The following is a 288,358-nucleotide window of genomic DNA, read 5'->3' as shown; positions in this document are numbered from 1 at the left end:
TAATGGATATGGGCTGAAAGTGCACACTCTCAGGTTTAATTAGAGGGTATGTACAGTTGTGTTCAAAATAATAACAGTCAGACATCACTAACCTGATCAATCACTGTTTTTGGTAGAAATTATATTTCTACATGGCAAATAATTTACTAGCAGGTGTAGTAGAGTAATAGTAATCCAACAGACCCAACAGTCATGACATGCATGCTGCTGATTCTGTGTAATTGAATCATTAATTGAAAGGGGCATGTTCAAAATAATAGCAGTGTGGAGTTCAATTAGTGAGGTCATTCATTCTTTGAAAAACAGGTGGCAATTATTGCCCTTATTTAAGGAAGGAAGGCAGCAAATGTTGTACATGCTGGTTACAGTGCATTTCTCTCTGAAATTCTGAGGAAAATGGGTCGTTCCAGACATTGTTCAGAAGAACAGCGTACCTTGATTAAAAAGTTGATTGGTGAGGGGAAGACATATAAAGAAGTGCAGAAAATGATAGGCTGCTCAGCTAAAATGATCGCAAATGCTTTAAAATGGCAACCAAAACCTGAAAGACGTGGAAGCGAAAAACTACTATTCGAATGGATAGAATAATAGCCAAAATGGCACGGACTCAGCAGACAATCAGCTCCAGGAAGATCAAAGAAGGTCTAAAGTTACCTGTGAGTACTGTTACAATTAGAAGACGCCTATGTGAAGCCAAGCTATCTGCAAGAAGCCCCCGCAAAGTCCCACTGTTGAAAAAAAGACATGCTGAAGAGGTTACAATTTGCCAAAGAGCACATTGACTGGTCTAAAGAGAAATGGCGCAACATTTTGTGGACTGATAAAAGTAAGATTGTTCTTTTTGGGTCTAGTGGCCCGAGACAGTTTGTCAGACGACCCCCAAACACTGAATTCAAGCCACAGTACACTGTGAAGACAGTGAAGCATGGTTGCGCAAGCATCATGATATGGGGATGTTTCTCATACTACGGTGTTGGACCTATTTATCGCATACCAGGGATCATGGATCAGTTTGAATACATCAGAATACTTGAAGAGGTCATGTTGCCTTATGCTGAAGAGGAAATGCCCTTGAAATGGGTGTTCCAACAAGACAACGACCCCAAACACAGCAGTAAACGTGCAACATCTTGGTTCCAGACCAACAAGATTGACGTTATGGAGTGGCCAGCCCAATCCCCGGATCTTAATCCAATAGAAAACTTGTGGGGTGACATCAAAAATGCAGTTTCTGAGGCAAAACCAAGAAATAGAGAAGAACTGTGGAATGTAGTCCAATCATCCTGGGCTGGAATACCTGTTCACAGGTGCCAGAAGTTGGTTGACTCCATGCAACACAGATGTACAGCAGTTCTCAGAAACAGTGCTTATACAACTAAATATTAAGTGATGTTGCAAACGTGCACATCAGAGATGGATGCGGTTCAACCATTTTGGCTTCAACCACCATCTTGGCGGAGGAATTGACCCTCCTGATATATGTTATTCCCTCATTCTCGTTCCCCCCCTCCCTTCCTGAGAGGCACAGTGACAGATGTGTGTGTGAAAAGTGTCACAGGCCAGATCCCAGCAGGGAGCCCAGGTGGTGCAGCACTGCCTGGAGAACATGTGTAATTTCACACCTCGTGAAAAGATAACAGAGCCTTCCCAGGAGTTGAAAGGGTCTCTGGGCTAATAAACTTAACTCAGCATAGGTGACAGAATTAGATGAACACTTCTCCAATCAATTTTTCCCCTATGTTTCATATCTTGGAATATGAGAGACTTACATTAAAACCAGACATCCCGTCAGATGGGCTAGGAGCAGGCAAAACATTTGATGGGTCATTTGAATTATCTCAGACCATCAGGGGAGCCGAAACATAGAACTCGTTAACCATGCCACATATAATTTCATAATTCATATCTAAATAATCCTCAGGATTATCTGCATAATAAAATACCCGCGGGTGGACTGTAGCTTGTGCAGCTGGAAAGTTATGAACCAGAATATGAATTATGAAAGATGTGGGCTCCAGTTTAGGGTTCCGCCCGACAATCCCTCCCTGCACAAGGGATTGGTTTGTTACTTCAGAACCACCCCCTGCTGGGAAACTTTAAAACAGGCTGTCAAGCCTAAGGAAGGTAGAATTGAAGACATCTCCCATTTTTCCATCGAAACAGCGGGAGATCAAAGCATCATTCTGCTCTAAAAACTTGGATATGCTTACATCAAAGGCTTACTGGCAAGTAACTTAACCCTGTAACTTCTCTCTGTTATCGCTTTGCTGTTTCCTGTATATGTATATATATATATATATATATATATATCTTAGTTACATCTTCTCTGTAAATATTTTTATTGCACCTGTTTGACCCTTTTAGTAATAAATCGCTCTTTCTGAAAGTGTTGAACTGTTTCTATATTAATTGCAATTTACGAATCCCTGCCTTTAAAGAGACGCTACTGTTTGTTTAACTCTCTGTATAACCGGCCTGTGTCAATGACCGGGTTATGCGGACGATTATTTCAATTATTATAGTGTTATAGCGATGTTGCGAGTTTCCTCTTTCTCTGATCAAAAAGGAGGTGGTGACAGTGTGAAGGGGTAAATTGCGTAATTAACCTGACCCAGTAACAAGCGATCGTGACAAGTGATTCAAAGGAAAGCAAAATCTTCAAACATTTTTCAGTTTATATAGTGAATGTTTGAGTTTGTAAAGAAGAATACAAACACTGCTATTTTTTGAACAGTCTAATATTCACTTTTCTTCAATTTTTTTTAGAGGAACAACACAAATTTGATATATTTTTCTTCATGTTTTGATTTGGAATAGAATGTGTAGTGTTCCCCAATGCCTTTGTGTGTATGGAAATAAAAGCTATTAGAAGGATTTTGAGCTTTATTCACTTTTTTCAACACACTGCTATTATTTTGAACACAACTGTACATCCAAATTGGAGGAAGGCTTTAGGAGTTGTATCTCTTAAAGAGTAGCCATCCACCCATTTTCAAGGGAGCAAAAGTAATTGGACAAATGAATATAATCATAAATAAAATGTTCATTTTTAATATTTTGTTGAGAATCCTTTACTGGCAATGACTGCCTGAAGTCTGGAACCCATGGACATTACCAAAGACTGGGTTTCCCTCTTTTCTGATGCTTTGCCAGGTTCTAACTGCAGCTGTCTTCATTTGTTCTTTGTGGGTCTGTCTGCCTTTAGTTTTGCCTTCAGCAAGTGAAATGCATGCTCAATTGGGTTGAGATCAGGTGATTGACTCGGCCATTGCAGAATATTCCACTTCTTTTTCTTCAAAAGCTCCTGGGTTGCTTTTGTAATGTGTTTTGGATCAATGTCCATCTGTACTGTGAAGCGCCGTCCAATCAACTTTGCTGCATTTGGCTGAATCTGGGCTGACAGTCTCTCTAAACACTGCAGAATTCATCCGGCTGCTTATGTCTTCTAACACATCATCAATAAACATCAATGACCCAGTGCCACTGGAAGCCATGCATGTCCATGCCATCACACTGCCTCCACGTTTTACAGATGACATTGTGTGCTTTGGATCATGAGCTGTTCCAAGCCTTCTCCACACATTTTTCTTCCTGTCATTCTGGTACAGATTAATCTTAGTTTCATCAGTCCAAAGAATGCTTTTCTAGAACTGGTCTGGCTTTTTTTAGATATTTTTTTGGCAAAGTCTAATCTAGCTTTTCTATTCTTCAGGCTTATGAATGGTTTGCACCTTGTGGTGAACCCTCTGTATTTGCTCTCGTGAAGTCTTCTCTTTATTGTAGACTTTGACAATGATATGCCCACCTCCTGGAGAGTGTCCTTCACTTGTCTGGATGTTGTGAATGGGTTTTTCCTTACCACAGAGAGGATCCTGCGATCATCCACCACTGTTGTCTTCCATGGATATCCATGCCTTTTTATGTTGCTAGCACAACAGTGTGTTCTTCTTTCCTCAGAATGTACCAAACTGTTGATTTGACCACTCCTAATGTTGCTGCGATCTCTCTGATGGATTTGTTTAGTTTTTGAAGCCTTACATTGGCCTGTTCCACTTGCATTGACAGCTCCTTTGAACGCATGATGTAGGTTCACAGCAATAGATTCCAAATGCAAAAACACACTTAGAATCAACTCCAGACCTTTTACCTGCTTAATTGATGAAGAAATAATGAAGGAGTAGCCCACACCTGGCCATGAAACAGCTTTTGATTCAATTGTCCAGTTAGTTTTGGTCCCTTGAAAAAGGGGGGATGGCTACTCTTAAGAGCTGCAACTCCTAAACCCTTCATCTAATTTGGATGCACATACCCTCAAATTAAACCTGAGAGTGTGCACTTTAAGCCCATATCCATTATAGAACTATAGCTTGAATATGTTTTGGTAAACACCTGAAAAAAAATGAAAATTATGCCGATGTCCAAATATATATGGACCTAACTGTATGTTGGGGCTATGGGGTACAGTGGCAAGACGGAAGCCTTTTCTTACGAAGAAAAACATCCAAGCCCGGCTAAATTTTGCAAAAACACATCTGAAATCTCCCAAAAGCATGTGGGAAAATGTGTTATGGTCTGATGAAACCAAGGTTGAACCTTTTGGCCATAATTCCAAAAGATGTTTGGCGCAAAAACAAAACTGCACATCACCAAATGAACACCATAACCACAGTGAAGCATGGTGGTGGCAGCATCATGCTTTGGGGCTGTTTTGCTTCAGCTGGAACTGGGGCCTTAGTCAAGGTAGAGGGAATTATGAACAGTTCCAAATAACAGTCAATATTGACACAAAACCTTCAGGCTTCTGCTAGAAAGCTGAACATGACGAGGAACTTCATCCTTCAGCTTGACAACGACCCAAAGCATACATCCAAATCAACAAAGGAATGGCTTCACCAGAAGAAGATTAAAAAGTTTTGGAATGGCCCAGCCAGATCCCAGACCCGAATCCGATGGAAAATTTGTGGGGTGATCTGAAGAGTGCTGTGCACAGGAGATGCCCTCGCAATCTGACAGATTTGGAGTGATTTTACAAGGAAGAGTGGCAAAATATTGCCAAGTCAAGATGTGCCATGCTGATAGACTCATACCCAAAAAGACTGAGTGCTGTAATCACATCAAAAGGGGCTTCAGCGAAGTATTAGTTTAGGGTGTGTACACTTATGCAACCATAATATTTTAGATTTTTATTTCCTTCCCTCCACCTAAAAGATTTCAGTTTGTTTTTCAACTGAGTTGTACAGTTTATAGGTCATATTAAAAGGTGGAAAAAGTTCTGAAATGATTTACCTTTGTCTCATTTTTTTCAACATCACAGAAACCTGACATTTTAACAGGGGTGTGTAGACTTTTTATATCCACTGTATATTGTACATTCACATCAGTCAGATTATAACTTTCTTTTTTTTAGGATTATAACTTTTTTTTTTTTATGGTTGAACTGGATGGACTTATGTCTTTTTTTTCAGACAATGTAACCCTCAAGGGGCGTATAATCTAAGGTCCCTAACTGCCAAGTCAAGATGTGCCATGCTGATAAGACTGATCCCCAAAAGACTGAGTGCTGGAATCAATCTAAAGGGGCTTCAACAAAGTATTAGTTTAGGGCAGTGATGGCGAACCTTTTTGAGCCCGAGTGCCCAAACTGCAACCCAAAACCAACTTATTTCTTTCAAAGTGCCAACACTGCAATGAAACCTGAATATCGAGCTTTTGGTTTAGAAAAAACAACTCGTACAGTAGTGCAAACTAATTAACAGTACAGGGATGACCAGAGACTGCGGACACAGTACAGGGATGACCAGAGACTGCGGACACAGTACAGGGATGACCAGAACTGCGGACAGTACAGGGATGACCAGAGACTGCGGACACAGTACAGGGATGACCAGAGACTGCGGACACAGTACAGGGATGACCAGAGACTGCGGACACAGTACAGGGATGACCAGAGACTGCGGACACAGTACAGGGATGACCAGAGACTGCGGACACAGTACAGGGATGACCAGAGACTGCGGACACAGTACAGGGATGACCAGAGACTGGGGACACAGCACAGGGATGACCAGAGACTGGGGACACAGCACAGGGATGACCAGAGACTGGGGACACAGCACAGGGATGACCAGAGACTGGGGACACAGCACAGGGATGACCAGAGACTGGGGACACAGCACAGGGATGACCAGAGACTGGGGACACAGCACAGGGATGACCAGAGACTGGGGACACAGCACAGGGATGACCAGAGACTGGGGACACAGCACAGGGATGACCAGAGACTGGGGACACAGCACAGGGATGACCAGAGACTGGGGACACAGCACAGGGATGACCAGAGACTGGGGACACAGCACAGGGATGACCAGAGACTGGGGACACAGCACAGGGATGACCAGAGACTGGGGACACAGCACAGGGATGACTGCTGACCTTTGGGGAGGGAGGGGGAGCGGGTACCTGAATTTGACAGGTACCCGCTCTTACTTCCGCAGAGTTTTTTTTTTTTATCTTACCTGTTCCTTTATCCAGCCGCGCGCTGTCTTCTCGGCTTCTGTAGTGTGGGCGCTCGTCGGACAGCCGGATGCCCAGTGCGCATGCGCGAGAAGCGCTGCGCTTTGTGATTGGTCTGGCGGCTTCTGGGATCTGTCATGTGTCCCAGGTACCGCCTTACCATTCACAAGGAGCACCGCTTCTTGTGCATGCGCACTTGGGACCCGGCTGTCACGCACACTACAGCCGGGAAGACAGCGCGCCGCTGGATTCTCCTGGCGTGCCCACAGATAAGGCTCGGCGTGCCGGCTGTGGCACGCGTGCCACGGGTTCGCCACCACTGGTTTAGGGTGTGAACACTTATGCAACCATATTATTTTAGTTTTTTATTTTTTACTTCCCTCCACCTAAAAGATTTCAGTTGGTTGATCAACTGAGTTGTACAGTTTATAGGTCACATTGAGGCTAGGTTCACATATATGCTGTGCGGTATATCACGTGATTCGCACAGGAACTGCACTGCATTCCTGTGCAAATCACATGCGATTTGTGTGCGGTGCGATCGGAGCCATACATTTTGTAAGGCTCTATTCGCACCGCATCCAAAACATGCAGGACCCTTTTTCTGGTCCACACTAGAATCAGATCACATGGGTATTCACACCTATGTTATCCGATTCTGCACATCGCACCGCGTTTTACAGACCGCTTTCAGGGTGTTGCTAACATACACACCCACAGCGGTTCGCATGAACGGGGTGCAATTGTGATGCGGTGTGGAATTCACACAGAAAACGCTGAACATTCCGAACCGCATCAGTGTGAACCAGGGCTGAAGGTGGTAAAAGTTCTGAAATGATTTATCTTTGTGTACATTTTTTCCATCACAGAACCTGACATTTTACCAGGGGGGTGTGAAGACTTTTTCTATCCACTGTAACTATGATGCCCTATCCCTGTGATCTGTATATGGACTGCAGAGAACTGTCACTGCCATTTACAGCACCTGTCATAAATAAATACAAACCCCACCCTGCAGGCAATGACCAGGGTAAAATGCTGAGCACGCTGCCAGCCAGCCATCACTGCCACCCCATTGGCCCAGGCAGCCCTCCTGCCTGCACATGCCACCGTCATGCAACACTCACTATTACTACAATGACTACTGACAGCGCTGACGTCACCGGCTCGGCGGTCAGGGCACCACGTGACGACCTCTAGGTTTTCTCCCCGCACGAGTCCAGGCGGCACACCCTCTTAGGCAGATGTCACAGGTCGGGCGGAAGCGCCGCCCACTTTCGGCTTCCAGTCTTCGTCGCGTCTTGATGATGTCAGCGGGAAACTAGACTGGCGCTGGTCGCTTAGGAAGGTAAATAGAAGAGCGAGGTAATGTATAAAAATGGGTATGCTTTGCCTGAAGGTTGTTAGGATTTGTGTTTCTGGTTGAATTTACAGCTCTTTTTTTTTACTTGCTGTAAGGTAGGCTGGTGTTTTGTCTTAGGGTGCAAGGCATGCTGGGAACTTAAAGGAATGCTCCACCTGGGGAATGGGAGGTGACAATGGAGGGCAGGAATGAGCTTACCTGGTGCCAGCATGGCAGCATACATGTGATGGTGTGGTGCTATAGACTGCTCCAGGATAGGAAGAGCGTAAATATTTCATACCGTGTTCTCCTTTGCTGGTGCCAGCATGGCAGCATTCTACCGATCAACCATAACATAATGACCACCCACAGGCAAAGTGAATAACATTGATTATCTCGTCACAATGGCACCTGAGAGTGGATGGGATCAAGGCAGCAAGCGAACATGTTGTCCCTGAAGTTGATGTGAAAGCAGGAAAAAAGGGCAAGTGTAAGGATTTGAGTGACTCTGACAAGAGCCAAATTGTAATGTCTAGACGACTGGGTCAGAGCAGCTGCAGTTTTGGGATTGCTCTATCTTTAGTGGTGGACCAGGAGTCCGACCGACCAAGAAACCGTCCAAGAGTCCGTCCGACCAGGACCGTCCAAGAGTCCGTCCGACCAGGACCGTCCAAGAGTCCGTCCGACCAGGACCGTCCAAGAGTCCGTCCGACCAGGACCGTCCAAGAGTCCGTCCGACCAGGACCGTCCAAGAGTCCGTCCGACCAGGACCGTCCAAGAGTCCGTCCGACCAGGACCGTCCAAGAGTCCGTCCGAACAGGACCGTCCAAGAGTCCGTCCGAACAGGACCGTCCAAGAGTCCGACCGAACAGGACCGTCCAAGAGTCCGACCGACCAGGACCGTCCAAGAGTCCGACCGACCAGGACCGTCCAAGAGTCCGACCGAACAGGACCGTCCAAGAGTCCGACCGAACAGGACCGTCCAAGAGTCCGACCGAACAGGACCGTCCAAGAGTCCGTCCGAACAGGACCGTCCAAGAGTCCGTCCGAACAGGACCGTCCAAGAGTCCGTCCGAACAGGACCGTCCAAGAGTCCGACCGACCAGGACCGTCCAAGAGTCCGACCGACCAGGACCGTCCAAGAGTCCGACCGACCAGGACCGTCCAAGAGTCCAACTGACCAAGCGTCCAACCGACCAGGAGTCTGACCGACCAGGAGTGACCTACCGACCAAGAGTCCTACCGACCAAGAGTCCTACCGACCAAGAGTTCGACTGACCAAGAGTTCGACTGACCAAGAGTCTGTCCAACCAGGACCGACCAAGAGTCTGTCCAACCAGGACCGACCAAGAGTCTGTCCAACCAGGACCGACCAAGAGTCTGTCCAACCAGGACCGACCAAGAGTCTGTCCAACCAGGACCGACCAAGAGTCTGTCCAACCAGGACCGACCAAGAGTCTGTCCAACCAGGACCGACCAAGAGTCTGTCCAACCAGGACCGACCAAGAGTCTGTCCAACCAGGACCGACCAAGAGTCTGTCCAACCAGGACCGACCAAGAGTCTGTCCAACCAGGACCGACCAACCAAGAGTCTGTCCAACCAGGACCGACCAACCAAGAGTCTGTCCAACCAGGACCGACCAACCAAGAGTCTGTCCAACCGGGACCGACCAACCAAGAGTCTGTCCAACCAGAACCGACCGACCAACCAAGAGTCTGTCCAACCAGAACCGACCAAGAGGTACAAGGAGAACCTGGTTCTATAGAAAGGTGTCAGAACACATAGAGCAACGCAGTTTGTTCTGTATGGGGCTGTGTATTGCAGACTGGTAAGGGTGCCCATGCTGATCCGTGTCCAGAGCCAAAAGCTCCTACAGTGAGTACATGAACATCTGAACTGGACCACGGAGCAATGGAAGGAGGTGGCCTGGTCTGATGAATCAAAGAATGGTTTGAAGAACATAAAGCATTTTAGGTGTAGACTTGGCCTCCAAATTCCTGGATGACGATACAATTGAGCATCTGTGGGATGTGCGGGAATTTCGATCCATGGAGGCCCCATCTCCAGACTTACAGGACTTCAACCGGTACTAAACCCAATGAGGTATAACACTGGCACTGAAATTTTTATCCCTTCTCTAGGCTGCCTGGTACATGTCTCAAAGGCTAGGATCTTTCTAACATGATCACTGCGTTAAAGGATAAATTCACCTTTCACAACATGTTACATCCATATTTAGGACTCCCCCGCTTTGACAACTAGCGGGGGATCTTCTCCTTCCACTAGCTGTCAAAATGATCAAAAAATTGTGCCTGGCCCCATCACTCATTCACAGTCCGCTGTGAACAAGAAACTACAAGTCCCAGTGGCCTTAGCGGCTGTTGGCTTGTAATTCTCAATGAACTACCATAGCGGTGTGGAGTGCCGTGGTAGTTCATTGAAGCTTCCTGATAGAAAATCTGCTCCCTCGTACAGCCCATACAGCAAGCAGATATACTGATAGGTCTGCAGGAGACCTGCATGGCACCGGCAATCTGCTGATCACTGGGCAATGCTTTCCAGGCTCCTAAAGCAAAAAATAATAAATGTACATTTTTTTTTATCTGACAATGTGCAAATATTATATTTTTAGCCAAAGGTGAACTTATCCTTTAAAGTGATATTGGTTAGCTAGAATTCCTATCCTGATTAGGTATGTCGGCTTCTGACATGTGGCCAGCACAGGCGGATGAGTGGCGCAGCGAGTGGCGCAGCATTTTCTCCAGGAAAGGTATAAAGTATCCTAGGCATACAGTTAATAATTAAAGGACAGGTATCATTTTGTTGTGAGAGAAATACAGGGCCTGCCCTCGGCGAGCTCCTTCTGTAAATGATAGTTACCTGGCTGCATCTGCCTTCACTCCTAAACCCAGAAGAAGCATGCAACAAATGAAAAGTGCCGGGAAAAGTCAGGATTCCTTAAAGTTGTTATAAAGGTTCGTTTTTTTTTTCTCTTTAAAATAACAAACATGATACACTTACCTGCTCTGTGTAATGGTTTTGCACAGAGCAGCCCCGATTCTCTTCTTCTTGGGTCCCATGCTGGTGCTTCTATCTCCTCCCTGCTGAGTGCCCCCATAGCAGGCAGCTTGCTCTGGGGGCATTTGTGCATACTTGCTCCTGAGCCGTCTCTGTGCCCTCCCTCCTCTCTAGTTGTGATTGATAGCAGCTTAGGTAAGTATGGGGGGGTTGTTGAGAGGGGAACTGCACACTGAGCTCGAGTTCACACTATGCGGTGTGGGACACCGCATGTAATTTGCACAGGCATCGCACCGCATTCTTGTGTGAATTACATGCAAATATTTGTGTGTTGCGATTTGAGCTGCACACTTTGTATTTATTTCAGGTACTTATATAGCGCTGTCAATTTTCGCAGCGCTTTACACATATATTGTACATTCACATCAGTCCCTAACCCTCAAGGGGCGTACAATCTGAAGTCCCTAACTCACATTCATACATACACATACTAGGGCCAATTTAGACCGGAGCCAATTAACCTACCAGCATGTCTTTGGAGTGTGGGAGGAAACTGGAGTACCCAGAGGAAACCCACTCAGTCACAGGGAGAACATGCAAACTCCAGGCAGGTGGTGCCAGGGTTGGGATTCAAACCAGCGACCCTAGTACTGCCAGGCGGGAGTGCTAATCCTTTAGCCACTGTGCCGCTTTGTATGGCTCAAATTATGTCCACACCAAAAATGGTGCAGGATCCTTTTTTAACCCCTGGTTAACATATATGCGGCTGTACGAGCTGCGTTTTGCACGGGCACGAGAGCCCATTCATTTGAATGGACTCTCGTGCCCCGTGGCACGCAGGGAAGAAGTCTCTGCACTTCTTCTGAAAACACAGCCCACACCGGAACCTCGGTCCTAAGTACGGTTGTGTTTTCCAGTGCGGGCAGCGTGCCATTAGAATTAATGGCACCCGCCTGCGGGTCTGCATTCTTCGGTGCTGGAGGTGGAGCTGCAGGGATTTTCGTGCGGATCCGCAGCAGCACCACCCGCACAGATGTGAACCTAGCCTAAAGCCACATCTGAATCGCATCACATGAGTGTTCTCACCCATGCGATGCAATTTCTGGCAATTGCATCATGTTTTGCGATCTGTTTCTGGGTGTCATTAATTTATTGACACCCGCACCAAATCGCATGAATGCGATGCAATTGCAGCGATGTGCAGGAAACACACGCAATTCGCAGCGTTTCCTGCACCACATTGGTATGAACCGGGTCTGAAGGTTTTTCTACCTTCATGCATAGAAATGAAGATTCTCCCCCTCTTCCTGATCAGGCCATTTTTTGCAATACGGCGCTGCTAAAGTAACCTTTAACTGACAGTTGCGTGGTCATGCAATGCTGCACCCAAATTAAATTTTTTTTCCTTTTTTCACCACAAATAGAGCTTTCTTTTGGTGGTATTTGATCGTCTCTGTGGTTTTTATTTTTTGCGCTATAAAAAAAAAAAAGAACGACAATTTTGAGAAAAAAAAAACTATATTTTTGACTTTTTGGTATTAAACATGTTCAGTAAAAAACTGTAAAAAATCAAATTTCGTCATAAATTTTGGCCAAAATGTATTCTGTGACATGTCTTTGCTAAAAAATGTGTACATTTATTTGGTTTATGTGAAAGTTATAGCGTTTACAAATAGCGGTATATATCCTGAAAATTTTTTCTATATTAATTACTAATTTATAGTAATGGGGACAGTCAGCGACTTATAGCGGGACTGCGGTGGGCATTCTGACACTGGGGGGAACTGACTAGCTGTCACTGACATCCCCAGTGACACCAATACAGTGATCAGTGCTGACAAAAAGCACTAACACTGTACTAATAGCAAGGGTTAACTGTGTGCTGTTTCACTGTGTGCTGCATGTGTGCTTTCCACCGTAAGCACACTGCTTTGTATGGCTCTGCTATGCAGGGGAGAGATCTGTATTGTTGTACATACAGGTCTCTCCCCCGTCAGTGACACACGGTAAGCGCCGGGTGCCGGTGGGGAATCACCGTCAAGGACTCTGTGATCGAGAGGCACGGGTAGGGCGCGCACCCAACCCGGAAATGCAAAATCACACACATATATATATATATATATATATATATATATATATGTGATTTTGTGCACCCGTTTCCCTGCAGCAGTATTTCTGCTATAGGGCGGCAGGAAAGTGGTTAAAAAAAAACCCTTCAGCTTTGAGACCACTTTAAAGCTGAACTCCAGGATAAATGTTTGAATACCAGTGATGTGTATTCTTGGTATGCTTTGTGTCTTTCTTCCAGATCTATGCAGTAATCCAGTGTGAAATTTTGTCTCTGTGTAATAAAGACCTGTCACTGCTGCTGTGTCTCCTTGAGCAGAGTGACTGGTCTTGTCTCCGCCCCCTCCTGGAGTTTTCTACTGACAACCTGTAGTGGATGGAGCCTATTGGGTCTTTTCTGCAGCTTTGCTCTCTGCACAGGCTATGTACAGCACAGTGATAAAGTCACTTTGACTTTTCAAATTTAATTTCTGGGTTTGCAAAGACATTTGGTGCCCACAAAGAGAATGAATATCCTCTGTAGCTATTGAGAAATATGTAAATGAACGTTTTGTGCTAGGAGGTTAGCTTTATTAGTGATATTAAACTCAAAAGCAAACATTTAATTATATTGCAGCTTACCAATTCTTAGATGCGATACCTGCTTTTAAGTTTTCTTTTTTTAGGCTTTCTTCTATTTTCATTTAGTAAGACAGTAAGTCTTTTGTTTTTTTCAAAAGAACAAGCTCTCTCTCAGATATATCAGTTACAGGGATGAGACAAACAATTAATCACTGACAGAGGTGCTTACAGTGATCAGCTTCTATTTATTCATGTAAGAACTTTATCCTAAAAGGAAAAAATGTTTGCTGTAACTGATTGACGTATTCGGCTTGTTAATCTGCTAGTCCATCTAACACCCCCCCTTCCCCCAGACTGACAATGCTGCTGTCCAAAGGTGTCCCTATCCAGGATAGGAGGTGGGCAGGAGGGAAAGCTTTCCCGGGCACTGTGGTATCATGTGAGGTGGGGGGTACCACAAGGAGTTTGTGGGAGACAATGGGGGCAGCAGGTGGTAAGAATGATTCTAGGAGGGGAAGTCTGGGGTGGTGTGCTAGGAGTGGTGATTTGGGGGATTTGTGTTGGAAGGGGGAAATTAAATGTGTACTAGGAGGAGATTTTTTTTTGGGGGGGCGGGGTGCTAGTATGGATTATTGGGAGGTATTTGTGCTAGGAGAGGAACTGTGGGGCATTTGTGCTAGTAGGGGTGGTTGAGGGGGTATTTGTGCAAGGAGGGAAACTGGGTGGGGATTTGAGCTAGTAGGGATGATTGGAGGGGTTTTGTGCTAGGAGGGGAACTGGAGGGGGGTATTAGTGCTAGGATTAGGGGGGAGATTTGGGCTAGTATGGGTGATTTGGGGGTATTTGTACTAGTAGGGGAACTTGGGGGTAGTATTAGTGCTAGGAGGGGAACTGGGGGGGGATCTGTGCTGGGAGAGGGGAATTGAGCAAGGAGAAGAGGATTTGTGCGTGGAGAGGAAATTTGAAGGGCAAAGTGTTTGTGCTAGGAGGGGGAAATTTTCGGTTGGGAGGATTGTGCTGGGGGCATATGGGGAGAGAGATGATTTAAGGTGGGAGGGGGCAAAGATGTGTGCTGGGACTGGAGAATTTTAGTAAGGGTGGATTTGTACTGGGAGGAGGGGGGATTTATGCCTAGGGGGCAAGTATGCAGATTAGTGCCCGATTTTTGTTATATTTTTTTTTTCGTGGGAAGGGGGGGGGGTGCAATTTGGCATGCTCTAAATTACCTGGTCCGTACACTGCCTAAGCCCCTTCCTCCAGACTGTTGATACTCTAATACAGGAGGTGTGTTACTGGTCAGGTGAGAAAAAAGCCTAAACAAAGAGAAAGCTAAAGCAGGCACCACATCTAAGGATTGGTAATATGCAATATATTACATTTTTGGTTTGGGGTTTATTACTGCTTTAAATGTGCTGGATTATCATGATAACTAGGCCACTAGCATTTTTCGAGAGAAATCTGGCAATGGCTGCCCATTTTAACCAAATATGATCCCAACAGCAGGTTGTAGAAGGTGCCTGTATACACAGTTCACCATGCATGCTGCAATCTGATTGTATAATCTCCTTTTGAACTGCCCACAACTATATGGTTGAAGAGCCCACCAGGTAGGGTACAGGCTGAAAAGGTGGATGAGGTAGGCCTTTTCATTACATGGTTTTGGTAGGTATAATGGAAAAGACAGAGATTGTAATGTTTATGGCCAACTTTAGACTGGATCCTTCAGTCCTCCCTCCCTTCTCCATAAGAACCTCCCAAAGCAATGTAAAAGCTTCTTGGCTTGTAGGAAGACAGCTACATTGCATTGTGGGTTGCTGCTAAGGCATGCCATCATTCCCATATGGAGCTGAAGTCGTGTGCCTGAGCTTTGGATGGACACACAAAATTAGGTCTCCACATGTAAAGGTTAGTGCTGGATCCTCTTTTCTACCCTTCAGACATAAAACATCCTACACGTTTCTAATGGAACAATGAAGGATTCTTACGTACTAATTATTCCCACTTACTTGGCATCACCTCTGTATGACTTCTGAAGACGTAGAATATCTGGGAAGGCAAGATGCAGATCGAGGCTTGCAGACAGTCAGGGAAGAAGTAATTTGATTTCGGCAGAACCTCCAGCGGGGGCTGGACTCGGACAACACCCTTCCCCCCATACATCTGGTGTGTTATCGATAACCAACCATTATCTAGCCAGCCATTGCTTAACCCGTTCCGTGCCAGAGCCAAATCATTTAAGTCGGCCAAATGATAAGCCGATTTTGAGAGCAGGTGACCTTGTTGTGATAGTAGGGTGGTTTGTGTAAAGGATCTACAAAGGTAGTGTATGCTATGGAGTGATGGGATCTACAGAATTGGAGTTTAAATGGTTTTTAGGAGAGGTTCTGGGTGGATGATGGTAAGCTTTTCTAACACTTTTCACAAATTCCTAGATTCCGTCACCTGCTGCGGCCTTTACACAAGGATGTTGTTGGGATATAATTTAGGTTTTGGTGGGAAGAGTGAGATTCACATCTTTGGCTTCAAAATTGCTGCTACAGGCAATGTTGGCCACTGGATTACTACAGAGAGATGAGCCAGGCATAGGGTTGCCACTTCATCCCTTTAAAATTCGAACATATATTAATGATACCGGTTCTGTGGCTGATTAAGGTGCCAATTAAACTCACTAAGTCCTCATGCACACGGGACGTTTTTACAGCGGCTGTTTTTGGCTTTTGATGTTTTTTTCTACAGCCAGTAAACCCCCAGTATGTTATCCTATGTGTCCATGCACACATAGACTGAAATTGTTTTTTGGCCTGAAAAAAACCCAGGACTAGTGGGGCTCTAGAGGAGTTTTTTAGCTGTAAAAACGCTGGAAAACGCAGCTACACGCTAATGCAAAAATGCTAAAAAAACGCTGGAAAGCCCCGTGTGCATGAGGACTTATGCAGGCCATAGATGGGTCGGAAATCAGCCGATGTTTCGGCCGGAAAAAAAAACGGCTGATTTTCACACCGTTAATGGGTTAATTGGTCGGCTGTTTTTCTGGATTTTGGCACATTATTTTATTGGTAAAGTTGGAAAAAAATCGGCCGATTTTGCCGATCGGGCGATTTTCGCGGGAATGATGGGCAAATTGGCCGATCTTTTTACCAATAAAAAATTTGCGCATGAGCCGTGATCTGCAAGAAAAAGAAGAAGGGGAAGAAGAAAAAGAAGAATTCCAGTCCGCTATTATATTTGACATGAAAAAGTATTGCGGTTGCAACAATGTATCTATTTGTATCCGAATAAAAACATCTGTATCTGGAATGGATACAAATAGATACAATGTTGCAATCGCTATACTTTTTCATGTCAAATACAATAGTGGAGCTCTCTGCAGGGACAGAAGTAAATAAATGCCGGCCGTAGACGGGACAAAAATCGGGTGGTTTTTTTTTCCATCGTTGGTGGTAACGTCGGCCTATTGAACGACCGATTTTTTTTTTTTAAGTGGCCGGTTTTTGACCCGTCTATGGCCTGCATTAGTGCCTTATCTGTGTTAAATTAGCTTCGGAACCTGTGTAATTAACATCTTCCCGCCCGGCCTATTGCAGATTGACGGCCAGGTGGGACTTTCGCCGTTGTGACTGGGCATCATATGACGTCATGCCAAAACGAGCCACGCAGCGGTGTGATCGGTCACCGTCTGTGTCACGGGACACAATCGATGGCTTCCTGTCATGCCATCCATTGTATGCAATTGTGTTGTTAGCTGTGACTGGTCAAGGCAGTCACATGATACAGACAGGGCCAATCACAGCCCATCTGTATCGTGTGATCAGCTTTGCCCAATCACAGCTAATCACAACAAAAGACTGAATGAATCAGTTTCATTCAGTAACAATGATTGCAAATATCAATGAAATACATTGGTATTAGCAATCATAATGTGTTTTATAAAATAATAGAAACATTTGAAAAAAAAATACAAATTCAATTATTATTTTCACCAAAGAAATGTAGCAGAATACATTTTGACCTAAATTTATGAAGAAATGTTATTTATTTGCAAAATTTTATAACAGAAACAAAGAAAAGTGCAGGTTTTTTTTTTTTTTCAAAAGTTTCAGGTGTTTTTTGTTTTATTTAGCAAAAAATAAAAAAACTCAGTGGTAATTAAATACCACCAAAAGAAAGCTCTATTTGTGTGAAAAAAATTATAATAAAGGGCAGCACAGTGGCTAAATGGTTAGCACTCCTGCCTGGCAGTACTAGGGTCGTTGGTTCGAATCCCAGCCACGGCACCACCTGCCTGGAGTTTGCATGTTCTCCCTGTGACTGCGTGGGTTTCCTCCAGGTACTCCGGTTTCCTCCCACACTCCAAAGACATGCTGGTAGGTTAATTGGCTCCTGTCTACATTGTCCCTAGTATGTGTATGTATGAATGTGAGTTAGGGACCTTACATTGTACGCCCCTTGAGGGTTAGGGACTGATGTGAATGTACAATATATATGTAAAGCGCTGCATAAATTGACAGCGCTATATGAATACCTGAAATAAATAATTCTTTTATATGGGTACAGTGTTGCATGACCGCGCAATTGTCATTTAAAGTGCAGCAGCGCTGAAAGCTGAAAATTAGCCTGGGTAGGAATGGGGTATAAGTGCCCAGTATTGAAGTGGTTAATATGTGTTGGGGTATAAATGGATGAACTCGCAACCCTAGTCAGGAAGCAATTCATATGAATATAAAGGATGCGGCGCTGTATCGCAATTATAATTATACTGAATCACAGTTATGGTTATATTGAAATATCCAAGGTATGTGTGATGATTGGTGACTACTAAGAAACCATAAATATCCTGTCACAAACAGAGTGACATGCAGTGCAAAACAGTCTTTGGTGACAATCCTTCAAAAAGTGCTTCTTCCACACGGTGATAGTGAAAAGATATAGCTGTGCACTCACCAGATGCACAGTTTAACTGCGCATTTAAAGATGAACTCTTTTCCAAATCCACCGACTGTTTCTAAAGGTCAGGTCAGGCCAGATATTCATTCCCCTGTTGTATAGCTGACAATCCACGGTCTCTCCCTTAGGTGGCTCTATAGGTGATAAGTGACTCACCAAGGGCCACAAAAAAAGGGAGACCAATAGCGTGATACCGTTTCAAAAAGTTTGGACTTTATTCCACACAGTATACAGATAAAAGGGAAAAAAAACACACACTGACCATGAGGTGAATTTAAAAGATGGCCACCGGGACCTCCATTGTGCCGGTGACAGAGAGATAGTGACGCTGTAGCTCCTTCCTGACGCGTTTCGTGCTAGTCGCACATCATCAAAGGGGAAAGCTTGGAAGCAATTCACACCACCAGCAATAATGGTTTTTGGAATGCCCCTTTTGGCCTCGTGTACATGGGTGCATACATACACCCGTGGAGGACCATGTTTATCAGCACATGGATGCACAGGTGTTCGTATATTGCCACACAGGCTTTTACCCTAGGTTCACATATTGGCGGGTGGTGCCGCTGCAGATCCATACGAAAATCTGTGCAGCCACACCACCCCCACAGAGGAATGTGGACCCGCATGACACGCCATGCGCACTGGAAAACGCAACCGTACTGGGAACTGAGGTTCCTGTGCGGGCTGCGTTTTCCAAAGAAGTGCAGGGACTTCTTCCCTGCGTTTCACAGTCACAGGAGTCCATTCAAATGAATGGGCTCTCGTGCTCGTGCAAAACGTGGCCCGCACGGCCACATATATGTGAATCAGGGGTAAGTTGGGATGCAGCGGCTGCATGGACTTGTTACAGATTCAACACACATTAACCAATGCATACATCGCAAGTTCCGACACGGTGATTTCTAAATAGTATCTACAGTGCTTATTATGAATCTCAGGGATCGTTCTGTATTTCCCCTATTTATTATTTCCCCTGTATTTCCCTCTGTCATTCATCTACCTTCATACCACAGAACCACAAGTCCATATTCACTATGACCTTAGGACTGATGATAGGAGTCCTGTGTGCCTCTCAGAAGTAGAGGCCTACTCTGGGCTGCTTCGACATGGTTTGTGTTGTCCATAATGGCCAGTCTGAATTCACCTGTCATTGCATGGAGAGCTGTACTCTGCATTAAAAATAGGGGAAACAGGAAAGCTGAGGAGTCCACATGCAATCACTGAGAATGAGGTGCCACCAGAGTATCTGGATGGGTGCCACCAAGCAAACTGAGTGTATTCTGCATGGACAATACTGGTCCTTTAAATATGCAGTTGTACATAAGATATTTTTTAAATATATAATAGGAAGGAACCTTTGCATCTGATGACATCTCTGTTTAAACTGTAGTGTTCGCTTTGCTACGAGATTCAGCCAGCAACCAGTCCATGTAAGCCATGACCTCCGCTTCATCATCTCTGGGACTCCTGTCAGGATACAACTCCTCCAGCTCAGATGAAGAGGACGGAGCTAAAGATGGCTCAAGGTAAATAATCTTTGCATGTCTTAAAACTGAAGAAAGACACAAATGATTGCAGCTTTATATTCAATAATACATCATTAAACAATGGACATATCTAATGTGTCTCTTTTTGATTGTTAAAGCGATATTAAAGACAAATTCAAAAAACACAATAACAAACATGTCATACTTACCTGCTCTGTGGAGTGGTTTTGCACAGAGCAGCACCAATCCTCTTCTTCTGGGGCCCCCTGGGCTTCTGCTGAGTGCCACCAGAGTAATCAGCTTGCTATGGGGCACTCGGGCAGGCTTGCTCTGTGTGACCATTCACGAACAGAACGTGGCCCAGCCCCCCACTCTCTTCTCATTGGGTCACCGACTGTGATTTACACTCCCACTGCTGTCTCAGCCAATGAGGAGGGAGAGACCCAGGGGAGCCAGTGCTCTCATGTTCATTGCTGGATCGAGAGGGGGCTCAGGTAAGTATTGGGGGAAGGGAGCTGCTGCACACAGAGTTTTTTTTTTTACCTTAAAAGCCTTGAGCCTTTACAATCACTTTAAATATACCAAACATATATATCAAAAGAATGTATTTATATTTGTTCAGTAAGTGCAAAAGAAAAAAAAATAGCAGCTGATCTTCAGTGCTCCTGCACTGTTATCATTTAGCATCGTTCCCAGTTCTGTTTGTGAGCTACTAAAAACCTCCCACCTTTTATGAGGTTGAGGAGAGAGGGGGTGTTCTCTAGTCCTAATGCATTTCCTTTTGTAGAGTGACAATGCTGCTCCTTCATAGAAACGTTACAGTAAGTACAGGGAGGGTTTGTGTAAGGCTAGGTTCACACCTATGCAGTTTGCGTTTGACCGTTTCAGCAGTGCTTTTATGCACATGCGTTTTTTATGTGTTTTGCTGGGTTTTTTTTTTTTAAGCCAACTTGTTGCTGGGCAGAATAAACTGCAAAACGCATCAAAAATGCACTACATGCTTTTCTGCAGCGTCTCCATTGAAGTCTATAGAACCAAGGACGCAATGTTTTGCGTTTAAAAAAAGTCCCTGACCCTTTCCAAAAAACGCACCGGGTGAAAACGCAGAGATGTGAACCTGCCCCATAGGAAATCATGTTCAATGGAATGCTGTGCGTTTCTGCAAAACGCATAGGTGTGAACCTAGACTTAGGCTGGCTATACATTATACAATTTCTTTTTATATTTTTGGTTTAGATTTACCAAAAACCATACAATAGGAGATCAAACCTAACAACACTTTCAATTGTATCCAATTAGGCGGGCTCTTGCACTACATAGTTGAAGGGAAATCTAAAGGAAATTGGGCAGAAAATTGTATAGCGTATGGCCAGCCTAAGAGTTAATTTTAGGTTTGCAAAAAAAGTTGTCGTGTGAGTTAATTGCAAAGCTGTGAGTGTTGTCAGGGTTTTACAAAGTGTTAGTATGTGTGTGTTGGCCTTGCAATGAGGGCCAGCATAAGGATTAGTGTGATGGCTGCAGAAGAGGGGCAGTGACAGGACTGCATTGTATTCCTACGTTTTTGTGTTTCTCATCCCCTGGTCAACTCCTAGCAGGGGCGGACTGACCATTCGGGCACTCGGGCGCTGCCCGAGGGCCCAGGGTCAGTAAGGGGCCCCATGAGATGCTGGTTTGAGTGTGGGTGAGGACACATGGGCCCCATGAGTTGTCAGTCCGCCCCTGGCTCCTAGCTTGAGTCATACTCTTGTCCACACTCCAATCTTACATGATCTGCAGCTCCCTTCTCATTGTCAGAGGTGAAACAGAAGCTGCCAACAGAATGGGCAAATCAGAGGAACTGCGGATAGAAAGCAGAGCAGGATGTGGGTAACGTGTGCAGCTGACAGGACAGTATCAGGCTCCATGCACATGGGGTGTTTTGATAACACTGGTAACGTTAGCTGTGTAAAGCCACGTTAAAAACTTGAGTTTTTTAGCGTTTTTGCATCTACATTTAGCTGAGTTTTTGTTTTGCCTTTTTTTTAGGTACGCCTGTTCAGTTGCTTGGTAACACAAATTGCTAATCAGCCAATCACATGGCAGCAACTCAATGCATTTAGGCATCTAGATGTGGTGAAGACGACTTGCTGAAGTTCAAACTTAGCATCAGAATGGGGAATAAAGTGCCTTTGAACGTGGCATGGTTGTTGGTGCCAGACGGGCTGGTCTAAGTTTCAAAAACTGCTAATCTACTGGGATTTTCACGCACAACCATCTCTAGGGTTTACTGAGAATGGTCCGAAAAAGAGAAAATATCCAGTGAGCGGCAGTTGTGTAGACAAAAATGCTTTGTTGAGGTCAGAGGAGACTGGTTGCTGCGACATTCAGGTGGTAGGGTCAGAATTTGGCGTAAACAACATGAAAGAATGGACACATCCATCCTGCCTTGTATCAACGGTTTAGGGTGGTGGTGTAATGGTGTGGAGGACATGTTCTTGGCACTAGCAAGGTGTACCTAATAAAACGGCTGCTGAGTGTACAGGATATGTATACTGTAAGTATGTTAAAGGGCTAGCGTCTTTCTTTTATTCGTTTTTACATTTCTCTCTCTTTCACTGTTTTTGTTCTATGACTTCTATTTCCTTTTTAGTCTCCTGCTGTCACTTTTTTTTTTATATATATTTTAGGCCTTCTCCATCCAAATTGAACTTCTTTGCAGATGCAGCCTCCAGCAGTGAAGATGAAAGTGATAGTAAAAGAGAATCAGAGAAACCCTCAAAACCTCTTCCTTCTCCTCTACTCTCTTCTCGCCTCCCCACACCACGGCTTGGGAGTCGGAGCAAAGTGAGCCCCAGTGGGGTGTTTTCGAACCCCTTCCGGGATGAGGAACGGGCCCAGCTGAGTATCTTGGAACGTCATGTCAAACTGAGCGATAGCAACTGGGCAAAGGGTGGAAAAGGGGTCTGTTTGGCTTACCAGAGAGATGGCAGGTGCCGATATGGAACAAAATGCAAATACAGTCATGGAACTGATTTGCCACCAGGGGCTACAGTGTTGAGCCAGGGCGAACCTTCTGGCAGTGGAGGGGATGCTCCAGAGATGGTCAGAGACAGCTCAAAACTGGGGGATGAACAGAGGGTAGAAGAAGTGAGGGAAGAAACACAAGCTGAGAGGGGGAAGAGGAAAAAGCCAGGACTTAGTAACACTCTCATCCCTCCAAAGAAATCACTGAAGACTTACCAAAAACATCTGTCATCTGAAAGACCCTGGGCGTTGTAAATGGTTTATAACAGCATCTAGTCCCTTCTTAGGATTTGATGGGTGATGAGTGAAGAAGTACAACATCCATTTACGAATAGCAACAAGTCAAAAAACTATTTTCCTCAAAGACTGCAGGCAATCAGAAAGAAGCTTTGCCCACTTCCACCCTAGTAAACTAAAATCTTTAGTATAGTGTTTTTTGTTGTTTTTTTTTTTTGCTCTTTGGACTGTCATATTAGGTCATCCGTTCAAACAAAACTGGTATTGCAGTGATTAGTGAATACTGATGAGATGTGTCACCTGCTGGAGTTCTTCGCTCTCCATTCACCAAGATAAAGACAATAGGTTGAATGAGACTTCCATGTTAAAATGTAGAAGTTGGGTTGAGCTGCTAATTCAGCTGTAAAGATCTCCTCCACAGTCTGTGCAAACATGAAATAGATCATTGTGGTTGGACTGACACTAAAATTGGTTGTAAACCCTTACCTATACCCAGTAAAGTGACTGACCTCAAATAAATCTTCCTACATAAATTGTACTTGTTTATCTGCAGACTTCTCTTCTCTACATCCAATCAAAATGCTGAATTTATGAAGCTTGTCTGGGAGTCCAGAAAACAGGCCGGAGAGCTGAAATCACACACTACAGAGTTCAGTAAGGAGAGCTATGAATGCTGATAGGAGGGAAGAGACACACCTCCTCCACACAGCAAAACAGCTGAGGCTGTCAATCAGCTGAAGATCCCTCCCCTGTCACCATTTTTCTCTTGGTGTCAGGAAAACTTGTCAGAAGGGACTCATGCTGATAGCAGAGGAACAAACCGGCAGACAGAAATGATACTCAGTGCTCTTAATTGAGACAAGTACACACTATAGAGGGATATGCTTTGTTCATATTTCAAGTCTGAGGTTACAGCGTTATGGCGCTGCGTTACTTTAACTGACAATTGCGCGGTCAAGCAACACTGCACCCAAATGAAATTTACTTCCCTTTTTCCCACAAATAGAGCTTTATTGTGGTGGTATTTGATCACCTGTGCTTTTTTTATTTTTTGCGCTATAAAAAAAAGACAATTTTGAGAAAAAAAAACAATATTTTGGACTTTTTGCTATTAAACATGTCCAGTAAAAAAATAAAAAAAATCAAATTTGGTCATAAATTTAGGCCAAAATGTATTCTGCTCCATGTCTTTGCTAAAAAAAAAAATCCCAATACGTGTAAATTAATTGGTTTACGTGAAATTTACTGCATTTACAAATGGCGGTATATATACTGGAATTTTGTTTTTGTTTGTTTCGTTTTTTTCTTACTAGTAATGGCAGCAATCAGCGACCTATAGAAGGACTGTGGCGGGCATTCTGACACTGGGAGGAACTGACTTGGTGTAACTGACATCCCCAGTGACACCAATACAGTGATCAATGCTAATAAAAAGCACTGACACTGTACTAATGGCACTGGACAGGAAGGGGTTAAAATGTGGAGCGATCAAAGGGTTAACTGTGCGCTGTGTGTGTGCGTTTCACTGTACACATGCTGCTTTGTATGGCTTCGCTATGCAGAGCAGTGTGCAGGAACTGACGGGAGAGAACTGTTTTGTTTACAAACAGTTCTCCCCCACTTCGGAGATGCTCGGCCATCACCGGGTGCCGGCTAGTAATCACCAGCCAGGACCTGGTGATTGACAGCTGTGAATGGCAGCTCAGGTAGGGTGCACACCCCCTACCTGGAAATGCAAAATTGCGTATATATGCACGATTTTAAGCACCCGTGCCTCCCTGTAGCAGTACTTCTGCTATAGGGCAGACAGGAAGCGGTTATGGAATTATAGTGATTACCAGGCTCTCTGCTTTTCTTTCCCCAAAGATTTTAGAACAACCGGCTGTCCTCCACTACTACAATCATGCATGTATGCTGTTCCTGGTTATGGGTCCGAGGTGGCAATGTTGGGATACTGTAACTTGTTACCAATACGTCTGGAAAAAACTATAACCTGAAGATCCAGAAATAAGTCAAAGGGTAAGCTGTAAATAGAGCATTTTTCACTGCACAGGTGGTGGATAAAAGAACAGAGATGCCTAAAAAGGCTATTAAAACCCAACTCTAATCCAAGCACTTTTTTAATCTGGATATTTTTGCTCCAATTGGGGAGACTTTCTCTTGTGTCCAATCATGAATCTTGTGTCACAATGATCGGTAGTAATGAGTAATCTCTCCAATGGGAGACAAACAACAAAAACACTTTTCAGCAGAGTAGGGAAGTCATACCCAATGACTTAACTCCTTGTCCTGGTCTGACTGAGACCAGAAGTGAATGAAAACCCTCCATAGCAGGGTCACAGGCAGCATTTAATAGCCATACAGTTCTAACTAGTGGTGCACTGAAATGAAAATTCTGGTTCGGAAACCGAAAATTCACAATGGCCGAAAACCAAAATGCGCAGTTTTTAAAAATGAATATATATTTTTGGAAAAAAATTCAATTTGTTAAAAAAAAAAATATATACCCCATTTTTTTTGTGAAATATGAAACAGGATGTTACGGCGAGTAGATACCCAACATGTCATGCTTTAAAATTGCGCACGCTCGTGGAATGGCGTGATATGGCGGTACTTAATCTCCATGGCTGATGCTTTTAATAATTTCTACAGGTTAGCAGTGTAAAGTTACAGAGGAGGTCTAGTGCTAGAATTCTTGCTCTTGCTCCGACGTTCATGGGGATACCTCACATGTGTGGTTTGAACACCATTTGCATATGTGGGCATGGCCTAGGTATGCATTCACCACTATGTGCGAGCACGGGGGGGACAGGCACATTAAACTTTTTTTTTAATGCATTTTTTTTTTTTTTTTGTACTGTCCATTTAAAAAAAAATCACTTCTATTCTTATCACAAGAAATGCATGCATCCCTTGTGATAGAAATAAGTAGTGACAGGTCCTCTTTATGAAGCGATATGGAGTCAATAAGAGCCCACATCTCTCCTCTGCAATGTAAAGCATTGGTTAAAAAAAAAAAAAAAAAAGCATTAATCTAGTGCTTTTAAAAAAAAAAAAGAAAAAAAAAAAAGAAATTGGCCAGAACCAGAAGTGACATCGCTCTGGTCCTCCAAGGGCATAGAGATGATTAGAGGCTATCTTTCCTTCACTCATCTCTATCCCAGCGCTGGTGTCGTTCGATGGTTTCTCAGGTAAGGCTGAGAACTACTGAGCAGCGGGCGGGTTTTTTTCGGCACCTGTATCGGTGCTTTTTTTTTTATTTTGGCCAACAGCCGAAAGGGGTGTTTTCTGACAAAATTTCGGGGCATCCCTAGTTCTAACCCTTCCCAGCTCTAGTCAACAATACAGAAAAAAAAAAAGTTTTCTCTGGAGTTCGGCATTGTTTTTAAAGTGGAACTTCACCCAAAAGAGAAAAATCCACTAGCCCCCTTACCCCTTTTGGCGCATATTTTTTTGTAGGGGGAGCAAGGTATCTGGTTTTGACAGGATCCCCTCCCACTTCCGCTTGGATTCTAGGTAATCCAAGTAGATGTTCTCCCTTTCTCACTACCTTCAGCCTTCTGGGACATGTCACAGGTCCTAGAAGGCTGCAGGGCCATTCAGTAAAGGCAGCAGTGAGCAGGCGGATGTGAAGCTGCAAAGAGTCACAACTGGCTGCCCACAGTTCAGATGTCGGGGACCAAAGACCGGTGAAGAAACCAGCTCAGGTGAGCATGGCGCTGGATCCTTGGGCAGGTGAGTGGCTGTTTATTAAAAGTCAGCAGCCACTGTTTTTGGAGCTGCTGAATTATAATTTTGACAGAATAAACAGAAGAGCCGCTTTGGAGATCTATTAAATTTCCTTGTGGAACACAGTCATTCCTTCTTGCAGGCCTTGAACTTTGAGTAATGAGATTTTGCACCATTAATTCAAAGGGAATAAAAATATTCCCAACACTGGGCTCTATAAGATCTCCTAATACATTTCAATGCTCTTTATATTCAGTTACTGAAGAGACTGAGGAAGGTGGATAGATTTGCCCTGATGCCACTAGAATTTGGTTAGTGTCATGTAGTGGGGCATGGTCATTGTAGAGCATATGAACATCACAAAGAACAATACTGGTGTCAGCCTTCTCCTGCTCCAGTAAAATATATTTCTATTCTTTGCTGTTGTACAACCATGCAAAGCAATATTTGGAACCATTTTCTCTCACCAGATGGTGGCGTATACTGTTACAGACCCCCCTCCCTCCCCCCACGTTCTACAATTGGCAAAATCATTAACGTCAATATACAAAACTGGACAACACAAAATTGTTTTACAAATGTTTGTTATTTTATCTCATGATCATGTTTGAGTCAATAGGTTTGATTTGCAAAAATAAAGATCACATAGGCATGGATTTTTTTTTCTGTATGAATTGATCATTTAACTATTCTTTCTCATATATTGTTTTTTTTTTTTAAATCTCATAACCGATGCTTGAAGTGGCTTCCTTCCCTGCTTTCTTCAATAGGCAGCCTGTATGTAGAATTGTACTGTTAAATGTAAAGATATATATTTTTTTATTTTTTTTTTATAGCCTGTAGAAAGGTTAGAACTTCTGCCAGGTTTTTATTGCTTTGTGTCCAGGCTGCGGAGATTCATTTTTAGCCTGGTTCGCACTGCTTGGAATTTGCAGCGTTTTCCTCCGCACCGCATCAGAATCGCACCCCGTTCATGCAAACCACTGCGGGTGTGTATGTTAACACCCCGGAAGTGGTCCACAAAATGAGGTGCGGTGTGCAGAATCGAATCGCATAGGTAAAAATACCGATGCGATCCGATTCTAGTGTGGCTGCAATCACACCACACACAAATCACATGTGATTTGCACAGGAATGCAGTGCGGTTCCTGTGTGAATCACATGCGATATACCGCACCACACATATGTGAACCCAGGCTTACCCCTGGTTCACATATCCACGTTCCTGCAGTCCGTGTTTTGTGCAGGCACGAGAACCCATTCATTTGAGTGGACTCCCGTGCCCCGCAGGGAAGAAGTCCCTGCACTTCTTCTGAAAATGCAGCCTGCACGGAGACCTCGGTTCCCAGTATGGTTGCTAGTTCAGGCGGCGTGCCGTTAGAATTAATGGCACCCGCCCGCATGTCCGCATTCCTCTGTGTGGGTGGTGCGGCTGCACAGATTATTGTGTGGATTTGCAGCGGCACCACCCGCAGAGATGTGTACCAAGCCTTACTATATGTCCTAGTGACCATTGTTCAAGGTACAGAAAGTGATAGGCACTCCAGTTTTTTTTTTCGGGTTGTCACAGAAACTGGAGGTGAGGGAGAAATCTTCCAATAAGTACATTTGTTCTGGTGATGGCTATATTGTAAAGAGCTGAGCAAACTGTTGGTGCTATATAAATCCTGTATAATAATAGCTGTCAAAGAGGTCTCCTTTGGAGAGATCTACTCTCACGTCCTGGTGTCCATGAAGGTTCTCCTAGATTTGGGTTATAATATAATTAGTAGTAGTTAGTCACACTCAACCGGACTTGTTCTTCAATGTTAAAGAAGTTCTTTGTAACTCATCAAAGCCAGTTGTTTAGTTTGAATAAGTGTCAGGAAACATACCCCAGCATTCATAACCAGATTTACCATTTCTGCCCCAGTGACTTCACAGCATTCACACCTTCAGCCAGGTGAATTGAGGAATAACACCAATGTAGACACCCCAACACAGAGGATGGGATTATGGAAGAACACAGCAGTTCCACAACATTCACACCTCCCACCCTGTTCTTCCACAATCAACCTCACCTTTGCCATGTTCCATGATAATGGGATTAGGATGCTGGGGGATTTTCCTGACACTCATTAGAACTGCAGAAGTGGCTTGGAGAAGTTATTAAATGTCTTCAACATTGCAGAGCAAGTTCAATTGAATGTGACTACTGCTAGCCTCACTGCCTGGTGTCTCTCTGAGACAGGATTGAAAATCTCCCCAACAAGACAGACTGCAAAAAAAACAAAGAAAAAAAAAACTGACCGTGTCCCAGCCCTATCCAAGAAAAAAAAAACAAAAAGAAAAACTGACCGTGTCTCAGCCCTATCCAAAAAAAAACAAACAAAAAACTTTACATATCTGTTATCACAAGGAAGCAAGGAACATTGTTAGGAACAAATACTTTGGTGCTAATCCTTGTGATTTGATTTTACACTCATACAGTACATGGCTTATATTCAGGAGATATGAGTGACAAAGTGAATGAAATGAAAAAAAAAGTAAAATTGGGACTGTAAAAATGAACAAATATCATATGGTAAGGAAAGGGTTGCATGTATTATTATTTTGTGAACTGATGCTGTTGTGAGTTTGAGGCATGTTTCTTCATTCTCTCAAGTGAAAACCTGTTGGGATGTAGAAATTTGTGTTTCTGTAATTTTCTCCACCTCCTGTAAATCTGGGTAAATATGTTAATATTGAAATGTCATTGAAATATACTACCAGCATCAGTAACATCAGCTTGTTCTGCCATAGTTAATAACACCAGGCAATGTAAGAACTTTAATTTAGTTAATAAATATGTTCACTAAAAATTAGTTCTTTTTTTCTTGTTCCATGTTTAGTTAGTTTTAATTCTTCCATAATTCTGCCATTATTCTGCTACAAATGTAAAATCAGAACAGTGGGCAGGGCTGCTGTTAAAAACCATGGTGCCCCATACATACAACCGACCTAACAAAATGGCACCCCCACCCCCCGGAAAAGAAAAAACAGTTTGCTATGCTTCAGTTATGAATAAACACAGTACCAGTCACTCGTGTTCATTCAGAAAAGGAAAGGGCAAATGTAACATTTACCAGACCCTCCCCCCCTCTCCATTCTGAAGGATACTATAGTCCACTTGCAGCTGCCAGTGGAAAGCAGAGGAGGAAAGTTGACAGCGCTTTGGAGGTGGGGCACATCGAGGGTCCTGGGTAGCAGGGGGAGAAGGATGGGTGCGGCGGGGGGCAATTACTGGAACCGATCCCCTGTGTGGCTCTCTGCAGCAGCTGAAAGCCACTGGGAGGCAGAGGAGAAGCAGGCAGCTTTCCAGCTGCTGTTGAGAGTGCTATACAGGGGATAAATTCCAGTAATTGCCCCCCACCGTGCCAAACACCCTCCCTGCCCACATCCGATTCACCCAGCTGCCTGGACCCTGTACAGGAGGACTGGTGGTACCCCCTTATCCACGGCCCTGACAAAGGGTATACCTGCATGTATGCTAAAACCAGAAGTGAATAATGAGGTTAGCTGTGTGTCAGGAGGTGGGGAGGGGATAGTGTATGTACAGCATTCTATGGTCAGCTACTGCATGCGTCAGGAGGCAGGGGTGTGAAAATAGAATTTGACTTACTAGTAAAATAAGAAAATAAATAAATAAAAATAAGAACAAGGGACATTCAGTGAGATGTGTCCCTTGTGCTGCTAGGTCCTCATTTAGCAGAAATCTTCCTCCTCTCATGCCCCCCACCCCTGCCACTGTAATCTTCAGGTGTGTGTTTAAAGGGGGTGTGGTGGGGTATTAGAGCTATGGAAAATGTCACAGGCCCTGCTCCTGAGTGCCCAACAATGCCCACCCTTTCTGTCCCGTTCCTACATTCATAGAAGTTGGTACTAGAGTTTTAATGAATGAAACGGGATCTCTGAATGGAGGGGGCGGACTTTTCAATCATTCGCCAGTCCTCCATTCATAGATCCTATTTCATTCATAGGGTTGGGGTCTTGGAAAGTGCCCAACCAAGTCTTTCCTGATGTATCCTTATACTGAAGAAGACCTGTACAAGGACTGGGGCTATCTGGACCGGACGGAAGACCATTTCTGCAAAAAAGTGGACCCTGCAGTGTCTTGAAAAAGGTCCTTGCTGTACTGGTGGATGATGTGCCAGTGTTTAAAGTGGAACTTCACATAAAACAGGAAGTTCCTCTTTTCCTCCTCTCTGTTTTTTTCTGGGAGTGGGTACTTTTTCTGACGCCACGCCTACTTCAACTCTTCTCGCCTAGGCGGGACCAGTCTGGAAGCACAATGTGTCTTGCACATGCGAAGTGGAAGCTGATTGTGAAACAGCAGGAAGTCACAGCCAGCTTCCCACAAGCAAGATGGTGACGCCGGGGACCCGAAGAACCGGCCCAGGTGATGACAGCACTAAATTCCTGGACCAGTAAGTGTCGGTATATTAGCAGCTACAGTATTTGTCTCATGTCTGTAACTGCTACATTTGCAGGAAAGCTTCTTCTGTTGAAAAACAACAGACTTACTGGATGGATCACCAGGTGAAAATAAAGGCAAAAAAGCCTAAAAAAGAAAACTAATGCAGCCACCACATCTAAGAATTGGTAAACTGTAATATAATAAATGTTTTCTTTTGGGTTTAATACCACTTTAAGCATCCTGTGGACAAAAAATGTGAGTATTTTATTTTTTTTAAGGTGTCCTTTTCATCCAGGGGGTTTTGTCAAGCTTTTCTGGTATAGGCAAAGCATGTGGCAAAAGAAACTGGAGCTTCTTGGTCTGGTTCATTGGCCAGAAAACACTTTGAGCCCTTCCCCGCAGCATTGCGCTTTTGAGTAGATGACTTTGGAGAATTTCTCTAGCAACACTCTTCCCTGGGAATTATTTCAGTGCATGTGAAGCGAGTGCTGTGGCTTAGATACCAGTCAGCTGAGCTTCCCTGTAAGAAACAGTTGGAACGCATGCTTTTCAGGGGTGAATACCTCTTTGGCAACACTTGGAAAAAATACTCTAGTACTTCTGAAGAAGTGGCAGAAGCCAACGGCGCAGAAGCCATCTTTGACTGGAACCAAGAAGGGTTCTTGTTGTTCTTTCAGAATTTGGGGGTGATATAGAACACTTACATTTGGAAAAAGTCTTTATAGATCCAAGACTGCAAAGATGGGCAATAAACTATCCCAATGAAGGGCCACCTCCCCACACTTCTGCAAGTGAAGCTATTAATCTGAAATATCTATAATACATGGGCCCAAAAACATGTCCAGAGGATACAAGCTGGAGTTTCCTGTCCTGCTGCCTCTATGCTTCATGCTGTCAAATGTGCATGCCACTCCCGACAAAAAAGCAGCCTTGTTTGCTGCACTGGACAAGTTGCACTCTCAGGGAATCATTGGCCCTGTTCCAGAACCAAAAAAGTTTTGCAGTTACTATTCCAACCCGTTCATAGTGATGAAGCCAAATGGTGATGGTGATTCTTAACCACTTTAAGACCGGCTAAAGTACATGTATGTGGCCAACTTAAAGTGATTATACTAGGATGATGCAACCTGGCATCATCCCGGCACTGTTTTTTTTTCTGTAGGCAACCAGCTTTCATGTAAAAGCAATCCTAGCGGCTTATTAGCCACTGGATTGCTTTTATGGGTGGTAGAAGGGGGTCCTCCCCTCCAGCGACCATCTGGGCTCTCCCCTCTCAACAGGGACTGAAGCTGGTGGTTCAGCTGGCTTACCATAGAGGTGATAGGGAACCAGATCCTCCCTGATCATCTTCATAGTATAAGAAACTGGACGCGATAAGGCTTTCATCACTTCCGGTTTCCCCAGCATGGAAACAAGCAATTTATGGCTTGTAAAAATCTCAGGATAAAACCGATTTTAGTTTGATCTGATGCTTTAAAGGGCAGAGATCTGCGGTCTAATAGATCCCAGATCTCTCCACAAAGAGGACCTGTTATGGCCCATGCTATTAAAAGATGTTGTTCGTCCCTTGTGATAGCAGTAAAAGCTGTCCCAACTGTGTTCACATGCAAAAAGCGAGCACATGCACTGGTCCAACAAGCATGCATAAACGGCGATCACATCACACATGATATCGCCGCGTACATTAGAGCGAGAGCAATAATTTTAGCACCAGACCTCCTGAGTAACTCTAAACTGGTAACCTGTAAAGGCTTTTAAAGTGTTGCCAATGGAGTTTGCAAGGACCGTAGCTTGGCGCCATTCCACGAGCATGCGCACTTTTAAAGTGCGACTTGTTAGGTATCGATTTACCCAGGCATAACATAATCTTTTATAATTTACCACACAATTGGGTATTGTATTGTGTTTTTGTGCATTACAATTCATTGAAGTGTATTTGTTCCAAAAAAATGCATTTGAAAAACCACTGCGCAAATACCGTGTGATATAAAAAAAAGTACAAAACCCACCATTTATTCTCTAGGGCCTCTGCTGAAAAATAAATAAAAATTGAATGTAAATATATATATATATATATATATACATATACACACACCTCCAAAAAATGAAAGGAACACTTTTCAATCCTAGTATAGCATCACATCAGTTAACCATTTGACGACCGGCCAATAACTGTATGGCGTCCGGAAAAATGCATTAGCTTTCCGGGAGGCCGCCATATGGCGTACTCCCGCACATGCGCAGTTCGCACGCTTGCAGAGCCGCGCAGCGGCGCGATCTGTCACCGGCCTTGTAGCTCGGACACGGCCGATGACAGATCTGAGTATCGGCTCCGTTGCTGGTACCATGTGACCTGCTGTGACCAATCACATGAGAGTTGTATACAATGGATGGCTTCATTCATGCCATCCATTGTATACTAGTGTCAAGCTGTGAATGGTCACAGCTAATCACATGCACATGTCATGTAATTAGCTGTGGCCAAATCACAGCTAAGCACAAAAAAAAAAAAAACGTGAATGAATCGATGTCATTCAGGTAAATGCTTGCTTATAGCAAAGTAATTCTTTGCTATAAGCAAAAAAAAAAAAAAATACTGATCACTTCCCCAAAGTAGTACAATGTTACTATGGTAACATTGTACTACTTTGGACATAGTGAAATATGAAAAAAAAATCTTAAAAAAAAAATGTAATAAAAATTTTAAATTATAAAAAAATATATATTTTTTTTTTCACACTGTCACCAGTGTCCCTGGTCACCGCCATGCCAGTTATATGATGACGCTGTACTGCACTGGTGACAGTATGTAAAAAAAAAAAATAGTGAAGCTAATTTTTTTTTATTTTTTCATTTTCCGAAAAATTGTGACAAAAAAAATACAACTTAAAAAAACTCGCCATGCCTCTTATGAAGTATGTCAGACTGTCTATTTTGCAAAAAGGGGTAATTTGGGGGATATCTGTACTATTCTGACATTCTTGGACCTCAAGAAATTAGATTGGCTGTCAGTACTTCAGGATTGATCAATATTCAGATCTATACCATAGTTTGTGAACTCTATAACTTTCCTACAAACTAAAAAATACATCCTAATTTGGGTTATTTTCACCAAAGACATGTAGCAGAATACATCTTGGCCTAAATTTCTGAAGAACAATTATTTATTTGTAAACATTTGTAACAGAAACAAAGAAAAACGTGTTTTTTTTTTCAAAATGTTTGGTCTTTTTTTGTTAATTTAGCAAACAATAAAAACCCCAGCGGTGATTAAATGCCACCAAAAGAAAGCTCTAGTTGTGTGAAGAAAATGATAAAATTTTAGTTTGGGTACAATGTTGTATGACCGCGCAATTGTCATTCAAACTGTGAGCGCCGAAACCTGAAAAATGGCCTGGGCGGGAAGGTGTAAAATTGCCTGGTTTTGAATTGGTTAAACTCCTGGGATATCGGTCTGGTCAGTTAATTAGCCGAGGAGGTTGCTAATCAGACTCAGCTGCTTTAGTGTTAATGAAATTAATAACAGGTGCACTAGATGGGCAATAATGAGACGACCCCAAAACAGGAATGGTGTTACAGGTGGAGGCCACTGATATTTTTTCCCTATTCATCTTCTCTGACTGTTTTTCACTAGGTTTGCATTTGGCTAGGGTCAGTGTCACTACTGGTAGCATGAGGCGATACCTGGACCCCACAGGCAGTTCTACTCCTCCAGGATGGCACATCAATAGCCAGAAGGCTTGCTGTGTCTCCCAGCACAGTCTCAAGAGCATGGAGGAGATTCCAGAAGACAGGCAGTTACTCTAGGAGAGGTGGACAGGGCTGTAGAAGGTCCTTACGCCATCAGCAGGAATGGTATCTGCTCCTTTGTGCAAGGAGGAACAGGATGGGAACTGCCAGAGCCCTACAAAATGACCTCCAGCAGGCCACTGGTGTGAATGTCTCTGACCAATCAGAAACAGACTTCCTGAGGGCCTGACATCCTCTAGTGGGCCCTGTGCTCACTGCCTGGCACCATAGAGCTCGAATTGGCATTTGCCATTGAACACCAGAATTGACAGGTCCACCACTGGTGCCCTGTGCTTTTCACAGATGAGAGCAGGTTCAGCCTGAGCACATGTGACAAATGTGAAAGGGTCTGGAGAAGCCAAAGAGAACGTTCTGCTGCCTGTAACATCGTTCAGCATGACTGTTTTGGTGGTGGGTCAGTGATGGTCTGGGGAGGCAAGTCCATGGAGGGATGCACAGACTTCTACAAGCTAGACAATGGCATCCTGACTGCCATTAGCTATCGGGATTAAATCCTTGGACCTGATGGAAGACCCTACACTGGTGCAGTGAGTCCAGGGTTTCTCCTGGTGCATGACAATGCATTGAGTATGCAGGCAGTTCCTGGAGGATGAAGGAATTGATACCATTGAATGGCCCCCACGCTCTCCTGACCTAAATCCAATAGAACACCTCTGGGACATCATTTTTCGGTCCACCCGACGCTGCCAGATTGCACCACAAACTGCCCAGGAGCTCAGTGATGCTCTGGTCCAGATTATATATATAATGTTTGGGGGTTCTAAGTAATTTTCTAGAAAAAATACTGATTTTTTTTCATGTAAAAAACAGTGTCAGAATAAGCTTGGTCTTCAAGTGAAAATTTCCAAACCTTCCCTGGGGACTAGCAGCACATCTGCCACACCTCCCAATGCTCTTCATATTTCTTTCTATTGGTTTAGAGCAGAGGTAGGAAAACACTGAAAATGGAGATCTACCTTAACATGGAAAGTGCAGCACCCTTTTTTTTTTCTTCAAAAGACAGAAACTAGTAAGGCCCTAAAAAGGTAGTGATGGCATGAAAAAAAAAAAAACTTATAAAAACATTTCTCAAAGTAAAAATGTAAACTTACATTACAGTTAGCTTCAGTAAGGACAGATCTGAGTTCTGCACAGCTCTAGCTAGGAGCTTAGACATGCTCACACTGCTTAGTCCGCCACTCAGTCAATCTCTCCTGCTTGTCTGGCGTATCAGAGGTTACTGGACAACAAGCCTGACTCGGCACTATACTGCCAAACGTATTGGGCTGCCTGCCTTTACACACACCGGAACTTTAATGGCATCCCGGTCTTAGTCCGTAGGTTTCAATACTGAGCTGGCCCGCCCTTTGCAGCTATAACAGCTTCAACTCTTCTGGGAAGGCTGTCCACAAGGCTTAGGAGTGTGTCTATGGGAAGGTTTGACCATTCTTCCAGAAGTGCATTTGTGAGGTCAGGCACTGATGTCGGACGAGAAGGCCTGGCTCGCAGTTACATAGTTAGTCTGGCTGAAAAAAGACAAAAGTCCATCCACTTCAACCATTAAAAAAAAAAAAGTTATTATCCTATACCCACAGTTGATCCAAAGGAAGACAAGAGTCTCCACTCTAATTCATCCCAAAGGTGTTCTATCGGGTTGAGGTCAGGACTCTGCAGGCCAGTCAAGTTCCTCCAGCCCAAAACTCGCTCATCCATGTCTTTCTAGACCCTGCTTTGTGCACTGGTGCGCAGTCATGTTGGAACAGGAAGGGGCTATCCCCAAACTCTTCCCACAAAGTTGGGAGCATGAAATTGTCCCAAATGTCTTGGTATGCTGATGTCTTAAGAGTTCCCTTCACTAGAACTAAGGGGGCCAAGTCCAACCCCTGAAAAACAACCCCACACTATAATCCCCCTCCACCAAACTTTACACTTGGCAAAATGCAGTCAGGCAAGTTCCGTTCTCCTGGCAAACGCCAAACCCAGACACGTCCATCGGATTGCCAGACAGAGAAGTGTAATCCATCACTCCAGAGAACACGTCTCCACTGCTCTAGAGTCCAGTGGTGGCGTGCTTTACACCACTGAATCTGACGCTTTGCATTGCACTTGGTGATGTAAGGCTTGCATGCAGCTGCTCGGCCTTGAAAACCTATTCCATGAAGCTCTCTACGCACTGTTGCTGTGCTAATCTGAAGGCCACACGACGTTTGGAGGTCTTTAGCTCTTGACTCTGCAGACAATTGCCGATTTCTGTGCACTATATGCTGACCCTGCTCTGTCATGTTACATGGCCTACCACTTCAGGGCTGAATTGCTGTTCCCAGTTTCTTCCACTTTGTTATAACACCACTAACAGCTGAGTGTGGAATATTTAGTAGCAAGGAAATGTCACGGATGGATTTATTGCTCAGGTGGCAACCTATCAAGGTACCACGCTCTAATTCACTGAGCTCCTGAGAGCAACCCATTCTTTCACAAATGTTTGTAGAACCAGTCTGCATGCTTAGGTGCTTGATTTTATACACCTGTGGCCATGGAGGTGATTTGGAGGGCTGGCCCAATACTTTTGGTAATCTACTGTACCATAAATTTCAATGCATAATGGGCATAGATAATCCACAATTAAAATCCATGTGAATAAAATGCTCTGTACATAAAGAATCAATCCACATGACAACTGTATGTTGTGACCAGTCAAACGTGTGCTCTCTCCTCTGTGCCTTTTAAATATATACACCACACTTACCAGATGTTGTTGATGTCTTAAAAAAGTATTCCCCTTGAAATTTTCCACATTTTGTCATGTTGCAACCAAAAACGTAAATGTATTTTATTGGGATTTTATGTGATAGACCAACACAAAGTGGCACATAATTGGGAAGTGGAAGGAAAATGATAAATGGTCTTCCAAATTTTTTTACAAATAAATATCTGAAAAGTGTGGCGTGCATTTGTATTCAGCCCCTTTTACTCTGATACCTCTAACTAAAATCTAATGGAACCGATTGCCTTCAGAAGTCACCTAATTAGTAGAGTTCACCTGTGTTTAATTTAATCTCAGTATAAATACAGCTGCTCTTTGAAGCCCTCAAAGTTTTGTTAGAGAACATTAGTGAACAAACAGCATCATGAAGGCCAAGGAACACACCAGACAGGTCAGGGATAAAGTTGTGGAGAAAACTAAAGCAGGTTTGGTTATAAAAAAAATATCCCAAGCTTTGAACATCTCACGGAGCACTGTTCAATCCATCATCCGAAAATGGAAAAAGAGTATGGCACAACTGCAAACCTACCAAGACATGGCCGTCCACCTAAACTGACAGGCTGGGCAAGGACAGCTTTAATCAGAAAAGCACCCAAGAGGCCCATGGTAACTCTGGAGGAGCTGCAGAGATCCACAGCTCAGGTGGAAGAATCTGTCCACAGGACAACTATTAGTCGTGCACTCCACAAATCTGGCCTTTATGGAAGAGTGGCAAGAAGAAAGCAATTGTTGAAAGAAAGCCATAAGAAGTCCTGTTTGCAAGTTGTGAGAAGCCATGTGGGGGACATAGCAAACATGTGGAAGAAGGGGCTCTGGTCAGATGAGACCAAAATTGAACTTTTTGACCTAAAAGCAAAATGCTATGTGTGGCGCAAAACTAACACTGCACATCACCCTGAACACGCCATCCCCACCTTGAAACATGGTGGTGGCAGAATCATGTTGTGGGAATGCTTTTCTTCAGCAGGGACAGGGAAGCTGGTCAGAGTTGATGGGGAGATGGATGAAACCAAATACAGGGCAATCTTAGAAGAAAACCTGTTAAGAATCTGCAAAAGACTTGAGACCGGGGTTCACCTTCCAGCAGTACAACAAACCTAAACATAAACAACAGCCAGAGCTACACTGGAATGGTTTAGATCAAAGCATATTCATGTGTTAGAATGGCCCAGTCACAGTCCAGACCTATCCAATTGAGAATCTGTGGCAAGACTTGGAAATTGCTGTTCACAGACACTCTCCATCCTATCTGACAGCTTGAGCTCTTTTGCAAAGAAGAATGGGCAAACGTTTCACTCTCTAGCAGACTTGCAGCTATAATTGCAGCGAAAGGTTGTTCAGGTGGACCCTTGCAGAATCGTACCACCCATTTACCTCTTGAAGAGGAAACCAGAAGAAAAACACAGGCACTTCCTTATACTTCAGTGACTGAGGTCACTGCTAACTGTCCCAATAAGATCAGAAAAGGCAAAGTGTACAGAAGTCCATGTCTGTCTTTCTAGACAATCCTGCACCAGGCCCAACCGAAACAAACTACTGATTCCACCTTGGCCTTCTATGGAGCCTCAGCTATCAGCGTTCATAGACTCTGGTTCTACCATCAATATCACTAATAAAGATCTTGTACTTCATCTCCGGATCCCTCTTGCCACCTTGAAAAGTCCTTTTTCTATTGCATTAGACAACTCTTCTTCTGATCACTCGGTGTACCTCAAATATCACCTTGACCATCAGAGCTGTATATCAGGACTCTATACATTTACTTTATCACCTTCTCTAGCTTCCTGGGTTACCCTCAGCTCAGATTATATAATCCACAAATAGATTGGACCCCAGGCAAAATATTATTCTGGTCTCGGACATACTTACAGACATGCCTGAACTTCAATGCCAATTTTTTTTTTAATAAAAGCTGTCCCCCCTTGTGCTAAGTGCACCTTTTAATGTGTTGCAAATTCCCTTCTTGGGCTATATTATATCTGGCTCTGGAATGACAAGCCATCTCTCAAAAGGACCCAGTCCAAGGATTTGAAAGCAGTTCCATGCTTCTTGGGTTTTGCAAACTTCTACAAGAAATTCACTAAAAACTTTTCCACTATTATGACCCATATTACTGCCCTAACCAAAATGGGAACTTACGCCAGCCATTGTCCTTCTGAGCCCCCCTATTACTGCCCTAACCAAAATGGGAATTTACGCCAGCCATTTTCCTTCTGAGGCCATCTCAGCCTTTCAAAACCTCGAGTCTGCTTTTGTGTCTGAACCTATTCTGATCCACCCTGATCCTTACCTTCCATTTGCTGTGGAGAATGATGTTTCAGATATGAGTGTTGATGCAGTCCTCTACCAGTGCTCACTTGCTCTAATTTACTGCATCCTTGTGCCTTTTTTCTCAGAGTTTTTTTTGTTCACATAAGAATTTGTGAATTTTTAGCTCTCAAGTATCCTTTGGAGTACATACATAATTTTTTTGTCTATACCTATTACATGAATTTGGAGTACATCAATATAGCCATACTCCAGACAGGTCTGCTGGTTTCTTCATTCACTTTGACTTTGTTATTACTTACAGTTGTGGCCAAAATTATTCAACCCCCACTGAAATTGAGTGTTTTGGCCAGTTTGACATTGCTTTTGATCATTCAGTCATCTTGCTTACATTTACATTAAAGAGGCACTTGTAGGTCAGACAAATATAACATAACAGTTATAATGAAATAACCACAAATGTCTTTTCTGTGCTCACAGCATTATCAGTTTTATTCAACCCCCAAGTGACATTCAATCTTAGTACTTAGTACAGCATCCTTTTACAGTTATAACAGCTTTTAAACGTGAAGCATAGCTTGACACAAGTGTCTTGCAGCGATCTACGGGTATCTTCGCCCATTCTTCATGGGCAAAGGCCTCCAGTTCAGTCACATTCTTAGGCTTGCGCACTGCAACTGCTTTCTTTAAGTCCCACCAGAGGTTCTCAATCGGATTTAAGTCTGGTGACTGCGATGGCCACTCCAAAATGTTCCAGCCTTTCCTCTGCAACCATGCTCTAGTGGACTTGGAGGTATGCTTGGGATCATTGTCCTGTTGAAAGGTCCAACGTCTCCCAAGCCTCAGGTGTGTGACGGACTGCATCACGTTTCCATCCAATATCTCCTGGTACTGAAGAGAATTCATGGTACCTTGCACACGCTGAAGCTTCCCTGTACCTGCAGAAGCAAAACAGCCCCAAAGCATGATTGACCCTCCACCATGCTTCACAGTAGGCAAGGTGTTCTTTTCATCATAGGCCTTGTTCTTCCTCCTCCAAACATAGCGTTGATCCATGGGCCCAAACAGTTCTAATTTTGTTTCATCAGTCCACAGAACACTATCCCACAACTTTTGTGGTTTGTCCACATGGCTTTTGGCATACTGCAGTCGACTCTTCTTATTCTTTGGAGACAGCAAGGGGGTACGCCTGGGAGTTCTGGCACGGAGGCCTTCATTACGCAGTGTGCGTCTTATTGTCTGGGCTGAAACTTCTGTACCCACATCTGACAAATCTTTTCTCAGTTCCTCAGCAGTCACACGGGGACTTCTCTCCACTCTACGCTTCAGGTAGCGCACAGCAGTCGAAGTCAGCATCTTCTTTCTGCCACGACCAGGTAGCGTTTCAACAGTGCCCTTTGCCTTGAATTTGCGAATGATGCTTCCTAAGGTGTCTCTTGGTATGTTTAACATCTTTGCAATCTTCTTATAGCCATTGCCCTTCCTGTGAAGAGAAATCACCTCTTCTCTTGTCTTCCTGGACCATTCTCTTGCCTTCACCATGTTTGTAACCACACCAGTAAATGTCTAGAAGGAGCTGAGTATCACAGTCATTTTAAAGCTGCCTAATTGGTGCTTATTATGCTTGATTGCTGCTCGGTGACATCCACAGGTGTTTTCAATACCTGATGGAAAGCACCTGTATGAACCTCTGTTCTTCAGAGTGGTAGTCTTTAAGGGGTTGAATAATTGTGGCAATGAAGAAACCACATAAGAACCATTTACTACTGTATTACATAAACAATTGATGTCATTTTAGTTGCATTTGGGTAGTTACAACGTCCTTGTAGGATTTGATTCTGAATACAATTCCAAATGTACACTATAGTCCCTAAACCCCTTTACAGCATTGGGGGTTGAATAATTTTGGCCACAACTGTATCTGTTGGACACCAAAAATTCCAAAGCAGATTGCCTTATTCCACAGCTTTGAACCTTGTTACATGCTTTCCACAGAAATCCCCCACATCCTGCCTCCTACTCAGATCTTGGCTATTTTGTCTCCTGATCTCTCTGCTTCCATATCCAAGGCACAATCCGGTGACTCAGCCAATTTACCTTCAGAAAAATTAATGTTCCCACTTCATCTCAGGCTCAAGGTCCTACTCCAAAAGCCCATGACACAGAATTGGCCAGCACCCACGTACTGCCAAACACGGTTTCTGATTGCTCACAACCTTTGGTGGTGTACACTCTGCAAGGACATCCATGTTAAAGCCTATGAGATCTATTCCTGTTCTAAGCCTTCTAGAGACAGACCCTCTGGTCTGCGCTTTTCATTACTGGTCCCTAAATTCATCTAACTATAGATTTTACTGTGTATTTCAACTTGGGCCTCCTTAGTAAAACAATCCACTTTATTCCACTGGCTAAACTTACCTCATTTAAGCTGCTGGCATCCCTATTCATGAGGGAATGCTTAGACTTCAAGGTATACCCAAGAATATTGTTTTTGAGGTACACAGTTTGCATCTAAGTTTTGGAGAACTTTCAGTACTCTAATCTGCAACAGTGGGGTTTATTTACTAAAGCTGGTTCGCTCAGAATCTGGTGCAGCTGTGCATGGTAGCCAATCAGCTTCTAACCTTAGCTTATTCAATTAAGCTTTAGCAATAATACTTGTAAGCTGATTGGTTTCTATGCAGAAGTGCACTAGATTCTGAGTGAACCAGCTTTAGTAACTAAACCCCAGTATGTCCTTATTTCTGCTTACCACCGCCAAACTAATAGTAAATAAACCCCAGTATGTCCTTATTTCTGCTTACCACCCCCAAACTAATAGTAAATAAACCCCAGTATGTCCTTATTTCTGCTTACCACCCCCAAACTAATAGGCAGCCTGAGTTGACAAACCAATCTCTAAAGCAGCAATTACAAACTAGGGTTCCTCCAGAGGTTGCTAGGGGATCCTTACATCCTTACAGGTTCACTGACCTCTCATTTGATGGTGCCTGCATGGTTCCAGGACCTGCACCACTTGACAAAGCCACCAGTTACCTTATAAGCTGTGTGTAAGGGTGGTATTCTGGCAACCACTGTAAGCCTTGCATTCTTCCTACTGATCACTAATACAAAGGGATTTTTTTGCCGTTAACCACCTGAAGTTGGCTTAAGGGTTCCTCAATACTTGGAAATTATTATAGGGGTTCATTTGAGTTAAAATGGTTGAGAAACTCTGCTATAGAGACATATTTCTGCTGTTTTGTTTCTTTTCATCCATTTCTGTTTCCCAGAAATACTTTGCAAATCACCTTTTGCTACTGCGCCCCTTAGACTGGGGTTGATGACCAGGTCTGGCTCACCAAAAAAAAGGTCACCCTCAAGATTCCCAACTCAAAAACTGATCAACAGATTTCCTTTAGATCACAACTTCTTGCTTCCCTGACAATCACTAACATTTTTCACGTCTCTCTTCTGAAGCTGGTTCACCAGGACACCATTGCTTCTTCTCAATTTCAACGGATTGTCAACGGTCAAGAGGACTTCAAAATGGAGAGCATCTTGGGCTTCAGAAGATTTAGGAATTCAATTCAGTATCTCTTCCATTGGAAGGACTTTGGCCCAGAGAAAAATTCCTGGGTTCCTGCCTACCTGTCCATGCAAGCAATTTCCATTGTCTATGTCCTGAAAAGCCAGCCTCAAAGGGTCCTCCACGCTCATGCTCCTGAACCCTCTTCTCTCTCTGTCCTGGCTTGGACTTTGGCAGTTGTTGGGCAACCCAACTGGCTATGGCACTCTATATGAGCATCACAAGCCCTGGGCTTGTGACAGCATTTTTCCACCTATCTCCTGTACCCTTACCTTGGTTTGCGTGTTTCCATCACTTGCCTTGTCTTTGGATTCTCCTGTTTCTGATCTCTTGCCTGGATAACAAATTACTCTTCTTGGTGCTGCCCGCCCTTTCCACCACCAACTTCTGGACACTGTTGCAGGATACTTACCCGTTGTCTTACAGTCCATGCCTGATACCACTGAAGCCCACAGGAACTATTTTCCTTTACCTTTGCTCAGTCCCTTGTGACATCTTGCCAGAAACTACAGCATTGTGTTTTAAGCAACGGGACAACCAAGTCCTGGTAAGGTCTGCTTGCCTTAACAAAATGGGGCTGCTACAGGTGAGGATACATTGCCAGCTATAATTTCTGCCCTCTAGTACTGGTGTGATTTTTACAGCTCTTGCCAAAAGAGAAAACATATTTAGGCAGAATTAAGCTAGCCATACATCTTTTTCAGCAGATTCCCCCATTCGTGCTAAACAGCATGCATTAAGGAATTTCCACATCAGTTATTGTACTTAGCAGCCAGCGGTGCTCGTGGCTGCTGAATAACCAAACAGTTAATGCATCCGAGTCACTGTTTGGCAGACAACCTTCCGTCTGGCCTCCTCAACAAAATTTGATTTTTCAATCAATTTTTGTTGAGTTGGTTGCTGCGAACAGTTCACAATTTGTCCATTTTCTGCTGAATTTGAGCATTGTATGGCCAGTTTTACTGCTTAATAGGGCAGTGAGCTTGCTAAAAAGAGAGGAGAGAAGTGCCTCTAAGTGCAGTAGAGCACTTTATTCAGGTGTAAAGGTAGGAACACTCACATAAATAAGGTATTAGCATAAAAACCGTGGTTGGTGTAACCATCAGTAAGGTGGGTATCCAGGGTGAAGAGCTGTTATCTGTGTGGGGTATGGAGAAGTTAGCGTGGTGGCTGGAGGAGAACAGCTACTTGATAAAAGAGCGCACTTCCGCCTTTCCCGGCCAGAGTATGCTCCGAAACGCGTCGCAGTGCACCTTGGGTATCTGACGTCATCACGGCCACGCCACCGCTGCGTTCCAATTGGCTCTGAGGGAGGACATGCACGCCGGACTCACAGCTGTTCCCCTCCAGCCACCACACTGCTCCAGCGGCACGCTGACTTCTCCATACCCCACACAGATGACAGCTCTTCACCCTGGATACCCACCTTACTGATGGTTACACCAACCACGGTTTTTATGATAATACTTACCTTATTTATGTGAGTGTTCCTACCTTTACACCTGAATAAAGTGATATATTGCACTTAGAGGCGCTTCTCTCCTTCTCTCATCCTACAGAGTCTGCTACAGTCTATTTGGAAGCCTTGCCCTCAGTGCTACACGGACCCCCCTACCCCACGCTCATCTTCCTCATACAGCCATAACTACCACCATTACCCCATACCAGAATTACCCAGGACTTTTAGCAGTGCTTGCGTTGATCACCCACCCTCATTTCCTCTTACTAGCTTGCTCAAAAGAACCTGTCACAATAAAATGTTTCTACTCACTGACAAAAGTACTCATTTAGTACTGATAACAGCTGTATTCCAAGATGGTTACATTTTGATGCACCAAAGGATATGAAGAAGAAAAATGTTGGGGAACATTTATAACACCTATGCAGGTAACACAGCTATAGTTGCAGCTTTTGAAATATTTTTTTCTCAGCGTGTAATCTGTATAATGACATATGTTTTATTTTGAGGTTATTAACTTTCATTTTATTAAAGTAACCCTGTCATACGCCAGAGCAAGTTATGATGGGTACATGATGAAAACATAAGCGGATACATCTGGGCAGCTAAAGTTAAAATACACATTTTCTTTATACTGCAACACCTTAAAAGGATAAGTTCACTTTTAGAAAAATAATAATAAATGCACGTTTTTTTGCAGGTAAAAAAAATTTGCATTTACTATTTTTTTTTTTTAAGAGCCTGGAAAGCATTTCACCAGCGATCAGCAGATCATCGGTGCCATGCAGGACTCCTGCAGACTGTCAGGGTGAGCTGTCACACTGACAGGAAGAATTAATGAACAACCACAGAGCTCAACAGCTTTAGTCATAACTACAAGCAGACATCCGCAAAGGCTGTCGGTACTTGTAGTTTTCCATCCACAGCTAGCTGTCACAACAGGGGGGGAATCGGGAGGAGGGTACAGGGGCCAGTGCTACAGTAACATGTTACATGCTACACCCCAACTATGGTGTATACACTGACATGGCAAACAATTATAATACATGCTTTATGTCATAAATTGGGCTTTCATCACCAGATAGGTAACATTTTTCAGAAAGGGACAGGAGTTTTCATCACAATCTACCCGTTTCACTAAAGTATGGCCTCTACCCATCACATATTTTTGTACGGTTTTCTTTAAATAAAGAATTTATAAAAATGATATGCTCAATTTGAATTGTCCAGATTTATGTTATGGAGACCCTGTTACTACACCAGGCCTATTAAGATGCTATATAACATTCACTTGCATTACATTTGCTGTGGCAGGCTCTTTTTTACATTCTGTGATTATGATACACAAGATATACACAGATGTAATTTTTGGAGGTGCCCCAAGTAAGACAAAGGAGAGCAATCTTTACAGAAGACCACAATTCCCGTTCTAGAGAAATATTTCCGAGAGGATGCCATGGGTAAATTCTCAATGCAAGCATTCTGAATGTTAGGCTAAAGCTCTGGCTTTATCAACCGAAAACAGATCTGTAGAGGACAACTGGCTTTAATGTGACTTTTCTAATATGAATACTTGTTTCAGCTCAATGTGTCAGTTTTGAAGCCAGAGGATTCATATAAGTCAGGAAACTAGCATTTTCTGATGGTCAGCAATGGCAGCACTCTTATTTCTCTTTGGAAAGGTTAACTTTAAAGATAAGGACATAAAGGGCATTTGAAGATTGAAGGGAAGGTTTACCAAACCATATTTCACTGGATGCTGCTGAGTAGAAACACCTCTCAGGGTCTGTTAATGTGACCGCCTTTCTGGATCCACAACTCTACAACCAATATAATTTCTGCTTTGGTAAACTCCCAAGCTTTCATGGAGCATACCCAGGTGGATGACACCACTGTCCCCTAGATGACAATGTTCAGGCCTGGTGATTGGCTGATCAAGCCCAAGTACCGTTACATGGGTGAGGTCACATACTTCTTCATTTCCGGAAGCCCCTACTTCATTACAGCGATGGAATGGGGAGGAGGCCATTGTCCTCTACATGACAATGTTCAGGCCTGGTGATTGGCTGATCAAGCTCAAGCACTGTTACATGAGTGAGGTCACATACTTCTTCATTCCCGGAAGCCCTTACTTTGTTAAAACGATGGAGTGGGGAGGAGACCAGGAAGTGTGGATGCAAGAGTATACCTTTCTGAGAAGGACTATCGGGAGGCACTGTCAGTGTGTCCTCATGTATTACTCTTCCATTTACACTTTGAAATAGTCATGTAAAAGGTCTATAGGAAGAGGCCACCGTATAATGGGTGGAGCTGGGAACACAATTTTGGCTGTAAAGCTGGCCAGACACTGATCGAAATCCAGCAAGCTCAGTAGGAACCTGCTGAATTTTGATCAGTGTGTGGCCATCCCTACTCGACAGAAGTGGATCTAGTAATCGACTTCTGGCGAAGGTCCATGGAAATTTTTTCACAATCAGACAGCATTTAAAACATCACAGTGCTTCTAACCCTTCCCCATTGTCTCCAAAACTGAAATAAGTTTTTCCTGGATTTGGACTTTAAAGCATACCTGTGCCAGGCCCATGCAGATCAAAGCAGCAAGTTTTCTTTCAAGCATATCTAAACCGAAAACAAAATCTGTTGCAGCTTACCAATCCTTAGATGTAGTGATCTAATTTTAGACTTTTTCCCTCTCTATTTTCACTTGATGATCCAGCTAGTAACATACTCTGCCTTAGCGTGGCTACACTCAATGGAACCACCCATGGCCAGCAGGGTTCTCAACTGATGGAGAGGGTAATGTTAGTTTCACAAGCAAACAGTGGATAGGGTAGTATTAAATTCACTAGAACATGTTCAAAAGCTAACCACTGTAAACAATCCTGCCAGTGTTGAATAATTTGTCTCAACTCTCTAATTGCCACTTTTGCTAGGCAGCTTGGTCTGTTAAAGGAAGTTGAAAAAGAACAGACTTACTGGCTGGATCACCACGTGAAAATAAAGGAAAAAAAATTCTAAAAAAGAAAAGTAATGCACATTTATGGATTTTCAACCTGAAATATACTGTATATTTTTTTTTGCTTTTAAAGTGTTACTAAACCCAGGACTCTGCATTCACTATATCTGATCTCCCCAGACCCTGCATTCACTATATCTGGTCTCCCACAGTACACAGAACATGGAAATGCAATTATTTTAGTAAATATAAACTGCTAAATACCTTTTCTCATCAGCAGTTAGAGCAGTCTTGTGACTTCTATCAGTGTCCAGCAGAGCACTGGTTAAAGCTTGTAGGAGTTTTCATTCTCCCCTGATTGTCCTATGAGGCTGCATAACCCCTGACCTGCTGTCTGGACAGTGCTGATTGGCCCTGTGCTGATCACATGCACTCTCCTAAAAAGACAAAAAAAACCTCTCTAGCATTACACACCAAACTGAGCTAGCCCCAAGGCTCTGTTCTATTAGCAGATGGATTGGGGACAGTAGAAGGGAGGATCAGAAAAGACAGGATCAAACAGCCTTTTTACACAGTGCGGTGGATTAACCCCTTAGGTTCCACAGTGAGTATAACAAGCATGCTTTATTGCATATACAGACTGATTTTACGGTTGTGGGTTTAGTAACACTTTAAGTTTACATATGCTTTAGGGTCCCATCCCAAGCAGTACATACTAAGCTTTTATTCATTCTGTTTGCCGACCAGGAACTATTACCTTGTTCAACTGGATATGGAGGAGTCATGTGACAACACTGGTGCTTGAGGATTGGTCTAGTGGGGATGGAGAGATTACACAGCCCTTTGTCTGTTCTGATTGGGGTGACTTGAGGCTTACACATGGCTTCCTTTTTCTTGATTCCAGGAGCTGAATGGATTGGTGCGGGAAAGTATGTCCTGCTTGGGACAGGGGCGTTAAAGCGAACCGGTTTCTTTTGTCCTGCCAGATTCACTTTATAGCAAATTCCAAAACCCCATTTGATTCCATAATGAATTCTTACAGAGTTTACCTTGAAAAATGATCTACATCTCACAACAGAAAAACAAGTAAAGTCAGTCTCTCTCTACCAGCAAGTAAAACATTCAAAACAAGGAAATCAAATCTAATTTTTTTTCAAGTTTAAAAAGTGAACAGGAAGAATAAGTGCAAGAGGTCACGTGTAGAGTGATAACAGTGCATAGTGCAAAACAAAAAGGACCGCAAATCCTATGATCACTATTCGTGCAAAACAAGATGCAAAGAGCAGGTGTACAAAGAAAAGCACATGACTGACTGTTACAGTGCAATGGGAGTTGTAAGAGCAAGATGTCTGAAATGGTCTAAAAGAAAAAAGCGGTGCCCTTGCCAACTTCTTGGCTTCTAATTTTTTGTTAATCTGCTATAAAAACTGTGAAATAGAGATGTTGATTGGGTGCTGTGGGCAAAACAACTCTTTCAGGCGCTTCGGAGGCTTAGTCCTTCCAAAACTCATGAAAGAGCTTTTGGTTAAATTCAGGCACTGAAATCACTGCACTTGGGTTCCCAGCTCCTCCCACCCACAGGGATTGCTCCGCCCTGGATTACAAGGCAGTGGTGAATTTGTCATTTATTTATAAATAATTTATTTATTCCCATTTAATTTACAACATGGAAACACAGAGGAAGCGACAAGACTCTCGCCAGTGGCACAACTGTGTTGTGAATTTAATGGTAAGCGCTCCTCGCTAAAATACCTAGGATATAGAAGAGGCTGATGGGGGGGTTTAACCGGCTAGTACTTGCTTGAAATTAATATATCTATTTTAAAAAGGATGGACTGACCCCTTAATAGAATCAACTTTTGTTTTCTCTTTAATATACATCTGAATATGATCTGCTTAAAATTTTTAATATTTCAAAAACTTTGCCTCTAATGCAGTTCACACAGGGGTTGAATTCCGAACAAATTTTCTTTAGAAAAATCGCAAATTTCGTGCATTTTGTAATGCGATGGTGCCACCATTCATTTCGAAATTCAACCAACCAAGCCTCCAATTTCTCTTCATGTTGCTACAGAAAAGGATTTTCGTGGCCAAGAATTTTCTTTTCTTTCCAGGTCACAGGTTTGCACGATTCTCCCATCATTGATTCGAAATTCGCTCCTGTTTCAAAAAAAATTCCAACATGCCCGATCCCTCAAATTCAATGGTCACACGAAAATCGGCTGTTTTTGTGACCCACTAATGGTGCGAAATTCGAATGAAAATTCTTAGAAAAGATTTTTGAAAGAAAATTCGGAATTCGACCCGTGTATGGCCAGTTTTATGTATTTTTTTTTTATAAAGATGTTCAGATGTTTTGGCTTCGTAACACTAAGCAGTGATTGCACTCTACTGTTCCTCACTCCCAATGAAAGTCCATTGGTCTGCTCTGACTGATGAGAAACTACAGACTTTGTGCAGTTATTGGACCTTAGCAGTTCTGGACCATGGAAGCTAACTGGGCTCCTATACAGTTGGCTGCTAGAGGTAGAAACCTAAAACCTGTGCATGAAGGGCAAAATAGGACACTGCAAGCAAGTGAAAACAAGTCTAATAGAAATAATGTCAGGTAAATGTTACAAGGAGGAGGTGAAATGTGTACCCACTGAAAATACAAGGCTGTTTCCCTTTTAGAGCAGAAGGCCCATGATGTCCCGAGCGGTGAACACTGCACAATAACAGCTGTTGTCTGTAAAAGGACAGGAGAGTGCTTTGTGTGCAGGGGACTGGTGCAAACAGGTGAAGCTCAACCAATTACAGGTGGAAGCAAGCAAACAGAGCAACTAGTGACTGGACACAAGTTGAAAGAAAACTATTTTAGATATTAAACTGCCCTCTGAACATCACTTTAAAGTGCAAAGATTTACTCACCCCAAACTACCAACTTAGTTCTAAAAGAAGAAGGAATGAAGAATAAATGTGCTTTTAAAATAAACTTGCTATGTGGCCCCACTGTACCACAGACCATGGATGGAGATGACATATGCTCCCACTGCTTAGGTCCTAATGGATAGAGAACACTGGCTGCCTGGTCTCTGGTGTACCCAGGATGACCTTATCCATTTTGGACAGATTAGGGAAAAGTTATGACCCCTTGAGGGGTTTTTCCCTCAATCCCAGTCCTTTTGACACCCATACAAGAAACTAGAGGGGTTGGGTGGTTGTCACTGGCAATGACAGATATAAAAAACTTCAGACGTTCTAACATCTGTATCTCTCTATTAGACACAAAAAGAATTTTGACTTGCTTCTACATTCCATATCTTGGAGAACAGTATAGGACACAAGCTCCGTATTCATAGACCCTGGGTTATAGGCTGGTACCCCCATGTGAGTGGACATTGGCACAATCTTGAGAGCAAACCCCTGCGTAACTCTACACCATTCCATGGGTAGCTGAGTATTCACAGTACCCTGCGACATCCCCAAGCAATGAATAAGGGAAACAACTAGGCAAACAAAACTGTGCCAATAGGCCCAAAAACAAGGGTCAAATGACCAAATTTTAAAGTGCTGCTGCAAGAACCTTGTGGCCAAAAACTGTATTCACAGAAGATTGGACATCCACCTGGTAGAACTTTGAAATAAACAGAAGACCAGGTGGTAGCCTTACAAAGCAACAGAGGCCTGGTGCAGGAATGTGACTGAATGCACAAAAGTGTAGGAAGAGTTTTGTCCTTAAGGGTGTAAACTTTGGTGATGAGTTGTCTTATCCATCTAGTTATGGTTGACTAGGAAGCAGGATGTCCCTTTCGAGGTCATGAAGATAGAACAAATAGGAAGTCTATCTTCCTGACTGAAGATGTTGCTTTGAGGTTGCTCTGATGGATCTAAGTCCAGGTAGTGAAGACCAATTTCTTTTGGGTGCTCTGGAACAGGGCACAAAGATGCCAGGACTTTATTTTCACTGAAGAGGAAGTTTGATACCTCTTAAGGAAAAAAAGGTGTTTTTGGGCACAAGACTGCTTTGTCTTTGTATAGAATCAGGAATGGCTCCTTAGAAGAAACAGCCGATAACCCAGGGACACATCTGACATCCATGATAGTAACCAAGAAGGCCACTTTACAGGAATGATCATCTAAGGGGATATTCCAGATGGGTTCAAATGGTTGAAGTCCCAAAAAAGCATAGGGTGCTGTAAAGGGGGACTGATCCAAGATACATCTTTAATAAAAGTTTTGACAAGGGATAGCGAGACCAGAGGTTTTTGAGAAAAGAAAAACTGAACAAGTCCGAAATCTGTCCTTTTAGAGGGCCTAAAGTGGTTCTACAGGCAGGTTTTTTTTTTTACCTTTTACCTGCATTAAGGTAAAAAAACCTTCTGTGCACAGGATCCCCCCTAGCCCTCCCTTTTACCTACCTGAGCCAGATCTCGACCCAGCGATGTGCTTGAGAGCATCGACTCTCTGCCTCCTCACAGGACAAAGAGGCAGCAGCGGGAACCACTGGCGTCTGCCAATCAAATCCTATGACAAAGGGGCAGGGACGAGCCATGCTGTCTTAGTCTATGGACACAGGCAGCGTGGCTTGGGATTGAGCCTGCAGTTGTGCCACAATAGGAATTTCAGACTCAGAAGTCCCTGTGTCCTTTAAGACCTGGACTTCATGTGACTGAGAAGTAGGATAGACTAGAAGGTACTGAGACAACATGTCTGGCCTGTTGGGAAGAGGCCAAGGGTTTTTCCCCTTAGTATTCTGAGAATGTTTATGTACCAGGTTCTCCTGGACCAGTTTGGCGCAATGACAATCATTAATATCTTCTTTTGCTCTATTTTGTGGAGTAGGCAAGGCATAAATTAGCAAGAACTGAGACCAGAGGATTACCAAGGCATCCAATGCCAGTGCTAGAGGACCTTTGGTCCTGGCCACAGAGATAACTTGTTATTAAATCTGGAGGCCAGGATATCCATGCCTGGGGTCCTTTTATCTCTGACACGAGATTAAGGATGATGGAGTGAAGGACCCATTCCCCTTGGTCCAGGCGGTGACTGGGTGAGCTAAGCCCACTCCTGGGATGTGGACATCAGAGATCACTGAACAGTGATTCTCTGTCCATATAAGTGGACTGGGGAAAGTGGAAGTGATTTTATCCTACTGCAAACCATAGAAAATGCTCATGAAGAAAATAAATGAGAATATGCAAACAAGCATCTTGGTTGTCTACGAATGCCAAGTATCCCTCTGGTCAATAATTGAGACAATAACTGACCTTGTGGATTCCATGCAAAATTTGGAGTTTGAAGGTATTTGTTTAGTGATATTGGGTCCAGGATAGGATGAATATCCACGTTTGGCTTTGGTACCATGAACAGGTTTGAATTCCTTGAACCTGTCCTGTAGGAGTACTGGCACAACTACTCCTGTTGTGAAGTGCAAATGTTTGCCTGAGCTTTTGCCCTTTTTCGCCTGATTTTTGCCATTGCATTGGGTAGTGATAGTCCCTTGTGTTGTACTCATGGAGTAGGGTGCAAAAATACGATAAGCGAGTCCGAGAAGGAGTATGCTACAACCCGGGTGCAAACTGTCCTGTAGTGAAATCCTCTTGGCAACAGGATGAGGAGGAAGCACCTGAGTACCATATAATAATGGTTCTAGGAGGACGTGGTGGTAAAATGTTCCACCTGTGGTGTGATGTGACACCTGGTCATCCAGTTGAGACTAAGCTCTGAGAGCTTGAGTTTTACCACCAGGCTGTAAAGTGAAAACATTCCAAATACAGGATGTCAAAGCTTTACCAGTGTCCAATCACCTGAAGGTACTGGTAGCAGCCTATAACCCAGGGTCTATTAATACTCAGCCTTTGTCCTGTATCATAAGATTAAGATATGTTGTTTTATCTGCATACCCATTGGAGAATCTTCCAATTACTTCCTGTCCTGATAAAAAGTGAGGTGGAGTCTCCGCAGTAAGGACACAGGGTACAGCAAAATCCTGACAGAGGTTCTAACCCTTTCTAGCTTTACCCAAAACAAAATAAAAACGTTTGGCTGGAGTCGGATCTTAAAGCCTGCTTTAGCTAAACAGGAGGTAATCACTGCTCAGTCACACACACTTTGGAGGCACTGGGAGTATATATTGTCTCCTTGGGTGGTCTGTGCTATTCCATTCTAGTCAGAAAAGAGGCCAAAGATCAAATATAAATTAAACGTCCCTAGACTTTAAAAGGCACAGAATCATACTAGCCTTCACAGCATCAGAGGCAGATTATAGCAGAATGGCACAAGGCAGACACTTTGCAACTCCCATCCCTTCAACTGACATTGATAAAGGATTGCAATAGACCCAGAAAAGCCCCCCTAAAACTAAAACTTGACCTCTGTTGGAGACTCCACCATGGACAGTAGATTGTCTTCACTTTAACTCCTCTTTTCTAAGAGCCAACTAAATTCCATGGCTAACTACTGAGCTCAAGCAGCGTTATTATACCCTGTAGATATTAAGACCAAGTAAGGTGCTCTTATGTTGTTCTTAAGAGGTGCAGTAGGGGGAATATATCTCTCAAAAGCACTAAAGCCACAGGCATACCTAATCCCTGATCACTCAACCCCCCAGATCTATTGACATGTGCCAACTTTTCAACATGCTGTTGGTTGTCAAGAAGCTCCATCCATTTTATGGTAAAATGTTAAGATGGAACAGAAGTACAGGTTGGTCCCTTCATCTTACTACATGGAAGGGTCCAATTTTATAAAAAATTTGGAATATCCCTGTAAGAAGTGGGAAGGGCTGGTAATTCACAGATTGCAAAAGAGACCGCAAGCAGCGCTCCAAGTAACATCAGCAGCTTTGCTTGGGGGACAGGGCTCCATATGAGACAGAACAGCTCAGTTTTATTCTTTAAACATAATATATACAGTGAGTGTGCAGGGCACAGCACCCAAAGAGAGGAAACAGGGACAGGGTGGGGCATAGAGAAAAAGGAAATTAAACAAACAAAAAAAGGTAACGAAGGACAGAAGAGATAAAAAAAACCATGATTGAGGGAAAAGCATAATTGGTTAATGGTCAGAATTATGAAAGAAAGTCAGAGAAGTCAAAGAAAAATGTTGATGACCTCAGATGGGTCAGATCTTTGTGCCTGGTCATAGCCTATTCTGATATTACAAGGAAAGAGAGAAAGCATTGGTAGGGTGAGACAGCCAGCCAGCTGGGAGGGGAACAAGGAAACAGTCTAGGTGCTGTGCAGAGGGATCAGATTCTCCCTTCTAAGGTCCTGCAGAGTCCGCATCCTCAATAGGAACCTGTGTGTTAGAAGCCAGTCCTCCTGCTGGCTGCGTGGAGCAAGCCACTAAAATCTTAGAGCTGGAGGTGGTGTAGATGGTCTGGGATGGTGCTGGCTCTTCCTGGGCCTCTGTGGTGGCTGCATCAGAAGCAGCAGAAGCCACAAGAGCCATGGGGGCATCAAGAGCCATGGGAGCCCCAGGAACCAAGGGAGCTGGGGTCTCTGGCAGCAGCAGTTCGTTGTTGGCGGTGATGAGAGCGCCAGAGTTGGCCGCCAAGGCTTCGGCTAATAGGATCTCAGGATGGCTCTTGGCCTTGTGGGCAACAACACTGTCCTTCTTCTCAAACTTCTTCCCGCAGATGCCACAGGAGAACTGGTAGAAGGAATCAGCATCATGCTTCTTCATGTGCCAATTCAGGGAGGCCTTCTGTCTGCAAGTGAACCCACAGAACTCACATCTAGAATGAGGGGAAAAAGCAAAAAGAAAATTGGTAAGTGCAGGCGGAGGGAAGACTGCAACACATCAGGAGGGGATTTCAGCACTCACTGTAAGGGCTTTTCTCCTGTATGGATCATGCGGTGCACAGCCAGGTTGTGGGAGCTCTTAAATGCTCGGGCGCAGTATTCACAGATATAATCTCGCTGGTCTAATAACGAAGATAGAAACAGAAATTAAAGTGGTCTCTCAGACAAACAGACAAGAGACACCTTCTGCTTGGTATCCCTGAGTAGTTTAATATATCCTATGCATTTTTTAAAGGTACAGCTATTCTTTAATGACTACAGTATTTTGAAATATATATATTTTTTTCTTTAACCACTTGCCTACCAGGCACTTATACCCCCTTATTTACCAGGCCAATTTTCAGCTTTCAGCGCTGCCGCACTTTGATTGACAATTGCGCGGTCATGCAACATTGTACCCATATGAAATTTTGATCATTTTTTTCTCACAAATAGAGCTTTCTTTTGGTGGTATTTAATCGCCACTGGGCGCTTTAATTTTTGCGCTAAAAATAAAAAAAGTGTAAAAAATTTGAAAAAAAAAAAAAGTTTCTTTGTTTCTATTATAAAATTTTTCAAACAGGTATTTTTTCTCCTTCACTGATGTGCGTTGATGAGGCAGCACTGATAGGCGGCACTGATAGGCAGCACTAAAGGGCACTGATAGGCAGTACTAATGTGGTGGCACGGATAGGCGGCACTGATAGACAGCACTAATGAGGTGTCACGGATAGGCGGCACTAATATGCAGCACTGATAGGCGGCACTGATAGGTGACGCTGATGATGGGTACTGATAGACGGCACTGACTGACACAACCGCTGGGCACTGACTGGTGGCACTGACTGGCACAACCGCTGGGCACTGACTGGTGGCACTGACTGGCAGCACTGGTGGGCTGCACTGGTGGGTGGCACTGGTGGGCAGCACAGGTGGGTGGCACTGGTGGGCACAGGTGGGTGGGCACAGGTGGGTGGCACTGCTGGGCACAGGTCGGTGGCACTTCTGGGCACAGGTAGGTGGCACTGCAGAGTGGCACAGGTGGGTGCACTGCTGGGCACAGGTGGGTGCACTGCTGGGCACAGGTGGGCGGAGCTAGTGGGCGCACTGCTGGGCACAGGTGGGCGGAACTTGCGGGTGGCACTGCTGGACACCGATCATCAGGGCACTGATCATCAGTGCCCTTATGATCGGTGCCGATCCCCGCTCTGACAACTGCCAGTTCTCGGCAGTACTTTCCTCACGATCTGACAGCGTGAAGAAAGTGCAGCCGAGAACCGGCACTTGCATTTCCCTCTGATCAGCGTGTCATTGGACACCGCTGATCAGGTGGTAAAAGGCCGCTGTGATTGGCCTTTTACCACATCACGTGATCAGCTGTGTCCGTAGGACACAGCGATCACGGAGATCGCCGGGTGCGCGCCCAGGAGAGCTCGTTCTGGGAGGACGTCATATGACGTCCACCCAGAACTGGCCGGCCGCAGTGCAGCCGTCATTCGGCTATCTGCAGTCGGCAGCTAGTTAAAGAAAACCTTCACTTTACGGATATAACATATACAGTCACTGGCACTTTATTAGGTACAGCTGTTCAATTGCTTGGTAACACAAATTGCTAATCAGCCAATCACATGGCAACAACTCAATGCATTCAGGCATCTAGACATGATGAAGACGACTTGCTGAAGTTCAAACCGAGCATCAGAATGAGGAAGAAAGGGGATTTAAGTGACTTTGAACGTTGCATGGTTATTGGTGCTAGAAGGGTTGGTTCAAAAACAGATCTACTGGGATTTTCACACACAACCATATCTAAACTTTACAGAGAATGGTCCGAAAAATAGAAAATACCCAGTGAGTGGCAGTTGTGTGGAGAGGAGAATGGACAGACTGGTTGCTGCGACATTCGGATAGTAGGGTCAGGTCAGAATTTTGCGTAAACAACATGAAAGCATGAATCCATCCTGCCTTGTATCAATGGTTCAGGTTGGTGGTGGTGGTGTAATGGTGTGGGGGATATTTACTTGGCACTAGCAAGGTGTACCTAACAAAGTGGCTGGAGAGCGTATACAGTAATTGCTACACCAATTAGTTTCTTTCTTGCAATAATACTCAGTTTGCAGATGGGACTTACTGTAAGCCAAATCATCTTTCTCATGTATATAGCATACTGCGTTTCCCAGAACAGAATTTAGGTTCAAATTATAGGCATCCACTACAATGTATCAAACTTGAAGTTTTATCTTTGATGAAATGTTGGAATAAAGTGCTATACTATATGTAAGAAAACACCATGTTTACAACAGAGTGATTGACTTTTCTCCTTAGAGAAAAAAAAAAAGAAAAACCACAGGAATATGAGCTCAACTTTAAATTCCATATCTTGGAGTGCAGTACAGGACATGTAAACGTAGACTATGAGATGTACCCTAGCAATAAACTGACGGTTGGGCAACAACAAAGCAAACAGAACTGCCAACAGGCCCACAAAAAAATAAAGGGTCAAGGAACCCCAAAACATTTTGATGACAGCTTGAGGAACCTTGTGGCCGAAGCTTGCATCAGCCAAGGCCTGAAATTCCACATAGTAGAACCTAGAGAACGTGTGAACAGAGGGACCAAGTGGCAAATATGGGAAACAGATGTTTGATGCTGGAAATGCCAAGAGAGACCAACATAGCTGGTGGACTGAGCTCTTATAGAGAAAGGAGGAAGCTGTTCCATAAAGCAATTGTAAACACAATTTTTTTTTCCTTTAATAAAAAAAGGTTTATTTTTACCTGTTCTGTGCAATGGCAGTGCACAGAGCGCCCCAAACCTCCACTTCTGTGGTCCTCCGCCAATGCCTAATATGGGAGCACTCGTACAGGCGCACTCCTGAGCTGGGTTGTGTGTCCATAGACCCACATAGCATGGCTTGGCCCTGCCCCCCCCACTATCTCCCCACTGGGCCAATGGCCCCTGTTGCCGTCAGAGTCTGCCATGTGACCAGGAGAGGAGAGCTATAGCAGACAGGCACAGCACTGGATTGAGAATGGACTCATTGAGAATGGTAATCATTTAAGGGGGGGGGGGCTGCTATTAAAATTTTTTTTACTTTAATGTAAAGAATTAGAGAATGCATCAAGGTGAAAAAAACCTTTTTGCCTCTAGAACCACTTTAAATGCGTAGGCCCTGGAAATATGTTGTCTGATCCACGTGGAGTCCAATGGTGGAGTGTGAGGCACGATGTCCTCTAGAACGTCCGACAAGTAACACAAAAAGGGATGTCGTTTTTTGAACAGAAGTTGTGGCTGCCAGGTAGACCCTGCAATTCTGGCAATTGTAGGGAAATCTCATTGGTGTGTTTTGGTGCAGAAAAGAATCCTCATGAAGTGGGAGAGAGAGACAATGGGGTTGGTTTACTAAAACTGGAGAGTGCAAAAATCTGGTGCAGTTCTGCATAGAAACCAATCAGCTTCCAGTTTTTTTCTTTTGGTTGAAGTTTGATTGAACAAGCTGAAGTTAGAAGCTGATGCAAAATCTGATGCAGCTGTCCATGGTAGCCAATCAGCTTTTAACTTCAGCTTATTCAATTAAGCTTCGACCAAAAGAAAACAAAACCTGGAACCGAATTGGTTTCTATGCAGAGCTGCACCAGATTCTGCACACTACAGTTTTAGTAAATCAAACCCAATGTCCTCACTGAGGTCGAAGACAGAGACCACCTTGGGTAGAAAAGAAGGTTTTGATCTCAAAACCATCTTGCCCTGTGCAAAACGAGAAAAGGCTCTTTACATGCAAGAACTGCAAGCTCAGAAACACACCTAACAGTTGTAATGGACATCATAAGGACAACCTTATATGTGAGGTCTTCCAATGGGATAGCACCAATTGCCTCAAAGAGGGGGAGGGAGGGTTTCTGAAATGCAGAGAGCACTAGGTTATAATCCCAAAGCAAAACAGGCTGAATTGAAAGATGAGCAACTCCCTCAAGTCTTGGCTGTTTTTGGTATTTAATAGCGGTTTAAGGGTACTCGGGGCCAGTTGTCGGTCAAGACAACACAGAAGAAAGGCCAAAATGCAGACAACAAAATATTGAGACTCAGTTTCTTGTCCGCACACCCAGTAAAGTAAGCCTTCCATGGGAGATGATAGATCTTGCAGAGGTAGATTTTCTTGTGTTGAGTAAGCTGGAGATAAAAGAGTCAGAGATATCTCTATCCTTCAGGACTCACAGTGGATATAAAAAAGTCTTCACGCCCCTGTTAAAATGTCAGATTTCTGTGATGTAAAAAAATTAGACAAAGTTCAAAACTTTTTCACCTTTACTGGAACCTATAAACTGTACAACTCAATGGAAAAACAAACAGAAATCTTTTAGGGGGAGGAAGTAAACATTAAAAACTAAAAATAATATGGTTGCGTAGACTTTATATATCCACTGTAGGTTTCAATAGCCGTGCTGTTAAAGCAACTGACTAAGAGGCATGGTGGAACAGGGGGTCTTGTGGCAGCATGTCTGGTCTATTTGGAAGAGACCAAGGCTTGTCTACCAGGAGTCTAAGCATTTCTGTGTGCTACATCTTTCTGGGCCTATTCTATGCAATGAATAGGCCCAGAGTCCTGGCCACAAACCTGGGAAATTTCTGCTTGAGTCTAGATGCAAAGAGATCCACATCTGTCGTGCCCCAGCATTCCAGCAATCCAGTGAAAGACATCCAAGTGTAGAGACCACTTCCCCCTGATCCAGACACTGAGGACTGAAGTAGTCAGCAGACAAGGCTGGGACATGGAGTTTGGCCAACTGAGGATCTGAGCTACAGCCGCCAAAATCTTTGTACCGCCCTGGTGATTTATGTAGGCAACAGGCAGCCTTCGAGAAGAACTGCCAATGGGAAATAAAGAGTCAAATCGCTCTGAGTTCCAGGACATTGATGTAAAGTCTGTTCTTTTCCGGGAACCATTGGTCTAAAACCGACAGATTACCCATCAACCCCCCCACAGCTGAAAAGACACCTGTCGTGATGATCTTCCAACACAGGAGGGGAAAGAGCTTCCCAGACAGGTGAAGGGGGGTGTGAAGATAGCAAGTCAAAGATGCTCTTGCTAAATGAGAGAGATGAATCCAGAGACCCTGTAGTCTTGTTCCATTTGGTTAGAATTTCCTAGAAACGAGACCAGAAACCTCATGCACCACAGGAGGGAGACCATCCACAGAGAACATGATGCCAAAGCTTTTGAAGATTCTATGGTAGAAGAAATACTCTGGTGCCCATATTAAGGTTCAGGTGTGCAGATTCAGGATTCTTCCAAACTTTTCCCGCTAATGAACTGTGATCACAACATCGTGTTCCAGATCCATCAAAGATTCCGTCTGTGGGAGCAAACCGTCCAAATATCCCACGTTCGAGATCCCACTAAGTCACATAAGAGAGCCAGTCTTGGCCTTGCATCTTGGTGAGCACCTGAGGCACCAACACCAGACCAAATGGAAGAGATACAAATTTGTAATAGAGCTATCCTATTGCAAACTGGAGGAAGCCTTCATGGTTGCAGAAGATGGGCACATGGAAGTTGGTGTCCTTGATGTCAATAGAGGCTATCAGGTCACCCTGGTGAATAGAGGCAACCACCAACTGCACTGATTCAATGTGAAACTTACGTACCTTCACAACAGCGTTCAAGGCCTTCAGATCCAGGATGGGACAAACGCCTTCCTTTTTTGAGACTGTGAACAGATTGGAATAAAAGCCTCTGATCGCCACTTGCTGACCCGCGGGGAAAGGCAGTCTATCGTCCAAACCCTTGGACGCAAATGTAAGAGGGTATTTTCTAGGAGGTTTCTGCAATAAAGACCTCTCCATGCAAGCTATGAAACCTTCCACAGCCATACAAAAAGAGTCAAAGGTTAAAGGGGACCCTGAAAACCCCAACATCGCCTTGCTTACGCGGAGAAAGGAGCACAGGCTTTCAGGACAGGGGAATTTGGCAGGCAATGCAAAGTGGATCTGCCAAGAAGAAAAAACATTCCAGTTTCTTCACAAGTGGGAAAGGAGTAATTGTCATTAACTAAAGCTAAACTAAGCTGTAGGTTGCAGATTGGAGGTTTGGCCACCAGCAGGGAATGCCCCTGGGGTGTGTTTTGTCTTTGTTGTTTCACCTATTGTCCTTCAACTGCAGGGGCATACTAACCCTATAGTCACCATCTAAAGATCTATGTGTGTCCTTCAATGAATGGAAGAGAAAAGTATTTTTTTATTTTTACAGCATGCTAGTTCCCATAGGGGCTTTAGAGATTCAGGTACTACTAGCCCAACACTATTTTGCAAAACATCAATCAGTTAGTCGATAGTGGAGAGCATTTGTCAAGAAACCATGGCTTGTGTCCCATAAAAAGCAGAGGTTGCAAAATCCCATGCAGCTTCAGCTACAATACCTACACACTCCTTGCTTTCCTCCATTTCATCCTCAAATAGGTTTAAACTCTGATTCATGAACAGAGTTAGAGGGGAGAGAGGGAGTGTAATATTTTTGACCCCTGGATACTGAGGGTTGTGGGATTTTTGAATGTTTTCAGAATAATTCAAGCATTTTGGCAGAGAAATCTCATTATAGCTCCATATCAGGCGCACATAGGCTTAACATCAGGCTATGGGCCTGAGTTGGATCTATAAGTCGAGAGTGGTGTCATACCCTCAGCAGAACAAATGCTATTTGACCCTTTTGTCTTAGCTCCCGTGCCTCTGTGATCTGCCATTGCTTAAGTTAGGGGATCACTAGTGGGGTAGGATATGGAAGGAATGGGGTTTTGCATATTCAGAATGAAAGGGCTGTTATAACTGAGACACTGACCAAGTTCCTGTGACTGTGTTGGCAGGAAGAATTTGAGTGCGTTTTTCGGCAGATATGGCATGTGGAAGTGCATTAGCCACGAGGCATGTCGCTACTATATCATCATCCTGAAACGAAGTCTAGGTAGTGAAGAAAACCACAAAATTTTAAATTGCTTGAGGCACTATAAGAGACAGGTTTAACGGAGTAACACAACTCCCAATTCCCCTGCCTATGTTTCTGCATTGTGTGCTAAGCATACAATGTCTACTAACAGCTAGGAGCCGATCCCAAAACATAGGGAATCCTTGTCTCACCTTATCAACATCCCTGAGCCTAGTAGAGGTCAATGCTTTGTCTGCCACGGTACACATACCCTCGCAGAGGACTTCAGGGTCTGGGAACCACAGAGATGGACCATTGCCCAGGCCCTGTTGTATAGCACCCTGCGGCTAACTACACATTTCACTTCTTGCCACTGGAAGTGCCTAACGCGGGATCGAGTGCCCAAAGCAAACATTACAGGCCTGGCCCCACACAGTGGGGTTCGGGTACAGTCCTGAAACTGCTAGACAGCCCTGGGCAATATGAAGTCAGATTCAGATAGAAGTGACAAAATAAAAAAAAAATGGTTAAAAAGAAAAAACTTCTCCAAAGCAGAAAACATCCATCACTTAGGGACACCAAACCTGGGCTTGGATTCTGAAGCAATAACATCTGTAGCTGAGGTAAACCCTTCCTGGTTTCTTGCTTATGACTGTAACAGAGTTTGTCAGGGTAAGGGGATTCTTTAATGAGAGAGAGCACAGCAGCAGATTCCCCTTGCAGTCAGGCTGTCTTGTATTAGCCAACCGATAAGGAAGGACTCACTTGTGTGTTTAAACATCAGCTTGAGCTAATGAGCTCTATAGCTCACAGCCTTTTTACAATAGGGGGTAAAGAAAAACAGCAGAGTCACCTGCTGGCTGCCTGTAAAAATAAAGCATTTTGACTTAAATGTAAATTCCATATCTTGGAGTCCAGTACAGAACACAGGCAACCTATCCATACACCACAGCTGATGTATGAATAAGTTGCCTGTGTCCTGTACTGTACAACTAAAATAATATAAACGAAGGGTGCACCGATATTATCAGCCACCGAAAATGATTGGCTGAAAATAGGGTTATCTCCATTTTGTAAAGGGAACTCAAAGGGAGTTCAGGATTTGGCTGTACTGCCTGGAAGGAGTGTCTTAATCACAACAATGACTGCACACAACTGAAAATCCTGGGGCTGGTGAAACACAGTATTTAATTTTGTATTTAGCCATTAGCTTACGGTTTGGCTGTAAGAAAACTAGCATGACCTTAAAACTACTACAATATTGCTTCTTGTAGTTTCACTTTAATCTGCAGATCAATGTCTGTGTCTGCAAAGCCCTTGTATTCTAGGTACAGCCTGTACAAAGGGACTCAACTTCTGGCCAAGTGGTGACAAAGTACCTTCCCTGTCACAGTGCTGTCAAATGGCAGATCATCAGTGGCCAGGGGAGACTCTGCCAGCTGACAGTTCACTGACAAGGGACAGGCCTAAGCATAAGGGGGTGGGGCTTAGATTTAGTGATTAAGGCAAGTAGTACAGATTCCTGTATTTCTGCTGTGATGTAAATCTGGCCATACACTGTTGGTTTCCTTTTTCATGTAGTCAGTGGGTCCAACCATGAAAAAAAACTTAAAGATTCCTCCATCTACACAAACAAGGTGGATGGAGAAATTCCCCCCCCCCCCCCTTCCCCAGACATTGTATTCGGATAGCTGTCAAAAAACACTGATCTGCAGCTGATCAAATGATTGACTTCTGTTGAGCAGGGACAACCACGTACCGATCAAAATTCAGCCACTGCCTTCCCAAATGACCAAATTTCAAATCAGTGTATGGCCATTTTTAGATTGGGTACTTTTTCAGTCCGTGTAAGTTTATTTCAAGTGTCGTTCCAAGACAGAATGATTCTTGAACTCTAAGTTTGCCCAGCCTTCAGTCTTCTCTTCATATGCAAAATGTGTATTACTTACCTGTGTGGTGCTTTGCGTGACGCATCAGCTGCTTCTGCAGACGGAACAGCCTCCCACAGGAGGGATGCGGACACACATATTTCTTCTTTAAAAGGTGCTGATATTTAATGTGGTGCTAAAGACAAAAAGGCAACAGTGTCATCTAAAAAAAGGCCTCTTAAATTTCCAGTGATTCATCCCATCCCCCCCCCCCGCCCCCAACCACTTAGAGGGTTTCCACTTTCAAATATGTCATGTGACACTTTCACAAATGAAATGGTAAAGTACAGCCCTGCTATGCAAGAAAAACTAAATAATGCTGAACTCCAGCCTTACCTTTTCCCCATATTTGTAGCAAGTCCTCCTCCAAGTTATAACTCTTTGAAGCTGCAGCAGCTATCTTGAGCCTACCTTCATTTCCAGTATGAATGCCTTCAATCACCAAACAATTAGCCCTCCTGTTGATCCATACTGTCATTGTCTGCCACTCACAGCTATTAGCCTTCTCTGCCATTAATCATTTTGTTCCTGAGAATAAGGAACACATTCCAGATATCCCTTTAGATGTGCATGCTCAGCATTTTGTACAGTTGAAATTTGCAGAATCCAGTGACAAGCAGGGAGGAATATGCATGTCTAAAGGGATGCCAGGAATGTGTTTTTTTTTCAGATAATGCTCTAGAAGGAAGATGTGAGGCAGGGTGCTGAAAAATTTACAAAAGTCTGTCGGGGTGTACAGGGTCAAGGGAAGGTATAAAATTCATACTTTACAAGTGTCTCCATCCTTGTTCTGTCCATCATGGTTGACTGTGGAAGCAAATTTTGTTTACCATCTTCATCCCTGATTATGACACACTACACTCATGCTGCCACTTGTCCCTCAGGACACCTCAAATCACACATGCAATACTCCTGGTTGTCCTTGTGAAAGCGTTCCTGGACCCACTGCGATTCTGACTGAGATTACATCACAACAGCAGAAGCAGCACAATTACAGTTCTCAGTGTTCAAGCAAACGGGTTGCTCTGGGGCTGGAATATCGGACAGAAATAAGGTAGCCAATAATTGTATGGCATCAGTATCAGTAAGGTCTTGAGTGGGGTAAGAAACACTTTACATGTATGAAGGTGGAGAAGCTCTGTTGTGGCTGGAGCATAGAATGCCAAGTATACTTCTATTCAGAGACCTGTCTACCCCCTTCATGATCTGGGTAACTGAAAGGTTTGTCATCTGACAGAAAGTACTGAAGCCAGAGAAACAGCAACCCAGCCAGGAAAATTGCATGTTTGGAAAAAAATCATGTATTTCTGTCATTTGTTCAAATCTCTAAAGTGGAATTAAACCCACTGGATTTAACGGTTTCCCAAAAGAGGCACTTTCACACATTGATTTGCATGCTTCTGGTAATAACTTTCCTAGCTACTTACATATGTCACCTCTCAAATTAAATTTCAAGCCCTCAAATGGCTGATGTCACATGTGCTGCACCAAGGCAAATGCAGTCTAAATAAAGGTTCAGGTGGCACCATCCTCGAATGTATAGGATAAGAGGATTTAGTTCTGCTTTAAATAGATACATAGTTAGTCTGGCTGAAAAACGACAAAAGTCCATCCAGTTCAACCATAAAAAAAAAAAAAAAAAAAAAGTTATAATCCTACACTCATAGTTGATCGAGAGGAAGGCAAAAAAAATCCAGCAAAGCATGATCCAATGTGCTCCTGATCCCCCGAGAGGCAATCGGATATTCCCTGGATCAATGTTACCTATAAATGTTATATCCAGTTATATTCTGTGTATCCAAGAAAGAATCCAGGACTTTTTTAAAGAAATCCACTGAGCTGGCCAGAACCAACTCTTGAGGGAGTATATTCCACATTTTCACAGCTCTTATTGTGAAGAAACCTTTCCATATTTGTAAATTACATTTCTTTTCCTCCAGACGTAAAGAGTGCCCCCTTGTCCTCTGTGATGACCTCAGGGTGAATAACTCTACTCCGCGTTCACTATATAAACTACTGATGGAGATCATATCCCCCTTATGTATTATACATGGAGATCATATCCCCCCTTATGTATAATACATGGAGATCATATCCCCACCTTATGTATTATACATGTTGATCATATTCCTACTTAATCTCCTCTTCTCAAGAGAGAATAAATTCAGTTCCTCTAATCTTTCCTCATAGCGGTGCTCCTCCATGCTTCTTGTCAGTTTGGTTGCCCTTCTCTGTACTTTATCCAGTTCCCCAATGTTCTTTTTGTGAATTGGTGCCCAAAACTGAACTGCATATTCCAGATGAGGTCTTACTAATGATTTGTACCGGGGTAATATGATATCTCTCTGGAGTCTATACCTCTTTTAATACGAGAGAGAATTTTGCTCGCTTTAGAACCCACAGCTTGGCATTGCATGCCATTATTAAGCTTGTGATCTCCCAGAACCCCCAGATCCTTCTCCACCATTGATTTCCCCAGTTGTACCCGTCCTAGAATGTATGATGCATGGATATTCTTAGCCCTCAAGTGCAGAACCTTACATTTATCAACATTAAACCTCATTTGCCAAATTGTTGTCCATTTAAACAGTGCATTGAGGTCAGCTTGTAAATTGGAGACATCCTGTAAGGACGTTATTAGGATTAAGAGAATACTGTACTGAGAAAGTATGGAGGCTGCCATTGCCAACCTTTTCTTTTCAGAATAATACCTGAGCTAACTTTACCTTTATGACCATGTTCCGCCCATAACATGGTGCCAAGCAGACAACATCTACTCCCTCCCCCGACACACCAGCATGCAGGGGTTCTTCTCCCCTGCAGCACCTGTCAGATTTTAAATTGGCATGATATGTATAGATCTTAAAGATCTGTCAAGGAGCACATTTCCGGTGTCTGCTTTCACTCCTGACGAGGGAAAGTTGCTAATGGAGCACAAAATCAATCAAATCCTACAAGAATGTTCGGATTTGCAGGATCTTCAGACTGAGGTTTCTCTATGCCACTGTAGAGATCAGTTGCACAGACAGCAGAAGTGAGAATTCTTTGCCGGGGGCGCGTTATTACAGATTTATTTGTGTGACAGAATTGCTTAATTCATACTCTCTGCAAAGCAGCTACTTACCTGTAAGTATCTAGGGTGTGCCAGAACTGTGCCACATCCTTCCATCTCACAGCGCACATACTGAAGAGGGGGCTTCTTTCTGAACAGGGCAAAAAGAAAATATTAGAAGAAAAAAATCAGCAGTAAAGAAAAACTCTGAGTAAGCAGCTTAAAAGAAAAGTTCACCTTTAAAGAAAAAAATAATAAATGCATATTTTTGCATTTAATATTTTTTCCCTTGGAAACTATAAAGCACTGCACCTGCAATCAGTGGATGCTGGAACATGTTACATGTTATACCCGAAATACAAGTGTAACATGCATGTGAACCTAATACACAGCTGAAAAAACACACACGGTTTTTCATGAACATTCATCCCACCTTTTCTACATTTTGTAGTGCTGCAACCTTGAAGTAAAAAGGATTTCATTGGGATTTTATGCAAGCTTTGGGGACACGCATCATAATAAAGGACCAATAGGAATGCTAACAAGTCATTCACTGGGAATACACATGAAGCCACTTTTACAGGCAGTGTCAGCTGACCAATCTTTGAGCAGGATTCTATGCATGTGAATGGAGATTATAGTCATTCTGGAAATTTGTGCCATTACTTGCTCTAAACTGCAGAGATGGAGGTGATTGCTATAACTGCTCCGGTAAAATGTAACTATGGTGTATTTGATGCAGTCGGTCAATAGCATTAGCTATTAGAGTTTTTATTTTTATTGCAGTAACTGCCTAATAAATTGTTAGTCATTTATGCAAATTCCATCCAACTCTACTAGACCAACTATGTTGCTGCCCAAAGGTGAACACCCGAGTAAGGATCCAGGAATCTGTTCCCTTAAGAGACGGTTGTTCAGATGGCTACAGATGGTTACCTTGAGTGTGTATAAAGGCCAATATTGAGGCCTGCACTTCGGTGAAACCTTGAATGAATGGAAGGGCCAACAACTGGTAGGGCAGAGGCCCTAAAACACAGAAAGAAGAAAAAAATGAGTGCTTGCAAACAGGCCTCCTTTATGTCCACCGAGACTAGACAGTCCCTCTGATGTAGAGAGACAAGAAAGTATCTTGTTGATTTAATCCAGAATTTTTGAAGATGACTGTAAGCATTTAAGGATTTGATGTTCAAAAAAGGGTCGAATGACCTCCTTTGGGAACAGTGAACAGGTTATGGAACAAAAAAAACTAAAATATTTTGCAGCAATGACCATTTGGTCCAAAAGTCCAGAGAATACACAATGGAGACACCAGAAGATTGGTGGAGAGAAAGTGATGAGAGAGCAGAAAACAAAACCTGTAACCCTGGGACAACACCTCCAGCACCCAAGCATCAGATATGCAAGACATCCACGCCTTTAAAATAGCTTTCAGACATCCCCCACTATGGAAAGTAAGAGTGGACCTTCATGCCGAGGAGGGCTTTTCAGAGGATTTGGCAGACTTGGAATGCAAAGTCTTGCAGGTGGAATGAAAGCAAAGCTTTGAGTGAAGTTAAGGGTATAGTGTACTGAATGGGGTGCTTCTGAGAAGTAACAAAGAGAGAGAACTTGCAAGCCTGCTCCTTAGGCTTCTTTTCCTGGGGAACGAGAGTACTCCTACCCAAAGTAGCATCCTAGATGGTACAAACCTAGAGGATAGTATCCAATGTTAACTCCAAAAGACATTATCCCTTGAAAATCATGCAGAATAAATGCTTGTTGCAATCAAGTTCCATGGTGAAGTACTTCAGCTAGAGAGCCCTGAGTAAATGCAGACAGAAGACAGATGGGAGACAGCTAACAAGCCATCACAGCTACAATTTAAAGCCAAAGACATCTGCTCTTTGAGATCAATGATCTGTGGGTTGATGTCAGCATCTCTCATTATCATATTTAAGGTATTTAACCCATTCAATTGTTGTCTAACAGGAGAACTACAGCTAGAATCCGGGGCAAGGCAGAGCCTGCCAAAAAAGCACATGACCTTAGAAAGAGCTTTCAGTTTCTTTTTAGTGGAGTCCTTAAATGGACTAACTCCATTGCAAATGTAAGGGCAATGGACGGCCAGATCCAAAGCTGGAACAGACCACTTCATAACTAACTCCTCATTAGGAGGGTATCGATCGAGACAGAACAGAGATCTGAGCTCAGTGTGGCTCTAGTAAGAGGAACAGCAGTGGGAAGATGCTTCCTCAGTGCTGTCTGGTGGGACAGAGAGTGTGAAATTTGCAAGAGACATTCCACCCAGCAGAATTACTTCTTTGCTCGGCCCCCTATGCAAGCATTAACACCTTATGTGGCAAGCCAGCAGGAGAAAATAGGGATACAAATTAGGTGCCTAGCAAATAGTAAAAATGAGGGAGCTCCCAGTGCCCAGTCTTTATGGCCTACTCACATAAGTAAGTCTTCAGAGACAGAGCCAGTGCTAAAAGCTTTAAACCTGGAACGCACTCTTCAGCCAACTTAGCCAGAACTAGTCTGGAAAGAACTCAAATGGGGCCCAGTGCCAGAGGGTCACTTTTAGGCTCTTCCCATGATGCCTAATGCAGAAGTAAGACCAAAAGCTGAGACTGAGGACAACTGTGTTGGTAGCTGCGAGACAGTAAAATGACCTCCTGCAGCTATAATACATACTGTCAGGGAACAAGAAGATTGCTGCAGCACATGAATCTGCACAGGCGCAGGATCCCGACAAGGCATACAGGAAGGTGGGCACTAGGACCCAGGTGCGCCTGTCACCAATGATGGAACTGGCAGGCACTAGGACCCAGGCGCGCCTGTTGGCGCTGGGCGGGCTATATAAGGAGCACCTCAATGATGATTCACTGCTGACTGGTCTTCAGCTTTCCCCTGTGTCCTGCTGTTCCTGTGCGATTCCTTTGGTGCTGACCCGGCTTGTTCCTGACCCGACTGATTGCTCTCCTGCTCCTGACTTCGGCTCTGCTCCTGACTTTGGCTTCTCTTACTGATTCTGTACCTTGCTGCCCGACTATTGATGACCTTGGCTTCCTTTGACCCTGCTCCTGTCCTGTGTCCTGGCTACCTACCTGCTCTGCTGCACATCAGGCATTATCCAGAACCTGCTCTGTCTGCTATTACAATACTCAAATCAGAGGATACACTGCCTTCTCAGGCCATCATCTGCAAGAGCCACAAGCAACCACCTCAGGCGCTCTTTTCCCCCTGGTCCCTAAACTCCCACTGTTCCAACCTCAGCGGGGTCAGGGCTAGTGACACAAGTGAGGCCGACCTTGTCAATTCAGTCTCCTATTAGGTACGTGACCGTACCAGTCAGCCATGATGGAGTCTGAAAGGGAGGCCTCACAACTGGGGGACATTCGCCAAGCAGTAACTACCTTGTTCAACGTAATGCATGAGTTACGGAAAGACTTTGAGCACTTGGAGAGCAAACTGCGAACAGACTCTAATGTCCTCTTAGACACAGACCTCAATACTACCCTTGATGCGGTCACGCAAACACAGACCAGTATAACCTTTGAAACTTCTGCTCTGCTGGAACCCCGGGTGCCTACGCCCGAGTTCTTTACAGGGGATCGCGGAAAGTTCAGGACTTTTCGTAACTCCTGTGAGTTATATTTTTCCCTGCTCCCAAGGACCTTCTTGGCACCTAACACTAAGGTGGGATTCATTATCACACTCCTCAGAAATGAACTCCAGTCCTGGGCCTACCACCTACGTGAGTTGCATGACCCGGCCTTAGCTTCTGTGGACTCCTTCTTTACAGCGATGGCACAAATCTATGATGATCCTTTCCGGCGCCAAACTGCTGAAGTCATGCTCAGTAAGCTACAACAAGGCCAGAGACCTGTGGAAGACTATGTCACTAATTTCCGTATCTGGTGTCCTGATACCCAGTGGAACGAGTCTGCTCTCCGCCACCAGTTCCGTCTCGGTCTTTCCGAAAATCTGAAGGATGAGCTGGCTCGAGTGGGGGCTGCCAACCAGCTTGGAGAGCCTGATAAACCTGGCGATTCAGACTGACCGCCGAATTCAGGAAAGGCAGAACGAGAGGACCAATGGGAAGTTTTGATATGCTCTGAATTAGGACCTCCTACAAATGTGGCCTCATCAGCATTACCCACCAACTCCACTAGGAGAAGCTTCTGGAAGCCACAGTTATCTGCAGCAGAAATCCAACCTCTGCCTCTACTGCGGTGATGCAGGTCATTTTGTGGCCACCTGCCCGGCCAAATCCCACAGATCCTCTCCCAACGGTTTCTACATGATGCACCCTCAAGGGGCAAGTCGGGCACATCTCTCTTTTCATCTGCAGCTACAACTGGCCGAAAGGACAATCAGGGTCCCAGCCATTATAGACTTAGGTGCCTGTAGCTGCTTTATGGATGCACAATTCGCTATGCAAAACCAGATTCCGCTCCGTAACAAAGCACAGAGACTTGCTGTTCACCTGGCTGACGGATCTGGTATCAGGTCTGGCCCTGTGACACAGGAAACCATACCAATATTCTGCTACTCTACTGTGGGACACCAGGAATTCCTATGCTTAGACATCATTACCTCTCCAATTTTTCCAGTTATTCTCGGCATGCCCTGGCTAAAAGCCCACAACCCAACCATCAATTGGTTGTCCGGAGAAATCTCTTTCACCTCAGAATATTGTTTGAATCACTGTACTCCCAAAGGGACTACTGAGGCAACTCCTTTTCTCGGCATTCACTCTGACCCTGAGACCATGAAACTTGTTCCTGCAGCATACAATGAATATCTGGACGTCTTCAATAAGAAAAGTGCCAACTGCCTTCCTCCCCATCGCTCATACGATTGTCCTATTGAACTCCTGCCCGGTGCCGAAATTCCTTTCGGCAGAATCTATCCCCTATCCGAGGCTGAATTATAGGTCCTCCGGGAATACATCAATGAGAGATTGGAAAAAGGCTTTATTCGTCTTTCTACATCACCAGCATGAGCCGGTATCTTTTTCGTGGAGAAGAAAGACCATACTTTCAGACCCTGTATCGATTACCGATACTTAAACAAGATAACAATAAAGAATAGTTACCCCCTTCCGTTGATCCCCGAACTATTTCAAAGGTTGCGAGGAGCATGCTTCTTCACAAAACTGGACCTCAGGAGCGCTTACAATCTGGTGAGAATTCGGGAGGGGGACGAGTGGAAGACGGCTTTCCGAACTAGGTTCGGACACTTTGAATACCTTGTGATGCCCTTTGGCCTCTGTAATGCCCCGGCAACTTTCCAACACCTAGTGAATGATATCTTTCGAGACTACCTGGATCTCTTCCTCACTGTCTATCTGGATGACATTCTGGCTTTTTCCAGTACCATAGAAAGCCACCGGGAGCACGTAAAGAAGACTCTGGATAGATTACGCCAGCATCGTTTGTATGCAAAAGCCGAGAAATGCGATTTTGAGAGGCAATCCATCCAGTTCCTTGGGCTAGTGATCTCTTCTGAGGGCATCTCTATGGACCCCCAAAAAGTGTCTGCCATCTTAGAATGGCCCATCCCAGGAGACAGCAAAACCAATAAAGCGCTGCACTGCTTTCCTAACTTTTATAGAAAATTTATCAAGAATTTCTCTGGAATTATCGCACCAGTAACACAGCTTACCAGGCAGCATATTCCCTTTAAATGGACTCCCGAAGCTCAAACAGCCTTCGAGCAATTAAAGACTATGTTCACATCCGCACCTATTCTGAAGCATCCGGGCCCTGCTCTTGCTTTTGTCCTTGAAGTTGACGCTTCGGAGAACGCAGTTTGAGCCATATTATCCCAAAGACAAGGACTCAAATCCCTTCTGCACCCTGTTGCATTTTTCTCCCGATAATTGAGTGTTTCCGAAAGGAACTATGACGTGGGAGACAGAGAATTACTCGCCATTAAGGCAGCATTGGAAGAATGGCGCTATTTACTGGAAGGTGCAGTTCATCCCATTCTCATCTTCACAGACCATAAAAATCTTGAGTACCTGAAACCGGTGAAACACCTCAGGTCATGACAAGCTAGTTGGGCACTATTTTTCTCTCATTTCACCTTCCATCTGACATACCATCCTGGATCCAAGAATGGCAAGCCTGATGCGCTCTCCCGTATGTTCCCCGACCCAGTTGCGCAGTCTGAACCCAACACAATCCTGCCTGCCAAAACTTCTTACTCCTTCAGATGGACCTTGTTACGCAGATAAAGGAAGCCATGAGTAGTCACCCACCTCCCATGAATATGCACTTGCAATTAAAGGATGGCTTGTATTTCCACAAGGAGCAGATCTTTGTGCCCGAAGAATTCCTGACTCTTGTTCTCCAGAGATGTCATGACCATCCACTAGCAGGTCATTTTGGGATTCACAAAACCTCTGAGTTGGTTTCCCGTTCTTTATGGTGGCCAAACACAGTGAAGGATTGCCAGGACTACGTGAGATCTTGCACAGTCTGCCTGAGAAATAAATCCGATAAAGCCAAGACTTGGGGCCTGTTGGAGTACTTGCCCGTATCAGAAAAACCTTGGAGCATGATCTCAATGGACTTTATCGTTGAACTGCCACCATCTGAAGGATTTACCACTATCTTTGTAGTGATTGATTGCCTGTCTAAGATGGCTCATTTCATCCCCTTGAAAGGGGCCACAGAAACTGCCTCCGTTTTCATCAAAGAAATCGTAAGATTACATGGTGTTCCCCTGAATATTGAATCTGACCGGGGAGTGCAGTTCACATCTAAATTCTGGAAAGCTCTGTGTGAGGCATTAGAGATCAGGTTACGCTTCTCATCTGCTTACCATCCTCAAACAAATGGACAGACGGAGAGAACAAATCAAACTCTGGAGCAATACCTCCGATGCTTCTCGTATTCGCAAGACGACTGGACTTCGCTCCTTCCATTAGCGGAATTCTCCTATAACAATTCCATCTATTCCGCTACCAAGCAATCTCCGTTCTTCGCTAACTACGGATGCCACCCCACCTTTCTTCCAGAAATACCAGTAGAGGCCGCTGTGCTGGCAGTACAAGAAAGGATGGAGTTCCTCAGGAAGAACGGCGAAGTCCTACAAAAAACAATCTCCGAGGCTCAGGCCAGCAATAAAAATTTTTTGATAGGAAAATAAGGAGTAACCTGGAACTGAAACAGGGGGACAAAGTCTGGCTATCCACGGCCATCCTGAAACTAAGTTGTCCATCAAGGAAGCTTGGTCCAAGGATTCTGGGACCATTTCCCATCAAGAGAAAGGTGAACCCTGTAGCGTTTGAACTTGAATTACCAAAAAATGTGAGGATTCACCCAGTATTCCATTGCTCCTTGTTGAAACCACGCATCCCAAGTGGGTTTCCCAACCGGAATCCAGAGTCGCCTGCGCCAGTGTTGGTCGAAGGGAATGAAGAGTATGAGGTTGAGGCTATTCTGAGCTGTAGGAAAAGGGGCGGACAGACCCAGTTCCTCATCAAATGGAAGGGTTACGGACCAAAGGATAACTCCTGGGAACCGTCCGCTAATGTCCATACCCCACGGAGAGTTCAAGCCTACCTCCGTTGTCATCCTGAGAAACGAGCCCTAGTGGGCATCCGGAGGCTGCCCATAAGGGGGGGGCAATGTCAGGGAAAAAGAAGATCGCTGCAGCACATGAATCTGCACAGGCGCAGGATCCCGACAAGGCATACAGGCAGGTGGGCACTAGGACCCAGGCGCGCCTGTCGGCGCTGGGCTATTTAAGGAGCACCTCAATGATGATTCACTGCTGACTGGTCTTCAGCTTTCCCCTGTGTCCTGCTGTTCCTGTGTGATTCCTTTGGTGCTGACCCGGCTTGTTCCTGACCCGACTCTGATTGCTCTCCTGCTCCTGGTTCCTGACTTCGGCTCTGCTCCTGACTTTGGCTTCTCCTACTGATTCTGTACCTTGCTGCCCGACTGATGACCTTGGCTTCCTTTGACCCTGCTCCTGTCCTGTGTCCTGGCTACCTACCTGCTCTGCTGCACATCAGGCATTATCCAGAACCTGCTCTGTCTGCTATTACAATACTCAAATCAGAGGATACACTGTCTTCTCAGGCCATCACCTGCAAGAGCCACAAGCAACCACCTCAGGTGCTCTTGTCCCCCTGGTGCCTAGACTCCCTCTGTTCCAACCTCAGCGGGGTCAGGGCTAGTGACACAAGTGAGGCCGACCTCATCAATTCAGTCTCCTATCAGGTACGTGACACATAGGGGTTTATTTACTAAAGCTGGAGAGTCCAAAATCAGACTCCCTTCTGCATAGAAACCAATCAGCTTCTAACCTCAGCTTGTTCAATGAAGCTTTGGCAATGAAACCTGGAAGCTGATTGGTTTCTATGCAGAAGGGAGTCTGATTTTGGACTCTCCAGCTTTAGTAAATAAACCCCATACTGTCTGGTGGGACAGAGAGCGTGCAATGGGCGAGTGACATTCCACCCAGCAGAATTACATCTTTGCTCGACCCCCTATGCAAGCATTAAACCGTTATGTGGCAAGCCAGAATCCTGACTGAATAAAAAGAAATTGCTAGAAAAAAACAAAAGTAGTTTAATAATTAACCCTATTTTTTTTTTATTTTAGTTATAGAAATCCAGCCTTACATAATAATATGTATAGTCTACTTCCTTTAAAATTCTCCTTTTTTCCCCTCATCCAGTCCCCGTACTGCAGCCCAACCCTTCTTGTTTGCAGGTATCTCCTTTAGCTAGCTGGCTGCTAAGGAGAAACCATGTGTGCACACCCTGCAGGGGCTGTATGCATCCATTCAAACACAAAGAGCCCAGCAAGCCATGCTTAGCTCCCTTCTCCTAGACAGCCGCAGGAGCCAAATCGTTTCACCTACTCTCATTGTTTCCTCTTCAACCCAGAAGTTCAGAGAACAATGCAGCTTGTGCTGGAACCAACAACATTGACAAGTTAAGTAATTTTTGGGGGGACAGGGTTGTAAATGTACTGCAGTCTATTTAATGCTGTGAATGCATTAAGGTTAAAAAATGCTAAGGGATTATAACTACTTTAAAGAAGTATCACCACAAATTGAAAATCATTGTCAAACACCACAGAGAACCAAGTGCATGTAAAAAAAAAACAAAAAACAGCATTTTATTTCTGTTTGTGCTGGCTGTTCCTATGGGGAGCAAAAATACAGCCATGTAGCCATTTCCCCCAAATGCGTTTGTGTACAGTAAAGGTGGTATTAATGCATGCAGCTCCCCAGCAGGAGTGCTACTGAGGGACAGTAAGTATGTGCACTTTTGCATTCATTTTCAGCTCTGATGTAGCAAAGAAAGAGAAGCTTTGATGCCACTAGTGCAGATCCCACCAACATAAAATGAGCACAGTTAAAGCGACTTGTAAGCACTGCCCAGTAGCTGTGGTTGCAGCTGGCCTTATGAATAAGGGGGCTGGAGCAGGAGGCACCTGACACACTGAAAGACGCAGATTGAGCTATGTTCCAACTGTTCTGTCTCTCCACAGCATCACATGCAGAAAGGAAGCTATAGAAAATGAAGGCAACCAATTGTAGACTTACTTGTATGAATAGCCTGCCCATCACCAAGCAGGGTGAAAGCAGGCAGCGTGAAGATAAGGGGATGGGGCAGGAGGTGGTTCTAGGAGGGAAAACTCAGAGCAGATCTCCAGAAAGCACACGTGTGACCCAGCTGGCCAGTCAGTTGGTCAGGTCGCCCATTGAGGGATCCAAAGCTTTGGTAGACCACTGTTTGCCAAATGCCTTTCCGAATGGGAGCAAGTTCAGAATGCGTTTGCAAAGTATCAAAGGGTGTTTCCAATTCCCAGGTAGTTCCAGGTGATTGGCCCAAATGGCCTACTCACAGAGTAAGTCTTCAGAGACAGGGCAAGCGCTATGGCAATGCCAATGGCTCTGAACCTATAAAGTGCTCTGTGGCTAACTTGTTACCAGAATGAGGTCTGGAAAGCTCCTTCCATAGAACCCACTGCCCAAGGGTCATTACCAGGCTAGTCCCGAAACGTCCAGTTGTTTGGGATCCAAGAGTGACATTCCAAAAACTAGGCTAAGGATGGAGGAACCAGACAGCTGCAATGAGGAAAACAGTTCTAGCAGTAATATAAGGACTTGACTGAAAAAAAAATCTTGAACAGAAAAAAAATTATACTAGCAAAATTAGGTTAGACTTCTCCCATCAGAGCTGAAGAAAAGTCCATCCTCCTAGGACACTAACAAAAAAATGAGGCATGCAGGTAGTAGGAGGGGTTACCTTAGGCAGGTTTTTTTTTTGTTTGTTTGTTTTCAGTTCTTCTGTAGGCGGCATTGTATACCCACTTAAAGACCCAGCCTTTTCTGACACTTTCGGTTTACATTTAAACAGTATTTTTGCTAGAAAATTTTTTTATGTCACATGATATTTGCGCAGTGGTTTTTCAAACGTAATTTTTTGAGAAAAAAAATACACTTTCATGAATTTGAATGCATACAAACACAATATAATATGCAATTTTTGTAAAATATAAAAGAATGGTGTTATGCCGAGTAAACAGATACCAAACATATCACGCAGTGAAGTTGCGCACGCTTGTGAAATGGTGCCCAAATATGGTATTTAAAAATCTCCATAAGCATCACTTTATAAGCCTTTACAAGTTACCAGTTTGGAGTTATAGAGGAGGTCTGGTGCTGTCTGACGCTCACAGCAATACCTCACATGTGTGGTGCGGCTGCCGTTTACATATGCGCATGGGACCAACATGTGTTTGCTTTTGCACATGAGTGTGGTGGGGCAGGGGCACTTTCAATTTTTTATTATTATATTATTTATTTTTTACACTGTTTCTTTAGTTTTATTTTTTCATCACTTTTATTGCTCTCACAAGGAATTAAAACAGCAATAGGCAGCGACAGGTACTCTTTATGGACCTCTGCCATAAAAGTTTCTGATCACACCAAGATCGGTGTGATCAAATGCTCTTAAGATTTAAAAATGATGATTACTTCCGGGGAAACTGGAAGTGACAATAGTACTTGCCTTTTCTGGTTTCCTGTATCATACAGCTCATAGGAGACCTTTCAGTCCTCCATGGGCTCTATGGTAAGCAATACAACGGCTAATTATCCGCTCGGATGGCTGTTACAAGAAAGCTAGCTGCAGACAGAAAAAACAAAAAATATACTACTGGTGTGTTCAGTTAAGCTTTGGCAATGAAATTTGGAAGCGCATTGGTTTCTATGCAGAGCTGCAACAGATTTTGCAAATTTCATTGCCAAAGCTTAACTGAACACACTGAGGTTAGAAGCTGACTGACTACCATGCACAACTGCACCAGATTCTGAGTGCACCAGTTTTAGTAAATCCCCCCATTGTCCCTAAAATTCCCACAAGTTCCCTTCTATTCACACTACAGGTTGTGTAAATTATTAATTGTGATGGTGTGGTATTTTCTTGAAGAAGTGAGTGGGGGGAGGGAGCGCTAAGACGCATCTACCCTGTGTGCGTTTGGGGATGGACCATCAGCAATGGGGGTTAGTAGAAGGTCCATGTGGAGGTGGTGTCCAAGTCCATCTGTAGTGGTGGGCTTATAGTAGTATGGACTTGTCCAAGGAGGCAGTCGGCTGTAAGAGCTTGTAGATACTCCTAATGCAGGTAGAGAAGAGAGACCGCAGCGCCACTCTAAGTGTAGACTGTTAAAATCAGGCAGATTGAATGGTAAAATTGCACTCACATAGGTAGGTAACAGTTAGGCATGTCAAGTAATGGAGGTTCAGTAGGAGCATGCTCACTCTTTCGTTGGCCTGACAAAGGAGCGAGCATGCGCTGAACGCGCGCCATCTTGAAAACCCAGTCCATGCGGTGACATCTCTGTGAGCCTCCCTGCGCCCCTCTGATACCCCCCGAGCCCTGGACAACACCAGAGTGGTGGGAAAACACCAACAGCGTGGCCAAAGGACCTGATGCTCCCACTGGACCCCTATTACTTGCAATGCCTACCTGTTACCTACCTATGTGAGTGCAATTTTACCATTACATCTGCCCGATTTTAACCGTCTACACTAAGAGTGGCGCTGCTGTCTCTTTTCTCTACCTGGTATTTTCTTGCATGCTTTTTAGAAGTAAGGTCAGCTGAAACATTTTTCTGTGCCTTTGACTGTTTCAAACCAGTCACAAGTTTGTGGAGCCCTGGAGGAAGCACAAGTGTATCTACCAAAGCACAGCAGAACTGCAGTTCATTTTCTCATGCAAGCATTTACTCACCGCCTCTTTGGGAGTTTTGGAGTTTTGTCATCCTTGCGCTTGCGGCCTCTCCTGTAAGAAGGCATGCAGGAAAAAGAAAATAAGCAGAATTACAAATTTAAAGAGACTTCAGGAAGCAGATAAACATAATTAAAGTCTTAACATCAAGAAAAGCATTTTAACCTCCCTGGAGGCACCACTGATGGGCACTAATAGGCGGCACTGATGGGCACCGATAGGCAGCACTGTTAGGCAGCACTAATGAGGTGGCACGAATAGGCGGCACGGATAGTCAGCACTAATGAGGTTTCACGGATAGGCGGCATTGATAGGTGGCACTGATAGACAGCACTGATAGGTGGCACTGACTGGCATCACTGCTGGGAACTGACTGGCAGCACTGCTGGGCTGCACTGATAGGCACTGGTGGGTGGCACTGCTGGGCACAGGTAGGTGGCACTTCTGAGCACAGGTGTGTGGCACAGGTGGGTGCACTGCTGGGCACAGGTGGGCGCACTGCTGGGCACAGGTGGGCGCACTGCTGGGCACAGGTGGGCGGAACTGGTGGGTGGCACTGCTGGGCACCGATCATCAGGGCAATGATCATCAGTGCCCTGATGATCGGTGCCGATCCCTGCTCTGACAACTGCCGGTTCTCGGCAGCACTTTCCTCACGCTTTCACAGCGTGAGGAAAGTGCAGCCGAGAACCGGCAATTGCATTTCCCGGTGATCAGCGTGTCATTGGTCACATAGGTAAAAGGCCGCTGTGATTGGCCTTTTACCACATCACGTGATCAGCTGTGTCCGTAGGACACAGCGATCACGGAGATCGCCGGGGCAGTGCAGGAGAGCGCATTCTGGGAGGACGTCATATGACGCCCTCCCAGAACTGGCCGGCCGCAGTGTAGCCGTCATTTGGATATCTGCGGTCGGCAGGTGGTTAAAGGACACGTTCATCTTTGAAACATGTTACATGTTCTACCCATGTTTAGGTGGACTTTGAAACACTCACTTTCTAGGTGCTTCTGGGCCTGGAGCTGGATTCTCCTCCTTCACTTCCATCTTCACTTCCACAGTACCCGACTCTTTCCTGCTGCGTGGACCTCTGCGCCTAGTTCCTCCAGATGACCTATAAGAGAATACGTAAAATGTTACTAGGAGAGCCAGAAAGAAACAAAGGAGCCAAAGAGAATGCATGGTATACAATCATCTGTAACTTTTCTGCTTCAGGTCACTTTTGAAAGGTTCTGGTGCAATCACTGACACAATTCATTCAGTCCTGTGCATTCGTTTTTGGCACTGGGAGTACGACGCTGATAATTCAGCACCAAAAAAGAAAAAAATGGTAAAGTCTGTCTCAAAATGTTCCTAAACTCTGCCGTACCTCTAGTCACTAGTCTGACCCCAACAGTTAAAAAATATTTTTTTAGAATCAAACTGAACCTTAACACATAATGAGGAACTTGGGACAGGAAAGCTTTCAATTAAATATTTTCTTCAATGTCTACAAATGTTTGCAATGCCTCTGCAAGCCCAGATATTTCCTTGTTAATAACAGTAGTGACGTCAACATTGCTCTGCACATAGTCTGTGCAGAGAGCAGCGTTAACAAAGGACCCAGCAGGCCTACCATCTACAGACCAGTCACTCTGTGTATGGAGAGAGCAGCAGTGACTAGTCTTTATTAAAGGCAGCTGTTGTGTAAAGGCAAGGTTTAGTAGTTGTTTAATTCAGCACAGTGGCTAAATGGTTAGCACTTCCGCCTGGCAGTACTAGGGTTGCTGGTTCAAATCCCGACCATGGCACCACCTGCCTGGAGTTTACATGTTCTCCCTGTGCCTGTGTGGGTTTCCTCCGGGTACTCCGGTTTCCTCCCACACTCCAAAGACATGCTGGTAGGTTAATTGGCTCCTGTCTAAATTGGCCCTAATATGTGTATGTATGAATGTGAGTTAGGGACCTTAGATTGTACACCCCTTGAGGGTTAGGGACTGATGTGAATGTACAATATATATATGTAAAGCGCTGTGTAAATTGACGGCGCTATATAAGTACCTGAAATAAATAAATAAATAAATAATGCTGGATTACTACAGGAAAAAAGGAAAAGAGAACAAGAATACACATGCCTTTTGTATTTAAGCAATATTTATGTAGACTGGCATTGTAAGCACCCCTGACAGTGTTAAAGGGGAATTAAATGCTCCCATTCTTTACATCCATGGAAGGAATCATCTTGCTACTGTTGATCTGCAGTTGCCATGGTGCTACATATGTGATCAGTTCTTATACCAATTCTTTGATAGCATGACAGTTCAGTGAGAAAAAAAAAGTTGTTATGACAGTTATCATTCATGGCATGCATAGAATGTAATGGTTTTGGAAAACAATTAAATTGATACATTTAGCTCCACTTTAAATGGTTTGGATCAACCCTCTAACTGCTACTTTGGACAGTTTAGTCTGTTAAAAGAAGTTACAAAATAACTTTAGTCATAGAATTGAAGTGTAGAATAGAAGTGTTACTAAACCCAGTAAAAATCAGGCTGTATATGCAGTAAAGCATGCTTGTTATACTCTCTGTGGAACCTAAGGGGTTAATCCTCTGCATTGAATAAAAAGGTGGTTTGATCCTGACTCTGATCCTCCCTTTCTTCCAGTGCCCCCCTTTTATCTCCTGATAAGACATATTGTGTGGAGACACTCTGCACATGCTCAGTTGGGTGTGTATTGCTAGAGATTTATTTTTTTTTTCTTGGGAGAGTGCATGTGATCAGCACAGGGCCAATCAGCACTGTCCAGACAGCGGTCAGGGGTTCTGCATCCTCCTACAGCAGAAAGAAAACTCCTTCTACAAGCTTTAACCAGTGCTCTGCTGGACACTGATAGAAGTCACAAGACTGCTCTAACTGCTGATGAGTAAAGGTATTTAGCAGTTTCTATTTATTAAAATAATTGCATTTCCATGTTCTGTGTACTATAAGAGACCAGTTGTAGTGAATGCAAGATCCAGGGTTTAGTAACACTAATGCAGGCCATAGATGGGGAGAAAAACGGCAGATTTTCGGCCGATTAACGAACTATCGGTCGGTCTAAAAAACTTACCTGACCACCAATTATTACGAAAATCGGCCGATTAATGAGTAACCTATAACGGGAAATGATGTCATTTTGTGGCCTTTGTGATCCTTTTTCGGAAAACGATCGTTCGTTTTTGACCATCAATGAGGATAAAGTCGGGCGTTTTTCGAAAATTTTCCAACATCACCGATAATCTGAAAGTCCAAAATACACGAAAAACGGCCGACAAAATCGTCCACTAACGATAAGATAATCGGCCGGTTTTATTTTCGGACGAAAAATCGGCCGTTTTTCTCCCCATCTATGGCCTGCATAAGTCCTGCTAGATCCAGTAATAGACTGTCTTACCCTGCTCTGCACATGCTCAGTTGCCCTCTACTTTTAAGCACTGTGCCGAAATTGAAGAGACTGATTTACTAACAGCCTAAAGATTCACTGCTGTTCTGGGGCTCTGGGCTGCAGAAAAATGTCATCCTCCAGCAAGAAGAAATAGGAGCAATGCTGGAGGCAATTTAAAGCACACGCTCATTTTGTAAGCATCATTATTAATGTGGAATGTATGTTCAATGCTAAAGAACATTTTGTATGGGTAAAGTTCCAATTTAATTAAGAATGCTTATTATTTCAGCTGCTTATTTCATTGCCCCCCCCTCAGGGGATTAGAATAGTAGCAGGACAATTAGTATTTTCAGATGGAGGTGAACAACAACAGTCTGTGTTTGTCTACCAAAATAGTTTAATTAATCAGAGGGCTGCATATCACTGAACACCTGTCCCATTAGAGGTTACCGCTTGATTAAAATTGTGGAAATGTTTTCTGCTTCCTCCATCCCGGTCTGTCAATCAGCCAGAATGTCCTGCCCAGAATCCCTACGTCTACCAGCACCAATGATCCATACGTTTTCTTTTATGTTCTTAAGATCAATAAGATTTTTTACTATGTTCCAGAGACGCCATTACATTTAGTTGGAGTTCCTAGGCTGAACTGATCCCTTCTGACACTTTTTTCCATATTGCCAACCAATGGATTTCCAATGGGGGGCTGTGACGTCTAAAAGATGTTCAGCAACGCTATGTGACCACAGAAAGTGGAAAGCGTACCTTTACGCTTTCTGGAGAAACTCTATAAAGAGAACCTGTCAGGATAATATGCCAGCTGCCAATGTCAACTTGTATATGAACATGCAGCATCCTGGCTTCAATACCTAGTGAGTCCTTGACATGGAACAAGCAGCCAAGAAAGCCTACAATGCCAATCTACATATTTGATCCATGTGTCACTACAACTGAAGCCAGGACAAAGTTCCCTTCATGTAAAAGGCGAACACATGAGCACTGTACCTGTTCATCTGGGGTCTGTAACTCTTGTCTCTGGGGTCATCTTTATAAATTTCTTCCTCGCTAAAGATATCCTCATCATCATCTTCATCCTCACTGAGGAAAGGGAGGAGGAGCAAAGGAGAGAAAATAAACAAGCACAGTGAAAGGGGCGGAAAGGACCAAAAAGGCCTTGTCATTTTAGAGATCAATTTATAATATGCCTGGCACTGAATATTCAAAAAGGGAACCTGTCCCTTCAACTATTCAGAAGCATCTTCAGTTTACTAAAATCTTTATTATATTTTTATTTTCCAAGTGTTTCTAGTGTTTTTTCATTAAAGGGAAAGAAAGATTGTCACCACTCTGCACATAGTAGGTTAAACATACATAGTGACTGGCCACTCAGACCACCAGTGCAGCCACACAGGGAGAAAATCCACAACCCTGTGAATGCTCTAATTTATGGTTGAATAGAAAGGCGGGGGGAGCAAAGAACAGATTATGTGCTTCTGGGGAGTTGCAAATTAAGTGAACCTGTACCTCTTCTCAGTACACAGTAAATAAGAAAGACAATAGAATATACAGGTGAAACTCGAAAAATTAGAATATCGTGCAAAAGTTCAATTATTTCAGTAATGCAACTTAAACATGAAACTAATATATGAGATAGACTGATTACATGCAAAGCAAGATAGTTCAAGCCATGATTTGTCATAATTGTGATAATTATGGATTACAGCTCATGAAAACCTCAAATCCACAATCTCAGAAAATTAGAATATTACATGCAATCAATAAAACAAGGATTGTACATAGAACAATATCAGACCTCTGAAAAGTATAAGCATGCATATGTATTAGTACTTGGTTTGGGCCCCTTTTGCAGCAATTACTGCCTCAATGCGGCGTGGCATGGAAGCTATCAGCCTGTGGCACTGCTGAGGTGTTATGGAAGACCAGGATGCTTCAATAGCGGCCTTCAGCTCTTCTGCATTGTTTGGTCTCATGTCTCTCATCTTTCTCTTGGCAATGCCCCATTGATTCTCTATGGGGTTCAGGTCAGGCGAGTTTGCTGGCCAATCAAGCACAGTAATCCCACAGTCACTGAACCAGGTTTTGGTGCTTTTGGCAGTGTGGGCAGGTGCCAAGTCCTGCTGGAAAATGAAGTCAGCATCCCCATAAAGCTCGTCTGCGGAAGGAAGCATTAAGTGCTCCAAAATCTCCTGGTAGACGGCTGCGTTGACCCTGGACTTAATAAAGCACAGTGGACCAACACCAGCAGATGACATGGCTCCCCAAATCAACACAGACTGTGGAAACTTCACACTGGACTTCAAGCATCTTGCAGTGTGTGCCTCTCCATTCTTCCTCCATACTCTGGGTCCTTGGTTTCCAAATGAGATGCAAAAGTTGCTCTCATCAGAAAAGAGGACTTTGGACCACTGAGCACCAGACCAGGTCTGTTTTTCTTTAGCCCAGGTAAGACGCTTCTGACGTTTGTTGTTCAGGAGCGGCTTGACAAGAGGAATACGACATTTGAAGCCCATGTCCAGGATCCGTCTGTGTGTGATGGCTCTTGACGCACTGACTCCAGCCTCAGTCCACTCCTTGTGAAAGTCCCCAACACTTTTGAATGGCCTTTTCCTGACAATCCTCTCCAGGCTGCGGTCGTCCCTGCTGCTTGTGCACCTTTTTCTTCCACACTTTTCCCTTCCACATAACTTTCTATTAATGTGCTTTGATACAGCACTTTGGGAACATCCAACTTCTTTTGCAATTACCTTTTGAGGCTTCTCCTCCTTATGGAGGGTGTCAATGATGGTTTTCTGCACAGCTGTCAGGTCAGCAGTCTTTCCCATGATTGTGATTCCTACTGAACCAGACTGAGAGACCATTTAAAGGCTCAGGAACCCTTTGCAGGTGTTATGGCTTAATTAGCTGATTAGAGTGGGACACTTTGAGCCTAGAATATTGCATCTTTTCACAATATTCTAATTTTCTGAGATTGTGGATTTGGGGTTTTCATGAGCTGTAAGCCATAATCATCACAATTATGACAAATCACGGATTGAACTATCTTGCTTTGCATGTAATGAGTCTATTTAATATATTAGTTTCACCTTTTAAGTTGCATTACTGAAATAAATGAACTTTTGCACGATATTCAGATTTTTTGAGTTTCACCTGTATATATCCTGCATTGTATAAAATGATGTCAAAGTGCAGCTGTCAAGTATGGAGGAAGCCTGCTGGAACAAGGTATAAGGTAAGCATTATAGCCTATACCACTACCCCTGTACATATTGAGCATTTAATCTTTGTAGTGCGGGGGGGGGGGTCCACCTGAAAGGGCACATTTTTCTTGTGCCCAGAGTAGGATGTTAAAGTAGAACTCCACCAAATTTATTTTTAACCCTTTGGTGCTGAGCGCACGCAAATATGCGGCCTCTCGGCGTCTGGGCTTTGATGCCGAGCGGCCGCATATTTGCATGCAATTAGAAAATACATATGTGCTGAGAGCGTGTGCCCTGCGCGCTCCCATCACATATGTCCGCGACTCACTGAAAGGTCCCGATCTCCCCTTTCGATCGGGACCTTTTCCAATCATGTGACCACCGTGACGGCGAACCACGGCAGTCACATGACCCTAAAACCCCGCCCGTCTCCCGACTTCTGAAACTCTTAAAAGACCGGGAGGTGCCGGCGCTAAGAGGTTAAAGTAGTATTCCGGGATAAACCTAACTAATCTTAAAAATGTTCCCTCTCCCCTCCTAACACCTATGCTGATTAAACTATGTAAGAAAAATTTATATACATATCTAATTTTCAGAATGCTCCAGTCATGTGATCCCATGTCAGCCAGCAGCGGCTACAAGGGAGAGGAAAGAGCACTGAACAATGGCTGGCAATATCTGAGAGCACTGATGTCATCCATAAGCTTTCTCTGGCCCATCCATTGTCAGCACTCCTTCCTTTCCCCTGCAGCTGCTGCTGGCTGAAAGAAGCCAAGTCATGTGGCCGGACCAGAGCGGCCTGAAAATAGTTATTTATCCATCTTTCTCAGAGAAAGGAAGAAGTAACCGCTTGCCGACACAGTGCATGAATATGTGGATGAACGTGACCTCAGCTAGTGCTGCTCCAGCCAGAATCTCTGACATGTGTCACCTCACACACACTGGGGATGGTAACAGAGCAGGCCACACTCATCCACATATTCATGCACTGGGTCGGTGAGCGGTTCTTCTTCCTTTCTCCGATGATGCTTCTAAACCCCTGAATGGTGCAGAGGCGCCTGCCCCCTTCACTGCAACCGGTGGGAGATCCTTATCTCAGCTTAGAGAGGCACTGCAAGTTCTACCTATATACATCTTTCTTACACAGGTTAGCTAGTATACGTGCTAGGAGGTTTATCCTGGAATTCGATTTTAAGTTTTGGGAGGAGTTAAAACCTCTCTGGGGTTTTTATTGCTGTCTAGGTTCCAAATGGGAAGTTTAGCTCGCTCTTTCTGCCCTAGTGACCACTATCTATCACAAAGAGGAAGACAGAGAGAGCAGGGTAGTCTAAAATGTTACAGATGTCACCGGAATACAGGTACAGGGAAAATCACTTAAGGCAGTCACCTGTTCTGGTGACAGCTGTCAAAGGTGCTATATCCCCTCACTTTTTGGAGATTTCTCTTCTTCTGTTCTCTGAGACAAGAAGTGTCATAAAGTGTTATAAGTGACAGAGTGCCAAAGGAGCAAATCAGCAGGAAGGTCAGGTATAATTAAACTGCTTTTTAGTTGGAAGGATCAGGTATATATATATTTAATGGAGAATCACCATATTGATCTATTCATTTGTCACTTTGTTGTATTTCAAGACTTTATCTAAGGCAGTATTTCTTAATATTTTTTCAGTCAAGGCACCCTTTAAAGTTACGGACAGTCCTGAGGCACCCTCTAAAATTATGGACAGTCTTAAGGCACCCTTTAAAATTATAGACAGTCTTGAGGCACCACATTCTAAAATGTGAAAAACTATTCTAATAGCTTTATATAACGCAGCAACATCCACACATGTATGACACCCAACATTAGAGATGATTTATTCTTCCAAAGCAAATACACTTTTGCACACTGGTACTGACTAGTATTCCCATGTTTCTCTTCTCCCTCAGTTTTTCTCCATCACTGAGCTAATGTGACCCCAGCATTGATATGGAAGGGGAGGGTCAAACTAGGGTGCTGTGCAGGCAGTTGACATCCTCCTTATCAAATGACGATGTCATTGGTTGTCGGGACACCGGTGGCTAGAAGGCAGTGATGATGCACAATGGAAACCTGTGGCTTTGTGTAACTAAAAGGCAGGCTTGTTCCACCCACTGGCTTGTATACAAGTTTTGGGCAATTTTTAGACATTTTGCCAAGGCACCCTTGAAGAAACCTCAAGGCACCCCAGGGTGCCTGGGCATCCTGGTTGAGAAAGGCTGATCTAAGGTGTCCCTAGTGTTTGGTGAGCACCTGTGTCCTGAACACCAAAGTTTTTTTCAGATCCATCTTCACTTCCAAACCTAATTTAGCAATAAACATCTGAAAGATGCTCTAATATGTTTTAGGCTAGGTCAGGGGTAGGCAACCTGCGGCTCTCCAGCTGTTGCAGGACTACAAGTTCCATCATGCCTGTGCAAGTCACAGCTGTAACTGTCAGTTTTGCAATGCCTCATGGGAAATGTAGTTCCACAACAGCTGGAGAGCCGCAGATTGCCTACCCCTGGGCTAGGTGAACATCTCTGCGGGTGGTTCCCACTGCGGATTCTCACCAGTTCCCACAGCCACCCACACGGAAAAACGCTAGATGGGCATGGATGTCAACAATCCTAATGGCACACCGCACACACTAGAAATCGATCCCACGCTGGGAACTGCAGTGCACTTGCGGTTCCCATGTGGGCTGCGATCTCTAAAAAGCTGCAGGGACCTTTTCCCTGTGTTTCAAGAGGCACGGCAGTCCATTCAAATGAATGGGCTGCCGTGCCCATGCAAACTGTTGCTTGCAGAGCCGCATATAGTTACATAGTTAGTCTGGCTGAAAAAAGACAAAAGTCCATCCAGTTCAACCATTAAAAAAAAAAAAAGTTATAATCCTATACCCACAGTTGATCCAGAGCAAGGCAAAAAACCCAGCAAAGCATGATCCAACTTGTTCCTGCAGGGGAAAAAATTCCTTCCTGATCCCCCGAGAGGCAATCGGATATTCCCTGAATAAACTTTACCTATAAATGTTAGTATCCAGTTATATTCTGTGTATCTAAGAAACAATCCAGGACTTTTTTTTAAAGCAATCCACGGAGAGAATCAACTCTTGAGGGAGTCTATTTCACATTTTCACAGCTCTCACTGTGAACCTAGCCTTAACTGAAGTAATGAATGGGACATACCATACCTTTCTAACTGAGGAGGTCTGTATGTCTCATCAGTGGGGTCATCCTTGAATGGAACGTCTTCCTCACTTATTAAAACGTCTTCCTCCTGGTCTTCTGTCTCACTGGGAGGTACAGAAGAAAGGTCAGGGAGGTGAATGATGAGGAATGTGACATGATTGTACAATTTTACATAAAAATAATCCCAATTCTGTGCTCATATCCTTCTCTAAATTTATCCCCAAAAAAGAAAAAACACTATCAAAAAGCTGCTGTGTTTGTGAATTAAATAAATGCAAACAAACTATGTGAGAGCATTACTTCCCACATATGTGATCTAAAGCCTAGCACACACGATTAGAAAATTGTATGAAAAATACCGCTTTTGCGATCGTACAATAATCTAATTGTTCATACACAGCTTTCATCCAAAATTATTTGAAGGGACAAGCATGAAAATTGTAACAGATCTTACAAATTTTCGTTTAGTCAGTACAGTTTTTGTCCAAAAATACAATACAAATACATTACACTTCAGAAATGTTATTCTGTCGTACAAGAATTTACGTAACTTTAGTAACCCCTTCACTTTTGATATGAGACTAACATGCAAACAAAAAACAGACAGTTACTTGTCCAATATTCTCATCATATGTACGGGGCTTTAGATGTTCCCCGTGTCATAATGTTCCTCCTTGCTCCTCTGCAAACAATCTATTCCCATTATTTCACAGATCTCCAAAGCTGCAGACTGCATGAGTACACGTAGATGCAGCGTGATGATGTCACTGACCCCCTCCACTTAGTGTTTCCTTATTAGAGACTTTCTCAAGAGTGTGCATTAGACCTTCTACCTATGCAGAGGTCCTTATCACCTAGTAAGTGCCTGGCCGCAGGGGAACACAGTGAAAAGTTGCTATGCATCAAACGCTAGACTTTTTTGTTTATAATAATTGCATCCACTGAATCTCTGTATATTGATATGCTGAAATTCAGTGTATGGACTGGAATAGCCTTTGAATTTGTCTATGTTAGGTTATGTAGGATTTAATAAAGTTGGCTGCTATGTGCAATGTACCTTTTTCCTGATATTGTTAATTATGTGGCGGTGTCTTGCATGGGAAGGAATCACATTCCTGGTACATATGAATGGTCAAGTTGGTGACAAACACACAGTGGGTCCAACCAAAAAAAGAGCAGTAAGACCTATCTAGTAATAGAAGTAATAGAAGCTCCATCCTTTGTAGTGAGCACAAATCCATGTGGGCTCACCTGGAAGTGGTTCCCTGTTTTTTTCTGTTACTAAATGGCACTAGCACCTGTTCACTCATCTTTTGTATTTCAAGCAACTATCATTTGAATGGGACTTACTGATACATAGGACATTATTTGTATTTACTGGTGGTGTTCATTTTTTGCATTTTCACATGTGGCAAACGGTTTAACAATTTTGATTCACATTTTTTGGCAGTGCAGTCTATACACTTTAATAAATCATTAGAGACATCCCTTTTATCGCTGGATCTGCACACACACAAAAACTTTGTAAACCCAACTTGCACAAAAGAAACCACAGGGGATTACATTCAATACCTGGAATGACAGGCCTACTTCAGGAGCCTGATTTCTCACCTCATGTCAGCTGTGTACGATGAAGGTCCCTCATCTATCTCTGTAAAACACAAAACAAGAATCATGAACTCACAAGTATTCCTTCATACAGCAAACCACAGTATAGTGTATATTTCACAAACTATAATGATTGTTAGATTTACACATGAAAGTGATCAATCTAATTTAAATAAATCTATCAGTGTGCTTACATATATATTTTGTTAACAGAACTTTGATTTTGTGCATAGTTTGTAAAATATATATATATTTTTTTTATTATTACAGGTACTTATATAGCACTGTCAATTTACTCAGCGTTTTACATATGTACATTCACATCAGTTCCTAACCCTCAAGGGACGTACAATCTAAGGTCCTTAACTTACATTCATACATACACATACTAGGGCCAATTTAGACAGGAACCAATTAACCTACCAGCATGTGTGAGTGTGTGAGGAAACCAGAGTACCTGGAAGAAACCCACACAGGCACAGGGAGAACATGCAAACTCCAGGCAGGTGGTGCCGTGGTTGGGATTGGAACCAATGACCCCAGAACTGCCAGGCGGAAGTGCTAACTATTTAGCCACTGTGCTGCCCCTGTGTGTGTATATGTAACAGGTAACTCCTGCTGTGTTGCAGATCTTATCTGTTGGGAGATCTAATTAACAATGGGCTCCCATTATTCCATCCATATAAAACATCCAAAAACAAATGAGAATGAGATCTCCAAGTTGCAAACATTTTCTCTTTATTTCAAGTGTATCTTCATACAAAAATTAGCGTGACTGCGCAGTTTCAAGCATAACACTGATCTTCATCAATTGTAGCTTGATGTGCAGTAAGCCCTGTTATAAATGCAGCACACACCTGGAATGCTTTATATTCAAATATTAGCTCTGGTGTCCCCTGTAGTGCAAACCTTTCTAATGAAAAAGAAATCAAATTGCAGCGCTAATCAAAAACATAAAAAACAAAGTCCAATCAATTAAAAAAAATTCCAGTTTAAAATGTTCCAAGTGAAGTTGCCACGATCCACAATCACCAGAACACTGAATGGTTCAGCCTCTTACCAGAAATTCTGACCAAAGCACACCGGTCAATATAGGCAACTCAAATGGGGGATGAATATTTGCAGATCATGGAACTGGCAATCCTCATCAAGATAGATTTCAATCTTCCTCTCAAAAGATCTAAAAAGGTCCTGTCTTTTAGATGGACTACTGACACCGCCTGCTGTCCATGGTGACCATCATCTGGCACTCCATGTCCTTGTCCCTGTTCACATGCCAACATCACACCACTACTGTCGCACATTCAGTGCCATGTGTGTGGAGGAGGGGGTCTCACTACTGCCAGTATGGGGACTGGTGTAGCGGTAAAATTAGTAGCCCATGAAGATGTCTATTCCCTGAAGCAACTGCGCATGTTCAGAAGACAGGACCTTTTTAGATCTTTTGAGAGGAAGATTGAAATCTATCTTGATGAGGATTGCCAGTTCCATGATCTGCACATATTCATCCCCCATTTGAGTTGCGTAAATTGACCGGTGTGTTTCGGTCAGAATTTCTAGTAAGAGGCTGAACCATTCGAGTGTTCTGGTGATGGTGGATCATGGGAACTTCACTTGGGACATTTTAAACTGGAATTATATTGATTAATTGGACTTAATGTTTTTGATTAGCGCTGCAATTTGATTTATTTTTTATTATGTATATTGCCTGATATGCGAACTGCTTTTCTCTGATTTTTATTTCATGTTCTGTAGTTACATGATTAGTGTATTTACCCAAGCGCAGGTTAATTGATTTTAAACTTTTCTAATGGTTGAAGAAAAGAATGGAATATACAGTGGGTATAGAAAAGAATCATCCAGCCTGAAATTAAGACAGACGCTTTGTGTTTTATCCAGCTGTATTTACTTTTGCAACTTATACCATCCAAGTGAAAAAGATATAATACCAACATTTCACAAAAAATATTCAAAAACAGAATCACCGAGTTGGAAAAAGGATCACCCTCCTCCAAAAAAATGACTTGTAAACTCAATCAGATGTAGCTAATCACCTCCTCCATGGCACAAAAATTTGACTTTCAACTGTGATCAGCTGTGGTCATTTTGATTAGCTCAACATGAAAAGAGCTTTCCTGGGAGTATTTCAGTTTCTGATAGTGCAACTGAAGCAAGCAAACTATGGGTGGCAAGGAAATGTCAAAAGATCTCCAGGATAAGGTTGTGGATAGACAAGTCAGGAGATAGATACAAAAACATTTAAAAGACTTTATCAATGCTTAGAAGCACAGTGAAGTCTATTATTAAGAAGTGGAAGGTATTTGGTACAACACAAACCCTCCCTGGGTCAGGATGAAAGAGCCAGGAGGAAAATGGTCAGAGAGGCTACCAAGAGGCCTACAGAAACTCTGAAGCAGTCGTAGGAATTTATGACATCCAGTGGTCATTGTGTGCACGTGACAACAATATCACAAATTCTCCACAAATGTGGCTTGTATGGGAGGGTTGCAAGAAACAAGTCACTCCTCAAGAAAGGCCACATGCAGTCATGACTGAGCTTTGCCTTTGAAGATTCTAAAGCTACATGGAATAAGGTTTTCTGGTCAGATGAGACTAAAATTGAATTATTTGGCCTCAACACCAAACGATATCCAATCCAGCTCAAAAGGAAATCCAATCCAGCTCACCATCCAAATATCACCATTCCTACAATAAAGCATGGAGCAGGGGGATATCTTGTTATGGGGGGTTTCTCTGCAGCAGGGACTGGAGCACTTGTCAGGATAGAAGGAAAAATGGATGGGGCAAAATACCGTCAAAATTCTTCTGCCCTCTGCCAGAAAATTGTCAATGGGAAGAAGGTTTACCTTCCAACATTATAATGAGCCAAAGCGCACAGTGGTGACAGGAGAAAAAGGTGAATGTCCTTGCATGGCCTAGTCAGAGCACAGACTTAAACCCCATTGAAAATCTGTGGAATGACTTGAAGACTGCAGTCCACAAATGGTCACCATCAGATTTAACAGAGCTTAAGCAGTCCTGCAAAGAATAGCGGGCAAATATTGCAAAGTCTAGATGCGCAAAGTTAGCAGAGACAAATCCCAACAGACAAAAGGCTGGAATTAAAGCAAAAGGGGATAAACAAAAATACTGATACAAGGGGTGATCCTTTTTCCAACTCCGTGATTTTGTTTTTGATTTTTTTTTTCTGACATGTTGGAGTTATATCTTTCACTTGGATGTTATAAGTTGCACTGAGTAAATACAACTGGATAAAACAAAAAGTGTCTGTCTTCATTTCAGGCTGCAAAGTAACAAACTTTTATTATTTTAAAGGGGAGGGGAGATTCTTTTCTATACCCACTGTACAGTATCGTTAAGGGACTAGGACCTTTATAACTATGCATTTGCAGATATTGAAATAAACATCTAGAGGTTTATGTTTGCATAACTTTCAGAACATTGCAAAAGCCAAAAAAACTAGGGTACACTATTGTACAAATGTCATCTCTATCATATAGTCAGGTCAGGCCTGCATCTTCCCACACCTCACTACTGGTCAGAGAGGCTGACACTATAGTTATGGGCCAGTCATCAAGAAGGTGGAAGAAGGGTGCCTGCTTTCTATAGATGCTGCCAGGACTGCAGTTAGAAATCATGGGGTCCCATCATAGAAGTCAGTTGTGCTGCAGTGGGACAAAAGGGGGATTAGTCCTAGTAATTACTAGGACTAATCCCCCTTTGGTCCCACTGCAGCACAACTGACTTCTATGACGGGGCCCCATGATTTTTAACTGCAGCACCCCCATCTACCCCGTTGCTCTGGGCACCAGAACAGGATTTGTACAGGCGAGCCACAGGTACTGACTAGTATTCCAATGTTCCTCTTCTCCCTCAGTTTCTCTATCACTCATCTAATGTGACCCTAGTGCTAAGAGTGGAGATGCAAATAAGAATGCTGTGCAGGTCCCCGATGTCCTCCTTATCAACCGATGATGCCATTGGTTGTTAGGACATTGGCAGCTAGCAGGATGTAATGGTGCACAATGAAAACATGTGGCTTTGTGTTATTAAAAGGCAGGTTTGATCCTCCCTTGTACACAATATCTGAGCAATTTATAGGCATTTTGCCAAGGCACCCCTGAAGAAATCTGAAGGCACCCTGGTTGAAAAAGGCTTTATCAGACCATTTCTAATGAATGTGATCACAGGCTCTATCGCAAGAATGTGTGACTGCTTGATTACAATTACACATCTAATAATGATACAGTATCCATTGTAATACCATGCAATGTTCCCTCTAAAACCCTACTGAATATTTCTTAATCTCTAAATTTATTCAAATCATTTTCTCAAAATAACTCCTTCACAAAAAGATTAGTTCAACCAGTACACATATTTTGCAACTTATGATGGGAGCTGGAACTCTACTGTAAATTACATTCTCTGGCCCAAAGTATGTGGACACCCCTCCAAATGATAACGCTCAGGTGTGCAGTATCTAGTTTAAGGTACCGTTAATGCGACAACACAAAAGACATTTTGTACAATAGTGCACTTCCAGCCATAACCCCTGGCGGCCCCTAAAGTGGGTATTAATGCCAGGAGGTGGAGATGGCTGTGATAGGTTGTCACAGAGGTCACATGCTGGTTCCTGATCACAGTGACCAGCAGCTGTCAGTGATAGCCCAACCAGTGTGCTGTTAGCGTTCTTATCACATACCTTTGGAAATGCATTGATGCATACAGTTGTGTTCAAAATAATAGCAGTGTGTTGAAAAAAGTGAATAAAGCTCAAAATCTTTCTAATAGCTTTTATTTCCATACACACAAATGCATTGGGAACACTACACATTCTATTCCAAATCAAAACATGAAGAAAAATATATCAAATTTGTGTTGTTCCTCTAAAAAAATTGAAGAAAAGTGATTAGACTGTTCAAAAAAATAGCAGTGTTTGTATTCTTCTTTACAAACTCAAACATTCACTATATAAACTGAAAAATGTTTGAAGATTTTGCTTTCCTTTGAATCACTTAATATTTAGTTGTATAAGCACTGTTTCAGGGAACTGCTGTACATTTGTGTTGCACGGAGTCAACCAACTTCTGGCACCTGTGAACAGGTATTCCAGCCCAGGATGATTGGACTACATTCCACAGTTCTTCTCTATTTCTTGGTTTTGCCTCAGAAACTGCATTTTTTATGTCACCCCACAAGTTTTCTATTGGATTAAGATCCGGGGATTGGGCTGGCCACTCCATGACGTCAATCTTGTTGGTCTGGAACCAAGATGTTGCACGTTTACTGGTGTGTTTAGGGTCGTTGTCTTGTTGGAACACCCATTTCAAGGGCATTTCCTCTTCAGCATAAGGCAGCATGACCACTTCAAGTATTCTGATGTATTCAAACTGATCCATGATCCCTGGTATGCGATAAATAAGCCCAACACTGTAGTATGAGAAACATCCCCATATCATGATGCTTGCGCAACCATGCTTCACTGTCTTCTCAGTGTACTGTGGCTTGAATTCAGTGTTTGGGGGTCGTCTGACAAACTGTCTCCGGCCACTAGACCCAAAAAGAACAATCTTACTTCCATCAGTCCACAAAATGTTGCGCCATTTCTCTCTAGGCCAGTCAATGTGCTCTTTGGCAAATTGTAACCTCTTCAGCACGTCTTTTTTTCAAAAGTGGGACTTTGCGGGGGCTTCTTGCAGATAGCTTAGCTTCACATAGGCGTCTTCTAATTGTAATAGTACTCACAGGTAATTTTAGACCTTCTTTGATCTTCCTGGAGCTGATTGTTGGCTGAGTCCTTGCCATTTTGGCTATTCTTCTATCCATTTGAATGGTAGTTTCTTGCTTTCTTCCACATCTTTCAGGTTTTGGTTGCCATTTTAAAGCATTTGCTTCATTTTAGCTGAGCAGCCTATCATTTTCTGCACTTCTTTATATGTTTTCCCCTCTCCAATCAACATTTTAATCAAGGTATGCTGTTCTTCTGAACAATGTCTGGAACGACCCATTTTTCTCAATTTCAGAGAGAAATGCACTGTAACCAGCATGTACAACATTTGCTGCCTTCCTTCCTTAAATAAGGGCAATAATTGCCACCTGTTTTTCAAAGAATGAATGACCTCACTAATAGAACTCCACACTGCTATTATTTTGAACATGCCCCTTCAAATTAGTGATTCAATTACACAGAATCAGCAGCATGCATGTCATGACTGTTGGGTCTGTTGGATTTCTATTACTCTACTACACCTGCTAGTAAATTATTTGCCATATAGAAATATCATTTCTATCAAAAACAGCGATTGATCAGGTTAGTGATGTCTGACTGCTATTATTTTGAACACAACTGTATGTGCGGCAGCTTGGCGTTAAGGCCCACCCACTGCACATGTGCTTTACACCTGCAGAAAAAGGTTCAAGGAATTCTACAGTCACAGCGTATGCTTTTATTTTATAACCTCAGCAATGCAAGTAATGTTATTTTTGACAATCCAATGTATGCTTACATGAAACCTATCAGCTGCCCATCTCTTCCAATAACTTCCTGGATTTCCCTGCATGTCTTGCAGCTTCTCTTCTCGTGTCTTTCATTTTTTAAGAACTACATATCCCATGGTAACTTGGTGCCTGCAAGCAGTGATGATGTCACATGTGGTATGTTTCCTGCACTGACTATGCCTCCTGAAACTCCTTCTCTTCAGCACTTCTGCAATATAACTGAAGTTCAGGCAGCAGGTTCTCTGGATCGTTCACATTAATAATGGTAGGCTAGAAATAACTGAAAATTCACTGTGGAAATAAATAGGATTTTACATTTTAACCATAGATATGCTTCTAAACAACAGTTTGAGAAAGGCCATTTTCTGTTCCAGCATGATTTTGCCCCTGTGCACGAGGTTACCTCCAGAAAGATACAATTTGACCAGCATGGTATAGAGCAGAGGCGATCAACCACTTAAGTGGTTTGGTGACCGGTTGCAGGCCACAACAAAATTAAATGGATAAGAAATTTGAATTTTTGATTCTAAATATCACAATGAACACTTTCCTCCTGCAGCCGCTGAATGTCGGCGGGAGGGAGAGGAGGAGAATCCAGCTTTCAGCAGTTGAAGGAGGAAGATGGAGAGGATTGGTTCCTGTATATGCCACCCTCACCACTCTTCCTGTCCAAGTGTAAAACAGAATGTGACAGGCCGCACAGCGTCAGGGATTGCAACGCTTGACGCTACACCAATGGTTGGGGGGTAAAAACATGAAAACACGTCTCAACTATGGGGTTTTTCTGCCTTCGAAACCGCAAATGTAACCAAGCCCTTATTGCCCTGAGCCCTTTCACACAGATGCGCTGCAGTTTAGCTGCATTTGCCAGACTTGTGTTAAATCTTGCAGCTGTGGTGCACTTTCTGAGAGCTCATCAAACCTTCTGCAATCAAAAGTTTTGGCGTGCTTTCAGAAAGCGCATCAAACCCAATATAGTTCCGCCACTATTCAATTTAACTATACAAGCCTGCACTTTGCTATAGACACCCAGCCTATGCCTTGCACAGAACAGTGCTATCCCTGAGCAACATGAACAAACACAAGGTAACTTCATTTTGGAAAGAGGCTTTCAAAGCCATTTTTTTTTATTTGTCCTTCATTTTTGGGTTTTTAGGTTGTGTGTGTTGAGCTGTCTAGCTATTACTCTGCACAACAATAACTATCAACATAGAGGATGTGCCCAGAAATTTACAAAAGTCTGGGATGCATGGTTGGGGACACCGGGATTAGCATCAACACAATTAGTTAAGGACAGGTCTACTGTGACATAATTATTGTCCCATCAACCCTTGAATGGGAATTAGGGATATAGCTGTATACATACGGTAAAACTCTGCTTTTGGCAAATACTGAATCAGACTTTCTATTTACTATATTGCACGTAGATGAGCTGAGGAGGTTTGACTCTCAGAGTTCAGTTCAGAAGAAGGCTGGTTTTTGTTAACTTGTTAAAAATTATTTTGGTTTATGTTTTGTGTTATTTTAACTTCTCTTTTTCCCAGTCTGTCTTGAAATTTGTTTTTTTTTTTTTTTTCCAGAAAAAAGGATCTGGAAAAGGTTGTGGTCTAGAATCTGTTTATATCTTTGATATACATGACTATGTACACCTTTTATAATATAACACTGTAACTTGTTGGAACTAACGGCAAAACTCCACTGGAGATTGAGGTTGTATGATTATATGTATACATGGATCCAAACTTCAATAAATAAAAAAAAAAGATCTGATTTAAAAAAAACAACAATTAACTAAACTGATGCACAGATTCCAGGAGTGATAATTTAGACTAAGCTCCGATCTGAAAGGACTCCCTTGTTATTACTGGAGAATTCACTACAGAGACCTATTCAGTTCCAACATTTACAGCAGCAGCTACCTTAACAACAAACCTGTCTTCGCTGATTACTATATGAATAGGGGGTCAGACACCTGTACTTTTTACTCCACCCTCCCCAGAAACTTGCTAACCCACAGCCTAGGGCCCACCACAATGCATCCATCTGTGAAAATAGGATTTTTGTACTCGCTGTAAGAAAAATCACTATTTTGAAGTCGATTAAGTGATGCAGGAAGTATGCAATCTTTGGATTATATTACTGTCTACAGTAGTATTTGAATATGGCAAACAAAAAACTGTAGGCCAGCACAGAATAACTGCTACTACTAGTATGCTAGCAGTTCTGAAACAAAGACGTACCTAGAGCATGATCATAGACACAGTGGTGTAGGTCCTGTGTCCCTCAATAGAACCCAAGAAAAGGATCTTCTGGATTTTCTCTCTTGTCCATTGAGGAACACAGGAAGACTTTTTCCTTTGCAACATCTAAAAGGCAATGAGGAGCAGGCAACAGCAATTGCTAACGGGCCCTAGAAAACAACAAAATAAAACTCTGACTTGCCTGAATCTGCCTGAAAGTCCTTATGTCCGAAGATGGCATCAGATGAGGCAGGAATGTTCACCTGATAGAACTTAAGCAATGTGTGAACAGAAGACCAGGTGGCAGCCTTACAAGTCCAAAAAGCATTTTAGAAACTAGTAGAGTGCACTTGACAGAAAGAAATGGAACCCGATCCTTGAGACCATAAGCTTGAATATTGGCCCAAGCAACATAGATACAGTGAGGAACAGAAGTATTTGAACACCCTGCGATATTATGTTCAGCAGTGCAAGACAAATTCTTTAAAAATCATACAATGTGATTTCCTGAATTTTTTTTTTTAAATTCTGTCTCTCAGAGTGGGAATGCACCTACAATGTGAATTTCAGACCCCTCCATGATTTCTAAGTGGGAGAACTTGCAAAATCACAGGGTGTTCAAATACTTCTGTTCCTCACTGTATGTCTAAGGCGAAACTATGATGTTTTTCAAGGGTCCATTCAGAATGACAAAAAGGGAATGTCATCCTAAAAGAAGCAATGGCTGAGAAGTAGACTCACAAAGCCTGGACCAAATCCAAAGGAGGAAAAATTCCATCCAATGAGCAGGAGCCAGAAAGAAGTACAGATAAACAAAGTCCTGGTTAAACTGAAAGGCAGAGACTACTATAGGCAAGAAGGTCTCAACAATACCTTTTACCTATGCAAGACCAAAGAGGGTTCTTTGCAAGAAGACAGTTCAAATACTAATCTCGCAGAAGTGATAGCTACATAAAAAAACATTGTGGGTGAGAATGGTGGGAGTTCTTTCTCTAATGGGTTGAAGCAGCAGATTCTGAAACACAGAGAGAAGCAGATTCAGAATCCAGTTAGTCAAGGAAATGGATGGTGGGAACTAAATGGGGAGACCCCCTACACAAAGGTCTTAGCCAAAGAGAGAAACAGAATGGAAAGAGCAGAGACTTGACCCTTGATAGTCCTCACACTCTGGTCCAGACCCAAATACAGCAAGGAGAGGATTCAGCTCACAAAGAAGCTCCTAGACTTAAAACAAGTAAAGTAATTCTTCTAAATCAAATTATAAACCTTGCTAAAAACAGATTTCCCAGCCTGGAGAATCATAGGAATAACAGATTCCAAGATGCCCCTTTTCATTAGAACCCTGGGCTGCTGTTAAAGCCAGCGACCGAGAAAAGCAGGATGGCAAATGGCCCATGGTATTGTATTTTCAGATGGTGGGCAGGGCGGGCCCATGGTGTGTCTGCTTGAAGTTGTACCAGGTCTGCCAACCTGAAGCAATAAGAATCAACAGAATGCCCACCATCTCGATCCTGCAAAGTATGAAGAAGTTTAATGGGAGGAAAGGTATAGATCAGGATGTACTGATCCCATGGAGCTGTCTCAGAATTCACTGCTTCCACCAATGGAACCCCGAACCTGGAAACAGATCTATCCAGTTTCGTATATTATAAAAGTGCTGTGCAACCATATGATAATCACAATGTGAATCCAAAATTATTTACAAAACACCACTGTTTGTATAAATCAACTTGAACCTTAAAAAACAAAACAAAAAAAACATATATACGTGCATATGTATAAGTACCTGAAATAAATAAATAATAAATAAATATGTGCTAAAATCAATAGTAATCATTTTTGTTTAGTCCCAAGAAAAATGATGCAAACACCACACAGTATTAATAGTCCTTTGCTTTCACATTAAACGAATCCTTGACATATGTACTTGTGCTAATTATTATCCACTGCTTCCATGATGAGCGCCACTTTTCATCTTGTATGGTATTTGCACAATTATTCTTGGGACTAAACACAAATAATTACTATTGATTTTAGCACATATGCATGCATATAGGTTTTCTTTTAAGATTCAAGTTAATTTATACAAAATAATATTTGGTTTCATGTCATTCACATTGTGATTATCACATGGTTGCACAGCACTTTTATAATATAAGTACCTAGTGGATGTGGGAACGCGTATCAGCGTTAGCGGCAACTATAGGGTACATTTAAGTTTTGATATAGTGAGGCACATATTGCGCAGGGGGCATTTGGTTACCTTATAAACCTGTCCAGTTTGTTGTTGAACCGTATGCCAAGGAGGTCCACATCCGGCGTCCTCCGCCAGTCCGCCTGCTTATTGTCTATATCTGGAATGTACATGGCTGACAATGCTGGAACATGAAGTTCTGACCAAGTGTTCATTGTACCTGTCTTGCCACAGCTAGACTTTTGGTTCCTACCTGATGACAGTCATTCACTATTCTGTGGCGTTGTTTGACAAAATATAGATCTGATAGCACTTCAACTCCAGTCCTGAAGAGCCAAATCACCAAGATGTTTATCGGGGGTATGAGATTCCTCCAACAATCTTGACCACTGAACCAACAGGGCGCCAGTCATGAGAATCCTCAAAAAAACAGGAAGAACAGATTCCAGAGCCAGATGCCTGGCCTAACCTGGCCCCTGGCATCAATTTTATCAACCAGAGAAGAGACAGGTTCAATTTGCAAACATGCAGTTTCAGAGGTCTAGAGTGAAATTGGGCAAAGAGCACTGCCTAAAGGGAGGCTACTATCAGTCGCCTCAAGACATCATGCAGTAGTGGAGAGTCGGAAACCTTCCAGATTGACAAGTTCAAACCTCAGACCAGAGAGTCTAAAGTTTTTTTGGGGAAGGAGCACTGTGTCCTAAGCAAAGAACAGACCAAATATACCTCCAGGTAATGAACAAGTTCCAAAAATGATTTCTGAAGACTCCAAGTTCCACCTCAACCACTATAACAATTGCATAATTAGAGTTACTGTACGTTTTCCAACAGAGCCCTTGTCGACGGTCAACAGTTATCAGAGTATCCTACAATGAGGTTGCCATGAGCGTGCAACCAGACTAACACTGGAGCCAACACATTGGTGAGGGACTAAATATAGGCCGAACGGCAGAGCTGTGAACTTGTAGTGCACTGGTCCTACAGGAAACCTCAGAAAACGTGTGACGGAAAGATGGGGGCATGCAAGTGAGCACTTTTATGTTCACGGAAGCCAGAAATTCTGCCTGCTGAAGGAAGGAAATCGCAAACTTGGTGGATACCATCCAAAATTTTGACCTAAATGTAGACATTCAAGGTTTTGAGGTCCAAGGTGGGGTGATTGCACCTTTTTTGTTTTAGGAAAGTGAGCAGGACGGAATTAAAACCCTGGAAACATTCCACAAGAGGGACTGAAGCTATGATACCCATATCTAGAAGGCCCCAAGGAACCTAAAGAGCCTAATAACAGCAGGGAGATGATTCGTTGATGCTGTACGGAAGAAAGGAGCAGAGTGTGCACAACATTCCACCCAGTAAATTACATTACTGCTCGGTCACACATTGTTAACCCCTTTTATAAAAACATCAGCAGGAAATTGGGAGTATTGATGCCAGCAGCCAACAAAATTGAGTGAGCTCCCAGTGCTCATCCTGACCTGTCCACTTACTGAGTTTTCAGAGACAGGGCAAGCACAGTGGCAATACCAGTGGCTCTGGACCTGAGACGCACTCCGCAGCTGACTTTTACCAGACAGAGGTATGGAAACCGCACCACACGAAACCCAATACCTGAAGGTCATAACAGGCTAGCCCTACAATGTTCAGTCCAGCAGGATCCCAGAATGATACCACAAAATCCAGGCTGGGGAAAATAGCTGGACAGCTGCAAAACGGAGGGGAAAACTAAAGCAGTGCTGTAGAGATAAGTCTTGACTGAAGAAAATGTCACAGGTTACTTTTTAACAGCAGAACTGAAGAAAAAGGTATCCATCCTCCTAGAACACTAAAAAAAAAATTGGAGCATGTTGGTAGTAGGAGGGATTTTCCCTAGGCTGGCCTGCAGATTTTTTTGTCCAATTCTCCTATAGACAGCAGCATCACCCAAAGTTTAAAGACCAGTGTCCCTCAGTGGACTGGAAAGGAATCTTTTTCCTGGTACCAACATGGCAGCATACAAGTGGTAGTATAACGGCCTATGCCTGCCAACAAGACCACAGCAAAGCTATAAAGTGTTGACACCCACACAACAACCCATTCCCTTTTTTGTCCTCATGGCCAGCATGGAGAGAACAAACCGTTACCTTCCACCTTTGGTGGTTAAGCACGCAGGTTCAGCCTCTCCTGCAGCACAGTCCCTGACCTTTGGATGATAAAGGCTCTGTCAAGGCAGTGAACCCCTTCTGTGAATAGGTAGGTGCTAGGTAGTCTCACATACAACAATGAAGGGTGATTTTCCCCAGAAGTGCTCTCCTTTTCTGGAGTCTGCCTCCAGAAAAAAAAAAAAAGAGAGTGGATCCATAGAGCTATGATACCATATTTCCAACACAATCATGTCTTCTAACTTTTTTTAAAGATATGAACGTCCTCCAAAGCTGTATGTTACATCTCCTCTTGAGATGATGGATGGCATTCTGGTGTTCCTCATTGTTCCAGGCTGGCCCAGGGGGATGTAGTACGCCAACCTAAAAGAATGTTGGGCTCTACTGGATCAGAATTTTCTATTCCCATGGAACATTTTCTTATTCAGCTTCATGGTTGGCGACAGAACCTCAAGTTCTGTCAGACAGATTTTTGTGGATTCCAGTGATCTATTGATGCTAAGCTCAGAGCTCTACTTGTTAAATATATCGCTGGGCATGCGATGCATGCCTATCTTGGTGTAAGTCTCAGGACTTCTTCCCCAAATGTTTCCTCTTCTGCAGCTGGACCTGGGCCAGTGTTTGGCTCGCTGTACCATTAGGGCTCTCAGTATTACTATGCATTGTGACTCCATGGGATCATAAGTAGTTCACTTGTAACCTTCGCTTGGTGAGGCAAGTGTCTGGACTGGTAGCCTTATCCGGCATGGAATCCTTCTGTTTTTTCATAAGACAATGTTGTGTTGAGACACAGTTTTTCATCTTGTCTAGGGTGGTTCTATCTGTCTGTCTAAACAGGCCATCCTTATCCTTTTGTGTCTCCAGATTATTTAAAGGTAGTTCCCATCTATGATTAGCTGTGGCTGGTCTGGATGGAAAGTCTCTCAGCCTCCACTTCTTTCAGGCAGGCTATTATCAATTGTTCTTCAAATTAGACCAGTACTAACTCTGATTTTTAGTTCTACCATGTCAAATTGACTAAGCAGACCTTCACCCAACCCCATGATCTGGGGCTCAGGTTCCATCCCTTTTTGACAGGATGAACTCTACTAAATTTATGGAGTACATCCTGAGCTTTTGGCCACAGATGAATGTTTCTCAGATCTGCCACCTAGACTTCTATCCTCACTTTCTCTATATTCTACTAGGTGGGCATTCGGCTTCATCTGAAGCCAACTTCTAGTATAAGAACCCTTGGGCAAGCTCTTTGAGCTGCATGCAGTTCACAGATTTACTGTTGTTGCATCACAAGCCTGTGGGTATTTGCAGTTTGCCTATCCCACAGTGGGATTGCTCTGACTAGCCTTAGGTTAAGTATTGCCACAATTCATCCAGATCAAGGATAGCACACTTTTGTAATTAACAGTCGTTAAGGTAGCCAGAACAGCTATACCTAGAACATAAGAAGCTAAAAAGGGTAGAAGTGTACTATTGCCTTGCAATTCCTAAAGTTAATTCAAAGACCCCAATATACAACTGGACTGCAGCCACCGTAAGTTATTGCTGCACATTCAACTATCAGCAACTGCATACTGTGGGCATCTTATTCAAAGATGTCAACCAACACAATAGGCAGGACAGCCAAACAGATCCTCTTATGGCACCTTCCTTCAGCAGAAATAATGGACTCAGTAGTCCTCACTACAGCTGACTTTGACGGGAAGGCGGTAGCTTACTCACTAGCCTACGTTTCCCACTCTGGTAGCTAATTATTGGTCTACCACATGTATTCTGCCATGCTGGTGCCAAGAAAATGGAAAATTGTATCAAATACTTACAATAATTTTCCTTTCCTGGCCCTAATCCATGGCAGCATACGAAAGCATCCAGTTTGTTCCTAGCATTGTACAGGGAATAGGCTGTTGTGTGGTGGTCAGCACTTGCAAGCTTTGCAATAGTCCTGTGACCAGGAAAGGAAAATTTCTGTATATATTGATATAAGTTTCCATTTTTTGCACGGACCACATTTATGATCCAGAGGCTCTCATCTATTTGACAGTTTGGGCCAGTAAGCCATAGATGTTTATGAACAATGACTTCAGATATGTGTAGCTTACACTCTGCCTTCCGTTCACTCCCAGTGGCTGAATGAGTGAAGTGAAAGTAAGTATATATACCTGTTGAGGTCTGTGGGTAAAGGTAACCAGTTATTTTACCCTGTATGGTAAAAACACACGTTTAACCTTTCATTGCTTGCCATTTCTTACTTCAGATGGCTGAACATTGCTATTTTTTTACATGCTCATTAAAGGCTTGGAAGACTTCAGAAAAAATGCAAGACACTTAGAACTTGAAAAATTGTAATTTTGAAAGTAATAGTTGTGCAAAGGTTTCTGAAATTAACACAAACTAATCAGCTACAATTATAATCAGCATTTGCAGGAATACCTAATATATGTAATGCAGTGCAATAGACACCTTTTGTCCGTGCATCTTAAATGTACTTAGGTGTATGTGGATTATTATTTTATCTTTTTTTATGCTTCTTTTTTCCATATTCATTTCTATTTTTATTTATTTCACTTTATGACTGCATCCTATACACAGTAAGTGACAGATACACTTTCAAAGGCCATCAGGACCCCCCCCCCCCCCCCAAGTGTGTCAGAAGCCGATCACTGACGAAAAGCCTGTATCTTCATTTGCTGGGTGTGCAACCAATCAAGTCACATCTATGTTCAGTGCAGAGGCCATAGTTTGAAGTTAAAACTAGATTGCTTTAAACTGTGAATGGTCAAGTACATACATCAATGGCCATTTGAGTGAGGTTACAGTTACTATGCATCTAATATGTCCTTGGCAAAGGACAGAGTTTATCGTCACAGCGATATTCTGAAGTGGCAATTGACATTTGTGCCTGTCGCACTTTACCCTAGTAATAAGAAAGTATGTTTTGCAAGCATATTTCTTGTTTTACACACAGTTTTTTTGCTCAACCCGGCGGGCTGAACGAAAAAAAAAAAAGAAAAGAAAGAAATTATGTTAGTACAGCGATCTCTCCCACTGTGCCTTTATGTTCAGACAGGGGTCTCCCTCCACTGGTTGCGAGCGCTGATCGGATGTTGGTTTTCCAGTGTGTCCCTCCAGCAAAAGCTGGTCCTTAGACCAGCTTCTGTTGGCAGGACAGCTGTACACATGTCCCGAATGCTGGCCGGTTCGTGCTGAACAGGCCAATATTTGGACAGTGTGCACCTAGCTTTAGAATGACAGCATAGTCCAAAACAACAAAGCCATGATTGCTTTAAAGCAGTGCTCTCCAAACTTTCTAAACAGAGGGCCAGTTTTCTGTCCTTCAGACTTTAGGGGGGCCAGACTGGGGCCATTGGGAGTAGAAAGGGTCCCGACATCAGTGGAAAAAAAACAATGCCCCATCTTTCATGCCAGTGGGAGGAATTGTGCCCCATCGCTGGTTTCACTGGGAATTATTATGCCCCATTATTGGTGTCATTGGGCCCCATTGTTGGTGTTAATAGGAGAAATTGTCACCCATCATTGGTGTCATTGGGAAGAATTGTGCCTCATCATTGGTGTCATTGGGAAGAATTGTGCGTAATCATTGGTGTCATTGGGAGGACTTGTGCCTCTTCATTGGTATCAGTGGGGGGAAATTATGCTCATTTGTTTTTATTAGTGGATAAAATAGTACCCCAAGGGTCTGATAAGAGCAATCAAATGGTCACATATGGCCTCCAGGCCACAGTTTGGAGATTACTGGTTTAGAGTGATGCCCCACCGTTTCTCAGTCTGAGTGATGCTGTGCAGGGAATACATGTCATATCAAGACATATTCAGGAAGTTATTCTTGTTCTATTTAAATATTTCAATCTGTTTATTGCAGTTTTAAAGAATAATAAAAAACACATACGAAAAAAGATAGAGAAACATATATGTGCATAAGGTCATTAGCCATGTATCTTGACAAATACAGCTGGTAAATCACCCAGGAGAAAAAAAAAGGGAAGAATGTCGAGAGCAGTTAGGAAGGCATTCTCTCACGCCTCAGTCCTCCGGTGATAGATATCGTATCCAAGGTTGCCACATCTTATCAAATAAATTCTGGTTGGTATACAGAGATCATGACAACAGTAGCTTTTCTGTAACAAAACTTGATCATCGACTGGTTTTAAACACCACGCTATGGCTATTCTAGCAGCTAGTATCGTGTTCGGGATTTCAATATCCTGCTCTAAAAGAAAGAAATCCCTGGTAATCTAGGAACATTCACATCAGTAACCAAACAGATCATGTGAAAAATCCAGATCCAAAACCTTCCTGAAACACTGGGGAGAAGCCTATGCCTTCTTGTTCTATTTAAAAACATACTACAATTATTTACTTATGAATACATGACTTAATTAAACTGTGACTTCTCTTTTTAATCCAGCCTGGAGTGTTAAAGGAAACCCGGTCGGACAGGAATAGAGAGGTTGCCACTGCAGGTCCCCTTCTGAAGATGCATACTTGTCTCGAACCAGCAAATCAGAAGTACTGTCGACACAAGGCCAGCATACGAAATCAGCAAAGGCAACCTCCATTTTTCTTTTGCCACGTTTCTTTTAAAGGTTAAGTTCACCTTTTGGGGAAAAAATAATGAACGGACATATTTTTGCAGGGAAAAAAAAAAGTGCATTTAATATTTTTTCCCTAAGAAGCCTGCAAAGCATTGCACCTGTGATTATTGGATCGGGGACAAAGCTAGACTCCTGCACACAAGCCCTGCAGCTTTCAGTACAGCCTGTATACGGGCTGACTGTTTACAAGCTGCAGGGCTTGTGAATGAACTAGGAGGCGCTCATTAGCAACCCTGCAATCCATTCAGAACTACAAGCCATCACCCCCAAAGGCTGAATGAATGATGTGGCCATGTGGACGGAGCCCTGCACAGCCACAATATTTTTGAACAGTGACAGTGGGCGCAGGGGAGAAGTTCCCCCGCTCACACTCAAAATGAGGGGAGAGAGCGGGAGAAGCTGCAGCTGCTGAACCATGTTACATGTTCCACCTTAAATACGGATGGAACATGTAACATGTCTCAAAAAGGTGAACTCCAGATGAATACACACATTAAATACATATATGGCAGGGGTGGGCAACTGTGGCCTTCCAGCTGTTGGTGAACTACAAGTCCCATCATGCCTCTGCCTTTGGGAGTCATGGTTATAACTGTCAGTTTTGCAATGCCTCATGGGACTTGTAGTTCTACAACAGCTGGAGGGCCACAGTTACCCACCCTTGGGATCTGTTGTATGTGTCAAAGGACTTATATTTCTGTCCATCCAGTCCTAAGATATACACAGCCCTTCCAGACAGAATATCTGGCCTGGTGAACTTACTTTTCTGCATTTAAAACTTGGTCAATCGGCCAACAAACTGTGACTGAACAGTAAAGCAGCAGCAACAACCCACTCTGTCACTCCACCACCTTGTCAGTGTTGTATTTGCATGCAGTACACCTAACTGGCCCCTAGTTCTATTAAAATTCAGGGACTTACACTACTTGCATTAACCACTTGCCCTCCTGAGGATTTACCCCCCTTCCTGACCAGGGCATTTTTTGCATTACGGTGCTGCATTACTTTAACTGACATTTGCACGGTCGTACAACACTGTACCCAAATAAAATTTACATCTTTTTGTTCCCCACAAACTGAGCTTTCTTTCAGTGGTATTTGATTGCTTCTGCGTTTTTAATTTTTTGCACTATAAAAAAGAAAGAAAAAAAAAAAGTCCAACAATTTTGAGAAAAAAAACAACATTTTTTACTTTTTGCTATTAAACATGTCTAGTAAAGAAATGTAAAAAAAATCAAATTTCATCATAAATTTAGGCCAAAATGTATTCTGCGACATGTCTTTACTAAAAAAAAAAACCTAATATGTGTAAATTAATTGTTTTATGTGAAAGTTATAGCATTTACAAATGGCGGTATATATACTGGGATTTTATTATTTTTTTTTATTTGTAATAGTAGTGGTGGCAATCAGCGACTTATAGCAGGACTGCGGCGGACATTCTGACACTGGGGGGAATTGACTGGGTGTTGCTGATGTCCCCAGTGACACTAATACAGTGATCAGTGCTACAAAAAAATACTGACACTGTACTAATGGCACTGGGCAGGAAGGGGTTAACATGAGGGGCGATCAAAGGGTTAACTATGTGCAGGGAGTGTTTTACTGGGGGGTAGTGTGTGTATGTGATTCACTGTAATCACACTGCTCTGGATGGCTGTGCTGTGCACAGCCATCCAGAGCAGTGTGCTCGAGCTGACAGGGAGGACTGTTAGTAAACAAAACAGTCCTCCTTCCCGTCGGTGATCGTCGGAAATCACCAGGCTCCGGCGAGTAATTACCGTCCGGGGCCCGGTGATTGACAGCTGCGGAAACCAATGGCGGCGTGGGTAGGGCATGCGTCCCCTACCAGGAAATACAAAATTACGTATATATGTGCTCCCGTGCCACCCTGTAGCAGCATTTCTGCTATAGGGTGGTCAGGAAGTGGTTAAAAACATTTTTTTTTTATTGAATTTAAAGTGTTACTAAACCCTGGACCCTGCATTCACTATATCTGGTCTCCCCGGACCCTGCATTCACTATATCTGGTCTCCCACAGTACACAGAACATGCAAGTGCAATTTTTTTTAGTAAATATAAACTGCTAAATACCTTTTCTCATCAGCAGTATATAGCAGTCTTGTGATTTCTATCAGTGTCCAGCTGAGCACTGGTTAAAGCTTGTTGGAGAAGTTTTCCTTCTCCTCTGATTGTCCAATGAGATTGCATAACCCCTGACCCCCTGTCTGGACAGTGCTGATTGGCCCTGTGCTGATCACATGCACTCTGCCAAGAAAAGAAAACTCTTCAGCAATACACACCAAACTGAGCATGTGCAGCTTCCCCCAAGGCTCTGGTTCTATCAGCAGATGGATTGGAGACAGTAGAAGAAGGGGAGGATCAGAGAAGACAAAATCAAACAGCCTTTTTGCACTGTACAGAGGATTAACCCCTTAGTTCCACAGTAGGTATAACAAGAATGCTTTACTGCATATACTGACTGATTTTACTGATGTGGGTTCAGTAACACTAAGTATAATGTCTACCTTCCCCACAGCATTCCATTGCAGCATTAGTTAACCAATAAATTACCAGTGTGTTTTCACCTATGAGCAGACCATCTCCACCTCTGCTGGACAATGACGATGCATTTATTCTTGCTTACCGTAAACCAGATCAACCGGATTAGGTTCAGACTTGCAGATGAGCTCCAGCGTAGGAGAATCAGAACGCGTGCTACGCAGGACCCCTTCCCTCACCACAGCACGGTGCTCCACCACCTCTATGTGCTGATCCTGAATCAAAACCACCGGCTCCATCTGCTGAACCCCGACTTCCTCCACCTCACACTTTGGTGCTGAAAGGTAGAAGGAAATATGGTTAAGTTCTAGAATGGACAGGAAAGAAAACCTGTTGGCAATATGGCACCATATTATGGTTAGTCTCAATCTGGTAACTATTTCAGGGAAAGGAAAGTTTTAGGTCAGTGATAGCTTATTTAACTTGAACTTATTTATATAATAGCATGTAAAGACTAATTCTGGGCAGCAATATGTTTTAAATATACCCCCTCACTTAATGCTCTCCTTTTCCAGGGGATCAAACATAATATTACTTGCTTTAATCCAGGGACCTATGGTACCCCCCCCAATCCAGGGACCTATGGTACTCCCCCCCAATCCAGGGACTTATAGTACCCCCCCCCCCCCCCATGGATGTGACAGTCAGTCCCCCAGAGCCATTCTTCTTTCCAGTCTTTGCTCCACATATCACTGTCACAACATCCTATTCTGCTGACTCGGCCTATTGTCCTACTTGATGATGCAGATGGTCAGTCCGCATCCCAGTGCTGGAGAAAGAGGACCTGAAGTGAAGACGTTACGTCATACTAGACACATGGGGCAAAAAAATCAGTTGGGGAAGGAGGGGGGATATTTAATTATTTTGATACTTTCAGAGTTCAGCTTTAAGTTTACTAGAACAAGTGTGCACACTCTAGAACAGGCAAGGTTGAGTATTTTACAAATATTAAATATTTAAGTGGGTAAAATGTGCAGGAGAGCAGTGCAGATGGCACTATGTACAGTGGGCTCTCTTGCTCACACCATGCTGGGGTGGGATCTCCTAGAGCAGCGGTTCTCAATCTGTGGGTCGCGACCCCTTTGAAGGTCGAACAACCCTTTCACAGGGGTCTCCTAAGACCATCGTAAAACACATATTTCCGATGATCTTAGGAACCGAGACACCGCTCCTCTATTAGTCTCCAGGCGGGTCCGCCCACATGCAGATACGTCCACATTTCCCTGGACCGCGATGTGTGCGCGGGATGACATGCCGCCCCTGTCATCTGGCCACATCCCCGGGATCAATCAACAGCTCCGCCTCCTCGCCAGTGATTGGCCGCCGGAACTGTAGCTCAGGCGAGGCACACAGACAGCCAATCACCGGCGAGGAGGTGGAGCTTGGAGAGGTGGAGCTTGGAGAGGTGCAGCCGAGCAGCAGCGCGAAGATCAAAGAAGATCGAGCGAGGGAGCGGCCGGAGAGGGAAGACAGCTGACAGGTAAGTGTCTGTAGCATGCAGATGGTGCTGCTGCAGCCAGGTATGCTGGCTGTAGATGGGAGAGGGAGGGAGCGAGCCCAGGCTGGAGCAGGAGTCAGCAAGGTAAGTATCATTGGTGTCAGTGGGAGGAATAGTGCCCCATCATTGGTGTCACTAATAACAATGATGGGGCACTATTCCTCCCACTGACACCAATGATGGGGCATTATTTCCTCTCCCCCCCCCCCCCACTGACACCAACGATGGGGAACTATTCCTCCCCCCACTGACACCAACGGTGGGGCACTATTCCTCCCCCCACTGACACCATCGATGGGGCACTATTCCTCCCCACTGACACCAATGATGGGGCACTATTCCCCCCCACACTAGTATCAATGATGGGGCACTATTCCCCCCCCCTCCCCCACTGACACCAACGATGGGGCACTATTCCTCCCACACTGACACCAACAATGTGGCACTATTCCTCCCACTGATACCAATGATGGGACACTATTCCTCCCACTGATACCAATGATGGGACGCTATTCCTCCCACTGATACCAACGATGGGACACTATTCCTCCCACTGACATCAGTGATGTGGCACTACTCCTCTCACTGACACCAATGATGTGGCACTACTCTTCTCACTGCAAAAATTACAGTTATGAAGTAGCAAGGAAAATAATTTTATGGTTGGGGGTCACCACAACATGAGGAACTGTATTAAAGGGTTGCGGCATTAGGAAGGTTGAGAACCACTGTCCTAGAGTCAGGCAGAGTACAGACACCTGGTTCATTTGTATTGCCCACCCCAACACCTTTCCTTCCAGGATCTCTGCTGCAGAAGTCCTGGGCTGTGAGGAAGCCCAGTATTGGTGAAGCAGAGAGCCCGGGAGCAGCAGCGCATGAACGAATGTTAAGGGAAGCCGAGAGTCAGGTTTGATGTATATTTAAGAAAGGCTCTGTAACAGGACTGCAGATACCCTAGTTGTGCTCCCCCAGCTTGGAAACATCAGATGGATGGATCATTAAAGATGGGGGGAGGGGTGACACCACAATGACAGATCTGGGGTAGGGGTGTAGAACTATGAGGACGTTTACTGCTGGGAGAGGAGATGAGCTGTAGAGAGGAGAACTGCCGAAAGGGGAGTTGTGCTATGAGGAGGTGTACTGCTAGGAGAGATGAGCTGTAGGGAGGAATACTGCCGAAAGGGGAGTTGTGCTATGAGGAGGTGTACTGCTAGGAGAGATGAGCTGTAGGGAGGAGTACTGCCGAAAGGGGAGTTGAGCTATGAGGAGGTGTACTGCTGGGAGAGGAGATGAGCTAAGGGAGAAGTACTGCCGAAAGGGGAGTTCAGCTAAGGGGAGGTGTACTGCTGGGAGAGGAGATGAGCTGTAGGGAGGAGTACTGCCAAAAGGGGAGTTGAGCTATGGGGAGGTGTACTGCTGGGAGAGGAGATGAGCTGTAGGGAGGAGTACTGCCGAAAGGGGAGTTGTGCTATGGGGAGGTGTACTGCTGGGAGAGGAGATGAGCTGTACGGAGGAGTACTGCTGAAACGGGAGTTGAGCTATGGGGAGGTGTACTGCTGGGAGAGGAGAAGAGCTGTACGGAGGAGTACTGCCGAAAGGGGAGTTGAGCTATGGGGAGGTGTACTGCTGGGAGAGGAGATGAGCTGTAGGGAGGAGTACTGCCGAAAGGGGAGTTGAGCTATGGGGAGGTGTACTGCTGGGAGAGGAGATAAGCTAAGGGAGGAGTACTGCCGAAAAGGGAGTTGAGCTATGGGGAGGTGTACTGCAGAGAGAGGAGATGAGCTGTAGGGAGGAGTACTGCCGAAAGGGGAGTTGAGCTATGGGGAGGTGTACTGCTGGGAGAGGAGATGAGCTAAGGGAGGAGTACTGCCGAAAAGGGAGTTGAGCTATGGGGAGGTGTACTGCAGAGAGAGGAGATGAGCTGTAGGGAGGAGTACTGCCGAAAGGGGAGTTGAGCTATGGGGAGGTGTATTGCTGGGAGAGGAGAAGAGCTGTACGGAGGAGTACTGCCGAAAGGGGAGTTGAGCTATGGGGAGGTGTACTGCTGGGAGAGGAGATGAGCTAAGGGAGGAGTACTGCCGAAAAGGGAGTTGAGCTATGGGGAGGTGTACTGCAGAGAGAGGAGATGAGCTGTAGGGAGGAGTACTGGCGAAAGGGGAGTTGAGCTATGGGGAGGTGTATTGCTGGGAGAGGAGAAGAGCTGTACGGAGGAGTACTGCCGAAAGGGGAGTTGAGCTATGGGGAGGTGTACTGCTGGGAGAGGAGATGAGCTGTAGGGAGGAGTACTGCCAAAAGGGGAGTTGAGCTATGGGGAGGTGTACTGCTGGGACACCAGATTAGCTGTAGGGAGGAGTACTGCCGAAAGGGGAGTTGAGCTATGGGGAGGTGTACTGCTGGGAGAGGAGATGAGCTGTGGGGAGGAGTACTGCCGAAAAGGGGAGTTGAGCTAAGGGGAGGTGTACTGCTGGGAGAGGAGATGAGCTGTAGGGAGGAGTACTGCCAAAAGGGTAGTTGTACTGCTGGGAGAGGAGATGAGCTGTAGGGAGGAGTACTGCCAAAATGGGAGTTGAGCTATAGGGAGGTGTACTGCTGGGAGACCAGATGAGCTGTAGGCAGGAGTACTGCCGAAAGGGGAGTTGTGCTATATGGAGGTATACTGCTGGGAGAGGAGATGAGCTGTAGGGAGGAGTACTGCCGAAAGGGGAGTTGAGCTATGGGGAGGTGTACTGCTGGGAGCGGAGATGAGCTAAGGGAGGAGTACTGCCGAAAAGGGAGTTGAGCTATGGGGAGGTGTACTGCAGAGAGAGGAGATGAGCTGTAGGGAGGAGTACTGCTGAAAGGGGAGTTGAGCTATGGGGAGGTGTACTGCTGAGAGAGATGAGCTGTAGGGAGGAGTACTGCCGAAAAGGGAGTTGAGCTATGGGGAGGTGTACTGCTGGGAGAGCAGATGAGCTGTAGGGAGGAGTACTGCCGAAAGGGGAGTTGTGCTATATGGAGGTATACTGCTGGGAGAGGAGATGAGCTGTAGGGAGGAGTACTGCCGAAAGGGGAGTTGAGCTATGGGGAGGTGTACTGCTGGGAGCGGAGATGAGCTAAGGGAGGAGTACTGCCGAAAAGGGAGTTGAGCTATGGGGAGGTGTACTGCAGAGAGAGGAGATGAGCTGTAGGGAGGAGTACTGCTGAAAGGGGAGTTGAGCTATGGGGAGGTGTACTGCTGAGAGAGATGAGCTGTAGGGAGGAGTACTGCCGAAAAGGGAGTTGAGCTATGCGGAGGTGTACTGCTGGGAGAGGAGAAGAGCTGTAGGGAGGAGTACTGCCAAAAGGGGAGTTGCGCTATGGGGAGGTGTACTGCTGGGAGAGCAGATGAGCTGTAAGGAGGAGTACTGCCGAAAGGGGAGTTGAGCTAAAGGGAGGTGTACTGCTGGGAGAGGAGATGAGCTGTAGGAAGGAGTACTGCCAAAAGGGGAGTTGTACTGCTGGGAGAGGATGAGCTGTAGGGAGGAGTACTGCCAAAATGGGAGTTGAGCTATGGGGAGGTGTACTGCTGGGACAGGTGCTGGTTAAACTCTTGCCTGTCAGGGCTGGGGAAGTACACCAAGTCCCTGTTGTAAAAAGTGAAGTAGGACTTCAATATTATAGTATTAAGGATATCATTATCAGTACAGTCTTTGGTTATAATTAAAGTCTATGTCCAGCCATTTTTTTAATTCTTCTATAGCAGTGGTCTCCAAACTGTGGTCCATGGGCGAGATGTGGCTTTATCTGGCCCTTGAGGCATTATTTCTCCTACTGACACCAACAATGAAGCACCATTCTTTGCTCTGACACCAAAGATGGGGAACTATCACTCCCTCTTACACCAATGATGGGATACTATTCATTCAACTGACACCAACGATTGGGAACTTTCTCTTCCCACATACATCAATGATGGGATACTATTCAATCAACTGACACAAATGGTGGGGAACTTTCCCTCCCACTTACACCAATGACGAGATACTATTCATTCAACTGACACCAACGATGCGGAACTTTCCCTCCAACTTTCACCAAGGACGGGATATTATTCATTCAACTGACACCAACAATTGGGAACTTTCCTTCCCACTTTTACCAATGACGGGATACTATTCATTCAACTGACACCAACGATGCGGAACTTTCCTTTCCCACTTACACAAATGATGGGATACTATTCACTCAACTGACAAAAACGATGGGACACAATTTATTCCACTGATACCAACAATGGGACCCTACTCCTTCCATTGACACCTACAATGGGGCACTATTCCTTCCGCTGACTGATGGGGCAAGGTTTCTCCCACTAATACCAAATGATGGGGCACTATTCCTCTACTTACTAACAGGTGCTTTTTTTTTTTTTTTTTTTTACTCCCAAGGCATTTTAAACTTCAACCAGCCATAGTCCGGCCCTCCTAAAGTATGAAGGACAGTAAACTGGCCCTTTGTTTAGAAAGTTTGAAGACCCCTGCTATATAGGATTATAGATTAGGGAAGGATTAGAATCCCTGCACACGCCTATGTAATCCAAGGGCCCTAGAAAGTATTAGAAAACTCAGCAGCTTTGTACAATGTACAGTATGGTCATACCTATAATCCCCCATGAAATCTGGGTGAAAAACTTCCAGATAACATTTGCCACGTCCTGCCTTGTTGCTAGGACCTGAAAGCCATTAGACGCCCAGTCCCAGCATTACAGGGGTGAAAACCAACGGACAGTACGATTGCCATCTGTGAGTTTTTCGTCCAGGTTTCAGGGGCACCCAAATGGTTTACAGTTATGACAATAAAATGAACATTTTAAAAATCTGCACCTTTTTTAATAGCTATAGGAGCCTCATTACTGTATTGATTATTTTACGGAAAAAGTGACCTTAGCTTTTCCCTCACTTTCTTTTATGGTTTTACCAAACTGAAACAGGTACAGAGACTCATATATTAGGTGACAAGGGTCCATACTCTACTAAATAAAACAAAAAAAAAAAAAAAGTTTTGTTTCGGATATTCTCAGTCACTTTCTGTCTGGTAAGACCACTATCACATGACAATAAGTGAGAGGAAATCTCTGTAAAGGAGCTCTAATCCTTCCCCACTCTATTAAAAAATGCTTTGGATGGACATACACTTTAAGGCTCCAGGCACACTGGGCGTTTTAATAACGCTGGTAATGTCCTGTTAAAAACTTGAGTTTTTCAGCGTTTTTTCATTAGCATTCAGCTGCGTTTTTTCGCTTTTGCTGTTTTTTTTTTAACCAAAAAATAATTTTTTTTTTTGCTGAAAAAAACATCCAAAAATGCAGATTTGCTGCAATTTACCACTAAAAAAACTCCTCTAGAAACCCACTAGTCCTGGGGTTTTTTTCTATCCAAAAAATGCTGATTACAGTCCATTTGTGCATGGACACATAGGATAACATGCTGGCTGAAGAAAAAAACGTCAAAAGCCAAAAACAGCCGCTGTAAAAATGTCAAATGTGCATGAGGACTAAAGGGAAACCATAATAGTTTTAGATCATTTTTGAATACATTATTTACAAACAGATGTTTCTATCAGTTTTTTTATATACACACACTCACATACACACAGTCTTTGTTTGAAAAATAAATATTTATTATATATTTAATTTTTATTATATTTATTATTTATTTAAGGTGCATCTATGATACAAGTTTCCCAATGCGGATACGGATCAGAGCAGAAGCAGTTTTGGTTCAGACCCTTTTTCCTGGACTAAATCTCCCATATGAAGAAGTAAGAAGGGAGGGGGAAGGGCCATTGTTCTAACTCATTCAAATCTGTATGTAAACTTCAGTTTGATGTTCTGATCTCTATAAGCTTTTTTCCATCGTGAGGAAAAGGAGAAATTGAAAATGTGAAAAAGACACTAAACCCCTATTCACACAAAGGCAATTTGTCATGTGATTTGACAGTTCAAAAATCGCATGACAAGTCGCACCCTATTTGTGCCTATGGAGCCATTCAAATCGGTGCAACTCTGGCTTGCACCGATTTTGAAAAAGGGTCCATCACTATTCCTTGTGATTTCATGTGCGACTTGCATTGACATCTGTGCATGAAGTCGCACAGACCAGCGCCATTGAAATCACAATACTTCAGCTGAAGTAGCTCGATTTCAAAACAGCATTCACAGTGAAACAGGGCTAAAGCTCCCCCTACTCTTTGGAAATGAAAATACTAGCATGCATTCTTTAACCACTTCCCGTCCGGCCCATTTACATAAACGGCCAGACGGTAGCAGTGCAGGAGCAGGTTGCCGTTCACAAACAGCGCCCGCATTTTCAGCCTGTGCGCGCTCCCTGGGAGTGCACGGCACCGCGATCCAGCGCCCGCTGTGTCCAGCCGTTTATGTACATGGGCTGGATGGGACGTGGTTAAAGATTACATGCTAGTATTCTCATTTCCAAAGAGTAGGGGGGAGCTTTAGCCCTGGTGGACACAGCGGAACACTGACCTCACACTCTGTGTGAGGTCCCGATCATGTGATCACCGATTGGCCAATCAGTGATCACATGAATAGTAGTAAGCAAGATGTCACTTACTGACATCATTGCTTACTACTTGTGAAATCTGTGAATGATCTCAGAGGTCACATGGTACAGGGCTATTCACAACAGCCTTGTATCATGTGACAAGCTGTGATCAATCACAACTCTCACAGTATTTCTCAATGGCTGCAAGAATGCAGCCAGAGAGGAGAAAGGATTGCTTTTACAGCCTTTATGAGTGTAAAAGCAGTGTAAAAAAAAACAAAATCTTCATCACCCCCCACAAGTACTACAGTGTCACTATGGTGACACTGTACTGCTAGGGTGACAGTATGTAAAAAAAAAAAAAAACCAACAAATATAAAAAAAAAGTTGAAAAATTATAATTTTTGGTTATAAACTAATTTGGGTTTTATCTGTCTCAAAAAAAATGCTAAAAAATTCATATGGGTACAGTGTTGCATGACCGCGCAATTGTCAAAGTGTGACAGCGCTGAAAGCTGAAAATTGGCCTGGACAGGAAAGGGTAAAAGTGTCCGGACTTGAAGTGGTTAACAGCTGTAATACCACAACTCTGGTCAAACAATATTGCGCCCCCCTCCCCAACAAACTACACTTCTTTTTTTTTTTTTTTTAAATAAAAGGTTCTTTCACCCACTATTATCTTATTTCATGGTCTTGTGATCTTATGCCTTGATAGTTCCAATGACCAGTCCGCTGAAGACGTTCTGCATGCTAGTCACTGACTGGTCTTGCTGCTGCCCCTATTGTGGATATCATCATACCTGCACTGTAATCTGTATAGGACCAATGTCAACATCATCAGGATGGGACTGCTATAGGTATCTGCCCACATTCCAAGCTGTTTTAGGAAAAAATAATAAACGCACATAGTTTTGCAGGGAAAAAAAACACACCTTTATTATTTTTTCTACAGGAGCCTGCAAAGCATTGCGCCCACAATCACTAGATCGGAGACGCAACGTCAGGCTCCTGAAAACATGTGATCCAGCATACTTGCCTGTACCTCTGCACAGGCTGTTTGAAAGCTGGAGGAAGTGTCAGCAGACTACGAGGGCGCTCACCAGCGTCCTTGCAGTCCATTGAAACTACAAACCACCAGCTGCACTGGCAGACAGGACTCGTAGTTTATTCATTCACAGATCCCTGTGAATGAATGAAGCGGCACTGCAGGCTGAACCCCACACAGCCATTCTGATTTGAACATGTGACAGCGGCTGTGGGCAGAGAGGATCCCCTGCCTGCTGCCACAGGGGAAAGGATGAGGGGGTGTGTGGGGCACGAGCTGGAATTTATTACACCCTAAATGCAGTTTTAACATGTTCCAAAGGTGAACTTTTTTTGTTTTTTTTATAGATCACTGCGGTTCAGCTTTTTTTTTCTGACTGTAATAAATATACACAAACCACTGTACACACCGTATACCCATCTAAGGACTGGTGGTCAGGTAGCCCTCTAGCAGTAGACCATCTTTTACACTCTATTTCTGTAATATGGCAGTTTACAAAAAAATTATTTGCTAGTAACTGTGAAAAAAATGTTATTAAGCACAGGTACCAACTTTTTGCTTTGTAAGATGAACTCACCCCCACCCCCCAAAAAAAAAAAACTGGGGGAACATGTCTGTGCGTCTTATGGACCGAATATGGAGCGGATAACCCGCTATTCCCGCCACCGCTGTGTTAGAATACTGGGCCAGCCGCTTGGCTCTTCTGTGCAGAACCTGCTCCTTGGTCCTACCTGTTCCTTGGTCCAGCAGTGTCCTCACCGTCTTCTCTCCCTGGCACCGGCATCTTTAATGTGGGCACCCGGCTGTGACAGCTTGCGGCTTCACAGCCGGGTGCCCACTGCACATGCGCGAGAAGCGATGCGCTTTGTGAATGGTCCAGCAGTCTTCTGGGACCTGTCCCAGAAGACGGGGAGGGAGGACAACTCCGTGGAAGTGGGAACCTGTCAAATTAGGGTACCCGCTCCCCCCCTTCCGCTCCCCAAAGGTCTGCAGTCTCTGGTCACCTCCTGTACCGGGTCCGCAGTCTCTGGTCAACCCCTGTACCGTGTCCGCAGTATCTGGTCAACCCCTGTACCGTGTCCGCAGTATCTGGTCAACCCCTGTACCGTGTCCGCAGTATCTGGTCAACCCCCTGTACCGTGTCCGCAGTCTCTGGTCAACCCCTGTACCGTGTCCGCAGTCTCTGGTCAACCCCTGTACCGTGTCCGCAGTCTCTGGTCAACCCCTGTACCGTGTCCGCAGTCTCTGGTCATCCCCTGTACCGTGTCTGCAGTCTCTGGTCAACCCCTGTACCGTGTCTGCAGTCTCTGGTCAACCCCTGTACCGTGTCTGCAGTCTCTGGTCAACCCCTGTACCGTGTCTGCAGTCTCTGGTCAACCCCTGTACCGTGTCTGCAGTCTCTGGTCAACCCCTGTACCGTGTCTGCAGTCTCTGGTCAACCCCTGTACCGTGTCTGCAGTCTCTGGTCAACCCCTGTACCGTGTCTGCAGTCTCTGGTCAACCCCTGTACCGTGTCTGCAGTCTCTGGTCAACCCCTGTACCGTGTCTGCAGTCTCTGGTCAACCCCTGTACCGTGTCTGCAGTCTCTGGTCAACCCCTGTACCGTGTCTGCAGTCTCTGGTCAACCCCTGTACCGTGTCTGCAGTCTCTGGTCAACCCCTGTACCGTGTCTGCAGTCTCTGGTCAACCCCTGTACCGTGTCTGCAGTATCTGGTCATCCCCTGTACCATGTCTGTAGTCCCTGGTCATTTCCTGTACTGTGTCTGCAGTCCATTGGTTCAGAATATTTTTGTCTTGTTTCCTCCTCTAAAACCTAGGTGCGTCTTATGGTCAAGTGCGTCTTATAGAGAAAGAAATATGGTACTCAAAATTCTGTGAAAGGGAAAACCCTTTAATCTCAACACTAAAATTAGCATGCTGATACAATGCATGGTGAAATTATTTAAAAAGTTAAACAAAAGTGCTAGAGCCCTTTCACACACTGCTCCATTGAAAACACACGGTAAAAAACGCACATGCATTTCTGATGCATTTCCTGCTGTCTGACTCACAGCATGCACCTGTGAAACATGGACATGTGACTTGAAAAGCGCACCAAAAATGCAACCACAATGTGTTTGATGCATTTAACATTCATTTCAAATGGGAGATGCATTTTTGGTGTGCTTTTGAAAAACACACCAAAGATGCAGCATGCAGAACATTTCAAAACGCACCGTACCTGCAGCACATTGGTGTGAAGAGTTCCATAGGATTTAAAAGGGAAATTTAATTGTGATCTTTGCATCTGTATGAAAGTGCCCTTGTCCTTATTATTAGTAATTGGAATATTGTGGCACCCAAATGACAAATGCCCAAACAATAATAAGTGTTGCCCGCATTGAGCCAGGCAAAAAAGGTTAGCAGCTGCCCCTAAAAAGTGAAATACACTTGAATAATTAAATACGTGAATAGGCAGGAGCTACAATAATTGTATGTCAAAAAAGAAATAATACAGTATACTCTCAACATCATCTAACAAATGATATTCCTAGACAAAAAACAATATATAGTGAACATTAAGGTGACAGTCCCATGAAGATGTAGTCCCGTAGATCAAAAAATATGCTCTTTCACCACGTGCAAACAATAAGTGAATTGCTCACTCGCCAGAAAAAAATTGACCCGGGTTAAGGTGGTCAAATACGGTTTATTGTCATAAGTGTTGGCGACCAGCAACAGGCTCTCCTGGATCAGACTTCCCAGTCTCCTAATAAGGGATATGGATCCAAGGAATCAAAGATAACTGCCCCCCCGTTGGATGGTCATAAAGCTCTGGATATACCAGTAGTAGATGGAATCATAATCCCAGGCTCTCCTCAAAATAAAGGTGATGCTCCAAGTAGCTCAAATAAACCACATAATTAGGATATGCTCTAAGTGTAGGATTTATTGAAAAAAATGGCATAACAAATAAATGTATGTCAATACACTCACATGTAGTGATGAGAGAGAGAGAGAGAGTGTGTGTGTGTGTGTCTGTGTGTGTGTGTGTGTCTGTGTGTGTGTTTTGTCCTCAGGAAGTCCCATGACGTCACATCCGGCCTATCGAAAGCGAGGCTTGGAGTGCATGCCGGCCATACTATTGGAATTTATACAGTATCTCCCAGAAGTGAGTACACCCCTCACATTTTTGTAAATACTTGATTCTATCTTTTCATGTGACAACACTGAAGAAATGACACTGCTACAATGTGACGTAGTGAGTGTACAGCTTGTATAACAGTGTAAATTTGCTGTCCCCTTAAAATAACTCAACACACAGCCAGGGGTGGACTGACAACTCATGGGGCCCCCTGGCAATAGGGGATCATGGGGCGCCTGTGTCCTTGCCCAAACTCAAAAAAGCCCAAGAAAAAAGGTACCAGGGGCATCTCATGGGGCCCCCTACTGACCCCGGCCCTCGGGCAGTGCCCGAGTTTCCAAATGGTCAGTCCGCCCCTGCAGACAGCCATTAATGTCTAAACCACTGGCAACAAAAGTGAGTCCACCCCTAAGTGACAATGTCCAAATTGGGCCCAATTAGCCATTTTCCCTCCCCGATGTCATGTGACTCGTTAGTGTTACAAGGTCTCAGGTGTGAATGGGGAGCAGGTGTGTTGCATTTGGTGTTATCGCTCTCACTCTCTCATACTGGTCACTGGAAGTCCAACATGGCACCTCATGGCAAAGAACTCTCTGAGGATCTTAAAAAAAGAATTGTTGCTCTACATAAAGATGGCCTAGGCTATAAGAAGATTGCCAAGACCCTGAAACTGAGCTGCAGCACGGTGGCCAAGACCATACAGCGGTTTACCAGGACAGGTTCCACTCCGAAAAGGCCTCGTCATGGTTGACCAAAGAGGTTGAGTGCATGTGCTCAGCATCATATCCAAAGGTTGTTTTTGGGAAATAGACATATGAGTACTGCCAGCATTGCTGCAGAGGTTGAAGGGGTGGGGGGTCAGCCTGTCAGTGCTCAGACCATACGCCGCACAATGCATCACCGTGGTCTACATGGCTGTCTTCCCAGAAGGAAGCCTCTTCTATGATGATGCACAAGAAAGTCCGCAAACAGTTTGCTGAATACAAGCAGACTAAGGACATGGATTACTGGAACCATGTCCTGTGGTCTGATGACACCAAGATCAAATGATTTGGTTCAGATGGAAGTACAAAGAAAAGTGTGTCTTGCCTACAGTCAAGCATGGTGGTGGGAGTGTCATGGTCTGGGGCTGCATGAGTGCTGCCGGCACTGGGGAGCTATAGTTCATTGAGGGAACCATGAATGCCAACATGTACTCTGACATACTGAAGCAAAGCATGATCCCCTCCCTTAGGAGACTGGGCTGCAGGGCAGTATTCCAACATGCGAATGACCCCAAACATACCTCCACGACAACTAATGCCTTGCTAAAGAAGTTGAAGGGTAAAGGTGATGGACTGGCCAAGCATGTCTCCAGACCTAAACCCTATTGAGCATCTTTGGGGCATCCTCAAACAGAAGGTGGAGGAGCACAAGGTCTCTAACACCCACCAGCTCTATGATGTCGTCATGGAGGAGTAGAAGAGGACTCCAGTGGTAACCTGTGAAGCTCTGGTGAACTCCATGCCCAAGAGAGTTAAGGCAGTGCTGGAAAATAATGGCGGCCACACAAAATATTGACACTTTGGGCCTAATTTGGACATCTTCACTTAGGGGGTGTACTCACTTTTGTTGCCAGCGGTTTAGACATTATTGGCTGTGTTTTGAGTTATTTTGAGGGGACAGCAAATGTACACTGGTATACATTGTAGCAAAGTGTCATTTCTTCAGTGTTGTCACATGAAAAGATAGAATCAAATATTTATTAAAATGTGAGGGGTGTATTCACTTCTGGGAGATCCTGTACATATACAAGCTGCATAAACTGGTGCTGGTAATTTGGGCATCACTACATGTGAGTGTATTGACATACATTGATTTGTTATGCCATTTTTTCAATAACCACTTGCCCTCCTGAGAATTTAACCCCCTTCATGACCAGGCCATTTTTTAAGTTTCAGCGCTGCGTTACTTTGACAATTGCACAGTCATGCAACGCTACACCCAAATTAAATGTACATCCTTTTTTTCCCACGAATTGAGATCTTTCAGCAGGATTTGATTGCCTGTGTGGTTTTTATTTTTTACGCTATACAAAAAAAAAAAAAAAGACAGACACTTTTGAGAAAAAAAATTATATTTTTGACTTTTTCCTATTAAACATGTCCAATAAAAAAAATTTCAAAATCAAATTGTCAAATTTATGACAATGTATTCTGCTACAAAAATCCCAATACGTGTAAATTAATTGGTTCAAGTAAAAGTTAGAACGTTTACAAATGTCGTTATATATACTGGGATTTTTTTTTTTTTAATTTTTACTAGTAATGGCGGCCATCAGCAACTTATAGCGGGACTGCGGCGAACATTCTGACACTGGGGGGAACTGACTTGGTGTCACTGACATCCCCAGTGACACCAATACAGTGATCAGTGCTAAAAAAAAAAAAAAAATCACTGACACTGTACTAATGGCACTAGGTGGCGATCCAGAAGGACATCATACGATGTCCACCTGGATCAACGAAAGTCCTGCTTGGTCATTATCTTGTTACTGGCTGGGTGGGAACTGGTTAAACTTGAAAACTAGTCAGAAGCAAAAACAGTGGTCTGTATATGATCAGTCTAAAGACAAACATACACTAGCAGAATTTCATCTGAAATTATTTGTTTTAGGAACATTCGTTTTTCTAATTGTTAGTGAGGTGAAAGTTCGATGTTCCTTTTCGACTGCAGAGACGAGAAAACTCAAAGGAGCAGGTGGAACATTTTTCTCAAACAACTGAATTTCTAACAGTGTACAGGCATACCTCAGTTTACAAATGCCTTGGTTGACGTCATTTTCAGTTTACAAATGAAAATCCACTGAAAATAATGCCTTGCTTTACGAATTTTTTTTGCAATACGAAGTTTCCCCAGAATGCATTGCACCTGGGAGGTTTATAGTGCCAGCCCTGTGCCTTTAAAGTGCACTTTAAAAAGAGTTTTGAACATTTAAGACTTTTTTTTTTTTACTTTTTTCTGACCTCCAGAACAGATTAATTGGTTTTCAATGCATTTACAAATTAATTTTTAATCATGTCCCTGTACAGTATTTATGCCTTTAAAGTGCACTATATAAAGAGTTTTGAACATATAAGACTTTTTTTTAAACTTTTTTCTGACCTCCGGAACGGATTAATTGGTGTTCAATGCATTCGGTTTACAAATTTTTTGCAATAAGAAACGTCCCGGAGAACACATTAAATTTGTAAACCAAGTTACGCCTCTATGTGGTTTTCATTCAGTAACATCAATTCATTCCAAAATCAGATGTTAAAAGTAAACTAAATTTTAACTACTTTCTAACAACACTCATCAAGCCATAAAATGTACTGAAAATATTCATACAAATTTTTGAACTAACTTTCACTGGAAAATCTACTAGTGTATAGCCAGCTTTTATTCATTTAGGGACGTGTCCTCGATGTATTCACACTGACTTGTATGGAGGAATAAAAACAAAAAATAAGATTCTATCCTTGTCGTAACTGCCACGCCACTATCGTCACCACAGCTCTCTCACCAATCCTGGATGTTTGTGTATAGAGATGCATCAGCCACTCACCTGCCTTGTCCCTTTGCAGCACTGAGTGCCCAGTCACCAGGTCCCAGCGCTGTCACAGAGGGGGTATCATAATTGTAAATGACATTTAAGCCTCAATAATAGAATTTATGATTCGCACTTCGCATGAATAAATAGGACACAGCATTACTTTTAATTTGGCTGTAAGGCTCACTGTGGGTGTTTCACATCATTAGAGCCTGCAAAGCATATTATTACAAATTTCAACAGACTGTTCACAAACTTGCGTGCAATATGCACAAAGCTCCACCTCCAACCCACTAGGCCCCACCTCTGTAACCATGCTGTCATGGGTAAATCTTAAACTACCAGGACATGTCAAAGGAATGATATGCAATTTCTATCTGCTGTTTGCAAGAAAATCCTAGAACTGCTCTATGTGACCAGTCAGCTGTTTAACCCCTTCCCGCCAATTGTACATATATATGCAGCCTCACAGAAATGAGGCTGTATATATGTGTACCAGTGTTTCTGCTGAGAGCAAGCAGCACAGCATGCTCCCAGCACAGAGATCAGGCTGTCACTGACACCCCTGGGTCTCCTAAAAACAGTTAGCCTAGTTCCCAATCACCTGATCACTGTGGTAGCCTCTGATTGGCTGTCTATCACAGTGATAAATCAATGTAGAGCCCGTCTATGTGTTTTCTTTTTTATTCTCTTGAATGGAGAAAAATATACAATGTATCTTTTTTTCTCCTTGCTAGAGGAGAAAAATGTAAGCAAAGAAGTGTGTGTAAAAAAATAAATAAATAAATAAATAAAGCTAAAATAGCTAGATCAGGGTTTGACCTAGGCCAGTGTCAGGGTTAGGTTCAAAGGTCATGGTCAAATCAAAAGTCAGGGTTAGTTTATTTTAGGTAGGATTAAAAAAAACATTTTTAAATTTAGTATGAGCCCGTGCGGTGCGGAATTTGCAGTGGTTTCTGTGCGAAATCCGCACCGCATCACAATCGCACCCCGTTCATGCGAACCGCTGCAGGTGTGTGCGTTAACAACACCCTGAAATTGGTTTGCAAAACGTGGTGCGGTGTGCAGAATTAGATGGCATGGGTATGAATACCCATGCCAGCCGATTCTAGTGTGGACCAAAAAAAGGGTCCCGCACAGGGGTGGACTGACAACTCATGGGGCCCCCGGGCAATAGGGGATCATGGGGCCCCTGTGTCCTTGCCCAAACTCAAAAAAGCCTATGAAAAAGGTACCAGGGGCATCTCATCGGGCCCCCTACTGACCCCAGGCCCACGGGCAGTGCCCAAGTTTCCAAATGGTCAGTCCGCCCCTGGTCCCGCACCTTTTTAGTGCAGATGCGGTGCGATTTGATCCATACAAAACGTATGACTCTAAAAGCACTGCACAGAATTCGCATGTGATTTGCACAGGAATGCGGTGTAGTTGCTCTAATATGTTTTAGGCTAGGTTCACATCTGTGCGGGTGGTTCCGACTGCAGATTCACACCTGTACCCAAAGCCACCCACACGGAAAACCGCTGGATGCGAGTGGATGTCAACAATCCTAATGGCACACCGCACACACTGGAAATCAATCCCACGCTGGGAACCGCAGTGCACTTGCGGTTCCCATGTGGGCTGTGATTTCTAAAATGCTGCAGGGACCTTTTCTGTGTTTCAAGAGACACGGCAGTCCATTTAAATGAATGGGCTGCCGTGCCCATGCAAATTGTTGCTCACAGAGCCACATATAGTTACATACTGAGTATGGCTGAAAAAAGACAAAAGTCCCGGCAAAGCATGATCCAATTTGCCCCTGCAGGGAAAAAAATTCCTTACTGATCCCCCGAGAGGCGATCAGATATTCCCTGGATCAACTTTACCTATAAATGTTAGTAACCAGTTAAATTCTGTGCATCTAAGAAAGAATCCAGGCCTTTTTTAAAGCACATGCAATATGCTGCACCGCAGAAGTGTGAACCAAAGGAGCAGTGTCAGTTAGGCTACTTTCACACTGATCCGCCGCAAAAACACATAGGTGTTTTTACTGCGCTGAGCGTTTTTTAAAGGACGCATGACTTAAAAACTGCACCAAAAAGGTTTCTCAGAGGTGTTTTTGAGGCGCATTTCAGGCGTTTTCCATTGATTTCAGTGTTTTTTTTCCAACTCCCCAAACATGCCCCAAAAGATGCTGCAAGCCGGAGTTTACACCACAAGTGTAACACCTCAGTGTGAAAACATACATAGATCTACATTCACATACATAGGGAAGCGTTTGTCTTGAGCTTTTCAGGCGCTTTTTTAACGCCAAAACACTTGAAAAACTCTGCAGTGTATTTAGGGTAGAATAAAAAGAAGCTAAATGTGCATTATTATTTTTTGCCCCTACTACGGGAAAACACAACATACCCGTATGTGGTATTGCTGGCATCGTCAGGAGCAGGAGAAATTATTTTTGCTTTTTCTGTAGCGGTACATTATGGTAATAGCAAGAAATATACAGCTAAACTTTAAAAAAAAAAATGGTCTTTTCTATTACTACCCATTTTCCTTTGCTAATAAAAAAAACATAAAAAAGGAGAGATCCACTGCTATTTACCATGAAAGAAAGCCCAGTTCTGAAAAGACAAAAAAGATAGAATCCACCTGAATCCACTAAGTAGTTGCAATGAAATCTCCAGTCTTGCGAACGCATGACAAAGCTGTAAAACTATGGTCAGGCGTTAACATCTGTTCTACCTTTGCCATGAAAGGGTTAATAAGGAAACAATTTCAGACGTTTTGCTCACTTTTTTATTGAAGTTTTGACTATAGATCTACTTGAAATAGATCAGAAACACTGGTAATGACCACAAACTTGGAACAAGATACAAAATGCTGTTCCATCACGCAACTTTGAATGCAATCACACGGCGTGCGAGTCTTGAGGGCGGCTATACGAGACTGATCTGTCAGACCTATATTTAGCGCAGTTAAGTGAAGCGGGGCTTTAAGCAGTTCAGCCAAGTGTACATTCTTTAACAGGTGGGAAGCACACATCAAACAAGCCAGCTTTCTGCTGCTTTACAGTCCATTTACTGCCATAGGAACTCACAGCTGCAACAAGTAAAATGCTGATCAAACACACTTACCTTTATTAGCCAGGATCTCTTCCTCCAGGTAGCTGCAAAGGTAAATAAATTGAGTTAATTAATATCCCACAATGCTTTGCTAAATGCTAGAAGAGCTGTGCTGAGCAGCCCACTTCCTGCTCTAGACAAACACAGGAGTCGCCATGTCTAATCAAACTTTTGACTGGATTGTTACCTAGACTGGGAACACCTGAATGCAGCCACAACGGAAGGCAGCCTGTCTGGGAACACCTGAATGCAGCCACAACAGAAGGCAGCCTGTCTGGGAACACCTGAATGCAGGTTCTATGGGGCACTCTTTCCGGCTTGCTCTCTGCGTCTGACACACAGTGGATCTCAGCCCCCCCCCCGCTCACCAGGTTTGAGTGCCATTGAAAGTACTCCCATAGAAAGCTGCTTTCTATGGGGGCACTCTTTCCGGCTCTCTCTCTCTGCATCTATTGACACAGACAGTGTATCTCAGCCCCGCCCTCCACTCACCAAATTTGATTGCTATTCGCTCCCACTGACTCAGCAAAGGTGAGGAGAGAGAAGAGCTGCAGATGTGGATCGAATGAGGTATTGGGTAAGTAAAATGGTGGGGGGGTGAGGGGGGGATACTGATGTCTAAACATTTTTTACTTTAATGCAAGGAATGCATTAAAGCAGGGGTCTCCAAAACTATGGCCCTCTAGCTGTTGAAGTACTACAAGTCCCATCATGCCTCTCTGGGAGTCTTGCAAGGCCTCATGGGACTTGCAGTTCCGCAACACCTGGAGGGCAATAGTTTGGAGACCCCTGAATCAAAGGAGAAGTTCACCTTTTGTAAAGTTACAACTATATCCAGGGTGTAGCATGTTACGAACGGGTCGGCCCCCGCACCCCTCGGTCCCCCATTGTAACAGCTAGCAGGGGATCTTTTAAAAAATTTTTTAAAAATGTGGCCTAGCAGGGCTCCGCCCCCCGGCTGCGTCACTCAATCACAGTATTCTGTGAATGAGAACACTACAAGTTCCAACAGTCTTTGTGGCGGTCGGCTTGTAGTTTTGCAAAGAACTATCATGGCGCTGTGGTAGTTCATAGAGTCTTCCCATCAGTGTCAGCTGCCCATAAGAGGTACGAGCACACAGATATACTGAGTATATACAGTCCATAGGGCGCTCCTACTGGGACCAGACCTCTATTGCTACTAGGGTAGTGCCAGGATGGATGCCAGGGTATGGCAAGCCAGAAAGACACTGCGGCAGCTCTTCACAGAGTTGGAAGCAAAGCTCTAGTATTGAAAAAACATGGAAAGAAAACGCCTCCAAGTGTAGTATTGGCACTTTTATTCGAATACAAAGTTACAATTACACTTAGGTCTGCTTATCGCTGTGCAATGCTTTAGAGGTTCCAGAAACAAAACATAATAAATGCACAGTTTTTTTACCTACAAAAAAATGTGCATTTATTATTTTTTGTTAAAAGGTGAACCTATGCTTTAAGGTAAAAAATGTTTAGGCATTATAACCACTTTAGGCAGCCAATAGATTAGCCATTTTGTGTTCACCCAGCGGGTTGAACAAAAAAAAAAAAAAAAAAGACTCGATTTCACATTCGATGTGGATGGGGAAATCCTCCTCGCTGAGGTATTGTGTTCTGACAGCAGAGGGACTTCCCTACCATCAGAATACACTGATCAGTGCCACTTCCTATAGCCTGCAGCACTGATGGCTTAGGAAAAACCCGACAGGGCCGTTGAACAGAAGTTCATAGGTAGATCAACTTCTGTACAACCAGCCTGCTCATACTTGGATCAAAATTCGGCTAGTCCCTGTTACACAGGCCAAATTTCAATCCATGTATGGCCGGCTTTACTGAATATATTAAAGAGATGTGCTTTCATGCTTCATGAAAGATATGACAACCAGATACTATTTGAGGCTCCACTCCTAGAGAAAAATCTGTACGCTGCCATTCCTGACTTCCTTTGCACGACTTTGAGGTAAACATGTAGTCGAGACAAAACACCTGGTTCCAGCTCTCAGATGCTTGCTTAAAGGCGAAGCCAGCTGCCAGGCAGCAGGGTGTATCCTGACAATACTGTCGGGATCTTTCCAGAGCCTTGCAATAACCCACTATTAGCCACCTCTGGATCATATGAGAATGAAAGTGCACTCCTGTGACCCAAAGGAGACATATGGCCAAAAAGCTTTCATTGATCTGAAGGAAATACACAAAGGACATCAAGATTTATGTGAGCCTCCTATGGTATTTTTTTTTTGGATAGAGTAGGGAAGGGTTAAACCCCTATGAAGGTTTTTTTTGGGAGATTTTGCTTCACTTTCTGGTATGGAGGTGTAAGAGGAAACAAAAGGAAATCTCCCCAAAGTATCACTAGAACATTTGTCCTCACAGGATGATTTACTTCCACCTCTGGTGCCAGGTAAGGTGAAATTTTGGATTTTACCTTTAGGCAGTAAACGAACGTTGACAAATGGACTAAGCCTTCCCCATCCTATCTGAAACTAACGGGTAAGTCTTTACACACACTTTAAACATATTAGGTCACTCAGGAGGTGAGATCTGTCACAATGAAGGTGTGGGTAGGGCATGCTTATTTTCTAGTACAGGAATACTCCACCTGAGCAATGAAGAGACTACAATACACATAAGAGTACCATCTGACACCTATGTATATTTTCCACTTCAATACCACAGTACGCAATTATGCCACCTCGTATTGTGGTAGTTATACCAGGATCATGGTTGCAGCTACAACCATGATCCTGGTATCATTCTTTTCAACCTCCAATTCTGCATGCATTAAAAGTGATTTGAGCGGCTACATAGCCTCCTGATCACTTTTGCAGAAGGGGTCCCACCCCCACCTCCAGCCGCCTTTCCTGGACTCTCCCATCCCACCTGCGAGCCCAGGACCGATGCAACCACTCTGATCAGTCTACTGTGAAGAGTGGAAGGAACAGAAGTTCCTTACTTCCTTCTGTGATGTCTGAAACCAGAAGCGATGAGGATTTTGTCACTTCTGGTTTCGGTTATTAGGTTTACATGCAGTCACAGGCTTGTAAAGCAGCCAATCAAACTGATCTTGATTTGATCAGGTGCTTTGGAGGCCAGAGGAGATCTTTTCAAGAAGGGGACCTGTCATGGCCCATACTATCACAAGGGAAATTATTAATCTCTTGTGATAGCTACATAGTTAGTCTGGCTGAAAAAAAGACAAACGTCCATCTAGTTGAACCATAAAAAAAAAATCATAATTCTATATCCACAGTTGATCCAGAGGAAGGCGAAAAAAAAAACCCAGCAAAGCATGATCCAATATGCTCCTGCAGGGAAAAAATTCCCTCCTGATCCCCCGAGAGGTGATGGGATATTCCCTGGATCAACTTTACCTATAAATGTTAGTATCCAATTATGTTCTGTGTATCTAAGAAACAATCCAGACCTTTTTTTAAACAATCCACTGAGCTGGCCAGAACCAACTCTTGAGGGAGTCTATTCCACATTTTCACAGCTCTTACTGTGAAGAAACCTTTTCGTACTTGGAGATTAAATCTCTTTTCCTCCAGATGTAAAGAGTGCCCCCTTGTCCTCTGTGATGACCTCAGGGTGAATACCTCTCAACAGCAATAAATGATTTTAAAAAGAGGGAAAGGGACAGTGTAAAAAATTTTTTTTAAATTTTATTTTAAGCCCCATGCTTATGCGCATATGTGAACATACACGTAGATCCCGCACACACGTGTAAACGGCAATCTCATCACACATGTGAGATATTGCCAAAGACGTCAGAGCAAGAGAAAAAAATTCTAGCATCAGACCTGTGTAACTCTAAACAGGTAACATGTAAAGGCTTTTAAAGCGTTGCCTATGGATAATTTAATGTACTGTAGTTTGTCATTCCACAGGCGTGCGCAAATTTAAAGCGTGACATGTTTGCTAACAGTTTACTGGGCTAACATCATCTTTAATATTTTACTAAAAAATTAGGTATTGTACTGTGTTTATTAAAATTAATTAAATTGATTCTAAAGGCATGATTAAAAAAAGAAAAAAAAAAGCCTATACTTACCTGCTGTGTGCAGTGGTTTTTGCAAAGCCCGGATCCTCCTCTTCTTGGGTCCCCCTGGCTCCTCCCTCCTATCTGGCAGGCAGCTTGCTATGGGGGCACCCGCTGCTCCGTGTGTCCAATCACACATGGAGCCGCGGCGTGGCCCCATCCTCTCTCTCTTCTCATTAGTGCACTTGCTGTGATTGACAGCAGCGGGAGCCAACGGCTGTCTCAGCCAATAAGAAAAGGGAGTCCCAGGATAGCCGAGACTCCAGTGCACATCGCTGGATCGAGAGAAGGCTTAGGCAAGAATTAAGGGGCTGGGGAGGGATACGGCACACTGAATGTTTTTTTACCTTCGTGCATGGAATGCAAGAAGGTAAAACTTTCAGCCTTAACAACCGCTTAAACGTGTATTTTTTCTGAAAATCTGCATTTGATAAACCACTGCGCAAATATCGTGTGACATCAGAAAGTTATTAAAAAATGATGTAATCTTGCTGGTCAGGTGTAGCTATTTGTCTTAGTAGTCATCTGTTTTCACTCCCTCTAAGGGAGGCGCTTTAGCTGTCCTAATCTCCTGCCTGAGCTCCATGCTAATAACAGGCACTCTGCAGGCCTGCTGCTGCAGCAGAACACTATTCATGAAACGGTCAGGACAAAGCCCCTTCATTTTTGTTCTCTGTCATTTTTGCTGAGCCTTTGGTATTTGATCGTTTTATAAACGCTTCCCCTCCTATGGAAGCTTACGGAGAGTTTGGTCTGTTTTTCCCAATGAGTTCAGGTAGGAGGTAGAACAGCCTGACAGCTGACTTTCAGAGCAGCAATGCTACCTTTAGAAGGAGGGAATGTATAGTGGGTAAATATTGGGGTAAACGGCTATCCCTAACCACTGAGGCTGCACATTTATAACAATTACTAAGCGGAGATTCAGATTACACATGCCCATCTCTAATTAGGAAACCGCTCCCAAGATGGAAAATTAGACACCTTAAAGAATATGGAAACCCTCACCTTGTAAAATAACCCATTCAGTTTCAAATAAAAATTAAAGTTAAAACATTTGCGTACAGCAGGGGTCTCCAAACTTTCTATACAAAAGGCCGCTTTGCTGTCCTTCAGACTTTAGGAGGGGCACTGCCCCATCCTTGGTGTTAGTGGGAGGAACACTGCCCCATCCTTGGTGTTAGTGGGAGGAACACTGCCCCATCCTTGGTGTTAGTGGGAGGAACACTGCCCCATCCTTGGTGTTAGTGGGAGGAACACTGCCCCATCCTTGGTGTTAGCGGGAGGAACACTGCCCCATCCTTGGTGTTAGCGGGAGGAACACTGCCCCATCCTTGGTGTTAGCGGGAGGAACACTGCCCCATCCTTGGTGTTAGCGGGAGGAACACTGCCCCATCCTTGGTGTTAGTGGGAGGAACAGTGCCCCATCCTTGGTGCTAGTGGGATGAACAGTGCCCTATCCTTGGTGCTAGTGGGATGAACAGTGCCCCATCATCGGTGTTAGTGGGATGAACAGTGCCCCATCATCGGTGTTAGTGGGAGGAACAGTGTCCCATCATTGGTGTTAGTGGGATGAACAATGCCCCATCATTGGTATTACTGGGAGGAATAATGCCCCATCATTGGTGTGAGATGAATAATGCCCCATCATTGGTATCAGAGGAAGGAATAGTGCTTCATCATTGGAATCAGTGGGAGGAATAGTGCCCCATCATTGGTATTAGTGGGAGGAATGGTGCTCCATCATTGGTGTTAGTGGGATGAAAAGTGCCCCATCATTAGTATCAGAAGAAGGAATAGTGCCACATCCTTGGTATTAGTTGGTGGAATAATATCTAATTGTTTATATCAGTGGGAGGAATTGTGCCCCATCATTGGTGTCAGTGGAAGGAAAAATGCCCCATAGTTGGTGCCAGTTGAAGAAATGGTGCCTACTGGTTGATGTCAGTGGGAAAAATAGTACCCCAAGGGCTGGATAGAGGCATGCAAAGGGCCTCATTTGGCCCACGGGCCGCGGTTTGGATACCACTGGCGTATTGGTATAAAAAAAACATTGAAAATACCTTTTTTTTCCCCTTTTCTCTTTTTTTTAATAAGTGATCACGTACCCTCTGTTCTCAGCTGCACCAAGAGGTGAGGGTAGAAAAACATCAGTACACTGATCTTCCCAGAGAATGGCTGTGCAAGGCGGGCAATTCAGGACAAGTCTGATTATTGGAGGAGAGCGGACTGAGTTCTCTAATGCCTAGTGTAGTCAGTTTTTAATAGAATAATAGATGGTCACCAGAGATTTCACACAAAGGAAGCAATACAAAAAGAACAGAACTACATCGTACAGCAGCCACATATCAGGAATATGAAATGTTGGGTTTCTTTAAGAAATCTTTAGCAGCTCAGAAGCTCTGAAATTTGGGGTGATTAGTTATGCAGATCTCAACTTTGAACCTCTGAAGAGAGAGCTCTAGCTCTTCCCCTTCCACTATTGATCAGTGAGATTACACACCACACTGAGGGACCAATAGTGCCAAGCAGACAGAGGTGATGGGCAAAAGCTTAACCACTTGACCCCGGGAAGATTTACCCCCCTTTCCTGACCAGGCCATTTTTTGCAATATGGTGCTGCTTTACTTTAACTGACAATTGCGCAGTCATGCAACGCTGTACATAAATGAAATGTATGTAATTTTTTTCCCACATAGCTTACTTTTAGTAGTATTTGATCACCTCTCGTTTTTTTATTTTTTGTGCTATAAATGAACAAACACTGACATTAAAAAAAAACAATATTATTTACTTTCTGCTATAAAACATATCCAATAAAAAAAATTTAAAAAATCTAATTTCTTCATAAGTTTAGGACAAAATGTATTCTGCTACACAGTTTTGGTTAAAAAAAATCCCAATAAGTGTCTATTGATTGGTGTGCGTCTACAAATGGTGGTGTATATATAGTGGATTATTTTTTATACTTAGTAATGGTGGCAATCAGCGACTTATAATGGGACTGTGATATTGCGGCAGACAGTCTGACACTGACACTTTGTGGGAACCAGTGACACTAATACAGTGATCAGTGAAACACGAAAAATTAGAATATCGTGCAAAAGTTCATTTATTTCAGTAATGCAGCTTAAAAGGTGAAACTAATAAATGAGACTCATTACATGCAAAGCAAGATAGTTCAAGCCGTGATTTGTCATACTTGTGATGATTATGGCTTACAGCTCATAAAAACCCCAAATCTACAATCTCAGAAAATTAGAATGTGAAAAGGTGAAATATTCTCGGCTCAAAGTGTCCCACTCTAATCAGATAATTAAGCCATAACACCTGCAAAGGGTTCCTGAGCCTTTAAATGGTCTCCCAGTCTGGTTCAGTAGGAATCACAATTATGGGAAAGACTGCTGACCTGACAGTTGTGCAGAAAAGCATCATTGACACCCTCCATAAGGAGGGAAAGTCTCAAAAGGTAATTGCAAAAGAAGTTGGATGTTCCCAAAGTGCTGTATCAAAGCACATTAATATAGAGTTATGTAGAAGGGAAAAGTGTAAAAGAAAAAGGTGCACAAGCAGCAGGGATGATTGCAGCCTGTAGAGAATTGTCAGGAAAAGGCCATTCAAAAGTGTTGGGGACTTTCACAAGGAGTGGACTGAGGCTGGAGTCAGTGCATCAAGAGCCACCACACACAGACAGATCCTGGACATGGGCTTCAAATGTATTCCTTTTGTCAAGCCGCTCCTGAACAACAAACATCAGAAGCGTCTTACATGGGCTAAAGAAAAACAGACCTGGTCTGTTGCGCAGTGGTCCAAAGTCCTCTTTTCTGATGAGAGCAACTTTTGCATCTTATTTGGAAACCAAGGACCCAGAGTATAGAGGAAGAATGGAGAGGCACACACTGCAAGATGCTTGAACTCCAGTGTGAAGTTTCCACAGTCTGTGTTGATTTGGGGAGCCATGTCATCTACTGGTGTTGGTCCACTGTGCTTCATTAAGTCCAGGGTCAACGCAGCCGTCTACCAGGAGATTTTGGAGCACTAAGCAGACGAGCTTTATGGGGATGCGGACTTCATTTTCCAGCAGGACTTGGCACCTGCCCACACTGCCAAAAGCACCAAAACCTGGTTCAATGACCGTGGGATTACGGTGCTTGATTGGCCAGCAAACTCGTCTTACCTGAATCCCATAGAGAATCTATGGGGCATTGCTAAGAGAAAGATGAGCGACATGAGACCGAACAATACAGAAGAGCTGACGGCCACTATTGAAGCATCCTGGTCTTCCATAACACCTCAGCAATGCCACAGGCTGATAGCTTCCATGCCACGCCGCATTGAGGCAGTAATTGCTGCAAAAGGGGCCCAATCCAAGTACTGAGTACATATGCATGCTTATACTTTTCAGAGGTCCGATATTGTTCTATGTACAATCCTTGTTTTATTGATTGCATGTAATATTCTAATTTTCTGAGATTGTGGATTTAGGGTTTTCATGACCTGTAAACCATAATCATCACAATTATGACAAATCACGGCTTGAACTATCTTGCTTTGCGTGTAATGAGTCTATCTCATTTATTAGTTTCACCTTTTAAGTTGCATTACTGAAATAAATGAACTTTTGCACGATATTCTAATTTTTCGAGTTTCACCTGTATACACCGACACTGTATCAACGATACTGGTTGGGCAGAGGTTAAAAATCTAGGGCAATCAAAGGGTTAATTGTGTACCTACCCAGTGTTTTTGTGTGTACTGTTTTTACTAGGCAATCCACTAGATTTTATTCCCTGAATAAAAGCTAGCAGATTGCCGCTGACATAACATAGCTCTGCCTTATTTACATAGGCAGAGCTGTGTTCTGTCGGTCTCCTCGGCGATCAACAGGTGCTGGCGCTCATGCATTGGCCGGCACCTGTTGATCACCTTCTGCTGTGTCCAATCACAGCAAAAGTGGAGCTCCAGTGGCAGGCACGCACCCCCCCATTTGCAGAAGTGCAAAATCATGTTTATATACATGATTTTACACAGAAAGTCCGTCCTGTAGCAGTAAATCTGCTATAGGGCGGATGGAAAGTGGTTAACTAGCAGACCCTGGGCTTCTGGATTCCTGCAAAGACATTTCAATGAACACGGGCAACATCCAGGTACCTGCTTTTCAGCCTTGCTAGCGGTTTAGGTATGAAAGCACAGCTCTATTATAAACTGCTTACCCCATACACATACAAATCCTGGGGTGTACTATATATTAAAAAAAATATGCTTTTTATTCGCTGCAAAACCTGACTTTCCTGCACTTTATACCAGTTTGACACAGGAAATTACAATGGCGTAGCAAGCAGTAAAAAAATAGCATGGCCCATTAGTTAAAATGTCACCTCTTACCTTACAGGATGTCTTCAACTTACAAGCCAACCTCATTGCTCTGTGTAATTGGGCAACTATGTGGCAAATGAGGTTTAATGTTGATAAATGTAAGGTTCTGCACTTGGGGGCTAAGAATATGCATGCACCATACATACTAGGGGGGGGGTACAACTGGGGGAATCAATAGTGGAGAAGGATCTGGGGGTTCTGGGAGATCACAAGCTTAATATTGGCATGCAATGCCAAGCTGCGGCTTCTAAAGCGAGCAAAATCCTCTCTTGTATTAAAAGAGGTATACTGTAGTTCAGAGAATGAGCTGTCACTTTCCCCAGAGCTAAAGGAAACAAAGGGGTGGGGTCACTGGGTAACCCTGCCCCTTTATCTTTAGCCCTCCAAGAATAACAGTTTGTTCGCTGAGCTATAGTGAAGAAAAAAAAGCCGGAAATTGCATTTAAAAACAATGCCGTTTTTTGAAATGTAATTGCCAGCTTTTTTTTCCTTTACTGCAGCTCAGACCCCCCCCTCCCCCAATATGCATGCATACTCTTAGCCCCCAAGTGCAGAACCTTACATTTATCAACATTAAACCTCATTTGCCACATAGTTGCCCAATTACACAGAGCATTGAGGTCAGATTGTAAATTGAAGACATCCTGTAAGGACGTTATTCCACTGCACAGCTTGGTGTCATCTGCAAAGACTGAAATGGGATTTATAATCCCAGACCCTATATTGTTTATAAATATATTAAAAAGTAAGGATCCCAACACTGAACCTTGGGGTACACCACTGACAACCCTAGACTATTCAAAGTATGAATCATTAACCAATACTCTCTGAATACCATCTTTTAGCCAGTTTTCTATCCATTTAAATACTGATTTTTCCAAGCCTGTAGACTTTACTTTACACATTAGTCGTGCATAGCTTATGTATAGTTGTAGTATACAGGTGTATGTATAAAGCTAAAGCTTTTTTTCCCCTTCTAGATAGAATCAGGAAAGGTTAAAATACTCAGGGGTTTTTTGTCTCACATCCCACTGGGGAGATTTCCCTTCTTTTCCTGTCCTTTAGGACAGAGCAAGAAGTGAGAGGGAAGATCTCCAAAGTGAGGAGAATCTTCTAAGTCCTTGTTCACACCTGGGCAGTTTGTTGTCCTTTGGCTGTCACTTGACAACGCACAATAGGAGGAATCCCATTATTGTCTATGGACCTTGTTCATGGAACACGCTTCTGTGCTACTTGGGAAAAGGTGCAGGTACTCATTTTGGTACAGCACATTTCTGGCCCCACAGACAATGGAAGCGCTTCAAAATACACACACACAATTGTGAACCTAGCTTTAGACATCTGTCACCGCAACAAGTGTCCCCACTGAAAGATCGCCCTCTATTCCGATTCTGGTGACAACTAAAAATTACCCTCACCTACAGTTCCTGTAACAATGGCCAAGATAGGGTGAATCTCTCAAGCAGAAACATCGCAGAAAAATATGACAGGGGGGTCTAACACTATACCCTAAATATGACAGAGGGGTCTAACACTATACCACCCTAAATATGACAGGGGGTCTAACACTATACCACCCTAAATATGACAGGGGGGGTCTAACACTATACCGCCCTAAATATGACAGGGGGGGTCTAACACTATACCGCCCTAAATATGACAGGGGGGGTCTAACACTATACCGCCCTAAATATGACAAGGGGTCTAACACTATACCGCCCTAAATATGACAGGGGGTTCTAACCCTATACCACCCTAAATATGACAGGGGGTCTAACCCTATACCACCCTAAATATGACAGGGGGTTCAAACCCTATACCACCCTAAATATGACAGGGGGTTCAAACCCTATACCACCCTAAATATGACAGGGGGTCTAACCCTATACCACCCTAAATATGACAGGGGGTCAAACACTATACCACGCTAAATATGACAGGGGGGTCTAACACTATACCACCCTAAATATGACAGGGGGGTCCAACACTATACCCCCCTAAATATGACAAGGGGGTCTAACACTATACCACCCTAAATAAGAGAGGATTTAACGATATACCACCCTACATATGACAGGGGGGTCTAACGCTATACCACCCTAAACATGACAGGGGGTCTAACACTATACCACCCTTCATAAGACAGAGGATTTAACACTATACCACCCTAAATAAGACAGAGGGTCCAACACTGCACCACCCTAAATATGAAAGAGGGTCCAACACTGTACCACCCTAAATATGACAGGGGAGTCTAACACTATACCACCCTAAATAAGACAGAGGATTTAACACTATACCACCCTACATATGACAGGGGGGGTCTAACACTATACCACCCTAAATATGACAGGGGGGTCTAACACTATACCACCCTAATTATGACAGGGGGTCTAACACTATACCACCCTAATTATGACAGGGGGTCTAACACTATACCACCCTATTCAAAACAAACAAAAAAATAAGCTTTAGACAAACTTTAACAAAGACCCGTCTTGGGAGAAATACAAGGTACTGTAGACCCCGGCCTGATAATGCTAGGTGCCTGGCTGTTATGCTGAATGTACAAACACTTACCACTCTTCAAACTGGACCAAATATTCCGTTTATAAATTCCCAAATCTCTAGCTGTATTCCTTTTTAAATTTCCAAACTGCTGTCATGTATAATAGAATATTGCACACCTGACCGCTCCTGTCAAATCTGGCAATGCCAAGGAGGTAAAGAGCACATCTCTAGGACACATCCAGAAGGTTTAACACATGGCATCCTAACAGGTGGGCAAGCATTCTTTCGATGGGTCTAGGTTCGCTTTAACAGGTGCAAGCTTCGTCCAAGCAGTTTGGACAACATTCAGGAAGCTACTAGTTGCTTTAATGGGACCCTGTAGATTGTATAAAATAATCCAGGCAAAGGGACCCTGTAAGTGGAGAGGGCTAGCATTAGGACTCATGTACACAGGTGTATGATTTTATGTAGGATCTTGCTAGCAGCTTGTACTTACACTATACATGTAACAAGACCAGAGTACCCCATTTGCTAGGATGCAGGCCACTCCTAGCCCTGGTGTCCTTGGTTGCTAGGATACAGACGACTCCTACCTTCTAGTATCCTTGGTTGCTAGGACATGAGCACTTCCTACCTCCTAGTGTAATTAGTTGCTAGGATGCAGGCCCCTACTAGTATCCTCAGTTGCTAGGATGCAGGCCCTTGCTACCTCTTAGTATCCTGTTGCTAGGATGCAGGCCTCACCAATCTCCTAGTGTTCTTGGTTGCTAGGATGCAGGCCCCTCCTAGTGTCCTTGTTTGCTAGGATTGAGGCCCCTCCCACCTAGTGTCCTTGGTTGCTAGGATATAGGCCACTCCCACCTCCTAGTGTACTCGGTTGCTAGGATTTAGGCCACTCCCACCTCCTAGTGCCCTTGGTTGCTAAGATGTAAGCTACTCATACCGCCTAGTGTTCTTGGATGCTAGGATGTAGGCTACTCCTACTGTTCTTGGTTGCTCGGATATAGGCCACTCCTACCTTCTACTGTTCTTGGTTGCTAGGCTGCAGGGGGCAGTTCAGGAATAATACTATACATTTATGATAAACACTGTAGTAAAAATGTTTTCCATGTGTACAGTGTTAAATATGGTCCTTATGCAGGACCGTGGACACTGATAAAGAAGGTACATTATAAGCTCACTTGTAGATACAATCAAACATGTGACTTTGCTACTTAAACTCAGCATATTTTGTACCTGTGTGCATGAGCCCTAATACTTACCTCTTCTCAGGCGGAATAATGAGGGTTTCAGCTACGTTGCAGTGTAGCATATCCCCCCGACACGCACTACCTGACACACTAGTGACCAATGGGAAGGCCAATAGTCCTGGAGTAATATTACTTATTTGTTCATCAGGAAATGACTTCCATCTCTGAACTCCTGCTGAGCTACACCAGCTACCAAACCTTCAGCATGCACGTCAAATGCATGCGTACCCAGCTGCAATTCCACCCACAGTTCTGCAGTGAAACAGCACTGATACAGCTTCTGACAGTAGACAGCAGGGGAGATGGACTTCCAACATGCCTGAAGTGCTCAGAATCCTGGAGGTGGATCCATCAGAGACAAAAGCAATGAATTCATCAGAGGCATGGGCGAAAGTGGTGGATCCATCAGGGCACGGGTGGTGGATCCATCAGAGGCATGGGCAGTGCAACCATCAGGTGCGAAAGTGGTGGATCCATCAAAGGCACAAGCAGTGGATCCATCAGAGACACAAGCAGTGGATCCAACGGAGGCACAGGTGGTGAATCCTTCAGAGGGGCAAGCTGGTAGATCCATCAAAGGCAAAGGAGGTGGATCCCTCAAGGGAGTGGGGTGGTGAATCGATCAGAGGCACAGGAGGTGGATCCACCAAGGGCACAGGAGGTGGATCCCTTAGTGGAGTGGGGTGGTGGATCCTTCAGAGGCATGGGAGGTGGATCCCTTAGTGGAGTGGGGTGGTGGATCCTTCAGAGGCATGGGAGGTGGATCCCTCGGGGGAGTGGAGAGGTGGATCCCTCGGGGGAGTGGAGAGGTGGATCCCTCGGGGGAGTGGAGAGGTAGATCCCTCAGAGGCACGGAAGGTCGGTCCATCAGAGATGCAGGGTGGTGGATCCATCAGAGGCAAGAAAGATGGATCTCTCAGGGGAGGGGGATGGGTTTAATCCATCAAAGGCAAGGAAGGTCGGTCCATCAGAGGCGAGAGGTGGTGGATCCATCAGAGGCAAGGGAGGTGAATTCCTCAGGGCAGTGGGGTGGTGGATCCATCAGAAGCAAGGGAGGTGAATTCCTCAGGGCAGTGGATCCATCAGAAGCAAGGGAGGTGAATTCCTCAGGGGAGTGGGGTTGTGGATCCATCAGAAGCAAGGGAGGTGAATTCCCCAGGGGAGTGGGGTGGTGGATCCATCAGAAGCAAGGGAGGTGAATTCCTCAGGGGAGTGGGATGGTGGATACATCAGAAGCAAGGGAGGTGAATTCCTCAGGAGAATGGGGTAGTGGATCCATCAGAGGCGTGGGGTAGTGGATCCATCAGAGGCGTGGGGTAGTGGATCCATCAGAGGCGTGGGCTAGTGGATCCATCAGAGGCAAAAGGTGGTGGATCCATCCGAGAGGCGGGGGGGGTGGCGGATCCATCCGAGAGGCGGGGGGGTGGCGGATCCATCCGAGAGGCGGGGGGGTGGCGGATCCATCCGAGAGGCGGGGGGGTGGCGGATCCATCCGAGAGGCGGGGGGGTGGCGGATCCATCCGAGAGGCGGGGGGTGGCGGATCCATCAGAGACGCAGGAGGTGGATCAATCAGAGAGGCATAGGTGTTGGATCCATCAGAGGCTCAGGGTTGGGTCCATCAGTGGATTCAATACGAGGCATTGACCCAGAACAGGTAGATTGGGGTCCCTGCCATCACTTGCTGCATACTTGTTTTTGGTCCGCGTTGCTGAAAGCTGGAGAGTGGGCACAGCAGCCAGATAACAAGCATTTTCAGGAGAGCTGAGCACTGCCAGGCCAGGTATTTCTCTCAGGTCAGACCATGTCTGGGGTGTTGGTGATGATTCACAAATAAATGAAAGGCAGACCCAGGAACAAGGTGCTCCCTGTCAGCACAGCGCCAGGATGGGAAGAAGGCCACACCTCATCTCCTAGGCAGTAAGACACAGCTGACACTGACACTCATAGCCACTCCTACATACTAATTATCAATTCAACCACGCCCACTATGTAAATAAACTTGCTGCCACGCCCACTCCAACTTTTTCTCCCCCCTTTCCCAGTCAGCAATGGCACGCCCACCCTCCTCTCAGCCCACCACAGCTTCAGCCCCCCGGACCACGCCCCCCATTTCGTAACGTCATTCACCTGGGCCTTCCCCCAAGGCCTAGCTCCTCCTCCTCCCCAGGCATTTCCCGGCGGCTTCTCCTCCTCCGCGGACACTCTGCCTTCCTCCTACGGGAGGAACCCCCCGTTACCACCTCTTCTTCCCCGGCCGCCCCCTCGGCCCCTGGTGCCCGGTTCGGGCGGACCTGCGGCTCCGGCCCTCCCGGCATCCGTCCGTCAGCCAGTCCGCTCTCCACTGTGCGGCACTGCGCAGGCGCGGAGCTCCCCCTCCGGGTTAGCGCTTTGACGTCACTTCGGCGTACGCACCCCCTGGCGAGGATGACCGGGCAGGAATGCGCATGCGTGGCCAGGGACCTACCAGCTTGCGCGTGCCCGATAGCTCCGTCTGTACACGGCGTGATTCAGGCCGCGCCCACTTCTCCTTCTTCCTGGCTTGTCATTGGTCCGTATGTGAAGGTGGCGAGATTGTAAGCATGCGCAGCGCTTGTTCTTCACTCTTACTGCTTTCGGGATTTGTAGTCTGGGTTAACTTTGGCTTCGTTTGAAGAAACTTTATTACTAAATAACATTTTGAATAGCTTAGAATATTCTCCTGTATTGTGTATGTCATGGTGTTCAGGGGGCACATCTGGGAGGGGACTACAAGTCCCAGCATGCTCTGTCCCAGATGTGAAGGAACTACAAGTCCCAGTATGCTCTCTACCCATGGGAAGGGACTACAAGTCCCAGCATGCCCTCTTCAGGTGTGAAAGACTACATGTCCCAGCATGCTCTGCCCCTAGGTGTGAAGGGGACTACATGTCCCAACATGCTCTGTCCCCAGATGTGAAAGAACTATCAGTCCCAGTATGCTTTGTCCCCAGGTGTGAAGGACTACATGTCCCAGCATTCTCTGTCCCCAGGTGTGAAGGAACTACCAGTCCCAGCATGCTCTGCCCCCAGATGTGAAGGGACTACATGTCCCAGCATGCTCTGCCCCCAGATGTGAAGGGACTACATGTTCCAGCATGCTCTGTTAGATGTGAAGGAACTATCAGTCCCAGCATGCTCTGCCCCCAGGTGTGAAGGAACTATCAGTCCCAGCATGCTCTGCCCCCAGATGTGAAGGGACTACATATCCCAGCATGCTCTGCCCCCGATGTGAAGGAACTACCAGTCCCAGCATGATCTGCCCCCAGGTGTGAAGGAACTACAAGACTACATGTCCCAGCATGCTCTGCCCCCAGATGTGAAGGAACTATCAGTCCCAGCATGCTCTGCCCCCAGGTGTGAAGGAACTACCAGTCCCAGCATGCTCTGCCCCCAGATGTGAAGGGACTACATGTCTTAGCATGCTCTGCCCCAGATGTGAAGGAACTATCAGTCCCAGCATGCTTTGTCTCCAGGTGTGAAGGACTACATGTCCCAGCATTCTCTGTCCCCAGGTGTTTAGGGACTCCAAGTCTCAGCACGCTCTGCCAAGAGATGTGAAGAGTGTGACGGGAGTCACTTTGGGTGGGGGGCCCATGGAACCCAGCTCACTTTGCAGAGGTTGGGAGACCCCTGTCTCAGCTCCCCATATCCCTCTTATGTGCAAGTCACCTCAGGGGCACAGGGTGACTAATGGACGCTGAGGTTGCAGTTGGAATTACTTCAGATGGGGCAGTAATATTTATCAGCCACATGAAGACTATTCCTGGTTGTTGATTCTGAACTAGACATGTGAATTGAAAGAGCTGATCACGCCGGCCTCTCATCTACTCCAGTGTAGGAGCTGGACCGTCTGCTCTGTAGTAAGATCCTAATTCATCATCCCATTGTCTAGGTGTGAATTCCCATTCACCTTTTGTTTCGGTCACCCAGCTAGCTAACCTAATTCACTTACTGTTTAGAGTGTTAGGTCTATTTCTGTATAAAGCTGCGTTTGCATATGATCATGTGATCAGTCTCAGTGTGTATTGTATAAAAAGCCAGTTTGAGTTTACAATAAAGAGTTCCATGTTCAGACAGACTGGTGTCCTCTAGTCTTGTATGGTCGGCTGGGGTGTCTGTTGTCGGTGTTCGGACGGGGAAGCATATTCTAACGGAAGTACTCTAGCGCAGTCTGGGTCGGTTCCGTTGCAAAGGGACTACAGCATACTCTGTTCCCAGGTGTAAAGGAACTACAAGTCTCAGTATGTTCTGCCTTCAGATGTGAAGGAACTATCAGTCCCAGCATGCCCTGTCCCCAGATGTGAAGGACTACATGTCCCAGCATGCTCTGCCCTCAGATGTAAAGGAACTACCAGTCCCAGCATGTGCTGTCCCCATATGTGAAGGACTACATGTCCCAGCATGCTCTGCCCCCAGATGTGAAGGAACTATCAGTCCCAGCATGCTGTGTTCCCAGGTGTAGAGGGACTACAAGTCCCAGCATGCTCTGCCCCCAGATGTGAAGGAGCTGTCAGTCCCAGCCTGCTCTGTTCCAAGGTGTGAAGGGACTACAAGCCCCAGCATGCTCTGTTCCCAGGTGTGGAGGAACTACAAGTCCCAGTATGCTCTGCCCCCAGATGTGAAGGAACTATCAGTCCCAGCATGCTCTGTCTCCAGGTGTGGAGGGACTACAAGCCCCAGCATGCCCTCTTCAGGTGTGAAGGACTACATGTCCCAGCATGCGCTGCCCTCCGATGTAAAGGAACTACCCGTCCCAGCTTGCGCTGTCCCCAGGTGTGAAGGAGCTACAAGTCCCAGCATGCTCTGCCCTCAGATGTGAAGGAACTGTCAGTCCCAGCATACTCTATTCCCAGGTGTGAAGGAACTACAAGTCCCAGTATGTTCTGCCCTCAGATGTGAAGGAACTATCAGTCCCAGCATGCTCTGTCCCCAGATGTGAAGGACTACATGTCCCAGCATGCTCTGCCCTCAGATGTAAAGGAACTACCAGTCCCAGCATGTGCTGCCCCCAGATGTGAAGGAACTATCAGTCCCAGCATGCTCTGTTCCCAGGTGTGGAGGGACTACAAGTCCCAGCATGCTCTGCCCCCAGATGTGAAGGAACTATCAGTCCCAGCATGCTCTGTCACCAGGTGTGGAGGGACTACATGTCCCAGCATGCTCTGCCCCCAGATGTGAAGGAACTATCAGTCCCAGCATGCTCTGTTCCCAGGTGTGGAGGGACTACAAGTCCCAGCATGCTCTGCCCCCAAATGTGAAGGAACTGTCAGTCACAGCCTGCTCTGTTCCAAGGTGTGAAGGGACTACAAGTCCCAGCATGCTCTGTTCCCAGGTGTGGAGGAACTACAAGTCCCAGTATGCTCTGCCCCCAGATGTGAAGAAACTATCAGTCCCAGCATGCTCTGTTCCCAGGTGTAGAGGGACTACAAGTCCCAGCATGCTCTGCCCCCAGATGTAAAGGAACTATCAGTCCCAGCATGCTCTGTCACCAGGTGTGGAGGGACTACAAGTCCCAGCATGCTCTGCCACCAGGTGTGAAGGAACTATCAGTCCCAGCATGCTCTGTCACCAGGTGTGGAGGGACTGCAAGTCCCAGCATGCTCTGCCCCCAGATGTGAAGGAACTATCAGTCCCAACTTGCTCTGCCCCCATATGTGAAGGAACTATCAGCCCCAGCTTGCTCTGCCCCCAGATGTGAAAGAACTATCAGTCCCAGCTTGCTCTGCCCCCAGATGTTAAGGAACTATCAATCCCAGCATGCTCTGTCCCCAGATGTGAAGGAACAATCAGTCCCAGCTTGCTCTGCCCCCAGATGTGAAGGAACTATCAGTCCCAGCTTGCTCTGCCCCCAGGTGTGAAGGAACTATCAGTCCCAGCTTGCTCTGCCCCCAGGTGTGAAGGAACTATCAGTCCCAGCTTGCTCTGCCCCCAGATGTGAAGGAACTATCAGTCCCAGCATGCTCTGCCCTCAGATGTGAAGGAACTTTCAGTCCCAGCTTGCTCTGCCAGCAGATGTGAAGGAACTATCAGTCCCAGCATGCTCTGTTCCCAGGTGTGGAGGGACTACAAGTCCCAGCATGCTCTGCCCCCAGATGTGAAGGAACTGTCAGTCCCAGCCTGCTCTGTTCCAAGGTGTGAAGGGACTACAAGTCCCAGCATGCTCTGTCCCCTGGAGTGTAGGGACTACAAGTCCCAACATGCTCTGCCCCCAGGTGTGGCGAGACATGTTTGTTATCGTTAAGAAAAATAAATAAATAAGACTTTAGTATGACTTTAAGGATGAGACGGCCAGCTGCTGTGCAAAAACGCAAAACACAGGTGTGAGCCTAGCCTTAAAGTGGGACTAAACCCATCAAGACTAGTCACATTTCCCGCATGCTGGGAATGCCAACTGTCACATTTGCTTGTGCTTCCAACCAAACTGTCAATCCATCAGATGGCTGGAGTCATGATGTATAGCACACGTGTCACATGTGCAGCACCATGGCATTTATCATGATGGCGATCAGCTGCTGGTTTTCTAGCATGCTTGTTTGACAGAAGCTGGTTGTGAGATTGGCTTGTGTTGGACATGGACCTGTACACACATGCTGAGTGTCAGACGGGTTATACTGTACCGGCTGATTTCGGATAATATTTGGCCCATATGTATTGGACTTACCACACACGTGAAGAATAAATAAGTGCCAGTGCATGTGCCATGTATAGACCTTGTGGCCTGGTAACAAAAATTGCCCCGATCTTGACCAAAGGGCCTAGCCCAAGTGTGACAAAACGAGAAGTGCCGTGGCCATGTGCTTGCTCTCACAGTGGGTTTCCTAGGCCCATAGCCGTACTAAGGCCAGCCATACATGAATCAATTTTCGAACGATTTTTCATTCGAAAATCAGACCTAAGACTAATCGGCCAATTTTTCGCTCTGTTAGTGGGACAATGGCACCAGCCGATTTTCATGGTTCCTCCCTATTTCGTTTATTGGGCATGCTGGAAAATTCGTGCCAAACAACCGATTTTTGAAATCATTGATGGCATCATCGGATTAGAGAATGAACAATGTTTTAGATTTTCGATCGAAAAATCATTCAGAATTCGACCCATGTATGGCCTGCTTGAGAGCACCCCTGGGGCAGCCAGCTCCCAGGGGGTACTGACACTGTGGGTTCTCTGCCTTCCCAGCCCATGACCAGCCCAGGTAGCACCATTCAAATCAGGAGGCACTGCGCCCCTCAGAACCCTCTACGCCAGGGAAGTACTACAGATCTGCACCTTACGTGGTGAACACTTCGGGTTCTTAACTCATCGGGAAGGTTCCTCAGGGCCCCCATCATACCATTGCCCATTCTTCTTTGCAGAATCACTCAAGCTCTGTCAGATTGGATGGAGGGCATCTGTGAACAGCAATTTTCAAGTCTTCCCACAGATTCTCCATTGGATTTAGGTCTGGACTTTGACTGGGCCATTCTAACACATGAATATGATTTGATATAAACCATTCCTTTATAGCTCTGGCTGGATGTTTCGGGTCGTTGTACTGCTGGATGGTGAACCTCCGCCCCAGCCTTAAGTCTTTTGCAGACGCTAACAGGTTTTCTTCTAAGATTGCCCTGTATTTGGGAATCCCTCAGGGCCCCCATCATACCAACAGAGATACTATACAGCCAGCCATTCCTACCAAAAGGCCAGAATGATGGCGGAGTGCCCAGAATGATGGCGGAGGGCCCAGAATGATGGCGGAGTGCCCCTACTGGACACTGATAAGAATAGATACTAACAAAATAAAGAGGAAAATTGCCCATAGCGCTCAGTCCCAGTCCAGATCAATGGGGGATGTAGCAAAAAGACCCTAAAAATGGTGGGCTTAATAAAGCAGCTAGTCGCTACAGTGTAAGCTGTCTAACAAATGAACCAGACCTTGGAACGTTGTTAGGGTAAAAAGTAGCAAACCAGCAGAAATATTTAGAACATAAAAGATACAAACTGTGAGAATAAAAGTAACAATGTTCCCGGAGGTATAAAGACTAAACATGATAAAACTGTAACTGCGATTTCCTAAACTGGCTTGGGGAACCGGTCATCTGGAAAACACAAACACAGGAGAAAGGTGCCAAGGAGCACTATAGTATAGTCCAGGCCCACATGGAAGAAAAAGATATTTGAAATATATTTTAAAAATATTCTTCCAAAATATATTGACATATATTTGAAACACTACAATTTTGGCCGTATTCAATATATTTAAAAAAACAAATATATATATATATATATATATATATATATAGTATGTTGAGGTACATTTTTATATATTACAAAATATATGAAAAATATTTTTAAAAATAAATTTTCAAATATACTGTATGTCCTTAAAAATACATTTAATATATATTTTTGGAATGCATTTATAAATATATGTTAAAATGACTTTTTTGAAAAAAATCTGAAGAATATATTTAAAAAATATATATTTTTAAAAATATTTTCCATATATTTTGTTATATATAAAAAACGCATTTCAACATACAGTATATATATATATATATATATATATATATATATATATATATATATATTGAAAGATAGATAGATAGATAGATAGATAGATAGACATTGCAATATATTTTGAAATATATTGACTATGGCCAAAATTGTAGTATTTCTAATATATGTCAATATATATATGAAGAATATTTTTTAAATATATTTCAAATATATATTTCTTCCATGTGGGGGGGGGGGGGGGTGTCTCCAAACTTTTTTAAACAAAAGGCCAGTTTACTGTCCTTTAGGCTTTAGGGGGGCCAGACTATGGCCAGTGGGTGTAGAAAATGCCCTGGCGTCAGTGGATATAAACAATGCCCCATCCTTGGTTTTAATGGGAGGAATAGTAACCCCTTGTATTAGCTGGAGGCAGGGGCGGACTGACAACTCAATTAGCTGGAGGCAGGGGCGGACTGACAACTCATGGGGCTCCCGGGCAATAGGGGATCATGGGGCCCCTGTGTCCTTGCCCAAACTAAAAAAAGCCTATGAAAAAGGTACCAGGGACATCTCATGGGGCCCCCTACTGACCCCGGGCCCTCGGGCAGTGCCCGAGTTTCCAAATGGTAAGTCCGCCCCTGGCTGGAGGAACAGTGTTCCATCATTTGTGTTAGTGGGAAGAATGGTGCTCCATCATGGGTGTCAGGGGGAGGAATGGTGCCGTATCTCTGGTATCAATCGATGAAATGCACCCCATCATTGACGTCAGTGGATGGATCGGTGCACCATTGTTATTGTCAATAGACAGAATGGTGCCCCAAGGGCCAGATATTGGCAAGCAAAGGGCCAAATCCGGCCCACAGGCCGCAGTTTTGTGACCACTGGTATAGTCAGTAAATTTATTAAGAATAAAATAAAAACAATAAATACACACTCAAAAAAGTGGAGCAAGACGGGCCAGGCCCTGGGTGGATGGATGAATGAGTCGGCTGTGCAGTGCAGAGGCACTGGAGCCGCTGGACCCTAGATCGCTTGTGACTGGAGCCCACAAACTGAAGGAGCAATCCCACCTGGATGCATTACCATGAGACTTGGTAAAGCTTGGACACGTTTCAGAAGATCAGCATGCTTCTTTCGTCATCCTGAGCTACTAAGTAACCTCCGGGAACTAACAACCAATATTATTTAACCTTTGATGAGCCGAGAACCAGCTGCAGTGCTTACACACAAAGCGATGTAAGTGTCAAACTATAACAGAAGAACAATTAGTAATCCTGTAATGAATTAAAACCAAACATTTCAAAACTTTGGGATAAAAAAAGGATCAAGGTGATATGAAATTTGACTGTAGCTACTGTGACACTTAATACTATCATAAATAAACAAGAAGCGGAAATAAATCTGTACATCAAATGCTATTAAAAATGAATAGGTGAATATTCATAAATCAATAAAGATAATAAATCTAATTAAATAATCACGATTAATCACAATTAATAAAAGATAATGAGCTATAATCCTTGGGCCAGAAATATAAAAAAATAAAACAACAGACCAGACTATAATAATAATACAAATACAAATCTCAATTCAATGTACTTATTAAGGATCAATAACTAGGTCTAAATTATTAATTAATTTGATGACTTAAGATAGGAAATAAAAATAAAAAATGAAGCTGAAATTGGATGTGAAAATTAGACGTGTGCATGCCAACATTTTTTGTTTTGGATATATTCGTTCATTGAAGAATTTTGTTTTGTCATATTTGTTATTGTGAACCAAATCATTTTCGGGATTCATTTTGTATCTTCGCCATTCATTCATACTTTCATCATCCGGGTGGATTAAAAAAATGTTAAAAGATTGCTATATATTCGATACTATATACTGTATATATATTATCGAATCGGATGGATTTAAATTGTAAGGATTCAATATGTTAGGACACTATTCCGAACATATCTTCAATTAGTCATCAACAAAATTCTTTGTTTAATCATTCAGACCTACTTATTGATCCTTAGGGCTTGTTCACACTTGACTTCTTCCCAAACGCCCCTATAGCGTTTGACAGGCGTTAGACAGGAGTTTGGGGAGCGTTTTTAACACTTCTCAAATGCTCCCCAAACGCCCTATGCGCGTTTTTGAGGCATTTCATAGACGTTTTCCAAGCATTAAAACTGCACCACAAACGCCTATAATGAAGTTAATGGTATTAACGCCCCGCAAATGCCTGCCAGGTGTTTTAGGAGCGCCACCGTAGACTTGAATGGGAAGCGTTGAAAGGCTTCAACTTCTCCAGACTGGACATGAGGCTTCAATTTTGCAGTGACGCTAACGCTTCAGTGTGAACAGTACTGTGTGCTGCCAAGTGTAGAATTTTCATAGGCGTTTGAGGAGAGTTAAAAACGCCTCTCAAATGCCTGCTTACAAAGATAGTGTGAACTTAAAGTGTTACTAAACCCACAACAATAAAATCAGTCTGGATATGCAGTAAAGCACGCTTATTAAACTTACTGTGGAACCTAACCCTCTGCATTGTGTAAAAAGGCTGTTTGATCCTGTCTTCTCTGCCCCTCCTCTTGTTCAAATGTCCATGCTGATAAGACAGACTGAACCCGTAGCCATAGTATTGCTAGAGAGGTTTTTTCTCTTGGGAGAGTGCATGTGATCAGCACAGGGCAAATCAGCACTGTCCAGACAGAGGTCAGGGGTTCTGCATCCTTTTAGAGCAGAAAGAAAACTCCTCCTACAAGCTTTAAACAGTGCTCTGCTGAAGTCGAGCAGATATAGTGAATGCAGGGTCTGTTAGACCGGATATAGTGAATGTAGGGTGCGGGGAGACCAGATATAGTGAATGCAGGGTGTGGGGAGACCAGATATAGTGAATGCAGGGTCTGGGGAGAGCGGATATAGTGAATGCAGGGTCCTGGCAGACCAGATATAATGAATGCAGGGTGCGGGGAGACCAGATATAGTGAATGCAGGGTCCTGTGAGACCAGATATAGTGACTGCAGGGTCCTGGGAGACCGGATATAGTGAATGCAGGGTCCGGGGAGACCAGATATAGTGAATGCAGGGTCCGGGGAGACCAGATATGGAGAATGCAGGGTCCTGGGAGATCAGATATAGTGAATGCAGGGTCTGGGGAGACCAGATATAGTGAGTGCAGGGTCCGGGGAGACCGGATATAGTGAATGCAGGGTCCAGGGAGACCAGATATAGTGAATGCAGGGTCCGGGGAGACCGGATATAGTGAATGCAGGGTCCGGGGAGACCAGATATAGTGAATGCAGGGTCCGGGGAGACCGGATATAGTGAATGCAGGGTCCGGGGAGACCAGATATAGTGAATGCAGGGTCCGGGGAGACCGGATATAGTGAATGTAGGGTCCGGGGAGACCGGATATAGTGAATGTAGGGTCCTGGGTTTAGTAACACTTTAATAAGTATATTGATTAAATTTAGATTTGTATTTGTATTATTATTAGAGGTTGGTCTGCTGTTTTACTTTTTAATATTTCTTAATTTTGATCCATCATGATTATTTATTTGGTTTAATTACTTGTTTTTATTATCATTAGATGGACAGATTTTATTTCTGTAATTTGTTAATTTAAGATTATATTAAGTGCCTCAACAATAATGATCTGTATTGATTCACAGTGGCTACACTGCTCAAAAAAACTAAAGGAACCCTTTGAAAACACATCAGATCTCAATGGGGAAAATCTCTTGCTGGATTTCTATACTGATATGGACGAGGTAATGTGTTAGGAACGGAAGGATGCCCCATTGTTTGATGGAAATGAAAATTATCAACCTACAGAGGACTGAATTCAAAGACACCCCGAAAATCAAAGTGAAAAAATGATGCAGCAGGCTAGTCCATTTTGTTGAAATTTCATTGCAGCAACTCAGATAGTTCCTCAATAGTTTGTATGGCCCCCACGTGCTTGTATGCACGCCTAACAACGTCGGGGCATTGTTAGGATCCGCCAGGCGGAGCCCTCCGTCTGCCAGCTGGTAGACCTACCCAGAGCGTGGGGTCTAAGCCCGAGCTGTGCTTTCACCAGGGCCCCTGATGGTGGGGATGGACTTGAAACAGTCCCGGGCCAGGTCACGACCTCTGAGCGGGCCACCAGCGGCCGAGGAGGCCTCCGGGGATGTATGTAGGTACCAGGAGAGCCAGCTGTGAAGAGGATGGTGGCCCCAGCAGGGTGGTACGGATAGTGGCCCCGTGGGGTAAGCGGGGTACCGAATCGGCGGGCTAGGAGTAGTCGGGTCACACGCAGGGTCAGCCAGGTAAATCAATCCGTAGGAACAGTCGGGATAAGCCGAGTCAAAACGCAGGAGCAGGCAGAATAGTCAGAACAAAGCCGGGTCAATCACAGGAGCGGGTAGAATAGTCAGAACAAAGCCGGGTCAATCTCAGGGGCAGGCAGCGTAGTCAGGGTCAAAAAACAGGGTCACAGCAGGAGCAGGTATTCAGGATCACATATAGACCTTGCGGCAATTTGTGACAGTGCAGGGCATCTTTAAATAGTGCGCCCTGCACTGTCATTGGCTGGCTAGGACGCGCCCCCGGCTGTCATTGGACGCCTGAGGCGCGCCCGCGGTTTCTACTGCGCATGCGCGGCGTTCTGTCAGCCGCGGCTCGCCGGGACCTAGTTCCTGTGTCCCGGCGTGATCTGCCGCCAATGCGCATGCGCGGGGGACAGAGCCGCGATTGCGGCAGACGGAGCCGGGATCCCTGACATTGCCCCCCCCCAACGGGCACCCTCCGGGAGCCCCACTGATCTCTCCACCGCGGGTGAGCACGACAAAACTCCCGGATGAGCCTGGGCGCGTGAACGTCCTGGGCGGGTTCCCAGGAGTTCTCCTCAGGACCATAACCCTTCCATTTTATCAGGAACTGAGTCTGGCCCCCCCTCCTTCGGCAACTGAGGATAGCCTCCACCTCAAATTCCTCCTGGTCACCTATGGCGATTGCCTCGGGAGGTCTGGATTCTCGGTCTGGGAAGGGATCCGGTCTGGACGGCTTCAGGAGAGATACATGAAACACAGGATGTATTTTGAAAGTCTGCGGAAGCTCGAGTTCGTAGGCCACCTCGTTGACCATTCGTTTAACAGGAAATGGGCCAATGTACTTGGGTCCCAGCTTCTTTGAGGGGCACAGCATCTTCAAGTTGGCTGTTGCCAGCCAAACCAGATCTCCTGGTTGAAGCAGTAAATCTCCTCTTCTCTTTCTGTCGAAAGCCTTCTTACTGTCCTCCTGGGCCTTAGCGATGGCTTCCTGAATAGTCTTGTTGTTGACGGAAAAGAAGTTCAAGATGTCTTGCGACGCCGGTACCAGATTTTCAGGCATTAGATCAGGGAGGAATGTGGGGTGATACCCGTAATTAGAAAAGAATGGCGATTGACCCGTAGCTGAGTGACTTGAGTTGTTGTATGAGAACTCCGCAGAAGGCAACAACGTCAGCCAGTCATCCTGGAGATAGGAGGTGTAGCATCGTAAATACTGTTCCAGCGTTTGGTTGGTCCTCTCGGTTTGACCGTTGGTCTGCGGGTGGTAGGCGGATGAGAGCGACAGCTTGATTCCCAGCGCTTTACATAGGGCGTTCCAGAACCTGGAGGTGAATTGCACCCCCCGATCCGACACAATGTCTTCGGGGACTCCATGAAGCCTTACCACTTCCCGAATGAAGATCCGTGCCGTTTCCGGTGCCGATGGGGTCTTCTCCAGGGGCACGAAATGCGCCATCTTCGAGAAGCGGTCGACGATCACCATTATCGCTGTGTGGCCTTGAGATGGTGGGAGTTCGACCACAAAATCCATGGCTATCATTTGCCAGGCCCGCTTGGGTATAGGTAATGGACGTAACAATCCCCATGCCCTACTCCTGGAGGGTTTGTTCCTTTGACAGGTGGGACACGTCCGGACGTAACGCTCACAATCCTTGATCATGTCCGGCCACCAGAACGAGCGCCGTAGCAGTTCTAGAGTCTTCGTCACCCCGAAGTGACCTGCCATTGGATGGTCGTGGCAATGCCCTAGGACCAAGGTTCGCACCTCTTCTGGGACCATGATTCGGTCTTCCTTCCAAAACAGACCACCGTGGCTCTGGAGGGGTGACCCAGACGGAACGGGTAGTCTTACCGAAGCATCAAGAAGCCAGGAGCGCAGTTCCGTTTGTAGCGCGAGGAAGCTTCCAGAAGGCAGGATGGTGTCTGGTACCGCAGCGTCGTCGGGGTCCTCAAACATGCGGGACAGGGCGTCTGGTTTGGTATTCTTAGTACCGGGTCGGTACGTTATATGGAATGAGAATCGAGAAAAGAAAAGAGCCCATCTCGCTTGGCGTGGTCTCAGTCGTTTTGCCGTCCTTAAATATTCAAGGTTTTTGTGATCTGTAAATATTAGGATTGGGTGAGTGGCCCCTTCCAGTAAATACCTCCATTCTTCCAGAGCGGTTTTAATGGCCAGGAGCTCCCGATCTCCAATGTCATAGTTGCGCTCCGCTGGTGTCAGCTTCCTGGAGAAGAACGCCACAGGGTGCAGTAGTTCCTTGGTACCATTCCTTTGGGACAGAACCGCTCCTACCGCGTTTTCGGAGGCGTCAACTTCCAACACATATGGGAGCGAAGAATCCGGATAGCAGAGAATGGGAGCAGAGGTGAACAGTCTCTTGAGCTTATCGAAGGCCGACTGAGCTTCGGAGGTCCACTTAAAGCGGACCCCTTGTTTCGTCAGTTGCGTGATCGGGGAGACCAGGCCGGAGAAGTTCCTAACAAATTTTCTGTAAAAGTTAGCAAAGCCGATGAAGCGCTGTACCCCCTTTTTGTCGGCGGGTATTGGCCAATCTAAGATCGCCGTGACCTTCTGGGGATCCATCGCGACCCCCGCGGAAGAGAGAACCAGTCCCAAGAATGTGATCTCGTGCTGTTCAAAACAGCACTTTTCAGCCTTAGCGTATAGCCCGTGTTGGCGCAACCGTTCTAAGACCCGTGACACGTGACCCCGATGAACCTCCAGTGAGGGGGAAAAAATTAGGATGTCATCCAAGTAAACTACCACGAAAATATCAAGAAAATCGCAAAAAACATCATTGATAAAATGCTGAAAAGTCGCCGGGGCATTACAGAGCCCGAACGGCATCACCAAATATTCGTAGTGACCGAATCTTGTACGGAACGCCGTTTTCCACTCATCCCCCTCCCTGATACGAACAAGGTTATAGGCCCCCCGCAGGTCTAATTTAGTGAATATCGTTGCTGATCTCAGTCTCTGGAGGAGCTCGGGGACTAGGGGTAAGGGATAACGATTCTTTACCGTAATTTTATTTAGGTCACGATAGTCTATGCAGGACCGTAACGATTTGTCCTTCTTCTCTACAAAGAACAACCCGGCCCCGGCTGGGGATGTGGAAGGACGAATAAAGCCCTTCCGAAGGTTTTCGTCGATATATTCCCTCAGCACCCCCGATTCCATTTCGGACAAGGGGAAGATACGGCCGAAAGAGATTTCCGACCCGGGTAGGAGGTCAATGGGGCAGTCGTAGGGACGGTGTGGAGGTAGAACGTCAGCTCCCCGCTTACTAAAGACGTCCAAGAAGTCATGATAGGCCGGAGGAATCACCTGGGATAGATTGGTGTCTCCGTCCAAGCACAGGAGGAACCGGGGAACCATGGGTCCTGTGACGTGGCAGTGACTCAAACAATAGGGTGACCGAAAATGAATCGTTCCCTTTTCCCAGTCAATCTGGGGGTTATGGGCCCTCAGCCAAGGGAGCCCCAGAATGACTGGAAAAAGGGGGGAGGCGATGGCGTCCAAACGGAGGAACTCCTGGTGATGGTCTGCCATAGTGGTGAAAATGGGTGGTGTCTCCTGGTCCACCACCCCAGATTTTATACTGGACCCATCTGCCAAGAAAATGTTGAACCCCCTTTCTTTGGTCTGGAGAGGGATTTTTTGCCGGTGGGCAAAAGTCAGATCAATAAAACAGCTACAGGCTCCTGAGTCAACGATCGCGGTCACCGACAATATTCCTCCGGGGAGCTGTAAAGACACAGGAATGGCCAGGTAACTAGACTGATCATCCCTGCCTGCAGGTAAGGAACAAGAAACGGTCGTGGACTTACTCGTTTTTGCAGGACAGGAGCGCACCTGGTGACCAGCTTCCCCGCAGTACAGACACAGGTTCAGTGAGCGCCTCCTCTGGCGTTCCTCGACCGATAAGTGGGAACGGGCCAGTCCCAGTTGCATGGGTTCCGAGTTGTCTCCCATCTCCGTGTTTCGCGGATGGTTCCCTGGGGCTGGAGTTGTATCTCTTGATGGAATCCATGCCACCCTTTGACCCTGGCCGCTCCTTTCCTGTCGACGTTCCCTTAGTCTACGGTCAATTTGAATGGCCAATTCAATCAATCTTTCCAGGGAGTCAGGTAGGCCTACTCGTGCGAGTTCGTCCTTGAGAGGCTCAGACAGTCCAATGCGGAACTGGTGACATAAGGCCGCATCGTTCCATCTGGTGTCTCCCATGCTACGCCTAAAATCGGACGCGTATTCTTCCGCTGCCCGGCGGCCCTGTCGCAGAGAGTATAGGGTAGTCTCTGCGGAAGCAGCCCGCTGAGGGTCGTCATACAAAACGGCCATGGCCTGAAAGAACTCGGTCACGGAGTCAAGATGGGGGTCGCGCTTCTCCATCAGACGGTGGGCCCATTCCTGGGGCTCATCCTGAAGGAGAGAGACTAGAAACCCCACCTTGACGGTCTCGGAGGAGAATGTGCAAGGCTGCAAGTCAAAATATAGTGTGCAAGCGTTCCGAAAGGCTCGGAAGCGGCTCCGGTCCCCACGGAACCGCTCCGGCAGGGGAACGCGGGGTTCAGGAGCTAAGGGTGTGGCAACCGCTCCGGATACCGGGGTAGCGGGAGGTTCCACAGACGGGGAACTCTGAGCAGGGGGAGTCTGGGGGGCTAATGTCTCCATGCGGTCTTCCAGTCGGGCGCAGCGACTGTGGAAGTTCTGGAAAGCCTGGGTCAAAGTTGCCAGGTGCTGGCAAATATCCTCTAGGGACGCCGGTCCACTTCCTGGCTCTGTCATGGCCGCAAGGTACTGTTAGAATCCGCCAGGCGGAGCCCTCCGTCTGCCAGCTGGTAGACCTACCCAGAGCGTGGGGTCTAAGCCCGGGCTGTGCTTTCACCAGGGCCCCTGATGGTGGGGATGGACTTGAAACAGTCCCGGGCCAGGTCACGACCTCTGAGCGGGCCACCAGCGGCCGAGGAGGCCTCCGGGGATGTATGTAGGTACCAGGAGAGCCAGCTGTGAAGAGGATGGCGGCCCCAGCAGGGTGGTACGGATAGTGGCCCCGTGGGGTAAGCGGGGTACCGAATCGGCGGGCTAGGAGTAGTCGGGTCACACGCAGGGTCAGCCAGGTAAATCAATCCGTAGGAACAGTCGGGATAAGCCGAGTCAAAACGCAGGAGCAGGCAGAATAGTCAGAACAAAGCCGGGTCAATCACAGGATCACATATAGACCTTGCGGCAATTTGTGACAGTGCAGGGCATCTTTAAATAGTGCGCCCTGCACTGTCATTGGCTGGCTAGGACGCGCCCCCGGCTGTCATTGGACGCCTGAGGCACGCCCGCGGTTTCTACTGCGCATGCGCGGCGTCCTGTCAGCCGCGGCTCGCCGGGACCTAGTTCCTGTGTCCCGGCGTGATCTGCCGCCAATGCGCATGCGCGGGGGACAGAGCCGCGATTGCGGCAGACGGAGCCGGGATCCCTGACAGGCATGCTCCAAATGAGATGATGGATGGTGTCCTGGGGTATTTCCTCCCAGATCTGGACCAGGGCATCATTGAGCTCCTGGACAGACTGCGGTGCAACCTGGCGGTGTCGGATGGACCGAAACATAATATCCCAGAGGTGTTCTATTGGATTTAGGTCAGGCAAGCATGGGGGGCCAGTCAATGGTATTAATTCCTTCATCCTCCAGGAACTGCCTGCATACTCTCGCCACATGAGGCCGGGCATTGTTGTGCACCAGGAGGAATCCAGGACCCACTTCACCATCATAGGGCCTGACAATGGGTATATGCCTCCCTAGACCATCACTGACTCAACACCAAAACGATCATGCTGAACAATGTTACAGGCAGCAGAACGTTCTCCACGGCTTCTCCAGAACCTTTCATGTCTGTCACATGTGCTCAGGGTGAACCTGCTCTCATCTGTGAAAAGCAGACCTGCCAATTCTTGTGTTCAATGGCAAATGCCAATTGAGCTCTATGGTGCTGGGCAGTGAGTACAGGTCCCACTAGAGGACGCCGGGCCTTCAGGCCACCCTCATGAAGTCTGTTTCTGATTGTTTGGTCAGAAACATTCACACCAGTGGCCTGCTGGAGGTCAAGTTGTAGGGCTCTTGCAGTGCTCATCCTGTTCCTCCTTGCATAAAGGAGTAGATACCAGTCCCGCTGATGGGTTAAGGACTTTCTACTGCCCTGTCCAGCTCTCCTAGAGGACCTGATTGTCTCCTGGAATCTCCTCCATGCTCTTGTGTTGGGAGACACAGCAAACCTTCTGGCAATGGCACGTATTGATGTGCAATCCTGGAGGAGTTGGACTGCCTGTGCAACCTCTGTAGGGTCCAGGTATTGCCTCATGCTACCAGTAGTGACACTGACCCTAGCCAAATGCAAAAGTAGTGAAAAACAGTCAGAAAAGATGAGTAGGGAAAAAAATTTTCAGCGGCCTCCACCTGTAAAACCATTCCTGTTTTGGGGATCGTCTCATTGTTGCCCATCTAGTGCACCTGTTGTTAATTTCATTAACACCAAAGCATCTGAAACTGATTAACAACTCCCTCTGCTACTTACCTGACCTGATCAATATCGCAGGAGTTTAATTGGCTTGATGCTATACTCTGATTAAAAAGTGTTCCTTTCATTTTTTTTGAGCAGTGTATTTCAGGCCCAAGTTAATTGTCTTATTTAATTTTGATCAATCATGATTATTTATTTGGTTTAGTTACCTTTATGGAATTATGACTTTTCAGCTACTTGTTTTTAATAGGATTTGATGTACAGATTTGTTTTTCTGTAATTGGTTCATTTATGATTATATTAAGTGCCCCAACAATCATGATTTGTTTGATTTACAGTAGCTATAATCAAATTTACATCCACTTCACTTTTGTTTTTTATCCCAAAGTTTTTCAATTTGTGGTTTTAATTAATTACCTGATTACTAATTGTCTGTTATTGTTTGACACTTACATCGCTTTGTATGTATCACATGGCTTTAATTTGCACTGCAGCCAGTTCTTGGCTCATCAAGGGCTAAAGATTATTGGTTGTTATTTAGTTCCTGGAGGGCTTCTTGGTGCCTTTCTTGTGTGTTTACATGTACTAAAAACAGATACTACAATAGATCTTGGCCAAAAGTCTAAGAAGGGATCAGGGACAGGTATTTATAAGAAAGGGGACACAGGGAAAAATAAAGTAGGGAAGGGGAAAGAGGAGAAAAGGAGTATAATCCCCACAGGCTCAGATGGCAAATCAGAGAGAAAGTATTTAGAGGTAGGTCAGGCTGGAAGGATTCAAGGTTGGTAGGACATACGTAAGCCATAGCTCCCATATTTTTGAATTGTAGGGTGGGTGTCCATAAGAATATTGGTAATTTTTTCATTGATCTGCAACGTGTTCATGCTTTCCTTGACTACAAAAGGGAAGGAAGGTTATATAGTTAGTCTGGCTGAAAAAAGACAAAAGTCCATTCAGTACAACCAAAAAAAAGTTATAATCCTATACCTACAGTTGATCCAGAGGAAGGCAAAAAAACCCGGCAAAGCATGATCCAATTTGCTCTTGCAGGGGAAAAAATTCCTTCCTGATTCCCCAAAAGCTTGGCTCAAGGGATGACTTTCAATAGATCGCAGCGAGGTAGCTGCTGTTTTACACACGAAACCCTGACCCAGAATCAGGTCGTCTACAAATGATTTAGCACCAGGTTCCCAATGAACATGCAATGCGCTCTGCCAGCAAAGGGGGGGCAGCTATCCCAGGCCAACCTGGGCTCCTCGGCACTGTGGTATCATCACCTTTAGGTGGCATTCTGACTCAGTCATAATCCCACAGACGGTAGCTTCGCCCATTGGCTCCTCAGCCAAGCACATACACCAAATGTCTGAACCTGCGGTTCCTCTCGTACTGAGCAGGATTACTATTGCGACAACACATCATCAGTAGGTAAAACTAACCTGTCTCACGACGGTCCAAGGTTTCTTCCATGCTTTGCCTATCATTTGTTAAGTTGCTATAAACAGGTATGTGTCTAGTTTTCTGTTCATGTGAGAAAAGACCAGGGGTAGGTTGATGCAGGAGGACTCATTTTGCATCCTTGGGGACCCTAAGATTAAATAAAGTTTGAAATAATCCAAACATTCTGGACCCTATATAATTTTTTTTAACTCCTCAAGGGACCAAGTGCATGTAACACTTGGTCCTGGTCTTGTCAGTGGCCCTGTTGTCCCTCAAGCACACTTCTATATGCTAGCTGTATCACCCCCTGCTGAAGCCCAAATTATGGGTGTTCCTGTGGAGGAGGTAGAGCCAGCAGAGTGTCCCACCCCTTTTCATCAACTTGACCTCGGGAAGGTTTTACCCCCTTCATGACAGGAAATATTTTTCCAATTTAGCTCTGCGCTGTTTTAATTGCACGGTCATGCAACACTTTACCCAAATGAAGTTTATATAATTTTTTTTTACACAAATAGAACTTTCTTTTGGTGGTATTTAATCACTGCTGCGTTTTTTTATTTTTTAATATATAAAGGAAAAAAGACCAAAAATGTTGACAAAAAAACCAATATTTTCTACTTTCTGTTAAAACATTGCCAATAAAAAAATTCAAATTTCAAATAATCAAATTTCTTCATAAATTTAGGCCAAAATGTATTCTGCTACATGTCTTTGGTAAAAATAAAATCACAATATATTAATTGGTTTGTGTGAAAGTTATAGCATCTAAAAACTATGATACTGTACAGTGCATGCAGAAAGTATTCACAGCGCTAAACCCCATAATGACAACGTGAAAGAAGTTTGTTTTGAAATCTTTGCAATTTATTAAAAATAAAAAATGAAAAACCCCACATGTACATTAGTATTCACAGCCTTTGCCATTACACTCAATATTGAGCTCTGGTGCATCCTGTTCCCACTAATCATCCGTGAGATGTTTCCACAACTTGATTGGAGTCCACCTGTGGGACATTCAGTTGATTGGACATGATTTGGAAAGGCATAAACCTGTCTATATAAAGGTCCCACACTTAACAGTGCATGTCAGAGCACAAACCAAGCCATGAAGTCCAAGGAATTGTCCGTAGACCTCCGAAACAGGATTGTATCAGGGCACAGATCTGGGAAAGGGTACAGAAACATTTCTGCAGCATTGAAGGTCCCAATGAGCACAGTGGCCTCCATCATCCGTAAATGGAAGACATTTGGAACCACCAGGAATCTTCCTAGAGTGGGCCGCCCGGCCAAAATGAACGATCGAGGGAGAAGGGCCTTAGCCAGGGAGGTAACCAAGCACCCGATGGTCACTCTGAAAGAGCTCCAGCATTTTTCTGTGGAGAGAACCTTCCAGAAGAACAACCATCTCTGCAGCACTCCACCAATCAGGCCTGTATGGTAGAGTGGTCGGATGAAAGACACTCAGTGAAAGGCAAATGGCAGCCCGCCTGGAGTTTGCCAAAAAGCACCTGAGAGACTCTCAGACCATGAGAAACAAAACTTTCTGGTCTGCTGAAACAAAGATTGAATTCTTTGGCCTGAATGCCAAGTGTCATGTCTGGAGGAAACCAGGCACCGCTCACCACCTGGCCAATACCATCCCTACAGTGAAGCATGGTGGTGGCCAGGGGTGGACTGACAACTCATGGGGCCCCTGGGCAATAGGGGATCATGGGGCCCTTGTGTCCTTGCCCAAACTCTAAAAAGCCTATGAAAAAGATACCAGGGGCATCTCCTGGGGCCCCCTACTGACTCTGGGCCCTCAGGCAGTGCCAGAGTATCCAAATGGTCAGTCCGTCCCTGATGGTGGCAGCATCATGCTGTGGGGATGTTTTTCAGTGGCAGGAACTGGGAGACTAGTCAGGATCGAAGGAAAGATGAATGTAGCAATGTACAGAGACAACCTTGATGAAAACCTGTTCCAGGGTGCTCTGGACCTTAGACTGGGGTGATGGGTTATCTTTTAACAGAACAACGACCCTAAGCACACAACCCACATAACAAAGGAGTGGCTACGGGCCAACTCTGTGAATGTCCTGAAGTGGCCCAGCCAGAGCCCAGACTAACCCGATTGAACATCTCTGCAGAGATCTGAAAATGGCTGTGCACCGACGCTCCCCATCCAACCCGATGGAGATGAGAGGTACTGCAAAGAAGAATGGGAGAAATTGCCCAAAAATAGGTGTGCCAGGCTTGTAGCATCATAATCATGACTTGAGGCTGTAATTGGTGCTAAAGGGGCTTCAACAAAGTATTGAGCAAAGGCTGTGAATACTTATGTACATGTGTTTTTTTTCTGTTTTTTTATTTTTAATAAATTACAAAGATTTAAAAACAAACTTCTTTCACGTTGTCATTATGGGGTATTGCTTGTAAAATGTTGAGGAAAAAAATGAATTTAATCCATTTTAGAATAAGGCTGTAACATAACAAAATGTGGCAAAAGTTAAGCGCTGTGAATGCTTTCTAGATGCACTGTATATATACTGGAATTTACACAGCAGTGATCAGCGACTTACAGTGTGACTGTGACAGTGTGGCTGGCAAGCTGGCACTAACATACGCTGGCTGTGAGGGACACTGACACTGATGTCTCTAGTGACACTAATACTCTGATCATTGATAATACAGTACACTTTACTAATGACAGTAGCTGGGTGACAGGGTGATCAGAAGGACAATCAAGGGGTTAACCGTATGCCTAACAAGTGTAATGTGTGCTGTTTCACTAACAAATCTGGCTGTTTTTTCTCCCTGAACTCAGAGTTGGGTTCAGGGAGAACAAATAGCCAGATTGCAGTCTGAGTGCAGAGTCCTGTGTGTTTGTAAAATCATTGACTGTAACCTGCTAACAGACTTGTGCTGTTGCCAATCACAGTACAGATTGGCAGAGGGCGCATGCATGCACCCAAAACCCTGAAGCATGCTCGTGACATACAGGCATGTGGCAGTGCCTGCCTGCAGGCGGGAAGCAAGAGGTTAAGCTGAGTGATCTGTCGCTATTATGAACGAAAAATCAGTGCTGTCTGTTCAGTAAAAGATCAATCAGAGCTGCAGCTTTGTGTAATGTGTATGCGGCTACTTATAAACATTTATGCAGATACCTTACACAGAGCCAGCACAGAGCCCCGAACCATCTCTACGCTGATTACATAGTTACATAGTTAGTCTGGCTGAAAAAAAGACAAAAGTCCACCCAGTTCAACATTAAAAAAAAAAAAAAGTTATAATCCTATACCCACAGTTGATCCAGAGAAAGGCAAAAAACCCAGCAAAGTATGATCCAATTTGCTCCTGCAGGGGAAAAAAATACCTATAAATGTTAGTATCCAGTTATATTCTGTTTATCCAAGAAAGAATCCAGGACATTTTTAAAGCAATCCACTGAGCTGGCCAGAACCAACTCTTGAGGGAGTCTATTCCACATTTTCACAGCTCTTAAGGTGAAGAAACCTTTCTAGGTTTGGAGATTAAATCTCTTTTCCTCCAAACGTAAAGAGTGCCCCCTTGTCCTCTGTGATGACCTCAGGGTGAATAGCTCTACACCGAGTTCACTATATGAACCACTGATGTATTTATACATGGAGATCAATTCCCCCTTATGTATTTAGAAATGTTGATCATACCCCCCCTTATGTAGTATACATGGAGATCATATCCCCCCTTATGTATTATTATCCCCCCTTATGTAGTATACATGGTGATCATATCCCCCCTTATGTATTATACATGGTGATCATATCCCCCCTTATGTATTATACATGGTGATCATATCCCCCTTATGTATTATACATGGAGATCATATCCCCCCTTATGTATTATACATGGAGATCATATCCCCCCTCGTGTATTATACATGGAGATCATATCCCCCCTTATGTATTATACATGGAGATCATATCCCCCCTTGTGTATTATACATGGAGATCATATCCCCCCTTGTGTATTATACATGGAAATCATATCCCCCCTTATGTATTATACATGGAGATCATATCCCCCCTTATGTATTATACATGGAGATCATATCCCCCTTGTGTATTATACATGGAGATCATATCCCCCCTTATGTATTATACATGTTGATCATATCCCCCCTTAATCTCCTCTTCTCAAGAGAGAATAAATTCAGTTCCTCTAATCTTTCCTCATAGCTGAGCTCCTCCCTGTCTCTTATCAGTTTGGTTGCCCTTCTCTGTACTTTCTCCAGTTCCCCAATGTTCTTTTTGTGAATTGGTGCCCAAAACTGAACTGCATATTCCAGATGAGATCTTACTAATGATTTGTATTATTCCACAGTCTGTGTTGATTTGGGGAGCCATGTCATCTGCTGGTGTTGGTCCACTGTGCTTCATTAAGTCCAGGGTCAACGCAGCCGTCTACCAGGAGATTTTGGAGCACTTCATGCTTCCTTCCGTAGACAAGCTTTATGGGGATGCTGACTTCATTTTCCAGCAGGACTTGGCACCTGCCCACACTGCCAAAAGCACCAAAACCTGGTTCAGTGACTGTGGGATTACTGTGCTTGATCGGCCAGCAAACTCGCCTGACCTGAACCCCACAGAGAATCTGTGGGGCATTGCCAAGAGAAAGATGAGAGACATGACACCGAACAATGCAGAAGAGCTGAAGGCCGCTATTGAAGCATCCTGGTCTTCCATAACACCTCAGCAGTGCCACAAGCTGATAGCTTCCATGCCACTCCGCCTTGAGGCAGTAATTGCTGCAAAAGGGGCCCAAACCAAGTACTGAGTACATATGCATGCTTATACTTTTCAGAGGTCCGATATTGTTCTATGTACAATCCTTGTTTTATTGATTGCATGAAATATTCTAATTTTCTGAGATTGTGGATTTGGGGTTTTCATGAGCTGTAAGCCATAATCATCACAATTATGACAAATCACGGCTTGAACTATCTTGCTTGGCATGTAATGAGTCTATCTCACATATTAGTTTCAACTTTTAAGTTGCATTACTGAAATAAATGAACTTTTGCACGATATTCTAATTTTTTGAGTTTCACCTGTAGGTCTACACTGTATAGCATACACAAGGAGGATGGTAGACTTACCTGAGAAGTGTAGGCCGGTCCACAGTAGATCACCATGGAACAGGTTATACCTGGGAGCTGGATCTGAAGAGCAGGAACAACACTGGTGCATACTGAAGAGGGAAGGAAACCCTGGACCAAGATTACTCTGGAACAGATAAGACCGGGGGAGTTGGATCAGGACTTACTGAAGTAAGAGGATGGTCCCACAAGAGAAGGGGTGATGCAGAATCCCCTAGGGTGCAGAGTCTAAGAGACAATTGTTTTTTTACCAGGGCCCTTCTAATGGGGATTTGAACTCAACTGTGTAGTGACCCCAGGTGATGATCCTGCCTTTAGTATTATGGACCATGATTTGAAGGTCACCAGGAACAATTCAGGGTCAGGGCTGGCTGGGGATATGGATGGATAGGAAAAAGCCAGAGATCAGGGCAGGCAGCAGACATACATAAGCAGGAACAAGCCAGAGATCAGCACTGGCAGCAGACAAACATAACTAGGAACAAGTCAGAGATCAGGATGGTCAGCAGACATACATAACCAGGAAAAAGCCATAGATCAGTATAGGTAGCAGACATGCATAACCAGGAACAAGTCAGAGATCAGGACGGGCAGCAGACATACATAACTAGGAAAAAGCCAAAGATCAGGACAGGCAGCAGACATACATAACTAGGAAAAATCCAGAAATCAGGATGGGTAGCAGACATACATAACCAGGAATAAGCCAGAGATCAGGACGGGCAGCAGACATACATAACTAGGAAAATTCCAGAGATCAGGATGGGTAGCAGACATACATAACCAGGAATAAGCCGGAGATCAAGACGGGCAGCAGACAAACAGCTCTGTTCAAAATAATAGCAGTGTGTTGAAAAAAGTGAATAAACCTCAAAATCCTTCTAATAGCTTTTATTTCCATACACACAAATGCATTGGGAACACTACACATTCTATTCCAAATCAAAATATGAAGAAAAATATATCAAATTTGTGTTGTTCCTCTAAACAAAAAGAAGAAATGTGAATATTAGACTGTTCAAAAAATAGCAGTGTTTGTATTCTTCTTTACAAACTCAAACATTCACTATATAAACTGAAAAATGTTTAAAGATTTTGCTTTCCTTTGAATCACTTAATTATTATTTAGTTGTATAAGCACTGTTTCTGAGAACTGCTGTACATCTGTGTTGCATGGAGTCAACCAACTTCTGGCACCTGTGAACATGTATTCCAGCCCAGGATAATTGGACTACATTCCACAGTTCTCTATTTCTTGGTTTTGCCTCAGGAACTGCATTTTGATGTCACCCCACAAGTTTTCTATTGGATTAAGATCCGTGGATTGGGCTGGCCACTCCATAACATCAATCTTGTTGGCCTGGAACCAAGATGTTGCACGTTTACTGGTGTGTTTGGGGTCGTTGTCTTGTTGGAACACCCATTTCAAGGGCATTTCCTCTTCAGCATAAGGCAGCATGACCTCTTCAAGTATTCTGATGTATTCAAACTGATCCATGATCCCTGGTATGCGATAAATAGGCCCAACACCGTAGTATGAGAAACATCCCCATATCATGATGCTTGCGCAACCATGCTTCACTGTCTTCACAGTGTACTGTGGCTTGAATTCAGTGTTTGGGGGTCGTCTGACAAACTGTCTCCGGCCACTAGACCCAAAAAGAACAATCTTACTTTTATCAGTCCACAAAATGTTGCGCCATTTCTCTTTAGGTCAGTCAATGTGCTCTTTGGCAAATTGTAACCTCTTCAGCACACGTCTTTTTTTCAACAGTGGGACTTTGCGGGGGCTTCTTGCAGATAGCTTGGCTTCACATAGGCGTCTTCTAATTGTAACAGTACTCACACGTAACGCTGTAAAAATCCCCAGCTAAAAAAAAACTATCAAGACATCTGTTTTTATTTCCTCAAAAAAAAATCCAGAGTTCAAAGAAGTTTATTTACATGGATTGGAAATGGTGGAATTTACACTGAGGCCCGGAAATCCGAGATAGTGAAAAAAGACTGATGAGCTACCAGATACGGGAGCTTGAAAATGAAGGTTAACGTGATTGTATACCCTCACCTTGTAAAACATCCCACTCTGTTTGAATACAGTGTATTATTATTATTATTATTATTTGTAGTATATTATTTGTATGTTATTGTACTGTTTTTTTTCTTCAGCAACTGCAGCTACTTGCACCCCTTGAACCCCTGAAGAAGCTACATGCGAAATGCTTTGGGACAACATCTACTGCATAATCCCCTTCTCCTTCTCTCCTTTGTTCATGCCAACAATATAATTTGTACCATTACAGGCATACCTCGGTTTTGCGAACGCCTCGGTTAACATAATTTTCATTTTACGAATGAAAATCCATTGAAAATAATGCCTCGGTTTACAAATTTGTTTTCAGCAATATGAACAGATTAATTGGCTTTCAATGCATTTAAAAATGTTTTTAATCATGTCCCTGTACAGTACTGTGCCTTTAAAGTGCACTTTATAAAGAGTTGTGAACAGATAAAACTTTTTTCTACTTTTTTCTGACCTCCGGAACGGATTAATTGGCTTTCAATGCATTTACAAAATTTTTTTTAATCATGTCCCTTTATGCCTGTAAAGTGCATTTTATCAAGAGTATTAAACAGATAAAAGTTTTTTTTACATTTTTCTGACCTCCGGAACGGATTAATTGGTTGTCAATGTATTTACAATATTTTTTTAATCATGTCCCTGTACAGTACTGTGCCTTTAAAGTGCACTTTATAAAGAGTTTTGAACAGATAAAGCTTTTTTCTACTTTTTCTGACCTCCGGAACTGATTAATTGGCTTTCAATGCATTTACAAACATTTTTTTAATCATGTCCCTTTATCCCTTTAAAGTGCACTTTATAAAGAGTTTTAAACAGATACAACTTTTTTTTACTTTTTTCTGACCTCTGGAATGGATTAATTGGTTTTCAATGCATTTCTGAATTTTTTTTAATCATGTCCCTGTACAGTATTTATGCCTTTAAAGTGCACTTTATTAAGAGTTTTGAACAGATACAACTTTTTTTTACTTTTTTCAGACCTTTGGAACGGATTAATTGGTTTTCAATGCATTTCTGAATTTTTTTTAATCATGTCCCTGTACAGTATTTATGCCTTTAAAGTGCACTTTATTAAGAGTTTTGAACAGATAAAAGTTTTTTTTACTTTTCTCTGACCTCCGGAATAGATTAATTGGTTTTCAATGTATTTACAATATTTTTTTAATCATGTCCCTGTACAGTACTGTGCCTTTAAAGTGCACTTTATAAAGAGTTTTGAACAGATAAAGCTTTTTTCTACTTTTTTCTGACCTCCGGAACGGATTAATTGGCTTTCAATGCATTTACAAACTTCTTTTTTAATCATGTCCCTTTATCCCTTTAAAGTGCACTTTATAAAGAGTTTTAAACAGATACAACTTTTTTTTACTTTTTTCTGACCTCTGGAATGGATTAATTGGTTTTCAATGCATTTACGATTTTTTTTATCATGTCCCTGTACAGTATTTATGCCTTTACAGTGCACTTTATGAAGAGTTTTGAACAGATACAACTTTTTTTTACTTTTTTCAGACATTTGGAACGGATTAATTGGTTTTCAATGCATTTCTGAATTTTTTTTAATCATGTCCCTGTACAGTATTTATGCCTTTAAAGTGCACTTTATTAAGAGTTTTGAACAGATAAAAGTTTTTTTTACTTTTCTCTGACCTCCGGAATAGATTAATTGGTTTTCAATGCATTTACGATTTTTTTTTATCATATCCCTGTGCAGTATTTATGCCTTTAAAGTGCACTCTATAAAGAGTTTTGAACAGATAAGACTTTTTTTTTACTTTTTTCTGCCCTCCGGAACAGATTAATTGGTTTTCAATGCATTAAAAAAAAAATTTTTATCATGTCCCTGTACAGTATTTATGCCTTTAAAGTGCACTTTATAAGCAGTTTTGAACAGATAAAAGACTTTTTTTTTACTTTTCTGAGAGTTCAGAAAAAAGGGAGTGGAGAGCTAAAAGTGCTACTAAACCCACAACAGTAACATCAGTCTGTATATGCATTAAAGCATGCTTGCTATACTCACTATGGAACCTAACTGCATTGTGTAAAAAGGCCATTTGATCCTGTCTTCTCTGCCCCTCCTCTTGTTCAAATGACCACCTGACACAGACTGAACTCGTGGTCACATGCACATGCTCAGTTTAGAGGTTTTTTTTTTTTTGGGAGAGTGCATGTGATCTGCACAGGGCCAATCAGCACTGTCCATACAGAGGTCAGTGTCACAATTATGCCCACAGGGAGAGGTGCGGTTCTCCAGTTTACCCCAAACTTCTACATTTTGGGTATTGCTCTTAAACTCATATGCCATCACCCTCATTCCGCCCCCTCCCTCAGGAATGCGTTCAGTGTAGCTGTTTAAACAATCCTCTTGCCAAATAAGGTAGTGAAGATACCAGTTAATTTTGGGTAGAAAAAGAAGCTGTTATGCTTTGTGTGTAGTCAGAGCAGTGAGGACCATCTGAGATATAACATCTAACAGACAGAAAGCAAAGGAGAATCTCGCTGTAACAACGAAACCGAGTGCGAGACCAGAAATCCCTTTTTAGCTCATCAGACGTGAAACTGCTTAACCCTAGGCATTTATTTGGCAAGTACTTATTTACCTAAACTTCTTTCTGTTATCTGTTTGCTGTGCTGTTGTGCTCTGTATATTTATATATATATTGGTTACATGTTATTTCTGTAAATATTTCTACCGCACCCTTTTGACATTTTAGTAATAAATCTTACTTTCTAAAAGTGTTGAACTGTTTCTATAGCTCCTGAATGTAACTTACGAGTCCCTGCCACTGAAGAGCGCTACTATGAGTGTTTAACCGGTCTCTAGAGATAGCGGGATACTGACGGTTAACCAATCATCCTAGTGTATTGCTGAGTTTCCTCTTTCTCTGTATAAAAAGGAGGTGGTGACAGTGTGAAGGGTTAATTGCGTAATTAACCTGACCCAATAACAAGCGCATTCAGGCTGCCGGTACATCAATTGTGGTCCAATTAGCTGGAAAATCATTGTGCAGGGTGCAGCTGGGTGTGGCATTGTTACGCACGTCACATCACGGTGTTGGATTGGCTAGTCCTTCGGTCACGAGTTTGGTGAGAAGGTCTGAGGTCTGACGTCGCGATCGTGACATATTGTTGGCAGCGTACGTGGGATATTTGCATTAAGAGCTTCAGTGCAGTGTTAAAAATTAGCTCTGCACTGAAGGATTGTAACCTTTGTGGAAACAGTCCTTAGAAACAAGTGGTGCATATTTGATATATATATAGAGAGAAAGACATATAGCAACAGCTCCTTCCTTTTTCTACTTTCTATTCTATCTTTGCTTGCAATGATGCCTGGTGCAGCAGAATACTAGAAAATGAGCAAAAGTGATTTGAAGGCGGAATGTACCTCACGAGGAATGGACGTCGGTCGCAAAAATCATGAAGATTTGATTCGGGACCTATGGGAGTATGATATCCGAGCAGAGCAGAATTTGGGGGAACTTGACCATGACAGGGTTCCCGCTACATCCGATCCCAGTGGCTCAGAGATGGCCTCGCAGGATAGGCATACAGAGACTGACACTGGAGGATCACCGAATGTTATCATCACACCACCGCCCGAGCGGGCCAGCACCGGAGTGCCTGTAACTAGCAGAGACTCTCCTCAGATGCAGAAAGACCTGGAACGCATCAAGGAGACAGATCCTGAGGCATACCTGTGGTTCATGGAACGCCAGGCTGAGAGAGAGGCTGCGGAACGCCAAGCAGCGGCTGACAGAGAGGCTGCAGAACGCCAAGCAGCGGCTGACAGAGAAGCTACGGAACGCCAGGCTGACAGAGAAGCTGCGGAACGCCAGGCTGAGAGAGAGGCTGCGGAATGCCGGGTTGAGAGAGAGGCGGTGCAGAGGGAAGCTGATCGTCAGCACGAGCTGGAGATGGCAAGGCTCCAGCCACAGCGATAGGTGCAGAACCCTGGGTCCCTAGAGCACAGGGACGCCACTCTGGCCGTGGGCACAGCCGCCAAGTTTCCAGTGATGGAAAAAGATAGTGACATTGACACGTATTTACTGTCATTTGAAAAAATGTGCCGTCAGTACCATGTGCCCCCAACTCAATGGGCTCGGTACCTGACCCCAGGGCTACGAGGCAAGGCCCTGGATGCGTTTGTTGAAATGCCACAGGGGCAGGACGATGATTATGAAGCTTTAAAAGATGCCATCATCCGGAAGTACCAGATGACCCCGAACGTGTACCGCAAGCGGTTCAGGTCCATGCAAAAGGGACCTAGGGACTCTTACACGGATGTGGCGAGTCGCTTACGCACCACATTCCGACAGTGGACTAAAGGACTGAAAGCTGACTCCTATGAGTCTTTAGAAGATCTCATGAAACGAGATCAGCTCCTGCATATCTGCCCGGCGGACGTCAGACAGTTTGTCTTAGAAAGAGAACCAGCCTCTGCTAAAGCTGCAGCCGATTTGGCAGATACCTTTGTCCACACGCGGGTGTCTGACCCTCGCAAGGCTCCTCCGAACAGCTGGAAAGGAGGGAAATTGCCCCTAGCAACCCCTCCTACGTCAGTGAGTCAAGATCCCCCTCAACCAACACCTGCAACACCTGGAGCCAAGCCATTCCTGACTGACAACTGCAAATGTTTCACCTGTGGCAAAGCCGAACATCTCAGGACGCAGTGTCCTGAGCAGAAGCAGACGACATCAACTGGCCAGCCGGCCAGCAACTCTTCTTCAGTACTGTTTGTCCACAGGAAGATGCGGGTAACCCCCGCCAACTTGCAGCCCATCACTGTGGGCAACCAGTCTGTTACTGGTTTCTGGGACACCGGAGCAGAAGTCACCTTGATCCAGCCAGAGGTGATTAAGCCAAGGAACCTCATCCCAGGGAAGTTACTTACCCTCACAGAAGTTGGGGGGACCCATTCACGCATACCCTGTGCAAAGGCATTCATCGATTGGGGTGTGGGAAGGGGGATGAGGGAAGTGGGGGTCTCAGATGAAATTCCCACACCTGTTTTGTTGGGTGCCGATTTGGGTACTCTTGTGTCCTATTACGCCCCTGCCGAGAATACCCGGAAGGCCCCCCTCGAACTCTCTGGACATGCCAAGGTACTCTGTGCAGATGTTGGGGTAATGTCTGGGCCGCCTGTGGATGGACAGAGGGAGGGGGCTGGGAATGGAGTGCGGCTACAGGATTCTCCATTAGCTGGAGAAGGAGAAGAAATCCCCTTGTCTGGGGAGGTATCGAACTCATGTTTCATGGACATTAGAAACGAACCTGTTGATAATGATGACGATGATGCTGATATTGATAATGTCAATCACGTTGATGATAGTGTTGATAATGCCAATGATGATGATGGTCATGAAGATAAAAATTATGCATTTTCATTGTTGGGGGTCAACCACAGTGCTGTGAAGGGGGCAGAGGTACAACCTCTGGGGGCTGAGCAAAGGGATGGTCTGGAAAGGCCTGATCCTTGCCTAGGCCCAGAGGATTCTACCTTGATAAGTGTCCAGGCGTTGTCCTTGCATGGTACTGGACAGCCTGCTGGGACTTGCAATTCCACGTGTAAGGCAGCACTGGAAAGCAATTCGCACATGGACCTCAGCAGCCAGATAGCTGTGAGCTTCCCTGCTGAGAAGGGTAAACAAAGGCCTGACAGGGAGACTGATTCATGTCATATGATCTGACCTGTCCTGGTGTGTCACCAGGCAGAAAAACGTGTCCTAGGCAGTGACAGCACACCTGGATTGGAAGTGCGTGGGGCCTCATTGGAGTTGATCAGCGGATCTCCGAGAGGGGGCTGCGGCCTTCAGCTCCAATCACCTCTCCTTTCCATTCAGGTACAGAAGCTGCTGGCAAGACCTTTGAGAGATGGTGCCAGATTTCAGGAAAACCTGGGGAGAGCTCACCGTGCTGTTCATGAGTTGGACGGCGGGGTGTCTCTTTCCCCCATGCCTTCAGCCAACCTCATCTCACAGGAGGTGCAGACTGAACGGGCCATAGAGACAGAGGGAATGGCTCCCTCAGGAATGCATTCAGTGTAGCTGTTTAACCAATCCTCTTGCCAAATAAGGTAGTGAAGATACCAATTGATTTTGGGTAGAAAAAGAAGCTGTTATGCTTTGTGTGTAGTCAGAGCAGTGAGGACCGTCTGAGATATAACATCTAACAGACAGAAAGCAAAGGAGAATCTCGCTGCAACAACGAAACCGAGTGCGAGACCAGAAATCCCTTTTTAGCTCATCAGACGTGAAACTGCTTAACCCCAGGCATTTATTTGGCAAGTACTTATTTACCTAAACTTCTTTCTGTTATCTGTTTGCTCTGCTGTTGTGCTCTCTCTCTCTCTCTCTCTCTCTATATATATATATATATATATTGGTTACATCTTCTTTCTGTAAATATTTTTACTGCACCCTTTTGACCTTTTAGTAATAAATCTTACTTTCTAAAAGTGTTGAACTGTTTCTATAGCTCCTGAATGTAACGTACGAGTCCCTGCAGCTGAAGAACGCTACTATGAGTGTTTAACCCTCTGTATAACTGGTCTGTAGAGATAGCGGTATACTGTTGATTAACCAATCATCCTAGTGTATTGCTCAGTTTCCTCTTTCTCTGTATAAAAGAAGGGGGTGGCAGTGTGAAGGGTTAATTGCGTAATTAACCTGACCCAGTAGCAAGCACATTCAGGCTGCCGGTACATCGATTGTGGTCCAATTAGCTGGAAAATCGTTGTGCGGGGTGCAGCTGGGTGTGGCATTGTTACGCACGTGACATCGCGGTGTTGGATTGGCTAGTCCTTCCGTCACGAGTTTGGTGAGAAGGTCTGGGGTCTGAAGCCGCGATCGTGACAGTCAGGGGTTCTGGATCCTTCTAGAGCAGAAAGAAAACTTCTACAAGATTTAACCTGTGCTTGGCTGGACACTGATGGAAGTCACAAGACTGCTATATACTGCTGATGAGAAAAGGTATTTAGTAGTTTGTATTTACTAAAATAATTGCATGTCCATGTTCTGTGTACTGTGGGAGACCAGATATAGTGAATGCAGGGTCCTGGGTGACCGTATATAGTGAATGCAGGGTCTGGGGAGACCAGATATAGTGAATGCAGGATCCGGGGAGACTGGATATAGTAAATGCAGGGTCTGAGGAGACCGGATATAGTGAATGCAGGGTCCTGGGAGACCAGATATAGTGAATGCAGGGTTCTGGGAGACCAGATATAGTGAATGCAGGGTCCGGGGAGACCGGATATAGTGAATGCAGGGTCCTGGGAGACCGGATATAGTGAATGCACGGTCCTCGAAGACGGGATGTAGTGAATGCAGGGTCTGAGGAGACCAGATATAGTGAATGCAGGGTCCCGGGATACCAGATATAGTGAATGCAGGAGATGGGGAGACCAGATATATTGAATGCAGGGTCCGGGGTTTAGTAACACTTGAAGTTACACACTGCAAAGCTCACTGAAGAGAGCTCTGAGAGCTTTCACACAGCACACAGGAACAGAGCTGAGGCTGCCAGTCACAAACTGTGCCCTCCTGTCACCATTTTTCTTTTGGTGTCAGGAAAATTCATCAGAAGTGATTTGTGCTTTTAGCAGAAGAACGAGAAAGTGGACAGAAATGACTGGATTGAGACAAGCACACACTATAGAGGGATATGCTTTGTTCAAATTCCATGGCTGAGGTTTACCACCACTTTAAGGTGTCATTCACACAGGCTGACACCAGTACAATGTGAATGAGGCCTTTGTATTTGGGCCCACCCAGAGCTGCATGCAGGCAGCCTGTGAAAGTGAAGGCAGATGCATCGTCTGCTCAGGCACAGATACATGTGAAAATGTGACAGCCATGCAGGAGCAAGTGATGCCCTCTCGTCCCTGACAACTTCTCTGCAAAGTACCAGTTACTGGAAATGTACTGTGCTGACAGCTCGCCTACTACCCGGCCTTGATTTATACTTCATGTTCAATGACAGTCGGGAGGACACTGGAGGAGGCAATGATCGGTACTTTCACTTTTGTCTGTATCACCAAAATAATGTTTCTAGTACAAGGAAGGACATTTTTAAAATTTGGAGCATGCTAAGGAGAGCAGCGAGAGGAAAGAAGTACGAGAGAAGCAGGAGAGTCCAGAGTTGTCCCACTACCATCAGCTGTTTGTATGATGTACACCAGGTCCCATGCTGCCATCTTGGACCTCTTCAGCTGGCTGCCTCTTTGGCGTGCAGGTAGCCATCTACTGATGATGTACCCTCTGCAGGGCTGCTGTTAAAAACCACGGGGCCCCATACAGCCAACCTGACAGGGCCCCCATCTCCCCTCCAAAAAGAAAGCTTAGTATGCTTCAGTTATGAATGAACACAGTGAGTGATTGGTACTGATCACTCATTGTGTTCATTCAGGAAAGGAAGCAGCTAGTAATCATGACATATTTACTGGTCAATTCCCCCACTCTCCATTCTGAAGGATCCTATTGTGTGCTTGCAGTCGCCTGTGGAAAGGAGAGGAGAGAAACCGGCAGAAGTGGGCACACATGGGGGCCTGGGCAGCAGGGGGAAAATGTATGGTACACAGGGAGGGTGATGAGTGCGGCCAGGGGCGGACTGACAACTCATAGGGCCCCCGGGCAATAGGGGATCATGGGGCCCTTTTTCCGCACCCAAACCCAAAAAAAGCCTATGAAAAAGCAATGAAAGGTACCAGGGGCATCTCATGGGGCCCCATTGTGAGCCCGGACCCTCGGGCAGTGCCCGAGTGCTCAAATGGTCAGTCCACCCCTAGGTGCAGCAGAAGGGCAATTACTGGAACCGACCCCCTTTATGGCTCTCTCTGCAGCAGCTTAGAGCCAGCGGGCGGGAGAGGAGAAGACAGCTTTCAGCTGCTGCAGAGAGAGCCATACAGGGGATTGGTTCCAGTAATTGCCCCCCAGCCATGCCAATCACCCTCCCTGCCCACATCCGATTAATCCAGTTGCCTGGAGGAGGACTGATGGTACCCCCTTATCCACGGCCCTGACCCTCTGGCCTAATCATGACGCCTGCTGGGAGAAGTGATGTGTGTATCCCTGGAGGCTACAGGACCAGAATGCATGTCATTCACCAGAATACAAAGGCCAGAATGGCGGGTCAAATAAAAAAATAAACACAAGAAAAAAAATGCTAATTCTTTTTGGGGGAGGAAGAATGTTTAAGCACTTGAGCACTGGAAGATTTTACCCCCTTCATGACCAGGCCATGTTTTTCTATTTAGCCCTGCACTATTTTAACTGGTAATTGCGCAGTCATTCAACACTGTACTCAAAACAAAATTTCTATAATTTTTTTCACACAAATAGAGCTTTCTTTTCATGGTATTTGATCATCACCGGTTTTTTTTTATTGTTTGCAAAATAAACGAAAAAATACCAAATGTTTAAATAAAAAAAAAAACATTTTTTTTACTTTCTGCTATAAAACATATCCAATAAACATAATTTTAAAAAAATCTAATTTCTACATAAATTTTGGCCAATATGTATTCTGCTACATGTCTTTGGTAAAAACAATTCCAACAAGTGCATATTGATTGGTTTATGTGAAAATTATATCGCCTACAAACTATGGTATGTATACTGGATTTTTTTTTATACTACTAATGGCGGTGATCAGTGAGTTATAATGGGAACAAGATAGTGCGGCCAGCAATCTGAAACTAACTGACACTGGAGGGGAAATGACTAACTGCCACTGACATTACCAGTGACACTTGCCCTCCTGAGGATTTACCCCCCTTCCTGACCAGGCCAATTTTTGCATTACGGTGCTGCGTTACTTTAATTGACAATTGCGTGGTCATGCAATGCTGCACCCAAATGAAATTTACTTCCTTTTTTTCCCACAAATTGAGCTTTCTTTCGGTGGTATTTGATCGGTGCGTTTTTTATTTTTTGCGCTAAAAAAAAAAAAGACCGACAATTTTGAGAAAAAAATATTTTTTACTTTTTGCTATTAAACATGTTCAGTAAAAAAATTTTAAAAATCAAATTTCATCATATATTTATGTCAGAATGTATTCTGCTCCATGTCTTTGCAAAAAAAATCCCAATACGTGTAAATTAATTGGTTTACATGAAAAATTATAGCGTTTACAAATAGCGGTATATACAGGTGAAACTCGAAAAATTAGAATATCGTGCAAAAGTTCATTTATTTCAGTAATGCAACTTAAAAGGTGAAACTAATATATGAGATAGACTCATTACATGCAAAGCAAGATAGTTCAAGCCGTGATTTGTCATAATTGTGATGATTATGGCTTACAGCTCATGAAAACCCCAAATCCACAATCTCAGAAAATTAGAATATTACATGCAATCAATAAAACAAGGATTGTACATAGAACAATATCAGACCTCTGAAAAGTATAAGCATGCATATGTACTCAGTACTTGGTTTGGGCCCCTTTTGCAGCAATTACTGCCTCAATGCGGCGTGGCATGGAAGCTATCAGCCTGTGGCACTGCTGAGGTGTTATGGAAGACCAGGATGCTTCAATAGCGGCCTTCAGCTCTTCTGCATTGTTCAGTCTCATGTCTCTCATCTTTCTCTTGGCAATGCCCCATAGATTCTCTATGGGGTTCAGGTCAGGCGAGATTGCTGGCCAATCAAGCACAGTAATCCCACGGTCATTGAACCAGGTTTTGGTGCTTTTGGCAGTGTGGGCAGGTGCCAAGTCCTGCTGGAAAATGAAGTCAGCATCCCCATAAAGCTCGTCTGTGGAAGGAAGCATGAAGTGCTCCAAAATCTCCTGGTAGACGGCTGCGTTGACCCTGGACCTGAAGCACAGTGGACCAACACCAGCAGATGACATGGCTCCCCAAATCAACACAGACTGTGGAAACTTCACACTGGACTTCAAGCATCTTGCAGTGTGTGCCTCTCCATTCTTCCTCCATACTCTGGGTCCTTGGATTCCAAATGAGATGCAAAAGTTGCTCTCATCAGAAAAGAGGACTTTGGACCACTGAGCAACAGACCAGGTCTGTTTTTCTTTAACCCAGGTAAGACACTTCTGACGTTGTTTGTTGTTCAGGAGCGGCTTGACAAGAGGAATACGACATTTGAAGCCCATATCCAGGATCCGTCTGTGTGTGGTGGCTTTTGATGCACTGACTCCAGCCTCAGTCCACTCCTTGTGAAAGTCCCCAACACTTTTGAATGGCCTTTTCCTGACAATCCTCTCCAGGCTGTGGCCATCCCTGCTGCTTGTGCACCTTTTTCTTCGCCACTTTTCCCTTCCACATAACCTTCTATCAATGTGCTTTGATACAGCACTTTGGAAACTTCCAACTTCTTTTGCAATTACCTTTTGAGGCTTTCCCTCCTTATGGAGGGTGTCAATGATGGTTTTCTGTACAACTGTCAGGTCAGCAGTCTTTCCCATGATTGTGATTCCTACTGAACCAGACTGAGAGAGCATTTAAAGGCTCGGGAACCCTTTGCAGGTGTTATGGCTTAATTAGCTGATTAGAGTGGGACACTTTGAGCCGAGAATATTGCACCTTTTCACAATCTTCTAATTTTCTGAGATTGTAGATTTGGGGTTTTCATGAGCTGTAAGCCATAATCATCACAATTATGACAAATTACAGCTTGAACTATCTTGCTTTGCATGTAATAAGTCTATCTAATGTATTAGTTTCACCTTTTAAGTTGCATTACTGAAATAAATGAACTTTTGCACAATATTCTAATTTTTCGAGTTTCACATGTATACTGGATTTTTTTTTTCATTTTTACTAGTAATGGCCGTGATCAGCGACTTATAGTGGGACTGCAGCGGACATTCTGACTCTGTGGGAGCTGACTTGGTGTCACTGACATCCCCAGTGACACCAATACAGTGATCAGTGCTAAAAAAAAAAAGCACTGACACTGTACTAATGGCACTGGGCAGGAAGGGGATAACATGAGGGGCGATCAAAGGGTTAACTGTGTGCTGGGAGTGTTTTACTAGGGGGCGGGGTGTGTGTGCCTCACTGTACTCACACTGCTATTGATGGCTGTGCTGTACACAGCCATCCACAGCAGTGTGCCCAAGCTGACAGGGAGAAGAACAAAACAGTCTTCCTCCCCGTAGGTGACTATCGGAAATCACTGGGCACCAGCAAGTAATTACCGAACGAGGCCCGGTGATTGGCAGCCGCGAATAGCGGTGCGGGTAGGGAAAAATCACACACATATATATATATATATATGTGTGTGTGATTTTGCGCACCCGTGCCACCCTGTAGCAGTATTTCTACTATAGGATGGACAGGAAGCTGTTAATACAGTGAATGATAATACTGTGGGGTTTATTTACTAAAGCTGGTTCACTCTGAATCTGGTGCACCTGCGCATGGTACCCAATCAGCTTCTAACCTCAACTTGTTCAATTACACTTCAGTAATAAAACCTGGAAGCTGAGTGGCTTCAATGCAAGAGTGCACAAGATTCTAAATGAACCAGCTTTAGTAAATAAACCCGTGTAATGTGTGTTGCTTCTACTAGATCTCTAAGTTTCTCCTTCCTGCTTTGCAGGGAGAAGAAACAGAGAGATTGCTCTCTCTCTACAGAGCTCTGTGTAGATTGTTAACACTGGGCTGTGATTGGAAACGGCAGATCAGTAGGTCACAGGCATGAATCATTGGGACAATCACAGCGGATGCCAGCTCGGGGGCGTACATGCGCATGCCCAAAAGCAGGAAGTAGACGGCGACATGCAGGTACTTTGCTTTGCCTACAGTGGAAAGAATAATGTGGGCGGCGGCGGGGACTGTTTAAACTGAACTAAAGTCCTTTTGGGAGTTAAGTTCCATTTTAAAGTGTTACTAAACCCAGGACCCTGCATTCACTATATCCGTTCTCCCCAGGCCCTGCATTCACTATATCCGGTCTCCCAGAACCCTGCATTCACTATATCTGGTCTCCCCGGACCCTGCATTCACTATATCTGGTCTCCCAGAACCCTGCATTCAATATATCTGGTCTCCCAGGACTCTGCATTCACTATATCTGGTCTCCCAGGACTCTGCATTCACTATATCTGGTCTCCCAGGACTCTGCATTCACTATATCTGATCTCCCCGGACCCTGCATTCACTATATCCAGTCTTCCCGGATCCTGCGTTCACTATATCTGGTCTTCCCGGACCCTGCATTCACTATATCCGGTTATCCCGGACCCTGCGTTCGCTATATCCGATCTCCCTGGACCCTGCATGCACTATATCTGGTCTCCCAGCACCCTGAATTCACTATATCCGGTCTCCCTGGACCCTGCATTCACTATATCCGGTCTCTCAGGACCCTGTATTCACTATATCCGGTCTCCCAGGACCCTGCATTCACTATATCCGGTCTCCCTGGACCCTGCATTCACTATATCCAGTCTCTCAGGACCCTGCATTCACTATATCTGGTCTCCACGGACCCTGCATTCACTATATCTGGTCTCTCCGGACCCTGCATTCACTATATCTGGTCTCTCAGGACCCCGCATTCACTATATCTGATCTCCCAGGACCCTGCAGTCACTATATCCGGTCTCCCAGAACCCTGCGTTCATTATATCCGGTCTCCCCGTACCCTGCATTCACTATATCCGTTCTCCCAGGACCCTGCATTCACTATATCCGGTCTCCCAGGACCCTGCATTCACTTTATCTGGTCTCCCAGGACCCTGTATTCACTATATCTGGTCTCTCCGGACCCTGCATTCACTATATCTGGTCTCTCAGGACCCCGCATTCACTATATCTGATCTCCCAGGACCCTGCAGTCACTATATCTTGTCTCCCAGGACCCTGCATTCACTATATCCGGTCTCCCCGGACCCTGCATTCACTATATCTGGTGTCCGTGGACCCTGCATTCACTATATCTGGTCTCCCACAGTACACAGAACATGGAAATGCAATTATTTTAGTAAATTTAAACTGCTAAATACCTTTTCTCATCAGCAGTTAGAGCAGTCTTGTGACTTCTATCAGTGTCCAGCAGAGCACTGGTTAAAGCTTGTAGGAGGAGTTTTCTTTCTGCTCTAGGAGGATGCAGAACCCCTGACCCTCTGTCTGGACAGTGCTGATTGGCCCTGTGCTGATCACATGCACTTTCCTAAAAAGAAAAAAAAAACCCTCTCCAGTAATACACACCAAACTGAGCATGTTCAGTCTGGAGATAAGAGGTGGTCTCTTGAAAAAGGTGAGGATCAGAGAAGATAGGATCAAACAGCCTTTTTACACAATGCAGTGTATTAACCCCTTAGGTTCCACAGTGAGCATAACAAGCATGCTTTACTGCATATACACACTGATGTCACTGTTGTGGGTTTAGTAAGAATTTAAGTGCAACAATGACTTATTGAAGGGTTAAAGAGAAGTTTTATTTAAAGAGTTTGTCCAGCTAAAACTTTTTTTCTTTTGTTTTAGTTTTGGATTGAGAGAGGAGGGATTAGAATCCCTGGCAGGTTTTTTCATTAATTTCCTGTGCTGGTGTCACTAGACAGAAATGGAGGATCAAGTTATAACTGCAACATAAAAAAAAAACAAAAAAAAAAACGAAAAGCTAAACAAAACAAAACAAAAACAAATCAAATATGTATATACTTTTATTGTGCATTTAGCTGTTTTCTTGGAGTCCAACTGAAAGAAATGCAAGCTGTGAGAAGCGGCTGCCGCTGGCTTTGTATACTGCACTGATCCGTGTTCTCTTTCCTATCTCTTTATGTTTTCACACTTCCTCTTTAAACCTGTGGCCTGATTCTGCTTTTGCCTGCAGAGGAACCGGCCCATGTATGGCTGGCTGCAAGCTGCTCGCTCTCTACTTCCCTAATAACTCCTGCAATGTCAGCACCCAAGAGGGATTTCCCGGGAAGCCTTGCTGGGTGAGTGCATTTTTGCACAGTCGGGTTTGAAGAACAATTTCTGGCCAAATGCCAAATTTCAGCAAGAACTATGTCAAGTGAAAAGAAAAACGTTAAAGTGTTACTAAACCCACAACAGTAAAATCAGTCTGTATATGCAGTAATGCATGCTTGTTATACTCACTGTGGAACTTAAGGGGTTAATCCTCACTGTGTAAAAAGGCTGTTTGGTCCTGTATTCTCTGATCCCCCCCTTCTTCTATTGTCCCCAATCCAATTGCTAATAGAATAGAGCCTTGGGGGCAAGCTGCATATGCTCAGTTTGGTGTGTATTGCTAGAGAGGTTTTTTTAATTCTTGAGAGAGCATGTGACCAGCACAGGGCCAATCAACACTGTCCAGACAGAGGTCAGGGGTTCTGCTGCCTTATAGGACAATCAGGGGAGAATGAAAACTCCTCCTACAAGCTTTAACCAGTGCTCTGCTGGACACTGATAGAAGTCACAAGACTGCTGTATACTGCTGATGAGAAAAGGTATTTAGCAGATTATATTTATTAAAATAATTGCATTTCCATGTTGTGTGTACTGTGGAAGACCAGATATAGTGAATGCAGGGTCCTGGGAGACTGGATATAGTGAATGCAGGGTCCTGGGAGACCGGATATAGTGAATGCAGGGTCTGGGGAGACCGGATATAGTGAATGCAGGGTCCGGGGAGACCAGATATAGTGAATGCAGGGTCCGGGGAGACCAGATATAGTGAATGCAGGGTCCAGGGAGAACAGATATAGTGAATGCAGGGTCCGGGGACACCAGATATAGTGAATGCAGGGTCTGAGGAGACTGAATATAGTGAATGCAGGGTTCTGGGAGACCGAATATAGAAAATGCAGGGTCCGGGGAGAGCGGATATAGTGAATGCAGGGTCCGGGGAGACAGAATATAGTGTATGCAGGGTTCGGGGAGACCGGATATAGTGAATGCAGGGTCCTGGGAGACCGGATATAGTGAATGCAGGGTTCGGGGAGACCGGATATAGTGAATGCAGGGTCCTGGGAGACCAGATATAGTGAATGCAGGGTCCTGGGAGACTGGATATAGTAAATGCAGGGTCAGGGGAGACCAGATATAGTGAATACGGGGTCCTGGGAGACCAGATATAGTGAATGGGGGGTCCTGGGAGACCAGATATAGTGAATGCGGCGTCCTGGGACACCAGATATAGTGAATGCAGGGTCCAGGGAGACCAGATATAGTGAATGCAGGGTCCAGGGAGAGCAGATATAGTGAATGCAGGGTCCTGGGAGAGCAGATATAGTGAATGCAGGGTCCAGGGAGATCGGATATAGTGAATGCAGGGTCCAAAGAGAGCAGATATTGTGAATGCAGGGTCTATGGAGACCAGACATAGCGACTGCAAGGACCAGGGAGACCAGATATAGTGAATGCAGGGTCCGGGGAGATCGGATATAGTGAATGTAGGGTCCAAAGAGAGCAGATATAGTGAATGCAGGGTCTAGGGAGACCAGATATAGTGACTGCAGGGACCAGGGAGACCAGATATAGTGAATGCAGGGACCAGGGGGACCAGATATAGTGAATGCAGGGTCCTGGGAGACCAGATATAGTGAATGCAGGGTCTTGGGAGACCAGATATAGTGAATGCAGGGTCCGGGGAGACCGGATATAGTGAATGCAGGGTCCTGGGAGACTGGATATAGTGAATGCAGGGTCTTGGGAGACCAGATATAGTGAATGCAGGGTCTTGGGAGACCGGTTATAGTGAATGCAGGGTCCTGGGAGACCGGATATAGTGAATGCAGGGTCCAGGGGTTTAGTAACACTTTAACTTAAAAACACTTTAAAAGTCCTGGATTCTTTCTTAGATACACATAATATAACTGGATACTAACATTTATAGGTAAAGTTGATCCAGGGAATATCCGATCGCCTCTTGGAGGATCAGGAAGGAATTTTTTCCCTGCAGGTGCAAATTGGATCATGCTTTGCTGGGTTTTTTTTGCCTTCCTCTGGATCAACTGTGGGTGTAGGATTATAACTTATTTTTTTTTTAATGGTTGAACTGGATGGACTTTTTTCAGCCAGACTAACTATGTTACTATGTACGTAACTTGTTTTCTTATGGCTCCATGCACACTAGCATTTTTTAAGCTCCTAGAAGCTGTTATTAGTGTTTTTTCTGCTCTTAGAAGCTAAGTGTTCTCCTATGTGTCCATGCACACTACTTCAGGCTATTGGCATTTTTTTGAGCTTCAGCATCTAGGAGCTGAAAAAACATTTTTATGGAGTGTTTTTCCAGCAGAAAAAAAACACTTTTTTCTAGCTTTTTTTCTACATGTACTGTAAAAAAATCTAAAAATACACTAAGGCTCCTAAACTCTACTAAAATGTTACTAAAAAATACAACTACCAGCGTTTTGTACCCAGCATTTTTCCAGATTAAAAAAAACGCTAGTGTGCATGGAGCCCAATTGTACTGTTTGAACGTGTTAATAATTTTCCACATTAAAGCACATCTCCAGCCAAATTAGGTTTTTAAGCTTTTGAAAGAGGCAAAGTTTAATTTTTTTTTTTGTCTGAGATCCAGTTGGGGAGAATGTCTGATTACTTGCTATCCTTATGACATCTATAGAAGAAGTGTGGTCATTATAGGGACAAGAAAAGACAAAACATATTCAGATGTTCTAGCCTTTCAGGGGTTAAAGTGGTTGCCAACCCTTTCATATACTCAGTGAAGTGACTGACCTCAGGTGGTACACAGAGAAGAAACAAATCCTCCTACATAAGTTGTACCTGTTTATCTGCATTATTTTCTTCTCTAGATACAGTTGTGTTCAAAATAATAGCAGTCAGACATCACTAACCTGATCAATCACTGTTTTTTGTAGAAATGATATTTCTACATGGCAAATAATTTACTAGCAGGTGTAGTAGAGTAATAGAAATCCAACAGACCCAACAGTCATGACATGCATGCTGCTGATTCTGTGTAATTGAATCACTAATTGAAAGGCGCATGTTCAAAATAATAGCAGTGTGGAGTTCTATTAGTGAGGTCATTCATTCTTTGAAAAACAGGTGGCAATTATTGCCCTTATTTAAGGAAGGAAGGCAGCAAATGTTGTACATGCTGGTTACAGTGCATTTCTCTCTGAAATTCTGAGGAAAATGGGTTGTTCCAGACATTGTTCAGAAGAACAGCGTACCTTGATTAAAAAGTTGATTGGAGAGGGGAAGACATATAAAGAAGTGCAGAAAATTATAGGCTGCTCAGCTAAAATGATCGCAAATGCTTTAAAATGGCAACCAAAACCTGAAAGACGTGGAAGAAAGCGAAAAACTACCATTCGAATGCATAGAAGAATAGCCAAAATGGCAAGGACTCTGCCAACAATCAGCTCCAGGAAGATCAAAGAAGGTCTAAAGTTACCTGTGAGTACTGTTACAATTATAAGACGCCTATGTGAAGCCAAGCTATCTGCAAGAAGCCCCCGCAAAGTCCCACTGTTGAAAAAAAGACATGAGCTGAAGAGGTTACAATTTGCCAAAGAGCACATTGACTGGCCTAAAGAGAAATGGCGCAACATTTTGTGGACTGATGAAAGTAAGATTGTTCTTTTTGGATCTAGTGGCCGGAGACAGTTTGTCAGACGACCCCCAAACACTGAATTCAAGCCACAGTACACTGTGAAGACAGTGAAGCATGGTTGCGCAAGCATCATGATATGGGGATGTTTCTCATACTACAGTGTTGGGCCTATTTATCGCATACCAGGGATCATGGATCAGTTTGATTACACCAGAATACTTGAAGAGGACATGCTGCCTTATGCTGAAGAGGAAATGCCCTTGAAATGGGTGTTCCAACAAGACAACGACCCCAAACACACCAGTAAACGTGCAACATCTTGGTTCCAGACCAACAAGATTGACATTATGGAGTGGCCAGCCCAATCCCCGGATCTTAATCCAATAGAAAACTTGTGGGGTGACATCAAAAATGCCGTTTCTGAGGCAAAACCAAGAAATAGAGAAGAACTGTGGAATGTAGTCCAATCATCCTGGGCTGGAATACCTGTTCACAGGTGCCAGAAGTTGGTTGACTCCATGCAACACAGATGTACAGCAGTTCTCAGAAACAGTGCTTATACAACTAAATATTCATTAAGTGATTCAAAGGAAAGCAAAATCTTCAAACATTTTTCAGTTTATATAGTGAATGTTTGAGTTTGTAAAGAAGAATATCTTCCATTTTGCATGAGGTGATTGTAGCCGTATTAGTGCATTTGCGACAAACAATTGAGTACTGTCCGTGATACTTTTTTTATTTGCACCAACATACAATTTTGAAGACTAGCCTTCGGGGTATGTCCCCTTCTTCAAAGTCCAAGCAGTACTATTACAAATCACAAAGTTTAAGCAGAATGTTAGAAGGGATGAAAAAAAAAAAAAGGCTACAGATAAGATACAGCAAAAGGAGGGGGGAGGGGGGGGATACTACACTCACACAGAGGGGGTCAAGCTAGCTAATAGTCATAAAACTGTTGGATAATGAGTGAGGAATCCCATGTCCAAATTCAGGCCATTATCTCTTGTGTCAAATAGAATTATCATTCTTAGTTCAAAAGTTTTTCTTTCCTGGATGGATTTGAATTTTCCTTTCAGAACTAAAACATTGAGGTCTCCCATTGTGTGGCCTGGTTGTGTTAAATGGTGTCCTACAGGTGTGCAGAGGTCATCTTCTTTATGTTCCTTGATGATATGTCTGTGCAAATTCATCCTTGTTTGCAACTTCTGTCCTGTTTCGCCAACATAAGATCCTTTGCTACATTTTCTGCACTGGATAAGGTACACAACATTACTGGATGTGCAGCTGTATGATCCGGAGATATTGAAGATCCCTTTTGAGTGTCTGACACTTTTTGATGGATTTATTTGGTTGCACAGTTTGCAGCGTTTCTTATTGCAGGGTGTACTTCCATTATTTGTGACATCATAATCAGAAGGAAGTTTCCCACTGATTAGTTTATTTATGAGGTTGGGGGGTTGTCTGAAGGCCAGTATTGGGGGTTGCTGGAATATTTCTTTCAGAGTTCCATCCTCTGTTATGATGGGTTGTAAATCTTTGATTATTTTTCTTATCCCTTCTAGTGCTGGGTTGTATGTGGTTACTAGAGGTACACGGTTGTTTGTTTTTTTTCTCCTTGTACTGAAGTAGATCTTCCCTTTGGGTTCTCAAGGCTGTGTTTACGCTGGTGTTGATAGTTTTGTCCTTGTAACCTTTCTTATGGAAGGAGTCTGCTAGTGTCCCAAGATGTGTATCTCTGTCTCTTGGGTCAGAACATATTCGGTGGTATCTAATGACCTGACTGTGTATGATGGGACGTTTCGTGTGTTGGGGGTGGAAGATGGAACTGTGGAGGTGGTTGTATCTGTCAGTGGGTTTCCTGTAGATTGAGGTGTGAGGCGTATCATCCCTGATGTATACTGTGGTGTCTAGGAAGTTGACATGTGTGTTTGAGTATTCCATTTTTAGTTTGATTGATGGATGAAAAGTGTTCATCAATGAGTAAAATTGCTTTAGGTATTCTTCACCTTCTGTCCATATGATGAAAATATCATCAATATAGCGATAGTATCTGTATGGTTTTTGTTCCATGCTGTTCAGGAATTTTTCCTCCATGTCAGCCATAAATAAATTGGCATATTGGGGTGCCATTTTACTTCCCATCGCAGTGCCCATACATTGAAGATAGATGTCTTTATTGAAAGTAAAGTAGTTGTGTGTAAGTATGAATTCAATGAGCTGTGTAACATCCTCAGCAGTGTATTTGTGGTTTGGTGAGGATGATAAGGATCTGTGACATGCAGCTAATCCATCCTTGTGAGGGATATTACTATACAGGGATACTACATCCATAGTCACTAGAAGTGTGTTAGATGATAATTGCTGTATGTTGTTGATCTTGTTCAGAAAGTGAGTTGTATCTTGCAGGAAACTAGCAGTATTCATGACTAACGGTTTTAAAAATTTTTCTACAAAGCCTGAGATTTGTTCGGTGAGTGTATTCATACCTGTTATGATGGGTCTGCCTTGATTTCCTGGCTTGTGGACTTTGGGCAGCATGTAGAAGTCCGCGATTTCTGGATGATCCGGAATCGCATTTATAAGTTCTGAATGTAGGTGGGCTGGAAGTGTTTTAATGAGACCTTTTAATTGTTTTGTAAAGTCCTGGGTCGGATCATAATCCAGTTTTTTTTATAGTAAATAGCATTTTCCAGCTGCCTCTGGCCTTCTTGTATGTATTTGTTTGTATCCATCACAACAGTACTCAATTGTTAAATAAGAATACAAACACTGTTATTTTTTTGAACAGTCTAATACTCACTTTTCTTCAATTTTTTTTAGAGGAACAACACAAATTTGATATATTTTTCTTCATGTTTTGATTTGGAATAGAATGTGTAATGTTCCCAATGCATTTGTGTGTATGGAAATAAAAGCTATTAGAAGGATTTTGAGCTTTATTCACTTTTTTCAACACACTGCTATTATTTTGAACACAACTGTATGTTCAAGGTCCCGAATGTTGTCTGAGAGTTCAGAAAAAAGGGGGTGGAGAGCTGAGATTACACACTGCAGAGCTCACTGAAGAGAGCTCTGAGAGCTCTGAGAGCTGATTGGAGGAAAGAGACATACCCTCCCCCCTCCACACAGCACACAGGAACAGAGCTGAGGCTGTCAATCTGCTGGAGGTCCCTCCCCTGTCACCACTTTTCTCTTGGTGTCAGGAAAACGTTTCAGAAGTGACTAATTCTGATAGCAGAGAAACGGGGCAGCAGACAGAAATGACACTTAATGTTCCTAATGGAGAAAAATAGCAAGAGGAAATATTACCAATTGGGACATGGACATCCGTAAAAATCAGACAGAGGCTCTTGTCCTTCTCTGAGTTATCCTAAAACCAAATAAAGTTTTGGCTGGAGCTGTGGAAGTATTGTCCATATGTTCCTTCACAAACCTGGAGTTCCCTAAATGGAGGTAGCAAAAACTTTACAGGGTAGGTGTGTCATGGGGCCTCTTTAGATATTGACACAGCTTATCCAAGTTCTCTAAGGTTCAGTTCATAATAATGCGACTCCAAATCTGCACAATGTTGAGTGCGACTTTCATGTGACGTTCATGTGACCAGGGGCGGACTGACCATTTGGAAACTCGGGCACTGCCCGAGGGCCCGGGGTCAGTAGGGGGCCCCATGAGATGCCCCTGGTACCTTTTTCATAGGCTTTTTTGAGTTTGGGCAAGGACACAGGAGCCCCATGATCCCCTATTGCCTGGGGGCCCCATGAGTTGTCAGTCTGCCCCTGCATGTGACTTTACATTCTCTAGCACTCAAGTCTCAGGAAAGTCACACCAAAGTAGTGCAGGAACCTTTTCAAAGTTGCTGCGACTTTAAGTTGCATGGATTGGAATGGGTGCCATTAAAATCAATGGGCTGCGACTCGTCATGGGACTTTATGTGTCCAAAGTCACACGAGGAGTCACACTAGTGAAAACAGAGCTTTAGGGCCGGTTCATACTATAGAAACGCAATCCAGATGCATTCCGGATACATTTTTGTATGTGCATTTTTTATGTGTTTTTGATGCATTCTAGTAATGTTCTGTGTGAACTGGCCCTTAGGCTCAACATGATATTACTTTACAATCTGACTAAACATTGTTCTTGAGATCTACCAACAACCATGTAGTACAATGCCTAGCGGGATTGGAAACAAATCAATTGAATAAATTAGGTAGGTGCTCACATTTTGATGAATCTAAAGTTGATTGTACGGCCAGACTGTAATGTGTATAGTGACCCTAAAGAAAACACATTTACTTTTAATGCTGCAAAACCAACATATTGAAAAGACGGTTCCAGCTGACGGTGCCTTTTCTTAGATCCCTAAACTCGGAAAACCATAGAACCTGAACATCTTAGAATCCCTGAACCCTGAACATTTTGGAATCCCTGAACCCTGAACATCTTGGAATCCCTGAACATCTTGGAATCCCTGAACATCTTGGAATCCCTGAACCCTGAACATGTTAGGATCCCTGGAGCCTGAACATCTTAGGATCCCTGGAGCCTGAACATCTTAGGATCCCTGAAGCCTGAACATCTTAGGATCCCTGAAGCCTGAACATCTTGGAATTCATGAACCCTGAATATCTTAGAATCCCTGAAGCCTGAACATCTTGGAATTCCTGAACATCTTGGAATTCCTGAACTCTGAACATCTTAGAATCCCTAAAGCCTGAAAATCTTAAAATTCCTGAACCCTGAACATCATAGGATCCCTGAAGCCTGAACATCTTAGAATCCCTGAACCCTGAACATATTAGAATCCCTGAAGCCTGGACATCTTGGAATTCCTGAACCCTTAACAGTTAGAATCCCTGAAGCCCAAACATCTTAGGATCCCTGAAGCCTGAACATCTTAGGATCCCTGAAATCTGAACATCTTAGAAGTCCTGAACCCTTAAAATCTAAGGATCTCTGAAGGCTGAACATCTTAGAATTCCCAAACCCTGAATATCTTAGAATTCCTGAACCCTGAACATCTTAAAATCCCTGAAGCTTGAACATCTTAGGATTCCTGAAGCCTGAGCATAGAATTCCTGAACCTTGAACGTCTTAGAATTCCTGAAGCCTGAACATCTTAGAATTCCTGAGCAGGATCCCTGAAGCCTGAACATCTTAGAATTCCTGAACCCTGAACATCTTAGGATCCCTGAAGCCTGAACACCTCAAGATTCCTGAATGAAAAGCACTCCTACTGTACATCGCTGTATACGGTGCCCCAAGATTCCTGAACTCAGCATGCCCCATGATTGCTGGCCATAGAACTTCCCAGGATCCCAAAACTCAGAGCACCCCAAGATTCCTGGACAGGAACCCGTACATGTCATGCCCAGACATCTTGAACCCTGAGAACATTGTATGATAGTCAGTTTAGCGTATATCTCAACGTGGTAGAGGATTCCTGAACCCAAAGCACCCCAAGACTCTTGCTTTAAAAAATTCCTGGATGCTCTGTGTTTAGGGATTGGAATGTTTTTTCTGTGTTTTGGTGCCTTGGGAGGCCCATAGTAAAGTCAATTGGCAAAGCGCGTGTAACGTATTTGATGCATTAGCAACAGATATTAACAAGTCTTGGTGATATCTATCAACTTTATTCACTCCAAAACCTAAACAGAAAAATGCATTGAAACTGAGCACACTGGAAACACACATAGAGGAATGACAACACACCTTCTTAACGCATGTTCGTACTTCTACAAACATACAAATATCTAAATGGGCCCTAAAACAAAGTGGTTGTAAACCCTTCCATATACCCAGTGAAATGAATAGCCTCAGTTGGTACAGAGAGATATAACAAATCCCCCTACATGAGGTGTACCTCTCTACCAGCAGTCTTCTCTTCTCTACATCTATTTAAAGTGCTGAATTTATAAAGCTTGTCTGAGAGTTATGAAAAAAGGGGGCGGAGAGCTGAAGTTACACACCGCAGAGCTCAGTGAGGAGAGCTGATTGGAGGGAAAAGACACACCCTCCTCCACACAGCACACAGGAGCAGAGCTGAGGCTGCCAATCTGCTGGAGATCCCTCCCGTCACCATTTTTCTCTTGGTGTCAGGAAACCTTGTCAGAAGTGATTCATTCTGATAGCAGAGGAACGAGGCAGCAGACAGAAATGACACTTAGTGCTCTGGATTGAGACAAGTACACACTTTAGAGGGATATGATTTGTTCATATTTCATGTCTGATGTTTTCAGCCAATTTAACCCAACATTTAACCCTCTTCTGCTAACTCCAGTCTGAACATCTGACCCCAACACTGTCCTCAACCCTTCCCTTAACCAGACTCATGCTGCTGTAGTCGCAACAGGAAATTACAGGCGTCCCTGTGCTGAAATAGGCAATGAAAGCTTTCTGTCCTGCCCCAAAAATCCACCAAACTAAGGTCTCAGCTGAGAACTGATTTGGTTCCAAAGGGCATTAGGAAGTAGAGTGGTGGAGGCACCTACAGGTGTGATGTCCAGATACTTTGCATGCTGAGCACATTGTCTGTTCAGGGTAAAACGCCATATGGTAGACATGTTACATAAGGTAGTTGGGCACTGCCCTCTAGTGTTTAAATAGAGTATTACATGTCAGGGTTTGCAAGAAGCTGTTAGCTTTCAGAGGGAATTTTTATCCAAACCCTTCTCCAGTGTCACTGCAATATAATATGTCACTGCAATATAATATGTCACTGCAATTTAAAGCCCTCCCAAGCATTCCTTTACCATACAATGTTCAATTGGAGTTAAGTCTTTATATTTAAACCTCAGGCAGGGAGTGAATCATTTAACCACAAGCCTACAGGGCACTTTCACCCCTTTCCTGCCCAGGCCAAGTTTCAGCTTTCAGAGCCATCACACTTTGAATGACAATTGCGTGGTCATGCAACACTGTACCCATATGACATTTTTATAATTTTTTTTTCAATCAAATAGAGCTTTCTTTTGGTGATATTTAATCACGACTGGGTGTTTTTTTTTGCACTATAAATTAAAAAAAAGAGCAAAAACTTTGGGAAAAAAGGGTTTTCTTTGTTTCTATTATAAAATGTTGCAAACAGGTAAATTTTTCTCCTTCACTGGTGTGCATTGATGAGGTTGCACTCATAGGCAGCACTGATGGGCACTTATAGGCAGCACTGATAGGCACTGATAGGCAGCACTGATGAGGCGGCACTAAAAGGCAGCACTGATGGGCACTGTTGAGGCGGAGGCACTGATTATGCTGCACTGATGGGTGCTAATAGGCAGCACTGAAGGGCACTGACTGGCAGCAATGACTGACTGATTGCACTGACTGGCAGCACGGATTGGCAGCACTGATGGACAGCATTGTTGGGTCTGCACTGACAATCAGGGCGTTGATAATCAGTGCAGATGTCTCCTTCGACAGTTTCCAGTTATTGTGCTATGGAAGCATGAGGAAAGTACTGCCGATAACCAGTAAGTGTATTTGCATGGTGATCAGCTGTGATTGGCCTTTTACCAAGTCATGTGATCAGCTTTGACACAGCAATCACAGACGCCGCTGGGGGTGCATTCTGTGATGCCCTCCCAGAACTGAACGACCGTGCTGTAGCCGTAATTCGGCTATAGCACAGTAAGGAAGTGGTTAGAGAAGAATTTCGGGCAAATTTATCATTTTCCCATGCAGTGGGGCTGTGCCCGCACTGCATGGGTTAAATGCTTGTTTTGTCTCAGTGCTCAGAAAGCAAAGATATACTTACCTAATCCACTGATCCTCTGAGTGCAAGACTGGTCCTCACCGCACCTGCCCCCCCCCCCTGCATGCTAACAATCTTGTGAATGGGCTGTTCCTGACGTCATCTAACCAAAGACCGACTCTGGATGTGAGGGGGGCAGGAACAGTCCACCGCTGGACATGGGGGAGTGCAGTTTTCCAGAGGATTGGAGGAATGGGTAAGTACAACTTTTCCCTGAGCCCCTGGACAAAATGAGCAGTTAACCCCTGCAGTGCGGGCACAGCCCCATTGCATGGGAACATACAAGTTTTGACCAGAGTTCTGCTTTAAAGGGAAAATATCCTGAAAAAATATCTTTGTTTAGTAATGCCTAATGCACGGGTACACCCCAATCTGCCATAACATTATGATCACTGACAGGTTAAGTGAATAACATTGACTATCTCATGACAATGGCATCTGAATGTCGGTGGGATATATTTGGCAGCAAGAAAACATGTTGTCCCTGAAGTTGATCTGTTGAAAGCAAAAAAAAAAAAATGGCCATTGCAGTTCGCTGTGTAGATGCAGAGTGGTTAGGTTGTCCATGCTGATCCGTGTCCACAGTGAAAAGCACCTACAATGGACACGTGAAGATCAGGACTGGACCATAGAGCAATGGAAGAAAGTGGCCTAGTCTGATGAATCACATTTTCTTTTACATTTTCTTTTACATCATGTGGATGGCCGGGTGTGTGAGTCACTAACCTGGGGAAGAGATGGCACCACAATGTAGTGTGGGAAGAAGGCAGGCCAGTGGAGGCAACCTCAGGTCCTGACATTCATATGGATGTGACTTGACACATACCACCTGCCTAAACATTGTTGCTGACCAAGTCCATCCTTTCATGGAAATGGTATTCCCTGATGGCAGTGGCCTCTTTCAGAAGAATAATACATCCTGCCACACTGGTTCAAGAATGGTTCAAGAATGGTTTGAGGAACACAACAACGAGTTTGAGGTGTTGACTTAGCCTCCAAATTCTCCAGATCTCGATCCAAGCAAGCATTTGTGGGATGTGCTGATAAAACAAGTCCAACCCATGGAGGCCTCACCTAAAAACTTACAGGACTTAAAGGATCTGCTACTGACTTGGTGCTGGAGCATACCTTCAGAGGTCTAGTTGCAACCAGGCCTCAATGAGTCAGGGCTGTTTGGCCTGCAAAAGAGGGACCTATGGGTGGTCATAAAGTTATGGCTGATTGGTGTAGTTAAACTGGATGGACCTGTGTCTTTTTTTCAACCTGTGTACCTATGTAAAAGCAGTTAGGGATAGCCTGGTAAACATTTGATAATTAGCATGTAATATATGATATTTAGTTGACCACAGTTTGACAAAAATGTAAGTCTTGAACATAATAAATAAAGAAAGAGTATTATACATTGTGAAATTTATACACAGCCATACATCACATCTGAAAAGGAAAGGGTGTAGAGCAGGGGTGTCAAACTGGCAGCCCTCCAGCTGTTGCCAAACTACAAGTCCCATCTCTTGTCTTTGGGAGTCATGCTTGTAACTGTCAATCTTGCAATGCCTCATGGGACTTGTAGTTTGGCAACCGCTGGTGGGCCGCCAGTTTGAACCCAAGGTGTAGAGGACAGAGGGGTTTGGGTGGGCAGAAGGGACAGAGTCTCCAAAAAAGGCCCTTGTGAGAGTGAAGTTTTTACAGCTGACCCAGGGCAGGGTAGACAGCATTCCTATTGTTATTGCTGGGGATGTAGTCAGGTGATGGAGAAGCTGCATTCATTTCTGGACAAGACACTGGCATTATGTACTTTCCTCCTCCTGCAAGATTTTGGTTTCCAACTGCCATTGCTGCAGGGTTCTGGTAATCATTTGATATTACAATCACCTAAAAAAAAAAGAGATATAGAGTATTCAATGCTGGCATTTAATTAAAACATAAATTATAATGGGCTCTGGTCCATTTTATCATCTTTTTTTTAATTATGATATATATATATATATATATATATATATATATATATATGTAGCCAATGTGACCAAGCCATTTCTGGCACTTTTTGTTTACATGTAATAATCAGTATTTTTTGCTAGAAAATGTCTTAGAACCCCCAAACATTATATTATTTTTAAAGCAGAGGCCCTGTAGTATAAATTGGTGGGTTTTGCAATTTTTCTATGTCACACTGTATTTGTGCAGTAGTTTTTCAAATGCAATTTTTTGGGAAAATGTATACTTTTTTTGTTGTTTAATGTAAAAAAGCAAAATACACAATCCAATGTTTTGTAAAATATAAAAGATGCAGTTACGCCAAGTAAATAGATACCAAACATGTCACACTTTGCACATGACAAACAATGTAAAGTTTACTATCTATAGGCGATGCTTTAAAAGCCTTTACAGATTACCATTTGGATTTACAGAAGAGGTCTAGTGCTAGAGATACTGCTCATGATCTGATTTTCGCGGTGATACCTTACATGTGTGGGACGATTACTGTTTACTTGCATGCGGGACCGACTCATGTGCTCACCTTTGTGCGTGAACGCAGGGCTACAGGGTCAATTTAATTTTTTGGGTTATTAATTTATTTTGTTATATTTATACTCTTGCTTTAGTTTGTTTAAGCACGTTTAATGCTGTCACAAGGAATGTAAACATCCTTGTAACACTTCTGTTAGAAAAAAAAAAAACATCCCTTGTGACAACAATAGGCACATGACAGGTACTCTTTATGGAGGGATCTAGTGTCAATAAGACCCTAAATCCCTCCTTTGCCTTTAAAAGCATTCAAAACATTTATTAATTTATTTTATTATATTTACACTCTTGCTTTAATTTGTTTTTAGCACTTTTATTGCTGTCACAAGAAATGCAAACATCCTTGTGACACTTCTCTTAGAAAAAAAAACAAAACAAAAAGCAATAGGCAGCAATAGGCACGTGACAGGTACTGTTTATGGAGGGATCTGGTGTCAATAAGACCCCAAATCCCTCCTCCATTCAAAAAATTTTTTCATTTATTTTATTATGTTTATACTCTTGCTTTAATTTTTCCAGCACTTTTATTGCTGTCACAAGGAATGCAAACATCCTTGTAACACCTCTGCCTTTAAAAGCATTCAAAACACCAAGATCGATGTTTTCGAATGGTTTTGAGTTTTTAAAAATGGCGCTGTTGCATCCAGGTAAACCGAAAGTGATGACAGGTACTCGCTTCCGGGTTGCCATAGCGGGGAGCCGACCAAAGCTGATTTCGACTTTGTTCGGCTCTCCAACCAGCCGTGGACGTGCAAGCTGGTCGCCCGGGTCTCCAGGAGGCACAGGAGATCCAGAGCAAGCGGCAGAAGGCGGCGGTGCTTGTAATAGCGATCGAGACGACTGCCGACTCTAAAAATTGGTACCGGCTGCAGGAATCATCCCGTTATAACCACTGAAAGTCCAGCGATGCATGGCTGCGCTGCTGGAACTCAAGTGAATATATATCTATATAAAAAAAAATACAAAATCCAGATGCGTTCTGGATGCATTTCTGTATGCACGTTTTTTACATGTTTTTTACACATTTTTGATGCGCTCCAGTGCATTTTTAGGCATTCCAGTTCATTTTTTCGCATTCATCTGCATATGCACCATAATGGAGACACCGGAGTGGGGAGGCGGACTGAAGTGCGGCTTTAAGAACAGAAACGGGTAGGACTGTTTTTCTCAACAAAAGTGGAGTTACTCCTTAGAAACTAAGAAAAGAGAATTTACAGGCGTATACAGGAAATTAAAACATCTTGATTATTTCTGTGACACTGGAAAGCACCAAAACGTACCAAAAAAAATGCACTGGAACACACGTCCCTATTTAAATTGAACTGCAATCGGAACGCACTGGAACTGCAAACACTGATGTGAACTATGACATTAACAATCATATAACCTACGTTCTGTGCGTTTTAGAAGCAGAAAAAAGCTATTGAAATGCATGTAGTGTGAACTGGCCCTAAATGTTCTAAAAAGTGTCACTAAAAAAAAAAATCAAGATATTTTCATTTCCTGTATACGCCAGTAAATTCCTAAGGAGTAACTCCACTTTTGTTGAGAAAAAACAGTCCTACCCATTTCTGTTCTTAAAGCCGCATTTTTAATGCGTTTCAGTGCATTTTTTAGGCATTCCAGTTCATTTTTTCCCCTCTCTTTTTCTTAAATTGAAATAGGGACATATGTGTTCCAGTGCATTTTTTGGTGCGCTTTGGTGCTTTCCAGTGCGTTCCGATGCGCTTTACTGTGTTTCAGTACAGTTCTGTGCAGAAAAGATGCACCGTGTTCTACTTTTTTTTTCTGCAACCGGAACGCACTGGAACTGTAAGCAATGATGTGAACTATGACAACAACAACCATACACAGTTGCAAGAAAAAGTATGTGAACCCCTTGGGATTACTTTCTGTGTGTTTTGAATGCAGAAAAAAAGCAACTGGAATGCATGTAGTGTGAACTGGCCCTGAATATTCTAAAAATTGAAGTCACTAAAAAAAAAAATCAAGATGTTTTAATTTCCTGTATGCGCCTGTAAATTCTCTTTTCTTAGTTTCTAAGGAGTAACTCCACTTTTGTTGAGAAAAACAGTCCTACTCGTTTCTGTTCTTAAAGCCGCACTTTGGTCCGCCTCCCCACTTCAGTGTCTCCATTATGGTGCATGTGCAGATGAACGCGCAAAGGCAAGGAAGCATTTGCACTTCCCTGCTAGCAGTCTGTGCACGTGCGTGGGAAACACTGCTCGTGTGCAGATGACCGGGGTAAACAGGGATCTTTTAAGATTTGAGCCCTGTGGCACATCTGAGCACATGCAGAGGGTTGAGGAAACCTCTAGGCTTTGCAACAGAAATTAAGAACTTTACAAAATTAATTTCCATCTGTAAGAGAGGGAGGGGGGTGGAAAACTATAAAAAACAACAACCAAAAAAAACCAGCATTTTTGCTTGCACATGATTGGATGATGGAATTCATCTGCACTTCACCTCATTCACTAAGCTCTGGGGAAATTTAACTTTCAAAGTGCAACTTCCCTTAAGGAGTAAACACTATCAGTCTTTATAAAGGCTCTGTGCAAAAAAAAAAACGCTGGATGAAGAATGCTGAAAATAGCGTTTTTGTACCAGCTTGTAGTAGCGTTTAGGAGCGTTAAAGTTTTATTAGCGTTTTTACAGTACATACAAAAAAATAAAAATGCTCAAAAAACCTGTTAGTGTTTAGAAACGTTTAGAAGCATTTACTGTAGTAGCGTTCAGCATTTATTTTCTGCCAAGAAAACGCTCCCAATAACTAAAAAAACTGGAGTTAGACTTAGTGGTAACTCTATTTTCAGGAGTCCTCCAGGACAGCCCATGAGATATAGGCACCTCCTCCAACAGGAACAGGAAACACATCACCAAATACACTTTAAAAAGGAAGTCCCTCTGCTGAACTGGTCGGTTTTAAACAAGAACCGAAGGATGAAACTTGATTATAACATAGAAACAGAAAAAAACATAATACAAGGGTTGGAACCCGGCTGTCCTGGAAGACTCCTGGAAATAGAGTCCAACTCCGGTTTTCCCATAATCGTCTTCCAGGACAGCCCATGAGATGATTAGCAAGAATTTACTAGATTAGGGAGAGTCATTAAAACCCCAAAGATCTTTACCATCCTCGGGATCACCATAAATATCATAGATATGGTGGGCCCAGTTATATTAAAATTCTCAATAGAGAGGAAAGCCAAGGAAGGGGACCTGGTTGCAAGGAAAACTCCAAACCATATTAGGAAATAAAAGCTTAACGTTATGCAGGACTGATTCCAAAAAAATAATCATAATAAAAAAGCCAGCTCTAGTGAGGCCTTTGGTCAACTAAGGACAGATGAATGCCCCTAAAACTCATGTGGGCAAACAAACAGGGCAATTGAAGAACACTGTACGTGAAGACTTGACAGCAAAGGAAAAAGACTAGACCAGGGGCGGACTGACCATTAAGAAACTCGAGCACTGCCCGAGGGCCCGGGGTCAGTAGGGGGCCCCATGAGATGCCCCTGGTACCTTTTTCATAGGCGTTTTTGAGTTTGGGCAAGGACACAGGGGATCCCCTGATTCCCGGGGGCCCCATGAGCTGTCAGACCTGGACTAGACCCAACAGACCCTACATGGAATGACTAGGTCTGAACTATGGGGAGATATAAAAACACCACCCTTTATAGAATATAGGCACATAAGGATCTGCTGCAAAAGCATACGTCTAATGACTTTCCACCACCTACATCATTACAAGACCAGTGCCTTGAGACATACAGTATTTCACAGAAGTGAGTACACCCCTCACATTTTTGTAAATATTGAGTGTACAGCTTGTATAACAGTGTAAATTTGCAGTCCCCTCAAAATAACTCAACACACAGCCATTAATGTCTAAACCGCTGGCAACAAAAGTGACTCCACCCCTAAGTTAAAATGCCCAAATTGGGCCAAGACCATACAGCAGTTTAACAGGACAGGTTCCACTCAGAACAGGCCTCGCCATGGTTGACCAAAGAAGTTGAGTGCACGTGCTCAACATCATATCCAGAGGTTGTCTTTGGGAAATAGACGTATGAGTGCTGCCAGCATTTGTACAGAGGTTGAAGGGGTGGGGGGGTCAACCTGTCAGTGCTCAGACCATAAACCGCACACTGCATCAAATTGGTCTGCATGACTGTCATCCTAGAAGGAAGCCTCTTCTAAAGATGATGCATAAGAATGCCCGCAAACAGTTTACTGAAGACAAGCAGACTAAAGACATGGATTACTGGAGCCATGTCCTGTGGTCTGATGACACCAAGATAAACTGGTTTGGTTCAGATGGTGTCAAGCGTGTGTGGCGGCAACCAGGTGAGGAGTACAAATACTAGTGTGTCTTGCCTACAGTCAAGCATGGTGGTGGGAGTGTTATGGTTTGGGACCCCTATGAGTAAGTCAGATATGACGAAATGCGTCCGGGCGAGCCTGTGTGGCGACTGGAAGTGACGTGACTGGAACCAGAAGTGACGCGGGAGCATCAGAGACGGAGTATCCAGCAGTGGTGAGAGCACTGGCTAAGTTTACACTAATGTGCACACCTAGTGCAACATCTTTGGGTGTTTAATTTTATTTATCCTGTAAGTGGCAGTCTATTTGTGGCAATAAAGTTTTGTGTTTTGTACTGCACCATTGGGGCTTTTCTCGTTTTCTCTTACATGGTCATTTGGTCCGAGTGTGGAGTATTGAATGGAGGGGGAGGCTCCTCTGTTACTCTAAGTGCCACTATTTTTGGACTCCCATTATTTTACGAATCATTGTCGACCTTTTGGGGATAGGCGATTATAAAAATGGAGGAGAAGATGGATACTGGCACTGATTGATCCGTCAGCCCACCAGGAGATATTGATTGAGCCTCTTTAGCCAACCATGAGAGTGGGGGGCAACATTTGCTGGTGAGTGTATACCCGATAGGGGGAACAGCATTCTCAGTCTTTACATGGTGATTTAGTTTGAAGATTTGGAAGAATCCCTTGGTGGATAAGAAGTAGCTTTCGGACTTTCTTTGGACTACACACTCAGCTTTCACTTTTCATGTTCAATATATTTTCATTTATACATTTATGTACTACTGGATCACTTCTTTTGAGTGCTCATTTATGTGATTAATGGCTGTGTGTTGAGTTATTTTGAGGGGACAGCATATTTACATCTTATACAAGCTGTACACTGACTACGTCACATTGTAGCAAAGTGTCATTTCTTCAGTGTTGTCACCTGAAAAGATAGAATCAAATATTTACAAAAATGTGAGGGGGGACTCACTTCTGGGAGATACTGTACATTATCATTCAGAGATCCATGCTAATCTCTATTATGTAAGAACAACAAGCTATGCACACCAAATTTGTTATATGGGGACAATGCTGATACCCCTAGATACTGTGCACCTACTGCCACTTGAAAAGACTAAGCAGCAAGGTGTTGGCCTGAAATGCTAACATAACTACAGTACTTCAGGAATATTAGGGATTGCCAAAAATCCACTAAAACAAGCCTCCAAATGCACCCTTTTTTGTGGGGGGAGTATAGTGGTGCATAAAGTCACAACCAGGTTTTTTTGTTCTCAGAAAATGGGTGCAGAAACTCCCCCCTTCTAAGTCACCCCTTGTCTCTGCCCCCCACCCACCTACAAGCACAATCCTTTGTTTCCACCACCTATCCACCGACCAGTACCACCCCTTTTAGTGATTACAGAACCAAAAATCATTTTGTGGTGTTAAGTAATTTATATGGAATTTGCTAATGATAACATAAAAAGCAGTGGAGTAGATCCCCTGCTGCCAGTAACAAAACAGTGGAGTAGATCTCTACCAGCAACAATTGACTCTTCAGCAACAATAGACCCCTCCCTCATCAAGAGATTCCCCCCTCCCTAACAATAGATCCTCCAGCAGCCAACATCAATAGACCCTCCAGCGCACCCCAGCACCCCTTGCCATCACATACATTCAAACTGATAGTGAATAGGTACCTATTCACTATCAGTTCACATACAAGTGTCACTTTCACTTTTTAGGGGCAGCTGCAAAACCCCCTGGGGGGTTAAATAATTAACACTACCTACTTTATAGTTCACTTTCAGTATTTGGCGCCACAATAATCTATTTTCATTTATTACATACATTCAGTGCTGGAACTGCGTTCTCCTGCATTCCCACTAAAATAAAGCCCTGCTGACAACCATAAACAAACAGTAAAAATATAATCAACTATCAGTTAGGCTCGGTTCACGCTACTGTGACCTGATAGTTGCACGACTTTGCCAGGCGACTTTGTGGCGATGTGATGCAACTTTCATGCCATGCGACTTTGCCTGGGTAATCTTCCTGTAATATCTGATTCAAATCACATCAATATAGAGGAGGATCCGACTTGGAGGACTTACAGGATATCTTCAACTTACAAGTTGACCTCAGTGCTCTGTGTAATTGGGCAACTATGTGGCAAATGAGGTTTAATGTTGATAAATCTAAGGGGATGGACTTGGGGGCTAAGAATATGCATGCATCATACATACTAGGGGGGGGTACAACTGGGGGGGGGGGGTCAATGGTGGAGAAGGATCTGGGGGTTCTGGTAGATCACAAGCTTAATAATGGCATGCAATGCCAAGCTGCTGGTTCTAAAGCGAGCAAAATCCTCTCTTGTATTAGGAGAGGTATAGACTCCAGAGAGAGAGATATCATATTACCCCGTTAAAAATCATTAGTAAGACCTCATCTGGAATATGCAGTTCAGTTTTGGGCACCAATTCATAAAAAGAACACTGGGGAACTGGAGAAAGTACAGAGAAGGGCAACCAAACTGATACGAGGCATGGAGGAGATCAGCTTTGAGGAAAGATTAGAGGAACTGAATGTATTCTCTCTTGAGAAGAGGAGATTAAGGGGGGGATATGATCTCCATGTATAATACATAAGGGGGGATATGATCACCATGTATAAATACATAAGGGGGGGATATGATCACCATGTATAATACATAAGAGGGGATATGATCTCCATGTATAATACATAAGGGGGGATATGATCTCCATGTATAATACATAAGGGGGGATATGATCTCCATGTATAATACATAAGGGGGGATATGATCTCCATGTATAAATACATCAGTGGTTCATATAGTGAACTCGGTGTAGAGCTATTCACTCTGAGGTCATCACAGAGGACAAGGGGGAACTCTTTACGTCTGGAGGAAAAGAGATTCAATCTCCAAACACGGAAAGGTTTCTTCACAGTGAGAGCTTTGAAAATGTGGAATAGACTCCCTCAAGAATTGGTTCTGGCCAGCTCAGTGGATTGCTTTAAAAAGTCCTGGACAGGGGCAGACTGACCATTTGGAAACTCGGGCACTGCCTGAGGGCCCGGGGTCAGTAGGGGGCCTCATGAGATGCCCCTGGTATCTTTTTCATAGGCTTTTTTGAGTTTGGGCAAGGACACAGGAGCCCCATGATCCCCTATTGCCCGGGGGCCCCATGAGTTGTCAGTCCGCCCCTGGTCCAGGATTCTTTCTTGGATACACAGAATATAACTGGATACTAACATTTATAGGTAAAGTTGATCCAGGAATTGCCTCTCAGGGGATCAGGAAGGAATTTTTTCCCCTGCAGGAGCAAAGTGGATCATGCTTTGCTGGGGTTTTTTTGCCTTCCTCTGGGTCAACTGTGGGTATAGGATTATAACTTTTTTTCTTATGGTTGAACTGGATGGACTTTTGTCTTTTTTCAGCCAGACTAACTATGTAACTATGGTTTTATCCCTGTACAAAACATTTGTTGTTGCACAAGGACAGACACTACATAATGCAGCAATATAAGCTATCACACCATCTACACATGAAACCATGGAAGAGGTATAACATTGGGGTACAGGATAGACACCACCCAAAGTGCATAAGTACAATGCATGACATGCAAAATGGACTTAGGGATGTAAATTTAAATTTGCTGCAACACTCCACATTATGTAAATCAATGCAAAGACAAGACACGCCATAATATGCCCTAAAACATTGGAGAAACCAAATTTCCACCCATTTGTAAAGGAAGCTATGAAGAGGGAACCACTGTTGTACAAGATAGAGTGCGCTAGAGCTCATAAGTAAAGCACATGTAAAAGATGTAGTGTTAACGGTTACACCATTATACTAGTGCTGCAGAGCAATCCTGGGACATGCTCTATATCAGGGGTCTCAAACTTTCTAGATAAAAGGGCCAGTTTACTGTCCTTCAGACTGTAGGGGGGCTGGACTGTGGCCATTGGGAGTAGAAAAGGTCTCGATGTCAGTGGGGAAAAAAACAATGCCCCATCTTTGGTGTCAGTGGGAGGAATTGGGCCCCAGTGGGGTCATTGGGCCCCATTGTTTCTGTCATTGGTAGGAATTGTGCCCCATCATTGGTGTCAGTGGGAGGAATTGTGCCTCATCATTGGTTTAATTGGAAGGAACTGTGCCCCACCATTGGTTTCAGTGGAAGGAACTGTGCCCCATCATTGGTTTCAGTGGGAGGAATTGTGCCCCATCATTGGTGTCAATGGGAGGTATTGTGCCCCATCATTGGTTTAATTGGAAGGAACTGTGCCTCACCATTGGTTTCAGTAGATGGAACTGTGCCCCACCATTGGTTTCAGTGGATGGAACTGTGCCCCATCATTGGTTTCAGTGGAAGGAATTCTGCCCCATCAGTGGGGTCATTGGGCCCCATTGTTGTGTCATTGGGAGGAATGGTGCCCCATCATTGGTGTGAGGGAGGTGATGGGAGAATTATGTATCAGTGGATGAAATAGTGTCCCAAGGGCCGGATAACAGCACGCAAAGGTCTGCATCTGGCCTTTGGGAAGCAGTTTGGAGACCACTGCTCTATATGTTCCAAATAGATGACACATACACTACAAGCAAGTCATGTAGAGATCTAAAACTGTGGTCTAGGATGGATCACACCGAAAGAGCACAAGAACCACAAATGCCCTGTAGGTCCTAGTATTAATTGGCTGCACAACTCTTCTAAACAAATGTTACCAAGCTGTAGAAGCCATTATTTAACTGACCAAATCTTTTGCAAAAGCTGGACTGTCCCTATTTATAGACAGAAAGACATGACAGAGGTTAACAGTGTGGTATGGGATGGGCAACATAAGTACATCATTACACCAAGAGCTTTTTTCCTCAGAGAATAGGTGCAAGAACTCCTCCCTTCCAAGTCACCCCTTGTCTCTGCCACCTACGAGCATCATCGTTTAGTTTCACTGACTACCTACCTACATCACCAAGTACTGTATCATTTTGTGGTGTTAAGTCATTTGTATGGAATTATAACATAAAAATCGGTAAAATAGATCCCCTGCTGCCAACAACAAAAGCACCTCCAGAAACAATAGATTTTATTTATTTTATTTTATAACAGGTACTTATATAGCGCTGTCAATTTATGCAGCGCTTTACATATATATATATTGTACATTCACATCAGTCCCTAACCCTCAAGGGGTGTACAATCTAAGGTCCCTAACTCACATTCATACATATACAAACATACTAGGGCCAATTTAGACAGGATCCAATTCACCTTCCAGCATGTCTTTGGAGTGTGGGAGGAAACCGGAATTCCCAGAGGAAACCTACGCAGGCACAGGGAGAACATGCAAACTCCAGGCAGGTGGTGCTGTGGTTGGGATTCGAATCAATGACCCTAGTTTTGCCAGGCGGAAGTGCTAACCATTTAGCCACTGTGCTGCCCGATCTCTTAACAGCCAGCAACAACAGACTCCTCAATCAACAGTAGATCCCTCTCAGCAACAAAATGACTCTTCAGCAACAATAGACCCCGCCCTCATCAAGAGATCCCCCCCCCTTCCCAGCCACAATAGATCCCCCAGCTGCCAACATAAATAGACCCTCCAGCGCACTCCAGCTCCCATTGTCATTACATAAGATCAGTGCTGGAGGTGCTGGAACTGCGTTCCCACTGAAACAAATCCCTGCATACAACACACGCCCTGACAAGGGCTTAAAGAGTGCTTGGCTACAACACCAGACCAAAAACAAAAGCAGACATGCAGTACAAAACATTTCATAAATGTATTAATCCTATGTAATATCAGAACATATACACTATATTGCCAAAGGTATTGGGCCAGGCCTTCAAGTCATGTGATTCAGGTGTTCCAATCACCTCCATGGCCACAGGTGTAAAAATCAAACCCCTAGGAATGCAGACTGCTTCTACAAATATTTGTGAAAGAATGGGTCGCTCTCAGGAGCTCAGTGACTCCAAGCGTGGTCCCGTGATAGGTTGTCACCTGTGCAATAAGTCCATTGTGACATTTCCTGGCTACTAAATATTCCACGCTCAACTGCTAGTGGGATTATAACAAAGTGGAAGCCACTGGGAACAAGAGCAACTCAGCCACCAAGTGGTAGGCCACGTAAAATGACAGAGCGGGGTCATGCTGGAGCGCACGGTGTGCAGAAGTCGCCAACTGTCTGCAGAGTCAATAGCTAAAGACCTCCAAACTTGGTGTGTCCTTCAGATCAGTACAACAACAGTGCATAGAGAGCTTCATGGAATGGGTTTCCATGGCCGAGCAGCTGCATCCAAGTCTTACATCACCAAGTGCAATGCAAAGCGTTGCATGCCGTGGTGTAAAGCACGCCACCACTGGACTCTAGAGCAGTGGAGATGTGTTCTCTGGAGTAACCAATCACGCTTCTCTGTCTGGCAATCTGATGGACGTGTCTGGATTTGGTGGTTACTAGGAGAACGGTACTTTCCTGACTGCATTGTGCCAAGTGTAAAGTTTGGTGGAGGGGGGATTACGATGTTGGGGTTGTTTTTCAGGGGTTGGACTTGGCCCCCTAGTTCCAGTGAAGGGAACTCTTAAGGCATCAGCATACCAAGACATTTTGGACAATTTCATGCTTCCGACTTTGTGGGAAAAGTTTGGGGATGGCTCCTTCCTGTTCCAACATTACTGCGCACCAGTGCACAAAGCAAGGTCCATAAAGACATGGAGGAGCGAGTTTGGGGTGAGGAACTTGAAGAAGAGTTGAAGCTGTTATAGCTGCAAAGGGTGGGCCAACTCAATATTGAACCCTACGGACTAAGACTGGGATGCCATTAAAGTTCATGTATATATAAAGGCAGGCCGACCAATACCTTTGGCAATAGACTGTATACATAAGAGAGGTTAATATTGCGGTAAAGGATAACCCCACTACAATATGTGTAAAGGCAAAGCCATGTAAAAAGTTAAAGAGTTAAATATCTTCTGATAACATTTAAATGCCAGGCAGGAGACCCCTGGTTCTGCCACAATGAAGACAAGCCTCTTCTGCTGCATTGCCACACCTGAAGGCCATCATCAGGAGAGCTGTGCAGTAAATTATTTATATACATAAGGTCCCTGACAAATGCATCAACAAACATCCAATATGAAAGAAGTGGTGTAGGCAGTAAATACAACCACCCAGCCATGAAAATCCAAGGTGGAAGCCAGGGGCGGACTGACCATTTGGAAACTCGGGCACTGCCCGAGGGCGAGGGGTCAGTAGGGGGCTCCATGAGATGCCCCTGGTACCTTTTTCATAGGCTTTTTTGCGTTTGGGCAAAGACACAGGCCCCCTGATCCCCTATTGTCCGGGGGCCCCATGAGTTGTCAGTCTGCCCCTGGTGGAAGCATAACTCCCAACAGTCCCGAGATTTCAAGTAAATCCTGGTGTCCCGCGAATCTGGGCTGAATCCCCCACCGGAGCCCAGTGCCGGAACATGTTATAACATAGTGATCCATCCTTCCGTCCATTTATAACATAGTGATCCATCCTCCCGTCCATTTGTAACATGGTGAGCAATCCTTCCTTCAACATAATATAGCGATCCTTCCTGACTTTTATGTGCCATAGTGATCCTTCCTACCTTCCATGTGCCATAGTGATGCTTGCTGCCTTTCATGTGCCATAGTGATGCTTCCTGCCTTCCATGTGCCATAGCGATGCTTCCTGCCTTCCATGTGCCATAGCGATGCTTCCTGCCTTTCATGTGCCATAGCGATCCTTCCTGCCTTCCATGTGCCATAGCGATCCTTCCTGCCTTCCATGTGCCATAGCGATCCTTCCTGCCTTCCATGTGCCATAGCGATCCTTCCTGCCTTCCATGTGCCATAGCGATCCTTCCTGCCTTCCATGTGCCATAGCGATCCTTCCTGCCTTCCATGTGCCATAGCGATCCCTCCTGCCTGCCATGCGCCATAGCGATCCTTCCTGCCTGCCATGCGCCATAGCGATCCTTCCTGCCTGCCATGCGCCATAGCGATCCTTCCTGCCTGCCATGCGCCATAGCGATCCTTCCTGCCTGCCATGTGCCTCCCACTGATATCAAGACCTTTTCTACTCCCAATGGCCAACAGTCCAGCCCCCCTAAACTCTGAAAGACAGTAAACCGGCCCCTTGTTTAGAAAGTTTGGAGACCCCTGCTATAGAGGTTACAGGTGGCAGTAAGCAGAGGTGAAACCCTGCAGCAGGATGTATAGCTAAACCCTGGACCTGAACAACTTCAGGTCCTGGACAGAGTCTAGGCATAAGGGCCCCATGAAAACATAATGCGACTCCACATGCAAAACCAATAGCACTAAAACTATAACTGTACCCTGAGACAGAACTCAGAGAACGTGCATGGCAAAGATAAACCCCATAGGAGGCTTGTATGGGCAAATCCCAAGTGGGTGAAGGACATAGCAGACCAGGTAACAAGTCCCCCATGAAGAGCTGTGAGGTTTACAATTCATCCTCTCAAGCTCTGCATTATAGTGGCAATAGAAGGCTCTGTGAGATGGATGGAGATGAAACTTCTGCCAGCTGAGATGTGTTAACAGACTGCAGGTTGTACTGTGTAGGAAGGCAAATCAAGCACCTGCCAGGCAGCCACACCCAGGGAACAGATCATAGACACAATTAACCCCTTGCCCTTCAGAGGATTTACACTGCACCCAAATTAAATTTGTGACCTTTTTTTCCCACAAATAAAGCTTTCAATCAGTGGTATTTGATCACCTCTGCGTTTTTTGCACTATAAACCAAAAAAGACTGACAATTTTGAAAAATAAATATATATTTTTGGCTTTTTGCTATAAAACATATCCAAAAAATTAAATTTTGTCATAAATTTAGGCCAAAATGTATTCTGCTTTATGTCTTTGCTAAAAAAAAATCCCAATAATTGTATATTAATTGATTTACGTGAAAGTTATGGCATCTACAAATGGATGTATATATACTGGAATTTATATATATATATTTTTTTTTATACTAGTAATGGTGGCGACCAGCGACTTAAAGCAGAACTGTGGCGGGCATTCTGACACTGGGTGGGAACTGACTAATGGCCATTGTCATCTCCAGTGACACTATTACAGTGATCAGTGCTAATAAAAAGCACTGGTGCTGTACTAGTGGCACTTGGCAGGACGGGGTTAACATCTGGGGGGATCAATGGGTTAACTGTGTGCTGTGTGTGTTTTACATTATGAGCTGTGTGTGTTTCACTAGGGAGACATGCTGCTTTGTATTTTCCTGTGTGCATGCACACAGGAGTTACAGGCCATGGCACAGTGCTCTGGAGGAATGGCACGGTTAATGTCATTCCTTCAGAGCGCATGCGCCAGCTAAAAAACCCTGTATATTTCCTAAACTGTGCATATTCATTTTACCTATAGATAAGCTTTACTATAAACTTACCTGTAGGTAAAAAATGAACAAAGTAGGTTTACTACCACTTTAAGTTCTAATACGTGCTAGTATGCAAACATAGACTAGTAACTAGTATAACTAGCATGCAAAAACATAGACACTTCTCCATGAATGTCAAGCCTACTAGATAGTCCTAAACAGGACATCTACATCTTCTAGAGACAATAACCCTTGAAGATGTAATCTACTGTGCTCCCTTACTGCCAGAGAATTAGCAACTATACTCACAGAAAGAACCATCATCCTCTCCCCTTAAAGTAGAGGAAAAATTTCCTTTTGTTGGACCGAATGCAGATGAGAAGGAATAGTGAGGCAGAGAAAATCACCCACAAGATCCACCTTCTGAGGAACCCCTACAGCCAACAGCACAGGAGTAGGGGATCCTGGCATTGGTTGGTCAGGCTCTCAAAGTAAGGCTGACGCATTTCGAAGGGGGTCCCTTCTTAATCTGATGGTGGAGGCCAACTCTTCCTTTCACTGTAGAGAAGGATGCTACAACCACTGGCCAATTCCTTCTCCTCTCTCAGGAGCTATATCCTAAGAAATGCAGTCAAGAGAGATAATCAATCAGGACCCCCCCACTCCCTATCAGAAGCCCTTACAGCTGGGGAGTGAGTGTCCGCCCCATGTCTGGATCAGCCCGGGGGCAGAGGGAGGTTGGGGGGCATACTCGCAAACTGAGCTGCTTCGGGAGTAGGGGATCCTGGCACTGGTTGGGCAGGGATCCCATATCTACCAAGACACAAAGAGTGTAAGGTGGAGGCCAACTCCTCCTTTCACTGTAGTGAAGGATGCTACAAGCACTGGCCAATTCCTTCTCCTCTCTCAGGAGCTATATCCTAAAAAAAGCAGTCAAGAGATGTAATCAATCAGGACCCCCCACTCCCTATCAGAAGCCCTTACAGCTGGGGAGTGGGAGTCCGCCCCGTGTCCGGATCAGCCCGGGGGCAGAGGGGGATTGGGGGGCATACTCACAAACTGTGCTGCTTCGGGCACCGCCTGCATTGCTGTAAGCAGGGAGAACCCAACAGTGCCCTGTCACATTAAGCCCAATACCAGGGGCCCCAGGTGACAGATTACAGGCTAGGTGAAAACCTAGGAGCAAACACAAGTGAAAGTAAATAGGTACAGCAACTTCCAGCTTACCTGTGTCCTGCTGGTGCCAAGGGCGCCTGTATCTGCTTGAGCTATAGTCTGCATTGCTGAATCCAAAATGCAGTATTAGCTCTTCGACTTTTAGTGTCCTGACAGCCTCTGCTGGAAAGAACCGTCATTAAGGCACCAGCCAGTCCTTCCCCCAAGCCAAAAATGAGGCTGGGAAGAAGAGCTTTTGGCGCCTGGAAAGGACTTCACCCCACCCAAGATTATTGCCCTTGCATCATCCGGTAAAACAGGAACACAGCCAGGCCACAAACCAAGGCAGCTAACACGTGAGTCCCCACTGAAGTGTCCTATAGTGCAGACAGTGCATGCACTCAGAAACCCGGACTGGGAACCCACACTGCCCATGCTCGTTCCTGTCAATGTGGGTGTCCCTTCCAGACATGGCCTTCCCCAAGCACAGGAGGAGAAAGGGAACCAAGCTACCTCCTTCCAAGACCGAGAAGTGGTCCTGGAGGGTAATCTTGCAGTAAATCCTACTAGCTGCTCCCAGCGGAAGAAGGTAGGTAAATTAGTTGGTGGAAGAAAAGAGGATAGCCAGAGAAATAGGCCTCCCTCACCCAGATTCCAAGTGATGGATCTCCTCCATCTGGAGGAAAGACAAACCAGTTCAGCAAAGGGACTTCCTTTTAAAGTGATGTGTTTCCCCTTCCTGTTAGGTGGTGCCTATATCTCATGGGCTGTCCTGGAAGACGATTTGGGAAAACAATCTTTTTTCTGCTCATAAACACTGAAGCTTGAAAAACGCTTCTAGCATAAAATAGTGTGAATGGACACATAGGATAACACTGTTAGCTTCTAGGAGCTTAAAAAAAACGGTAGTGTGCAGTGATCCTCAATCAACTCCATTGACTTGTGTATGGAAACGTCAGCTTGCACTATTGAGCTCTGTAAACAGCTATTTTACAACAGGTAGCAATAAGACAAAGGGATGCATCTAACAAGGAGGCAAGATCTCCACTCTGCTGGGTTTGTTTGAAAAAATTAAATATTATTACACAATATTTTATTTTTACTTCTAAACATATTAAATAAAGAAAATATCTGAAAAACCATTTAATGTTGTTTAGATACTGTGGTGTGATTGTGATTTAATGGGATCGCACCATTGCTCACCTGAGGAAGAGTGGAGTGATTTTGAAGCGAGCGCCCTCCGAAGACACTGAGTGACACAGATACGCAAAACTCCAAAAGGCTGCTAAGGACCAAAAAGCCAAGGGCCAACTCCCTGAGAATCTGCAGGACGAAGATTCAAACGTAATGTATCTCTTTACCGCAATGCATGTTAACGATATAACGCATGTTAACTTAAGTAATGTAGGGCAGAACAACAGTGTGAATCTGGCCTAATGATTTCCCCCCACCCCCTCAGTGTTAGCTACATAAAGGACCAAAATACTTCTCTTCAGCCTGCCTGGGGTTCCAACAGCCTTGGCACAAAAATGGAAAAAATAAATAAATAAATAGACTGAGGAACACATGGATGCAGGACTAGGCCAGGATTTTTTTATGCAAATTGTGCAGTGCCCTACCCCATCCATGTGGGTTACATGGAGGAGGTAGCTTTAAAGCAGTGGTCTCCAAACTGCAGCCCAGGAGCTGGATGTGGCCCCTTGCTTGCCTTTACCTGGCCCTCCGGACATTTTTCCTCCCACTGATACAAGAGACTATTCCTTTCCTCCCACCAACAATGGGGCATAATTACTGCTACTGACATTAACACTTTGACACTATTTCTCCCATTGACACCAACTATGGGGCACTATTCCTCTCACTGATACCAATGATGGGGCTCTATTCTCCCCAATGACACCAACAATAGGACACTATTCCTCCCACTGACACCAATGATGGGACGCTATTCATGCCAACGACACCAACAATGGGGCTATTTTTTTTACCCCAATGACACCAACAATAGGACACTATTCCTCAAACTGACACAAATGATGGGGCAATATTCCTCCCACTGACACAACTGGGCACTATTCTTCCCACTGACACCAATGATGGGGCACTATTCCTCCCACTGACACCAATGATGGGGCACTATTCCTCCCACTGACACCAATGATGGGGCACTATTCCTCCCACTGACACCAACAACTGGGCACAATTCCTCCCACTTACACCAATGATGGGGCACTATTCCTCCCACTGACACCAACAATTGGGCACGATTCCTCCCACTTACACCAATGATGGGGCACTATTTCTCCCACTTACACCAACGATGGGGCACTATTCCTCCCACTTACACCAACGATGGGGCACTATTCCTCCCACTAATACCAATGATGGAGCACTATTCCTCCCGCTAATACCAATGATGGGGTACTATTTCTCCCACTAACACCAATGATGGGACACTATTCCTCCCACTAATACCAATGATGAGACACTATTCCTCCCACTGATACCAATGATGTGGTGCTATTCCTCCCACTAACACCAATGATGGGGCACTATTCCTCCCACTAATACCAATGATGGGGCACTATTCCTCCCACTAATACCAATGATGGGGCACTATTCCTCCCACTAAAACCAATGATGAGGCACTATTCCTCCCACTAACATCAATGATGGGACACTATTCCTCCCACTTACACCAATGATGGGGCACAATTCCTCCCATTAATACCAAAGATGCGTGGTTTACTTCCCCTGATCCCGGGACATTTTCTACTCCCTATGGCTACAGTTCGGCCCCCCGAAATTCTGATGAACAATAAACTGGCCCTATGTTTAGAAATTTTGGAGACCCCTGCTTTAAAGGGAAACTTCACCAAAAGTTCATCATCTAACAACTTACAAACATAAAAACAACACAATGTATTTCAGTCAATACTCACAAAGACTTCATCTTGGTAGATACCACACAGATGAAAACACGGAGGATTGTAATTATGTATAAGATATGCAATATCAGTGCAGTATAGACCAATGGCTGCCAAGGACACCAGTGAACTAATAATATTCATGGCCAAAGCTCCTTGCACCTTTAAAAAAAAAAAACAGACATTGGGGTTAATGGATTCAGGTTAAAGTGGTTGAAAAAGCCTCAAGGTTTTTTACTTTCAAACAGTAAAAAACCTTTTGTGTGCAGCCCCCCAATACTTTCAAAAAGGGGGGTTTGTGAAAAGAGATTCACAGAAAAGCGGCTACATAATGAACAGACCGTGACACTCAGAAAATTTTCCAAAAATTATGCTTTATTACACAGATATAAATATGACATATGGGCATTCGCCCTGGTTTACCATCACCTCAGTATGAGACAATAACACACAGACCTAAAACCATATAAAATGACATCAAGACCGGTCTAAATGTATGTGCAACAGAAAAAGTGACTGCAAGAGTCTAATATCTCTGTAGTACAAACACATAGGTAAACACTTCCCTAAAGAGGTGTATCCAAAAATTATACCATAGGTATACCATAATATAGAATAATGAATTTACACCAATATCATAGTGGTGAATCCCGAACAGGGAATCCAAAAATTATACTATGGATATACGTATATCACATGTATGAAATGCAGTAAGCACAATAAGCGTGAAGAGGGGAACAGTAAGCCTTAGGCCTGTTTGGAAAAAGACATAAATGTCAAATATATGATGCAATACATTCCTGTGCCGGCACACGTGGTTGGGGCCCGTTCATCTATAATGTGAACAGCTGTGTCATAAAGCTCTTGAATGGAAATAAGCCCCATTTATTCCCAGGATGGGAGAAAAGGTGCAGATTGCAGCACTCTGCTTGAAATGGTGTCTTCACCACTGTATGTGGACTACACACCACCCTTTGTAGGAAAAGCAAGACATATCCCAAGGAATCTTCTGCCTGTTGAACTATATGCGGTATGTCCTGTATCCTACACAAAGCACCATAATGTCCCCATCCTGTAGTGAAACAAATAATGTGGGAAGTCACTGACAGAGCTTGCACTCAATAAGATATGTAGGTCATATTGATCACAGAGGACCGTATATCTAATGTCCTGTAACAATCCACTCACCACCTGTGCCGTGGATAAAGGGAATGAAAGAGATGTCCTTCATGGATATTGCCAAACACGGCCACAGAGGCCCAGGAACCACCGCTGACATCCGCCGATATACCGCGGGTTCCAGCCCCCTCTCAGCGCCTGTGCTGCTCACGCTTGCCTCATGGCATGTGAAGATGGCTTCCTCCTTATGGGTCAGCGTGCGTTCCACCTAGTGCGCATGACCGGAAGTGACGTATCTGACGTATGACGTCAACGCGTTTCGCCGATGGGCGTATCTCACTCAGCTTCGTCAGGACCAATGGGACAACTGCATTTCAATATCCTATTTATAGTGGGTAAAGACCCACCCATTTATGCAAAAGAGGTGACCTGCAGTTGTTCCTAATGGAAGAAAACAAGGGGGGGGGGCTAAATACTTAGCACAGCTACTGGTCTTAATTAAAATTAAAAAGGCAGGCGGCTGGAGTCCACAGAGAGGGGAGAGGCTTAATATTTTTACCAAAACATATATTAATCAAAGGTCATAAATTACATATACCAGTCTGTTGGGGCTTTTGTCACACTTTAACCAGGAGATGGAGATATAAATCAGAGAATCATCAATTCCATCCACTGAATCGGGTTTTTGGGGAGACAATATCAATTATCAAAAAATACCAACAAATACCACAAGATGGCAATATAATCTGAAAATTCACATGAGGGTCATTATAACAAAAATACCCCAGTTTTTTACACCCATCCTATGGTATGGTTATTGTTCAGAGACGAAAGGTATTAAGGGACATATAACCAGACAATGAGTCCTTTTGCATTATTTAGAGCTATATAAAAAACTCATATCGTAATGTCATCCATATTTACGTTAATATTCCCAATATACACAGGTTTATCGCAATTCCAGCCATTATGAGAAACTGAGAAATGCCATCAACTAACCGCCACATGGCAGTAAATCAGAGAATCAACAGTTCCATCTACTGAATCGGGTTTTTTGGGGGAGACAATATCAATTATCAGAAAATACCAACAAATACCACAAGATGGCAATATAATCTGAAAATTCACATGAGGGTCATAATAACAGAAATACCCCAATTTTTTAACATCCATCCTATGGTATGGTCATTGTTCAGAGACAGAAGGTATTAAGGGACATTTAACCAGATAGTAAGTCCTTTTGCATTGTTTAGAGCTATATAAAAAACTCATATCGTAAGATCATCCATATTTTCATTAATATTCCCAACACCGGTACATAGTCCCATAAACCTATTTTTCCAAAAAACACTTGGAGATCACATTCCACATTTAACCCTTTAGGGTACAGTGTATCAAGTTTATATATCCAATGTTTCTCCTTTTTAAGCAGTTCTCTATCAAAATCACCTCTCCTCTGTGGGAAGTGCAGTGCATAGAAACCTTTTACTTTAGTGCCGTCCAGTTTACCTCCATGATATTTAGCGTAATGTTGGGCAAGGTTACTATCAGGATCATTTGATCTAATGTCTCTAAAGTGTTCACCAATTCTTACTTTAAGTTGTCTTTTAGTCTTGCCTACATACATCTTTTTACAGGGACAGGTTAAGATATATAATACCCTTACTGTGGAACAGTTTATAAGACTCTGAATCTTATAGTGAGTGTTATTTCCTGAGTCATAAAAGGAATCCGTGCGATCCACATATTTGCAGATTTGACATTTTCCACATTTAAACATCCCCTTGGTACGTGATTTTAACCATGTTGTTTGTTTTAATGGTTGATAATCTGAATGAATAAGGAGGTCACCAAGATTTGGTGCTCTTCTTGCTACCATCTGGGGACGTTCACCTACAATCTTACTCAACCTGGGGCATTGAGTAAGAATCTTCCAGTGTTTTTCCAATATTAATTTAACATCTTGCCATTGAGCTCCAAATTGGGTAATCATTCTCACAGGCTGATCACTCAATCTAGCCTTCACTTCCTTTTTGGTAGATAATAAATCCTCACGATCAGTTTGATATGCCCGTCTCCGAGCATTTCTAATTTGGGAGTGGGAATATCCCCTTTCTCTAAATCTTCTATAGAGATCCTGAGCTTCCATTTTAAAATCATTGATGTTTGAGCAGTTTCTCCGACATCTCAAAAACTGTCCCACTGGAATCCCTGAGATCAGTGAACGTGGATGGTAGCTTCTTGCCTCTAATAGGGTATTGGCAGCAGTAGGTTTCCTATATGTCTTAGTGAGGAGTTTTCCATTTTCAAGTCTAATCTCCAGATCCAGAAAAGAAATACATCTTTCGTCACATATATATGTAAGTCCAATATTGAAGGAGTTCTGATTTAACTCTCCCAAAAATGATTTTAATTCCTCAGATGTTCCTTGCACATCTTTTGTGTGCAGCCCCCCAATACTTACCTGAGCCCCATCGCAAGCCAGTGATGTGCATGAGAGCCTTGGTTCTCTGGGGACTCTCCCTCCTCATTAGCTGTCAATCACAGCCAGTAAGCTAATGAGGAGAGAGAGGGGGCGTGGCCGAGCCACGGCTGTATGTGTGAATGGATGTACAGGGCAGCGGCTCAGGATCGAGCCTGCTTGGGGCACTTGGCAGAAGGGAGGGGCCAGGAGCACCAGTGAGGGACCTGAGAAGAGGGTCCCTTCACACGGCGGACTCCACCAAATGGATGCAGGCGGGTGTAAACTGACCCATGTCCATTTACCGTCCGCCTCCCCATAGGGAACAATAGATACTCCGATACAGTCCACCTAAAAATTGGACAGGTGAACCTGATTGGTTCGTCCGTGTGAAAGGGCCCTAAGACGGTCACAGTAACAAGGGAGGGAGCGCACTGAGGAAGGAATGTCCAGTATGGATGGTTTGACCTCAATGCCAGGGACTGACAGAGACAGGTACACAAATTGGACACCGACATTTTCAGTGCTGCGTCCAATCCCCCATTATGAAGTCCCCCATATGTATTCAGAATGCAGTTCTAGGGTAAGTCTGATGAGTAGATAATTGTAAGTTTTGGAAGCTCAGTCAATAAATACCTATGTTGGGTGAACACCGGACTTACCTCGCACGGAGACCGTTTGTGCCCCGCTGCTATCGACAAGGATCCTGAAATGATATACTGCAGACAACACAAACTTTATTATACATGTCCAGAATACACATGTATGGCACTATAAACAGATACTGTATATATATATATATACATACACACACACCGATCAGCCATAACTTTATGATCACTGACAGGTTAAGTAAAGAACATTGATTATCTCATTAGAATGGACTAGCCTCAGAACCTTTGTAATTAATATGTGTTTGAGTTTAAAGGAATAAGGTGGCAACCCTATGGCAGTGGCCTTTTTCAGCAGGATAATGTGCCCTGCCACACTGCAAAAATGGTTCAAGAATGGTTTGGGGAACACAACAACGAGTTCAAGGTGTTGACTTGGGTTCCAAATTCTCCAGATCTCAAGTCAATGAAGAATGGAAAACAAGTCTGATCCATGAGGACTTACATGATCTGCTACTGACAGCTTAGTGCCAGATACCATAGCGTACCTTAAGAGGTCTAGAGGAGTCCATTCAGGTCAGGGCTGTTTTGGCAGCTAAAGGGGATCTAATCAATATTAGCTGGGCGGTCGTAAAACTATGGCTGATTGGTGTATACATTTAAATAAATATCAAAATGCACCTATCATTGATATCCTCATTCTGAAAACACTCGCTGTGGTCTCTATACTTTCAGAGTCACTGAGTGGAAGAACACATATGCAGCCACTGTAGTTAGAAACATTGAGAGAGAGAGGGGGGGAGGGAGAGGGGGGAGGGAGGGAGAGGAACAGAGGGAAGGGGGAGGGAGAGAGGGGAAGGGGAAGGGGAGAGAGGGGGGGGAGAGAGAGGGGGGAGAGGGGGGAGGGGGAGAGAGAGAGGGGGAGAGGGACAGGGAGAGAGAGGGAGGGAGGGAGAGAAATAGAGAGAGAGAAAGAGGGGGCAGGAGAGAGGGGGGGATAGAGAGGGGGGGGAGAGAGTGGGGTACAGAGAGAGGGGGGAGAGAGGGGGGGCAGGGAGAGAGAGAGGGGGAAGAAATAGAGAGAGAGAGAAAGAGAGGGAGAGAGAGGGAGAGAGGGGGGGTGGGGAGAGAGGGAGAGAGAGGGGGAGAGAGGGGGGGAGAGGGGGATACACAGAGAGGGAGAGGGAGAAAGAGAGGGGGAGAGAGGGGGGGAGAGGGAGAGGGGGGGGAGATAGGAGAGAGAGAGGGATAAAGAGAGGGAGAGAGAGGGAGAAAGAGAGGGTGAGAGAGGTGGAAAGAGAGAGAGGGGGAGAGCGACAGAGAGAGAGGGAAAGGGACAAAGAGAGAGGGGGGAGAGAGAGATGGAAAGAGAGGGAGAAAGAGAGGGGGAGAGAGAGGGGGAGAGAGAGAGGGAGAAAGAGAGGGGAGGGAGAGAGGGGGGAGGGAGGGGAAGAGAGGGGGAAGGAGGGGGGAAGAGATAGAGAGGAGAGAGGGTGAGAGAGACGTGGGGGGAGAGAGAGAGAAAGAGAGAGAGGGGAAGAGAGAGAGAGAGATCATCATGACATCCAGGCAACATTGTAGTTCAGCAGTAGCAGTCTGTGTGTTTTCTCAGTACATATTTTTTTTTTCTGGACAAACATTTTTTCTGAAATACATTCTTTAGGCTCAGTATTGTCTCATACTGCATATGCCTCAATATAACGGGCTCAATTCAGTAAGTTGGTTTTTGCTTGTTAGGCTGCTATTTCCTTAATACTACATTTTTTCCCCAATATCGCCTAAATCTGAAGTAACTAAGAAACACAATTAGCTTTATCCAGCCTGCCCTGCTCTATATGTACTAGTATCTAATGGCAACTATTGCTATTATACCACTGTTAGTCCTATTTTATTGTCCCTTTTGAAAACAATCAATCAATGTGAATATCAATTCATAAAATTTACCACATGCTGTATGTTATCACCCCTTAAAGGGTTAGTTCACTCTTACCAAAAAAAGTCCTATGCAGATAAGGGGCATCTATAGATAAAAACAAACCATGCAGCTTTGACCAAGGTTGAATAATGTCCTTGCTTAAGGTGTAGGCCATGTACGTTCTTTATGAAGCCTGGCTAGAAAACTTCAAGGATGTTGCTAAGCAGGTTGCAAGGAGAAGCCTTGCTGTTATTGTTCACGTTCACCATCACAAGAGTGAGCTCTTAAACACTGAGCTCAGAGCTACTACATCAGGGGAGAGAAAGAGCACGCAAGGGGGTTGGAATCAGAGGAAGAGCACCTTCACCATCATAAGAGTGAGCCCTTTCCCTGATTCAAACCCCTTCACGTGCTCTTTCTCTCCCCTGATGTAGTAGCTCTGAGCTCAGTGTTTGAGAGCTCACTCCTGTGGTGGTGAAGGTGAACAGTAACAGCTAGGTGTCTCTTAGCAACATCCTTAGCAACTGGGAGTTTTCTGGTCACACCTCATGAGATATGTAAATGGACCACACCTAAAGCAAGGGCATTATTCAATCTTGGTCACAGCTGCAAAGCTTGTTTTATTTCTACAGATACCCCTTATCTGCATAGGCAGTTTTTTGGGTAAAGGTGAACTATGCTTTTAAAGACTCATTCCGACAGGTGGTTGCAGCAAGAATTTGTATTTCATGCTGGTGGAAAAACCAGCCATATGCACACAGTCCGGGGAATTCATTAAAAAATGTCTCCGACATTCTGTTTGTTGAGGAAGCACCTCATGCAGGAGGCAGAAGTGTCCATAAGCTCCCTCAACACTGCTGCTGCAGCTCCCCCACAGACACAAGTACCCCATCAGATCTGCTCCCCTTGTGACTGATAGCAGGCAGCCCATGTAGTACTTAGCCAATAGACAGCCTGCTATTGGTTATAACATCTGCTTCCAATCACAGGGAGAAAGTGGACCTGATGGTGAAACAGTCCCTCAGCTTCTCCATCAATCTTCGTTTACTGTCAGCATCACTGACTGCTAACAGCCTGTCAGCTGTGAAGCGATTAGCATTCTTGATAACCAGTGACAGTTGGGCAATGGAGAGCAGCAGCAAATGTGCTGCCTGCTAGACAGCGTACAGAAACAGTCACTCTGCCTGTCTCTGTATGCCTAGTTAGCATTGGTCTTAATGACCTCCAGTTTTGTTATTTATGAACAGGAAGTGATTCTTTTTGAATTTAATGCAGCCATAAAGTATAAAAGTGGTGCTATCAAGAACTACTGGAATCACATAATGACAACGCCAAAGTGCACTGAAGTTGGTTATCAATATAAAGAAGTGTTACAGGCTAATGTACATAGCAGTGTCACAATAAGTCACGATGTTTAGTGTCTCCCAAGAATAGCAATATTGAGGAAATAGTACTTTAGTCCTAAACACTCTAGTTAGATATGGAAGATATACTCACAAATGCTGCACCCCAGTAACTGATCCCGCTGTATGTACCGTAAGACACGTAGCTGTCCAAGGTGAATAGCAATACCGTACCCAGAGAAACGTACAGAAGGGCCACCATGATCTGCATAGTCTGTGTACAGAAAGCAGGAGTAAAAAAAATTACTTTATCCGGTGCCAATATATGTGCCATCAGCTAAATACACAGATTAAATATATACACTATGTTGCCAAAACTATTGGGTCAGCCTTCCAAATCATTGGATTCAGGTGTTCCAATCCCCTCCATGCTCACAGATGTATAAAATCAAGCCCCTAGGCATGCAGACTGCTTCTACAAACATTTGTGAAAGAATGGGTCGCTCTCAAGAGCTCAGTGAATTCAAGTGTGGTACCGTGATAGGTTGTCACCTGTGCAATAAATCCATCTGTGACATTTCCTGGCTACTAAATATTCCACGCTCAACTGTTAGTGGGATTATAACAAAGTGGAAGCCACTGGGAACAACAGCAATTCAGCCACCAAGTGGTAGGCCATGTAACATGACAGAGCGGGGTCAGCGCATGCTGAAGCGCACAGTGAGCAGAAGTCGCCAACTGTCTACAGAGTCAATAGCTAAAGACCTCCAAACTTGGTGTGGCCTTCAGATTAGCACAACAGTGCGTAGAGAGCTTCATGGAATGGGTTTCCATTGTTGGGAATGCAACAGCATGTACTATAATGTACTATATATAGTATTGTGTGTTAATATCACTTGACCAGTAGATGGCACTATACACTAAAGGTTACTAGTTGTGTATATCTGAAAACTTGTTTGTTCCTTCTTCTCTCTATCATCTTCAGGAAGTAATCTGTCTGCTGAGAAATGTGCTCTGTATGTTTGTAACTTAAGCCACACAAGTAAAGTCTGAATTCTGCTATCACTACGAGTGTCTTCTATAACACATAACCAACAGGTTATGGGCCCAGCTCCAGACACTGGAAAAAGGAAAACTACAAGCAAGTAAGTGCTGCATTTACAATCCAATTCACTGAAAGATGGCAAGTGCTTCAGATATGAAGTTTACAATAGCAAAGCTCAACAACACCAACTACCAGCTGTGGAAGTTTAAGCTTGAAATGCTGTTATCCAAAGATGACTTGTGGCAGGTACTAGATACACACAGACCCAATGACAACCCGGAAGAATGGGACAGGAAAAACAGGCAAGCAAAAGCAGTCATAAGCCTGTTAGTGGAGGACGATCAACTCATTCATATAAGGAAAGAAAGCACAGCTAAAGGTATGTGGACTGCATTACAAAGACTGCATGAACATGCAAACCTAAACAGCAAACTATATCTGCTGCGCAAACTGTATAAGATGAGGCTGGAAAAAGGGCAGGAAATGGGTGAACATGTAAATTCTATGCTAGAAATTGTGGAATGGATCAAAACCCAACATAGGACACATCAGAGTATTTGGCTGTAAAGCATATGCCCACATTCCAAGTCAGAAACGCTCCAAGTTGGAGAACAAAGCCATAGAAGGCATTCTGGTTGGCTACAGTGAGCAGAGTAAGGGATATAGAATCCTTTGTCCAAAGACCAACAAGTTCACAGTAAGCCGCAGTGTTTATTTTGATGAAAGTGAAGCACCAGATAATACAATTCTTGAAAAATGTGGAGAGGATTTACGCGCTGAATCGGCAAGAGACACTGACCCATGCAAAGCAGGACAAGAGCCAGAACAAGAAGTGGAACTTACAATCAACGATCCAATAGAACCCACTGAACAACAAGAAATCAGAAGATCCTCTCGAATGACAAAAGGGATACCACCCCGCAGGTTATCATACGCTGCTAAAACACATCAAACACAGGAGCCAACATCCTGGGAAGACATAGAAACTTTGCCGAGAAGGGAAGCCGATCAGTGGAGAAAAGCAGCTGAAGAAGAAATAAAATCACTTCAAGAAAATAAAACTTGGTCACTAACAGAACTCCCTCCTGGTCGCAAAACCATCGGAAGCAAATGGATTTTTAAAGTGAAATATGATACAGAAGGAAACATCTATAGATACAAAGCAAGATTAGTTGCCAAGGGATACTCCCAGAAATTTGGAGAAGATTACGATGAGACATTTGCTCCAGTTGTGAAACATTCTACTATAAGAACACTCCTTAGTATTGCTGCCGGAAAGGGAATGCAAGTAAAGCATCTAGATGTCAAAACTGCCTTTTTGTATGGAGACATCAAGGAGGATCTGTACATGGATTTGAGAAAGAAAAGAACCTTGAATGCAAACTGCAAAAGAGCATCTACGGGCTCAAGCAAGCGGCGAGAGCATGGAATGAAAAAGTGAACGAAATACTCAGAAAAGAAGGGTTCTCAAAAAGTAAAGCAGATCCATGTCTGTATTCAAAGAATCGAGAGAACAAATGGACATACATCCTAATATACGTCGATGACATCTTGACGTGTTTTGAACAAGAAGGGGACTATGACCAAATAGTTCACAAACTGAAACAAAATTTTGAAATTAAAGAGTTGGGGAACGTTACTCACTATCTAGGAATTCAAATAGAGCGGGAAGAGGATGGAAGCTATCTTCTTCACCAAAGTCAGAAAATTACAGAAATGTTAGAACAGTTTCACATGCAAGATGCAAAGAAAGTGAAAACACCAATGGAACCGGATTATCTAAAAAACAATGGAACAGAAAACTTGTTACCTAACAATGATTATTACCGCAGGGCAATCGGAAAATTGCTATACATCGCCACCGTGACAAGACCAGACATCGCCCTAGCAGTGGGAATACTTTGCAGGAAAGTCGCAACACCGTGTCAACGAGACTGGAATGCAGTAAAGAGGGTAATGCAATACCTAAAGGGAACAAATCGGATGAAGCTGCGACTTCCAGCATCGTCAAACCCAAAACTGATTGGATATGTGGACGCTGATTGGGCTGGAGACACCACTGACCGCAAATCTACAAGTGGTTACATCTTCCAGCATGGACAAGGAACCATAAGCTGGTCTAGTCGGAAACAAGTGACTGTTGCACTCTCTTCAACTGAAGCGGAATACATAGCAGCAGCACATGCATGTCAAGAAGCCATTTGGATTCGTCAACTTCTACTAGACATGGTACTGAATATGTCACAACCCACACCCATCTTTGAAAACAATCAGGGATGCATAAAGCTTACACACTCTGAGAAGATTAACCCAAGAACCAAGCACATTGATGTAAGATATCATCTGCTCAGAGACATGCAAGAACAAGGGGTTATCGACATCCAGTACTGCCCATCAGAGGAGATGACTGCAGATGCACTCACCAAACCTTTGCCAAGGGAACGTTATTGTTTTCTACAAAAGAGACTAAATGTCATATAATTATGCACATGCCGTTGAGAAGGGGTGTTGGGAATGCAACAGCATGTACTATAATGTACTATATATAGTATTGTGTGTTAATATCACTTGACCAGTAGATGGCACTATACACTAAAGGTTACTAGACGTGTATATCTGAAAACTTGTTTGTTCCTTCTTCTCTCTATCATCTTCAGGAAGTAATCTGTCTGCTGAGAAATGTGCTCTGTATGTTTGTAACTTAAGCCACACAAGTAAAGCCTGAATTCTGCTATCACTACCAGTGTCTTCTATAACACATAACCAACATCCATGGCCGAGCAGCTGCATGCAAGCCTTACATCACCAAGTGCAACGCAAAGTGTCAGATGCCGTGGTGTAAAGCCCGCCGCCACTGGACTCTAGAGCAGTGGAGGCGTGTTCTCTGGAGTGACCAATCATGCTTCTATGTCTGGCAATCCGATGGACGTGTCTGGGTTTGGCGGTTGCTAGGAGAACGGTACTTGCATGACAGCATTGTGCCAAGTGTAAGGGGGGTGGAGGGGGGATTATGGTGTGGGGTTATTTTTTCAGGGATTGGGCTTGGCCCATTAGTTCCAATGAAGGAAACTCTTAAGGCATCAGCATACCAAGACATTTTGGACAATTTCATTCCCCTAACTTTGTGGGAACAGTTTGGGGATTGCCCCTTCCTGTTCCAACATGACTGCACACCAGTGCACAAAGCAAGGTCCATAAAGACATGGATGATGGTTTGGGGTGGAGGAACTTGACTGGCCTGCACAGAGTCCTGACCTCAACCCGATAGATCACATTTGGGATGAATTAGAGTGGAGACTGCGAGCCAGGCCTTCTCATCCGACATCAGTGCCTGACCTCACAAATGCGCTTCTGGAAGAATGGTCAAACCTTCCCATAGACACCCTCCTAAACCTTGTGGACAGCCTTCCCAGAAGAGTTGAAGCTGTTATAGCTGCAAAGGGCGGGCCAACTCAATATTGAACCCTACGGACTAAGACTGGGATGCCATTAAAGTTCATGTGCGTGTAAAGGCAGGCCGACCAATACTTTTGGCAATATAGTGTATATGGCAGCTACACCTGCCAAATTGTATTTCTGCCCATTGTCTCCTGAAATTGTACCTCACAGCACCAGGGAAGGGACCTGATCTTTCTGTGCTGCAGTTTCACTTTCACTTACAGGTCCCCTCTTGACATCCACCCTGTGATTGAACAGGGAAAGGAGAAGCTAATGGGTTCATTAATCTGTCACTCTGCTCTCTCCTCGTGTCAGAATGCAGTTTGTACTGCAGCACACCTGATTTAGCACTTACACTGCTTGCAATTGAAAATTCTTTTAATTGTATAATAATGAATCCTTTGTATTGCCTGGAGTTCAGCTTTACATTTTAGATGGAGTGGGGAAGAGGTACAACCCCATTCATGGTTTTGCTGCCATCCCCATTGGGGAGATTGTCCCTTGCTTCCTATTGTCCTGCCTGTCCTGTCAGTGTATTGTTTTTAGCTAAGGTTCATTGATAGAGGCCCACCCCTGTCAACTTTGTTTTAGTTCTTGAGCTGTATCTTTACCATGCCCCAACTGCTCCCCCTTATGCTGCAAAGGCAGTGGAGGGGGAATACATATGCCAAGGCACCAATGCTTTGGATGCGCTTTTCGCATGACCACTTTGATTAATCAGAATCTCTCGGATCCATTCCAGAAACCCTAAGGAAAGAAGATGAAGAACGGGGCTTTCAAATCCCTGGACCACTGCATGGGCACTGAAAGCTAATCATCCATAGAGGTAAGTGCAACAGGGACCGAGGGGATGAGGAGAGTGTAGGGTGTTGGTTCACCATTTTTAGTCTTTTGTGAATTCAGTCAGAAGACTTGTATGGCCTACGATTACCTTGTCATCTTACAAGAGGAATATTGGTGAACAAAGAAAACTTCTGGCTTGATTTATCAGTTTGAGCGCATTTCAACATCAAAGTGAGCAAATGTTCAACTACACTCACCAACCACTTCATTAGGTACACCTGTTCAATTGCTTGGTAACACAAATTGCTAATCAGACAATCACATGACAGCAACTCAATGCATTTAAGCATCTAGATGTGGTAAAGACAACTTGCTGAAGTTCAAATAGAGCATCAGAATGGGGAAGAAAGGAGATTTAAGTGACTTTGACCATGGCATGTTCGTTGGTGCCAGACAGTCTGGTCTGGGTATTTCAAAAATTGCTTATCTACTGGGATTTTCATGCACAGCTATCCCTAAGGTTTACAGAGAATAGTCTGAAAAAGAGAAAATATCCAGTGAGCGGCAGTTGTGTGAATGAAAATGCCTTGTTGATGTCAGAGGAGAAAGGGCAGACTGGTTTCTGCGACCAGGGGCGGACTGACCATTTGGAAACTCGGGCACTGCCCGAGGGCCCGGGGTCAGTAGGGGGCCCCATGAGATGCCCCTGGTACCTTTTTCATAGGCTTTTTTGAGTTTATGCAAGGACACAGGGGCCCCATGATCCCCTATTGCCCAGGGACCCCATGAGTTGTCAGTCTGCCCCTGGCTGCGACATTCAGACATAGAGTCAGAATTCGATGTAAACAACATGAAAGCATGGATCCATCCTGCCTTGTATCAATGGTTCAGGCTGGTGGTGGTGGTGTAATGGTGTGGGGGAGACTTTTTTGGCACTAGCAAGGTGTACCTAATAGAGTTGCCGGTGAATGTATATCAGGTGACTGAACAATATATTGTACCAAATTGTGTTTAAAAAAAAGGAGAGGAGCCTGCAGATGTAGATCAAGACATAATGCAGCATAGCTTGGGAGGTGTCTTAAATCCTGACTCGGTCTGGATTCAGCTGAAGAGGAGTCCACTGGAGGAGGTGGATCACTGGAAAAGAACGCAGAGGAACTCCCAAGAATTAGTCAGCCTCAGCCAACTTCCAATTCTGTTGTGATGCAAGAAAGAGGGAGAGGCCTGAACTGAAGATGCATGTTTGTGTCGTGTTATTGCTGACTCAGATTCTCAAGTGACTTTGGTGACTGGAGCCTTCTACAACAAAAACTTGAAGTATATGCCTCTGCAAAAGTTGGAGGACTTATAGGTTCAATGCATCAGAGCAGATCCATTAAGCTTTGGACAGCCTGGGACCTTGGACACACTGGCCATTGTGTGTTCTCAGGTACCAGGGTCTATGAGAATTCTGATTGTTGGAATGAACACAGACCTGGTAAGGTAGCTCTTGGCTCCTGTCATCTCCAGATAGGATTCTTCGGAGGACAGAGTGCATGCAAGCATCTGACACCAAAATAGAAGACTTCAGCAGAGAAAGTGTCTCAGCTAGGGTAGATACCCTGTGGACTCGAGTAGAAGATAGAAACTCAGGGTCTACAAGACACATCTTCTTCACAGCTTTCTGAACACACAGTGCTATTGTCTGCGAAAAAAATGTCTGAACTTAAAGAACAAAGAGTTAAGTGGTGGATTGGGCCTACTTTGGGAAACTTTGGTGATACAAGAAGAATCTATTATGACTGGTGGGTTTTGGCCCACTAAAGCCTTTATACAAGTGGACAGAAGCTATGGTCCGCCTTCTGACACATCTTGGTGGCTGCTCCTTTTGCAGGCCACAGAATTAGCTTGACCTCCAGGGTCAAATGTGTCTATAATCAACTGTTTTTTGCTATAGCTTTCATTTGGGCAAATACTATTCCTTGTCAGTATTAATGTAATATTCAGCTTACTGTTATACTGTTATGTGATCCTGTGTCTGGTTTGATACTTTATTTCTTCCACTGGTTTCAATGTTGCTTCTTCAGGGCCAAAGACTTTTTTTCTGGGGGGAGTGCTCCCTGAACTTCAGCTGCATGGACCAGGCTGTCACTGGCTGTGTCACAAATGATGCTGCAGCTCACACATAGCCAGTGCTGCAGCTGTTCTCCCTTTCCTTGCCTGCCAGTGAGCAATGAACATTTCCAGGGCTCTATGCAAAGAAAAGGTCCTACCCACCACCTGGGAAAGCAGTAATGCTGTTGATGTGCAGCCTGGGAAAAGACTAAACCTGCTGGGAGGAGCAAGGACTTGTAGAAGATGTAATCTCCAGAGAGACTGTACCTGGTGCTACAGAGTGTTTTGGATGTACAGATCTAAGGATTGCCAGAGCTCTGCAGAGGAGGAAAAGAAAGGACTGTTCCTGGGCTCAAGGCAGTTGTTAGGAGAACATTGTAGAACACACATCATGCAGCAGGCTGCTGATGGGATGATATGCTGTAGTGCTGGTGAGGCAGAGTCACTAACATCTTTTGGTCTATGGGAACACCACTGTCAAGTCTTGTGTAGCCACCTGGTCGGGTTGAGAACATCATAGCAGCTGGCATCACTGAGCCCCAGACAGAGAGCGGGAGGAGACAAGTCATCATTTTATGTGTCATGAGGGGCCACTGGCCATACTTGCTGCACACTGGCCAGTCTCCATTGCCCCATAGTCAGGAGCCCCTTAGTGCAAGTACTAGGGGTAAAGTCATTGTTCCACTTGCCATTTAGTAAGTCACACATTATTTTGTACCGTTTGTGTGTACTTGTTTAAGTGTTTATTACTGCTTTTGCACCCTTTAGTTATTGTTTTACTGTGTGTTGCACAAATAAATATACTATCTTTAGCCTTGGTGCGTCAGAGAGTGTAGCATTGCTGGGAAGGTCGTTGACATCCAGAGTCAGTGAACCCAAGCGCCTTCTTTGGGGGTAAGCACTACAAATACCTACTATCCAATTCTGAAAACATACATAGACCAAGAAACAAAAAAGCACTTACCCCCAAAGCTTTGGGCTGGCCTCCTAGGAACTCTTGATATAATCCAGCTTTTTGTCCTTGTGCAATTTGCACTGTTGGTGAAACTACAGTGGGCAGGGTGCTCTGGGGTATCACAATATAAGGTCCATTGGCTGGAATAGCGTTTGCTGCCATGATTAAAGCTGGAGGAGAAAAACATAACAAAATGTAACCACTTCATTATAGGGGTATGTTTGCTTTAATCATAGAATAATATTATCGATTATTTTGTCCACTTGTGTTATTTGGATATAATTAGTTCCCTCCATATCAGCCATTTGTGGTGCCCTTAATTATCCCCTTAAAGGAGGTTTCCAATACAAACAAAAACTTTGTTAGCTTGGGATTTCTACCTATTAAAAAATACATCTCTTAGCACTACTACATGGACTTAGAGTATCTGTCCACTGAAAATGGATATTGCAGGGTTTAATGGTTGTTTGGATTTAAACCACCTGATAGGGACTCTATTGGTGAGGTCTTGGCATTGAGTTCCTGGGCCGCATGTCTGCTCTGCCAGTTATAAGGTGTTCCCACCCTTCCCATTGAATTTGTATTTATTTTATCATGGAGAATGTGACAGAAGGAGCTGACACACACAAAGGTAGGTAGGAAAACTGCAAACTCCCAGGAGCAGGAACAGGGTCAGGAATTATAGATGGGAGATACCAATGTTGGAATATCTACAATATATAAGAAGACAGATTTTGACTTAGCCCACTGGACTTCACTTAAAATAGGGGTAGGCAACCTCGGCACTCCAGCTGTTTTAAAACTACATGTCCCATGAAGCATTGCAGGACTGACAACCAAAGCATAAATCTACAGCTGGTTACCTTCCCCTGACTTCGAATCTCACATAGATTAGCTTTGATACAGAACTATATTTGCTACCATAAAGAAGAACTTTACCCCTCCAGGGTTAATTGTAATAGCAACCTCTCCTTAACGAAGGCAGGATGCTGCTCTACCGACCCGGTGCTAGTGAGAGTATATGGTCTCAGCCAGTGCTGCTCCCACCATGCCCCTTGACTCATTTCGCCTGTCAAGAAGGGCAAGCCAATAGACAAGATGGCTCTGGACAGACTGTGCACAGGCTAACACGTTAGCTCTTATGCTCGCAGAAATTGAGCACGTGCTAATGCACATATGTGCGGATACATTGGTGCTTGTACCCATGCGCATACTAGTGCCACTAGTACTAGCAACACCCACCAGGACTTGGTCACAATTTGATCAGTAGAGTGGTGTCCTGCCTTCATTATGCTGATACTTCTGGATTAGTGGTACTGGACGCTCGCTCCCACACTCCCGGCGCGGAATTACCTTTACCTCCAGCTTTGAGTGTCCATGCAATCTCTTCTTACCTGGTATGGTGGATAGAGCTGAATTAGCATACTCACCCACTCGGTGGATCCACTACTGTCCAGCTGTGCTCCGCCAAAAGCCATCGCACTCCGGGTCATGCTCTGCTATCTTCCTTGTGACATCATCAGTAGGCTGTCTGTCTGTTCCATGTCCTAGAAACTGGCTTCCTGATGAAACTCACTAGGTTCTGCACAACCCCGAAGCCTTATGGGATCCGTGACATAAGTATCTCATGAGGCTTCGACAGGGGGGACACCATTCTGGCCTAGGCCAGAAATGTGGAAAGATAGGCTGTGCTTGGCAATAAAAACCTTTCCTCTTATGAAAAAAAAATATGTTGATAATTGCAGAAAGGGGGAGGAGGAATACTTTCAATTAAAGTTTAAAAAAATGAGTGAAGTTTTGCTATGGTTAAAGATGCAAGCTTTTGAGGTGCCGTAGATCCCTTCTTAAGCTTTATACGATTCTATGTACACATAGTTACGAGTAGGAATAATGGAATATAAATGTTTACGAAAATACAGCTAGTTTTTCTTGACACACTTGAGTGGTAAAGGCTATTGCAAATGGCTATAGAGATAGAAATCTGAGTTTAAAAGTTATCGGTGTCATTAACTGAAATGAGAGTCCTTTTGAAGTGGACCAGAATAGCAAGGACATACAATACAGCAGTTGATGAAATACAACTGTTTTCCGTGACATAGTAATGGTTGTTGTAAATACTTCGGATATATCTATAGTTATCAGAGCTGGTTGCTGGACTCAATGACAATGAGATAAGACAATTAGTGCAATAGGCTCTGATAAGGATTGTAACCCTGTCAGGTTTTTATTGCCCACCCCAAAACTTGTACATCTACCCCTCATTGCTATCATCTCCCTACTATTGCTTTCATCACCTCCCCAAAATGCCTCTTCCACTCCTCCTTCTCATTTTCCTCTCCTCTGTTCCCAAAATCCATTCACTATATCCCTCTGCTCCTCCCAAACATTTGTATATTGTGCCCTCACTGCTTCCCTCACCCCTCTATGGCTCCCACCACCTCCTCCTATTACTCCACTCTCCCACTGACCCAAACACCTCCACTAGTAGTTTCTCATGCTCCTGCACATCCCGCTCCCATGCCACCTTTCTCACTCTTCTCCTCCTCATAACCGCGGGGGACATCTCCCCGAATCCTGGCCCTCCACCACCTCCCTCACCCGCACAAAACCCTCCCGCCTCCACGTCCTGCCGCAACCCCCGCAACTTAGTATCTGTCCCCCTGCTCCCTAAAATCTCCCCCCCGTTTTCATGTGCACTCCTGAACACCCGATCGGTGTGCAACAAGCTTACCGCCATCCACGACCTCTTTGTTTCCCGCTCCCTCAACCTCCTGGCGATTACGGAAACCTGGATCCAGCCCACTGACTCTACCTCCCCTGCTGCACTCTCCTACGGAGGTCTCACCTGGACCCACTCACCCAGGCCCAACGGTCGTAAAGGTGGTGGGGTTGGCCTGCTCCTGTCACCGCTGAGCACCTTCCGAGTCCTCCCAAACCCCCCCTCCCTATCCTTCTCCTCCTTCGAGGCCCACTGCGTCCGACTATTCTCCCCAACCCCCCTGAAGATTGCTGTGATATACTGGCCTCCTGGATCCATACCCTGCTTCCTGGAAGACTTCGCCTCCTGGCTACCCTTCTTCCTCTCCTCTGAGCTACCCACTATCATCCTTGGGGATTTCAACATCCCTGTCAACCTCGACAACCCGGACACAGCCCGTCTCCTCCACTTAACCTCCTCCTTTGCACTTGCACAGTGCATACAATCCACCACCCACTCCGACGGTAATATCGTTGATCTTGTCTTCTCCAACCGCTGCGCTCCCCACAACCTCACTAACACCCCCTTCCCTCTCTCTGACCACAACCTGATTACCTTCTCTATCTCCTCATCCTCCAACGCCTACCCCTCCAAATGTCACACTTCTACCAGCCGTAACCTCCGCAAACTTAACCCTGCCTCCCTCCACTCCGCAGCTGATCAACTCCATGACCGCATCCTCCCTCTGTCCTGCCCCGACTTGGCTATGACCGTCTACAACAATGCGCTGTCAACAGCCCTTGACTCACTAGCGCCTTTAACCACACGCAACATCAGACCCCGACCGCTCCAGCCCTGGCAGACTGATCACACCAAAACCCTGAAACGACACAGTCGTGCCCTGGAGCGACTATGGCGCAAAACCAAATCCCAACAAGCCTTCACCCGATACAAATCTGCCTTCCAAAGCTACACCTCCTCCCTCCATACTGCCAAACAAGCTGACTTCCTGACCCTCATCAAGGCCCTCTCCTCCAATCCTCGCCGACTCTTCTCCACCTTCAACTCTCTACTCTCGCCACCCCCACCTCCACCCAGCACCTCACTCACTGCCCTTGAGATTGCCAATCACTTCAAAAACAAGATTGACACAATTCGCAAGGACATTGCCACAACTCACACGCCTTCTCAACCCGTCCCCTCTCACACAGCTACCCCCTCATCCCCCCTCCCCCTCGACATAACCCACAGGGACTTCGTCGCTGCTCAAACTCCCTCCAAACCCCTTCCCCCTCACTCAGCTACCCCCTCTACACCCCTCTCCCACGGCCCCACCACTGCTCTGACCTCCTCTCCCACCCCACCCTACATTCCTCATACTGAAGCTCCCCCAACACTCCGCACCTTTGACCTTACTACCATCGAAGAAGTCTCCAAGATCCTCTCTGATGCCCGCCTCACCACCTGCCCCCTCGACCCTATCCCCTCACAACTCCTACAACCTCCCTCCCCCTCCATCCTACGCTCCCTCACCCACATCTTCAATCTCTCCCTCTCCTCCGGCACTTTCCCTTCCCCTCTGAAACATGCACACATCACCCCCATACTTAAAAAGCCCTCCCTGGACCCCAATGACCCGAACAACCTCAGACCCATCTCCCTGCTCCCATTTACATCTAAACTCCTCGAGCGCCTAGTCTACGCCCGCCTATGCTCTCACCTCAACGACAACAACCTCCTCGATACCCTACAGTCCGGCTTCCGTCCCCTACACTCCACCGAAACTGCCTTACTCAAACTCTCCAACGACCTGCTAACCGCCAAAGCTAATGGCCACTATTTAGTGCTCCTACTCCTTGACCTCTCTGCGGCCTTTGACACAGTTGACCACCCCCTCCTCCTCAAAAAACTACACTCCCTCGGCCTCAGAGATTCTGCTCTCTCCTGGCTCTCATCCTACCTGTCACAACGCTCTTTCAGCGTTACCTATAATGCTACCACCTCCCCCTCACTCCCCCTCTCTGTTGGGGTCCCTCAAGGCTCTGTCCTTGGGCCCCTTCTCTTCTCCATCTACACCTCCTCCCTTGGCCAACTCATACACTCTCACGGCTTCAACTACCACCTCTATGCCGACGACACACAAATCTATCTCTCAACCCCCCACCTCACCCCCTCGGTCTCCGCCCGAATCACACACCTGTTGAGCGACATATCAGACTGGATGTCGCTCCACTTCCTTAAACTGAACCTCTCCAAAACAGAGTTTCTTGTCTTAGCTCCAGCCCGGACACCACCCCCCATTGACTTCTCCATCATGTCCAACAACGCCACCATCAAACCCGCCCCGCAGGCCAGAGTACTTGGTGTCATTTTGGACTCCAACCTATCCTTCCAGCCCCAAGTCCACTCTTTAACAAACTCGTGCAGACTCCACCTCCGCAACATCGCCAAAATCCGCACGTTCCTAACTCCAGAAACCACTAAACAGCTCATCCACTCCCTCATCATATCACGACTCGACTACTGAAACTCCCTCCTCACTGGCCTGCCTCGCCGCTGGCTATCCCCGCTTCAGTCCATCCTGAATACGGCTGCCAGACTCATTCACCTTTTCAACTGCTCCGTTTCCGCCACCCCCCTCTGCCAATCCCTCCACTGGCTTCCGATTGCGCAACGGATCAAATTCAAAATCCTAACGCTGACGTACAAAGCTGTCCACCATACTGCCCCGAACTACATCACTGACCTAATATCCAAGTACCGCCCAGCACGCACACTCCGCTCCTCACAAGACCTCCTTCTCTCTAGTTCCCTGGTCTCCTTCTCCCATGCCCGCCTCCAGGACTTCTCCAGGGTGTCACCCATCCTCTGGAACTCCCTGCCCCAACCCATCAGATTATCACCTACTCTCCTCTCATTTAGGCGCACCCTGAAAACCCATCTCTTCAGGGAAGCCTACCCCGCCCCCTGCTAACTTGCCGACCTCCTCCACTCTTCCTACCACTCCATCCCCCACAGTTATCTCCTCCTGTGCCACCATCCCCTCCCTCCTAGATTGTAAGCTCGAAAGAGCAGGGCCCTCGATCTCCTCATGTTTTGCATTGTATTGTTATTGTTCTGTCACATGTTCTGTTCCCCTCTGTAATGTACAGCGCTGAGCGAACTATTGGCGCTTTATAAATACTGTATAATAATAATAATAATAACAATTGCCAAGTGTTTCTGGGGAGAACTATAAACGGAATATGTTTTAATGCTTGCCCACTCTATCTAAACTCCCAAAAACTTTTCCTTCCAAATTAGATAAGGTGTAACCATTGGGGAGGTTCTCTCACTCCATTTGTCCAGGTCACCACTACCACTGGGACTTAAATTGAACGAAAATGCAAAATGTAGTCTTCAGAACAGGAGTAGAGAGGAAACCTCCTTTCCCTGAATTTGAAGATTTTTTTATGCATACTTTATTTAGTTTTCATTACATTCCTAAACAAGAGATTCAGTATATAGAAGACAATGTAAAGCACATTTGTCATCCCTACCAATAGCAATGGCAGTATGCAATCCAATCAGGTACAAAACTCACTATATGATGAAATTGATAGCAATAAGAGAACCCAAGAATGGGATAATTTCGAAATCCACCTACCAGGGTGGGCAAAGGTCCTAAGGCCCCCAACAATGAGAGGTCCTGAGTCGCTCTCTACATTGAGTTTCACAGGGTCGAGGATTGACACATTTGTAAACTTAAGTCTCATGTCGAAAGATAAACCAGAATGCATAGTAGTAAGCAGAGCTGGAGAACAGAGCTACGTGGGAACTGGGAGAGGGGGATAAACCATTTATGGAAGGTGAGGAAGAGGGTGGAGGGCATGGCAAGGGGCAGGGAGTGCTGCAGGCGGCGGGGTCCGAACCCCTAAGTTGAATGATATTTAAGGAAAAAAGAGGAGATAGAAACCTAGAGTTAGACAGAATTGGAGGTTTTTGTTATTTTTTTAAATAGTCTTTATTACTTATTCTACATTTAAAATACATAGTACAAAATACAATATATTTCTTTAATACAAATTTACTACATATTCCTTCCAGGCACTTAATCAACCTCAATCATCCAGATTACTGCCATCCACTACCTTACATTTCTAATCTTATTATATTTCCGTTTCCATTCCTCCTATCTCTTTTTTTTATCAATCACAATTTTTGTTGATTCCTCCTATATCCATACATTACTTTTTCATATGATATAATATAATAAACTGCTTCAATCCATTGATTAATAGAGGGGAGTTTATTTGCATCCATCTCATAGCAATTTGTTTTCGCGCCATAAATAGTGCTTCTTGTAGAAAAATCTTTACATATCTTGACTACCGTATATACTCGAGTATAAGCCGACCCGAATATAAGCCGAGGTACCTAATTTTACCACAAAAAACTGGGAAAAACTATTGACTCGAGTATAAGCCGAGGATGGGAAATGAGGCACCTACTAGTCAATGTAAAAAATTGGTGTCAGTGGGAGGAATAGTGCCCCATCATTGGTGTCAGTGGGAGGAATAGTGCCCCATCATTGGTATCACTGGGAGGAATAGTGCCCCATCGTTGGTGTCAGTGGGAGGAATAATGCCCCATCATTAGTATCAGTGGGAGGAATAGTGCCCCATCATTGGTGTCAGTGGGAGGAATAGTGCCCCATCATTGGTGTCAGTGGGAGGAATAGTGCCCCATCATTGGTGTCAGTGGGAGGAATAGTGCCCCATCATTGGTGTCAGTGGGAGGAATAGTGCCCCATCATTAGTATCAGTGGGAGGAATAGTGCCCCATCATTGGTGTCAGTGGGAGGAATAGTGCCCCATCATTGGTATCAGTGGGAGGAATAGTGCCCCATCATTGGTGTCAGTGGGAGGAATAGTGCCCCATCATTGGTGTCAGTGGGAGGAATAGTGCCCCATCATTGGTATCACTGGGAGGAATAGTGCCCCATCGTTGGTGTCAGTGGGAGGAATAATGCCCCATCATTAGTATCAGTGGGAGGAATAGTGCCCCATCATTGGTGTCAGTGGGAGGAATAGTGCCCCATCGTTGGTGTCAGTGGGAGGAATAGTGCCCCATCGTTGGTGTCAGTTGGAGGAATAATGCCCCATCATTAGTATCAGTGACACCAATGATGCGGCACTATTCCTCCCACTGACACCAATGACACTTGCTGACCCCTGTTGCAGTATGGTGCTGCTGCAGCCAGCATATGTGGTTGCAGCAGCACCTCTGCACTGCACACTTACCGGCTTTTCCCTCACTCGATTTTCGCGGGTCCGCTCGGCTTCGCCTCCTCGCCCGTGATTGGCCACCTGTGTACCTTTCCTGAGCTACAGTTCTGGCGGCCAATTACCGGTGAGGAGGCGGAGCCGAGCGGCAGGAGTGAGGGAGTGGCCGGAGTGACGGAAGGAGCAGCGCTTCCTGGATGGATCATCGGGAGCCAGGTAAGAGACAGCAGCCCTCTGCCCACCCCTGTACGCGCCCCCCTTGACGGAGGGGGGCGCGCCCCACTATCTGCAGATGTTGACTCGAGTATAAGCCGAGGGGGGCGTTTTTCAGCACAAAAAATGTGCTGAAGAACTCGGCTTATACTCGAGTATATACGGTATTTCTTTTCCTTCAAATGACCCATTAGGCATACTTCTGGAATACAAGGTACCGACTTTTTTAAGTATTTCCAATAATTTATCTGTTACTTGACTCCACTACCTCCTTACCTCCCTACATGTCCATATCAAATGACCAAAATCTGCTTCACTTTGATAACAGCGTAAACAGTCAGATGTAGTCCTCCTACCCATTCTATACAACTGAGTAGGACTAAGATACATTTGAATTATAATATACAATTGCATCATTTTATAATGAATTGCTGGTGAAACCACCAAGTGCAAGGAACATATCTCCTCCCATATCTTATCTGTTATAATTGGGATCAACAATGCAGAATATTAGAAGACGGCAAAAAAGGCCATACCAGAAATCTTTTTGCACAGGTAAAGAAAGCTCGAATTCCGTTTTCTGCTCGCAAAGGAGCAATAAAAGACAAGAATGGCAAAATCTTGATTGATCAGCAAGGCATCAAATGCAGATGGAAGGAATATGCAGAAGAGCTGTTGGCAGCCAATGATAGTGTGGAACCAGTAATTGGGGACCCAGTAGAGTTAGAGCCAGCTATACCTAATGAGAAAGTAGTATGGGCACTGAAGAAGCTACCAAACAACAAAGCTCCTGGAATTGATTATATTCCAGCTGAATTGCTAAGACCCATCCCATCAATAGTGATCAAAGAAATCTGCCAGAAAATCTGGGAGACTATGAAGTGGCCAAAAGAGTAGAAAAGATCAGTTTTTATTTCTCTACCAAAGAAAGGCAGTTCACAAGACTGCAACAATTACCACACAATTGCATTGATTCCTCACATAAGCAAAATCTTGCTAATAATTATTCAACAGCGCCTAAGACCAGTCATTGAAAGAGAATTACCTGACTCACAAGCTGGTTTCCAAAGAGGTCTAGGTACACGTGATCAGATTGCTAATCTACGTTGGATTATGGAAACATGTAATGAATATCAAAAAAGCATCTGCATGTGTTTCATTGATTACACCAAGGCATTCAACTATGTTGTACATGACAAGCTATGGAAAGCATTGCAAGAACTGGGAGTGCCAATGCACCTTGTACAGTTAATAAGGTCACTTTATATCGACCAAGAAGCTACTGTTCGGACACAATATGGCGACACTGAGTGGTTTAAAATTGGAAAAGGTGTACGACAAGGTTGTATTCTCTCCCCTTTTCTTTTCAATCTGTATGCAGAGGTCATCATCAGGAAACTAGATCTAGAAGAATCTGAAATTGGGGTGAAGATAGGTGGTAGGAATATTAATAACCTTCGATATTCTGATGATACAACTTCAGTGGCAGAAACACCTGATAGCAAAAACACAGGAGGAGAGTGCAAAAATGGGGCTCCGTCTTAACATCAAAAAAACAAAGATCATGACAACATCTAAAACTCGAACAACCAAAATATACATAGATGAAGAGGAAATAGAATGTGTTCAGGATTTCTGTTTTCTAGGATTTGTGATAAACCAAACAGAAGATTGCACTCCTGAAATTAAAATATGGATCGCATTAGGTCGAAACGCCATGCTAAGTATGCAAAAATTGTGGAAAAGTAAGGATATCAACCTCATCACCAACTGCGAGCTGTTAAACACAATAGTTTTCCCTATTGCAATGTACGGGTGTGAAAACTGGGTTATGAAAAGAGCTAATAGAAAGAAGATTGATGCGTTTGAATTATGGTGCTGGAGAAGGCTATTGAGGATACCTGGACAGCAAAGATTACCAACAGAGATGTTTTAGAGCGAGTTAAACCAGGAATAACTTTAGAAGGAAAGATAGTCAAATTACAGCTGACTTATTTTGGGCATGTGATGCGATATGATTCCTTAAAGAAGGCAATATTACTTGGTATGGTCTGTGGGGGGAGAAAAAGAGGAAGGCCGAAAACACGTTGGTTGGATGCTATATCATTGAACACTGGCCCATGCAATCGCCAAGAGTCGGACACGACTGAATGGATAGAGAGAGAGAGAGATAACTGGAATATTTTCTTGCCACTTCTACCTCACATTCAATGGTTCTCCACCAATTTTAGTTTGTAATAAGAATGAATATACTATTTATGTTATTCCTTTTGGTCCCTATGGCCTCAAGATTCCTATAAGGGGATGTTTTGATATCCTACAATCTTGACCAAAGTGCACATTTAAAGCATGCCTCAGTTGTAAATACTTATAAAAAAATTTATGGGGAATACCTTGTTGTTTCCTCAAATATTAAAATGTTTGCATAACCCCATGTTTGTACATGTATGCTGTTTACAGTATATCCCTCTCGGTTTCCAAAATTTCCCATCTGCAATTCCCTTTAGCTGTTCTAAAGATGGGTTATTCCACATTGGGGTTTCCTGGGGTATATGTTTAAATCCTATCGGTTTGTTAACCTCGTTCCATACTGCTCTTGCCAATGTAAAAAAAGGGAATCCTGTCCATAGGTAACTGATGACTTTGTCTCAAATCCAACTATTAATTCATCTAATTGATGGATTGTTAATAAATATTTTCCACTCCTCCCTCTTGTTGTACCCATACCTGTAAATTTTTCAATTGTCCTGCCAAATAATATAAAAAAACATATCTGGAAGTGCCATCCCTGCTTTCCTGCTTTGTTCGTTGCAGTGTTGTTATTTTTAATTTTGTGCTAGCATTGGCCCATATACATTTAGTAAATTGAGAATTCAACTTTCTAAATATACTTTATATTTGGGTATAATCACAGGGGAGTGAGCAAATACATACAAACATTTAGGTAACACATCTTGATTAGCTGTCACTCTATCTGCCACCAACAATGGTAATTTTGTCCATGTTTCTAATTTATGTTTAATCTGTTCCAGTAGAGTATACACATTAGCCACCAGAAACTCATTTGGATTCAAAGTAATATAGATGCCCAAATATTTGAATGAATCCACTATCCTCAACAGAGGACATGAGTCCTCATTCCCCTGTGCTTCTTGATTAATTAGCATCAAAACAGGTTTCTGCCAATTAATTTTTAAACCCAAGCAGTTTCCAAATGTATCTATTATTTTAATTTTTTTGTGTCTCTGTCATATATAATATTATATCATCTGCATAAAGGCCTATTACTTCTTTACTATCCCCCGTAAGTACTCCTTTAAATTCTTCAGATTTCCTAATACTCAAGACCAATGTTTCTATCCCTATAGCATAAAAGATGGGAAGATAATGGGCATTCTTCCTTCGTCCTTCTATGTAGCCTTATTGTGGAAGATAGTAATCCATTCCTCAACAAATTCAAACATGGCTAGCTATAAATTAAAATAATCCATTTTCTAAATTTTTTTGCCAATCCCAAAATGTTCCAGCGATTTTTGTAAGAACGGCCATTCGATTGAATTGAAGGCCCGAGCTGTATCTAAAGATGCAAGGGCATATGTCTCTGGTATATATTCTCTCATTTGGATCATCAGCAGTGTTCTCCTTATGTTGATGGATGTCAACTTCCCTGGCATAAAGCCAGTTAGGTCATTATGTATGACAAATGGAATTACATCATTAGGCTCCCTGCAAGAATCTGCAAACATTTTATAGTCACTGTTTAGCAGTGAAATTGGCCTATATCAGGCACATCCACTTTAAGTCTTTATCTGGCTTTGGAATTAACGCCACTGTGGCTTCATACATTTATATACAGTGCCTTGAAAAAATATTCATACCCCTTGAAATTTACCCATGTTGTCATGTTACAACCAAAAACGTAAATGTATTTTATTGGGATCTGATGTGATAGACCAATACAAAGTGGCACATAATTGTGAAGTGGAAAGAAAATTATAACTTTCAAAATTTTTTACAAATATGTGAAAAGTGTGCTATACATTTCTATTCAGCCCCCCCCCCCCCCAGTCAGTACTTTGTAGATCCCCCTTTTGCTGCAATTCCAGCTGCAAGTCTTTTTGAGGATGTCTCTACCAGCTTTGTACACAGAGGGACATTTCTGCCCATTCTTCTTTGCAGAATCGCTCAAGCTCTGTCAGATTGGATGGAGAGCGTCTGTGAACAGCAATTTCCAAGTCTTGACACAGATTCTCAATTGGATTTAGGTCTGGACTGTGACTGGGCCATTCTAACACATGAATATGCTATGATCTAAACCATTCCATTGGAGCTCTGGCTGGATGTTTCGGGTCATTGTCCTGCTGGAAGGTGAACCCCGGTCTCAAGTCTTTTGCAGATGCTAACAGGTTTTCTTCTAAGATTGCCCTGTATTTTGGCTCCATCCATCTTCCCATCAACTCTGACCAGTCTCCCTGTTCCTGCTGAAGAAAAGCATCCCCACAACATGATGCTGCCACCACCATGTTGAGGGTGATGTGCAGTGTTAGTTTTCTGCCACACATAGCATTTTGCTTTTAGGACTTCTCACAAACCGCAAACGGGACTTCTTATGGCTTTCTTTCAACAATGGCTTTCTTCTTGCCACTCTTTCAAAAGGCTAGATTTGTGGAGTGCACGACTAATAGTTGTCCTGTGGACATATTGTCCCACCCGAGCTGTGGATCTCTGCAGCTCCTCCAGAGTTACCATTGGCCTCTTGGCTGCTTCTCTGATGAATGCTCTCCTTACCCGACCTGTCAGTTTAGTTTTATGTCTTCATAGGTTTGCAGTTGTGCCACTCTTTCCATTTTCAGATGATGGATTGAACAGTGCTCTGTGAGATGTTCAAAGCTTGTGATTTTTTTTTAAAACCAAACCCTGCTTTAAACTTCTCCACAACTTTATCCCTGACCTGTCTGGTGTGTTCCTTGGCCTTCATGATGCTGTTGTTCACTAATGTTCTCTAACAAACCTCTGATGGCTTCACAGAACATCTGCATTTATACTGATATTAAATTACACACAGGTGGACTAATACTAATTAGGTGACTTTTGAAGGCAATTGGTTCCATTAGATTTTAGTTAAGGGTATCAGAGTAAAAGGGGGCTGAATACAAATGCACGCCACACTTTTCAGATATTTTGAAAACAATTTTATCATTTTCCTTCCACTTCACAATTGTGCCACTTTGTGTTGGTCTGTCACATAAAATCCCAATAAAATAAATGTAGGTTTTTGGTTGTAACATGACAAAATGTGGACAATTTCAGGGGGTATGGATATTTTTTTCAAAGCACTAGATCTTTGGGAAGGAACGTAAGATGAAATCACCCCATTAGGACAAAAGTCCTAATTTTTCCTTACTCTACCAACAATGAAAAAATTGTATTGGAGTTACATATCAACCTGTACCAACATTTACAAGCTAGTAACACAGCCATGAAGCAAAGATTGGCATAATAAAGGGTCCCACCAGAGATCAGACACTTCCAACATGATCCCATTTGGGAGAAAGTAACTGGCTCAATTCACCAAAAAATGATTAGGAGTCTGACCTCATCGCCTGCAATGGTGGAACCTGTCAGATGCGTCAACAGAAGCAGATCCCACCAGCAATGTTCCAGCACCAACTATAGTGACACCCTTATTTCTAGAATGAAACACTGGATAGGCAGGAGCCCAATTGGCCATATAGTAGGGGTTGAAGTATAGTGAAACAAACCATCCATTTTCCTAATCTTTATGAACAGGTCCTATAGTGAGAGAAGAGGCCAGCTCCAACCATTGGGACGACAAAGGTACAATCTCATAGACTTACATACGTCTTGCTTGGTCTCTTGTTCGCTGTCAATGTAGATAGATGCCTTGCTAGTTACAAACCTTTATTGGAGTTACTGTACTCAGTTCTTATCAGCAGCAGCGTCATTTTATGGCCATATATTCCTACTAATGTATAAACATTAACCCTATAACTATCGCCTCTGATGAGTCTTTTTTTATGTTACCAGAAGCGGGTATAATTATGATATGCATACAAAAACGATCAACACAACCATGCATTTATATCAATCCTCCTTTAGATTAAGCACTCACCCTCCAGAGGATTTATCCCCCTTCCTGACCAGGCCATATTTTGTGATACAGTGCTGCAATTAACAATTGCGCGGTCATGCATGAAAAAAAGGATGTAAATTTCATTTAGGTGCACCAGATGAAATTTACGTCCTTTTTTTCACCACAAATAGAGCTTTCTTTCGGTGGTATGTGATCACCTGTGCGGTTTTTATTTTTTGCACTATAAACAAAAAAAAACAAGAATTTTGAGGAAAAAACCAATATACTGTATTTGACTTTTTGCCATGAAACATATCCAGTAAAAAAAAATTTTAAAAATCTAATTTTGTCATAAATTTAGGCCAAAATGTATTCTGCGACATGTCTTTGCTACAAAAAAAATCCTAATATGTGTAAATTAATTAGTTTACATGAAAGTTATAGCATTTGCAAATGGCAGTACCACTGATGTATTATACATGTTGATCATATCCCCCCTTATGTATTATACATGGAGATCATATCCCCCTTATGTATTATACATGGAGATCATATTCCCCCCTTATGTATTATACATGGTGATCATATCCCCCCCTTATGTATTATACATGTTGATCATATCCCCCCTTAATCTTCTCTTCTCAGGAGAGAATAAATTCAGTTCCTCTAATCTTTCCTCATAGCTGATCTCCTCCATGCCTCGTATCAGTTTGGTTGCCCTTCTCTGTACTTTCTCCAGTTCCCCAATGTTCATTTTGTGAATTGGTGCCCAAAACTGAACTACATATTCCAGATGAGGTCTTACAAAGTGCAGTATTGAAGGTTATAATAGTTTCCGGAAAAACATCATCTGATAAGCATAAGCGCAGTCAACATGGTCAACTGACCGAAAGAGACAAAAAGACATTGCACAGGACTGTGACTCGGAATAAGAAAACAACTGCTGCAAAAATGACTGCAGAGCTCAATCTCAGGCTTCACGAGACTGAGTTGTCTAACCTCTGTATACTCATAATAATGGATTGTACTGTGTGATACTGCATGATGACAATTTTTTTTAGATAAAAGTTGACTAAAATTATAATAATGTGGCGTTATAATTGTTTTTCTTTTTTATGAGCTCTTAGGAGAAGCTGGCCACAACTGCTTAGAGTTATGTCCATATATGGTATCTCCCACCCAGTCAGTGTCAGATTGTCCACTGCATTTTTGTGGCACTGATCACCACCATTACTAATATAAAAAATATTTCAATTCCGCTATATATCCCGTCTTTTGTAGACAACATAAATTCCGCTATATATCCAGTCTTTTGTAGACAACATAAACAAAGCCATGTAGCAGAACACATTTTGGCATAAATTTATGAAGAAATTTGATTTTGTTATTGGATATATTTTATAGCAGAAAGGAATTTTTTTTTTTAATTTTTCATTTATATAAATTAAAAAAAAACCTGCGGTGATCAAATACCACCAAAAGAAAGCTTTATTTGTAAGAAAAATTATATAAACTTCATTTGAGTATAGGGTTGCCTGACCCACGCAGTTACCAGATAAAAGTAGCACAGTGCTGAATAGCAAAAAATGGCCTGGCCATGAAGGGGGTACAACCTTCCAGTGCTCAAATGCTTAAAGTTATCACATGCAGTGGGTTAATCGCTCATTTAGGTCTAGTGCAGTGTTTCTCAACTCCAGTCCTCATGGACCCCCAACAGGTCATGTTTTCAGGATTTCCATTATTTTGCACAGGTGATTTGATCAGTTTCACTGCCTTAGTAACTACCACAGCGGTTTCATCTGAGGGAAATCCTGAAAACATGACCTGTTGGGGGTCCATGAGGACTGGAGTTGAGAAACACTGGTCTAGTGGGATACAGAAAAGAAGATTTATGTACAACGATCCTCCCTGCAGCATCTTCTTGCTCCAGTAGTCTAAAATCTTGCCATCATTAGGATGCATCGGATGTGATGACGCCAAGGGACAATCCACTGCCGCAGTATGGGGAGCGCCATCGTCAGGGAGAGCGGAGGTAAAAGTGCTTTTTAGGCTGGCCATACTTTTATACAATTTTCTAGAGACTTTTGCTTTAGATTTACCAAAAACCATATAATATGAAGTCAAACCTAAACAACACTTTCAATTGTATCCAATTAGGCAGGCCCTCACACTATATAGTTGAAGGAAGATCTAAAGGAAATTATATAATGTATGGCCAGCCTTAGATAAAAATTGATCGGTTAACCCTTGCAGTGTGGAGGCAGCCCCACTCCAAGGGATGTTGGTATGTTTCCCAGAGCTGGACTGTAAAGAAGGGTGGGCAGAGACACAAACAATTCAAGGTGCCTGGTTTAAAGGGGTGGTTCATCTTTAGGGACATTCGCCACAAAAATCCTAGCTGCTTATAGCACACTTGAACCTTTTGGCACCTGTGTGCAATCCAGTAACTTTAAACTTTGAGTAATAAATTATCTTCGATCTATACAGTCACCTCTGAAGGTGGGCCATTGTGACTTATTGAGCAATTGTCATATGGCAGATGTTGTCTTTCCCAATAGCCTGGGAAAGTCATACGACTCATGGAGTAGAAGATTACACCTGCTCAGACTCAGCAGAATATTTTCAAGGATCAAAGTGCTTCTGAGATAAGCTGACAGTTTTAACACCCCGCAGAACACATTACAGCTGGTAACTGATATCCCGACTACTCTTGGTGGTAGCTTACATTACAATGACCTTAAAGGGAATCTGTACTAAAAGAAACATGCCGAAAGCAGATCCTGATGAAGGACTAAGTTTAGGCCATTTTCACCTAGGCAATTTGGAATCACAGGCAGAATCACGGCAATTCCAAATTGTGGCAAAATGCATGACACACATTTGGGTGTCATTCATACTGAATGACACTCCAACTGTGGCGCAATTTTGCCACGATTGTCACGTGACATAATGACCAAGAACTGTGGCAAAATACCTGGCTCAAGGCCAAAATTTTGGTCCCTGGGCTTCTTTGGCATGACAAGCATATATAGGGCAGCCCATTATTGAACAGTCAAGTGAATAGGGTGCCCTATCTGCAACATGCATTTCCATGTGTGAATCGCACTTTTGAAAAGGCTAACAGGAACCCAGCAAATGGGGATTTAGCATTAAAGCAGAAGTTTGGGGTTTAAAAAAAAAATACTACTATGCTGCAGCATTGGTGGAATGCTGCAGCTCTAACTCCAAGAACTGAGAAATCACATGATCACTGATCGCTCAGAGTCACTGTCACCAGTCACTGGCTATGCAGTTATAGCTTTGCATGGAAGTGGATATTGTTTTCATTCACGGTATCTTGATTTATCATTGATGAATCCTGGGTTTAATTCCTCACCAGCTGCACAAATAATGACCCTGCTACTCTTAACTACATTCCAGCCATCTTTGTAAGGACTATACAGGCTCCTGTGGGACATTGCTGTTTTTAACACCTTGGAGCAGAGCGTGCGTAAATTAGTGGCCCCACAGGACTTTGTGCTCCAGGTATCCCAGAACTACCGGGTCATATAACCGCTGTGAAAGCCTCTGATTGGATATCACAGTGATCAGTCACTGTGAAGCCCGACCCACTTGTTTTCTCTCTCTGCATGGAGGAGAGAGATACATTGTATCTCTCTCTGTCCTTTCAGAGAGGGAAAAAAAAAAGTGTTTGTAAAAAAAAAAAAAAAAAAAAAATACCTAGATCAAGATTTGATCTAGGTCAGTGCCAGGGTTAGTGTTTGGGTGAAGGTTTGCCCACTCAAAAAGAAATGATCAGTCTAAAAATTGAATGTAACAGACAGAATAGCAACAAAACATTCAAAAGAAATACATGTCTAACAAATTCTGCACCGATTTGCATGTTCATGAGGGAAATAAGTATTTGATCCCCTTCACAAAACATGACTTAGTACTTGGTGGCAAATCCCTTGTTGGCAATCACAGAGGTAAGACATTTCCTGTAGTTTGGCACCAGGTTTGCACACATCTCAGGAGGGATTTTGGCCCACTCCTCTTGGCAGATCCTCTCCAAGTCATTAAAATTTGGTGGCTGACGTTTGGCAACTTGAACTTTGTTCCCTCCACAGATTTTCAATCAGATTAAGGTCTGGAGACTGGTTAGGCCACTCCAGGACCTTAATGTGCTTCTTCTTGAGCCACTCCTTTGTTGCCTTGACCGTGTGTTTTGGGTCATTGTCATGCTGGAACTCCCATCCACGACCCATTTTCAATGCTCTAGCTGAGGGAAGAAGGTTCTCACCCAAGATTTGACGGTACATTGCCCCGTCCATTGTCCCTTTGATGCAGTGCAGTTGTCCTGTCCCCTTAGCAGAAAAACACCCACAAAGCAGAATGTTTCCACCACCATGTTTGACAGTTGGGATGGTGTTCTTGGGGTAATAAGCAGCATTCTTCCTCCTCCAAACACGGAGAGTTGAGTTGATGCCAAAGAGCTCGATTTTGGTCTCATCTGACCACAACACTTTCAACCAGTCCTCCTCTGCATCATTCAAATATTCAGTGGCAAACTTCACACGGGCCTGGACATGTGCTTTCTTGAGCAGAGGGACCTTGTGGGAACTGCAGGATTTCAATCCTTGTCGGCGTAGTGTGTTACCAATTGTTTTCTTGGTGACTGTTGTCCCAGCTGCCTGGAGATCATTGCCAAGATCCTCACGTGTAGCTCTGGGATGATTTCTCTGTTCTCATGATCATTGACACTCCACGAGGTGAGATCTTGCATGGTACGCCAGACCTAGGGAGACTGACAATTGTTTTGTGTTTCTTCCATTTGCGAATGATTGCACTAACTGTTGTCACCTTCAGGGACAATCTTGTCCCTGAAGTCCTTGGACAGCTCATTGGACTTTGCCATGGTTGAGAGTTTGGAATCTGATTGTTTGATTGCTCCTGTGGACAGGTTTCTTTTATACAGGAAACAATGATATTAGCAGCACTCCCTTTAAGAGACTGATTCTAATCTCAACTTGTTACCTGTATGAAAGGTAGCCAGAAATCCTGCTGAATGATAGGGGATCAAATACTTATTTCCCTCATGAACATGCAAATAAGTGCATATTTTGTTAGACATGCATTTCTTTGAATGCTTTGTTGCTATTCTGTCTCTCAGTGTTACAATACACCTACCATTCGATTAGACTGATCATTTCTTTGTGAGTGGGCAAACATTCAAAATCAGCAGGGGATCAAATACTTATTTCCTTCACTGTATTTAACTCTTGGCATAATACAAAAGCAATGGTAAATAAATAAAAAAAAAAAAAGCATCACTAAAAACGTTTTCAAATATACACATATTTATCCAGCAACTAAAAGAATCAGTCAACTCCTGCAGCATTCATGTTAGAACACTTTGTAAAAGCTCCTGTTTATGTTGGTTGTGAACGGCTAAATTGGGCTTGGTACTACATATATCATGGGAGATCTACTATCCACCCCCAACTCCACACCATGTGGTGTGACGTACAGCATATCACTGACCAGAAAATTTATCAAAAGTAAGCAGCTTTAGAACATCCAGGTTCCAGCAGAAGAGGTAGTGACAGGCTTAAGAGGAACAAAGCTGTAGACAAAACACCAAACAAGACCCTGGTGTGTAATTCATTGTAGATTTCCTTACAGCTTCACTTAGCAAGAAAAACATAAAATAAAACGTGCCCATCTAGGATCTATAATATTGTTTTAAAAACATTACGGCAGAAGACAGAATTCCCCTTTGAGTTCGTTCTTTCCAATGCAGAAGTGAAGGTCTGCTGCATACTGGTCTTGGATTTATCCGATCCTGATAAATCCGCACGTGACTGTTTTAAGGCTTTAAAAGATTTAGAGTCCAAAGTCCATTGAAGTGTCTCAGCTTGTAGCAGAGGTACTTTTGGCTGCAGCCTTTGAAGGTGCCATCTTTTTCTGTGACAGCTTCTTTCCATCCTGGGACATCATAAGTGTGTCTCTCTTCTCAATATTTCGCAACTGCTTCTTGCGGGCCCGTTTCAGCTTTGCTGGGTTGCGTATCTGCATGGTAAGAAAGAAAAAACAAGAGTGGATTACTAACATTATTGAAAGCAGATCTTTCTGTGTCTAAAAAAAAAAAATGTAGCTATGTACAGTGCAACATAAATAGTAATTGTGGTTTAGTTTTTATCCCCACCCAGGTAGGCTTCAGTTTGTAGCAAACCATGAACTCAAATGAGGAAGAGGGATGGGATCTCTGATTTCTCACAACTGAACCCCTTAAACCCAGTGGTGAAAATGAAGATAAAGATGGTCTACTGACAGATGTTCTTTTGTGTTTTATGAGAATTAATAAAATGTATAAACAGTACAAACAATCAAAAGGTACCTAATAAAGTAAAACGCGCTCCCATCATGTTCCCCAAGGTACAAATGCAAGATATATAATATACTAGTCGGTATCATGTGAACTGGATCCTGTGGTTTAATGAAGTGAATACTGGGCACAGTCCTAAATTAATGGACCTTTGAGATCAGAACTTGTGAATGGCTGGGTATAATTTGAAGATCCTCTCACGATCTATTTGGGAGTGTCCTTCCCTTTTAAATATATAGTGATCACCTGCAGCATATGAAGTCCCAATGGATAACAGATATTCCAAGATGTATGCAAATAGGTCTCCAACAGCCAGAATCTAAATGCAGCCCACAGTATATTTACAAAGATGAATTCTATCAGCCTCACACAAGGCAAAATAAGATTTCCAAGATGGATGGGAAGTTTTCTGTGAAATCCCTTTCATAGCCTTCACAAGAATACTGAATGGGATACCTCCCAATGACTGTAAAGGAGCATGGAAGATTAAACCTTGGAACAGGAGATTGGGTCGATGCGGCAGGGTCCACTGTTCATCCACTGACACAATGTTGGAGTAGCACATTCTTCTGGGCCAGACTGGGTAGAAGCTGTAGCTATGGAGAGGCATAAATGAAGAGCCAATCCGACAGTGTCACCAAAAGCATACACCGCACAAACTAGAAAGGTCCCTGGTCCTGGATACAAATCTGTCCAGCTTCATGCTGAACTTGGGAGGCCAGAAAGTCCACATCCAGAGTTCCCCATCTTTGGCAGAGTTCCTGGAACACCTCTGGCTGAAGAGCCCACTCCCCCAGAATTGTTGAGGACTGAGAAAATCGCCTGCTAGTTTTCCAAGCTGGGAATGTGGAAGGCAGACAGGGCAGGAACATAAAATTTCACCCAAGACAGGATGACATTAGTCTCCTCCTGAGTGGCCTAACTCCTGGAGCCTCTCTGATATGTATATGCCAATAACGCTGTGGAGTTTCTGACTGCAGTCATACAGGAAGGATCTTGAGTTGCACTGACCAATGCAACGGAGCCAGACAAATTGCCCTCAATTCCAGGATGTTGATGGGCAACAACATCTTCTGCAATGACCAGGATCCCTGGACGAAGGGATTGTCCAGAACTCCTTCCAAGCCAACCAGGATTGGGGTCCATCGTCAGAACCCTCCAGTAAAGAGAATCAGAAAATTGTACAGCATGCTTGAAGAAATCCACCTCTCCATAGACAGTCTTGTCTTGGGGTGTAAATGCATCAGGGAGTACAGCGACTGCGTCCTCTTGTCCCAAGAGGAGAAGACATTCAGTTGGAGGAGCCTGGAATGAAACTGGGCAAATGAACTGCGCCAAAAGAGGCTACCGTCGTTCTAAGAAGCCTCAAGCAAGGAGAGAGGTTTCTCAAAGTCCAAAGCAGCTTGAGCTCTCAATGCATTTTTCCTGGAGAAGGGTCACTCTTGATCACACGGTGTACAAAATCAGACCTAAATTTTCCAACCGCTGGGTCAGGACTAAGGCTGATTTTAGAATATTCTGGAGCCATCCAAACCTCTCCAGAGTCTGCCCCATTCAATGTATACTGAATTCCAGCCACCAACTGGCCTGCTCCCTCAGAAACAAGTAATCCAGGTAACCTATGACAGTAATACCCTGAGCAATCTGGTGAATATGAGAGAATTGGACAGGCAGAAGGGTAGAGCCACAAACTGAAATTGGCGGTCTTCTGCCACAAAACAAAGCAACTGTTAGCAAGGTTGGAAAATGTGGAAATGAAGAAAAACATCCTTGAGAACAGATATAACAAAATGCATTTACCAGAATAAAAGGGTGCAAACAAGTTCATTGTTAGGGTTTCAAACACTTTGATTAATTCAAGTCTTTACAAGGCATTAAAGTTATTAACCTCACAACAGTAAAACCAGTCTGTATGCACTAAAGCATGCTTGTTATACTCACCGTGGAATTTAAAGGGCTAATAATCTGCATTGTGTAAAAAGGCTGTTTGATCCTCCCCTTCTTTTACTGTCTCCAATCCATCTGCCATAATACAGAGCAGCAGTTGAAAGTCTGCACATGCTCTGTTTGGGGTGTATTGCTAGAGAGCAATTTTTTTTTCTGGAGGGTGCACGTGATCGACACAGGGCCAATCAGCACTGTCCAGACAGCAGGTCAGGGATCATACAGCCTCATAGGACAATCAGAGGAGAATGAAAGCTGCTCCTACAAGATTAACCAGTGCTCAGCTGGCCACTGATAGAAGTAACATGGCTGCTATATACTGCTGATGAGAAAAGGTATTTAACCGTTTATATTTACTAAAATAATTGCATATCCATGTTGTGTGTACTGTGGGAGATCAGATATAGTGAATGCAGGGTCCTGGGATTAATAACACTTTAATTTGATACATTGTTTTAAATGGTAAATAAAATATCTGAAAAGTGTGGTGTGCATTTGTATTCAGCCCCCTTTACTCTGATACCCCTGACTAAAATCTAGTGGAACCAATTGCCTTCAGAAGTCACCTAATTAGTAAATAGAGTCCACCGGTGTGTAATTTAATCTCAGTATAAATACAGCTGTTCTGTGAAGCCCTCAGATCCACAGCTCGGGTGAGAGAATCTGTCCACAGGACCACTATCAGCATTGTACTCCACAAATCTGACCTTTATGGAAGAGTGGCAAGAAGAAAGCCATTGTTGAAAGAAAGCCATAAGAAGTCCTGTTTGCAGTTTGCGAGAAGCCATGTGGGGGGCACAGAAAACGTGGAAGAAGGTGCTCTGGTCAGATGAGACCAAAATTGAACTTTTTGGCATAACAGCAAAACGCTATGTGTGGTAGAAAACTAACACTGCACATCATGCTGAACACACCATTCCCACTGTGAAACACGATGGTGGCAGCATCATGTTGTAGGGATGCTTTTCTTCAGCATGGACAGGGAAGCTGGTCAGAGTTGATGGGAAGATGGATGGAGCCAAATACAGGGCAATCTTAGAGGAAAACCTGTTAGTCTGCAAAAGGCTTGAGACTGAGGTTCACCTTCCAGCAGGACAACGACCCGAAACATCCAGCCAGAGCTACAATGGAATGGTTCAGATCAAAGCATATTCATGTGTTAAAATGGCCCAGTCACAGTCCAGACCTAAATCCAATGGAGAATCTGTGGCAAGACTTGAAAATTGCTGTTCACAGACGCTCTCCATCCAATCTGACAGAGCTTGAGCGATTCTGCAAAGAAGAATGGGCAAAAATGTCCCTATCTAGATGTGTAAAGCTGGTAGAGACATCCCCAAAAAGACTTGCAGCGAAAGGGGGAGGTACAGAAATTTAGATGGCCACAACATTTAAAAAACACCCATATGAAAAAAGCACAGATATAGGTGCTGAAAATAACCCACTAGGTAGTTCTCAGCCTTACCTGAGAAACCACCGAACGATCCCGACACTGGGCATAGAGGTAAGTGAAGGAAAGATGGCCTCCACTCATCTCTATGCCCTTGGAGGACCACAGCAAAGTCACTTCCGGTTCCGGCGCCTTATAAACAAGGCCATTTTTTTTTTTTTTTTTAAAAGCAATAGATCAATGCTTTTTTTTTTATCCAATGCTTTACTGTACATTGTAGAGGAGAGATGTGGGATCTCATTGACCCCATATCTCTCAATAAAGAGGACTTGTCACTAATTATTTCTATCACAAGGGATACATGCATTCCACATATGTAAACGGTGTTCAAACCTCACATGTGCGGTATCACCACGAATGTCAGAGCAAGAGCAATAATTCTAGCACTACACCTCCTCTGTAACTTTACACTGGTAACCTGTAGAAATGTTTAAAGCGTCACTGATGGAGATTTTTAAGTACCGTAGTTTGACGTCATTCCACAAGCGCATGCAATTTTAAAGCATGACATGCTGGGTATCTATTTACTCTGCGTAACATCATCTTTCATATGTTACCAAAAATTTGGGGTATATACTCTATTCTATTTTTTTTTAATCATTTTTCAAAAAAAAAAAAAAATTGCGATTGAAAAAATATTGATTTTTAAAAAAAACTGTCCATTTTGGTTTCGGCATCCTGAATTTTTGGTTTTGGTACCGGAATTTTCATTTTGGTGGTGAGTGTACCCGTTAACACAATTAGCTCTCATACATGATCAGGAACCATGATGAGAGGTTAGTGTGTAACAGGTGACTGTGCAATCTCAGAATTAGGATCATGCACAAATAAGTGCTGCTAGTTCTCAACATGGGGAACTCTGCTTGAGAACATTCTTTTAAATTGTTCTGGGTATAAATGCGGTTAAAAAAAAAACAAAAAAAACATAACCAGCATATTTAATCTATTGAGTGCATGGTTAATACTATCCAAGAGTGACTGACTGTATCAGATATCCAAAATTTTGCATGACTCAAGACACTTCAGCTCCCCATTCCAGAATTTATGTACACAGAGTCAGCTTGAGTCAACATGCAGACCTCTACCTGAAACCGTCATAAATGTTATGTTCTGTTCTCGCCTCTTCCTCTACATCAGGGGTGTCAAACTGCCACCCTCCAGCTGTTGCGGAACTACAAATCCCATGAGGCATTGCAAGGTTGACAATTACAAGCATGACTCCCAAAGGCAGAGTCATGATGGGACTTGTAGTTCCCTGACAGCTGGAAGGCTGCAGTTTGACACCTGTGCTCTACATCCTCCTGACAGACATTACAACTTACACAGTGTTACATTATTTAAGCTATTTCTTTCTGTTCAGTCCTGCTCAGCTTTCGTATGTGCCGAATTGTTAGCTACATGAGTGTTCTGTAAGGGCAGTTTTCCTTAAAGAGAAGAAAAATAAACAAAAAACAAAATCTTACCACTTGCACAATTTCCGCTTTGCGCTCATTTTCCAGACGGCGTCTCAAATTCTCCTCTCGCCTCTTTCTCTTTTCCTGCACACACAAGAGAAGTGGTCAGCCACCCAAAAACTGAACTCCAGGCAAACTGCTAAAAACATAGGTGAAATACATATATAGGAGCCGTTTACAAAGAACGAACAAAAGAGGGTGCACCAGCTTAGTGCATTTTCCCACAGCATTCACTGAAAATCAACATAAATTATACTCACAAACATGTGAATTAAGATAGCTAATTGAGCTACTCATCCGTAGCCCTCCCTCTGCGGGTCTGATGAAGGAGGTGCATTCAAAACGCTGCAGCCTAGCTGCACTAGGCTGGTGCGCCCTCTTTAGTTAGCTTTTCATAGTGGCTTCAGGACATCCCCAGCTCCCCAGGGACATCCCCAGAAGGCAGCAAGGCATGAAGCAATTTCCCAGTGACGAGTTATCTTCTACACCTGTATTTCTGCCTATCCAGACAAACACGAAAATGTTTCTTGTACGATAACTAGGGATGCACCGAAATTTCGGCCACAGGAAAAATGTAGCCGATACGGGACTGAGAAAGGAAAGAGAGGAGCAGTGTATACAGTGAGGGAGCAGTGTATACAGAGAGGTTCCCTCACTGGCTGTCACTATAGGTCAGTGCCAGTTTTTCAATGCAATTGCTGCTTTTTTTTTTTGTTCACTATAGCTCACAAAATGAGCTGTCACTTTCCCCCAGCTAAAAGAAACAGTGTTTCCTTTTAGTTTCTTTCCGAGATAAAAGAAACAGTTTCCTTTAGCTCCAAAATGACAGCTAATTCTGTGAGTTATAGTGAAGAAAAAAAAAAAAAAAGCCGACAATTGCATTTAAAAACCGGCACCCACATGTAGTGACAGCCAGTGAGGGAGCCTCTCTGTATACACTGCTCCTCTCCTGTTCCCTCCTTGCACACACTGCCCCCACCCCTTCCCCCTACAAAGAGATCCTGTCGCTCATATGCTATCACATAGGGGACTATTGGTTCCCTATGTAATAGCAATAAAATCATAAGTAAAAAAAAAAATTATACATGAAAGTAGAAAAAAAAAAAATGGAGCCTCACCACCCTCATGTATGCAGACATTTTGGTTTCGGTTTTCGACCACATGCATTCTGAATTTTTGGTATGGGCACCTGAATTTTCATTTCGGTGCACCACTAATGACAACAGAGCAGACACTTTCCATTTAATCAGTACAGTATACATCCAAAAAAATTTTTTTTTAATTATATAGAGTGACCAAGACTGCGCATGCTCAGAAATGAAAGAATACATAACAATACATTACATCACCATGGGACGTTGTATTCTGTCTTACGAGAAATTTCTTAACTTTAGTAGCCTATTCCTTTTCAACATGAGACTAGCTTGCAAAAAAAAAAAAAAGGAAAAATCATTCATCTCCGATATTCTCATTGTGTGTACTAGGCATTACACAGCACAGCCGTGTTTAACAGGGAGAAAGACCATATTTCTCTGCTGCTGTCTCTTCCTGGTTCTTGCAGCCCCCTCCAATGATGTGTATATGGCTACAAATACTATTTAGAGACAGCCAGACCCCCGGTGATATGCGTGGCAGTATCCCAAGAGGTTGTGGATGGCAGGATGTGTCTCACCAGGGCAAGAATGCCAGAAGTGAGAAAGAAGAAGGAAAGCGGGTAAAGAGTGTGAAGGTTCATGGACCAACCTTTTGAATATGAAAAAATAAAGCTGCCATGGCATACCTCTGGAAGGATAACAAGATACCAAGATAAAACGTGAAACTGCTGTCCTTTAATCCTAGAGTCCCCTGAATTTCCTATGCAAACACAACCTAATACAGAATACAACCCCGTTTCCATCTCCCAACACAGACACCCCCCTCACCACACTGCAACGGTGATGTCAACCTATAAGAAGGCAGGACTTTCAAAAAGTCTGTATTTTCATAGAAGACAGAGCTATTCAATGAGCAAAAATACCAAAAATAAAACGTTTTTAACCACTTCAATACTGGGCACTTTTACCCCCTTCCTGCCCAGGCCAATTTTCAGGTTTCAGCGCTTTCACACTTTGAATGAAAATTATGCGGTCATGCAACACTATACCCAAACTAAATTTTTATCATTTTGTTCACACAACTAGAACTTTCTTTTGGTGGTATTTAATCACCACTGGGGTTTTATTTTTTGCTAAATTAACAAAGACCAACAATTTTAAAAAAAACCCAAGTTTTTCTTTGTTTCTGCTATAAAAGTTTGCAAATAAATAATTGTTCTTTATAAATTTAGGTCAAGATGTATTCTGCTACATTTCTTTGGTGAAAATAACCCAAATCAGTATTTATTATTTAGTCTGTAGGAAAGTTATAGAGTTCACAAACTATGGGATATATCTGAAAATTGATCAATCCTGAAGTACTGACAGACAATCTAATTTCTTATGGCCCAAAAATGCCAGAACAGTACAGATATCTCCCAAATGACCCCTTTATGCAAAGTAGACAGTCTAAACGCATTTCATAAGAGGCATGGAGAGTTTTTTGAAGTTGTCATTTTTTTGTCAAAATTTTTTAGAAAATGAAGAAATTCAAAAATTAATTTTCACAATTTTTTCATACATACTGTCACTAGTGCAGTACAGTGTCGTTATATAACTGGTGTGGCGGTAATCAGGAAGACTGACTGGTGACAGTACGAAAAAGAAATATAGATATATTAACATTGTACTACTTTGGGGAAGTAATCAGTATTTTTTTTTTTTCCTACACAAATTTGATTGCTTATAGCAAAGAATTTTTTTGCTATAAGCAAGCATTTAACTGAATGAAATTGATTTGTTCAGGTATTTTTGTTGTGATTAGCTGTGATTGGCCATGGCTAATCACATGACACAGATGGGCTATCATTGGCCCAGCCTGTGCATGTGATCACTGTGACCATTCACAGCTAGACACACTTGTATACATGGATGGCATGAAAGGAAGCCATCCATTGTTGACAACGGTCATGTGACCTGCTGTGATTAGTCACACGGAACTGGCAACGGGGCCGGTACACAGATCCGTCTTCGGCTGTGTCCGAGGTACACAGCCGGTGACAGATCTCGCAACAGCGTGGCCCTGCGGGCACACACAAGGTGCGATCTGGGTATCTCCCGGATATACGAGAGTCCCACCCGGCTGTCATTTTCTTATTGGCCAGGCAGGAAGTGGTTAAAAATCACAAATTATTTAGGGATACATAATTCCTTAAACAAACAAGCAGTTCTACTAACAGATCAGCGGTCATAATTGCATATACGGGACTGCATATAGTCAGTTGGATAGTCATACATCAGACGCATTTTGAGATTAAAACTTTTCTTTAGGGATGCAACAAGTGACTATGAATATATTCTATAACGTAAGAACAACACACATTAACATCTTCATACCGGATTAAGTACACTGAAATTAAGCAATGTTCAAAAACAGCATACTAACCCATAGATTCAAACTTGTTTGATATGACCACATAAGTGTTATAAAATCAAAAATAATGCAAAGGTGCTGAAAGCTGTTATCTCACTTACAGTCAGGTCCATAAATATTGGGACATGGACACAATTCTAACATTTTTGGCTCTATACACCACCACAATGGATTTGAAATGAAACAAACAAGATGTGCTTTAATTGCAGACTGTCAGCTTTATTTTGAGGGTATTTACATCCAAATCAGGTGAACGGTGTAGGAATTACAACAGTTTGGATATGTGCCTCCCACTTGTTAAGGGACCAAAAGTAATGGGACAATTGGCTTCTCAGCTGTTCCATGGCCAGGTGTCTGTTATTCCCTCATTATCCCAAATTACAATGAGCAGATAAAAGGTCCAGAGTTCATTTCAAGTGTGCTATTTGCATATGGAATCTGTTGCTGTCAACTCTCAAGATAAGATCCAAAGAGCTGTCACTATCAGTGAAGCAAGCCATCATTAGGCTGAAAAAACAAAACAAACCCATCAGAGAGATAGCAAAAACATTAGGCGTGGCCAAAACAACTGTTTGGAACATTCTTAAAAAGAAGGAACGCACCGGTGAGCTCAGCAACACCAAAAGACCCGGAAGACCACGGAAAACAACTGTGGTGGATGACCAAAGAATTCTTTCCCTGGTGAAGAAAACACCCTTCACAACAGTTGGCCAGATCAAGAACACTCTCCAGGAGGTAGGTATATGTGTGTCAAAGTCACCAATCAAGAGAAGACTTCACCAGAGTGAATACAGAGGGTTCACCACAAGATGGAAACCATTGGTGAGCCTCAAAAACAGGAAGGCCAGATTAGAGTTTGCCAAACGACATCTAAAAAAGCCTTCACAGTTCTGGAACAACATCCTATGGACAGATGAGACCGACATCAACTTGTACTAGAGTGATGGGAAGAGAAGAGTATGGAGAAGGAAAGGAACTTCTCATGATCCTAAGCATACCACCATCAGTGAAGCATGGTGGTGGTAGTGTCATGGCGTGGGCATGTATGGCTGCCAATGGAACTGCTTCTCTTGTATTTATTGATGATGTGACTGCTGACAAAAGCAGCCGGATGAATTGTGAAGTGTTTCGGGAATATTATCTGCTCATATTCAGCCAAATGCTTCACAACTCATTGGACGCTGCTTCACAGTGCAGGTGGACAATGACCCAAAGCAGACTGCAAAAGCAACCAAAGAGTTTTTTAAGGGAAAGAAGTGGAATGTTCTGCAATGGCCAAGTCAATCACCTGACCTGAATCCGATTGAGCATGCATTTCACTTGCTGAAGACAAAACTGAAGGGAAAATGCCCCAAGAACAAGCAGGAACTGAAGACAGTTGCAGTAGAGGCCTGGCAGAGTATCACCAGGGATGAAACCCAGCGTCTGGTGATGTCTATGCGTTCCACACTTCAGGCTGTCATTGACTGCAAAGGATTTGCAACCAAGTATTAAAAAGTCAAAAGTTTGATTTATGATTATTATTCTGTCCCATTACTTTTGGTCCCTTAACAAGTGGGACGCACATATGCAAACTGTTGTAATTCCTACACCGTTCACCTGATTTGGATGTAAATACCCTTAAATTAAAGCTGACAGTCTGCGGTTAAAGCACATCTTGTTTGTTTCATTTCAAATCCATTGTGGTGGTGTATAGAGCCAAAAATGTTAGAATTGTGTAGATGTCCCAATATTTATGGACCTGACTGTATGTGGTCATATCAAACAAGCTTGAATCTACGGGTTAGTATGCTGTTTTTGAACATTAATACTTAATCCAGTATGAAGATGTAAATGTGCATTCATAGTCATTTGTTGCATCCCTGAAGAAGAGAAGTCTTAATCTCGAAACAGGTTGGATGTATGACTATCAGATTGACTATAATGCAATACCCATATATGTAATTTTATGCAATTATGACCGCTGATCTGTCAGTAGAATTGATTTTTTAATGAATTATGTATCAATAAATCATTTGTGATTTTAAAAACTTTGTTTTTGGTAATTTGGCTCAATGATTAGTGCTGCCCTTTAAAGTCCCACTTCCAAAGGGAAACATTTTGGTTTTTGCTTTTCTGTATCACTCTGAGGGATGATGACGGCCTCTAATTCCCACCACCCCAATACTCCAGTATTTTCATAGAAAGTTTTGAGCAAGCCTTTCATACATTAGCCCCTAAACCAGTTTTCCTGGAAAATGTATTTATCAGAGGGGACCGACTCACTTCTTTTTCTCGTTGTTTTTCATCTTTTATCTGTTGAGCTAAACCTTTGACCAATTTTTTTTCCTGACGCCCTTTCATTTTCATCTCCCAGGATGTGCGGAGTGGACGGTCTTTTACCATGTCAGAGAACCTAGGTAAAAACAAAGAAATGCTTTTAAACAAACAGAAATAATGGAATTGCTTCAGGATAAATCTGAGGTTTAGTATTTTTTTGGAAGAGTGTTGGAGTATAGAGTACCAACACATACGTTTGGTAATTTTGTGTATCCTGTTACCTTAGGCTGCTGCTTCTTCTAAAGTCTTCCCTTCAGTGCTTCCATCATAGTTACCAGATATTGCCCTGATTGGCTACATTCTGCCACAGCGAGGGTTAACAACCGCAGCAGTTGTGCTGCACACGCATCCTCTCCACCATTCACAAAACTTGTATTACAATTCTCCCACAATGCAATGTGTTTTGTGAATGGGTGGTGGAGGTCCTGTCATTCACATACAACTCCTCTATTCACATAATGCAATGCATTGTGGCAGAAAAGTAATACGAGTTTTGTGAATGGTGGAGAGAAAAAGCGCTGAGCGAGTGGCACAACTTTTAAGACTAGCAGTGATCATTGCTATAATCAGGGCCGTATTCAGCAGCTTTGATGGAGGCACTGAAGGGAAGATTTTAACAAGAAGCAGCTACTTGCAGGTTATGAGATACGCACATAACTAATGTGTTTGGTGTTGTATCCCAAAGTAAAATAAATAAATAAAAACGTTTCAAACCGTTTTAAAAGTAGTTAATTAGCTACATCCTTACCTATGCCATACAATGGGGCTAAATTCAATGGGAAAAAAGCAACCCATGACAATACTGAAATTATCCTAAAGCAGAGCTCTACCCAAAAGGGGAAGTTCTGCTTTAAGCCTTTCTCCCCCGCTCCCCATCAAGGATGGCACCTTTGGGGAGCGGGTACCCGAATTTGACAGGTACCAGCTCCCACTTCCGCTGTGATCACCTAGGCCGGGTGTCGGCAACCCGCGGCTCCAGAGCCGCATGCGGCTCTTTTTCACCTTTGCTGCGGCTCCGGAGCACACTGCCCACCAGGTGACAGGCAATAGGGTTGCCGTAGCTCAGTGGTCGGCAAGCCGCGGCTCTTTACACATTTTAATGCGGCTCTTCTGTGTGCCGGGCGTCCGCTCCCCTCCCTCCTCTCGGGCGGCCGCCCCAAAAGTCAGGACTCTGCAGCTAGCCCAGCAATGGGCAAACTACGGCCCGGCGGACCTTTTAATCCGGCCCGCGGAGCGTGGCAAACATTGACTGTCAGGATGTAGGCGGGGCAGCGAGACGAACTCCTCTCCTCTCACAATCCGCCCTGAAGACCGGAACAGCGCTGGAACACGGCGAGAGGAACGCGCGGAGCAAAGGTAAGTGAATTGACACAATATGGGGAATGAATTACTATGTGGGGGATGAATTACTATAGGGGATGAATTACTATATGGGGGATGAATTACTATATGGGGGATGAATTACTATATGGGGGATGAATTACTATATGGGGGATGAATTACTATATGGGGGATGTATTTTCAGTTTTAAAAATGTGTCTCTCAAAATAAATTTCAATTGTGGTTTTGGCGAGATTTGGCTCAGTTGAAAAAAAAGGTTGCCCACCACTGACCTAAGGCTATGATTGTGATTATGATGATACACTGTGGCCCTGATTAACCCTTTGCTTACTGGGCCCTTAAACCCCCTTCATGACCAGAGCGCTTTTTGCAATATATGCAGTGTCGGATTTGTTTTAAATGTTGCAATGGTTTTGCGGCTCCCAGTCTTTTTTTCCCTTCGGAAACGGGTCCAAGTGGCTCTTTATGTCTTAAAGGTTGCAGACACCTGACCTAGGCGATCGGAAGCAGAAGTTGTCCTCCCTCCCTGCAGTCTTCTGGGACACGTGACAGGTCCCAGAAGACTACGGGCCATTCACAATGCGCAGTGCTTCTCCCGCATGTGCAGTGGGCACCCGGCTGTGAAGCTGCAAGCTGTCACAGCCGGGTGCCCTCACTGAAGATGCCAGAAACACAGAGAAAACATGGCCGGTGAACTCAGCCATGGTGAGGACACTGCTGGACCGAGGGACAGGTATGTAGCTGTATTTTAAAAGTCAGCAGCTACAGTTTTTGTAGCTGCTGACTTTTTTTTTTTTCTTCTTCAGGTGGAACTCCACTTTAAGAAGATCCACTTGATTTACCTTACAGATTTACACTCACCGGCCACTTTGTTAGGTACACCTGTTCAATTGCTTGGTAACACAAATTGCTAATCGGCCAATCACATAGCAGCAACTCAATGCATTTAGGCATCTAGATGTGGTGAAGACGACTTGCTGAAGTTCAAACTGAGCATCAGAATGAAAAAGAAAGGGGATTTAAGTGACTCTGAACATGGCAGAATGGTTAGTGCCAGACGGGCTGGTCTGAGTATTTCACAAACTGGTGATTTACTGGGATTTTCAAGCACAACCATCTCTAGGGTTCACAGAAAATGGTCCGAAAAAGAGAAAATATCCAGTGAGCAGCAATTATGTGGACGAAAATGCCTTGTTGATGTCAGAGGAGAATGGACAGACTGGTTCAAGATGATAAAGGCAAAAGTGGCTCAAATACACACTCCTTACAACCAAGGTATGCAGAATACCATCTCTGAACGCACAAGTCAAACCTTGAAGCAGATGGGCTACAGCAGCAGACTGGGTGCCACTCCTGTCAGCTAAAGACAGGAAACGGAGGCTACAATTTGCACAGGCTAACCAAAATTGGACAACGGAAGATTGGAAAAATGTTGCTTGGTCTGATGAATCTCAATTTCAGCTCCAACATTCAGATGGTAGGGTCAGAATTTGGTGTAAACAACATGAAAGCATGGATCCATTCTGCCTTGTATCAACAGTTCATGGATGTGCAGCCGACAAATCTGCAGCAACTGCGTGATGCTATCATATAATTATGGAACCAAATCTCTGAGGCAGGTTTTCAACACCTTGTTGAATCTACGCCACCAGGAATTGAGGTAGTTCTGAGGGCAAAAGGGGGTCCAACCCGGTACTAGCAAGATGTTCCATCCTCTGCACAAAGTCCTGCAGATCTCCTACAACTCCTGTCTAAAAGAGCTCGCCCCAACATCCACTGCAAATCATTAATCTGGATTGGCTTCCTTATAGTGACAATGGTGGAAGATGCCTGTGCAGTGTGTGTCAGTACTTCTGCTTGTAGCTCCCACCAGGGTGACAACAACAGAAAGAAGGTGACATCATTCTGCCTAGTCTAACAGGAAGTGCCTGAAAAGCGACCTTCATAAGAGGATAACTGAGTATTTTATTGAAAGCTGCAGATTTAAAGATGAATTCCAGGAATGGGATTACTTTAACCACTTGCTGCCCACCTACAGTACACCTACTGCAGGCAGATGGCAGCTACAATCTAGGCAACATATCCCTATATTGCTGCCTGTTTACGGGTTTTTGGACACGTACACGTGCCCCCTGCTAACCTGTGCTATGATTGGACACAAAACTTTGTCAGCAGGTTTCAGCCAATGATTTTGGATGTATACCTGTTGATCAGCTGTGGCCACTCATAGCACAGAGTTCTGTGTTTACAAACACACAGGACCCTGTACACAGACAGCGATCTGTTTCTTCTCCCTGAAATCAAATCTGAGTTCAGGGAGAAAAAGCAGCCGGAACTGCGAATAAAATCAGCACACATTACATTTGTTAGGAAAACAGTTAATCCCTTGATGTTAACCCCTTCCCAGCCAGTGCCATTATTGCAGTGACAGTGTATAGTATTACATCTGATCACTCTATTGGTGTCACTATTAGTATTAGACTAATAGAGTCAGTTACTGTCCCTACCAGCGAGGGTCTGTTAGCACCAGATTGCTCACCACACTATTACAGTTACATTCTAAGTTGCTGATCACTGCCATTACTAGTACAGCATCTATAGCTGCGAAAATTCCATTATATACACCATAGTCTGTAGACGCTGAAACGTTCGCACGAACCAATTAATATACACTTACTGGGAAGAAATGTAGCAGAATACATTTTGTCCTAAATTTATGAAGAAATCAGATTTTATTAGATAGGTTTTAACAGACAGTAGAAAATATACTTTTTTTCCAAAATGTTCAGTCTTTTTTCTTTTATATAATAGAAAACCCAGTGGTGATCAAATCCCGCAAAAATTGTGCATACCTGGGGAATTGAAAAAAAAAAAAACAAAACAAAAAAAAAAACCCCACTGTGGTACCCCATTGAAAACTACAAGTCGACAGCCGCTAAGGCTGCCAGGACTTGTAGGTACTTTCACAGAACTCTGTAAAGGAGTGATGCGACCGTGTGGGCGGAGCCCCACATGGCCATGCTGTTTTCAAATCTGACAGACAGTACGGAGAAATACAAGGGAGGGGGGGCGGCTGACGCTGCTCCAGCTATGGGAACATGTTACACCCTAAAAATGGATGGAACATGTAACATGTTCCCAAAGGTGAACTTGTCCTATAAACTTTTTTTTTTTACAATTTTTATTTATTACAATACTTTTTAATTGCTATTCTATACTTTTTTATCCACTTATTTTATTGTTGTGACAAGTAGACCAAGCAGCCCCCCATGTGATAGCAAGTGATAGGTAATTTTTGTGGAAACATTGGGGTTCTATTAGACCCCCAATTTTTTCCCGCTCTCCAATGCAACCACAGATCGTGTTTGAATAGCACACCAGATGGTAATGACAGCTGTGACCCTGGAAGTGATGTAATACACGATGCTACCAGGGTCATTCATCACAGGAGGGATTGGGGAACTGATGTTCCCTGAGTTCCTCCTGCTTTCACTGAGGAAGCAGTTTCCTGTAGCCCCTGTGAAATGAGAGAGCCAAAGAACCACCATGTGTGACAAGGGGGTAGGGAGCCCCTTACAAGTGATTGGGCAGCTCTAGCTCAAGACCGAGAAGCCGGCCGCCCGAAGATGGAAGCGGCTCACGGTGAGATTCAGGGACAGCACATCACTGGATTCTCGGCGACTAGAGTTCCGCTTTAAAGCAGGAGCTGCGAGTTTGAGTTAACCACTTGTCTACCAATGACATTTATAAACATACTCGGTAGGTAAATGGTTAAACTGATCTCACTGCTGGAGTTGTTTAAAGCTGAACTCTGGGCTGGAACATAACATGCCCCTGCAGTGGGCCTTCCATGACATGGATATATCTGTATGACATGGACACTTCTTATTGGGTGTCTGGGGGAAGGTCCTCTCAGGATCCAGAATAGGACGTCATCACAGGAGGATGGTAGGGGACCAGCCATTTCAAACTCTACTGCCCTGCTGGATTTGTGGTCCCCTGCACCTGAAACTGGTTAAGGATCTGGAGAGAAGGGGTGGGGCATATTGGGATGGGTTGGACAACCTTTCAGAGGCTGAGATCAACCTGGACAACATGGAGGAAAGCAAAGATTCCCAGGGAACTATCAAGCTCCCAATAAAAAGACTAAATGGAGAACACATAGTGTGTCACTGTAGTGTCCTCTGCCATCACCCCCCCCCCCCCACTGTAGTGTCCTCTGCCATCACCCCCTGCCAGCGTGTGTACAGCAGAGCGGCGATCAGGAGACGGCAAGGTGATGGGTGGAAGGCAGGAGTGGGAGCAGCTGAAGTTCAAAATAACAAGATGGTAATTGGTTGCTAGGATCTCCTAGCAACCAATCACTGAAGCAGCTCCCACTCCCGCTCTCTAGTTAACATGACAGCGGCGTTGGCAGAGCCGTGGTCACGATCCTGCTGGTGGCTCCCTGTGGGCAACCGTTTGCTGACCCTCTCCCCGGGTTAGAGATAGGTAGGAGGGGTGGGAAATATTCGTTCTATCTCAGAGTGGGACTCTGCTGCTCACCGCTTTTTGTTCTCCTTCCACACACGTCCAGATTTCGGTTTACCCCGGGGGATGTTGGTAGCGATACTCTTCTTCATGGGGCAGACCTTCTCCTTGACCTGCGCAGTCTGCTCCTGGACTGGTCTCTCTGCCTTCCTCTCACCCACGGAGGGGATGGTGTGACAAGAGGACACCCCCTCCTGGTCATCACTCCCTTCCATCTTCTCCACTTCTAGTGTCTCCTCCAACTTGTCTCCATCAGGATTCCCATTCACCTCTTCCTCCATCTGCTCTACATTCTCCACTGTGTCCTTCTCCACTCCCCCCACAGACTCTTCTCCCATCTTCTCCACCTTGTCCTTCCCTTCAATCCCCTCCTGAGACCCTTCCTCCCCTTTTACCTCCTCTTGAGACCCTTCCTCCCCTTCTACCCCCTCCTGAGACCCTTCCTTCCCCTCCTTCCCTTCTACCCCCTCCTGAGACCCTTCCACCCCCTCCTGAGAGCCTTCCTTCCCTTCTATTCTCTCCTGAGACCCTTCCTTCCCTTCTATCCTCTCCCGAGACGCTTCCTCTCCTCCCACCCTCTTGCCCTCCACCTCAGCCCGGCTCTGTTCTTCTCCTTTGTCTCCATCCTCCTGAGTTCCTCTCCTCTTACTTCTCCTCAGAGGAGTAGCTCTGACTTTACACGTCCCTTCCATGGCATTCAACACTTTTCCGCTGACTTTGGTCCCTCTGCGCTCGCCGTAGACTACAGCAGCTACACGTGGTTAGTTGACATGCGCCTCCAGGGGCGCCAGGAGATGACGAAGACACGTAAGAACGTCTCAGTGCGTCGTCTCCTAGGAAACGGGGGACGCTTTCTGAGCTCCTTATTGGAATACCCGGACGTCGCTTTATTAGAAGTTTCCCATTTGCTTACCGGGGTCCCAGCTTTGCAAGAGGAATAGAAAGATTAATAGGATTCATATATATCTATATATATAGATTGTGTGTGTGTACACACACTATTACCAAAATCCCTCCAAATCATGTGATTCAGGTGTTCCAATCCCCTCCATGGCCACAGGTGTATAAAATCAAGCCCCAAGGCATGCAGACTGCTTCTACAAACATTTGTGAAAGAATGGGTCGCTCTCAGGAGCTCAGTGACTCCAAGCATGTTCCCGTGATAGGTTGTCACCTGTGCAATAAGTCCATCCGTGACATTTTCTGGCTACTAAATATTATTATTATTATACAGTATTTATAAAGTGCCAATAGTTCGCTCAGCGCTGTACATTACAATGGGAGACAGTACATGCGACAGTACAAAACAATACAATGTGATGTGAGGGGTCAGAGGGCCCTGCTCCTTGGAGCTTACAATCTAGGAGGGAGGGGATGGTGGCACAGGAGGAGAAAATGGCTGTGGGGGATGGAGTGGTAGGAAGAGTGGAGGAGGTCGGCAATTAGCAGGGGGTGGGGTAGGCTTCCTTGAAGAGGTGGGTTTTCAGGGTGCGCCTAAAGGAGAGGAGAGTAGGTGATAGTCTGATGGATTGGGGTAGGGAGTTCCAGAGGATGGGTGACGCCCTGGAGAAGTCCTGGAGGCGGGCATGGGAGGAGGAGACCAGGGAACTAGAGAGAAGGAGGTCTTGTGAGGAGCGGAGTGTGCGTGTTGGGTGGTATTTGGATATTAGGTCGGTGATGTAGTTTGGGGCAGTATGATGGACAGCTTTGTACGTCAGTGTTAGCAGTTTGAATTTGATCCATTGCACAATCGGAAGCCAGTGGAGGGATTGTCAGAGGGGGGTGGCGTAAACGGAGTGGTTGGAAAGGTGAATAAGTCTGGCAGCCGTATTCAGGATCGACTGAAGCGGGGATAGCCAGCGGCGAGGCAGGCCAGTAAGGAGGGAGTTGCAGTAATCGAGTCGTGATATGATGAGGGAGTTATGTTGTGTGTATAGTATAGTTCCTGGAATCCATCTTCCCTTAGCTCATGTATGCAGGCAAGAGGATGTGCTTAGCTGAGAAAACCCCACCTCCCCTCCTAAAGACTCCTGGGATGTATGACATCATTTGCCTCACCTTACTCCTCACCTCACCCCTTCAGTGTCCTCTCGCATTACTAACCTACTAAGTGACATATCGGCATGGATGTCACTCCACTTCCTCAAACTCAACCTTTATAAAACTGAGCTCTTAGTATTTCCTCCAGCCCGCGCCCCCTCCCCTGACTTCTCCATCAAGATCAATAACACAATCATCAGTCCCTCCCCTCATGCCAGGATACTAGGTGTAATCCTAGACTCCCATCTGTCCTTCCAGCCCCAAATTGAATCACTGTCCAAATCTTGTAGACTTCACCTCCGCAACATCTCCAAGATACGCCCATTCTTAACCACGGAAACCACTAAGAAACTTATTCACTCCCATGTTATATCTCGCCTTGAGTATTGTAACTCCCTCCTCACTGGCCGACCTCATCACAGGTTATCCTCTCTTCAGTATATCATGAATGCTGCTGCCAGACTCATTCACCTTACTAACCGTTCTGTATAAGCCACCCCTCTCTGCCAATCCCTCCACTGACCTCCACTCAGTGTCCTCCACCCCTCTCTGCCAATCCCTCCACTGGCTTCCCATTGCCCAACGGATAAAATTCAAAACATTAACAATAACATATAAAGCCATTTACAATTCTGCCCCAAATTACATCACCGATCTTGTCTCCAAATATCACCCAAACCGTCCTCTCCGCTCCTTGCAAGACCTCCTGCTCTCTAGCTCCCTTATCTCCTCCTCAAACTATCACAAACTATCCGACTATTGCCTACTCTGCTCACTTTTAGGTGATCTCTGAAAACCTCTCTCTTCAGGGAAGCCTATCCTGCCCTCAGCTAATAATGGAATCTTCTCTTCCTCCTACCAGTCCATCCCCCACAGTTATTACCTTTTGTACCACTAGCCCCTCCCTCCTAGATTGTAAGCTCCAAGGATCAGGCCCTCCTAACCCTCTTGTATTGAACTGTATCGTTGCTGTATTGTCTCCCTTTATATTGTAAAGCACTGAGCAAACTGTTGGCGCTATATGATTCCTGTATAATAATAATAATAGCCCAACCCCCAGATGATATGATCCAAAAATGGGCATGTTCCGTGGACAGAGTGACAGCTGATTTAAGTTACCTAGGAGCTGGTCATAGAGTAACCAAGCAAAAGTTCCAAAGTTACCAAACCACGGTGAGATGTAACACTGAAATACATGTTCCCAAGTAAGCTCCCTCTCAGTAACCATTCGTCCCATGTTCCACCAAAGGGAGAACATGGTCCCAAAAGAGCGATGTGGCAGGACCATGGGCTTTCAAAGCGACTCCTAGTAAAGTTAGCGGGTATTCCTACTGGCCCTAGCCACTAATAGTTCCACAAGAATGTGGCTAGAACCTGGTGAAGGGCTGATAGAGTGCCAAGGCTAGATGGAAGTTTGGATGGGCATAAAAGTCAACTAGTGACCAGCTGCTTCTAGATAACCTAAAAACACAATAAAACAAAGTTCTGAGGGAAATGATTCTCTTGCAGCCCTAAGTCCGTGACAGTATTACTCTTAGACTGGGAAAAAACCTCCTCCAGGGAGCAGGAGAGCAATAGTGAGTATGATTAGATGGCTACTGTTTTTCATTTTATATCATTATTGTAATATATCCTAAACCAACATATCAAAGTAGATGTACATCCCACTAGAAAATAAAATACTTCCATGGGCATCTATCAAGCATTCTTAAATCGTTTTCATCTCTTCATAAACACAACAAAAACATGTCATAAACACATCATAAATATTATATGGGCATGAATGAGCATTGGTTCGTTCTTCATAATCAACACATGTGAACAAGCCCTAAAGCAGTGTTTTTTTTATAGTAGAGAACAAGATTCAATTACAAGGAATTTTTTTTATTACTTTTAGCCAAAAAGTCATTGTGGGGGTTATTTATTCAAACTAGAGTGCAAAATCTGGTGCAGCTTCAATAGAAACCAGTCAGCTTCCAGGTTTTATTGCCAAAGCGTAAAGCAATACTAAAGGCTCCTCCTCTTCTTGGGTCCCCTGCAGTCTCTCCTGACCCCTCCCTCTTGTCGGGTGCCCCCATAGAAAGCAGCTTGCTATAGAGGCACCCACTGCTCCGTGTGTCCATTCACTTAGCTCGGCCCTGCCCCACCCTCTCTCTTCTCATTGTTTCACTGGCTGTAATTGAGAGCAGCGGTAACCAATGGCTCTCAGCCAATAAGGAGAGGGAGTCGCAGGATAGCCGAGCCGAGCTCCAGTGCACATCGCTGGATTGGGAGGGGGCTTAAGTAAGAATGGGGGGGGGGGGGGGCACTGCTGCAGAGAAAGTTTTTTACCTTTATGCATAGAATGTAGAAGCCTTTACAACCACTTTAATTGAACAAGCTGAGTTAAATGCTGATTGGCCAGCATGCACAGCTGCACCAGATTGCATTGTGTAGTAACTTATTTCAAATTAACCTGTGATCAGCCTCTGTTAGTACCTACACACTTTGGCTTTTTAACTAGTTCTGTTGACGAACTAGCACTGTATCAAATCATAGTGGGAGTAAGCGGATGGGGGAACGCACTCAAAACCCAGAAACAGTCAGCAACGTACCAGTATGTCACTGTGCCTATACCTGCTGCACCACCGCAGTATGTATTCTTTGGCGGGTCGGCAAGCAGTTAACTGCTTTAGCTCCGCTCCATAGCAGAAATACCGCTAGAGTGTGGCAGCTGTGCACAAATCCATGTATATATACGTTATTTTGTATTTCTGGGTAGGGGGCGTGCATGCTCCCTACCTGTGTTGCCATTCGCGGCCGCTCTGTCAATCACTGGGTCCCGGCCGGTGATTACTTGCTGGTACCCAGTGATTGCCGAGGATCTCTGACAGAGGGGAGAACTGTTAGTAAACAAAACAGTTCACACTGTTAGCTCCTGCACACTGCTTTGCATGGCTGTGCACAGCCATGCAAAGCAGTGTGCTTACAGTGAAGCACAAACACAGAACATGATGTAAAATGGTACATAGTTAACCCTTTGATCACCCCACATGTTAACCCCTTCAAGCCCAGTGCCATTAGTACAGTGTCAGTACTTTTTATTAGCACTGATCACTGTATTGGTGTCACTTGGGATGTCAGTGACACCAAGTCAGTTCCTCCCAGTGTCAGAATGCCCGCCGCAGTCCTGATCCTAAGTCGCTGATCACCGCCAGTACTAGTACTAGTAAAAATAAAGAAATCCCAGTATATATACCGCCATTTGTAAGCGCTATAACTTTCACGTAAACCAATTCATTTACACATATTGGGATTTTTTTTGTAGCAAAGACATGTCGCAGAATACATTTTGGCCTAAATTGATGATGAAATTAGATGTTTAAAATTTTTTTATTGGACATGTTTAATAGCAAAAAGTCAAGAATGTTGTTTTTTGATGTAAACTGTATATCTGTTTTTCATCTGTCCGTTTATGAATGAAAAACGGACACCCATGTATTTCTATGGACTAGCAGATGTAAACGGATGATCATCTGTTTACATCCGTTAATGTCCACATCCGTTAACATCCATTTTTTGAACGGAAGAAAACCCTATTTTTCTTCCATTAAAAAAATGGAACAGACGAAAAAAAGATGTAAACGGACAAAAAAAGGATATAAACGGATGAAAAGGGGATGTAAACGGATGTAAATGGACCAAAAAATGGATGTAAACGGACAAAAACAGATGTAAACTGATGAAAAACAGACGTAAACGGATGAAAAAACGGAGGAAATACGGATGTAAATTGATTAAAAAAATTAATGAAAAATGGACGTAAACTGATGAAAAACTGAGGTAAACTGATTCATTTTTTCTTTGAAAAAACGTGACTGAACTAATGTAAAAAAAATGACTCATACAATTGTGCTATCAATTGTTTACATTTTCTAATAAATACCCAGCATGTTGGATCAGGCTCTCTTGGTTGCGGCACAAAATCTGTGTGTTGCAGCTGGCACACTGACGCAAAAAACTAAAGCTGCCCATACATGAGTCGAATTCCAGAAGAATTTTCTTTCAAAAATCTTTTCCAAGAATTTTTGTTGGAATCTTGCACCATTGGTGTGCCACAGAAACATCCGATTTTCATGCGACCATCGAATCTGAGTGACCGGGCACGTTGGAAATTTTTTTGAAAAACGAACAAATTTCTAATCAATGCAAGAAATATAACTGAAAATGAAATGAGGGTGAGTCGTGACCTGGAAAGAAAAGAAAACTCTTGGCCACGAAAATTCTTTTCTGTAGCAACATGAGGTGAAGTTGAAGGTTTGGTTGGTCGAATTTCAAAATCAATGGAAGGAAAAGAATATTCCTAGCCACTAAAATTCTTTTCTGCAGCAACATTAGGCGTGAGCTAGAAAGAAAAGAAAATAATTGGCCAGGAAAATTATTTTCTGTAGAGGTGAAGTTGAAGGCTTGGTTGGCCGAATTACAAAATCAATGGTGGCACCATCAGGTTACAAAATGCACGAAATTTCCGATTTTCCAACGAAAATTATTTCAGAATTCGACCTGTTTATGGCCTAAGTAAATCTACCCCTGTGTGGTACCATTGTAATATTCATGGCAGGCATTGAGGGGCAGTTATGAGGCTTTATCAATGCCGAATAAGGCCTCGTGCAAACAGGGCGGTTTTGCAGCCACTTTTAGTCCTCATGCACACGGGACATTTTTACAGTGGCTGTTTTTGGCTTTTGAAGGTTTTTTCTACAGCCAGTAAACCCCCCAGCATGTTATCCTATGTGTCCATGCACACATAGACTGCAATCAATGCTTTTTTGGCTGGAAAAAAAACTCAGGACTAGTGTGTTTCTAGAGGAGTTTATTAGCTGTAAAAACGCTCTAACGCTGAAAAACACGGTAAAACGCCATAAACCGGAATTTCTGGACTTTTTTTGACCCAAAAATTTTTTTGGTTAAAGAAACCGCTAAAAAATGCAAATGCTGGAAAATGCGGAAAAACGCCACTAAACGCCAATGCATAAACACTAAAAAAAAGCTGAAAAACGCACATTTTTAACGTGACTTTACACTGACAAATTGTGGGAACCAGTGACACTAATACAGTGATCAGTGCTAAAAATATGCACTGATCACTGTACTAATGACACTGGTTGGGAAGGGGTTAACATCTAGGGCATGGGTGTCAAACTAGTGGCCTTCCAGCTGTTGCCAAACTACAAGTCCCATGAGGCATTGCAAGATTGACAGTTACAAGCATGACTCCCAAAGGCAGAGGCACGATGGGACTTGTAGTTCCACAACAGCTGGAGGGCCACAGTTGCCCACCCCTGGTCTAGGGCATGGGTGTCAAACTGGCGGCCCTCCAGCTGTTACCAAACTACAAGTCCCATGAGGCATTGCAAGATTGTCAGTTACAAGCATGACTCCCAAAGGCAGAGGAAAGATGGGACTAGTAGTTTCACAACAGCTGGAGGGCCGCCAGTTTGACACCCCTGATCTAGGGCAAACAAAGGGTTAAATGTGTGCCTAGCTATGTACTTGGTTTACACTAGGTGGCGCTGTTACTACAGGAAGTGGAGGATGGTGTTCCCATTTGAGACACATGATCCTTCAATTCACCACCTGTCAGAACAGAGCTCTGCCTTGTTTACATAGGCAGAGCTCTGTTCTTTCTTCTGCCTGATGATCAGCGGGTGCTGGTGAACATCTGTTTGCTGGGACTAGTAGATCAACTTCTGCTGTGAGTGTCCACAGCACAAGCGAGCCTCTGGCGGCATGCGCGCCCCCTGTGGTAGAAGTGCAAAATCATGTATATACACATGATTTTGCACAGGAGGGATGCCCTGTAACAGTAAAACTGCTATAGGGCGGTCCTCAAGTGGTTAAAAAGGATTATGACTTTTTCCTTATCTTATTTCCTTCTCCTGGTCACCTCTGGATACTTACAAGAGACCTAAGAAGAGGAGAGTGTAGAGGATGGTGAGAGGAGTCAGAAGACTCATGCTAGTTCAGAGAATGTGAATCCATCACTCCTTTGTCTTGTATTGTGTTTCTGTATATCTTGCAGACTCTGTGTTCCCTCCAATATCATATTAGCTGTACGCCATTTAATAATATAATCGCATGACACAAGAGGCAGGCATTTGTACAGAAGGCTGTCATTATTCATGTGTACAGTACATAAATATTATGTTTTAGATTCAGGGTTGGTAAGGGGCAGTGCAATACACTGTTTATTTACATGTTACTTTATTGACGTGTGACAAATGTACACTTTATTCATGGCACAGCAGCATACTGCGATACACTACAGTGCCCTTTGTTGTGCTGTGTGAAAATGCGGCATTTTTGGACCTTGCTTTGTGCACTGGTGTGCAGTCATGTTGGAACAGGAAGGGGCCATCCCCAGACTCTTCAAAGTTGGGAGCATGAAATTGTCCAAAATGTCTTGGTATGCTGGCGCCTTAAGAGTTCCCTTCACTGGAACTAGGGGGCCAAGTCCAACCCCTGAAACACAATCCCACACCATAATCCCCCCTCCACCAAACTTTACACTTGGCACAATGCAGTCAGGAAAGTACCGTTCTCCTGGCAACTGCCAAAACCAGACACGTCCATCGGATTGCCAGACAGAGAAGCGTGATTGGTCACTCCAGAGAACACATCTCCACTGCTCTAGAGTCCAGTGGCGGCTTGCTTTACACCACAGCATCTGACGCTTTGCATTGCACTTGGTGATGTAAGGCTTGGATGCAGCTGCTCGTCCATGGAAACCCATTCCATGAAGCTCTCTACGCACTGTTGTTGTGCTAATGTGAAGATCACATGAAGTTTGGAGGTCTTTAGCTATTAACTCTGCAGACAGTTGGCGACTTCTGCGCACTGTGCGCTTCAGCATGCGCTGACCCCACTCTGTCATGTGACGTGACCTACCACTTGGTGGCTGAGTTGCTGTTGTTCCCAGTTGCTTCCACTTTGTTATAATACAACAGTTGACCGTGGAATATTTAGTAGCCAGGAAATGTCACGGATGGACTTATTGCACAGGTGGCAACCTATCACAGTACCACGCTTGGAGTCACTGAGCTCCTGAGAGCGACCCATTCTTTCACAAATGTTTGTAGAAGCAGTCTGCATACCTAGGTGCTTAATTCTAAACACATGTGGCCATGAAGGTATCACAGTACCACGCTTGGGTTCACTGAGCTCCTGAGAGCGACCCATTCTGCATCCTGGAGTATAGTGATGAGGCTGTATTTATCCTTCTACATGTAAGTGGCCTTAATAGTGGGTATTAATACATTATTTGTCCTTCTGCACTTAGAGGTGCTTTTGCTTCGTTTTTACCTCCATTTGAACGGTCTGCTGTACCTGCAGGAAACGCATGGAAAAAGTCCCTGACCCTTCTTTTTAAAAACATGTTTTTGTGCCATGCAGTTTCACACACCTGAAGGCATGCATTGGGCTCACTCTGTGAAAGCTGTGTCCTCTGATTTGATATCACAGTGATCAGTCCCTTGTTTTTCTCTCTTTGAATGAAGGAGAGAGATAATTTGTATCTCTCTCTGTGTCCTTTCAGAGAGAAAAAAAAGTGTTTACAAAATAAATAAATACAATAAAAAAATCAATAAAAATACCTAGATCAAGGTTGGATCTAGATCAGTGCCAGGGTTAGTGTTTAGGTCAAGGACAGGGTCAGTATTTTTTTTGTAATTTTTGAATTAGTATCAGTGCCAGTTAGTGTCGGTGTAATTTAGGTAGGATAAAAAACCCAAAATGCCCACTATTGTTTCTGGGCCGTACTACAGGTACAAACAACAAATAACATACACGTGTGGTACCACTGCGATCCTCAGGAGCAGGAGAATTTATTTTGGGCTGTCCTTTGGTGGTTGGTTTTGGTAGTAGCAAGAAATATACAACTAAATTTAAAAAAATGTTTTTCTTTTTACTATTTTGGTTTTCCTTTGATAATAAATAATATCAGGAGATCTCCATTACCATTTACCACCAAATGAAATCCCAATTTGTCCTGAACAAAACGCGGTATAATTCACCTGGATGTACAAAGTAGTTGTGATATGTACGGTTTTGCTAACACATGTCAGTGTTGCAAAATTGTGCTTAGGCGTGAAGGGGTTAAAGTGCAACAGCCCAGGGGAAGCCTCACTTTGGGCTTAAGCCTTGTTTGGAGGGGAGAGTTTGGCTTTAAAATCTGAATAAATCCAAAGTAACGTGAACTACATCACAGCTGTCATTATAGATGTTCCTCCCTGAGAAGTCTCCTCTCATGCTACCTACAACACACAAGTGCAGCGTTTACCGTAGAAGCTGCTTGCCCTCACTAAAGATGTCTTCCCTGACACACTAGACGGCAGCATGTGCTCGTGACATCACCGCCGGGCGCTTCCTACCTGTCGGGTCACGTGGCTTCGCGCGCTGCTCTTAGAGTCGGATGATTTACTGAGTTCAGGGGTGCGGAGTTCCAAGAGCAGCGGGAGCTGCCGCCAATCAGCGAGCGGACACTGGCTGACGTCACATAGACTCATCTTTTCCCCGCCTCCGCAGGAGTTTCTGCAGGAGTTCCAAAGATCACGTGGGAGGCACGGTAATGGGGAGCATGGAAGTGTCATGTCCCGTGGCTGTAGGCGGCCCTTATGGCAATTCTCTGATCATAGGACATGTTTGTTGGTGAAATGCATTTCCTCTCCATAGTGGGATGTTTGTTAGGCCAGGTTCATGCAGCATCACTTATCAAAGGGTGGCGGAGCTGCAACTTACAGACATTCAGGCAGGCCTGTCTTAATGTATCGGCACTGCTCAGGGCCCCCCCCCCCCCCCCATGAAAATCTTCTATCACGTTTACCAACTGTCCCGGATTGGATGGGATAGTCATGCTTTTTACTAAGCTGTCCTGTAATAGCATGGACAGTGTCCTTGAATTGGCACTGTGCCCTCCTGACTCCCCCTGTACTGTGCCCTCCTGACTCCCCCTGTACTGTGCCCTCCTGACTCCCCCTGTACTGTGCCCTCCTGACTCCCCCTGTACTGTACCCTCCTGATTCCCCATATGCTGTGCCCATCCTGACTCCCCCAGTATTGTGCCCATCCTGACTCCCCCAGTATTGTGCCCATCCTGACTCCCCCCAGTATTGTGCCCATCCTGACTCCCCCCAGTATTGTGCCCATCCTGACTCCCCCCAGTATTGTGCCCATCCTGACTCCCCCCTGTACTGTACCCTCCTGACACCCCATGTACTGTACCCTCCTGACTCCCCCTGTACTGTGCCTTCCTGACCCCAGTATTGTGTCCTCCTGACACCCCGTGTACTGTACCCTCCTGACCCCAGTATTGTGCCCTCCTGACTCCCCGTGTACTGTACCGTCCTGACCCCAGTATTGTGCCCTCCTGATCCCAGTATTGTAGGTATAAAAAAACGCAATACATGTGTTTTTGGTTTTGGTCCATTGAAGTCAATTTCATTGGACGCAAAACGCAATAAAACCACACCCCTCAAAAAAAATCGACTGTAGTGTTTCTGCAAGCTGGAAAACACGCTGAAATGTCAACCTAGAATAAAACAGCAGCTCAGTCACCTGCTAGGGCCTTAAACAGTTAATAGGTTTTTTGGGTTTTTTAGACAAGCTTCACCACTCCTTTCATGACTAGGCAATTGTTTGCTATTCGGTGCTGCGCTACTTTAACTGGCAATTGTGTGGTCATGCAACGCTGTACCCAAATGAAATTTATATAATTTTTTTCACAGAAATAGAGCTTTCTTTTGGAAGTATTGTATCACCACTGGATTTGTTTAATTTTTTTTTATTATGTAAACGAAAAAGACTGAAAATTTTGAAAACAAAACAATATTTTTAACCTTCTGCTATAATACATCTTTAACCTCCCTAGCAGTCTGATTATGTCAGTATTTCTGTGCTCAAAGTGGTACCTTTTTTTGCATGGAAATATGTATTTTTTTAATTGTAGGCCTGTAATTTTTAGAAATAACTCACTGAAATCTGTCTGAACAAGAGTCTAATATACATCCCGGGTAGGATAAAACTTGAAACACGAAATCATAAATTATAATTTATTAAATAATCATAAAAAATAATATAATACATTTAATTCAATAATATAATCAAACCAAAAACACTGAAATTTGAAATATAGCGCCAAGTTCACACATCACTGAGCAAAGTCGCAAAATCGTTTTCAGTGTCTGATGACGAATTTTCCCACGAATCATTATCACTCAATTCTGCAAGTCGTTCTGATTTACTATCGCTGTTCTCTAGCTGGTCTAAAACCGCTTTTGACCTAAAGGGACGCTTTTTGGACGCCATGGACATTTCTCAGTTTCCAGGCAGAAAGAACAGTAAAATTGCAGGCAGGGCACAGGACAAAGCACTCGGGACAAAATGTATGTGAAATGCTTTGATACAGTAATGTTTTACTTTGTGATTTTAGTGAGTGTCACTTTTTGTCATTTTAAAATTTCCCGCCAGTTCCGTCCCCCGTACGTCCCGACGCTCTCAGGGGACGGAACCCGGAAGACAGATGCCGGCGTCTGCCGGATTACATTGCCGGGGACACTGCAGGAGGGACATCGCGGGAGCGCAGGACAAGGTAAGAGATCGAGGGATCCCGGAGCAGCGCCGCATGGTAAGCCCGAGTGTAGCTTGGGGTTACCGCTTGTGGTACTGAAACTTTACCCCGAGCTACACTCGGGAATACCGCCAGGGAGGTTAAAAAAAATAAAATTTCCTAAATTTAGGTGAAAATGTATTTTGCTCTGTCTTTGGTAAAAAAAAAATCCCAATAAGTGTATATGGATTGGTTTGCATGATTGTTATAGCGCCTACAAATAATGGTGTATATATACTGGAATTTTTATTTATTGTTGATACTAGTGATGGCAGCGATCACTGACCTATAGTGGGACTGTGATAGTGCAGCGGGCAATGTGACACTTTGTGGGAACTGACTGATATCTCCAGTGACACTAATACAGTGACCAATGCTAATAATATACACTGTCACTGTACTAATGATACTGGCTGGAAAGGGGTTAATATTTAGGGGGATTCAAGGGGTTAATTGGGTGCCTAACAATGTGTAATATGTGCTGATTTTTTTTACTACAGATTGATTTCTTTTCCCTGTAAAGCAGGGAAATGAAACAAGGTGACCATTCTCTCTGTTCAGAGCCCTGTGCTGATTGTCAACACAGGGCTTTGGGCTGTGAGTCGACATAACCAATCAGGAGGTCCCAGTTAGGAATCTTTGGCTGGGATCTGCTGACAGACTACCGCTGTGCTAAATTACAAGGGAGTAGGCAGGCGAGTGCATACGTACGCACCCAAAACCTGGGAACGGGCAGCGATGTACAGTTATGTCACAGTACCTGTAGGAGCTGCCCTGTTGCACTATATGTACTGCGGTGGACCGGCAAGTGGTTAAAGCGAACCTAAACCCTCCTATTCTTAAAGCTGATCTCTACCCTTTTAATTGACTTGACTCCCCTCGTCCTGATGTTTATATCCCAGGAGGCACCAGGAGCCCTGCACATCACCCCATTTGCTAATAGGAGATGGGCGGGCCTAGTGGTGTGTCATCGGAAGACTGCGCCAGAACCCGGAAGAGTCTGCTCAGTCTTCCAGTGACATCACAGAGAAACATTGTAGTGGGACCCGGTGGCGGCTGCCGAGAAGAGGATCTCAGCAGGAAGATGGTGGATCCACTGTGTAGGTGAGTATCTGGAATGTGCACAGCAGAGCGTCAGGTACGTAGGGAAGAAAAAAAGAATAGGGGGGAGCGTAAAATGCCTCTTTGTGGCTAAGTTAAGAACTATGTGGGACTGCATGTAAAATTGCACACTTTCTTGCAGCAAAAACGCAGTGCATTGGAAGCTGCGGTGTGTTTTACTGTACTGGGAAACACATAGTACTTTGCCGTTCCCCTGCAGCTGTGGTTTTGGTAAAGGTTAAGGGACCTTCAAATGAATGGCCTGCTGTGCAAGTGCCAATGTGGCCACATGGAAACCGACATAATGTGAACCTAGCCAAGAAACCTGCCACCTTCACAACACCCTGGGCTCACAGACAGTGAGTTGAATGACTCTGTGAATCCTTCATCCTAGAAGAAGCGTGGCTTAGGGCAGCATTGGAGTTACAGTGACTTTACTGATGTTAAAAATCTATAAGGCTCCTTTTTACATGAAGGGTCCAATCGAGTCCGCCCGTCACTTTTTCAGGTGGATCTGATTAGACGGTCCATTCACCCCTATGGACCGGCGGGTGTAAACAGACTTGCGTCCATTTACACCTGTCTACGATCCGGACTGCTAAAAGAAAAGACACAGAAGGGGCTCTGTCCTCCTCCGTCTAGGTGGATCGATTTTATTGAGGCATAGAAAACAGAACATGAACATGTGGTGCAGCTAAGTGCCAGTTACTAACTAATATTCTTTTATTACAGTTTCTTGCTACTTTCATGGCCCCATCTGCAGATGACAATGCCCATTCTTCTCCGTGGTCCCTTATTCCAGTCCTTTCACCAGAAGAAGAACAAGAACTTAAGGACTATGAGTCAGGAAACATCAGTCCAACACTGGGCCTGTACTTTGCTGCTCAAATTACAGACAAAAAGCAAACTTCTCGGTTATCCCAGGTTCTTTCTTTGAAATACCCTCTTTCCGAAGGCATGAAACACTTAAAGAGGGTTCGAGCTCATCAGCCTCATCTTGACATTCTGCTTCGTCCTGTCACAGCTGAGGAGAAAATTCACTTTACAAAAGATAACACTACAGACTATGCTGTAAGCAGTGTGGTTTACAGCTCAGAAAATAATGTGAGGGTTGGTGACACAACTCAGGTGCCTTCACTTACAGACATTTTCAAAAACGGCTCCATTGACTTAAGTGGTTTGGGAGAACCATTTGTGGTTTCGGTCCCATCACGTGCAGCAAGGAATTGTAAGGAGCAGCAAGTGTGGGCAGGCATTTGGCCTAGCACCTACCATGCGAAGCCTAAGACAGTTAATATGGAGGAAGCCAGTCATGGAGGAGGAGTGTCTGATGAAGAGAAGTTAAGAATTGGCGGTTACATGTGCAGGGCTGTAGAAGCTGCACAGTTGAACCAAGCTAGAGGTGGAAAAGGTATCGGCGCTGTTGTGGTTGACCGAGAAAATGGGAAAGTTTTGGCAGTGGGGACTGATCAAACTGGAGAAAAGGGAGGGCCACTGCTTCATGCTTGTATGGTGGCAATAGACATGGTGGCACGCCAACAAGGAGGAGGTGCATATGAATGCCTTGCTGGACTGGAAATAGAGCAACAACCCACAAAACAGAGTGTAACCAAAAAGGATGGGGAACAAATGGGGGATGAGATGGAAAGCAGGAAGCGTACAAAAGAGAATAGTGAGCAGCATGCTAGAGAGCTGCCATACCTATGTACTGGGTATGAAGTATATGTGACACATGAACCTTGTGTCATGTGTTCCATGGCGCTTCTCCATTCCCGTGTGTCCTGTGTGTACTATGGATGTCGCTCCCCTGGAGGTGCACTAGGAACTTTCTTCAGACTTCACAGTCACCCTGGCCTTAACCACAAGTTCCTTGTATTCCGAGGAGTGATGGAAAACGAGTGCCAAGCCCTGGTTTCTGGGGTAGAAGTGTGATCCTCATCTTCTCTCCATGAAGACCTTTACAAGGCTTTGCCCACTTAAAACTGGTAGCTGAGTTATGAGTAGATGTTTTTATATGTCTTATGAAATGTTCCAAGATCTCTTTGTTCTGGCTTGCACCTTCTCGTGTGAAATCGAATGGAATGCAATATCATAATTACTACAGTAGCAGAAGGGTCTGGGTCCTCAGGTACAAAAATTCATGCTGGCTGAATCCCACTGATGTACAGGTAGCCCATGGGTTAGTGACCCAATCACTGTCGCTATAAACCGTTTTGGGTGGACTAACCTCAAAGGACAGTTGTCTCAGAGATGTTTGGTTGAACAATGATGGAGGTGATGGTATTGTGTATATGGCAGCTACATATCCCCATATTGTCAGGGTAACTTCTGTTATGGGTCAGAGAATTTCCATAGACTGATAGAATATAGGTACATCTCTTACCAACTTTATTCATCCTCTAAAATCCACAAGGCAGCTTCGAGTGAACTTTTCCTGACTTGTTTACAACTTTTAGTACTTGTTCATTTAAAAATGTTTTATATTTGTTATTAAACTTAAAATTTTTCACATTGTCTTTGGTGTTTTATTGCTGAACAGTGGGGAAAAAGCTTGGGAACAAGTGAAAACTATGTTGGCAATTTAATTAGACCTTGCTCAGGTTTACAGTCTTACCAAAGTTTTGTAAGCAGATACAGTGCCTTGAAAAAGTATTCATACCCCTTGAAATTTTCCACATGTTGTCATGTTACAACTAAAAACATAAATGTATTTTATTGGGATTTTATGTGATGGACCGACACAAAGTGGCACATAATTGAGCCTTTACAACCACTTTAAAGAACCAAAATAGCTGTTTTCAGAGAGAGGAATCATGTATAATGACCTGTGCTGAATGATGTTGACCTAAATTTATGAGCAAGCTACAGAAAGTTAGGAGCCAGAGAAATGACCTTTTGCACACCAGGACATAAGTAAACATGTATTTAAATTTGACCCTGTGTCACCACTGCCCTACAGACACTATCCACTGCCCTACTGCCACCAGCCTCTGCCCTACAGACAATATCCATTCCCCTACTGATACCAGCCACTGCCCTACAGACACTGCACCCATTGTCCACTGAAGCGTAGAGCAACCCTTGCATGCAGGGACCAGAGGTTCCTTCAATAGAAACATGTAGTCCAATAACCTAGAACGTCAAGGCATTCTGGTGCTCCACCTTTTTTCTCCTTCCCTTCTCCAAGCTAACAAACTGACTTGAGATTGCATTGTTTGCCATACTTGACTTGAGATTGTGCTGTCGGCAGGCCATAGATGGGCCTCGGCCGAAAAACGAACAATCGTTCGGGCCCCATTGCTGATGCTGCCACCCATGTCCACAAAAAATGTCCAATTTTTGCGGATTTTCCAGCATGACCAATAAA

At 44.1% G+C, this 288,358-nt stretch overlaps 6 protein-coding genes across 11 annotated transcripts in view; 2 read left to right on the top strand and 4 right to left on the bottom strand.

The window, feature by feature from the left end:
- CNTF (ciliary neurotrophic factor) overlaps positions 1 to 7,810 on the bottom strand; it is a 39,144-nt gene extending 31,334 nt beyond the window's left edge. The window contains exon 1 of one of the 2 annotated variants that reach the window (XM_089683696.1): positions 7,663 to 7,810. The gene's annotated coding sequence lies outside the window, so the exon portion shown is untranslated. Of the gene's footprint in view, positions 1 to 7,640 lie in introns of both variants that reach the window. The other variant, XM_089683697.1, reaches the window with a different exon arrangement.
- On the top strand, positions 7,737 to 23,711 carry LOC149457473 (uncharacterized). Of its 3 annotated transcripts, none has more exons than XM_089683694.1 (3): positions 7,737 to 7,861; positions 19,837 to 19,972; positions 22,600 to 23,711. In XM_089683694.1, exons 2-3 carry the CDS (start codon positions 19,884 to 19,886, stop codon positions 23,189 to 23,191), a joined length of 681 nt encoding a protein of 226 aa, XP_089539820.1. In that variant the 5' UTR covers positions 7,737 to 7,861; positions 19,837 to 19,883; the 3' UTR covers positions 23,192 to 23,711. The 3 variants fall into 3 exon arrangements, with proteins under 3 accessions (XP_089539820.1, XP_089539819.1, XP_089539821.1); XM_089683693.1 differs by having other exon boundaries at positions 7,751 to 7,878; XM_089683695.1 differs by lacking the exon at positions 7,737 to 7,861 and adding an exon at positions 9,836 to 9,959.
- A 25,566-nt stretch (positions 23,712 to 49,277) lies between these two features.
- Positions 49,278 to 146,140, bottom strand: ZFP91 (ZFP91 zinc finger protein, atypical E3 ubiquitin ligase). Of its 3 annotated transcripts, XM_089683690.1 has the most exons (12): positions 145,902 to 146,139; positions 130,598 to 130,629; positions 111,814 to 112,005; positions 91,469 to 91,508; positions 89,860 to 89,961; positions 84,456 to 84,548; positions 81,046 to 81,162; positions 80,054 to 80,104; positions 67,876 to 67,954; positions 64,773 to 64,887; positions 55,951 to 56,050; positions 49,278 to 55,861 (listed from the first exon to the last, which is right to left on the bottom strand). In XM_089683690.1, the coding sequence occupies exons 1-12, from the start codon at positions 146,087 to 146,089 to the stop codon at positions 55,387 to 55,389; spliced, it is 1,584 nt and encodes a 527-aa protein (XP_089539816.1). In that variant the 5' UTR covers positions 146,090 to 146,139; the 3' UTR covers positions 49,278 to 55,386. The 3 variants fall into 3 exon arrangements, with proteins under 3 accessions (XP_089539816.1, XP_089539818.1, XP_089539817.1); XM_089683692.1 differs by lacking the exon at positions 89,860 to 89,961 and having other exon boundaries at positions 145,902 to 146,140; XM_089683691.1 differs by lacking the exon at positions 84,456 to 84,548.
- A 49,686-nt stretch (positions 146,141 to 195,826) lies between these two features.
- LOC149457471 (membrane-spanning 4-domains subfamily A member 4A-like) lies at positions 195,827 to 253,367 on the bottom strand. Its single transcript, XM_089683689.1, has 7 exons — positions 248,064 to 253,367; positions 234,040 to 234,200; positions 225,870 to 225,989; positions 222,509 to 222,565; positions 218,282 to 218,428; positions 216,543 to 216,662; positions 195,827 to 199,835 (listed from the first exon to the last, which is right to left on the bottom strand). Exons 2-7 carry the CDS (start codon positions 234,190 to 234,192, stop codon positions 199,647 to 199,649), a joined length of 786 nt encoding a protein of 261 aa, XP_089539815.1. The 5' UTR covers positions 234,193 to 234,200; positions 248,064 to 253,367; the 3' UTR covers positions 195,827 to 199,646.
- A 253-nt stretch (positions 253,368 to 253,620) lies between these two features.
- On the bottom strand, positions 253,621 to 271,994 carry CCDC86 (coiled-coil domain containing 86). The gene is made up of 5 exons (XM_089683687.1): positions 271,792 to 271,994; positions 271,224 to 271,617; positions 265,284 to 265,413; positions 259,521 to 259,595; positions 253,621 to 254,350 (listed from the first exon to the last, which is right to left on the bottom strand). Exons 1-5 carry the CDS (start codon positions 271,898 to 271,900, stop codon positions 254,192 to 254,194), a joined length of 867 nt encoding a protein of 288 aa, XP_089539813.1. The 5' UTR covers positions 271,901 to 271,994; the 3' UTR covers positions 253,621 to 254,191.
- A 9,657-nt stretch (positions 271,995 to 281,651) lies between these two features.
- On the top strand, positions 281,652 to 287,505 carry ADAT3 (adenosine deaminase tRNA specific 3). Its single transcript, XM_089683686.1, has 2 exons — positions 281,652 to 281,850; positions 285,724 to 287,505. Exon 2 carries the CDS (start codon positions 285,739 to 285,741, stop codon positions 286,921 to 286,923), a length of 1,185 nt encoding a protein of 394 aa, XP_089539812.1. The 5' UTR covers positions 281,652 to 281,850; positions 285,724 to 285,738; the 3' UTR covers positions 286,924 to 287,505.
- Positions 287,506 to 288,358: the final 853 nt, after the last annotated feature.

Source organism: Staurois parvus, unplaced genomic scaffold (genome assembly GCF_062004578.1).
Source record: "Staurois parvus isolate SC_StPar_1 unplaced genomic scaffold, SC_StPar_1.0 ptg000320l, whole genome shotgun sequence".
Classification (NCBI taxonomy): domain Eukaryota; kingdom Metazoa; phylum Chordata; class Amphibia; order Anura; family Ranidae; genus Staurois; species Staurois parvus.
Note: the sequence above shows the minus strand (reverse complement) of the source record. Positions and strands in the feature narration are given on the sequence as shown.

Coding starts and splice junctions, on each gene's coding strand:
- ZFP91 (XM_089683690.1), bottom strand. CDS start 146,089: ATGCCGGGAGGGCCGGAGCCGCAGGTCCGCCCGAACCGGGCACCAGGG. Junction 89,962..91,468: donor TCGTACACAGCTGACATGAG/GTGAGAAATCAG, acceptor TGTACCTCCCAG/TGAGACAGAAGACCAGGAGG. Junction 56,051..64,772: donor TCACGCAAAGCACCACACAG/GTAAGTAATACA, acceptor CTTCGTTATTAG/ACCAGCGAGATTATATCTGT.
- LOC149457471 (XM_089683689.1), bottom strand. CDS start 234,192: ATGGCAGCAAACGCTATTCCAGCCAATGGACCTTATATTGTGATACCC. Junction 218,429..222,508: donor ACAAACGGTCTCCGTGCGAG/GTAAGTCCGGTG, acceptor TTTTTTTTAAAG/GTGCAAGGAGCTTTGGCCAT. Junction 216,663..218,281: donor TCTACCAAGATGAAGTCTTT/GTGAGTATTGAC, acceptor TTCGTCCTGCAG/ATTCTCAGGGAGTTGGCCCT.
- ADAT3 (XM_089683686.1), top strand. CDS start 285,739: ATGGCCCCATCTGCAGATGACAATGCCCATTCTTCTCCGTGGTCCCTT.
- LOC149457473 (XM_089683694.1), top strand. CDS start 19,884: ATGACCTCCGCTTCATCATCTCTGGGACTCCTGTCAGGATACAACTCC. Junction 19,973..22,599: donor GGAGCTAAAGATGGCTCAAG/GTAAATAATCTT, acceptor TATATATTTTAG/GCCTTCTCCATCCAAATTGA.
- CCDC86 (XM_089683687.1), bottom strand. CDS start 271,900: ATGGAAGGGACGTGTAAAGTCAGAGCTACTCCTCTGAGGAGAAGTAAG. Junction 259,596..265,283: donor AAAAACAACGAGAAAAAGAA/GTGAGTCGGTCC, acceptor TTGTGTGTGCAG/GAAAAGAGAAAGAGGCGAGA. Junction 254,351..259,520: donor AAGCGGAAATTGTGCAAGTG/GTAAGATTTTGT, acceptor CTTACCATGCAG/ATACGCAACCCAGCAAAGCT.